General features: G+C 53.0%; 1 protein-coding gene and 1 long non-coding RNA gene across 2 annotated transcripts; one reads left to right on the forward strand and one right to left on the reverse strand.

Annotated features, from left to right (window-relative positions):
* Window positions 1-3,345: 3,345 nt before the first annotated feature.
* On the reverse strand, window positions 3,346-126,938 carry COBL (cordon-bleu WH2 repeat protein). The gene is made up of 16 exons (XM_090287001.1): window positions 126,723-126,938; window positions 79,232-79,435; window positions 73,536-73,746; window positions 71,666-71,894; window positions 69,390-69,439; window positions 66,851-66,964; window positions 66,148-66,216; window positions 57,882-58,064; window positions 43,278-43,401; window positions 40,412-40,582; window positions 18,410-18,719; window positions 9,488-9,585; window positions 6,606-8,437; window positions 5,545-5,664; window positions 4,737-4,985; window positions 3,346-3,479 (listed from the first exon to the last, which is right to left on the reverse strand). Exons 1-16 carry the CDS (start codon window positions 126,812-126,814, stop codon window positions 3,462-3,464), a joined length of 4,074 nt encoding a protein of 1,357 aa, XP_090143127.1. The 5' UTR covers window positions 126,815-126,938; the 3' UTR covers window positions 3,346-3,461.
* A 91-nt stretch (window positions 126,939-127,029) lies between these two features.
* On the forward strand, window positions 127,030-128,190 carry LOC150001195 (uncharacterized). The gene is made up of 2 exons (XR_016513175.1): window positions 127,030-127,289; window positions 127,375-128,190. It is a non-coding gene; the product is annotated as an uncharacterized LOC150001195 (long non-coding RNA).
* Window positions 128,191-286,470: the final 158,280 nt, after the last annotated feature.

The raw sequence follows: 286,470 nt of genomic DNA on the forward strand, positions 1-286,470 counted from the left end.
TTGGCAATCAATTGGTAAGTCATCAATATTGTCCCATTTCTTTATCTTCTTTCCCCTTGGAGTTGGCTCACTGTGGTCCCTTATGTGCCGGGAATAAAGCAGCTTGTTAAATCATAACGATAAATTATGAGACGCCAACTTTTTACTGCTGCGGTCGGACAAGCGCAGCGATTGCAAGGCAAACCGGGAGCGACCTTGGACTTCTGGCGTGGCCACATGCATTATTCAGGAAGGTAACACACGAGACGGTGCTAACTTCTGGGAAGTGGGAGATGGGGTGGCACATTCCATGAGAACATGGGTGGAAAGGAAACTCAGGGCTGCCCTTGACACTGAACTCGCATATTCTCTGGTGGTTGGTCACTGCCACCTTCTGCACAGCACGGTTGTGATGATGTGCTTTGATGAGCTGTGGTTTCCTTTGCTTCTCATTAGGCATTGGAATGGATATTTCGTTTGCCTTTGCAGAACTTTCTCCATCTTTCCCAACTTACCTTCTACCCCGGGAGGCTGGAGGCTTTGGATTGTATCCAGTTCTCTCACCCTTTCACACTGATCACCTTATAATGTCCTTGACATGCTTTTGCCCTGGTTGTAGATGAGGAAACTCTGGGGTGACACCACTGTCCCCTGGGGAGATGTGTGACAAAGCCGGGATCCCCAGGATGCTGTTCATACCACCCTGCTGCATGCCCCTTGCTGGTACCTGTCGTGTGGGCTGAGGCCAGAGCCGTGTCCGAGAGCAGGCGTGGAGGTCCCCAAAGTTGAAACATCCGTTCTGACGTGACAGACCCTGCCTGAAAGGCCGCCCCTCCCATGCAGGTGCCCACAGGAAACCCGCAGCTGCTCTAGGGAGTCCCTGAGGCAGCAGGGTGTCGGGAGGCAGGCTGGAGCGAGAGTCAGGACAGAGCCTGCCCAGGGCCTGGGGACCCACGACGCTGGAGCCAGGAGCAGTCGGACCCCGTCTGACCACGGGCCGTGTCCCACTCCGTGGCAGGCTTGGAGCCACACTCGGGGGCTGTCCGTGCCTGTGCCTAGTTTTTCAAAGGATCAAATCAGCACTTACTTGATAAGGAAAATCTGGTAAATGCCAGGAAACGGAGAAAATACACCTTCCCAGTGGAGGAACACCACCAGGTTTGCTTTAGAGCTGCGGCCGGAGCAGCCGGTGTGGGGCGGAGTTCCGGGCCGGGTGCTTGACTGGCAGTGCCCTGGGGAGCGCGCCCCCGGCCCTGCTGCCTGCTGGCCCCGCGCCCTGAGACGGTGGGAGAGGACCCTTGGCAAGGCGTGCTCTCCAGTGAGAGGCCCGTCATCGGTGTTGCCTGGCGGGCGCCGCTGCTCCATAACCTACTGCGGCGGGCTCTCCGCAGGGGCAGGCACGCGTCTGGGCTCTGCTCGCCCCTGCCCAGGGTTCCCGCCCTTCTTTGAGCAGAGAGGGCTCAGCAGCGGGTGACTCCGGGCCATGACGCCCAGGGTGGCAGAGCCGGAAGCCCCTGCCCTGGAGGGACCCTTGGAGGCCAGGAGCCCCCGGCAGCGCCTTCCCCATCAGATCTCTGCTGTGGCCCCCACTCAGTTCTGAGCAAGCCCTTCTGGCACTTGTCCTGGGGCCAGGACAGGCTCTGATGGGGAGGCTCACCAGGAAGGGGTGTCTGTGCACCCTGGTCTCTGAGTCCCATTTCTCAGCAGCTGGGGGGCGGGGGGCGGGCTGACCACCAGGCTGCCCAGAGAAGCAGGATGATGAGCGTATCCATGGGGCATGGCTGTCCTTGCTGGATGCTGACGTGACATCGGGTTACAAGATAGGGCTGCCACTGTGTCCTGGAGTGAGTTGAGTCCCGCGTCCCCCGACCTCCTGCCCACACTGTGCGTGGGGTGCTTTTCTACATGTTGTATCTGGGGAACAAGGAGCAGGTCTTCCTGTCTATGACAACATTATAAATGCTTCATGCCTCTATCTCCTGAAATGGGAACACCTCCTTCTGGGCTGTATCGTCTGCTGGGATGCAATGAGGGAGCAGCCGGACTTGGGGTTCACCAATGTGAGGATGCACTTGGCTTTCCCCACAGCAGCCACATGTATTTGTAGATGGAATACATGCATTCCTGCTATTTGGGGGACAAGGTATCCGAACACACCGAAGTCATGACATTCACACCACGGCTATAATTTCAGAGTCTTTTATTTGTGGCACGAAAAGACGCATTTCAGAGACAGTGCGGTTCAGGAGCCATTGGCCAGAGGCTCCCGCCGCCCAGGGGCCAGGAGCGACACTCGCCAGCTGCCGGGCTTCTGAAGCGGTCCTGGGATGTGCACCGCGTCTCATGTCACTTGTGTGTCCCTGGGGCGGGTTCACTCCACCAACTGCTCTCCGTTTCTCTTCGTCCCTCAAAGAGCTTCGTTGAGGGAGAGATGGGAAAAGCTGCCATGGCTACACTTCCCCGTCAATGCTGGGGACCGAGGAGACCGCCACATGGTACAAGGGAGATGCTGACTGGCTGGGCCAAGTGTCAAGACTGTTTTTCAATGCGTGAAATGTCAGGCAATGTTGGGTCCACCTCTGCGACATCCAGCATCCCTGCTCCTGGCCCCGTGGGGGATGGGCAAGGCTCTCAGGCTCCGCGCTGAGCCCTCCCGGGGGAGGGCCTGAAGCTTCACAGCCTGCCTGTGGGGACAGCTGTCGGGGGGGGTGGGGGGGTGGCGGGGGGGGGGCAGCGACCGCCCACTCCAGTGCCATGTGGACCTCAGCCCCACTGCCTCTGCAGAGCCCAGAATGGCACCCTCCCCGGACCCCGTCTGCCTGTGCTGTATGAGTGCCCTTTGGGGTGGTCATTGTTGGCTTTCCAGACCTCAGCTGGTCAGATCCCCTTCGCGGGTCTGCCACCCTCACGCGGGGCCCGCTCCAGATTGTCCAGGAATAAGACATAACCGCATCCTGACCCGCAAAGTCCCCTTGGCAAACATCTTCCTGCTCTTCTCACCCCCCAAACGCGGAGCAGCACACAGCACACGCTACACTCAGCCTGTTTCTGTTCATTCCTATCCTTCCCCCTAGAATTCGAATAATTTTAAGGAACTGGACGGTCTCAACCACGGGTACGCGGACAAGTCGGAAGAATCCAGAAGCGTCGGAGGCGCGGCTAGTTTCACGTGGCCCGTCGCCATCAGCGGGCATTGCGCCGGGCTCCAGTCTCTGCAGTCCCAGCGACCTGCCACCAAGACTCATTTATTGGCAATTTCAAATACTCAGAGGCAAAATGACACGTTTCCTTGGCACACACGCCACGCACAGGGCAGCGTCCCCCCCTCCGAACCGTGCGCAGGACCGGAAGTCAACGATGCGGGTTTGGCCTGCAGGCAGGGAGCGCACCCAGTCCCGGTGCCCTCGCCTCGTGGCGTCCTCGGCAGGGACTGTGGGCATCGGGCAGGCGCGCTTCTGCCACGGTCCGGTCTTCCTGGTGATTCACACGAGCAAGGGCACCTGCGGGGAAGAGACAGCCCCCGTTACTCAGGGTCTGGTGGAAGCCAGGAGCGCAGATGGCAGGGTGCTGAAAGGCACCTGCACATCCATCCTGGCGATGTCACTTGTGCAACATGCTGAGGCCTTTTTTTAAAAAAAATTCTCACCCAAGGATGTGGTGTCGTTGATTTTAGAGAGAGAAACATCGATTGGTTGCCCTCTGTAGGTGCCCTGACGGGGGATCAACCCCACAACCCAGGTACGTGCCCTGAACGGGAATCGAACCTGCGACCTTTTGTTGCCCTGGGTGATGCTCCAACCACTGGGCCACCTGGGCAGGGCCAACGCACGGACTCCACCCTCCTCACAGGGCCACGGAGAAAATCAGGAGGAAAGGTACTGAAATGCTCGCCATGCCTTGCGGTGGCATCAGGAGAGAAAGCATGGGACCCTGGGGCCCCCCGACGTGTGTGCAGGCCCTGCCCCCTCCACAAGTGTCAGGGGTCCCCAGCCCTCTGTGCCTGTCCTAGTTTCTCTGAGCCTGAGGGGTCCGCCCCTCCCCTCAGCCTGCCTCTGCCTGGGGTGTTTCTTGATTCGGGACACTCCTTTCTTGCTAGGAAATGACTAGTGCTTCTTCCAGCATGAGCGCCCATAGCACCTTGGGAAAGGCTGCCCTGCTCCCAGAGCTCAGCGGGCCAATCCGATCACTCCCGCCCTGCCCCTCCCCACGCTCTCGGTCACCCAGACTGTGACTTGTCCCAACAGGTCATCTCCCTCCCCGCTGGAGTTCGGGGATCCTGAGGCGGGAACCACGCTACTCACCACGACACCCCAGCGGCCGAGTTACTATTTGTGGTGGGAATGAGTGGCCCCAACTGCATATGTTCCTGTTCCCCTGGACAGGAGAGCTCGCCCTGGGCTCAGGCCAGCCCCACCCCGCCTACATCGCCCCGACCCCGGCCCCGCCTCATCTGCACTGCCCCGCCCCATCCATGCTGGCTCTGCCCCATCCACACTGGCCCCGCCCCACCTGCACTGCCCCTGCCCCATCCATGCTGGCTCCGCCCCATCCACACTGGCCCCGCCCCACCTGCACTGCCCCGCCCCATCCACACTGGCCCCGCCCCACTTGCACTGCCCCCGCCCCATCCACGCTGGCCCCGCCCCATCCACGCTGGCCCCGCCCCACCTGCGCTGGCCCCGCCCCATCCACGCGGACCCCGCCTTGTCCTTTTAACTTGGGAAGCCCCAGCATGGGCCTCACGGTAACCTTCTCACCTTCCTCAGCCTGGCGGCCCCCGTGCCAGAGCGGATGGCGTCCATCAAGGCCTGCCTGGCGTCCACAGGGTTGCTGAGGGGGCTGGAGCTGGACCTGCCCGCTGTCCTGGGTGTGCAGGGAGCTGGGGCAGCTGGAGGGGCTGGGGGTGGCAGGGCGGGCGGGGGCTGGCTGTCCAGATCTTCCAGCGCACGTGCAGAGCTCGCGGCCTCCCGGAAGCTCCGGAGCTCCTCAGAGGCACAGGACGTCACCTGGCAAAGGGACAGTTAAGTGACAACTTCCCAAGGGCTCCTCCTGAGGGCAGTGCATGGCTGGGTACCTTACCCTGGCCCAGGGGAGCCCGCGGGGAGGGCTGTCTGCTCGCTGTCCCCGAGCGGCCCCACTGGCCAGTGATGGGGGCAGGCAGCACAGGGTCGTCCTGTCCCACTGAGACCCCTGGTCTCCTGCTGGCTTGGCACGTGACAGGCCCGAGGCCACACACCCCAGGTCGGGGAGGACCCACCCCCAGTCCTCAGGGCGCAGGAGCCCGTCGTGCCCTTCCCGGGATCCCCGCTACGAGGCCGCGTCTGCTCTCCACCCTGAAGCCTCGCTGGCCTCTCACGTCCCCAGGAGCTTGGAAATGCTCCGTGCCAGGCGTCCAGGTGGGAAGGGGGGAAATGGTGGGCACTCTCCCCCCTGCCCCTCCTCGCCAGTGTGCGTGTGGCAGCTGGGCCACCAGGGAGTGGCTCCCCGTCGGCGCAGAAGGCCCAGCGCTGCGCTGCGTGTGCAGAGCCTGCCCAGACACATGTGGCCGTGGGTCTGCTGCCTTACCTTCCTCAGGCTGCAGGCCCCGCGGTGCCCCCGGATGGCCGCCAGCAGGGCCGAGTGCTCGCTCTCTGACTCCATGTAGGACAGCTTCTTGGGTCCCCCCTCTGCGCTGTGCTCCGGTGTCTAAAACACGAAGTGTCAACACATGTCGCTCAGAAGACAGAGAGGCGCTCCTGAGAAGCAGCCCAGAAGAAAACCAAGACGGAGTGTGGGAGGCCCGTGGGGGAGCTTATAGGCCCTGCCTGTCCGAAGGCCGGGGCTTCCCTGGACACCTGTCTGGTCACGATGCCCGGTGGGCCCTCTGCTAAATGACAGCCATGACGTATCTGCGGAGACCTAGGAGTCTGGCCCCTGGTGCCGGCCCGCTCCTGTCATCTGTCCTGGCTTTCCAGGGCTAACTCGCACGCGTTTTTAAGTCCTGCAGACTTGGGTGGGCATCCTGGGTCCCTGCTCGCTGGCAGTGTGGCTTGCCCCTGGTCACTGGGCCTCCCCATGAGTCCGTGTCCTCATCTAGAACATGGAGGACAGGGCTCACCCGCGTCCCCAGCTCATCAACCTCCACGGCGCACCCGCCACTGGAGGCAACCCTCCCGAGGCATCGCCTCGCCTGGGGTTTTCGAGGGGCTGTTGTCTAGGGTGTAGCAATGAAATGAGACCCTATTTGTGATGCACGAAGGCTGAGATATGGGGGAGGCATGTTCTAAGAACGCCCTCTTGCTGCTGAAGAATGTCTGGCAGGCGGGCCCGGCCCGAGGGCCCATTAACTCCCTCCGCTGCTCGAGGACCAGCTGCAGGAGACGCAGCCCTGCCTCTCACCCCCAGACTGCTCAGGGCAGCCTCTTCCCCAGGCTCGGGGGCCCCCGGGGCTGCGTGGAACAGCCCACACCGCCCGCTTTCTGTTTTCCCTGGTTCTGTTCAGCTCCTCCGAGTGCAGGGAGACCGAACTGGGTCCAACCCAAGCCCGCACGCCCCGCATCGGCAGCGGCCCCTCTCCCCCCAGCACCCCTGAGCTGACAGGTCTGGAAGGAGGGCCCTGCCCTGCGGGCGGGTGCCCGCGTGTTCACCTTTCGCAGCCTGTCCTTGCCTCCTGCTGTGTGGATGGCTTCCATCAGGGCGCTGTGCAAGGACGTGTCCTTGGGTGCTGGCCTCTGGATGACGGGTCTGAACTTCTTCTTTGGCCCAAAGATGCTGGGTGGCGGTGTGCTGTCTGGGTCCTGAATTTCCGTGCACAGCACTCCAGGCTTTTCCGCCTCCTGGACGGTGGTGTGGCTGTTCACGCTGGACGCCCCTGGAGTGTGGGGGGGCTCGCTGTGGTTGGGGGCCCACCTGGAGCCGTTCACCAGGGACCAGCTAGGAGCCTGATCGTCTCCGGAGCCAGGGGGTGGGGGCTCAGTGCTGTCTGGCACTGAGCGGGTCCTGGGGTTACTTGTGCTCTGCTTTCCCCCAAAACCACAGCTCAGTCCCATGGAGTCACGCTCTGTCTGGGCAGCTGTGACGAGTGGGACGTAGATGGCCCTGTGGGTGCCCGCGGGACAGTCTTGCAGACACAGCTTTCCAGGGGGGCTGCTGATGTGCCCCCCGGGCGGGGGTCCTCCTGCTGACTCCTCCCCATTGGTGCTGGGAAGGTGGCCGCAGGGCATCTTTGCCTCCTCCTTACGCCCGCGTGGCTCTGGGCACGGGCTGCGGGTGGTGCCACCTCTGGTAGCGCGAGGCCGGCCGCTGCGCTCCCGCCCCCGGCCCTCCCAGGTCTTCTCGGCCCCGTCGGCGTGGGCTCGAGGGGACCCTATCCGCTTGGCGATGGCCGAGGCCACGTACTGACTGGACGTTCTTCTCTGAGGCTTGAGAAACAGGATATGGGGGGTGTGAGCTGCTGGCACTTTTGTGGGACAAGGGGCTGTGGAAGGTGGCCGGCTGGGCGCCTCCTGCAGGGGTCCGCCATCCCCGTGGTGGGCAGGTGGCTGCCGGGGCGGTGCCGCTGTGGGGTCTGCGGAGCCTCTGCTTTCCTGACGCGGAGACTTGGCTGCTGCCGTGGGGGTGGGGGGCCTCCTGGCCGAGCTCCCCACAGGCCGGCCGGAGCGTCTCTCCAAGGAGCCGGCCCTCTGGGGCTCTCTGATGCTCCCCACGAGCTGGGGTTCTTTCTCAGGAGCAGGTGGGGACGGCACCACAACCCTGCCCCCGTTCACGTGAGGACTCACCAGGTTCCCCAGCTCGTCAATCTTGATGGCGCCCATGGAGAGTGACACCCCTCGGTCGTAGCACCTCCTCTCGGACTTTGGGGGGACAATTTTATACGTCGTGAGGCCGTATTTAAGTCCGAAACTGCCCCCTGGGTGCTGGCCTCGCTGGCACCACGACAGAGGTGCTGAGACGCCCCTCTCGTCATCACGGTCCCTCTCTGTCCCTGGCGGAGAGCTCACAGCCTCGACGGCTCGTGGCCGCCCGCTGACAGCAGAGCTGGGCTCCTGGCCTCTCTCCTTTGCACCCCGGTCCCGCTGGTGGTGCTCGGGGGTCACCCTGGGCTCTGCTTCAGTGGGAGGCACATCTGCACAGCTTTCGGACAAGGCTGGTCTCATGTCCTTCCCGACGTCGGGGGCAGGAGCGGACGCCTCAGGCCTGCCTGCCCACTTCCTTCCACGCTGCTGCTGGGGCTCCGCTGGGGCCAGTGGCAGGGGGGCCGACCTGCTGGCCACGCAGCCCCTGTCGAAGGACCCGGCGTTGTTGTTCCTGTTGGAGAACAGCCCCGGTTCCACGGGATCATCCACTTCCCCTATAAACGTCACTGGGATGGCGTCAGGGTCGCCGTCGGGGCTGATAGCGTCCTGCACGCAGCGGCCAGACACGCTGTTGAGGGAGCTGGTAAGAGAGCTGGTGTCGGTCTCGTAACTCTCCGCCACGTCTGCAAAGAAGCGCACACAGGTCACGGACGGCCGCTCTCCGGCCTGCGCGGGCTCCTGCAGCAGCGGCGCGGTGGCCTGGTTTCCCCACGGTGGTGCCCTCTGCCTACGGTATCTGCTACATTTCAGAGTGTCATTTCGGCTCAGCACCTGCATTTTTGCCTGGGGCCAGCGTCACCACCACCGCTGCTCAACAGAGGGGCAGGGGGCCGGACTCTTGCTGTCTCAGGAGGAGGGATTTAGGTACACTTTGCAGACATCCTTCACTTAAAAAGATCTGTGAACCTGTGCCTTCTGGACACAGTGTCTGCCCCGGGGCAGGAGGGTGACCACCACCTTGCTCCTGTTCACCAGGGCACCACCAAAGCTGCAGACCACGGCCCTGGCCCACAGGGCGCGTGACCAACCCTTGAGCAGCTCAGCGTTCGCCCTGAGGACGCCGCTGTCATGGGGCGGAGCTCAGGACATAGATGACCCGCTCCGCCAGCTGTGCCGCCCAAGGACAGAAAACTGACGAGCGCTGTGCGCCTCAGGGCTCTGTTTTCCCCTCGTTTGTGTTAAGGCGTGGCCGACTTCTGGTTTATTCTCGCCTTGTGCCTTTGCTGTTAAGGTTTCCTCGCTGTTTGCTGCGATTATCTGCACCAGCTGTGGCCTGGCAGTGCCACCCCCGGCCACCTCCCCGGGACGGCAGTCCCAGGGGATGCTCCACTATTAGTGAATCAAATTAACAAAGGAAGCCGTGCTCCTGGGCTGCCCAGTGTCTCCCTAGGTAACTTGGGGAACTCTTTTCTTACTCCATGGGGAGTACTTTTCACTGTGCAAAGTCAGTGTTATTGCGCGCAGGCTCTGGGCACCACTGGGCCACCCCCGGGGGGCTGACTGGAACCCGTGCTCCCTGCGGGCTCGGCCCTCCCATCCGGGCTGTTTTCAGACTGAACTTCTCTTCCTTCCAGAGGCTTCTCCGCATGGGGCTATGGCACAAAGTGTTGTCAGAAAGGTGGCCTCAGAGTCCCTGCTGCACAGGGTGTGTCCCTGAGCAGGGCGCTCCTTACCTTCCGGGTCCTCGTCCAGGTCTGCCCGTGTTTGCTCGAAATGACTGGCAATGAGCAGGTCTCTGTCATCACCAGGGACGGCCACAGCCTTTTCAGCTCTGGGGAAGATCAGAGGGAGCAAGAGCATTCACGTCTGTATCACGCATCCAACTCACAGCTTTCTAGAGATACCCAAGGGAGGTGCGACTCATCTTCAGGTTCATGCTGTTGTACATACACTCCCTGGACCACTGCGGTCCTCGGAGCTGCTGAAACACAGACGGCATGTGGTATGTGTGTGTGGTGTGTGGTGAATGTGTATGCCACATGTGTAGTGCATGTGTGAGGAGTGTGTGCCCGTGTGTGGTGTATGTGTTGTATGTGCATGTGTGGAGTGTGGTGCATGTGTGTGTGAGCTATGAGTGGTGTGTAGTGCATGTATGTGTGGACTGTGTGCACATGCAGAGTGTGGTGCATGTGTGTGTGTGTGTAGAATGTGTGGTGCATGCATGTGTGTGAGGAGTGTGTGCATGTGTGTGTGTGGAGTGTGTGCATGCATGTGTATGTGAGGAGTGTGTGGTCTGTGTGCTGTGAGTGGTGTGTGGTGTGTATATATGTGGAGTATGTATACATGTGTGGAGTGTGTGCATGTGTATATGTGTAGTGCGGTGCATATCTGTGTATGTGAGGTGTGCATATGTGTGGAGTATGTGTGGAGTGTGTGTGCATGGCCCCGAAGGGTGAGCAGCTCCCAGACCGTCCCAGCTCCCACTCACCCGCGGTCCAAAGTCCAAGCCTCCAGTGCCCCGCCCGCCACAGCACGGACGGGCTGACGTGCCAGCAGGGCGCGCTGGTCCGTGTGCTGGCGCCAGGGCAGCCGACCCCCGCCTCGGACGGTAATAAGGAGAGAGGCTGCCTGGAGGCTGAGTTTGCAAAGGCGCACGGTAGCCAGGGGCGGGACCTTCTCACACACTCGCCCCAGGCAGCCAGGCGTCCCCACGCCCATGAGGAGGCCCGCTTGGGCCCCGAGTCCCCGGGGGTGGAGGCTGCAGGCTCTGGCCAGTGGCGTTGCCGGGCTCACAGCCCCCCTGTGTGTGCACCCCAGCAGGGTGGCCCAATGTGCCCCTCCCCACAGTTTTACTCTGGCTGAAGTCTGCACCCTGGACAGGTGACAGCCGGGACAAGGGCTTGGAGGGCCAGAGTGTGCCGCCCCCAAAGCCATGCTTCCTGGGCCCGTTCACAGGAAATATAAAAACCACCCTGAGGATAATGACGCCAATGAAAAATCCTAACAGCAGGGACAGTGGCGACAGCCCCCACTCCTACCCCATCAGGGCCTCCTCCCAGACCCGACAGGCAGAGGCACTACCGGCGTGTGGCCTGGCCTCCTGCGGAGTCACACGTAGACCCTGCGCCAGGCTCCCAACTGAGCTCTTCTGCACAAATTATCTGTCATTCTCCCCAGCAATTTGTCAGGCAGAGCGTGCTGGCAGTACTGCCTCTTTACAGGGAGCAGCCGGTGTCAAGACTCTACAGACCTGCCCAAGGTCACGGGGGCTCTTAAGGCTGGGGAGGGGGACCAGCCAGGTCTGGTGACCAGGGCACAGGTGTGAAGACATCAGCCCGCCTGCTCAGGAGAGCTGGCCTCGCCTCGTGTGTGGCACCGGGACAGTAGCACCCCTGGAACACTGGCTACTAGATCAGTTAGAAGGTGGTCTTTGCGGGGACGCTTGTCTCCAGGCTCCTGCCACATGAAGAACGGAGACGTGTAGATGGCAAGTGTCAGTATCAGGGGAAGCTGGCATCTTCCCGCCGATGGTTGGCACTGAGGACCCGTGTCCGGCACTGTTCATCAGACCCGGAAGGTGACGCCTAAAGACGCTGTGCTCAGTCCTCACGTAGCCAAGTTTGTATTCTGACCAATGAGTCCTTCTTACTCGGTCATCATGTCCTTTTGGGAGCCAGGAGGTGGCTTCCGGATTTTTCTCAGCTAATGTTCTCTGACAAGCCAGGCCAAGGGTCAGTGGGAGATGTGTCTGCTCGTGGGCCGATTAATAAGGACCATGGGGGCATGGACTGCTTGCACCTTGGACTTTAATTATGTCAATGCATTTTACTACAACCACGCTTTTCTCTTTTGTGGAACGGAATGGTCCATACACATCCGATGCAAATATTTAATAACATATGTGGCACAGAAAAATGGAAAGCTCTGTATAAAATAGCATTTGAGCCAGGGAAATTGAGTACTTTTTAAATGCCAGCTCTTAGTTCAGGGTGTCTGAAGCCCAACTGAACAAAATAATATCCATGTTTTTCCTTCAGAGTATTTGCCTTTACTTCAAACGATGCAAAATCACATCGCCTGATGCGAACAGAAGGATATCCACAGAAAGGAAAATGAACTTAAGATAGACATTCTGCTGGTGGTGCTATCAGTTTATAAATATTAAGCTACAGAGTACAAATCATCGTGAGCTGGTGAAGAAGCAGTGACTCGGATGCGCCCACTGTCGCCCCTGGTTTTAACTGGAAAGCAACGTGGACACGTCCCTCACGAAACAGAAACACCGCTGCAACTCTGTAAGAACTTCGGTTCATTCGCCTGTGTTTTGATAATTTACCTTAAGAAGATAACCCCTACAGGAGGAAAAATACAAACACAACAGCATCCTCATATTCATGGGAAGATCTCCAAGTGTGCAAGAGTAGGGAGCGAGCTGAACCTGTGTGTTGATTCCACGGGACATGAAATCAGTCAGTATGGTGATCATGCCGCCTGCGTAGAAATACAGGTCACCGTTCTGTGCAGAAATCCAGACAGACATAGTTGACCCTGAACAAGACGGGTTTAAAGTGCATGGATCCACTTTTATGCTGGTTTTTTAATTAATAAATATATAGTCGGCCTGTCCTGTCCCCAGGTCTTCTATCTGCGCATTCAGCCAAGAAGGACGAGAGGCAGTCGGGGTCCTTGGGTGTCAAGGGCCGGCTGTGTGACCCGTCTACGCCATTTTATTTTAGAAGCTTCAGTGCCTTTGAGTTTGGTATCTGTGGGGGTGGGCATTCTGGAGCAAACCCCCTGCAGATACTGAGGGATGACTGAGTGTTTAGAGTTGAAAGTTCTGCTCAGACTTTTGAGAGCAGGGGGCTGGCACCCCTAACCCTTGGTATGTTGTTCAGGGTCCACGGTACGTTACATATGATGACCGTGATGGCCTGTAACACCTGACTGCGGCCGAGGGGGAGGCGGCAATCTGGTCACCCACCGGCAAGGGTGGCTTTGTTGAAATTAGGAATTACAGTGAATTTTATCCTTTTTTTTTTTAAAGAATTATGTTCACTTTGGTACAAAGCAGCCTGAGTGATAAAACTGTTTTTTAAATTTATATAATCTTTTGAACCTCTAGTGAACAATAATTCTTTTTAACAAAGTGGCAAAATCACCGGGCTGGGAGGGCGGGAGGGTCAGCCAGGGCTGGCATTTCTCGGGGGCTGCTGAGCCTGCCGTCTCCGGGCAGGGACTCCCCTTGGCCAGTGCAGCTGGCTCTTCCTGAGGCCATGCTGGGCCCGCACTCTGGGCCCTGGACTTCGGCGTGAATGGGTCATCTGGCACAGCCAAAGCCAATGGCAAAGTGTCTGTGTCGCTTTGCAAATATAAAATCTCAGAAGGGAGAGATTTAGTGATATTTGTTTCTCCTTCCTCACCCACTGCCAAGGGCTACTGATAGATTATAACTCTCTCTCTCTCTCTCTCTCTCAACCACAGTGAGGCACTCTGTCCCTGGGCCAGGGCGCAGCATGCTCTGGACAAGCAGCAGGGCCCAAGTTCAAGTCCCTGAGGAGTGGGGAGCTGGCCAAAAGCACCAGCGTCTTCTTGGCTAGAGGGGAGCGCTTGGATGCTCTCTCCTGGCATTGCTCCCCAGCCCAACACACACCCTAGTCCTCAGGTATGGCTCTTAGTGACAGTTTGTTTTGGCTTCAGACCAAGAAAACAAAGGACAAACATAGGTCAGACATTCTGATTCCGGGCTGCCCATGTTGAACAAACGTTGCCAGCGGCATTTTCTCACGCGGGGTGTGACTCCGCAGGGAACGGGGATGTGAAAGCCACCGCTGAATCAAACACGAGGGACCAAGGGTGACACTGGGGAGCTTCAAACCAGAGTCCGCCCAGGACGTGGAACTGCCCGGTGGGCCCGCTTCCCGCAGGGCAGGCGGCAGGGGACCGGAGGGGCAGGGGTCTGGGCCGATGGCCTCGGCTCTCACAGACGAGAACTGAGGCCGCTGGGGCAAGTCAGTGCCGGGAAAAACAGGGGCTTTCTGGGTTGGGTTGGTTTCGTTTCATATGAAAAAGAAAAAGAAGAGCCTGAGCTAACAATGACCCATTCTGGCCCGTTTGGTCATTTTTCTGCTGGATGTGGCTACAAGAGTTTCTTCAGGTGATGTATCCAATGGCAAAATCATGGGGGGGGGGGGCGGGCGGGCAACAGAGTTAGAGAGAAAAAGATGTCCCTTTCAGGTGGCAATATGATTTGCAAATGACAACCAAACCAACCCAGAGGATTTAAAAACAATGACTCGGTAACCTAAAGGAGAGAAGCCTGGGAGAAGACACCCCTGAAAACAGTCATGTACCCTTAACCTCCCCCTCCTGTGAAGAAATGTGCCTGTGCGTACGCTGCCCGAGTTCTAGCACCACGTGCCCACGAGAGATGTAACGGGAGCCGCCACCGTAATCTTAGGTCTTCTCACAGTCCCACTAAGGAAGGGAGAAGAAGGAGGTGAGGCTGAGTTTAATTAAACCTTGCTTAACTTTAATTAACATACTTTATGTAACTCAATTTTAACCCAAATTATTTTCATCATTCCTACCTGTAATTACTATTAAACCGTGTCTCGTTTTCTAGGCCAAATTTGGAATATGGGTCACACTTACAGCGCATCCGACTTTGGCCCTGTGACCAGTGCGTGTTGTCAGGTGTGGCCCACGGCTGACAGCTATCGTCCTGATCAGCTGAGCTCTCCTGGGTCTGAAATGTTGTTTTGTAAAGATAGCTACAACGTCTCGGGGTCTTTCAAGGTATTAAAGTTTGTAAGTGTTCCCATGGGTCCAAAGTTCCTGTAGTTACAAAGTGTCAGGGTTCTGGGTGGTATAAAATGTTTCTAACGTATATTTCTATAGTTACAAAGTTTCAGGGCTTTGGAGGGTGTAACATGTTTCTAAAGGTTCCCAAGGTCAGAGCTCCTAGAGGTACGAACGACCAGGGCTTGGACTAACCCCTTTGCCAGCCCCTCCACCAGAGACCTCTGTGTCTCAGTTCCGTAGAAGGACATGACACCACGAGGCTGAAGGGAACAACAGTGTCTCACTTCCCTGGACATCATGTCCACTGCCCACCGACCGGTGGGGCTGAGAAGGAACTTCAGGGGTTTCCAGGCGGAGGGGAGAGGGCAGCAGGCAATTGGGGAGGGAGCCCACCCCCTGGAGAAGCTACGCCTCGTGTCTTCTGTGGCTCTGCACGATTTCAGTGAGACCCCGCTGCTCACAACCAAGCCCGAAGCACACTGGCCCCATTTCCCTCCTGAGCCCCACGTGGCACTCCTACAAGGGAGCCCAGTCCGTGCTGCCCCTGGCAGACAAACTCCCCAATAAAGGGAGGACCTTCCACAGCATCTGTACGGGAGGGGAGCTGGGCTTTCGCCCCTGAATGGAACAGGTTCAAAAGGACACTTTCAGCTGAGCAGGAAGAGCTCTGGAGGAAACAGTACTGTCTTCAACTCGCCAAACGGGCACCCCGGGCCATCCTAGCTGAAGTCTCTACAACTTTGCCACTTGTGGGGTGCAGAGAAAGGAGAAACTCCCAAACACATGGGCACTTCACTGGGCAGACCCTATAGACATGGGTCTTCTCAGGCCACAGAGGGTCTTACGCTGTCCCCAGCAGTACTCAGTGAATTCTGGAGAACCAGGGAAGTGGCAACAGAGTCAGGGTCTCAGGCAGAGTTGAAGCCCATGGATGGTCCTTAGTTGACAGTGGCGTTTCTGCAGGCTGTGGTGACTGAAGCTGCTGGGGACAGCTGTATCACCTTCAGAACCCACTCCCCCTCCGAGAGGCCCAGCCTTGCCCAAGGCCTGACACTCGGCAGAGGATGGGGAAGGGTAGGGCCCTACCAGGCTCAGCGTCATGACTGCAGGAAGGACACGTCTTCCAGAACACGAATGGCCGTGTTAGAATTGGCTGCAGACGCTGGTGTGAGAACCAGGGCAGGGCTGGGGGCTGCCGAAGGGGCCAGCAGCCAGAATGGCTACAGTGATCTGTCCCCTGCAAGTGGCTTACAGGTGTGGTCTCGGGGTCGCACGCCAGGGGCACATGAAGAGAACCACTCAGTGGCAATGCCGTGGGGACTGGCCTCAACCCGCCTAACCTCCCCGGGAGGGCAGGGTGTCAGGAAAGGTGCTCGCCACTCCCACTGCTCTCCATCCCGCGGCGATTCCCTGAACACAGCGTTCCTGTGCAGGGTTCCTGTCCAGAGGGCAAGGGCGGGGCCTCGCCTCCGCGAGCAGGGGCGGGCTCTGCCTGTCAGCGTGGGTCTGGGCTGCCAAGCCCCCTCGCTCGGAACCTGACCACGGACCAGTCTGGAAACCTGGACCTGGCCTGCTTTATCGAGGCTCCCCTGAGCTTTGCAGACTTGCTTTTCGGCCCAGCACTGGCTGTGACTGGACAGCTCCGGCCCAGCCCTGGACAGCTCCAGACCCGTGACTGCAGCATTTGTCATGGCTTTTACTATGTCACTGAGAGGAAGATGCAATGTGCTCCCAACTTTATGTGTGAGGAGATATTTTGCAAGCACAGACCAGGCGGGAGCTCAGAGATGACCACCGGCTGGAGAGCTGGGCTCCCCCAGCAAAGGAAAGCGACCTGCAGAGACACCCACGGTGCTCCCTCTCCTAATGCCGAGAGTCACAGTGACAATGGGACCACATGCGCAGGGGCGGGGGGCCCGCAGGCTCGCTGTACCTCTGACAGGTGGGTGGCATTCTCTGAAGATGCATAAGCACCGCGCGAGGGCCAGACAACTGGGGGTGGTGGTGGGGGCCCGCTGTAGGCAAGTGAGGGTCCAGAGCCCCTCCCTGCCCCCGTGCGACTCAAATTCAGGGCTACCTGAGATGAGGGGAGCACACCGTGCCCTTCTCCCTGTCTGGGTAAGGCAACAGCTTCCAAAGGCGCCACCATTATCCTGGCTGAGGTCACAAACAGCATGAGCTCTCTTACTGGGACAGAAGTCAGCGTTTTACACAACCCCCCCTGCCCCCCGCTCCGGAACGGTTACAAATGTCTGCTTAGTTTCAGACGTGGAGCGTGGCGCGGGCAGTCCCCACGCAAACCCGCAGCAAGGCCCTGAGATTACGGAGAAAGGGGTTTTTCTTCACGTGAAGTGGACTAAGAAGGAAACGCTGTACTGCTGCTCCGCCCCCACGGAGGCAAACGGCGCAGGCCAACCTCGGCCACAGAAGCTTGTGGGGGGCGCGTAAGAGATGGACCCGTTGCTGCCTTCTAAGCTCCTGCATAATGAAATATGAACTTGTCCTTGGAATGGGCCTCGGGCCTGAAGAGCGAGACATTAAAATTATTAGAGAGCAAACAAACAAACAAAAACTGGGGGATTACTCATGATTAGCTGTTAGGTAAAAATGAATCAAAATGAAATATCATTGATGCTACAAGTACATTAACCAGATGAACACTTGGGTTCCCAGGGACAAGTCGGAGCAAAATACTAAAAGGATGAAAGCGCTCGTTCACGCTGGTGAGTGGCTGATGAATTACTTTTTATTATTCTAGTCTATTTCCGCTAATGCTTTTGTAACCTAATGTGGTTGGTTCTTAAAATTGTCTAAAAGGTCAAAACACTTCATGGGCTGCTTTTTTCTAGAAGAATAAAGAAAAAGCAGTTGTGGTAGCAATGGCTGAATGAGCTAGAACCACAGAGAAGAGCACTGGACCAGACAGAGGTGCATCTGGGAACTCGATACATGACCAGAATAAAACCAGGAGTCGGTGGGAGGAAACAGACTCCTTCCTCAGATCACACCCGGAAATAAACCCAGGCAGCCCAGAAGCCCAACGGTGAGACAGCAACACTGAACTTCTACAAGGAATGAAGACAACCTAACAGCACGATAAGAGAAGGGGTCTGCGATATGCAAACATCACATGGATTCGGGAGCGAAAAGGATGGACTTAACAATGCTAAAACCAAACAGCAAGTTTTATCTAACCACCAAGAAGTTAAATTCAAGCCAGAGTCCTAAAGACTCTCTGCGTGTCACCGCCGACACAAGAGACATTAACGATCGTTTTCAAAGCCGCAGCACAATTTTTAAAGAAGGTCCAAGTCCACGAAAAGGCCCCTCACAGGAGAGGAGAACCACGTTGCTTGTAAACACGTGACATGCTGCTGGCTCTCACAAACCAGCTCCTCGTGAACCAAAGCCAAACGCAACGCCACTGGCTGCCGTCCCGCGTGCTGGTCAGCGGAGGCGGCGGGGCCACTGCGGGCCGTGCCCACCAGACAGCCGTTCTGCACAGCAACTTCTCAGCCACCCACAAAAATCCAAAAAGCGAAGAATGGGTTTTTCTGAGAGTCTAATAACTTCTCTTCTGGAAAACTCCCTCTGTGTGCGGACAGAGCACGCGTTCACCTTGCTTCCGATGGGGGAAACCCAAACAGCCTGAGGGGTAAAGGCCCCCGTGGTGGCGCTGCTTACACGAGGGGCCACACAAACGTGCCCTTCCTCCTCGTTACTGACCGACTCCCGCACGCCTGGAAGGAGCGTGCAGACGTGGCTGTAAATAACGGCCCCGGGGCACCACGTCGAACGACCCCTCCCCCGGAGGCCAGGCGGGGACCCCCCTTTCCCAGCCCTCCGTGACTCACCTTGGATGCCAGTGCCCAGGGCCGTTTCTCTCCCACACGGGGCTCTTCGGGGGCCCCAGCTCCAGGGAGCCAGCCAGGTCCTGGTCACTGCAGTCCTCCTGGTCGGCGGCCCACTTCTCTCTGGACTTGGTGCTGTCGTGCTGGGAGTCCAGGGAGATGACGTCTGAGGGGGAGCTCACCACGCCCGAGTCCTCCGTCGTGTCCTCCGAGGCAAAGCAGCTGCCCACGGACACCGTCTCCTCGGCCTCCGAGGGCACCGGGGGGGCCCCGTCGGTGCCGCCGGGACTGCCGGGCCCCAGGGGCAGGCGCACTGCACAGAGCGGGGCAGGGACATGTCAGCCGCACCGCGGCGCCAGCACCGCCCGCCTGCCCGCCCGCCGACTCCCCGGCCCGCTGGGGTTGGGGACGCTGGGAACGAGGGGCTTCGGACACACGCTTCCTCCAGACACGCTCAGCGTGGGGGGCCCACGGGCATATGTGTGGCTGAGAGCAAATATGCCCCCAAAGTCACCGCGTTTTGGATCCTGTACAGGGCGGGGGCAGACACTTAACAATTCAGGCCGATGGCACGGGAAGGCATTGTCTTCCAGACTGACCCTCGGTTTCACTGCTGCGGTTTAAAAATGAGTTCTCTTCTTTAAAAAGTAGGGTTTTAAAGACTCTCAACAAATTCAGAAATAAAGAATAGCGTTTGGGAATTTGTGATGACTACTCCACAGGACGTTTGACCTCTGGCCTAAAATAGTAATGCCACAGTCTTTGCCAACATCCAGCTGGGCCTTCATGTTGCTACGTGAGACCGTGAGTTCTGGTTTAAATAAGAGGTGATCTTGGGAGGGACCCTCCACGTCAAGTTGGCAAGAATCAGGGCAGCAGTATCCTGGGCAGAGGGGACAGGGCCCCCGAGCACCGAGCAATTCACCGCCCCGTAGGGGTGACGTGCCTGAGCTGCAGCTCGTCATCAAAGTCCCCGTCCTTCCCACGGGGGCCTGAGGAGGGGGGTGCCATGGCCCCTCAGCACACAGGTCAGGCAATCTGAACATGTGTTAGGTCGAGTGCGACTACTCTTCCCTTTCTGCCCGGGCTTTCCGGGTTTGGGAAATCTCTGTGTGGAGAAGAAACTTACTGATGCTGACATTGGAAAGACAGGTGCGCATGACCCGGAGCCAGCTCTACACCTGAGCTGTTTGTTTTTAATTTAATGTAGAGACAGATTTTAAACGTGGTGGCCCAGGAAATAGGGTCTGTGCTGCGCTGGGCTTCGGTGGCCTTGACTGAAAAATTATTTCTCCAAAAAAAGGCATAAATGCCTGCAAGGAATGAAGGCCATGGCATGCCTGCTGCACATGCCACACAGTCATGAACCGAGAGTCAAGTGACATCGGTTGGGTGGCATCATCATTGCACTCAACACGGCCATCGTTTTACCTGGACAGCAGACTGGTAACACAGAATTCACACACACACACACACACACACACACACACACACACACGTGCGCGCGCACACACTCACACACATGCACACACACACACACACATGCACGCACACGGCACCAGGGAGGGAGTTCCTGCTGGTGCTTGTGTCTGCGAGGTCCCACACAATGAAATAAAGGGAAGAACAGAAATTCAAAGACAGACAGGCCACAGAAGCTCCCGAGGAAAGACCAGCACACAAAGGGAGGCCTGTTCTGGGAGGCCCGAATGCCCAAGGCGATGTGTCCGGCCCAGTGAGTGCCTGCCAACAATGGCCCCTTTCTTTCCGCTTCCTTCCTGGCTTTTGTTGGAGGGCCCTTAATTAGAGGGCGAGCAGGAGAAGAAACACTGCCCATGAATTAATACAGGCAGACCTTTCCTGACCGCGGGTTGCTGATAAGCTGTCACACCTCCGAGGGTGGCCGGCAGCCCCGGTGGGCCATGCAGCCTGCGTCCCAGCCCGCAGACGTCAGCCCGTGGTCTCCGCTTGGAGCTGGCCGGCCCCGCCCCACCGTCACAGCAGCCCAGATGGCCCAGCAGACCCCTGTCCCCTGCCCTTCCCTCTGCCACTGTCCCTGAACAAGCAGGTCCATTAAAGGAACCCTTTTCCTTCCATGTAGTGTGAGCGAGCATCAGCCCACAGGGACCTGGACTCCGGTCCCCGCAGCGCAGTGGACAGCTGCCGGGGTGGGAGTCTGGACCCTCCGTCCCAGGCCCACCCGGGAGAGGGGGTGGCACCCAGCCCGCAGGACTGCGGCGAGGACGGAACGAGGCTCCAGTCCACAGCAGGGGCCCTGGCTGCCTCTGTTGCTGGGGTCGGTGCCAGCACGGAGGGGACACAGATCTCCAATCCGAGCGTGTCGGCTGTCTGGTGACTCCCAGCTCATGAGGGGGCAGGCAGACACACCAAGACGGACAATGGTGGCCTCCAGTCACGCCACCTCGAGGTGCGTTTGCACAGGGAGCGTGGGGCGGCCGGTCAGAGGCCGGTGTCGGTCGGCCCCGGTCGGCCCGGCTCCCACGTTGGCCCCGCCAGCGGCTCTCACTCAGGTGGGAAGTAGGACTCTCAGCTGGCCCCTCGGGGACACGAGGGACCCGCAGCAGGAGGCTTTTCCGACACACCCTGGCCAAACCTCAGCATCCACGGGGGTGCTGGGGGGACTCCACGCCCACCCACCCACTTTCCGTCCAGTTACAACATCGGGAATGCTGGCCCGGGCCTGCTTTCCGTCCCTGGGACGTGCCGAGGAAAGCGGATGAGCAAATACGGAAGGGACAGTGAAGAGTCACCGTTGGCAGCTGAGCCGACCGCACCCCCCGCCCCCGGCCGGGTGCGTGGAGTCAGGACTCAGAGCGCACGTGCGGAACTGTGTGAAGCGCACCGTGGAGGGCGCGGTTACCAGAGGCCCCTCACACCCAGGGGAGCCCCCATTTCTCATGGGTAACCTTCCCCAGGGCCGGGGGCTGCCATCCTTGAGCCCACTCGACGGGTGCTCAGTGAGGCCCCCCTGCGCGCCCGGGGAGCTGGTGCTGGGTGGGGGCTCCCCTGAGTGGGGTGAGCAGCACAGTCCCGCGGGCACCGAGACGGCACGGGCACCAGACCCCGAGGGAGAGGGACCCGGGTGGTGCCACCAGCCACGGGCAGGGGGACGACGGGAGGACAGGAGGACGGGGGCAGCCCGTTCAAGGCTCAGGGCCGTGCGAGTGACATCTGGACACACTTGGGGGGCAGCTGACACAGGCAGCTGGGTCAGGCGGCAGCAGCGAGACCCCGGGGGGCGCCCAGCATTCCCTGTGAGTTAGCGTTTCTTTCTGCCCGTCAGGGTCCAGCTTGGAATCAGACACCCTTGTCCCCCTGTCAACAGTCCCCCCCCCGCCCACCCCCTCATTATTGTTTCTCCTTCGGGCTGGTCCCTGCTGTTAACCCCACGCGCTATGACATGTTGTGACAATTTCTGAATGAGACAATGGTGCAGGGGCCTGGTGCTGTCCTCCAGACCCTCCTGGGTGCCCCAGTTCCCACCCTCCGCACCGAGGGCTCCCAAGAAGCCACTGCAGCAGGGACCCCCACCCTGGGCCAGCAGGGGACAAGCAAGAGTCCGGATCCCACATTTCAGTCCTCGGCTTCCTCTGAACGGTGAGCGGGCCTTCCCCTTTCAGCAAAAGAAGCAAGGTGGCTCCCCTAAGCTCCGCAGCCCCTTCTCAAGCTACAGTTCCGTCATCCTTCGATATTCCAGATCCAAACACAGGGTGTCGGCACTACTGGACAAAGGCCGCGTGACCTGCCGCGGGTCCGACGTGGGAGGCCACACCGCCCCTTTCCTTCCCACCGCCTGTCGGCCCTCCGCGCGGCCGTCGCTGCTTGTGAGTTAATGAGTGCACCGGCGTCCTGGCTTCTCTTAGGCATGAGCAGCCTTTGCGAACCAGAAAGTCCTCCCTGCACGACTTCTTGCAAATGGGAAACACAGTCTGTCTTCCGCAGAAGCCTGACAGGAACTCATGAGCAAACCTGCTCCCACGGGAGCACCCACCGAGCCGGCGTCAGGCGCCTAACCCTCCCCCGGGCTCCGGCACCGGGTCCGACCCCCCACGGCCCAGATGCATCATATCTGGTAACGAGCGAGGCCTTGCGAGGATGCTCCAGACCACGGGTGCAGAAGGCAAGCTGCATGCGCTCACTTTCAGTTCAGGACGATTTCCACTGAGCTCTGCTTCTGCGAAGGCCCCAAAGCACATCTCAAGCACTCAGTATCGATTTCTCCCAAGGCCTTTGCAATGGATTCACTTTTTTTTCATTTTATTAAATGCAAAGGGCAGGCCTTAGCTCCTATGACGCCGCTTACTTGCCGGCCATTACAAAAGATGATTTCTAAAGAGTCCGTTTAGATCCTTCAGAGAAAATGTGTTGAAGGTGAAGTTCTTCCTCATCCCAGGTGGAAGCGAACAGTTTCCACCCGCCATTCACAGCCAATAAGAAATGCTCCCTGTTCCCCCAACCTGCCCAGATCGAGCTCCCCATATTGGAGGCCCTGGGAGTCAAGGGTGCATTGAGGTAGGTGCAGGTGAAGGGCTCTGATCTGGGGGAGCAAACCGACATAATGTGTGTCCGTAACACTTTCCATAGGGACCCCTGGATAACCTTGAACAACCATGTATCCTGCTACATTTGTATCTGACATCTGGAAAGTCCCATCATGAGTTCAACTGCTGGAGACAGATGTAATTTCTACTGCATTGTAAATATTAATTTTTAAAATGGCTCATGGTTTTTAAAATGTGCGATAGAAGGAATCTAAAAATGATAGTATTTTGATACCCAGACCCTCCATGTAAAAAGGAGTGAGCTCTCCTTTGCCCAGGCAGAGTTGGGGGTGCCAGTGTGTTTGCACCCACACCTGCAAATGTTCTGGAGGGGGGTAGGTGTTGCTTCAGGGAGCGCCTTCAGGCACCCTTCAGTTCCCAGCATCACACCAATTCTGCCCTGAGGGGGCTCCGACCTTGGCTTCCTCCTTTCCCTCATGTCCCTCAAAGTGAAGTTCCAGTCCATGTGACATGAGGCCTCTTTAGTGGGCGGAGGCAGTGTCTTGTCCAAACGGCCCGCAGGCCCGGCCCCTCGTAGTAGTGCAGGGATCCCGGCACTACTCGGCACGCACGTGGGGATAAACAGGACTTCTTTTCCAGAAGGCAGGATAATGAAGACTTTCAAAGAGCTGATGGATCTAAAATAGACCTGGATCCCCTTAAGAACCAAGTATTGTTTGCTTGGGGTCGATCAGCCAGTATTTCTCAAGGGTCTGAACCATAACGCGAATCCTAGAACCCTAATGTGCCAATTAGACAGTCTGGGCCGGGAAACCCCGGCTCTTCACTGTCAAACAGGGCTGTGCTCCGAGTGCTGCTCTTTCGGAGATGTGGACAGGAGACAGTGGCCGCGCCGTCGCCCAGTGCTCTCGGCCTCTGGTTTTGTGCTGAACGCACACCTCCGTCCTGCAGCCCACACAGTGCTCAGTGTCTTGGTCAGGAAAGAGAGCAGAGGCTCTTGTGCAGAGGGAGGTCACTGTGCCATAGGAGGGAACACAGAGCCCGGCGGCGGGTCGGGCTGAGGGGGTGTCCACAGGGCAGGGCGGGGAGAACCCACGTGGACGGGGTGGCCAACGTCCCTCAGCTGCCGCCAGGCTGAGCACGAGCGACGGTGTTTGAGCTCAGTTCATCCACCTTGAAATTGAAGTTTCATTGTGCTTTTGCGCGTCTGCTTTAGCGAATCTCTAAAGGGGGTTCCTCTAGGCTGACGTCATAGCCATGAGGGCCGCCTCAAATCCGAGATGACTGGCTAATGACCGTCAAATAGAGCAGTTCCACACTGGGGTCTAAAAACTATGCAACAGTAGTTGGGTGTTGACACTTCGTGACATTCAAATAGATAGTATTTACCTCACTCCTTATTGAATCTGATGCGCCTTGCAGGGTGGATATCATCATTCCTCTTTTGCAAATTATAGAAGAAGCCCCGGCTGACAAATGAGTCCTGAAGGTATGTGGTGTGGCAACCCACACTGCCAGGCCCCTGAACGGGGCAAGTCCGCTCACAGCCACACAAAGTCACATGCCAGGCATGTGTCTAAGTATGATTTTGTCACCAAGAAATGTTGCGTGGATTATTGAGGACAGCTACGTTGAAACTTTTCTGCCAAAAGATTTCCTTCCATGTTCTACAGAACAGATCTTGGTTCCACTTGTCTAGGGATTTCAATATATTCTAAACTAGTTTTAAGAAAAACTTCAGTCCTTTCTGACACAAATATTTCTGGGGCCTCAGCGCTGAAGGGAATGGGAAGTGTGGGCAGGGGTGGCACTGCTTGTGTTCCCATCAACACAGAAATGCTGTCCCCGGGTCGGCGGGTATATTAAAGGGTGGGACTTGTACTTAATCAGCACCTCTGAAAATCCAGCGCTCCGGGACTTGCCAGGCCGCCTGGAAACTCCATCCCTAATCCACGCGGACTCAGCTCTGGCCTGCAGTGGAGGTGAGTCGCCTGCCATCTGTCTGAGAAAAATAATGTCCCTTAGTGCCAGGGCCCCAGCGACAGGACATGAGGCTCACACATGTCCTGCTTTGTACAGCGCAGGGCTCAGTCACTGCCATAACCAGAAGTTGACCTAAAAGTGACCCGATGAAGGTTGTCTCTGAATCTTATGCAGAACTGACGCTGGGAAGACGGTCTGTCCCAGCCTCCAGCGCCTCCTGTGCATGTATCTGCTTTAACTTGCCCTGAAGTCGTGACACACCTTCCTGTTTTCCCCTTCTGATGAAACAAACGTGTGCTATTTGCCTGAGGGTCCTCCTCACCTTCTGTCCCCTGGCACGCCCGCCCTTTGATCCCCTACCTTCAGACCCCCATCCTTCGGTTGTACCAGAAAGTGGATTGTCACTGTCCTGCAGGAAAACACTTTAGTTGGTATTTTTATGAAAAATACCATCGCATGAGAGGTCAGCAAAGCATGTCCTCAAGAAAGTTACATGTGACATTTTCCTAAGGATGGTACAGTGGAAATAATTACTTACAGAAATAATATAGGAAACTGTATTAGAATAGTTTCAGAAAGACAAATGAAGAAGTAACTTAGAAACACAAAACACATCCCAAATGGGAAGAAAAGAAATGATATTGCAAGAGGAGGGGGCACAGAGCCTGGGGAAGGACAGGTGTGTGTGGGAGGACAGGTGTGAGGGGAAGGACAGGTGTGAGAGGAAGGACAGGTGTGCAGGGAAGGGCAGGTGTGAGGGGAAGGGCAGGTATCAGGGAAAGGACAGGTGTGTGGGGCAGGTACATCTGGAGTCTTCATCTGAGGCAGGAGCTCCCCTTCAGCAGAGCAGGGGGAACATGGATCCAGAGACTTGGGAGAACATGGGCGTGAGGCTACAGTGAGATTCAAAGTCACCTGTGTCAAAAAGACTGTCACAGAGCTGGTGAGAGATGCCTCGAAATGCCACCCGGGGACAGGAAGCCCTTTTCAGTAGGGTGAGAGTGGGAGTCTCAGGGCTGTCCTCACCAATTTCCACACCACATCGCTGCCTCGGCCCACACCGCAGCCCCCAGCTTCGCTGGCCCGTGGGGTCATTTCTGCCTTACTAACTCTTTGTGTCAGTTGCCTGACGTTTGGGACCAACTGACTCGTGAGGCAGCGCAGGTGGTGTGTTCAAACCACTAGCTGGGTCGGGACAAAAGTGTAACACATACTTTTAGTTTTTTTGAAAAGACACTGTACTGGATCTTTGTTCCCCCAAATTTTAGAAGTCACAAAATATAACCTGCTGTCAAAAATGAGTAGCAGAAAGCTCAGTGACTTGCGATGCTTGTATATTGTGCTCTTGTGAGACACACATACACACACACACACACACACACACAGCAGAGCCGCCGCCTCCACGCCGCTCAGACACAGCGCAGCACGACGGTCAGGACCAACACAAGACGAGGACCCCTGAGCACCCTCCTCACGCCCGTCCCAGCCTGGCGTCCGCTGGGGCCACGGTCAGATTCACATCAGAGCCCGTCATTTTAGGAAAGTTGTGTAGAATTGTCCCAAATCCACAGACCACACTGCCGGTACATGCAACGGCTCACGCAGAAACCGCCTGTCTGACTCAGCATCGTGGGCGCCCTGAATAGCTTGGCTTCCTTGGCCAGAAAGCGCTCACCTCAGCAAAGCCCACCGGTTCCCAAAACAACCTCACGGGCCGTGCCAGGGCGGTAGCCTCGGTTCCCAGCATGTGCTCAGGGACTCGGGGGTGTGTCACCCCCTTGAAGAGTCAGCACCCACCTGGTCTTCCCTCCCCAAAGGACGGCCAGCCCCACCCCTCTTCTCTCCCACCTGGGTTTAGGGACAACCCCTACAGCCACACCATCCCAGGGGTTCTATGAAGACTCCTCTGAGTTTTAAATCACGGGGTTCTTTTCCCTCTGGTACAGAAGAAGACCAGGCAAACAGAACTGTGGAGAAGGGAATCTCACATCCCACGATGAGTTTCCTCTTGCTTACCTTGCCTTCTAGTCTTTATTTTTTAGACGTTTTTAGCCCAAATGTAAAATGTCTTAAGTATGTGAAGAGGACGAGACCCCTCGGGCAGTAACGTGTACGGACTGCCTTCACGCTCAGCTGGCTGGGCCCCCGTGTTCTCCTGTGTCTTCTCTATTGGCCAGGGCGCTGGTCCCCCGGGGGCCTTGTGCAAACCCGCCCCTACAGCCTTCCTCAGCTGCAAGGAGAGAAGAATCAGAAGCCGTCACTCGAGGAGCCGGGCCAAGTCTGAGGGGGGTGCCGGGGCCAGGTGAGGGCACCGCCCTGCAGCGGCTGCGAGGGGCCTGCTGTGACGGACCCGTTCTCAGCCTACGGGCAGGTGCCGCTGCTACCGGGCACAGTCTCTCTCCGAAGTGGGACACCTGGGAACAAGCGCCACGACATGGGGTTTCAGGGTCTGCAGCCCGAAGGCTTTGAAGCTGAGAATCTTGCATGTTGTTCTCCTGTCCGCTCTCGCTTGCAGTAGGCACTGTGCTCGCGGCCCAGGGGCAGCCCCAACGCCGCAGACCTGCCCTAAAGAGGAGCCACACCGAGGGGAGACCACGTGTGCATGAGCCTTCCCCGGCCCTGGGTCAGAATCCCACGCACACGCACAAGCCGTCAGAGTCCCCAGGGAGACTGCAGCCAGCTTGTGCTAATTCTTCTCTGGAGGCGGGGCCCCGGGGATAAATGGCTGGAGGAAGGTTATCTGCTCCTTGGTCCTGTTGGGTGACGTATGGGGACAGCTCCGTGCTGCCTCCTTTCACACCTGGCCTTCTTACGACCGGCCGGAAGTAGAAATGTCCGGTCCTTAAGATGAGGGCGCTCCATTTTCACAAATACCTCCAGCTACTCAGCTTGGGGGCACGCGGTTCCAGCGTGTGATGGAGCCGTGGGTCGCTTTGGTCCAAGGGCACCGTGTCGATAGAACACAAGACTTGTGTTCCCATCAGGCTTATTCGGGGGTGATCCTAAAGATGTCTCACACGTTCTTGAGCAAAGGTCGCTTTCTCTCAGGCCCCTGAGCAGGGGCAGGGCTGCGTGTGTGCGTGGGGCTGTCCCCGTCATGGGCGCAGGGCCTGGCTCCGCCCCCAGGCCCAGGGACAGGTGTGCGCCCACTCTGCTCCCCGCCCCCGCAGACTTCTCTTGGTGAGGTTGACTGGATTGCATGTCTGGGTACAGGGCTTCCTCCTCCCAGAGATCAAACTGCAAAGACCATTCATGGTCAAACCTTGCACCCTGACCATCAAGCCTGGGGAAGTGGACTTTCTCCGCACGTCTTCCCTTATGATCTGCCTGACAAAGTGGGGTGCAGCTCAGTCATGCCCCGAGTGAGCACGTTTCAGGGGGACCATGCCACCGTTTGCTCACGGGCCCCCTCCTCTGCCTTTCCCCACATATCTTGGGATGGGGGCGGTTCAGGGACAACATGCTTGTGTCCAGGTAGAACACACCAGTGCACCATCAGAACACACGTCTCCCATGATGCTTCCCCAGAATACTGAACGCAGGGAAGGCCACATTGGTGACCCAGGCAGCTCCGGTGGCCCGAGTCCCCAAGGACACAAAGGTACAGGGACTCCTGGCCTGGCTTCTAGCAGCACCAGGCTCGTGGCCCCACAGCAGGGCTTGTCCCCTTCATCACCTGTCCATGGGCTTTCTGAGGATAGAACGACCCCAGGCATCAGAAAGACCACGTTTGGGGCACTTTGGGGCTGACCTCCCGGGGTGGGGACAGACTGGGCAGCTTCATTCCTGTCCCTGCCAGGCACGGGTTCCTCTGCCCGTCCCACCCCTCCGTGCTGGTGAGTGTTCTGCTGGTGCCTGGCACACACCGGGGATCAGCCCACGTGTGTTTTATTCTGAACTGTTGCCGACACCCTGCGGAGACAGGTGCCTTTGGCAGGCTTGCTCTTTCATCAGCTGAACGACAAAGAGGATTAAACTAGCCCTAATGCATATTTTTAAAAGCCTCATTACTATGCTCCTGGTTGGAAATTGTCCTGGAAAGTGAGCCGAACACTGAGCAAGAGTCTCCCTGATTGGTGCACGTCTCTACCTCCAAGCCCCTCCCCGAGTCTGCGCCCCGACGGGTCACGTGACCGGCAGGCTGCACCAGGGGCTGGAGGGACCCCACCAGCTCACCTCCCCCTGCCCACTGCCCGCGTGCCTGTGGGAGGCAGCGTGGCTGCTCTGCAGGCCTCCGTGATGCCCGGCTTCGGCCACAGTGTCCCCACGGGGCCGGGGCGGCCTGGCAGGCGGGGTGCCTGCCGAGACCTGGGCTGAGGCTGCCTGGGAGGCAAGTGGGTGAAGTGGCCAGCGAGCAGGCACTCCAAGGGTCTCCACTAAACGCAGCCACTGACCAGCAATGGCATCAGTCAGGCCTCTCACTCTGCATGCTGGTGCACATGTACACATGTGTTCCCATGTGTGTAAGGGACGCAGCCGCCCCTCAGAGCCAGGCTAGGAAGATACGCTGCCGTCTGAGTGCCCAGAAAGCCCTGGGTGCTGCAGAGCAGGGGCTATACTGTCAGGAGCGGAGAAAGGACTCATTTTAAGAAACCTCTTCAAAGGCAACATGTGTCGTCACTGACTATCCAAAGAAAAGCAGGAAGCTAGCGGCGGCCCCGGCCCCTCCGTGTGAGTGTGCAGAGCAGAAAATCCAATGCATAAAGCTTATTGGGCAGCAGCAGCTTTACATTTTTCTGAGTTTTGAAAAGCGAGGGCTTCAGCTACTTGATCTCTCCAGTCTGACCAGAGCAGGGAACCCAAGCTGACAGGCCTCCGGGGCCTCGGGACAGCCAGGGACACTTGTGGGAGCTGGAGTGAAGCCACGCAGGGGACAAGGTGCAGAGGAGCCTCTATGCCCGTCTGCACGGAGCCCCTACTGCCTCGGCCCCCACGCTGCTTCTTCCATGAGGGCAGCTGGTGTTGCCACAGCTAAGTGTGCTGAGAAAGCAGAAACCAAGGTTTTCCCATGCAGTCCCCTGTATTTTGAATGTTGGCCGGTTTTGTGTAGTTACAGGCTTTGTTGAGTGCGTGGCCGTTGTTCTAAATACTTAACAGGTACCTGCGTGTGTAAGTCTCAAGACCACCTTTGCTGTCAAACTGACTCCAGCGCAGGGAGGGGACCACGTCTGTGCCCTGCACACACACACACACACACACACACACACACACACACATTGGACTTCAGTGAACATGACTGGATTCCTTCAGCATCCAGGTTTCCCAGGAGACGGACGCTCGTGGTCTAATCAGACGTCGCAATCCCGTTCTCCCCACTGGCATTGGTCTGTCCATCCTCGCTGCAGCCAATGGGTGCGTGGCACTCCCCGCGCCACGGTGATGGCTTTGGAACGCTCAGGTGACTGCGTTCGGGTTAAGAACCTGCGTGACCGGCAGACTTGAGGAACCTACACAAATTCCCTCGTGGATCGATCCTGCTTGAGTGGCAGGCAGAAGCATGCCGATTCCTCAGCAATCCCCTCCTGGGCACACGTGAGAAATGGAAGCTCAGGTCTCGGAGGTAGACCTGTCCTTGCGTTCCCAACAACACCATTCACGGCAGCCAAGAGAGGGAAGCAACCCCCACGCCAATCCACAGAAGGACAGATAAACACAATACGGTTTGCACAAAGCATGCAATAGTATGTGGCCTTAAAAAAGGAACGAAATCCTGCCTCACCCTAAAAAATGAATAAACCTTGAGGATATCATAATTGAAATCATTCACAAAAAGACAAATACTATATGATTCTGTTGCATGATGTCCCTATGGGAGTGAAGTTTGTAGAAACAGAAACTAGAAAGGTGGGTGCCAATGGTGGGCAAGGGGGTTCATGTTCACAGTGACAAAGCTCTGGAGGCAGACCTGAGGCCAGGAGAGGGGAGCCCGGGGCTGGAGTCGGGTCACATGGTGTCCGTTCCCGCCCCATCCACACCCGAATGCACATTTTCATAATGGATGGACCGTGGTCCCCTAATTCTGTGGCAAGTTAGGCACGCCTGACAAGTGCTCCTGGAAGGGCCCAGGGGCCACATTCTCAGTCCTTGTGGGTGGTGGCCGTGTGTCAGGCAAGGCGCTGAGAATAGATCCTGTGAGCACAGGAGGGAGTGCAGGCTGGGCCTGAGCGAGGCCACCCGCCCTGGGCCCCGGCGTCTCAGCCCACGTCGGGTAGGTTTAGAGAGAGGGGGAGAGAGCGGCACAGATGGACGGAGGCAGGGATATGTTAACACACGAGAGTAATCACACACACATGACAGATAACACGTTCCCTCCCAGGGCCCAGCCAGCATCACACCAGCCGGCGCGGACAGTCCCCCTCCGGCCGCACTGTCTCCTCTTTGTAAAGAGCGGGGCTCACCCTCTGAACACGGTCACCGAGCCTGTGCCGTCACCAGCTGGACCTTTGTTTCCACGCTCAGGCGGCCACCAGTGGGATGGCCGGGGGCCCCCTGGTGGAGGAACTGAGCAGGGAAGCCACCAGCACCCAGGAGTCTCCCTTGGCCTCAGCCGCCGGCTACCCGGGCAGAGCCTGGAGGCTGGGGGCAGGCGGGCGGGGCTGCCCTGGTGCCTGGCCGTGCCTCCCCCACACAGGGGACAGAACTTCAAGGCAGACCTTTCTTAACACTGGCAACTTTGCTCCTCCAAGGGGACACGTCTGTGGGCCAGTTACATCTGCGGTCCACGTCCACCTTTCGGCTATCATTTGTGTGACGCAGGAAGACTTTATACTGACACTTGTGACTCACACGAAGCAGACCAGGACATGTCTCCTCTGTCCCCGCAGAGAACGTCCGAGCTGCTGGCCACACGGTCTCATTCAGAGCCTTCACTTTCTCCCCCCAAACCAGCTGCGACTCGTCACCCTGGAAACGGCGTGGCCAGTCTCAATGATCCCAAATCTCTCCTCCCTTTTTCTTTTTCTTTACTGCAGGACAGGGGTAGATATAACTTTCTGACTTTTATGTAGCTTCATCCATAGTTATAAAAGTTTATTATTTCCTTAAGAAGAAGAAAAGAGAGGAGTTATTTAGAGCAATTAAAGGCAGAATAAACAGAAGAAAGTGATAACCTTGCAGCTTCCAGGGAAGAAAGGGTTGGGTAGGACAGTAACCAACTCTGTGACTCTGGGCGGCTCCTGGTGACGGATCCAGCCTGGGAACTCAGATGTGGGTAGTGTTGAGAGTCACACAGGTAAGACTTGGACCTTCCTCCTCACAGAGGCCTTTTACGTTTGCCTGTTATCATTTTACCATGGCAACCAATAGGGAGCAAACTAGTCTGAGTTTTCATCCTGCTCCACATTTGCTGGGTATGAGTGATGAAGTAGTCAACACACACACACTCACACATACTTGCACGCAGGCTCAAACACATGTGTAAGCACACAGCTGTGCACATAAACACACAGGAGCACACATGCATACACACACACAGGTATGTGCACATGTGAACACAATGCACACAGGCGCATGCACACATTCGTGAACACAGCACAAAGGCATGCACACATGCATAAGCACACAGCTAACATGCATGTGTGCATGCACACACATGCGAGGCACACACAGGGACTGCACAGGGTATGCACACAGGTATGCATGCATACTTGTGAACACACAAGGACACTTACACACAAGTGTGCAATACTTGTGCACACGGAGGGCCACAAGGCATGTACACACATGTGAGCACACAGCTCATGTGCACATGTGCTCACAGACATGCAAGACACATACAGGAACATGCGCCATGCACAAAGATGTGTAGGCACATTTGTGAGCACACTGGGACATGCATGCACACAAGCACTGTGTGTACAAGTGCAGGCACACGTAGGAACATGCACACATGTGCACACAGGTATGCGCACACATTTGTGACCACACAGAAACAAACATAGGAAAACACACGCACAAGGGTATGCACACATGCACATGCACACAGGCATGCACACACACACATGCAAACACACATAAGACCACACACACACACACACACACACACACACACACAGTATTCAGAGCAGAGAGGAGGAAGGGCTCTGGGAGCGGGTGAGGTCCTGGACGAGTGATGGGTGCGCCTCCGGGGCCCCTCCAATACTTGCGTGGGGGGCCTGCGCCTCCTCCCCAAACCTTTGGACGGTGCAAACCGCGCCTGTCGTAGAAAACCTCATTTTGCTGTGAAACGTCAGCCTGAGAACGGACATGCCCTGCGTCACATTACACGTGTTAGGGATATCATGAACCAGCGGTGTCGTGTCATGGACCCAGACTAACATGAAAGGGGAGCGTGGGCAGCTGGCCCGCCCCACGAACACAGGGCGCCGTGGGTCCCGCCCCGGTGTTTCCCGGTGGCTTCGTCTGCGGCGCGCGGAGCCTCACTTACAACTAAAGGCCCCAGCGTCCCCACGCGAGGCCGAGAGCGCGGTGGTGGGAAGGGCGAACCCCCGCCCCCAAGGGGGTCGCAGGCCAGGACCACGGCCTGCTGCTCACGCCACTGCTGACGGCGCTCTGTGGCGACCGCCTCAGAACTGAAGCCAACGACAGACAGAACGTAATTCCGAGTTAACGCTCCTTTGGCCTGGGCACCTGCCGGGAGCTTGCATGGGCGCCGGCCACGTTAGGTCAGCTCGGTTTGGGCCTCCCTGTGCAGAAATGTGAACTGTTCAAACCCACGTCCTGTTAGTACATAGCGGTCCCTCTCTCTGTCGCGGCTCACTGATCGCGGCCTCCCTGTATCGCGGGGCTTTTAAAAATATTCTATTTAATTATTTATCGCGGATTTTTTGCTCTATCGCAGGATTTTGCAGCACTGTCTACATATGTTGTTAAAGTGACGTAGGTTTAAGAGTGTAGAACAAATGTAAGGTCCCTACCTCGCGGGGGCGTCTGGAACGTCACACCCGCGGTAGGCGAGGGAATGGTGTACTGCCGGATGGCACATGCAACACCGCGGGGAAAAAGAACCAGGCGGTTCTCGCGTTGGCTTATAATGAACAATCCGCACAGAGGGATGGGTTCTGAGGTTGAGGCAGAAACAAAAACATCTCTGAAAGGCAAGAGCTTTGAGGAACAACGTGTCCCTGGATGAATCTGTGTGATTCACAGAACACTCTGATCTTGGCTAGTACGTGTCATGACCGGTGTGGCTCTGCAAAGCCTGTCATCGAATTGCCCTGAATTTCATGCAGCTGCGTGCCGGGCCGCCCCGGGGACAGACACCCCTGATGCTCTGTCCGGGATCCACATCTCTGGCTAACGTCATGACCTGGGAGGGCAGGGGGCCAGGGTTGGAGCTCTCTCTCCCACTGTGAATCGGTTCGGCTCTGTTGAGCTGGCTCCCACCCCCCACATCTGTGTCCTTGATTTTCACCAGAGTTGGATATGTTTCCTGCTTTACATTTTCTGCCTCCTTAACCAATACTTCTAAAAGCAACTGGACTTCCTCTGCCCGTCTCCTAACTGTTCCCCGTTAGACTTTGTCCTGCCCCCTTGCATCAGCCGAACAGCGGCATCTTCACAACGCTCGTGGCTGTGATCATACACAACCTTCTGCCGTCTGTAAAGTCCGGGCCATAAACCCTGGTGGTTTCCCCAATATTTCGGGGAACATTACCTTTTCTTGTTTACACTCTCCCCACTTAATGATTTGAGGGCAAATGACGGCTACTTACCAGACAAAAGTTCTTTATTTTAATGCAAAGGAAACAAAAGGCACGTTCTAACTTGTCCTCTTTCCTTGCAATTCCTATAACTTTCTGTTCTTTTTCACCAACACACGGTGCGAGATCGATTACTTAGAGCTCTAGCTGTGCATTCCTAAACATTCTACCTTATGTGTCTTTATTATTAATATCAATATCAGCTGATGCTTCCTACCTTAAGTCATGGCTAACATTTTCCGTGTGATCAACCAGACAACAACCACACATGTAAAAAACATGTACTGATTCTTTTTCTTGCTTTGAACAATAATATTAAAAAAAATCTTTTGGAGAAAAACATGACAGGCTTCTCCAGTTCAAGCGCATTTTGGACAATAACCGAAGTTCCCCTGAGCAAGGAAGGGTCTCATCCTGAACCCCGAACCCTAGTGTGATGACCTTCCCCTGCCCTGTCTGTCTCGGGATGGCTGAGGCGATCAATTCTCAGCACCGGGGTGGGTTTTCCCAGGCAGGGGGAGGGGCTGTGTACCCCAGGAAGAGCCGGCCACACCCCTCAGGGAAGTGGGTGTCACACCCTGGGACATCACTGTTCCTTGTGCCACCCTCCAGACTAGCGTTTGTCACATGGGGCTGCCCTGATGTCCTTGGGCAAGGGGAGCCCAGGTGAGTAAAATCCGAGCAGGCAGCCCTGAGGCGGGGCCTAGGCCTGCGGTTTTTGGTGGGAAAACGTGAAGGACTGGATGCGTGGTGGACAGACGAGAGGAGGCACCCCTTCCTCACTCTTCTGTGTGCGCACTCTCTAAATGCTGGGGAACACAGGAATAGGAAACCCTGAAAACACTCACAAAACCTCGGGTCTTGTGTGTCCCTGAACGCAGCTACACACCACGAGCTGTGAGCTCCTACAGACATGTAGTTCCTGCGGTGAGGCACTCGGTTTTACCAGGGGGATAGAATCTTTCTACCCAAGTGACTGCGCTGGTCAGTAGGGAAGGAAGTCTGCAACTGAGTATCAACTGAGAAATATACGAATGAACAGTGGATTTAAATAAAGCCAGGTTCTTAACTGACGCATGTCCACATATCAGTGAAAGTGGAATTTCAGACCGGTCGGTATCACCAACCAAGAATTCACATGTAGAAGTCTTTGCTGCCTGCAAGGACATAGGAACCCTGGTGAGACCAATCGCGGCCGTCGGTGCCTTTATCGGTAAATTCTAAAGGGAGCCGACCGCGCTGTCGAGAAAGCCCTGCGGTGAAGGACAGGCGAGCCGGGCCGGGCCGCGGAGGGCAGGAGGCCAGGGGCGCGGCGCTCCGCGAGGGACGTCGTCAGAAGCGCTTGGCGTGACTGGGGAATGACGCGCAGCAGTAAACTGTGGGGGACAAACGGCAGAGTGTGAACGCACCCCGGGAACACGAGCGCCGCCCCAGCATGCACCTCCCCGGCCCTGGGGATGTCACGGCGCACAGAGAGGGGTGCCAGCCTGACCCTGTCACAACCGTCCCTTGCGTCTCCTCTCCGTCCTGGCCCATGACAGGTGGGGGAAGGGGCTCCTGGCCCAACACGTGCGAGTGTCTCCTGCTCTCGCCGCTCCCTCACATTCAGAGGAAACTATCTGAAGCTGACAGGAAACCTTCCAGTCCTCGTGGGCAGGGGCGGCGGCGGCCGGTCTGCAACCTCTGCCAGTTTCCGTGGATCTCCAGCCGCTGGCACGGGCTGCGGCGCGTGGGGCTGGGAAGAGGCAGGTGGCAGCAGGCCGCTCTGTGGGTCTGTGGCGTGTTTACTGTCACGGACCACGGAGCCACTGACCCCGTCTGTGCGAACAAGCTCAGGAATCCGGACGGAGGCAGAGGCAGGGAGGGGTCAGGAGGCGATGCATTTGTGGTATTTGTCATTCCGGTTTTAGTGTCACCCATTTACCTGTAAGCTCGCGTGATTTACTTTCAATAGGGGTGGTGTCAGCGACTGGCTCGCAACGTTCTCAAAGTTTCAACCATCCGTCTAGGCCTGGTGCGTCCCGGCCCCACTGCGCTGCCGCTCAGGGCTTCCATCTATCTCAGGTGAAGGCCACGGTGACGTGTAAGTAAAGGGCCCAAAACACAGCGAGCAAAAGGAACTGCGCCCACGGTGTCCCTTCCTGACGCTCTCACGGCCCTGCTGCGGTCCCCTTCGCCACGCACCTGAGGGGCTCTCAGTCTTCAGCTCGGACTGGGGGGACGGCACCGTTTCCCGGCGCGATAGCCGCGAGCTGAAGATTTAGTCCCAGGCCTTTGGATGTACTTCTGAGCGGGGACCGGCTCGGCTCCCACAGTGGCCGACTCCCGTCCATTTCATCTGTTTTATGAGCAGGGCTTCTGGTCCCCGACCCTTCCTGCCTGCGGCTGTGGGGCCCTTCCCCAGGGGTGCAGGAGCGGCTCCCTCGCAGGGGACAGAAAGCAGCAAACAGACCCATGACGGGGGCCAGAGTGCGTCCCTGGGCCGGCACCTGACGTCCTCAGCCCAGCAGGGGTGCAGGGGCTGCCCCCATGGCCAGGAGTCTCAGAATGACGTGTCGCAGATTTAGGCTGAGCTGCTTTGTTCCGAAACAGGTGACGTTGTTTGCTTTGGATTTAAACTTTAGAGCATGACATCAGGTGACTTCAAAGAAGGCTGGTCCCCATGTAAGGCCATCAGCCACACCCCCGTCCTGCCGCGCCCACTCCACGCCGCCTGCTCAGGCAAGCTCACCGCTGTTCACGGGGCACCCGGAGCATCGGCCCCTTGGCCAGGATGCTGCCGGGCTCTGCCCACGGCCTTCCCACGTGCTCCGCTCCGCCGCCGAGTCACGCCGCCTGGCACATGACTTAGCAGCGTCATGGTCATTCGTGGTGCCCTGAGCACACTCCAGCTACTATCTTCTGGGTGAAAATGGGTCGTGTGGTTCTCTCCTTACATCTCCTTCTTTTAGAATTTCTTCCAAGTTCTTTAGAATGAGAGGCCTGCTCCCAACTTGAGGACCAACCCGCTGGAAACACCATGGCCGCGCCTGACCTGCACGTGTCAGAACGGGAGACAGTGACCCCCGTTCCCTTTAAAATCACCTGCCCGTCACCCGGGACGCGTACGTCCAGGGAGAGGCTGAGCTGCCCAAAGCTGGCGGAGGGAGATGTGCAGGAGAACGTCAGTGACGGGACAGTGCAATTTGACAATGAAGGCGGATAGAGGACCTGCCACCTGAGCTCTCTGTGCGCCGGGGTTTACATCCCCAGGGCCTTCTCGTGGGGACACGTCACTGAGCAGAGGTTAGTGGCGTACTCACGGCCCGTCCGTAAAACTTGAAAACAAACAACTCAGTGCGGTTAGTGGGGTGGGCGCCACGGTCACTTCATAACAAAGGGTCACCCGGCCTCGCATGCGAGCGGAAAGCAAGCTCGTTAGAAAGTCACGGGAAAAGAGGCGCGCACGCAATCGTACCAGTCCAGGCACATGCACGAAACACCTGCGTCCGTGACGACACGGCTGTGGTTAACAGGAGAGCTTATTCGTGAGGCAAAAAGGACGGCAGGACACAGAGCGGAAAACCACTGACCCCCGGTTACGACAACGATGCTCGAACCCATCCCCCGAGACCCCCTCACGTGACCGCTGGGCCGCAGCTGGGAGCCGTGGCTGAGCTCAGCCGTCCCTCTCCCACACGTGACGCATGCAGCAAGTATTTACCGGCTCAGGCGCCACCGGCTGGCCTGGCCGTGGCTACCAGGAAGAAGCTGGCAACACAGACCAGGCAAGGGGAGCCTCGATTCTGCGCCAGGTGACGGCAGACACAGCTTTCCGCCCGCCCCGGGCGGACATGGGACAGCTACGTTTGTCTATTGTAAGTTCCCTTTGCAAGACATACGATGATGCGTCTTATAGCAGGAAGCACTTGTCCATGGGCCGCAAAGTTTCAGAGGGACCGGTCAGACACACGACTTTGCCAAGCCTGTCCTGCTGTCCTCTGGCTGCTATGCTGTTAGGAAGCCAGATGCTCTCGTCTCTGGGTACGAAGTGGGCGCTCGCCAGTGTCGGGGCATTTCCCGTGGCCCCTCTGGTCTGCAAAGCAGGTAATGCCCAGCACAGCTGGAGGCCAGGTCTGCATTTCTGACTCTCAGAGGCCTGGCCACACTGTCTTGAGTCACCCACTCATGTGTCACCAGAGACACCCAAACCTCTCCCTGCACTACTATGATGCGTCTTATGTTCTCCTGGCTGCAGCCAAGCTGGGGGTGGCAGGCCAGGGGTACGGCCCACCGCTGGCTGTCTACCAGCTGGGCACCCCCAGGTTTCCAAGTAACCGAGCTCCGGTGTTGACCAGAGACATCCATCCACACGCCTGGGGGAAAGCTGACTGGCTCCCGGGCTGTCAGGCTAGGCCTGACTTACCTACAGTGATTCCCTCCTTCCCAGGGACTGGGTGGGTCCACGCAGAGCCCACCACGGTCAGCGAGGCATGACAGATACTACAATCGGGGGCTTCTGGGAAACGTTTCCTTTCCTACGAAACTATCAGAAGAGATGGTCTCTCTTCCTCCTCTGAAAATTCAGCCACCGCCTCTCAACCGCAGCCTGAGGTCAGCCGCCAAGACGGTACAGAGGACAGACCGAGGGAACCTCAACTCTTGATCACAGCGTTGGGCCTCAGAAGAAAGTGACACCCAGGAACGCACTCTGTGGGTGACAAGAGCAGCCCCAGGCAAGGCCCCCAAAAGCTGGTGGCCCTGGTGTGGGGCCGCAGCTCCTGACTCAGACGTGAAACCCCAGGGCTGTCATTCCTGAGCCTGGTACATCGCCGCCTGAATTTTCTGATGTCCTATAAAAACCCATTTGCATTTGGACGCACATCAGACGTCACGATGACCCAGCATAACTAAGGATGGCAAGACGTATTCGGAAAGAAGCATGAAATGCACCGGGATGGCTCTGCCTAAAGAAGGAGATCCAGCAGGAAGCGGGCGGCGGGCAGGCCTGCGTTTCCAAAGACGGTAGCGAACGCTGAGATGGCCCCACGGGGAAAAGAATGAACTTTCTAGCGCCCCGGAGGGCACGAGCCGCTCCTCCCCGGGCAGAGCGCGGGGGGCGGGGGGGGGGGGGCTGACGCCCCGGGAAACGCAGCGCCCCGGGCGTGCCCGCGCTGGGAGGGGGCCATCCCGCGGTGACGCGTGGTCGGGCGGCGCCACCGGAACCCGCGGACACAGTTAACGTATAAAACGTCCCGGCTGGAGGCGGGGAGCCTGCCCAGCGCCGTTCGGCGTCCAGAAGGCAGTGCAGGCGCCGCTGCGAGCCTGAGTTCCCGGGTGGGGACGGACGGAAGCGCGAGGCGCCCTTCACGTGGCCGAGGCCCCCCTAGAACCCAGCGGTCGCCCCTCCCGGTGCCCCGGTCTCCCTTCCCACACTGACAGGGCCAGCGCTGGCTCCTGGGCCCCCTCGGCACCCCCGCCTTTCCAGGGGGCTCGTGCTCGGCTGCTCCCTGCGGACGCCCGCGGGTCAGTTCTACCCCCAGGAACGGCAGCTTCCAGGCTGGCGCCAGCCACGGGCGCCGCTTTGGCCGGAGTCTGCCCACGACCAGAGTGACCGATGAGTCAAGGCGTTTCTGACGGGCACCCGCATGGCACTCGCTGGCGAGCAGGACACATGGCTTGGAGCATCGGAAAGGAGGAGCTGGAGAAGAAGGCACAGACACCGCAGGCAGGAACGGAAAGTCTGGAGACCCAGCCCCGACTCCAGGGAGCAGAGAGGTGAGCGGTCAGCACACACGGACAGGACAACTGGAGGCACCTACGTGTGGGTCTCGGGTCGGAGGCCTCGGGAGCAGCGCCTTCCCCGGGAAAGCCGAGAGGCTCGGCCACGTCTGTGTCGGGGGGCGGGTAGGGCGGGGGCGGGGGGAGCACGAGCTGGGGGGGCCCCCGAGCAGTGCCCCTGGGAGGCTTTTGTGGCACCTGCCGTCCGACACCTAATGGGATCAACGAGGGTTACTTCAGAAGGTTAAGGCCAGAGGTTCCCTGCAGTTGGTCAACACTCCGCTCACCAGACCCAACCACACGTGGCTCCTAATTCGACCACCTCTGGCACCCAGTCCAACCACCCCATGTCCTAAACCCCTCGCCCAGCACCAAACCCAGCCGTGCCTGGCAGGAAACCAACTTCACTCGAAGTTTAACATTTTACATGCATAGTCTACGATCCAGCCTCTGGCTAATTTGGAAATATCACTCAGTTGCAATTTTCTTCTGGCAGGCACAACTATTTTTAAATGCTGAGCTTGAAACTATTCTTAAAAGCTCCCTAACGTCTCCGTCAAGTGCAGAGGCGCGGGTCTTATTCGCGGTAGGGTACTCCAGGTCCCCGGGTGTGTTCAGCGCACTCTGGTTGCCTTTCTCTGTCCCTCCCTGCGAGGAGGGAGAGACCATGCACTCAGCCGACCGCTCTAAGGCCATTTATCCTGCCGTCCTGCTCCACCGCCTGGGGCAGTTGTGTTCAAACCGTCTGGAAGAGGCTTCTGAGCTGGACAGTTTACACACTGGGGGTCTGTTCACAATTTTAACACACAAAAGGCTTCCTTCCATTAACAAAACATTTGAAAGTCAATGACTTAACAAATGATATGAATGACTAGAGTCAGAAGCCATGCTTCCTAGCATGTCTTTTAAAAATGCTTTCTTCAAGGTTTAAAGTTCAGAATCTTCTAGAAACTCATAGATTCAATGCATCATGATCTTGATCAGATTATTAATAAAAATTTTGAAAAGCATCATTTCTTCATCAAGAGCTACGACTGTGTATTCCTGCTCTTGGTTACAGCCCCTTAGACATGGCTTCGCCACCTCCACTCAGCATGTGCCGCCTCGAAGGGCACGTGGCCGGGAGCGCGTGTGTGGGCTGCCTGGCAGGGGCCAGCCCACAGGAGGGACAGGCTGGTGATCAGGGGCTTGTTTCTGTTTGCTATGGAATTTGGGTGGAGACCCAGATCTAGCCAGCTACTATGTCTGAGTGGGAAAAGATGCTCAGCACTCTGTGTGTGTGTGTGTGGAGAGGGGCTGCTTTTATTATTCTGACCTTTGAACTGAAGCCCGGACATCGACTGTGAGTTTTCCTCGTGGCGAGGTTAGTGTGCCTTTCATTCACAGGGACTTGTGGTGGGGACGAAAGTCTGCCTGGCCATGCCCACCGAGACCTCTGCCGCCCCGTGACCTCAGAACGCATTCAAAGTCATTCTGAGCAGGCAGGAGCTTCGGCCGCCTTGGCCCTCACGAGTCGGAGTTCGTGGACCAGAGGCAGGGCTCCTAGGGAGTCACTCCCACCCCCACCTCTTCTGGGTAGTGGTTCCCTCGCGATAGAGTCTGCCCTCCAATTTTCAGGGCTCAAACCCCCACCTCCCTTCCTGTGCCACCCCCGGGCCCAGTGCTCCCTGCGGACGTGAGGCCTCAGCCCTGCGGGCTGGCGATGGGAGGTCCTGCTCTGTGGACATGAGCTGTGGGGCCTGGGGACCGGTGTGACTCAGCCACACCCCCGCTGCCACGTCAAGTGGGTGCTTCTTAGAATTTCTAGGAGGCGCACCAGATCTGAGGGCCATTGTTCCGTCATGAAAAGGTGGGGGGAGGGGAGCTGGGAGGGGAGGATGGGGTCTCATCATGAAAAAGGACGAAATGAGGTTTATTCTAATGAGCCGCTGAGCATGTGTCCTTCAGAGCTGAGCGCATCCCCCTCTGGGTGAGGTGCGGGCTCTTGCTCCTCGGGGCAATCGATTCCCAGGCTGCGAAACGCTCAGCTCCTAACAGGGAGGTACTGACGCGGGGAAAGCGCTGACCGCCCGCCAAGCAGCCCTTACTGCGGCCTCACACGCGGACAAAGAGCGCTTGTCCGCGAGCCCCTTCCCGGTGGGGGCTGCGGCCTTCGGGGCAACAGCAAACGTCGCGGTGGGGCGGGTGACGAGTGGACGAAGCGGCCCCCGAGCGGCCCCCTGACCGCGTCCGTACGGAGCTCTGAGGCCTCTGGGGCCGCAGGGGGTTGCCTCGGGCACCCCGCCCTTCAGGAGCTGCTTCTGCGCCTCGTGAATGGAAGGAGGACCACTGAGTGGCTTTAGAATGAATTTGCCATCCCAGGCTGGCGGAGGCTTCCGTCCCCTCTCTCCGTCGCCCGGCTGCAAGGGGCAGGATGAACGGTCTGACAGATCTCTGTTCAGATACCAGGATGCTCCCCTCTTTCCTCCGGACCCTCCTTTCGTCCCCAGAATACCGGGGCCTTGGCTACGTGTGTGACAGGCATTGTAAGTGGAGATAGTTTCAATCCAGGGGGTCAGAAGTGACCCAACTGCAGTCAGCTAAAATCTGACTTCAAAGCACCGTGCACCCACATCACCGAGAACGTGTCTTCGTCCCTCGGACACCGAGACCACACATCCAGTCACGCTGGCCACTGCCTCCCGCCTCGGCTTCCCCGCTGACCTTCCCTTTCCCCCCGTTTGTCCCCTGCACGCCTGTGAGACTCGCGGGGAACCCCCAGGGCCAGGCCACTTGCTTCCGGACATGCTCTCGTTAGTGTTAACGTTGCCCGTGTTAGTGCCAGGCTAGCGGCGGCCGCCGGGTTAGTCGCCGGGCTGGGGTCGCAGGCAGAGCCGCCGGGCGGCGGACAGCGGGCCACTCACTCACCCATCGCGCTCTTCCTGTTCTCCTCGCGGTCCTCCGTGCGCGAGGGCACCTGGGGGCTGGGTGGCGGGGGTGCTGGTGCCCGCCTCTTCTTCTTCTGGAGGTCCATCTGTGACCCCAGCGACGTCTGTGGAGCACAAAGGACAGCCAAGGTCAGGGGGTCCTGCTGGGGCGAGGGGCACCCGTGGGGCTCCCGCATGGAGATGCCAGCCTGGTGTCCTAGGACGGCCGTGCCATCCGGGGCTGGGGCCCTGGGGGCAGTGCAGGTTTGCTGTGTCACGCAGGAGTGGCCCCAGGGTGACCGGGGATGCTCAAAGACACCCCCAGGATCCAGACAAAGCAGGAAACGTGGCAACGTCTCAGCATGAAGCTGAGAAAGGGGATCTTTAGCTCCCCATTAAATGAAAAGAAAACATTTATCCGGAAGCTGCATCAAGAGCCGCGTGAGGACGCCCATGCAGAGGAGGAACAGAAGCCATACACACCGATGTCGGAGGTCTGAACATCATACAAGCGGAAGGAAGGAGAAAAGCCCTTCATTAACACCCCGCTGAACCTCCAACAGTGGGCCTGCACTTTTCCGGTCTTTAGTTTCGCTTTTAAAAATCGTATTGCTTTTTCTTCCTTCTACTATAATATGCTATAACCTATGCAAAATTTAAAAAAAAACAGTAATTAAACATCATTGGCTAAATGACACCCCAAACGCTCTTACCTAAAACAGACATAAGAAGAAGCCAGACAGGCCCCCAAAGCTCAGAGTCCAGCCGGCCGTTTCTGGTCCGCCGCCCCCACTCCAGCCCCAACCCCTTCAAACTCCTCTTTCTTTGAAAATGCACTCTAGTTAATAAATAATCAGCTCCTCCCTCGATTTGTCCACGCGAGATATCGGCTTCCCAGAACCCGCGAGGGTTTAGTTCTTTCGGACACACACAGAGGCACACACGCACACTTTTCGTCCCAATGCCCCAGTCTTTTAAAAAACCACAGCAGGAGATTTAAGTTCACGATCGAGCTATACATATAGTTATAACATATCATAATTACGTAAAACAAATTTTCTTCAAGAGGAGTTTCCTCTAGCTGAGACGAGCAATGAGTCTGCTGTCTACATTTCCCTCTCTAGGTTATTTTTATTTTTTTTCTGAACTTTGATAACTGATTCGCTTTCTAACTGATGTTCCTAGAAATTCTTTTCCTTCCACTCAGTTTGTTTTAATCACTTGCTTCTTGGATCCGACGCCTTTTTGATAAGTCACCTCTTCATTTGCGTGGCGTACAACCTCCCCAGCTTTCTGAGATGAGATACATGTGAATAGTGATGAGACCTGCAAAACCCAAACACGCTTCTACGCTGTTCCCCTGACCTGTCAGCACAAAAGCCTGCGGGGTCTGGGCTCTAAGTTAGCGTCTCTCAACGCGCCGACCCGTTACCCCTCCGGCTGCGGGCTGGAAACTGCGCTCTGCAGACCTGGGCCACCCGGGGGACCGGCTTGTCCTCTGCAGGTTGGAGGATGCAGTCTCTTCTGGGGCCCGGGTATCTCATGGTGGCGTGTCCTGGGTGGGGTCTGCGCACCTGCCAATCCCTGCAGCCTGTGTGTCCCTAATCCTGCAGAACATTCTGGGGCTGGGCCTTTCAGGGTCTTCCTTCCCTCCCTTTTCTCCCCCTCTCTCTCCCGGGTTCCAATTAGTGCAACAATGAGCGTTCTAAGTCGGTTTTCTAATTTTTCTGGGGTAGTCTTGCCTACTTTAAAAATATTTTTCTTTCTTTCTTGGAAATTTCCTTTATGTCATTCACCAGTTTTTGTGAATTTATAAAGTTCTGTGACTGTATTTTTATTTTGCAAGAGCTCTTTTTTTTTCTTTTTGTTCTGTCGTTTTAAACATCAATAGTATCACGTCTCCTGGATACAATACCTCCTCTCTCTCTCCGAGGCTCTCATTTACATTTTTGAAAGGGCTTTATTTCATTTTCTCCTATTTTATGCCTCGTCTTTTCCTTTAAGTTTCTTTTCTCCCTCTTTGTCGTGGCCTCCTTCATGCTGGGACCTTTCCTCAGTTTCTGGGGCTCCTCGGCCGATTGCTTATCAACGTTCCCATGGACGGGTCTGCGGACAATCCCTGGGGCCCTGCAGGTGCCAGGGCAGGAGCAACTGGGGGCTCACAGGGCCCCCAAGCAGCCAAGGAGGGTCTCTCCCACGCCAGGGAATTACCCAACCTCCTGTCTGAGGCGGCAGCTGGCTTTCCGAGTGGGCGTCTCTCTCGGTCAGCAGGGGGAACGCACTTCTCCCTGTTTTCAGTGCGCTCAGTGCGCCTGGGCTCCTGGGGTCGAGGTATCTGGGTTCATCCATGTCAACAGGAGCAGGGGCCGACCCTGGTGGCACATGGCAGGGTGGCACCTGGAGGTCTCACTGCCGCACACGCGGCCCTTGTGCCGGGGGCAGGGAGCTCGCGCCCCCCACCCCGTGCGCCGTCCGGAGCCCCGGTCTCTTCTCACGGGCCCTCCTCCCTGGCAGTCAGCCCTCAGCTTCTGCACGCTCTCCTTCCCGAGCCTCTGTGAGGAGTGTGCCGGCCTCCGCTCCCTCCTCCATGTCACGGGGGACTCGTCCCTTTCATTCGTTCCCCTGGGGGTTCAAAGGAGAGAGACGGACGAGCCCCTGTGAACGGCGACCTGTCAGTGACAGTCGCCTGGCCCTGCCGTGCTCCAGGAGCCCCGGTTCAGCCAGCCCTGGACTTCGGGGGAGCCGCGGGACGCTCTGGCTTTGGCGATCACAAGCTGGACACACAGAACGTCCTTGTGCTGGTCCCTTTCCCGTGTTCCTTTCTTCCCTTCTTTTCCTTCTTTCCTCCCCTTCCCTTCCTTTCTCTTTCTTTTTCTTTCTTTCTTTCTTTCTTTCTTTCTTTCTTTCTTTCTTTCTTTCTTTCTTTCTTTCCTTCTTTCTTTCTTTCTGTCATTTTTTTCTTTCTTTCTCTCCTTCCTTCCTTTTTTCCTTCCTTCCTTCCTTCCTTCCTTCCTTCCTTCCCTCCTCCCTCCCTCCCTTTCTCTCTCCCTTCCTTCCTTCCTTCCTTCCTGACTTTTCAATAAATCCCTTTCCTGCAACTTCTGCGGCAAGAACAGGTAAGCCCGAGAAACCTGCTTCCCCCGCCGGAAGAACCCGTGCTGTGTGGCTGGCTCCGAGTGAGCTGTGGTGAGGTCCCTGGGGCTCTGGCAGATACGTGGATACCAAGCCCTTCTGGTTCTCCGTCCCTCCATCTGCACTGCGGTGGTCCAGGGCTCTCCCTCGGCCTGGGCCCGTGGTGGAGAGCTGGGCCCTCAGGTGTGACGCTGGCTTTCCCGCCTTGTGGCCGTGGCCCCTCTCTGTGCTCCCACCGGGTGGTGGCCACGCGGAAAGCACACAGCCCTGGCTCTGGTGCCCGGATCCCTCGTTAGCTGTGGTCGCCCTCATCCAGGTCTGTTCTGAACAGAACATGTGAGCCCACTCGCGGCAGCAGCAGCTTCAGATGCCCCCGCTCCCGACACCACAGCCGCAGCACCCTGCTCCTCCCAGCGTGGCCCACACTCAGAACCTAAAACTCTTGGCCCTGGCCGGGTGGCTCAGTGGGTTAGAACGTCATCCTGAAATGCCAAGGCTGAGGGTTCAATCCCCGGTCAGAGCACATGCAGGAGTCAACTAATGAACGTGTCAATAAGTGGACCAACAAATTGATGTTTTTCTTCCTCTCTCTCCCTCCCTCCCCCGCTTCTTCTCTTTCTCTCTTTAAAATCAATTTTTAAAAAGCCCTAAGACTCCTACAAGCAAAAAGAATGTATTAATGTTACAGCCCTTCTGTCAGATGCGGGAGACTTGGGCATCTTAGCTTCCTTCTGGGGACAATGAAGGCCCTCGGGCTCAGGTCCAGGGTGTGCCATGCATCTCTCCCCAGTCTCGTTCCTCCCAAGACGCCAGTTCCCCTCCCTGAGCAGACGTTCCCCGCAGGGCCTCTGCGCTTCAGCACACATGTCTTGGCTTTAGGACTGGGATTCCTGCAGCGGCCCTGGCTGTAATGGATCTGTCAAGCGCAAACCAACCCAGTGGGCCCTCAGATGATGTTTCACGCAACACCACCTCCTCGTTACACGGATGAGACACTGTAGGACGTGGCCTTTGTTCCTGTCAATGAGCCTTGGGTGAAACTGATGCTATACAGCGTTTCCCTGAAAGTCACAGAGCCCACCGGTGACATCGGGGGAGGACTTACTATACTCAGGACATATGAAGGAAACAAAATAGGAACCCGTAAATACCAAAGACTAAATCAGGCTTCATTATTCTATCAGCTAACAGAACTATGCAGCGGAAAGTAAACGGTTAGAGGAGCCACCGCTGCTGTTATTTACAAGGTCACCCTAAGACACTGTACGTGTCCTCCTGTCTAATCGGCCCCAACAGTCGTCTGTCTTCTCACACAAAACAGTCTGCGGAGAAGCGCCGTGGTGACCGGAAGGCGACACTGTCACCGGTTCTAGGGGCTGAAATGAGTGACGTGGCTCCTCAGCGCTCGGTGCCTCGCCAACACAAAAGGCTGCAGGGAAGCCACAGAGAGTGCCATAGCTTCTTTTGTTGCCATTCTGTCTGCCAGAACAGTAGATCTGGGGCCAAAGGGAAACAAAGGAAAGAAAAAGACACGCTCTATGGTTGAATGAGTACTTTACAAATAAATTAGTCCTTTTCAACATTATGTGAAGTAATTTCTCCTCCACACCAGCAATGTGTTATTCCGTCTTCTTAGCACTTAATGTCTTAGTTTTAACGAATTTTCCTACTTGAAGGAGCAAAGAGAGCCCAGAGCGTGACTGACCGTTCTGTGATTTGTCCCAGCTCCCTGAAGAGGGTTCCAGAATCAAGTCTGCACATCGCGAGGTCACAGAGTGTTTGTCCTTCCCTATCGACCTACATGACTTAGTACAACGCCCGCCAGGTTCATCCATGGTGTCACAAATGGTAGAACTTCCTTCTTTCTTATGGCGGTATAGTACACACACACACACACACCACTTTTCTTAACCCTAACCCTATCCACAGACACTTAGGTCTCATGCCCCGGCTACGGGGAATAATCCTGCAGTGACCATGGGCAGCAGAGGTCTTGTCAAGATTCCGACTTCATTTCCTCTAACTCTACACCCAGAGGCGGGACTGCTGAATCACACCCTAGTCCCAATGTTAACTTTTTGAGGAACTCACACAGCGGCTGCGTCAGTTTACATTCCCACCAACAGTGCACGTGGGTTCTGATTTCTCTGAATTCTCGCCTGCATCGTTATCATTTTTTTTGACAGCAGCGACCCTAGCGGGTGGGGGGGGGTGGCCTTGTGGCTTGGTTTGCGTTTCCTGAGTAGTGATGTCCAGCATGTTTTCATGGGCTACCTGGCTCTCTGTGCATTTTCGTCAGAGCAATGTCTGTTCAGGTCTTTTGCCCATACTCAGTCCGGCTGTTTATCTTTTTGTTGAGTTTGGGGAGTTCTTTACATACTCTGGCTATTAGCTCCTTATCAGATATATCATGACAGTGGGTAGTTAGCTGGTTACTAATAATGGAAGACAGCGAAGGGGATTGGACGCTGTGGCGCATAACCAACCAGGGGGCCCGAGTCTGTTTACAAACCCGTCCTGCCGTTCTGTCGGGGGCCTTTCTGTTCTGTCAGGCACATTCCTTGGGTCACACAAGTAGAAGCTTCACAGAAGCTAAACGGTGTGAGTTTGGCTGAAGAAACATCAAGTGTTTCTGAAGGTGAGAGTCACTTAGTCACAACGAGCGCAGATCAGACGAGGCTGGGCTGGGGCTGGGCGCTCAGAGGCTGAGCGTTGCCTTGAAGGGCATCGAAGCCTTTCCTGCTGCGAAGTTAGGGCCCTGACTGCCGCTCTCAGGCCTGCTCTGCTGATGGCTGACTATCACGGCGCTTGGGAAGAATCCCGAGAACACTCAGGTGCAAGACAGCACAGAGAAAAGGCGGACTGGAAGCCAGTGTCTCTCCGCAAGGAGCAGCAGCCCACTGTTGGGGTGACCGACAGGCCGAGTCCGGGGTCCCAGCAGCGACGTGGGCTGGGGTGACGAGCCCCATGCTTGCACTGTGGCTGTTTCCACGGTGGGACGGTGAGACGGCGCCAGCCTTTAACTTCCTCCGTCTCACTGGAATGCCAGCGAGGAGAGGAGCAGCCAGCCTGATTTTCATCCCGATTTTATCAGGGGCCTCCGTAAAATGTCACACACGCGAAGGACGGCTAAAAATACACTGGGCTCTAATCTTCAAACACACTGGCCCCTGCAGCTGGACGTGTCCAGGGGGAGAGAAGCCACACAAAAGGTGGATGGGAAACCAGGAAACTGGCTGCCGTTTCCTTTCTCCAGGAACACAGGGGCCGGGCCACCCCATTATCTGCACCCGAGGAAGCTGCTCTGCCTTTCGCAGCCTCCGCAAGGGGACCCGCGGTTCCCAGGGCTGTTTGTTTTGGCGAAGGAAGCCCACTTCCCGAGCACAATGCAGTCCTCCTCTGCCCCGGGCCCAGGGAGCGGGGATCCGTCCCCAGCCCTCAGCTGACCGCCTCGGCGCCTCCGCTTCCTCTGGCCTTCTAGAAAGGATTGTTCTGTGCCGCAATAAATTTTGTGTTTGCTTTTCCACGTCCTCGGACAGAAATGAAACCTCTCCTTGGCTGTGCGTGACAGAAGGAGTTTGTGCAAATCCATGGCTTAGTTTTTCCCTCGCTGTGTTTATTTACTAACCAGGCAGATCTACTTTCTCTGTGGAATATTTGAAGGTGAAATGACACCTTTATTTTTTTTTAAAACACAGATGCAAAAGCGGTTTGGCTGGGTCCACAATAACTGCACACAGTTCTTCACTTGACTTATCCTTCTGCTGCCAAGATGCTGGAAGTCGTAGGACATACTGTTGGGGAAGATAATCAGATTTTTGGGAATTGGATAGCACCCAAAATACAGGAGGCATCTCAAAAAGTCAGGAGATGTCCACATCTGAGCTGCACTGGCGGATATGTTTCCAGGGTGTGTGGCCACGCCTGCGGTGTCTGCTGGGTGCTTCGGTTCTTTTTCCTTTTCTTTTTTTAAGTCTTCAGCCTGGGAAATGTTTATTGATTTTAGGAAGAGAGGAAAGTGGGGAGAGGCGGGTGGAGAGAAACATCAACGGACTGTCTCCCGTGCACGACCCCAGCATGTGCCCTGACCGGAATCAAACCTGCAACCTTCTGGTGTACAGGACGACGCGCCAGCCGGCAGAGCCGCCCGGCCAGGCTGGGTTTCAGACGCGGCAAGTGCCTGTCGTTGGGACTGGCCGGCCACACGGACCCGGCTGTGCGCTCAGCCGCTGCACACGAAGGACGGAATCACACAGCCTGGCAGGTAACGGCTCTCACCCTGGCCCCGGTCCGCCCGCTTCCTTGACGAAGGTCAGGCGTGGAGGGGGTCTGCTTCCGCCCTGACCTGCCCGGTGTTCCTGCTGCAGACCCCCTCGCCCCGGCCAGCCGCGGGGGCTGCGGAGACGGGCGCCATGTGCTCGCAGCGCCGGGACTGCTCTCCGGCACGGGAGGGCTCAGGAGCCTGCTCTTCCTCCAAGATTTTTACAACTGTTTTCACTCTCAGATTTTTGAGTCTCCAGCAGCCAGTGCGGAGCTCCCGTGCCAATGACAGCACATGGCGGAGGCCTCCCGTTCCAAACACCCTCTGCACTTGAGACCCGCCGCCTTGCAGCCCCCCGGCGGCAGAGGTGGGGCACGCACCCTCAGGAGCTCTGGCCTCCCCGGCCCTGGCTCCAGCACAGGCTGCGGCGGGAGAGCCCGGCCTGCCTGTGTCCCGGCCCACACACTGCCACCTGCTGGCCGCGTGGTTCCCTCTGATGCCTGTCAGCACCGGGCACCGAGCCACCTGCCGGCAAGCTGTCCCGCTGCTGTGGCCGCCCTCCCCTGTGGGCCTCGCCGCTGGCCTCCGGGTGCTGGAGGTAAGAACAGCACCCCTGTGTGAGGACGTGTGAGACCAGCTCACGTGTGATGACGTGGACGAGGTCCTCACAGAGAGCCTAAAGCACAGCGGGAGCTAGACCACGGTCGGGCCACCACCGTTACTTTTCCTGCCCTTGGTCCCTGCTGACTGAGCCTTTGCTGCCCGGAAGGGCTTTCGCCAGTGAGTGGGCTCCTGCGTGTAACCGGACCGGTACAGTTCGATCACCACTGACCAGAATGGACCAGCTTTGCCCTGTCTGCCCCTGTCCTGGAAAGAATTTACAAGGGACCCTTTCACCCCGTCTAGTCTCTGTCCTCTGAGCTGACCAACACCAATGCTGTCCCCAGAATGCGCATTCTGCAGAGCCATAAAAGCAACGTTGCAAGCGGGACCTTCCACGGGTGGATCCCTGCCACTGTATGGGACCTTGTACCCCTCCATCTGCCCCTTCAAGGGCCCGCCCTCTTGTATTTGGGGGACAGAAAGTACCTGTTACAACATAATATTGAAGGATTTTAAAGGACTGAAACATATTCATCTTTGAATGTCTTATGGCCAAGAAAATCATTTGCACATAAACACAAAGTCAGTTTCCCTTCGTCATGAACTGAAATCTGTCCCCTAAATTCACACGTTGGAGTCTCGACCCCCAGGACCTCCGACCGCAATGGCATGTGGAGGTGATTAAGCCAGCGGGACTGGCTTTCCTATAAACGAGGAAGAGACCGCAGGGGAACGGGGACACGCCCACACGTGTGGCCACTTGAGGGCCCGGTGAGAAGGGGGCCGTCTACATGCCAAGAGAAAAGGCCTCAGGAGAAACCAGCCCTGCTCAGGGCTCTGTGCCCAGTTCCAGTGTGTGTGTGGGGGGCGTGGGGACAGGTCACGGGGACAGGAGACGGTGCCGTGGGTGGGCTCGCTGGAGGTCCCGTCCGCAGGGGCCCCTGCCCCCTGCTCCGAGACGAACTCGTTATGTGAGTCACCGCCGGGAGGGCGTGACACTGAACACGCACAGGGGCCATCCGGGCAGCCTGCGTCCTGGGTATTGAAACGGCTCATCACGCCGAAGCAGAGAGACAGGACCCACGGGGCGGGGGGCACTGCACAGCCCCCGGAGGCAGTCAGACTGCCCCCTCTAACCAAGGCGTGCAGTGGGTGCTGGGAAGAAGCTCCACTTTTCTCTGCGGGGAAACTGAGTCAGCATGCCCACAGCGGGGGACTTGGAGCTCTGCTTCAGCGGTGGGGGCGAGGGGAAAGGGCATCGGTTTTGACAGGACGTCGCTTGTTGCTTGCTGCTTGGGACAAGAAAGTGGGGGAGGGGCCCACTGTGGGGAGAGGGTGCTTGAAATGTCTGTCATTCCCATGAAACTTCTGGACTTTCCACAGAAAGGGGCATTCCCAGCTGCCCGGACACAACACACAGAAGAAACCAGAGGGTCTGCCAGCGCTAGACCCCGGGAGGGAGACCTCTTCCTGTCCGGGCCAGGAGGAGGGACCCGCTGGGCTGCGGGGTCGCAGGGGTGACCGGCATCCACTCAGCTCCTCCGGAGCAGGGACGTGCCCTTGAGGTTCCACCCGGCAGCTGCACCGAAATGCCACCCCTGCCCTGGTCTTGACCTTCCCAGGAGGAGTTGGCACACGAAGTGGAAGGAAGTGCGGCCCTCCCTCCGTATCCACAGCAGTGACGCGTGTTGTCCAAGGTGACAGGGAGCAGGACAACGGCAGCCCCGCCTGGGGTCCCGGCGGCTGGTGTGGGGGTGCGGCTTGAAGGATGTGGAGCCCTTGGGGACGCAGGAGCCCCGCCTGGGTGCCGACAGCCTCTTCTTCACCGCGGCTTGTATTTGCCTCTGACAAAGTCACAGGGAACGTGTCCCCTCTCCAGACCCAGCCGTGTCTCATCTGTCCTCCCTCTGCAGGGGAAGAAGGGACTGTCCCAGCTGCCCTGCTTGAGGGCAGCATCCGGCAGTGCCCAGTGGGACAGGGGGTCCGGAGCCAGTGGGCTGTCATCGGCTGCGTGCCCCTCTGGCTGGTGACAGACTCAGTTTCCCCAGCTCAGCTGGAGAATGGGCAGCATCCTCAGCTGTAGGGCTATTTCAGGCCATTTACTTTTGCAAATGTTGACAAAGTGTGATGTCCTGTGTGTGTTCTTTGGAAGACGTGTGGCTCCGGGACGTCAGGAGACCAAACTGACTGAGGACCTAAAAGGGCGTGCAGAGAGCGAGGGACAGACACTGGGCCGCAGAACTGCCCTGATGACAGGCAGGAGGGGGGGCCTCCGGGAGGAGAGCAGCACTTTGCCGGCACGTCCGCCTGCGCCACCGCCGTGTGAGGCCCATGCGCCCACATCACTGCGGATGGGACGCGTGCTCAGGGACGACTCCAGCCTCCGGCCACGCCCGCTGCCCCGTCCCTCCCTGGGCCTTCAGGATTCAGCACGGCTCTCGGCATCTCTGCCTTGCGCCCCATCTTGCTCTTCTTCACCACGGGCAGCGGGAAGCGACAGCCGCGGCCCAGGTTCCGAGGGAGGGCGGCCACACCCCAGGGTCCCTGTCCTGTCCGGGGCAGCACAGAGACGGTGCTATGGCTGCCTCTAGCTCAGGCGTCCAGAGGACCCCTGCCTGTCACGGGCTCACAGGCAGCTTCTCCCTTAGGGACAAGCAGACGCCACAGGGGTCTTCCAGACTTGCCTTCCTTTTGACGGTGGCTCCCTGAGCAAAGGAATTCATCAGCCATTTGCATGTAAATCCTGAAATTGGTGTTTTTCACTTTGAGAGGATCCCCCCATGTCCCTGGGGGCAGGTCACTGAGACTTGGTGGACAAAGTGGGATCTGACTCAAGCTCAGGTGCAGCAAGAATTCCAGCTGTCACTCGGGGCCGAGGACAGGCAGCGGGCCACCTCAGCACAGGGAGAGGCCAGTGCGCAACTCCCAGGCGCAAGACGAAGAGTCCGCGTCCCCTCCCATGAGCCACCCGTGGGTCCCGGCGAGAAGGGGGAGCCATTTATTTATCTCAGTGGAACTTCAGGTCTCAGCTAATTGTATGTAACCATTATTACATAGCACGGACGCCTCCATTTTAGGTGACTTTTCTGCTGAAGAAACTCTCTCGATCTGTGGAAAATATTTATACTGAGCAGACCCTCTCTCCCCTGTGATCGGTCCAAATTCAGAGCAGGGGGGTCACAGTCTATGGAGCAGCGGTTCTCAAAGCGGGGTTCCCCGGGAACCTGCTGCGACGCCAGTTCTCAGGCTCCACCCCCGACCTACTGACCCCAGAATCTCAGCGTGCAGCCAGGGAAGGTGAGGGGTGATTCTGACACCCCTCGGGTTCTAAACATACTGACTTAGCACACGCTGCCCTAATGCCTATCCTCCATCACTCCCAGAGGAGTGTGGCGAACAGCTAAAACCACACTTGGCATCCTGAGAAGGGAGAGGGAGTCCAGCCCCGGAGGCTCCTGCTGCCCCCAGAAAGGTGACGTCACCTGTCCCCTGTTCGATCCGTTTCTCTGCTAGCAGGCTCGCTTGCACGAGGACGGCACTCATGTCTCTCACTGGAAAGGATCTTGGAAAAGTGCTTTTAGAAATAACAAAAACATGCCCTGGCCGGGCGGCCCTGATGGTTGGAGCATCGGCCTGTGCACCAAAAGGCCGCAGGTTCGATCCCCAGTTGGGACACGGACGGGAGGCCACCGATCGAAGTTTCTCTCTCACATGGATGCCTCTTCCTCTTTCTCTTTCCCTTCCTCTCTCTCTTTAGAAAACAATAAACGGATCCTTGGGTGAGGATTAAAAAAACAACCAGCAGCGATGCTCAAACACGAGTATATAATAGGTAACTGTTACTAATAGAAGGATGACATTTCTTAAAAAGTTTCACATGAACTGGAAGACAGCTAAAATTACTCGCCTGTATGACCCGAAGAAGCACATACTGAATTTTTAATACCAGATAATAAGAAACAAGTCTGTCAGTCGAGCTGAGCATTCTCACTTTCTTATTCAGGAGTCATGTCCTTGGAAATAACCCTTCTCTCCTTCAGGACGTCAGTGTTGGTGACAGTCGCACAGAAATCAGGCCTCCAAACAAATGCCCTTTTTTCCAGGGAAGGAAGTTCATGGAGACGGAGCTGACAGTCTTCCCTGACAGTGACGACAATACATTTTGGGTCCCTTTCCCAGAAATCAGTAAATAACACAATAGCTTTCACTTAAAAAGAAAAAAACAAACAAACATATTCATAGCAAATGCTTAAATCAGATCCATATGCCATTCATATGCTTAAGAAAAGGAGATAGTTTCGTGAGCCAATTTTCCCACTCATTCTGTGCCAAACGAAACAGATTTCAGCACGAAGCATTTGATGCCTGAAAGGAAACTCTGTTCCCTCCGCAGGGTCGGGAGCACGATTTATTTTTCATTCAGAATTCCCGCTCCTCTACTCACTGTACTTCTTCCCACTCGAGCAGAGTTTATCTACTCTAAGAGTATTAAAATCCGGAGAAGACGGAAGGAATGTTTCACGTGCTGATAAGCTTTTGTGTCTCCATCCCACGTACACGTGCTTCATGTGTGTGCTTCTGTGCATGTGCGGCATCTCTCCAGGAAGCTGGGACCCAGGGCCTGGGAACAGTCTCAGCTTCCAGGAGGTACTGCGTCCTCAGCTCCACGCTGCAGGTCGGCCCCAAGTCTCAGGACGCCTGTCACGCAGGTCCTGCTGCCGGGCACGCGCTGGTCCACGTACCCAGGAGAGCGCAGCTTCTAAGCCAGCCAGGAGCACCATCCCATCCTGGCCACGCCTACCCGACCAAGGATGAGTTGGAAAGTAAAGGCTGTTCCCAGTTTTCATTGGGTCACATGCCAAGCCATGAAAGGAGGACTTACTGTCAAAGAGTGGCTGTCCCCCCAAAAAGTGAGGGTTTGGTATTTCAATTCAGGTTTCCCTGAGGCCCTGGCAGGCACACGAAGGAGACACAGGTGCTTCCCGTCAACATGTAAGGACAGCCCCTTGCCCTGAAGGTCAACATGAGAAAGGGGGCTCCCCAGACAATGTGATATCATGTGGAGCAACATATGTGCGCACATTTCTGCCTGGCTGTGAACCGGAGTGACGGGGACACCCCTGGGCTCTCAGAGTCCGGGCCCCTCACGCTGTCCTAACTGTGCCACCGTCCCAGGACGCAGTCGGGACGATGCCCTGCACGTTAGTGCTAACCAGGGAGGGACGCCGACCCACGGCGCAGGGCTGTCGGGACCGCACGCACGGCAACAGCGGCGCAGCCCCCACAGCGAGAGCCGTGGGGCGGCTCCCCTTTACTTCCAGATAAAGCGAATCCTCATCGCTGACGGCCTCCTTGCTAAAGCCACAGACTGGCGGGGTTAGCGTGCACACAGGAAGGCCCAAAGAATTCGCCGGGTCATGTGAAGGGCAGTAACTTTCCTGCTGTGTCTCCTCAGGCAAGGGAAACAAAGGAAAAACGAGCCTGAAATTACATCAGACTCAAAAGGTTTTGCACAGCAAAGGAAACCATCAACAAAACAAAGAGACAAGCTACTGGGCAGGAGAACATATTCCCAGATAATACATCTGATAAGGGGTGAATATCCAAAATTTATAAAGAACTCATACAACTCAACACCAAAGAAACAACAATCCAATTAAAAAATGGGCAAAGGCCCTGAACAGACACTTCTGCAAAGAGGACACACAGATGCCAAGAGACACGATGCTCAACAGCACTAATCATCAGAGAAATGCAACTGAAAACCACAATGAGGTATCACTTCACACCGATGATAATGGCCATCATCAATAAATCAACAAGTAAGTGTTGGCGAGGACGTGGAGAAGAGGGAACCCTCGTGCCCTGCTGGTGGGAACGCAGACTGGAGCAGCCGCTCTGGGAAACAGGATGGAGATTCCTCAAAGATTAAAAATGGAGCTGCTTTAAGACTTAGTGATCTCTCTTCTGGGAATGTCCCCAGAGAAACCTGGAACACCGATTTGAAAGAACCCAAGCAGCCCTGTGTTCACTGCAGCATTATTTACAATCGCTAAGAACTGGAAGCAGCCCAAGTGCCCATCAGTGGACGAGCGGATGGAAGAGCCGTGTTGCACAGACACACAATGGGATAAAATTTTAGCCTTCGCAGCAGCAGGGATGCACCTAGATGGAACGACGCTAAGTGAAATGAGCTGGTCAGAGAAAGACAAATACCAGATGGTTTCACTTCCAGGTGGCATCTAAAGAACAAAATAAATGAATGAACAGAAGAGAAACAGACTCGCAGACACAGAGCACGGGCTGATGGCTGCCGGCGGGGAGAGGGGCTGGGGCTGGTGAAAAGTGTGATGGGATTAAGGAGCACAGATTGGTGGTCACAAAACAGCCCCAGGGATGGAAAGCACAGCATAAGGAAGAGTCAGTCATATTGTGGTAAGTCTACGGGGAACACCGTACACCTGGAACCAATATATAATAAAAAACGCATCATAAAACGATCAGATAACCCTTGAAGTTACAGGACAATTAAAAAAAAAAAAATCAAATGCATTGTTAAAAAAAAAGAAAGAAGGGGAGCTCCCTGGTCCCAGGAGCTGCCATCCCTACCTTTTCCGATGCCTTGTCTTGCGCAGGGGGCCCCAACCCAGGCTGGGAGGGCGGAGGAGGCGCCCGGCGCTTCTTCATGTCTGACTTGCTGGACACCCCTGAGATGTTGCTCAGCGAGAGGGATGGGCCCAACGTGACGGAACGGGAGTTCACGGACGGGGAGCTGGGTGTTGTCAAACAGCCCTGGAGGGGAGACACAGACACATCTCATCACTGGGACAGGCCTTCTCTCCACGATGCTCAGCCCCTCCGCTCCCCACCGAACACCAGGCCAAGCCGTCCACCCCGGTTCCTGACGTCACCATCCGCACAGGCGGGCTGGACCAGCCTGGGCAAAACTCGCACGTGCACTTTTCTGGGAAAACCATCGCAGAAGACATTACAAGGCCTGCTGTAAGCTCTGGAATCAACCCGAGTGCCCACCAGCGACGAGGGGTTAAAGAAGCTGTGGTACGTACGCACAAGGGAATACTACTCGGCCGTAAAAAAGGAGGCAACCTTGCCCTTTGCCACAGTATGAAGGACCCTAGAGGGTATTATGCTACGTGAAATAGTCAGAGAAAGACAAGTACATGTTTTCTTAATCATAAACAGAACAGTAGATTTTTATTTCATTTATTTATTTTATCCTCGCTTGAGGATCTGCTGAGAGAGAGGAAGGAGGGGAGGGAGAGAGGGCGGGAGAGAGAGAGAGAGAGAGAGAGAGAGAGAGAGAGAGAGAGAGAGAGAGAGAGAGAGAGGGAGAGAAACATCAATGGGTTGCCTCCCGCACGCACCCCGACCAGGAATCGAACCCACGACCTTTTGGTGCATTGGATGACGCTCCAACCAACTGGACGACCTGCCTGGCCGGGGCCATGGCAGACTTTTGACACCTCTCGGAAGTACACTGACCAGCTAGAACCATGTCACGTTCTTGGCCAAGCTCCAGGTATGAATCGTCCTCCTTAAACCTGCACCACGTCATCAGTGAGCTCTGAGGCGCGGAGACATGGAGGAACCGACTGGGAAGGCGCAGTCCTCACGGCCCTGAAAGTGCTCCACGGCTAACAGGAGCGCCGAGGCTCCTTCCAACTTCCACACGTGGGGACCAAGTGACCGTGGAGTCTAAATAGCAAGCCGGGCAGACTTTCTCTGACCACGGAATGCAGCCCCGCACATAGGCGCACAGGAAGTGTGGGCCACCGGAGACACCAACGGTGTGACATCTCCACCCGGGGGCCCACTAAAGGGCACGTCCACGCCTTCGAGTCCGCTCTCCCTCGGGTCTGCTTAACAGAATCCCAGGCGTTTGTGCAGAAGGAGCATTTCGAGGACCGGCGCGCTCATTTCAGACAAGAAACAAGACCGAGCCCGGCCCCACCTGCGGCCCTTCTCTCGGCCCTGACCCCGTCCTCCCCAGCAGGGCCCCCGAAGGCTGCACGGTGTGCCAGGCCATGCTTCCTTGCGGGGCGCGGGGCAGCCTGTGGTCCTCTGCCTTGTCCGTCAGCTGTACATCCCTGACGGAAACGGCTGAGGATGTCCAGGAAGGAGCCTGACACCCAGAAAATTCATCAAGGGCTCCATAGGCTCCCGTGGAAAAATGGAAAGAAAAAGGTATAAATGCATCTCCCAGCCCTTGAGTTCTGCAGGCAGCAGGCCTGTGACTAAGAGGGCCAGTCTTTGCCAAGGGAACGCTGTACAATACTTTCCTCTGCCTTCCATCCATCCCCATAGCAACCATGAGGACCCCAGGAGGCAGAACTCGGGGGACTTAACAGACAGGGACCAGAGGAGGGCTAGCCCAGGTTGGGAGCTGTGCAGGGCTTTCCCTGGATGTCTGGCTCACTCACCTGCAGCCCCCCACACAAAAGGGTGCAGACACAAGTTATGGAGGTTTGTCAAAGCTTCTGGAACACGAGGGAGAAGCCCCACCATGCCGGCCGGCACCGCTGTGTCTGAAATCCGTAAGCCTACTGTTCACGACACTTCACACCCCTGACGCCGCCCGCTGCTCTGCACGCCACCCTGTCTAGACTGGGGACTGGAACGTCCCAGTCCTCGTGCCCGAGATGCGGGTGTCTGATGGATCTCCCCGCACCTCCGGGAATTCGCCCCGTCCTCGGAGTGCCCTGTGCGGCTTCTGCCGGTCTGTGCCGAACGGCCCTTTAGCAGCGCCTCACAGGTTGTCCGATGTTTCTAGACGCCAGGTTTGGTTCTGCGGTGCCTCTGCCCTGGTGGCATGCCGACGTCTGGGGCTGTCACCTCCTCGAGGGGGGGGGCTGGGCCTTGGTGCTCCTGAACAGCACCTGCCAGGCCCTCAGAGGCAAGACCGACCATGGGAATGTCTCCCCTGGGACACAGGGAAGTCCAGTTCCGTCCAAGGTGTTGCCAGCACATCCCGTGTTTCTGTCACATTGGAGGTGCCCCGGGTGGGCAGCCTCCTTCTCCCGGAGAAGGACCTCGCGAGGGCCACCGCGACGTGACCGGAGGCCCAGAGCACACCCTGACCCAGGCCCCTGGGACCACTGCCCGTCCTTGGTGTCTCTGGAACATAACTGCACATTGACCCAGTGGGGATTTTCAGCTCAAATCTGCTCAGAGCAGCCCGCAAGCATCCCCTGTCCCCCAGCTCACCATGCACCGGCGGCCAATTCCGGGCCCCTCAGCCCTGCCCCTCGACCCCGATGCTCTGCGGGATTTCTCCCCCTTTGGCTCACACTCCCCGGTGGCCCACAGGTACCTAGTCTCCCTCCTGTGCTCCTTCTTTCCCCACGGGCTGCACTTGTGCGCAGAACGCAGAAAACAACCCACGGGATAATTTGGGTGGAAAGTATCATCCAATATCGCATGTCCTTTAAAATGCCGACTCCCATCAACATGAAATAACACGGAAAACCAGAGCGCCATGCACACAGATTGGAGCTGGGACCGCCTGGCCCAGGGCCCATCACCCAGGCCCGGGACCGTCCTGCCGCAAAGGGACAGAGCTCAGGAGGGGCTGCCGGGCGCTGGGAGGGCATCTTGGCTTCGCACGGCCTGGCCTGGGTTCCCTGCTGCCAGGAGGAGCTGCCCCACCAGGCATGGCCCCCGAATCCAAAGCGGCTTCCCACGCACGTGAATGGCGGGCCAGGTGTGCTTGGACAGGTGTCTGCTCTCAGGCTTGCCCTGCCACCTGCCCGTGGCTGGTGGGGTGGCGGGCAGCTGGCCTGGGCGCAGGGCATTTGCATTTCATGCCTGAAGCAACACCTCTCCGGAGCCCCCACGCAGGTGATCTTCAGGGGGACGGACCCCGGGAATCCTCTGAGAAGCCACCCAGGCACCGAAACCCCCACCCCACAAGCAGGCTTCCTTTCTGTTGTGAGGAACTTCCTACTCACCTGCGGCTTGAGACGAACCCCCGCCCCCCACCCAGCCTGTGCTGGGGCTTCACCCCCTCACACAGCCTCCTCTTTGGGGGGCGTCCTGGCTGCCACAGGGGACAAGGGACGCCCCCGGAGGAGCCCACCGCAGTGACACAGCTGCCTCCTCTCGGCCCATCACCAGCAGGAGACAGAAGCTCGCTCCAGTCTCCCAGTGCGGGCGACCTCGCGCCTTAATAATAATATGTGGCTGCTGGTTTCCTCTTAGGGCTGCCCTTTAAAGAGTACGGCTGATAATTAACTACAGAGTTACAAGAGAGGCCGCAAATAAATCTCAAATCACTAGACTGAGTATAAGAACGAGTGATATGTTCGTGCCAAAACAAATGTAAATGTAAACTTTTAAATTTAATCAAAAATTAATGTATTCATATGAATTAGTATTTTATTAGTCAAATGGTCACTTCAGGGATTTCATTAGCACCCCTCCTCTGGGAGTGGCCCAGGGCTGGGCCAGGGGGTATCATTAGTGTCTGGCCGCCGGCACACCCCCAGGCCGCCCCTGTCCTTGACCTCCATGCATGGGGCCAGCAGCTCAAGGAGAGGAGGGGCACTAACAACCCCCCGCTGTCACCCGAACTGTGGAACCTCAGCTCCTATTCTGAAATGCTCCCCTCTGTCTCTTCCAAGGAGACTTTATTCAAAATCTCTGTATCGAAAGTGAGCACTGGCCTGGGCTACACGTGTCCGCATTAACAACGGCTTCGTCCTCCGTGGAGCCTGGCTCTGCTCTCACGAAACGTGTGTCTTCAGTGCAGGACACAGAGTATTATGAAAGCGTGGGATCAGAAATCCCCTCTCATGGGCCTGGCTCATCCCACGGGCCGATGGGCGCCGTCCTCGGGGTCTGCGCACGCGCGGTGTGGGGGTCCAGTCCTGAGAATGTGACTAACGATCGTGACACGGATAACAGCGATGACACAGAAAGTCACGCTTGCCCTGGACGTGGCAAAGGGGGTCGGGGGGGGGGTGTGCGGTGTGGAAACAGCGGAATCAGCTCAGAGGACTGGAAAGAGGGGGAGAAAACCTCACGCCAGAGTCGCCGAACGCACAGTATCTGGAAAACTCAGGACGGCTGGTTCCCTTGCTCATAAGAAGACCGCAGGGAGCGGTCTTGGGGTCACTTGCTGCAGATTTCGGCCCCGTTCCCCACCCACTGAGGGATGCCCAGAAGCTGGTACCCAGGGCGGCTCGTGCCGGACTGCGGCCATCAGTGAGCGTCTGACCCAGCGGAACATCACGGCTGCTTCATGATATCGTAGCCCCGGGCTGCGAGTGGCTTAGGATCTGCTCTAGGTCCCACGGGAATGACGCAGGGAGGAGGGCCCGGGCCACCGTCTGCCTGGCTCCCTGCACCCACCCAGGATGCCCACCACACCCAGAAAGGAATGTTGGGGAGATTCAAATGCAGGTGCAAATCCTGTTCTTCCTCCTGCAAATCCCCGCAGTTCCCAAGGCCTAAGCTGCACAGGGCCCTGCATTTACAGTTCGCTTCTACCTTCTGCTATAACCCCGGGAAACCACACGGACAACGTAAGACAGAATCCGTTACGCCAAAAGAAAACAATACCAAAGTCGATCCACATAGAAAATGCCGCTAAATATGTATCCTTACAGTGGAACCAAAATACCAACATGTATGTATTACATAATACAGATACAGCTCTGAGCCAAGGAGGCAAACCCATTCCTTTACCTTCTCATCGATCTCGGTTTTCCTGCCTTTTCCATCTCCTGGAAATGCCGCCACGGCCGTCACGGCCCAGATTCACCGAGTCTCTCAGCCTGCAGCTCAGGGCCCAACGGCCTGGTGTCGGTCCTGAACCTGATCGCAGAGTCTCTCCGAAAGGAGACACCAGGGTCCCCAGCAGCCACCCCGCCGGAAGCGTCACCGTGTGAGGCTTTATTAAAGAGCATCATCTGGAAGAGTGACTCTTGCGATGTAATTATAGACCCACCATCTGTCATCTGGGGCAGCGACCGTCCTCAGCCACGTGAAGGTGGCCTCGTTCTGAGCACGTGATGAAAAGGAAGCTCTGATCCTTGTCACCCCAGACGGAGGGTCAGTTACTGAGAACCTGTAAGTCATCTGTGGTCTGTTTCTGAATACACATGTTTCCAACCTGGAGTCATTAAAAACTGCCCTGGGCATGTATGCAGACATGTGCACACACACGCACACACGCACACCTGACAATGATCAGGAGAACCCCACGTGGCTGGGACGTCCCCTCTCTGGTGGCGCCCCTGTACCAGGCAGGTCCGGCCACCTTGAGGACCGCTCGCGGCCTGGGTCCCCGCTCAGCCTGCCCCGCCAGACGCCCCTCGTCTTCCCGCCAGGCCGCTGCCCGCCTCGCTCCACGGGCTTCTCTAAGTCTGTCTCTAGGCGTCAGCAGCACATCCTTCTTGGCTCCCGCAGCCTCAGCCCCACCGGGGACCTCCTCAGGCGGGCCCTGCCCCGTGGGCCCTGCACCCAAATCCTCACAAGACCCAGAGGCCCAGGCCCAGGCTTGGGGTCTGAGCGGTGCCCACGGGGGTCTCCCTGTGCCTCCTTCCTGCAGGCGGGGTGTGGCCCTGCTCCTGTGTACCGCGTGTACCCATGGCGGCCCCTGCGCCTGAGCCTTCCATGGCAGAGCCTCTGCAACGGCGGGTCCCTGTGTGACCCGTCATTTCCGGGGAGGCACTGCACGCCCCTCTGCTGCCCGCCTGCCTGCTGCCTCCCTCCCCACCTCCCTTCTCACCGATCACCCCACCTCCCTCCCCTCCTTTTCTATTTTCCCAGCATTAGCTGTTCTTACTCTAGGAATCACGCTTTGACTTTAGAAAATACATCACTCCATATGTGGCTAAAGCACGCAACCCCCCGTGCACTGCTTATGCACGTGGGCCCCTTCGCTGCGTTTTTACAAAGAGAAAACCTTTGGAAGAGTCGTGACCTCACGGGAGGAGGGGGCACGGGCCAGGGCAGGGTTACGAAGGCAGCTTCACCTGCCGTTTCCTGCGTTTCTTAGACATTAACAAAAAGGTACGAAGCAACTCTGGGACGAGGATTCAGAGGCACCTGACAAGGAAATGCCCAGGGAACGCCACCATGCGGGGGGCGGCGGCTCACCCACAACCGTCCGGCTGAGACACAGGGGAAGCGGGTGTAGGAAGGAGGTGGGTGCTCCCCGGCCGGGCCGGGCTGCGGCCGGCGTCTGGGTGGCGTGAGCCTCGCTCTGGCCGAGGGACCTGAGGCTGCCCTTGCGCAGAGAGCCCTTCTGAAGGCCTCGCTCCGGCTGCTGAGCACGCAGGACAGGAGCCGCCGTGACGAGGCCAGACAGGAGGCGGTGGCGCGGCTGCAGCGTCCCCGGGGCCTGCGCCAGTGGGGGCCGAGGAGAGACTCGGGGCGCTCTCAGAAGGAGGGCGGACTGCAGAGGAACGGGGAGAACCCAGCAGGTGAAGGGGCCACCCAGGTGGGGTGTTGGCCACCGTGGTGACAAGCCGACCCCACTGAGCTGGGGAAGGAGCGAGGGCTCTGCTCCCGGTTTCAGAAGCCGCTGAAGGGCCCCTCACGCACCCGACCGTGCGTGGGCAGTGGGGAGCCCAGCCCTGCACGCGGCGTGTCTGCTGGTCGCAGAGGATGCACGGACGTGAGAGAGAAGCCGATGCTCGCGATTTAAGGGGACAGAAGGAGAGCCCGTGCTTGGAAGGGGACGTTTGCCATCTCTCTCCCCTACAGACACTGAGTGCGCGGCCGAGAGGATGACGGTGCGTGTTTCCTCGTCTCACTCTGAGAAGCCGTTGCTGATGCCAACCAGCTCTCCAGGGCCCAGCGACACTGTCCCCCTAAGAATCCAGCGCTTCGGGGGAAAACAACCTCCCTGAGGCTTTACAGACCCAGCCTTCCCCAACGGTTCCCAGAACTGCCTCACAGAGCGTGGGACACGGAGACTTTACGGACCACTTCCAGGGGGCCAGCAGGTACGCATGGCGCCTTCGGATCGTGTCTTAGGCCCTGCTTCCCTTCTATGGTTTGATTTCATTCCCTAATCCCGCTGAAGCCTCTTTCATAAGGAACTCCCCTCCCCCCAGTGAAAACGGGCTTTGGGGACAAGGGGACCATCATGTTATCCATGAAGCCAGAGAACAGAGCAAGGAGTAGCGGGACATGCAGCCCCGGGAGGCGCTGGCCGCCAACAAACCCAGACCCGCGCTGTGCCCCGCTCAGGGCAGGTCGTCAGCCTTTGAATCACGGACCGCGCCGTGCCGCGCCGCGCCGGGCAAACTGTGCGCGGGGCGGTGTAAGCGAGGAGGCGGCGGGCTGTGCAGCCGGGGCTGGCCGGGGAGTCGCCGGGCGCAGGCGCTGCTTTCCCTCCCCACCCGCCATGTGCTGGGTGAGGTTCAATACGGAACACTCGGGAAGGGACAGGCTCCCCTGCTAAACGATCTCATCAAAGCCGGTTTGGAATCAAAATCAGTTCTGCATCACAGACACGCGGCTCGGCCCGCAGGACAGGTTTTTTCTCTTTCTTTCTCAATTTGTGAACGTTTGAAACACCATGAATTTGTCTTTACTCCAGGAAGGTGGGGTTGCCCGGGTTCCCTGCACTTGTGAGGACACTGGCCCCTGGTGGCAGAACTGACTCATCACACCTTCTGGGGCTCCGGTGTCCACCTGGCGACTCTAAAATGCGCCCGTCTCCCAGACGTAGCACGGACAAGGAGAGAGAAGCCGGCGCAGCTCGCGCTTCCCTAGACTCGGAAGGACCAAGCGCCCAGCGTCCCGCACGACGGCGGCAGCCGGCCCCTGCCCTCCGTGGGCGGCCATGCAAAGCCCCGCCCAGCTCTGCCCGCTGGCAGGGGCGCCCGCGGGCCGTACTCACGTTGGAGCCCGGGCCCAGCGCCGGCCTGGAGGCATCCTCGTCGCTGTCCGCTCCCGCCAGCGACTCCACCTGGAACAGGGGCACGGGCCACGTCACCGCCGGGCAACAGGGTACAGACCAGCACGCCTTCCCCGGCATGCGCTCAGGCTAACGGCCGCGCCACCCGCCCCACTCCGTGGTCCTCCGCTCGGGACCCCGGTCGCTGCCCGGAGCCCGCGGCTCTGAGACCCTCGGCCGGACTCGGCGAGGGTCCTTTGTCCTTTGCCCGACAGCCTCTCTGTGGCTCAGAAAACAGGCGGGAGGAGCACAGCTGTGCACCTGAGCCGACGGAGCGCGCTCAGAACACCGACCAGTTGGCCAGGTCCCCAGGGGGAGCCAGTTTCAAACCCAGCTTAGCAGGGCCCTGAGCCCTGACCGGGGGCACGCAGAAGGGACTGGCCAGCTGTGGGGGCCAGCAGCCCCACGCCCCTGCTTCCGTGGGAAAACACGGCTCTGGGGCCCCACCCCACCTCCCAAGGGAGCACCTTAGGGGGCATGACCCAGGAATCCAACGTCCTGTGTGCACGTGACCCATTCCCGTGCGCATGTGACCCATTCCTGTGTGCACGTGACCCATTCCTGTGTGCATGTGACCCATTCCTGTATGCATGTGACCCATTCCCGTGTGCACATGCCCCGTTCCCGTGTGCATGTGACCTATTACCTTGCTGTTGCTCCTTTTATTCACTTTGAAGAATCCGAGGAATTTTTTCTTCTCCTTATCTGTCTCATCGCTGCCAAGGGACGCTTTTCTAAAGGTTTCTGGGGGTGGAAAGTACTAAGTTATTTTCCAGCATACGCGATTAAACACTTCACGTTAAAAATCCCAACAAATAAATCCTCTACGCCTAAACATTGAGATTTTATAAGAGAGTAAAAGCATCAGCTATGTTTTTGAAAGTGTTTGGAGCCCCCTCAAAGGCCCCCGTCCCGTTTATGAAATCGCTACGAGGTCTCAGTCTCTCTGGTGGGCACAGGGGTGTTTTCCCGGGTGCGGTCCCGTTCCCAGATGTCCCCCCTCTGCCCCGGGCCAGCCTGTTCCCTTTCTAATGACGGCCACCAGGGGGCACATTTCTTCTTCTAGTCGTTTTATTTATTTATTTATTTTAATTCTTGAGTCTAAATCCTCAATCTTCTCCTTCTTCATCAGGATTCTATTTTTTATCACTATTTCATTATTTTATTATTGGGGGGCTGTTCATGACTGATTTTATTATTTTTCCATTACAGTTGGCACTCAACACTCTTCCGTGTTGGTGTCTGGTGCACTGCACGGTCATCAGACAGTTGTGGACGCTGCAGAGTGGTTCCCTTGGTGTCCCCAGGCCCCCCGGCCCCACGCGTAGCTGTGACAGTATTTCCGATCCGTTCCCTGTGCTGGAAGCCAGCGGGGTGACCAGCAACATCAGCGGCCCTAGACCTGGGCCTGGACCTGACCCCTGAACCAGAAATTCCGGGGCTGGGCCCCTCACTCAGTGAGTCCCACCCCCAGGGACACCCAGGGGCCAGGGAGCGCTGAGGACCAGGGGAGTGGGGGTGGCGGGCATCGCGGCAGGACCCGCTTGGCCAGCTGCGTCCGCGCTCCAGGCCTCAGCATCCTCCTCCGCAGATGGGGAGAACCCACCCCTGCCGGCGCCCAGGGCCACTGGACAGCTGGCCGCCATCACGCACTGGCTCACGGGAGAGCCCGGGCCACTCCTGGCCTTTGTCATCATTCATCCGCTTTCCTCTCCCGAGCCACACGGATGTGGCGAGAGGAGGGAGACTTGGGGGTCCCTGAAGGACAGACACGTGGCACCCCCACACCCTGCCGACTGCTCGGCGCCAGGCCACCAGTGGGCACGCCTGGGCAGGGATGTGCAGCCTGCCATTGAAACACCGATCAACGTTTCTGTGAGCTGACCAGGACCGCGGTGCTCCGATTAGAGACAGACACGAGGCCTGTGCGTCAGGGACACAGGCGAGGACCCTGAGTCCGGCCACGACGCAAGGCAACCCCAGGTGCGCGTTCGTGAGCTCATTCTGCACGCGGCATCTGGGCCAGTGCAGGCAGCGGCGGCCGACCCGTCCGCGGCCCCCACCACACGTGTCCGCACCAGCAGGTGGGCATCCACGCGGACCCACACGTGCAGGCGGAGTCCACGGCACGGCGCATCGCAGCCCTCGATCGGGCAGAGGGCTGTCGCGGTGAAATGCAGACTCCCTCTGCTGCAGAGCGTAGCTGGGTGCCCGCCCAGCGAGCCTCGGGGTGCGTGTGCGCCGGCCTGTGTCTGGACCAGCACTTGTGGCGCGATACGGTGACTGCATGACACTGGGGTCCCTGGTCTGCGGACGCAGGGGAGCCTGTGACGGGCACAGGAGCCAGGACATCACCCACAGAATGACAGAGGGGCCAGACAATCGCCACAAAGCGGAGCCTCTGGCTGCTCTCGCAGCGGAGCAGGGACAGTGGCCGGTGCCCCCCCCCCCCCAGGACAGCAGCGCTGTCAGACACCACCCCACCCCGGGGCCCGGCCGGCGCCCAGTGTTCCTGCATTAATCTGTTTTTCTAGAAATGCCATCTAGTGTTAAACAGGAAGCTTTGTAAAATGTAAAACCTCATGGAGATTTTAATGAATTCCCCATGTGTGCGTGTGCCAAAAACTTCATTAACATCCCAATATGTCTGTGTGTGTATGCCCGTGTGTATGTGTGTGTGTATATGTGAATACACATGTGTCTGTGTGTATACATATACAATTTATAAGAAACAGGTATCAGAATAAATGCACCATCAGGACCAATCATTTTCATGCTCGTCTATGATAACGAAAATTAAATGTCACAAACCACACTGGCCTACATTCTGCAGCAGGCAGGATGGATCTTGACAACAGGTAAGTACAGGTAAGCACAGGTAAGCACAGGTAAGCACAGGTAAGCAAAAATGGCGCCTCTCCCACACGGACGGCTTCAGCTCTGCCCTGGAATTCCGCACGCAGGCGCGCTTTCCACGACAGCCTCCTTTGTTTCGGACCAGTTAGAATGACACAGCCAATGCTCCCACAAGGGACATTCTTTTCGTAGCCAACCAGAAAGCTGAGAAACCAAACCACAACCCCATTCGAGCCAGCAAGCCTCCCCCGAGGCCCACGGCCACCGTGCACCCGTCGCCTGGCCCCGAGCCATGCAGAGGGCAGCCTGCAGCGGCAGCTCCGGCTCACTGTACCTCCGCAGCTCAGGGAAGGCTCCGACTGAGTTTTGCTCAGAAGAACTGGAAAAGGCAGCAAAGAGAGAGTGAGGGCGCGCCGAGACCCGCAGCGGCCCCCGGCCCCCGCCGCAGCCTGCGTGGGGGCTGCCTGGCGTGTGCGGGGGCGGGGTGGGGGGGCCGAGTGCCAAGCAGCCGCCTTCCTGCCCTGGAGCTCCTCCGCCCGCAGCTGCCGCTGCTAAGCGCCCGGGCAGGGGCAGGGGGCAGCAAAGTCCTCTGCGTCGGCGAGAGGCCCGGCCGGGGATCTGCCCGGCAGCACCTCGCCCGCCTTGGCCGGCAGCACCTCTGCAGCTGCTGGCTGGGTGCGGGGGACGGAGCCCCAGGGGGCCCACGAGAGGACTCCTCGTGCACAGCCTCCAGAACCTTCCTTCTCTGCTTAGACACTTGACTCTCCTCGGGGCGGGTGGGGGCCTGCGTCGGGGCCGGCACGGCACACGGCGTGGTCTGGCGCAGAGGAAAGGGCGTGGGCACCCTGGGCTGGAGCTGCACCCCCGCCTGAGCCAGGGGCTCCTCCTCCTTCTCCCACAGGGAGGGTCCCTCCGAGGTGCCCAGGGCACAGAGAGGGGCACCCCGGGGTGTGGGCACAGCCATTCCCCCACGCGGAGTGACGACAGATCCGAGCAGCCAGGGCGTCCTCCCCGCGGGGGGTCGGAGCGCGGCGCCAGCTTTGGGGAGCGTCCCAGATGGATGCTCAGCCCCCCGCTCTGGACGCCACGGGCTTGCAGGGCCGGGCCCTGAGTGCAGAGGCCGGCTTCACGTGGCCGTTCCAGGTAAGAGGCTCTGCGTCCACCCTTTAAGACACCACCGTGGTTGCCGCAAAACCAAGACACGGGCTTGTGCGAGGCTCCACCTTCCTCGCACTGCAGCGTGGGGCCGCGCTTCTCCTCTGTCAGGCCACGTAAGCGCTCTGTTCCCAAACACGCCCAGAAACCCGATTTACGGGGGGCAGATACAGCCAGACAGCCCCGCTGCCCCAGGCCCGAGGGGCAGACGCGGAGAACTACCCTGTCTGAGTGGAAAGACGCCCTGCTCTCAAATGTCAGAACCCTTTTTATGGAGGAATAAACGGTCTATGCGTCTCACACTCAGTGACCCACGACCTCTGCTTGATGTCAGATGACACCGGGGCTCCCGCACCCCCAGGGAAGGTTGGCGGGGACGCGTCATTCCACCATGATCACGGACTTCACAATAAAATACATAATGAAAAATCGATTTTTTAATTGCAAGAATTTCAAGCAGGCTGTAGGAAAACTAAAACCACTGGAATATATACATGTGAAAAGCTCGACCTGTCCAATGCTTGTAGAATAAATAAAAAGGCTGCAGACAGGAAGGGAGGCTTATTAAACAGGCACTTCGATGAAGCTCATTTGAACATTTTAAGGTCAAACCTTGTTAAACTGCGGGGTGGGATGTGTTCTGACTGCTGTCCAGATAGGCGGCCCTTGGGATCAGTGAGGGAACCCCACTCACGCCGTGTCTCTGTGCCGACGCCGGTCCCCCCAGCGGCCACGCTCCCCAGTGGGTCTATCTGTGACCTCAGGCCACGTAGCACTTTCATGCGAGGACGGACGGTGACCCAGCACCACGCGTTGTCTTGAGGGACCGAGCGGTAACTGGGGTGGTTTTAGGGACCCGCTGGATATACTTCGTCACTGGCGGTGATTAGGAGCCACGTTTGAGACCTGGGAGCCGTCCAAGGCCACTAAGAGGGAACCCACGAGACGAGCGTCCGTGGACAGGTTCTGGGAAGCTCCTTTGGAGGGGAGGCTCCAATTTTCCTCTCCCTTCCGCTCTCCCTGGTCCCACAGAAGCTCACAGGGGAAGCGGACAGGGGCGTGCTCGGGACTGGGGGCCGAGGCAGAATTACCAGCGGCGGCCAAAAGCAAGTTCAGTCTGTCCTCCGCCCACTGCACCCGTTTTGGACAAAACTGGAGTTGCCGGACAATTCAGTTACCCGCCCCCCTGGTGCGCAGGGCGTGGCGCTGAGCGCTAAGGGGTGGCTGACCTTGCTCCCTCTGTGTCCTCACAGGCAGGAACTCACCTTTCTCTCTCTCTTTAAAAATCTTTAAAACTGTATTTATAGATTTGAGAGACAGAGCGGCGAGAGGGAACCATCGCTTTGTTGCCGCCCTTACTGATGCGTCATTGGCTGACGCTCGCTGTGCCCGGCCCGGGGGTCCAACCCGCGACCTCGGCGCATCGGGACGGCGCCCGCGCGGCACCCACCTCTCTTGTTGTCCCAGGCGTAGAGCTCCTTGATGCCCAGCTCGCTCAGGGACTTGGAGAGCTCCAGCTCCTCCCCCGCGATGTTGTCCCTGAGCAGGACCACGTGCTCCGGGCTCACGTCACACTTGGCGCAGATGACGGGGAGCAGGCTGTGCAGGGGCGCCTCGGGGCTGACGCGCACCACGGCCTTCTGGGTCCGCAGGTAGTTCACGACCAGGCGCACGGACTTCTGCAGGGGGACGCCGGACAGAAGAGTGCTGTGAGCGCGCCCGCCCAGGGCTCCAGCTCCGTGCGTACCCCAGGACTGAGCAGGGCGAGGGTCTGAGTTTAGAATCCAGCACCCCCAGGGCCTTTCGAGAATTCTGCTCATACTTGAGCACTAGGCACTTATATATGTTTTGTAAAGCAAAATAGTTTGGAAGTATGATAACTAAGTCAATGGAAGGAAAATCTCTCAGAAACAAGACATCAACGTCTTGTTCAGGAAATCAGAATACCCACTGAAGGACATAAGTACCTACAGAAATACACAGTGTGTGTCTGCAAGTCTGTGTACTATTTATATCTGCACACCACATACATACATTTTAAGCTAGAACAACACTTTAGGTTTTTTTAATGTCAGATATGTAATAATCAGGACGAAAAACAGCCAGTTTGATGAGAGCTGATTCTAAGTGTGTGCCAGGCAGCCCATCAAAAACACCGAGTCTGGCAAAGCCCCACACAGCCCATGTCTGAGTGCCTCCCCTGGAGAGCAGGTGCTGCGAACGGGGCTGTGCGGGGGCATGAGGCTGACCCCAGACGCCGGTCCAGCCTCAGACTGCCGGGACCTGGTGAATTCGAGGAAGGAAGACGGAGCACACGGTCTTGTCCGTGTTTCTGGAACTGGGATCAGGCACGACCCTGGGCTGCCTGCCCTTGGAGTTTGCACCTGGGGCAGGAAGGTAAGAGAAGCCATGGGGTACAACCAAGGCTTCTCTGCCATGAACGTGGATTTTCCTGGAAGAACCAGGGAAGACTCTTCCACACAGAGTGTAGAGGGCATCACTTAAAAGGTATTAAGCGCCCAGACCTAGAAATTCACAGGAGATGCACTGTTGGCTTCACTGCCATTTTTAAGAGCAGGAAAAGGTTGTATATATTCCAAAAATCGAAACAAATGAACTGGCATTACTTATAATTGGACCTAAAGAACCATAGCAAACCTCATTAAAAAGTACAATAAGCCGCTGAAATTAATTTTGATTGATAATCAAAAGCCTAAAATAAATCTATGTATATGATATTCTCCAACTGCAATGAATAAATATTTCTAACATCAATTTTTCAAAAGAAATAATCCTGTCCCTGCCCCCAATCTCTAAGAAAATGATCAAATCTGTATTCGGCCTGCGTCCTGGGGCAGGAAGACCTCCAGAACGTAACGAGCACCTCGAGAACTCGTCCCCCAGGGGAGCCACTGTGGTCCCTTGCATCTAAATAAATCACGAGTTCCGGTATTTGGTGCCCCTCGCGGCGCTGCCCAGGCGCAGGAGCTGCCCGGGGCCGGTGGCTGTCACCTCGCGGAGGGCAGTGCTGTAGAGCTTGTCCAGCTTTGCTGGGAGCCTGAATGGCTTTCTAGCCCTCGACCAGCTTCTCTTCCAAAACGACCGAAGGAACACGGTCCCAACGGTCCCAGCAATGAACGTGATTGAATTCCGAAAACTCCCATCTTCTAAAATAAACTCAGCCTCGTGCCTGACTGTGCCCTGCACGCAGGCAGCCCCTCGCCCCCGGCCGTCTGCACGTGTCCCTGACGCAGCCGGGGCCCCTCCCCCGCGCCCCCCAGCACCTCCAGCTCCAGGACAAGGGTCCCCGCCCCACTGACCTCAGGCATCCTCGGCGGTCCGGGCTTCCCCTTCTCCTCAGCCCCCTTTTCTTTCAGGAACACGGTGTGCGCGTTGAGGGTGCCCACTAAGGTATTTGGCTTGAAACTCAAGGGCTGCTGGGACTCTGAGGACCAGAGCTCCAGGGCGTGGTGCGACGGGCTCAGGCGGTGCTCCAGGCATAGTTCCACCAGCAGGTCCATCATGGCGTGGCTGGGAGGGGGGACGGCGCGCGGTTAGCGGGGCTGCACCCTCCCTCCGGCCCGACACAGGGCGGGGGGCCTCGCGGGGGCAGGAGCCGGCGTCGGCGGGAGGGCAGCCCAGCACCCTCCCTCCGGCCCGGGACAGGACGGGGGGCCCCGCGGGGGCAGGAGCCGGCGTCTGCGGGAGGGCAGCCCAGCACCTGCCGTGCCGACCACCGACCTCACCAGAGCCCGGAGCTGCGAGTCCCGCTCCCTTCCGCGCGGACCCCGCGGCTGTGCGGGCTTGAATCTTGTCGGGTCAGTGACGGCAAGTGCAGTGCAGGACGCCCTCGCGTAAATTAAACCCCCCACGGGCTCTGTGACTTCTGGGTGACCCAACACACAGACACCGATGTCGCCAAAGGCTGACGGATATGAGCAAGAGGTAAGTGCCCACCGCATCTCACGGACGTCATAACAAAACCACGCCAGACAAAGTGCTACGTGAGGCTGCACGGCGGTAAGTTTTCAGTCATTCGTGCGTCTTAGAAAGTGAACATTGTAACTTGAAGATGACAGCTTTCTTTTTCTTTGTTGGCTGAAGAAAGTACGCCTTTAGTAGCACGGTCCCAGGCACACTGTCCGTCCGGTGCGAGCGTTTGCTAAGTAAATCAGTTTACTCCTGCCTTTTCTCTTCCAATGCCTTCTAAGTGCCCAGCAGGTAGAATCGAAATTAATTTGTCAATTGTGTGCTCTCTATTTTTAAATGTAAAAAGTGAGTATAATGTTTCTACTTCTTTCTTTAAAAAAATACTACTTTCCAGATGTGTATCCAGACTTCCAAAAGCTTTGCCTAAGTCAGTGGTTCCGTAACGAAGCAATGTGCTCTCTTTCCTTACGCGGCTCCTTCGGAAACGCTGGTGTAGAGCAGACAGAGTGGCGTGTGCATGCACCCCGCTCCCCGAATGCGGGGGGCTCTCGGGGACCGGAGGACAGTGAGCGAGCCGATTGGGGACCACACGGAAGGGACACGGGCACCAGAGAGGCCCAGTCCGATTTCCACGCAGTGGGGGCTGCCAAGGGCCTCGTCCCTCTGCAGTGGATGCACTTCCATCAGAATCACAAGGTCTGCTGGCACAAGTCACCCCCACAGCCCTCAGGCGGTGAGACCCTGGGCTCCAGGCCCCCGACACCCACGGCAGCGCGGTTCTCAAACTCTAACGCGTACCCGCGATTCCGGGCGCGTCCAAGCACAGACTGCGGGCCCCACCCTGGGTTCCTGACTCCCTCGGCCAGGGCGGGGGTTTGCGTCTCTAAGAAGCTCGCAGGCCACGCTGCCGTCTGGGACCACACAGAGCCACTGCTCCCCATGTCCTCAGGAAATGAGCATTTGTACGCGTGTCTTCAGTGTATCAATGAATGGGTCCCTCTGTCCAACCTCACAAATTCCCTCGGGGCAGCTACTTCTGGACACGAAGTTAACACAAGCACGCAGTTCGTACACATGGTCAGATCCTGAACTGGCGGAGCGTGGCCTAGTTTCCTGTGTGGGACTGAGGCCAGCAGGGGGCCCCACGCCCTGCGTAAGGCAAACCGGTGTGACAGAGTCACGGCAAGCCTGGGGAGCAAGTCCCGTCTGGCGGCGTCCTGTGTCATCAGAGAGGCGGGGTGAGAGCCCTCCCAGAAGCGGCCGCACACGGGTCCCGCACAACGCACACGCGGGCAGCACGTGAGACAGGACGGGGGAGAGGCGGGTGCCACGTCTGTCACCATCCCGCAGAGGGAGACTGCATGACAGCAGGGACGCCTTCGCCGAACTATCAGACGTGGGCCTAGCAGCGAACACGCCTACCTGAGCACAGGCAAACCAGCTGTTTCTCAGCTGGAGGGCGCCCCGTGGGGCCTCGGAGAGTGGCGACCGTCCCGTCCCCACGTTCTGCACATCGCAGAGATTATGGTTTTTTGTTTTTTCTTTTTTAGCTTCTGCCATGTTGAGTCCCATGAAAGTCCCCAGGAAGCGGAGGCATTTCAGGGAGGTCGCCACCTGAAATGGGGACTGAGCCCCTGTGGCCAAGGGCACAGTCCCAGCTGCCGAGACAGGGTGCGCGGCGGGCCTCGCCTCCGGCTGCCCTGGCCAGCGTGGGCCCACGTCCGGACCTTTGTCCCGTGCACTGAAGCCGCCGGACACTAAGGGTGGATGCAAGCCATGACACATGTGTGCAAAGCCACAGAGCACGCCCCGCAGCATGGACTTGAGCGCCCCTTGTCTGCACACACCCCGCCCTGGTGGGGACATGGCCCGGGGGTGGGGCTGGGCGTGGGGGCGGGGCGTGCCAGGAAATCTCTGCACATTTCTCTCCATGTTGCTATGAACCCAAAACTGCTCCAAAAAAAAAAAAAAAAAAAAACAAAAAAACAACCAAAAACCAATGAAGTCTTAAAAAAGGTATTCTTCGAGTGAAAATGCACGCCAGACCAAACCGAACGTGACCATCCGCTGCCCGGCAGAGACCAGCCTTTTCCTCTCTAGAGGACTCCCAGGCATCGATCTGCCCTCTCCTACCTGCCTGAGCGCGGGGCGTGGGGGCGGGGCTCCTCGGCCCCCGGGAGTGGCGCAGGCCACAGCGCCCACGCGGCTGCAAGCCAACCACCGGCCCGTCCACACCAGGCTTCACCCGTGCCTCGGGGGGCAGGGCAGGGGGACAGACAGCCAGGGCGGAGGACCCCTCTCTGGATCCTTCCCTCCATCCCGGGACAGGTGGGCTCTCTCCGGGAGGGGCGAGGGGCCGTGCTCGGAGAGCCCTGTGCCATTCTCCCAGGGCCAGTCCTCTGCGCCCTGGCCCGGCTGTAAACATGTCTCTTAGGAAGGGGCCTCCGCACGTGCAGGCAGACACGGGACTGAACACCGAGGGAGCCCAGTGCAGCCGGGGCTCGCTCTCCTGTCCCCGCCCGGCCCCTGGGCACGTGTGCTGACTCAGACATGACTAACTCACGACATCAAAACCACACGCCCCAACCCGCGGATGCCTGACAGAGTTTACGACGCACTCCTGTGGCCCAGGGTGCTGTCTCTTCAAAGATCTTCTCTCTCCTTGGCCCCAATTAAAGTGATGGGATCCGCAGCCGCCTTCCAGTGGCCGTGGGCTGTGCTGAGAGCCGGCTCCTCATGTGGGCCGCGCACGGTCCCTAAGAATGGCCCGAAACACCGGCTCTTAGCTCTGTGAGAACACACTAGAACTTACACTTATGTTTCTAAATCCAACAGGAGCTTTTAAAAAAATCACCGTGGTGTGCAGAATCTGGCTCCCCCAACTACTGTGTTTTCCTTATGAGCCTCTTCACGTCAGGAACCGGCCCGGGGAGGGGCTGCCCGCAGCCCAGAAATCATCTGCTCACCCTATGAGAAAGCTCTCCCCTGGCGAGGGAGCAAGAACCATGCTGATAAACATGGCAGGTCTATTTTAAGCAAGGGTCTGGGACTGGATGTCAGCCCACACCCGTGTTATTAAAGAGTCTGACATGTCAAACCCCTCCCAACACGGGAAGCTGCTGAGTGCGCTGCAGCAGTGACAGTCGCGACGCAGTCACGGGAGCCCGCGGGCCGCGTCCTCCAGGAAAGCTTGGAGCGCGGTGAGAATGGGCTCCTTGGGAAACAGAAAGGCGTTCCAACGCTCAGTCTCGACGCGGCCGGACGACATGGCGGTAGCTTCTACTTTGTAACGGGGAGGGGAAAAGATAGAATTGGAAGAATGTGTTTGGCCCAGAAACAGTTTCCCAAATCATATTTTTAGTGCTCCGGCAGGTGCCCTGTCTCTCCTCGCGCATTTGTGAACTGGCCCCTGGGTTCCAGCGTGGAGACGGGCCGCCTGGGCCATTTGGTTAAAAAGTACGTAACTAGACGGACAGTGGCAATGGGCTCCTGCGTGGGGACTTGCCTGCTAACGAAGTCACCGCGCTGCAGAAATTAAGTCGGTCCAGTTCTTTGTCTGTTAAATATACCCCAATAAAGTGTTTTTTTTTCTTTCATTGTGTTTTTAGTTATGTTAGCTAGATTCTTTTTTTATCTTTCTTTTAAATACATTTTTTATAAAATGCATGGGGCATTGGTTAATAGGGTCACAGGCTTCAAGTGTGCAGTTCTATGATACAAGGTCTGCATGTCGCACTGTGTATCCACTGCCCAGTAAAGTGTTTTATTAATGTAACTAGAAATTGGCCCAAAATATAAGCATCGTGAGTGAAACATAATATATTCATTGATAAAATGTCGTGCATCTACTGAAGTAGTTTAAACCCATAACACGACTGCACACTTTCAAGCCCAGGGGAAGGGCGGCGAGTGTACTCGGGACAAGGACCGCTGCCAAGCAGAGAACCCCAGAAACCTGCCACCTGAACACGCCCGGCACGTACCCTGGGAGAACCCCCTGCCACTAGAGCCTCGGCCACCTCCACGTGGGTCCAACGACAACCTGATGACGATACGCTTGGATGAATGTCACTTCAGCACCCAAGCCCTTCTTCCCCTGGGACAACGGCGTCCGGAGGGTGCCCCGAGGAGCAGACCCCGGGGCTCACCTCGGACCCTACTTGGAAAGCAGGTGGGGATCCCCTGCGTGTCCTGGGCAGACACCCAGGCCCAGGGCGACGTTCCGCCAGCGGCTGCTTACGTGGCCCATAAAGCAACTTAAATCCTGCGATGGCCCTGCTTGTTCATTTTAAAAATACAACCTGCTTTTTAAGAAAATAAATATGTTATAGCATTGCCTGTGCTCCTCGTCTTCCAAGAAGTACCCCTCCCGCCTGGGAAGTAGGCAAGTGGATTTTCCTCCTCGGAGGTTCTATAACTGATCACTCTTTCAAACTCAGTACAGTCAAAACTGCATGAACGTTTAAATGTTTGTTTCCTGTGACTTTGCTAAAATTCCTTATTATAAAGTTATTAGTAACAACAGAAGCGGTAACACAAAATGATCATGATGTCAAACATAAAATTGGAAATTCCACTGGGAATAAACAGCCTCACTGCTATTACGATGGGAGGGGCTGTGCCTTTGGGGCAGAAGACGTGCGCATGACCTTGACCCAAGGCTCCTGTTCCTGGGCAGATCGGATCTAAGGGAGTAAGTGGGAACCACCGGTCTGGGGACTGATTCCCTTAAATTTAAAATCCGTGCATCCAATTTTATTTCTCAGTCTGAACTTGAATTTAGAGGGGGGTTGCCAGTGTATGAACCCCTCTGGGCCAGCCGGCGAGGGCACGCAGGGCAGTTCACTCAGGAGGCTGCCCCCCCGCTGTGCAGCTTCAGTGCCAAGGCCAGGAGCACAGAGCGCGGCTGACCGCCCGCGTGGAGTGGGACACGGGCCTGCGCCCCCGCCTGAGCCCGCCTCTTCCAGAAGCGCACGGCGCTGTGCCTCTCTGTTCAGGACTGCGGGGGCTCGTGGGGCCAGACAGCAGGTCCTTCCAGGTGAGACAGGTCAGGGGGCCCCAGGGGACCCTGTGGCCGGGCTCTTACCTCCCGTTGACCACGCTCCTCTTCTCCAGCCCGCTGGGCAGCACCACGGTCAGGTCCACCACCCGGTCCTGCAGGCTCTCCTTTGGGGGCAGCACGCTCTGCTGGTGGACGGGCGACGCACTGCGGTGAGGGCTCTGTCCCCTCTGCACAGCTCGGGGGGTGGGCTTCCCAGGGGGTGGCGGGGCGCGAGCCTTCATCTTCCTCCTTGAACGACAATGCAGGGACGGAATGAAGTAACATTTTCAACAGAGGATGGAACGGGCCCCGCGGCAAGCACCCTGGGCCCCGAGGTCCTGTCCTCTCCCTCCCTCCTGGGAGCCGCCACCCGCCCTGGAAATGCCTCCGGAGCTGAATGACCTTTTACAATCAGTCTATGAGCACTTCTTTTTCTTGTTTTAAAGTTCTGAGTAAGAACAGGAGCAGTAGTACAAATCTGGTCAAACAACCTAATTACAATACATTTGAATGAATATCAAACATAAATTAGAAATTCTATTGGTAATAAAACTCAACACTATGATTGGACCTGGCCAGGCAGCTCAGGAGGTTGGAGCATCTCGAGATGCTTGGAAGCCTCCGTTCCCCTTGCGGGAGATTTCTAACACCCGACCGGGAGTCCTCCACGCTGAGGAGCTGTCTGAGACATTCTTGTCCCCTCCAGACACTCGGGGAAGGCACTGCTGCTACTTTGTACAGGTCCTTCCGTCTCTCTATATGCCTGCAGATGTCTACATGTATGTGTGTATGTTATGTGTGCATATACGTTCCCTTATTATATATAAGAACCTATTTTATGCAGGCCATGGTATTTTATAATGACAGCTAGCACTTACCAGAAATCAGGACCTAAGATAATAGTGATCTTAGGAAGTTCCCCCTGTTCAGTCCTCAACACAGTTCGCAGCTGAGAAAACTGAGTGTCAGAGAGACGTGTAGTTGTTCAAAGCCAGAGCCACGTGCCGGGGCAGGGGTGTAAAGCAGAGCACATGCCTGACGCCACCGCCTCTCCCTCCTGCCCACTCTGCTTAGACACCCCAGAGAGGGGGCACCGCCCCAGTTGGCTTATCTTCACCTGCAGAGCAACCCTGCTGGGGGCCCCTGGGCCTCAGGGATCAGACACAGGCCCCCCATGTCTAGAAATGTATCCCCAAGAAAGGACCCCCCACGTGTGCACTGTGAGAGCTTCAAACATGCTCGGAACATCACTGGTGACAGCACATGGCGGAGCCACCAGCCAGGGACAGACCGTCGCAATCCGCGCGGGTCCTTCCCAACAACGTTACCCAGGGCTGGGCAAAGCCACTTTGAAACGATACAGCGTGAGGTGCCCAAATGCTCGATACGGGCTTGTTAGGAAACAAGCTTCAGAATATCATCCGCGGAGGAGAACTCTGTTCTAAAGCAAGGGATGCATTCTAGCCACGGACCGCAGAACAGCCGAGAGAGCACAGCCGAGAGTTAGCAGCGGTGACCTCCGGGTGACGGGTGACACGGCCTTCGTTCTACTATTTCCACGTCTGTGCCTTCCCCATCTTTTGAGAATATCACTTGTATACGTTTTACTGACAACAGGGGAAGGACAGCCAGTGGGATTCGGACGAGGCACCGACACCGCGGTTCGTGTCGCGTGGTGAGCCCCAGCCCTGGGCGTGGCTTTCAGGACACAGCCTCCGCTATCATAAGTGGACACACGTCCATTCTCTGTTTCTCCTGGTATCATGAGCCGTGTAAGGTTCATGCTTTATTCTTCCCATGACATACGTTTTTCTATCTGTAGAAATAAAAATGAAACAGCGCATGTTGCCCGACTCTGAGGGCTGAATGTTAATAACGCACGTGTCTCTCCCAACCACTCGGAGCAGGTTCTAGCCGCACTCCTGTTCTATAGATCAGGGGCCCAGGCGGTCCCCTCCGGGGTTTCGGCGTGCCAGCGCGAACGTGGAACCCAGCCGACGTGGTTCCAGGCACAGAGCCTTCGGCCCCTGTGCTGCTCAGTGTCTGTGAGGAAGAAGCGATGTCCCCGCAGTGGGAGAAGTCGGGACAGAGAGGACAAGGTGATGGGGTCTGGGGTTAACCCGCGGAGGTCCCGGCGACAGCCGGCCCTAAGCGGCCCCCTTGCCTCCTGCGTTACCTCCCAAACGCGCTTCTGAAAAGCTGGGTCTGTTCGATCATTTCTAGGAAACGAGTATTTCCCCCGTGAGGACTGGCGTGATTTCTGGACAGGCACCCAACCGGCTTGAGCTCCCTCAGGACCCGGGGTTGAAACGGCAGCCGCTGCTGATGCTGTGACTCAGCCGGCCCCGGGGCAGCGGTGAGGGGGAGCGGCGAGAGGGGCCGCTCCCCTAGCTTTTCCCCAGTAAGCCAGGGCCCCCGCCCCCCGAGCCCCTGGGAGACAGCCCCATCGCCCTCCCCCCCCATCCGCTGCCCGCACCGGGAAGTCCGCAGCCCAGCCCTGCCTGCCATTCCCAGGCCCGCAGTGAGCCCTCCGCTCCACGGGTGCCCGTGGCGTGCTCCTGAGGCCTGCGCACCTTCCCACACGGACCCTGCACCCACCCGACGGCACCCTGCGGAGCTGCTTCCTGGGGGCCGGCCACCCCACTCCAGAGGGCTCCCCGCTTCCAGCACAGGGCAGTGTGTGTGTGTGCACATGTGTGTCACGTGCCAAAAACAAATGAACCCTTGAACATTTCACACTAATGAAATGAGACTCTGGCTCTTTCAGGAAGAAAACAAAAACAAAAAAACCATGAGAAGTCTGACGAGGCCCTGAACACCTGCACCGTGTTGACACGTGGGGACGCTTTCCGGAAGGTCTGTGCCAGCGCCGCGCACTGGGGCATCCCCGAGACAGAGGACGTGTGGGCAGGTGCCCCGGCAGGCAGCGGCCGGCCAGGAGAGGCTGTCACCGCCTGGAGGGGGCAGGGCGTGAGTCACTGCCCACAGCTCACCCTCCCTCGGCTGCCTCCAGGTTGAAAATTTGGGTGTGCCCTGCAGAAACTAGTTACAAAACAAGACATATCTATAGAAACATTTCTGGCATTTCAAAGGCCACCCATGAGTGCTCCACGTGGTGTGAGCTGGAAACGCCGCGTGTTTACTGTGTAAACCTCTGGGCCGTGCCGGCCCGTCCCCGGGCTGGGCTGAGTGCTGCCCGCCGGGTCTGAGAGCTCATTCAGGGACACCGGGCGGCCGGAGACACGCCCCGAGCCAGAGGCTCCAGACAGGCGGTGGCCCGCTCGCCACACCTGGGGCGCTGCAGGGGACCCTAGCTGCCCAGGTGACAACAGCCCCCAGGGTAGGAGCCCGGGGTAGGCAAGACCTGCAGGCTGGCAAGGGAAACCCACCCCTCTGTCCCTCCCGCATGGCCCAAAGGCCCCTCTGTTGTCCCCGCTTCCCTCAAGCTGCTTCCCACGGCCCCAGCGCAGCGGGCCCTGGAGTCAGGGCAAGGCTGCCGTGGTCTCCTGACCGGCGCCTCCGTGACGCCTGCCTGTGTCCACGCGGGCTCCCCGGCAGGCAGTGGGTGAGCCGCGTGCGCTCTGAGGGCATCTCGGAGAAACCGGGCGACCCCGCTCCGGCTAACCGGGCCTGTTCACGCAGCAGGTGGACGGGAGTCCCTCCTCTCCCAGAGGCCTCTGCAGCGGGGCCTTGGCTTCCTCCTGGACTGGGTGTCAAAGCTGCAAACAAGCTGCCTTGCTCTTCCAGGTCATTGTCAGCCCAGACCCTGGGCGAGGCATGTGCCTCTTCCCGCGGAGGGGCAGCACTGGGCTGGGAGGGCCTCCCTTGCAGGCCCGTCCTGCTCAGCGGTCCCCCAGTGGCCCCCAGCACGGCTCCTCGGTCACCGACCCCTTCCGCAGTGTGCCTGCCCACCAGCCTTGCCACATGCAGAAACCACTCAAGACCTGGACTCAGAGGGGCCTGCCGCCACCCTCTGTTCCAAGGCCACGCCCAGGAACGAGCCTTCAGGGGGGTCTGCCTGACCGAAGAAATGACCCTTTCCTTCGATCCAGCAGGTGGGGTTTCCATTTGCAAGACACGCTCACACTGTTCTGAGGAAGTGAGATGGAAGGTTAGCCCTACTCAGTGCTTGGGGAGGTGACGCCCTACTCAGTGCTTGGGGAGGTGACGCCCTACTTGGTGCTTGGGGAGGTGACGCCCTACTCAGTGCTTGGGGAGGTGACGCCCTACTCGGTGCTTGGGGAGGTGCTGTCCAGATGAGCTCTGGGCACCTGTGAGCAGCCGGGCCTTCCTCTGCCGTGACAGTGACCTTCGGGAACCCTTCCAGGGGCAACAAAATTCCAGGAGAAAGTGCAACAGAGACCTCGGACCCCGAGACCCGATGTGGGGACAGACTGGTTTGGTCGGTGGGGATGAGGAAAAAGGAAGATATAGCAGAGACCCGCAGGGGGAGCGGGGCCTGGGCAACCGTCCTGAACACGGGAGGCCCACGCAGAGGCAGGCGTGTGTCTCCCTTCCACCAGGGCCAGCGACAGGGACACCGCTGCCTTCGTCACTCAGCAGGCAGGCTCCCCCGGCAGCCCCCCGATTGCCACAGGCTCCTTCCCACCCCTCACCCCGTCTCCTCTGCTGGGTCCCACATGCACGCTGCCATTCAGAGAGAACGCCGTGGCCTCACCGAGTCCCTTATGCGAGTCCCCTCTGCACTTCGCTCTGTGCTGGCAAAGAGGTGCAGCAAGTCCACGTGGCTCTGAGGCCCCGAGCTTTGCTGCCTCAGTGACCCACCCTGCACCTGCTACCCACCCTCCGTGGGCACCTAGAATGCGCCGCTTCCCCTGCTGGAAATGCTCTTCCCTGCCCTGTTGACCCCTCCTGTCCCCACGTGCACCCCCCCAAAAGGCTTCCCCCAAGAACAGTGTGCCTGCCACTTTGCACTCACAGATGCTTGACCCGAGGCTCGTGACCAGCCATGATTCTGGCCTCCGACCCCCAAAGAGCAGGGCCGCAACGTCCCTGCCGGTCACTGGAGTGGCGCGCGGCCCTGCTAAAGCCAGAGCAGAGGTCTGCTGGCATTCTGTGACCAGCTCGCCACCCGCTTTTGGGAGCAATTGGGGGAAGGAAGATGTGCAGACACCAGCCCAACCCCAGAGGACAGCGCGGAGCAGCTGATGCGGGGTGCAGGATTGACATCCAGAGAGGCCACAAGTCCCGCCCCCATCCGGTCATCGGGTCCCTGTTTCCAGGTCCTGCCACTGGTTTTTAGCGCTTGGCTTCTGCACACCCCGGAGCCAGCGCGCCCTTCCTGCATGCTCAGGCCCCAGAAACGACGTCATGTGACAGGTGTACGGCCCGTGTTGTAGGGGTCGATGGAGGCTCACACGGCTGGAAAGGCCAAAGCAGCGACCCCCGCCATGGGGCGCCCCTGCCCCGGTGAAGTGGGTGGCACTGAGTTGAGGCAGGGGCGCTCTGCGGTGACGTGGTCAGAATGAACAAGCCATGTTTCCAAGTAGAGTCGGAGCCCCCGCGACCTCCGGTCCCGGCTGAAGCTTCCTCGTAGCTCCCAGGATTCACAGATCAGAGAAGAGGTGGGGACGTGGGCAGACGGGGACTTGCCCAGGGCTGACGTCAGCACCCCGACGCCCTGGGGCCCGGGACTCCTCTGAGGATCTGCTGAGGGCTGCAGGTGACCCCTCCCTCCGGGCAGGATGCACCCAGGACCTGGCAGGCTCCTGATTTCTGCAAACTGCTGGGCATGATCAGGGACCCTGGGGATTCACGGTCACACCTTCCCTCAGAGTCCAGCACCTTCCCACGTCAGGGCCTGGCTCCTCCTAAGACAAGGATTCCTTCTAAGAGATGAGAAACAAGCCGAGATCCCTGATGCTGTCCTACCATCGCTGCCTCGGGAAACCGAACTTAAACCAAGGGCAGCTTCAACACAAGATCCACACACATAAGGGCTGAAGAAAAGGCCCGGGAAACTGCCACGTTCGAAGGCCACATTCAAGCTTGCAGGAGAGCCTTTCTGTGAGCACAGTGCCACACCGTTCCCACAAACCAGGGGAGATGGCTGTCCCCGTGAAAATGCCACAGTGAAGGGCAGCGCACACACACCAGCTCCGGACACAGCTCGACAGCCACAAAGCATCCGCCAGCCCAGGACCCACGCTCTGGCCCAGAACGAGGTAAGCTCAGACCCACGCTGAGCGTTCCCCCAGCAGGCGGCTTTATTTGGGCCACTCACGGTGACTTGTGAGCCACAGTTTCCTCAGGAATGGAACCAAGTGAGATTTCAGGGTTTACCTGGTGGGGTTAACGCGAGGATTTAGTGGGATCGAGCGAGAGACCTCTGGGGTGCAGTTCTGGCTCCCCGCCGGGGCTCAGCGACTGGCAGCCGCTGCAGTTACTTTCACTGTAAGGAGCAGGTCTGCCCTCTGGGATTAATCAGAAAAGAACACAAGCTTCCTGTCTCCGCGAGGTCGGAGGAGAAGCCAGCTCAGCAAGACGCCCAACAAAAGCCCAAATGCGCAGCAGAGGCATTCAGCACCGACGGCAGAATCATACAACAGAATTTCAGTTTTGACCTGGGGTTGGGGTGCTTTTAGAAATTCAGCATAAAAAGATCCACTCTCCTGATAGGATTCTCAAAGACATAATAACAAAAGCGATCCGTAACACTCCCCAAACTCTAGACTCGGGCCCCGCACATGGGAACGCTGGTATCTCTGAGCACATCGGGCTCATGTTCAGAGAGGAGCCCCGGGCGCCGGCTCCCACAGCGATTACCCAGTGCCATGGACGTCAGACCAGCGAGTGTGAGTCTCTTCCCTCCCCGCAGCTCCTCGGTGGTGAAGCCCAGCAGGGCAGCTGCGCATCAGACGGAGCAGGACTCACCCCTCGGGTGGGGCTGCAGGAAAGGCTCCCTCCTTCCCCAACAGAGGCAGGGCTGCCTAGGCTTTGAACATTCGTACCAAACGAAAGGAAACAGATCACAGGAGAACACTTACTGGTCCCCAAACCACCTGGCAATGTGCGCACACATCCCGAGCGGCTGCCCTCACCACGGCGGCTCCCTTGGGCCCCTCTCCGCGGAGAGCGGGGGTCTCCAGGCTGCGCCCCGCGGAGTCCCCAGATGAAGGAAAGTCCCGCTCCCGACGCGTCAGGACCAGGAGTGGGGAGGCCAGGTCGTGCTGTGAGAACAAGCAGAGAGAGGCCTTGGATCCCGGCAGCCTAGTGACTTATTCATAAAGGTGCCACCCGATGCAGGCTGCACTCGCCCGCGGAGACGTCCCGCGGCCTGCGTGTGCCCGGCAAATGGAAGCAAGGGCGCCTGGTTCCCTGGCTCCAAGGCACGGGCTTTCTAAACCACGGAAGGGAGCAAAGGCAGAGAGGGGATCGGCCATCAGAGGGGGATGCGGGGCAGCCAGCCACGCCCCACAGAGCGCGTCCACCAGCATCCGGCTGCGGTGATGCAGGGAGGGGCGTGCCCTTCTTCCTCGAGAGGTCGGGCGTAACCGGGAGCTAACCCACCTTGTGCCACCAAGCCCCTGCCGACAGGACTCCGCCGCCTGGTCCTCTCCCAGGATGGACATAACACCTTTTGTGGGAGAGGTTTTACTCTCCTCCCTGCTCCCTCGTCACCCCCGCCCCCCCCAAACCCTGAGCCATTCCTTGTTTTCTTCCAGTCTCTGGGCAGCAGTGTGGCCTTTGAGGCTCCATGGCCATGTTCAGTTTATGCCAAATCCCACGGTCCCAGGGTTACAGATGACCTACAGACAGACAGGCCCACCAGCTGAACTGCTATCAGCCCCCAGGCCTGGGGGTCCTTTCGAAGGCTTGGGGGGCTTGGGGGAGGGATCCGGGCCCTGCTGTTCGCCCCGTGTGAGCTGCAGCGTCACCTGAGTTAACCGTCTCCGGAGTTCTGGTCAACCTCCTTGCCCCATCGGGGAGGCCCGGCCAGTCTAGCTCAGCCCCGGGGCGGCAAGGAGACCCCCAATACACCACCAGCCTCCTCTGGGCTTCCTCACTGCACCCCCTGCCCCTTGCCAGCCCCTCAGGAGGCCGGGTGAGGCCGCTGCATTCTGGGCCACGGCAAGTCCAGTCAAGGGCTCCTCACGCAGCACCGGCTCTGCCGCCTCTCCGTGGCGGTCGGTCAGTGGTGTCACCGTTTGCCAAGGCTCCTGCCTCCCTGTCACCACCTCCTGTCCCCCCCCCACCTCCTCCTCTTCCTCCCAAGAGTGGACAGAGCAGCAGACAGGCCAGGCAGGAAGGGGCAGGCGGCTTCAGCCGGCCAGGGAGCGGAACTTCACACCTGAGAAGTGACCCCAGCCCGCTGGTCTGCAGAACAGAAACTGTGGGGTGACTGAGATCCAGGGCGAGGAGAGAATGACACAGACGTGGCTGCACGCGGGGGTCCAGCCCACCCCACCTTCACCGCGATGCTCTTGGCCACGAATGGCAGTGTCTCCCACAGGGAAAGCGAAAGAAGAGAGAGCCCGGTGGTAGAAGAAAAGCACAGACCCACCCCATGTAAAACCCAGCATTCCCCCCCACCCCCCGGAAGAGCGTGGTGCGGGTGGGCAGCACTGAGAACTCCCCAGGGCGCCCTGGCTGTGGGGCTGGCAGGACAGGGGCGGGGCCGCAAGAGGCCTTGGCCCCTCCCAGCTCGCCCCTGAGCTGAGGTTGGGTAGTGCGAGCTATTCTTACTCCTCCCTGCCCCCCACCCCAAATAACAGCCAGAGTTTTTATGACTTTGTCCTAAATGTTCATGAAATTTCTCGCGGGGCTGTTTGGCCATGAGGAGGCACATTCCATGAAACTACCAGGGAAGTTCACGGATCCAGGCGTTAAATAATAAACAGTGGCAGAAAGGACCAGGAGTCCCTGACACCACCCGTCACTATGGAAACGGCAACCTGTCATCTGCTAGACGAAAGTGTAAGAGAAAATAAATGCAGACGCTCGGCTCACTCTGGAACACTCCAGAGTGAAAGTCCCCAAATGTTAATTAAAATGGAATCCTTTCTGGTTTCATCGCACTTGGGGGTCTCACAGACATCTAATCACGGTACCAACAGGAAACCTTTGGGTTTCAGGGGGCATCCAAGGAGACACGCTGCTAATCGGTGCTGAGTTCAGCTCTCACGGCCCCCGGGAAGGCCTCCAGCTTTCCTCTCTCGCTGGCGGGCCTGGCAGGGAGCAAGAAATACCAGTAAGCCTCCCTCCACGGGCCGCCAGGGCGCCGGCCGCCGGGGCCGCGATTTGCTTTCACGGGGCCGCACACTGGGGTTTTTCTCCTTCGGTGGGAAAACGGAGCCGGGCTGGATTAAGTTCCTTCCAGCAAAGTGTGAAAAAGAGGAACAAAACCGAGCGGGACTCCTAGGATAAAAATGGCAGAGTGAGAAGTTCGATAAAATGCCACAGACTCTGAAATGCACCCCGCCGCCGGCTGATAAGCCCGGTCTCGTTCCATCCCTTTTGTGAATAACTGAAAAGCGGGGAAATCTGACGAGCCAGCTCTCAGCACAGCCAGTAACTGGATCGGAACGGGGCCCTGAGAACTTCCCAGGAACACGCACCGGCTCGTTTCACTCGGGGCCGGGCCTCGGAGAATCACCGTTCAGAGGGAGGGTCGTCCCCGCGCCCCCCGTGCCTGAGGTGTCCCAGCGAACGCCTGGGTTCTCGCTGCGTCACTGCGATCGGGGACATTCCTGGGGACAAACTCGTGCACGCTTGCTATAAAAACGGCCAACGTACGCATTTACTGCCTCTGTTAATAAACTAAACGTTCACCACCGAAAACACACAGAAATGACTCTTTCTGTAAGCTGACGTGATTCTGCCATCGAAGGCCACCTCAGGAAAAAGCACAGAGGAGAACCCGAGGCCCGGGGTCTGTCGGGGACAGTTTTCTGGGCTGAGAGCGAAGTGCTGGTGCCTTTAATTCTCCTCTGAAAATATGACACTTGATCACCTCCCCCGGGGACGCTGCTGCTCAAAATAGGGCCTGGGCCTCGCAGCCGGTCCCTGGCCGGGGAAACCTGAGCCGGGCGGCGTCGGGGCTCTGCCGGGCCCTGCACACCTGCCACCAGCACCCACAGGTGCAGCCAGGTCTGCGCCCCGGACACCACCGGGGTCACGCGTTCAGAGCCAAGGGCCCGCACTGTGGGACCCAGGAGATGGCACGGCAGGCGACCCAGGGCGCGCCGGGCCCCCCGGGGTCTGACACACTGTCGGTCCTCCCAGCTCTGGGCAGGGGCTGCCAACCGCCTGCTGGGCTCCCTTTTCTAGGGGAAAAGCAGAGAGAGAGGGACGGTGGGGGGCAGCCCCCCCCCCCCCCCCCGTCACTGAACAGGTCCGTTCTCTACCCGCCTCCCAGGCCCAGCCTTGAGTCCCCCCGCCTCACACAGCCTGGCGTAGGAGCCAGACTCTACGGCAGGTCTGAGATTTTGGGGGGCAGTCACCTCCTGTCAACCCAACGTCAATCACTGGGAAGGGAGTCTGACGTCTTGACCTCTCAACGCGATCCCTCCACCTGCCCCCCTGGATTTCTCTCAGGCTGTGACACCGGCCCCTGGGGCGGAGCCTGGCTGGAGGGGCCCACAGTTGAGAAAGGGGCGTCCTTAAGAGAAAGAACACGAGGGAACAACATGTGTGCCAAGGGGGCCGTGGACAACTGCTGGGTCCAAACGGGGCGGCTTCCTGGCCCAGCTGTGGCGGCCTGAGGGTGAGCGGGGCTGCCTTCCCAGCCTGGCCGCCCCCACCCCCGCCCCGCTTTGAGCCCCCACCCCCCCAGCCCAGCCAGAGGCCACTCATGCCCTAAGTGCACAAGAAAAATTTAGCAGAAACTCGGGTCCACGACCCTCAACAGGAGCTACACCCCCAGCAGGCGATGAGGTTTTCAAATACGCCCCCTCTCGTGGGAGCAGGGACGGGCCCGCTCTGTCCGCTTCCCGGAGCAGGAGGCTCGCGCTTCATGGGGGGCCCAACGGCCGAGGTCCCAGGCTTTTCTCGGCCGCACCGGTGCGCACCGCCACGCTAAACAGACGGGGAAGGCAGACAGCCTAACAGTAAGGACCCCGGTTCCCACGTGCGTGTCACTTAAAACATGGTGGAGGATTCAGACGCGGCCAAAGGCTGGGACGGCAGAGGCCGGACGGAGGAGGGAGGGGTCTCGGGAGACCTGCAATGGGGAGAAGACCCATTTCTGCAGCGGGGAGGCCAGCGGGAGGGGCTGGGAGCCGCACGGCAGCAGAGGGCGCCCGCAGGAGGGCAGGAGCGTGAGGGGGGCGGCAGGCTGGGCTGCGCGGCTTCACAGGGCACTCCCCCTCTCCTCCAGGTGAGCACGTTTCTCTCGGGGATTGGTCCCCCCTCATGGCTGGTGACAGACACCCCTTGGTGCCTGGTGTTCATGCACCCCCTCTTGGGTAAGGATAAATTCCAGGCAGTGCCGTCAAAAGAGGGGGGCGGCTGCTGACGTGTGAGCCTCATGGGTCCCGAGTGAGCCCCTTCCCAGCTGTCCCTCTGCAGCTCAGGCTCCCCACCAGTAACTTGGAACAGTGAACAGAATGCAGGGAGCAGGCAGCTGGGGCGTGGGTCCCTCAGGAAACAAGGCGCATCTGCAGAGGCGGGGGCAGCAGCTCACCCCGTCTGCCCACCTCACCTGCCTCTGTCTGTCCCCCAGCCCCAGGGACAGCCGAGCCCCACCGACCCCCGCTCAGCCCACATCACTTCCTGAGGCGGGTGGCCTGTCCCCCTCTTGCAGTCTGCGCCTGCCAGGCCCCTGCTGGGCGGGGAGCCACCTCATTTCCTCCGAGTGCCCAGGTTCAAGCCTGTGCGGTGTCGGCCTAACACCCCGCGGTGGCCTGCAGGTCCCGGCTCCCAGCAGGGCCCAGGGAGCACCCCTCCCCTGCGGCTTTCCTCTGACAGCCCCTGTTCCTTGCCATTTGCTTCTTTCTAATCAAAACCAAAGTGACAACGCTCAGGGCCTGGCGCCTGGCTCTCCGTGAATCCGCGTGAGCTCCTTGGAGCACCCCTTCTCTGGACCCCGGAATCCGCTCCCCAGTCCCCGGAGACTCGCCTGCTGTACTTGGCGCTCTGCAAAGGGACGGGACTCTTTAATGACTCTTAAATGTTAAAATGTAACATTTTCCCAGCTTCATTCGAATCTCTTTAAAAAAACACACAAAGCTCTGAAACCAATAAAGCAGCATACTTCTCTACATCCTCCCGAAGGTCTGTCTGGAGTGCTTTTTCCTCTGTGTCCCACAGAAAGTTACACTGAAGCCTTCCAAAGACCACTTAAAAATGCAACCCGCAACAATGTTCAAAAGTGAATTCAGTTAAGATGAACGGGCTGAGTTTGCTCTTAGGCTTTGCTGATCTCCATACGTGAACTGTACAAACGAGGCCCCTTCCCCACCAGAACACAGGAGGCTGTAGTAACAGCTCACGCATGCCTGCCGTTTTATCACTAGCTTCAGACGTCCTAACGTGGTATCACTAAGAAACCGAGAGTTATGGCTGTATTTCCCCGTGGGCAGTACCCGTGAATACTTCCAGGGCAGTGTTTAAAAAGCCACCTCTATTTAGGAAACATTAACACGTCAGCAGGGACAACAGGAGAGGTATTAGGACACTGGGATTACAGAACATGACAGGCTCTATGAGACACCGGCCGTGTGACTGAGCAGGAGCTACATGGCATTTTGGATCACGACCAGGTCCCTGAGAAGGATTTACGTCCCTGAAGCTTCCAGATTCATCTTCTGTGTGGAAGCCGTGGGGGATGGGCTGGGACCTGGAAATGCAGCCCAGGACGGAATGGCTGATGTCACAGGGGGCTTTGTTGACTTCATGTGCCTCCCAGGACGGGGTCCCCTCAGACCCCACAGGGAACAGAGAAGGAGGCGGCAATTCCACCCAAAGCGGGTCTCACTAGGAGGTCACCACATGTCAGCTGACAGTGCAGGGCAGACTCCCGGCCCTTTTCCAGGCCTTCACCCACAAGGTAGGTGCTCAGACTGCCCCAGAGGACAGCCAGTGTGCACACGGCCAAGCCTGACAGGCTTGGGGGGCCTCCCCTGGCCACCGGGGGGCCCCCAGAGTGGATTAGCCTCACTCTGGTAGGTCTCTGCACCTCCCGGTGCCATACCATGGAGCCTGGAAGCAGGGTGACTAGCCTTCCTAGTGGGCAAGTGGGGGCACGGGGAGGGTGCCCCCCAGGGAGCAGGGAGAGCTGGAACCCCCCAAGCCTGGTTTCCTCTAAGACCCGCTCAGCCAATGTTAGGACATCCACCTGAACAGGAGTGGGCAGGTTTCTCGTTTTCTCTGCAAAAGCCCATGCTCAGGGAGGCCACAGAGTGCCTGGGACAGATACCTGTCACCTGCCCCATGGGGTTCTCGGCCGGCCGCTCTGACAGACACATCCACCCAGTGTGGCTCCCAGGGGCCTGACTTATCCTTGGGAAACACAGTCCCCTTTCCTTGTAATTTTCAGGAGGGTAGGAAATGAGCTCAGCTGGGGAGGATCTGTCAGTTGTGCCCCTGTCATCGGAAGCATCCCTGGGACAGAGAGGACAGGGTGGCACACACCCCGGGTGCTCTTTATAAGCTGGAAGCCTGTGTCTTCCCTGAAGTTCAAGCAAAGGAAGGAAACGTTGTGGTTTGAACACAGCAGGCACACTCTTCTTGCGCCTTCTGTTTGAGGCCTGGGCTCAGGGTGTGTCCAACGGCCCCCGAGCCCCTCCCAGCCCGCTCATGCCCAGCCCGGGCCTGCGTGCGGCAGGTGGGTCCCTCAGCATAGGACGTCTCCCCTTCCTCTGTGAGCGCTCCCCTGCTGGCTCCCCGCCTCACCCCTGAAGTCCGGCTCAGGACGCCCTTCTCCGCAGCTTCCCCTCTCCCCTGGGGCTGCGCCAGCGCTTCACTTGTCAGGAACGTGAGGCATACGCCCACTGTTAAAATGAAACTCTACCCACTTACGATTAAGGAAACGGTGTTAGAAATAAAGGTGATAAACACTCAGCACCCACCAGCGCAGGGTGCCTTGACTGTTATCTGTGCGCTGGAGGGTGTTTACAGCTGCCACGGCTCTGGGACAAAGGCCACGTGAGCCTCAGGGCGGCGCCGTTCCGCCCAGCTCCGCTCTCTGACCTCCCCTCACGTTGCAGCTGGAAACGGGCCTGTTGTTTTCCCCCGGAAATGGGCGGACACTCTAGATCAGACACCTTGTCATCGGCCCGTTGTCTAGATCAGGGACCAGCACACATTCCCCATAAGGAGCCAGAGAGCACCTGCTCTAGGCTTCGTGGGCCATGTGGTCTCCGCTGCGGTGCTTCGACGTTGCCACCGCAGCTGAGGACAATGGGCCGAGGCCTGAAGGAGCAGGTGCCCTGGTACAATGTCACCTACAGAAACTGAACTTGGGGTTTCATAGAATGTCCATGCCTATGACACAGTACCCTCCTTTTGCCTTTTTATAGAAACCCACTTCAGAACGTGAAAACCACTCCGAGACGGCAGGCGGCACCCAAACAAGATCTGGCCTGTGGGTCGCGATCTGCCAGCCCCTGGTCCAAGCTGAAGAAAGGGATGCAGAGACTCTCTGGGGTGCAGAGTGTCTTTGGGGTGTGATGGTCTGCGGCCGAGGACACACTCCCGCAGGGTCCCCACACTGATCCGGCTCCGCAACGGAGTCTGGCGTCCCCACGCCCGCAGGCGCACCTGCTGTCACTTGCTGTCCCTGAAGATGCCCGTCGGCACCCACGCAGAGCTGCACTGCACCCCCACATGGCCATCGGCGGCCCCTGGGCCCAGGGCTCCGCACGCTTTAGCCAGAGCGCCTGCGACCGCTGGCTCCGTGCCGTTCCCGTGGAGAGTGCCGACGGCCTTATTTGAGTCACGCCCTATCTGCCCAGGCTCCCCGTCAGGAAGACGTATCGCAGCACTGCCACCGCTCAGAGAGCTGGCCGCGAGACCCCCGCGGGACACCGCCGCCTGGCCCCAGAGCGGCACGGCCCTTCCCCGGAGAAGAGAGTCTGCAGCTCGCCTGCGTCGGGGCGTGGGCTCCGGACATGGGGGCTGAGTCTGATCTTGCCCTTTCCACCCGAGAGAAGTCCCTGATAAACGTCTGACACGTTCAGGCTGAGTCGCGGAAGGAGCAAACAAAGCTGCGAATGAACGTCCTCCAGGGCCCTGCAAGCCCTCAGCGGCTCCCGTTCGTTAGGGGTGATTACGGGTGATCAACCCAGACGGGACCGTGCGCTTAAAATGCCTCCGTGCGTTCTCAGCATGTCTGTTCCACAGCGAAAGCAAGGAGACGCAGGAAACACTTAAAAATCATCCCATGATTTTGTTGGCAGCCCCACGGTATTTTGCACACGTTCTTCAGGACAATCTCACATCTAAGCATGTTGGGACGTGAAACCCCAGTGCTGGCAAGGACATCTCTCTGTCTGCAGCCGCGTGCCCGTCGGGGGCCCGGGGACCCAGGCCGTGCAGGCTCGGTGAGGAAACGCATGTTCCCGCCACGTCTGAGCTGCCCTGTTTTCCCGCTGGACCTCAGATCCCAGGGCAACAGCGGGTGGAGTCCTCACTGACCTGCATTTTCGGGAACGGGCTCCCGCCGGAGGCCGCAGAGAAGATACGCTCACTTCCTACGTACAGGACGACAGAACCGCACGAAAATGACGAGGATGCCAGGAGAGACGGTTTAGGCGATGGAAGCCTGGACACCTGACCGACTCCGAGGCGTGACCAGGACGGAAGGAAAGAGGTCACACACGCGGGCAGCCACACGGCTGCACGGTTTCAGGAAGATAACGAAGTACCCAAGGGCCCTCGCTGCCCATCCCCCCAGGCTCCCGGCGGGCCCCCCTGAAGCGCCTGGACGTCCTCAGCGCCCGACTCCTGCACACAGGACACGACGGGCTCCCTGGCTGAGTCATCTCCACACTGAATGATGTAAAAACGGTGCCGGAAGGTTCTAGAGCGGCAACGAGCCAGGCGGTCGGTCCACCAGCAGACCCCGCTACACCTCCAGTTTCTTAACCATGGAAAAACTGGGTGATGTCTCGGGACCCTCTACTTGTTTTTACTGAGTGTTATAATCCTGAGGTTCCCGAGAGCCACAGACACACACGGATGCTAACTTGGGACCTGAACACAGAGCTCCTCCAGTGGGTGTGTAAATACCAGCGATTGGATTCCATGTCATGCGTGCACAGAGCTGACACCCCTGCAGCTTGCTCTGAGATGGGGGACCCCCAGACAGGAGGGTCTTCAGGAGGCACCTCCTTCCCCTGAAGCCCAGCTGCACACCTCCACGTACCCCAGCGCAGGGGAACAAAGTCCAGCCCAGGGTAACAGGCGGGGTGCGCCCAGGAGGCGGCCCAAGTTCACCAGGGGCCAGGGAGGGAAGACGAGGACAGAGCGGACCGGGGCCAGGCCAGGCGGACTTTGACAGTTCTGCCGGGGTTGGGGCACACTGCCGGAAAGAGCGGACGGCTCCCTTCCATCCCACTAAGAGCAGGTGGGTGATCACAGCAGAACTGAGGTCAAGACCGAGAAAAGAGCAGGAGCAGGAGGCTCTCCCATGAGGTTAAAACGGGGCTGGCCCTTTGCTGTGCCGGCCCTGAGGGTCAGCAGCAGGCGGGGCGCGGGTGCTGGTGCCTACCGCTCCTGTCTCTCGGCCCCCCCGACGGCTCAGGGGTCTGTGTGCATCACTTTGCTCCTTGGTGCCCTGGGGTCACGGCGAATCCCCCATGTTAATGTCAGCTGGAGTCACGGGACCCACTGAAAATGTAGTTATATGCTTATTATCCAAAGGTAAACATGAGGAAAGTGAACACAGTAAAATAATAATAAGAAAGTCCCACTCTCACTGTCCCCCACTGATGCTGTCAGAACTGATAAAGCCCTCTCCCCACTACCGCAGCAGACACATGGCTTCCACACGGAACATGAACTCTAAACATGAGCTCAGACATCCTGTAACTAGGTGTGGGGGATGCACACAGCATTCCCGTGGAGCCTGGGATTCCCATCCTCCTGTAGGGTAACGAACCGATGGCCCCGGGTCTCAGGAAGCTCACGGTCGCGGCAGGTCACAAGACAGGCGCGCAGGTAACACACGGCGGATGGCGGTGCAGGGTTAAGCGGCGGAAAACACGGGAAGCGCCCCTGGGAAACTGTAACGCGCTCTTCAGATACGCGTAGCTTCAGACTCTCCTTGTCGACATGATCACATTAGGGAAACTGAAGGTAGGTAAGAGGCAAAACCTGCCTGCGGAGCGACGCGCGGCTGTAGTATAAGCAGCACAGTGTCAAAGGCTTAGTTTTCAATATGACCACGGTCTCTGCAAACACAGAGCAAGACATCTGTGAACTACGCTGTGTGCCCTGCACATGTCATGGACTTCTAGGGAAAGGACTGAAAATATCTCGCAGCATTTAGAAAATATCTCATTGCTTTTTATCACCGCATGGACTTAAATCTAAAAAAATAAAATAATAATTAAAACCCCTAGTCTTCATGCAGAAAAAGGAAGTTAATCACCTACTTGAAATAAAGGGCACGAAGTAACGGGATGGCCTTTCCCTGTCCACTTGGGCCAGCCAGATGAAGGCCGCTGCACGTCTCTGCGGGGACAGCCGCCTCAGCAGGGCACCTCCTCTGTGTCCCTGGGGCCTGGGAGCGCGGCAGCCCTGCCCGACACTGGGGTGGCCCGCCCGGGCTCCCACTGTGAATGACACTCCTCCCTGCCAGTGATTCTGTCTGTCCCAACCCCTGCATGGGTTACTCCCTCAAACTCCAGGAGTGACCCTCGTCCCTGACACGTAGCCCTGGCCCGGCCCCAGCGGAGACGGGAGAGAGCAAAGAGCTTGCACAACCTGGCATGGGTGTGGCGCCCTAGCAAGGCCATATAACTTCAAAGTCACCCTGATAAGTGCATTAGGTGCTGATGGGCAAGGCTTGCACATGTTTATGAAGGAGGAGTCAGTTCTTGGGGTTGTTACTCTATGATATCCCGGTGTGAAGACGGCTTCTGTCACTGATGAGCAGATGGCCTTGCCTGGGGACTTCTTCCCAGCTCTGTGCAGAAGACTCAGTTACATCTTCAGTCATCGTGTTCAGGGTCCCTGAGAAACAAGTAACTACACAGGTGAGTTGTTGAAAGAACATTTCAGACGTCCGTCCAATACAGCTGGCAGGCAGAGAGGCGGCACCGGGATAGTCACGGTTTTCACATCTGAAACTTGAACGGAAGGACGCAAAGACCGTCATGCTGTGACCGTGAAGGAGGGTGGAGCAGGGCTGTGACTGAGGTCCCCAGCCAAAGCCACCGAAGGCTCCTCCCCGAGTCACCGTGAGTCACCTGTTTAATCCGCCCCAAGGGCTGCCGGCCGGATGGCACAGGAGGCCCGAGCTGAAATGTGCGCTTGGAAAGCGTGCAGTGCACACGTGACACATTGTCCTCCGTGTCACAGCCAGGGAGCAGACGCTGCTTTGGAGGTTGCTACCTAAGGACACAAACCATCGCCACTGCAGCTTTTCTTGGTTTTAATGCCCCTTGGCTTAGCCGGTCTCTGTAAATGTCTACATGGGAGTTTAAATTTAAAAGAATTTCAAGAATATTTTTAATTGCAATTAAAAAAAACTAAGAAGTCTCATACAGAATAATGTTCAGAGACACAAACATGCTGCCTGGTGACCAGGCTGGATTTTAAGGGGAAAAGGAGTCAATTCATCCCAAAAGCTAAAGAAATACGTCAGATAAGAGTGAGATCAATTTTGTGACCTCTGTCTCCTTGAAAATAAGTAACCTTTCCATTGCAACAGTGGAGAATAAGTAACCTTTCCGAGCTGATTGCAACAATGCCACAGTCGTCTAAGATTTTCCAGACATACTGGAACACCCAGGGCGGAAGAAGGCTCCTTGAACACATTCTTCCCTAAAGTAGGTAGTTTGTATCCAAGTGCGCTTTCAAAGCTATCCAACAAATGTAAAGGGAGGCGCTTTCACACCACCAATGTGTTTATCACGCCTGACAGACCGCCTGTACGGACCCAGACAAAGGGCCGTGGACAGGCTTGGGCATCTCTGACAGGTGCTGAGCGGGGGAGGGGGTATACGTGGCCCGTGGGGTCTCCTGCCACAGAAACGGGGCTCCCACCTGAGACCTGGGGCACGCACCCCCAAAGCAGGTTTCACCCTGTCTCAGAAAATGGAAACCTGGATCAGGAAGGGAATGAGATGAAAATGATGAACAAGAAACTCTGTGGCTGAGCCCTGACCATGAGGGACTCCCCAAAGCATCGCTCACCGTCCTCCCCACAGAACAGGGGTGGGAAAAGCCGACCGTGAAGCAGGAGGTCCCACCCCCGAGGGCGGCGCGCGGGGTCCTGAAATGAGTTTTCTTGACCCTTCAGCAGCAGAGGAACTGAGTGCCCCCCTAAAAGACTCCACAGCAGACTGACACACAGCGCTGCCCACACGAGAAGACGGGGGCATGATGCCCCATCAGAGGACCGGCCCGGGCACTGGCTTTCAGTGGCCTTTAAAAGCAACGGCCAACTCTGGCCCTGCTTGTGATGAGACCATCTTTCCAGAGCCAGTCGATCGGCTGAACCTGTGAAGACGTCACGGCCGTGTCTGTAGAACGTTCTCAATGTATCCACTTATGTCTCTCACACTGGATTCATTTAACCGTATTTTTTTGGGGACAGGAAAACTGCAGAGGAGCATCCTCCTTGGCGTCCCAGGAGAAGGCCCCCCATGTGCGCCTGTCCTACTACCAAGGGCCCAGAGCCAGCGCAAGAGGGTGATGGCCTGCCCGGCGAGCGGGCTCCTCTGCAAGGCTGGGTCTCCCCTCTTCTCAGTCACAGGTCATCTGTGGGGTGACACTTGAGACCGTGTCGACACCCAGGGCTCCGACAGCTTCTGACCCAGTGACCCAAGTATCTGATCATGATTCCTGCCCAGGCCGATGTGGTGACATGGAGGTTTCTAAACTGCATTATTTGTTCTGAATACGTTTAGCTGACGTTTTCCTTTTCTCTCTTTATCTATTTGAGTGACACCATGGACTCACGATACATGGGGGACTCGTGGATTTTTTAAATGGAATTCACTGTAATCTATTACTTCTTTTTCTTGTCAGTTGGAGGCCCTTCAAGCCAACTCCTGGGTCTTTTAGATGTGGCCCCCTAGGTCTTGGAACACTTCCTGGCTTTCTGGCACGAGATGGCCCAGGCTCGCTCAAGTCAATACCTGGAATAAGCTATTTCTCCAAAGATCTAAGTGGGAAATTATAGTTACTGTCACCATAGGACAGGTCCCTTTGCTTTTTTATACTCTGTGTGTGTGTGTGTGTATGTGTGTGTGTGTATGAGAGAGAGAGAGAGAGAGAACCTAGTGCACAATGACGTTAATATATTCCACTCCATTCTCCTAACCCGCAACACCTACAAAGTCTTTTCAGAAGTACACTTCCAACACCACTATCTGCCATTTCTTTTGTTCCTGAACCATGTTCCACTGAAGATACAGAGTCAGGAACCCTGTTCTAAAATGATCAGAATAGAGTCTTCATTCTGGGGAGTGGTGTTTTCAAACCTACCAGTTCAGCTTGTTTGTTTATATGTGTTTTCAACTTGGTATGATTTCCTTTTTTCCACTTTTGTGGCTAGTTTGTTTTCTGAGCAGCTGAAGCATTCTATGCTTCAAAACCAAAACCACCAACTGAGGCACAATCAGGAAGACTCACTCCACTTTTCAGGTTACCAGCCTCACGCCCTCACCTCCAGCCTTCCGGTGGGTATTCATTTGTAAAAGAAAGCCAATGTACGTGAACCCGGGTCCCTTATTTCTTGCACAAAAGGTAGCAGCAAACCATGAATGGTTCCCACGCATCCTTGGTATTTGGTGACAATTTCCCTCTCATTCTTACAGTGATGTAAAGTGATTTCAGCAGACGACGAAAGACTGTAACATTCTTTTTTAACCAAAGGACAGGGTGGGAGGACTGTGACTTCTAATAATTAAACTGTAGCCCCTCATTTGTAGAATTGAGTACAAGTTCTGTTGAATTGGGAACTAAATGCAAACTTGTACATATAAGGGAAAACATGCTTTTAATTTATTTTTTAAAAAAGTGGTGACAAACAAAAAATATCTTCAGCATCTAATCTGGAACGTGAACTCAGCCCAAGCCTCTGATAAAACCCCGGCTATACCCACGGAAACCCTGGGTCCCCTGCACGCCCCTTTCATTGGCCGCCCCCAGCCCCCGCCCGCCGTCTGAGATAACCGCACGCAAAACAGCCCCCCCGCTCCCCATCAGTCCTCCAGATTAGATTCTAGGACTGCCGACTGCCTGGAACTTTCTAGAAAGTGGCCTGTTGGGCTCACCCGAGGCTGCCAGCCTTGACGGAGAGATCTCTGTGACCCTCACACCTTTGGTGAACATCCCAGACACCTCCGAGGCCGTGAGGGGGACCACTCAGCGGAAACCAGCAACCACTGCAGCTCAATGGGTCGCCTCTGGCTGATCTCTCCCAGACCCCAGCGCAGGGTTCTGTGAACGTGGCTGGTGGCACAGGACCTGTCCTTCCATGGCATTTAAGGTCTGTACCAGGTTACACGGCTACCCCCCATCACGGGCTTCCATTGCACATGGCCCTCCGTCCCCTAAATTACAACCTCCTCTGCGGGTTGTCGGGGCTCTGAGCCAAACATGTGTTTCCTAAACCTACTCATAAGAAACTGAGTCATAGCAACCACGGAAGGCTGGGGCCAGCCTGGCCATTTTATTCTATTTCTGGTCCTGCTATTTAGAAGATGCCAGATTCCTTTGCCTAAAAATAAAAGTTTAAGATGCATAATGTAATTGAGAGAGGACTGATCCTGGCTCCCTCCCACGGCTGATGGGAGGACCACGGGAGACTGCTGGGGTGGGCTGTCAACAGCTGGCTGGTTCTCCTGGACTTTTCCTCATCATCGTCTGGGGAAGGAGTCAGACAGCCCTGCCGTGGGGTTTTTGGGGCCTCCTCTTTACCACGCTCTCCGTGGCCAGCCTGCAGGGATAACAGGCAGCCTCCCCCAGGGCAGACCAGGGGTCCTGCATCCCCACACTGTGTTGGCCCACGTTGGGGAAGGGCTCCACTTCTGGGAGGCTGGAGTGCCACGCTCAGACGTGTGGGCAGACAGAGAGGCTCACCCACGCGAGAGGATGGATCAGAAGAAACACGGTCTGAAGTGACTGGCGGTGTGTGATGCTGGGAGCCCCCCTGCCAAGGCCTCCCGCCTGCCGACAGCCCAGAGGGCCCGTGGGCCCGAGGGTGGGAACAGGGGCCTCCCCGAGAAGCAGCCCTGCTGGGAGGCAGGCGCTTGTGCGGCCTGTCTCCTGAAACCACGGCGACCGCCCTGGAATCTGGGCAGGGCCAGCCCCACAGCCACTCAGACAAGCGGCCCTGGTGCGCCCTTGAGCTCCTGCGGAACAAGAGAGCCCCCCGTGCAGATGCGGCAGCGTCAAGGTGACCCCGCGGCCTGGGCCTAGGCTGGCACGTGGCCCTCTCTGCGCCGACGGCCGGTGGCTGCTTAACTCCTGCCCTGACAATGCACAGCTGCACGGGTTTCAGATGCGTGCTCTGGGAAGTCAGGCGGCTCAGCGGGGACCCCACAGTCCCCAGCGCATGGCCGTGGCCGCTGTCCACTGGCACCAGGCACAAGGGTGGGGAGTTCCCAGGCAGCGGGCCATTTAAAGGGGCTCCTGGGTCGTGTTTGTGACTGAGAACCAGTTAACACTCCCCGTCTCTGTGTTCTTGAGTGACCTGAAGGGCGGAAGCCCAAACGGTCTGGCCATGGCCTGCCCGGCCGGAGCCCCACTCCAGCCCCACTTCTTCAGGATCTTTTGAAAGTGAACTCATAGGGCCGCCAGCAAGCCGCTGTGTGGCAGGAGCTCCCGCTGCCAAGGCCTCTCTGCGCGTGGAGTGCCTCCCAGCAGCGTCTGATTCTGGAAAGCCACGGACGGGCAAGGACCGCCACCGCGGCTGTGTGCTTCAGCTGAGACCTTAGCCCCTCCGTGAAGGCAGCCGCGGCAGCCTGGGGACCCACGCTCCCTTTCCACCACCGTGGCCTGGGACACCCACGGGCTCCCCACCCAGCTCACAGACAGCTTCCAGCCTGTTCTCTGCTTGCGGGTGTTTGGGAGGGCGCGGGCCGGCATCACCAGGGAGGGCCTGAGAACTCAGAGATGCTGTGACACTTGATAACAGTCACCAACTGGCCCATGACAGGAGTGCTGATGAAAAGTTTTATCACTTTGCCACGTTGTTAATTCAAAATTGTTTGATTTCTCCAGTCCAAGGCCCTGCTTCCCTACGCGAGGGTTTAGGTTGCCTGGGTATCGCTTTCCACAGACTTGGATCTTAGACACGGGCCACAGCAGCGTGGGGGCCCCCTTCACTGACGGTCCTCACGGGCTCATTCTATCTTACGCAACAGAGACAGGGTTTTCGGTGGGAAGGGGAAACCCAGAACCAAACCCAAACAAGGAAATTAGAGCGGCACTTCAGGAGACGGGACAGAGCTGGCGGGGCTTGAACTAGAACGCAGGCTGCACCGAGGGCCTGAGAGGCCGGGGCCACGTGGGGAGCACTGGGCGCCGGGTGTGCCGGTCACCGTCACCCGCTGTGTCCCGCACCTGCGCCTGGGACCCCTGGCGGCAGTTCTGCTGTCCTGTCCCCTGGCCAGCAAAGGAGCAGGCAGAGGTGATCTCCATGGTCCCCTGGGCACCGGCTTGGACGCTTGTCTGCGGCAGGTGCACCCAGCACGGTGGGTCCCATGTCCCTAGAAGGGCCTCACTGGCCACCTTGGGATCTCAAATTAGTTACACAGCCCAGACGCTTGCACGTTTGCCCACTACTTGGAGGTTTAAGGGTGAAGAGCCCCAGAAGGAAACTGGGAAAACGGCGCCCGTCAGGGCACTGCAGGCTCTGCGTGGGCGGGAAGGGGACCTCCGCCGGTGGGGCCCTTTGGTTGGGAAACCTTCCCTGTGTCCCCTGCTGTGGTGAATGGGGCCGCGCACCTGTGCACCGGAGAGGGCAGGGATCCCAGGCGTGGCCGGGCGTGGGGGGAGGGGATAGGTTTCCGCTCCAGCCAGTGACTGGAAAGGCCAGGATGGAACCGGCCAGACTGGTTGGACTGGGTTGTATTGCCCATGGTGACACCGTCCCCCTGCCACTGAACACCTTTCTGGCAACCAGGAAACACTTCAACAGGACTCCCTGGACAGAAAGCAGTTGGACCGAAGGGACGTTATTCCTGTGTCCAACAAGGCAGGGAGACGGCCAGCGTTCATGGGATGCTGACCACGAATGCACATGTGGACCCGTGTCTCCTCCAGTGCCCGTGACAGCCCGTGCGGGAGGTGCCATCACCCCATTTTCATAACAGAGGAAACAGGGATGGAGACGAGGGGACAATGTTTAAGGAGTGAGGGGAGGACTGGGCAGCAGCTTTGAGGCCCCGTCCTGAGACTCAGCTTCCCGGAGTCTCAGGGCCACGGGCGCACGCAGGATGGAGACCACCCCCGACAGAGCAGTCCCGGAGATGACACCCACGTGTGGGGGCCGCCTGATAAACCACGGTGCAGTCTCAGCAGCCAGCAGCCAGGGCAGGGCACACACTCTGTGTCCGGGGGGCCACTGGATGTAACTGTTAAAACCCTGGCTGGTGGGGCTCCGTGGACTGAGCGTCGGCCTGAGAACCAAAGGGTCGCAGGTTCGATTCCCAGTCAGGGCACGGCCTGGGTTGCGGGCCAGGGCCCCAGCTGGGTGAGCGTAAGAGGTCACCACATACTCATATTTCGCTCCTTCTCTTTCTCCCTCCCTTCTCTCTAAAAATAAATAAAATCTTCAAAAAACAAACAAAATATGATATAAAACCAGTCCTAATGCCTGAAGCATGTGAAGCAAGTGCTCGCAGCTGCCCGTGGAGTGGGAACATCAGAACGCCCGTGTCCGGGTCCTGGCCCAGGTCGGGAGGAATGGAACAGGGTGTGTGGGAGGTCTGCGGCCTGCTCTCCTGGGTGGGTAACCTCACACACCGACCCCCCACACACATAAAATCGCACGGAGCTCCCCCCCAACGAGTGCTATTCCTTAGTCGTGGGAAGCGGCCCGGGCGCCAGGCCCTGTCTCCCCCCAGCCCAGCCCCAGGCCGCACAGACAGCCTCTCTGTGGCTCAGCCTTTGCGTCTAGTTTGAAGTCCTCCTGGGCAGGCGGGGGCAGTGGCCCCGTGCTGAGCCACCAGGGCCGCACCTCTGACGAGAGGTCCAGGTGTGGTCTTTTTACAGAGCGGGCACCTCCGAGACGCTCTCACCCTCCTCCTCTCCTGGGCCCTGGGCAGTCGCCCGCCCCCAGTTCCGGGTTCACGGCGCTCCCTGAGGCCAGCAGTGTGGGTGCGTTCCTGCCCCCACTGCAAAGACACTGCAGAACGGTGACCGGGGGCCCCTCACCGCACACCCAGGGGCGGGGACAGGGCGGCTGCTGTGCCCTCAAAACCAGACTTCTCCCCACCCATCCTTCTGCGCCCCCAAAACCACCTGCTCGCATCACCCGAGACCCCTCCTCACTCCCCACACTGCAAACCCCTAGAGTTCCTGGGGCGTGCGCCCGGAAGGCCAAGAATGCATGGGAAATACACTTTGGTCACCCGAATGAACAACTTTACATATCTTATAAGTCAGCACACCACGCTGTTTATAGTGAAACCGCAGAAATGACACAGGGACCCGAGTCTGGGAAGGACAGCGTAAACACGAACATTTCCCTCCCCAAACCCAGCGCATGGCGGGCACAGTGGGGCACACACCTCTGCTCTGGGGACCCCTTCCTGCCGCGACACCTGTGGCAGCAGCCTTGAACCTGCATGCTACCCGCACCCTCCCTGAGGGCGGGGTGTCCTGGGCTGATGTCCTGGGTACTCTGGGCCTCCTCACAAATTATTCCTGCTTTCCTTTCTTCGATGAGGAAACTTGCCCCATCCCTCCAGGGGGGCAGATGGCCTGTAGCCGGGGACTGTACTCCGGTCAGGAGTCCCAGAGCTGGGCAGGAGAAAGCAGGGGCCACAGCTCGCATCTGTCCATCGGGAGAGGACAGCTGATGGCCAGCCACACGGTCATCCCTGACGCACTGGTGGGGGAACAGCCCCTCTGGAGGACTAACGCCCTTCCCCCACGGGGCCACGACACGCAGTGAGTGTAGAGCTGTCACTCATCACAGGGGTCTCTCCTTGCACCCCGCCCCATAACGATCAGAAAGGGTAAGAGGAGCCCTGAGTTACTAAGCATCCACTCTGTGCAGGGAGGTGCCCCCATGTGAACGATGGGACCCTCACGGCTGTACAAAGCAGGTGCATGCCGGGCCCGTCTCACAGGGGACGGATTAGGAACACCAGGGTCTTGTCCAGGTTCCCAGGAAAACAGCTTGAGTTCACGGCCTAGCCCTGCAGCCGGCCCTGCAGGCCCGGGGCGGGTGGGGTGGGCGGGGGGGGGGGACCTGAGCGACAGGAGATAGCAGGTCCCCAGGGCCTGCAGCTTGTGACCAGCTAATTGCTCGGTGCCACTTCAGGCGGGTCCTAGAAGGCTCTGTCTGCAAGGAACCTGCCGGGCAGAAGGAAGGAGACTTGGTCCTCACAACTGGGTCCTGCACCGCATCTGGCATCAGTGGCCTCAGGAAAGGGAAGCCAGGGTGTCACGTTCTGCTCCTGAGGGACAGGAGGGATGAGCCGCTGCCACCACACCGGGTCCCTTATCTGAGCAGTCCAACCACGTGGCGGGTGCGGACGCGCGACAGTCTGCTGAGGCTGCACCGGCTCCAGGTCGGCCCCTCCCCAGGGCGCCCTGGGCTCTTCCAGGGCCACGCGCGAAAAGCAGCTGAAACAAAGCATCGTGACTGCGGCTCCCTCAGCCTGAGAACCCGGGGTTCTGTGAAAGCCAGCGTCAGGAAAGGCAATGAGTTGTCAGAGCTTCTTTGCAGACACTGTGCGTCCGTTTGCTCAGTTTCGATTAGAAAATGAACACTCACAGTTCTGCCAACACCCCCATCAAAGAACGTTTGGTGGAGAAACAAGGCGCCTCTGTGGCCGCGCGGGGACGGTGGCGGGAGCGGGCCCCACAGAAGCCCTCAGAGAGAGGACAGCTGTGCTCCCCAGGACACGGGGCTCGTCAGAAGTCCCCATTGTGTGGCTTCTCCCCCTTCCGTCTGGACTTAATCAAGGCAGCAAGCGAAGAAAACAGCGAGAGGCCGAAAGGTCTCCCGGGTGTGCATTTCCCCCCGAAGCCTGCGCGCGGACCTTGAAGCAGACGCGGGCTGGCAAACACCTCTGCCGTCTCCGGCGCGCTTTCTGCCAAACACAACCTGCGCGGCAGCAGGCTCCGGGCACCCGCTGGAGCCCAGGCAGCTCACGTGGAGCAAAATAAAAGGCACCCTTTTCAGCAGAGGAGGAAGAGAAAACACTGGCCCGAGAAAGGCTTCTTTATGCAGCCCGCAGCCCGCACCACACAGAGCCCGCCGTGAGCCGCGGAGGCTCCGCGCCAGGGACTTCAAAACGCGATTTCCTCCAAAGACGCACATTCTTGGTTGGAGGCCTGGATTTCCTCAATATGCCCATTCAGGCGCACGCCTGTCGTGTGCCTACTGTGCGCCGGGCACCGTTCCCGGGGCCTCGTGGGGCAGAGCGGGCTGGTGGGGGCTTTGCGTCAGGTGAGGAGAGGAAATGCGGACGCACGTGTTCCCGGGAGAAAGTGACCTGCTGACTGACATACGCTTAGGAACCACTGTCACGTCCTGTCATGAGAGAAAACTGGGGAGGGAACTATTTCTAAAGAAAACAGGGCACGGAAAGGGGCAAAGAATAAATACAGGAACAAAAGTTACCCAGATGGAGATCGGAGAGAGCCCAGGGACTTTCTCCTCCAGACCCTGAAATGTATTGTATTGTTTAACCTACAGCAAGAAAAGAACCCTGCGAACCTCAGATCTGAGGACTCTGCCAGCAGGTATGGTGCCGCGGTCTCACTCACTTCTTGTGAAGTTTAGTTATTTTTATAGAGGGGCTACCGCTGCTCCTTCGCCCAGGAATGTGGACATGCCTCCCTGGCCTCCACCTAAGCGCGCTGCTTGTCTGTGACCCCACCGAGCCCTGCCCGGGGTCCCGTGGGACGACCCATCAGGTCTGTGCCCTGGCTCAGGAGCTTCGGGGCGTGGGAGCCCCCGCAGGAGAGCTTCTGGAAAGTGCAGACTCCCAGACTCCCCAGCAGACTGATTTCTGAACGCGCCAAAGGCACGCGGGGCAGACTTCGGGAAGCCCTGGCGTGAGCCCTCGATGGGGGGGCAGAGGGGCCTCTACCGGTGGGTCCTGCCTGGGCAAGGTCCTCAGCCCACTCCCCTCACACGCACGTGCCTGGAGTTTAATCTGGGGATTAAGGCGCCCAGGAGCAGCTGTCCTGAGATGCAGCATAAACAGCGCCCGTGACTTGCTTCCTCTGGTTCAATGGCTGCCACGGAGGGCGGGGGGCGGGGGTGTGTCCAGCCCAGGAGTAGGCAGACGGCCCCTCCCTGCTGTGCGTCCCTAGGGCCAGCGAGCCGAGGATGCTGCCTCCAGTGGTAACACGGTCAGAGGAAAAGGCCCAAGGTGAGGCTCTCACAACATGGGACGTCACATGACAGTCCCGTGTCAGTGTCCATATAAAAAGTTTGATTGGAACCGGGCCACACCGCTCAGCGACCCGTCCCCTGAGGCAGCTTTCGCCATCCAGGGCACAGAGGCGCGGTCCCCACCCGGCCGCCAGGCGTTCCGTCCGCTGGGGGCCTCCGGAGTCCTCGGGCCTCGCCACCGGGCCGGGCCGCAGTGAAGAGCAGCCCCCCGGCGGCCCGGCCAGCCCAGCTGTCGCCTCGCAGGGGAAAGGAAGGACATGCCCGCCACGGTTTTCGGGGACTGATTGTGACACTGACGACACTTTGTGGCCTCACAGGTCCCCAATTCTGCCTCCTTTGTCTTTTCTCCTGCCCCGCGGGGTTCTGCGGTGTCTCTGTTTTCATAAAGAAGCCCGCAAGACCTCCGCAGGCCCTCTGCAAGGGCAGGGAGCCCGTCTGTCTCCCCAGGAAACCCGCTTTGGTTTCCATGAATAAAAGGGAAGTGGCCGCAGTAAACACGGGGGCGTGTGGTTTGGGGGAACCACCATCCGGCGACCTCACGGGGCCCACACGGGCACTGGTTCTGAAGACAGGCACCGTCTTGTCGTGCCAACGAAGCAGGAGCCTGGGAAATCTGTTTTGATCAGCACTCGAGGATCCGGGCTGGGCGGCCCCCGCCCATGCGGGCACATTCCGAACTCGTGATAAGATGTTCCTTTGCTCATTCCGAGCCGCTGCCAGGCCGAGGCCGGAGTCTCTGGGTGGGGAAGGGCAGCGGTGCCCCCTTGTGCTGCTCTGCTCCTTCTGGGAAAGTGGTCACCGGGGGAGGTACCCAGGGGCGGGGGCTCACGCGGGCGGCCGGGGCGCAGGGCCTGCCTTTGCCCCTCAGGCCCCACTTCCCCCGGTGTCTTCTGCAAAGGGGACTCTGCTGTGGACCAGCCCCTGAGGGGCCTGGGACAAAGTCTGTCCTTCAGCTGCAGAGGAGAGGGGACCATGAGGGACTCACAAGCAAAGGGAGACGGGGTGTGCCGGGGTGTGAGGCGCAGCAGCAGGCACTGAGGAGGGTGTCAGCGGACAGGTGGCATTCAGGCACAAGCAGTCCTTGCCCGGGCCACCCCCTGAGGCCACCCCTCCTCGATGTCCCACGAGAAGGCCGCACTGAACCGCACAGGAAGTGGTCATTTTACTTTCACCCCCCTCAGAACGATGACGAGGACAGTGACCCAGTCGCTGAGATTGTCACCACCCACTTGTGCCTGACATTACTCAGGGACTTCCTGCATCTCCCAAGTTCACCTGTCAATGGGACAGAGCAGATCGGCTTATGTAAGTTGCTGATCTCCGCTCTGCACCTCCAGGAGATGCAGCAGAGACACATTCAGTAAGGCCCGTGGCCGGGGGATGCCCGGAGGACAGTCTTATCTCTGCACTCAGACACAGTGGCCCGCCTGGAGTGCCAGCGCCGCGAATACCGGCCCGAAAATACCCCGGCCGAGTGGTATACAAATTTAGAGGCCCCGCATTCCCAGGAGCCCCACACACCTGCTCCCCGAACGGTAACCCTGATCCGGAGATTAACTGAATGAGAGCAGGCAGATGGAGGCACGATCGGAGCAGAGCCCGGCGCCCTCCCGTTTACGGCCCCTCGTGCCCCTCCTTCCAGCCACGCCGGAGACCAGGCGCTATATTTAGAACAGGGCCGTGATCACGGACACCAGAGCCGGGGAGCCACCCACCAGCCTCCTCCCTGCGCAGCGCTCCCAAAGGCCGCCGCTACGCGTAATAAAGCAAGATGCCTGCTCTAACCTAGACAACGGGGGAAAGTCCTCGACAGGCAGAGGTTTGTTTTCCTGGACGACTCCCCTGTGGGGAGAACCGGTCATGACAGAAAGGGCCCAGCAGCGGCACGGCCTGAGCGCCGGCCTCTCCCCCGCCTCCCTCTGACCAATCCCTGCGCCCACGCACCACGCGGCCCGCAGGACAGCGCGCCCGGGACACTTGTGCCCTGTGGGGACTGGCACAGCTGCTGGGACTCTCAAGTTACCAGCAGGCCCCACCCTGGGCACCAACCAAGCACCAAGAGGCTAATAATCTCAGGGCTTAGCTTATTAAAAACCCAGTGACTTGCTGAGAGGCCACATGACTAATTCATGGGGAAGGAAGGTGTCATACACATTCTAGATGTTACGTTCAATTGTGACAGTTTGGTGCCTTTAAAAGTAGCCACTCAGACCCACATAATTCCAATGAGAAATAAAGCCCAAGCAGCGTGTGGAAGAAACCGATTCACCCAAATCCAAAGACGATGGTAACCAGGAGGAAGAGGCGGAGAAGGCAAGCTTTGGTCTAACTCCCACACCTTGGATCAAAGCTAACTTACAATTAATTGTAGAGGTAAACGGAAAAGTGAACACTGGAGGAAGCCTTCACAGCCTGGCGTTGGAGCAAGAGTTCTTAGACGTGGCACCCAAAGCTTGTCCAATGCATAATGTGCAAAACACCCTGGGCTTCCTCACAATGAAAAACTTCCATTTTTCTAAAAACAGTAAAAGAAGCAAAGACATGAACGACAGCCTGGGAGAAAAATATTTGCAAATCACATCTATGACCAAGGAGTTGTACCCACTTTCGATAAAGAGCCTTAACGATCCGGCGTAAGAAACAGGCTGAGCTGTGTGCGCCTCTGCGCCTCCCCCGGGTGCGGTCCCCCCTGAAGGCTCACAGTCACCCGGCTCCTTCTACTGTCCCTGCCACTAATACTGCACTCCACACATAGTAGGTCTGTCAGTGAGAAGGGTCAACTGATGGCCGTTGGCACCCAGTTGACGCCAACAGGAGTTTCTCCTTTGGGACGCGGTGAGGAAGGATGCTGTACTCAGTGCCGATAGCTCACTTGTGAGACAGTGGGACTGTGGAACAGCGCAATGGGGAGGCGACCCCCAGGCAGGTGGCCCTCTCCCGCTAGACAGCTCTGCTCCAACCAGGACACCGAGCGCACAGGCACCCCGAACTGCTCAGCCTTCCACGGAAGGGCAAGTGCAGGCTCCAGCCCAGAGGGGAGGTGGCAGAGAGAGACCAGTCTCTGCCTCTGATCTTGAACCGGTCGGTCCTCATACAAACGCGGACTCCAAAGCCTCCCAGTTGGACTGGCCCGACCAGCACTGTCGTGACTGGTTGGCACGGAGCTGCTCTGATTGGCCTGCGAAGAGGCTGAGGATAGAGCGGCACAGCTCTGGCCGGATGGGGAAAGCCTCCGCCCCGCTGGCTGACGCAGGAGTCCAGGGACTCCCTTACACGGGCCGCGTCCATGGCCAGAGCGCAGCGCAGGCAGCTCCGTGCCGAGGCTTCCCCGCGAGGGCGGAGTGCACGCGAGGCCCCTGGGTGGCAAGGGCTGCAAGGCTCTGCTTTTAAACGAGAGCCGGTTGGCCACGGCAGCCTCTTCTGGGTTGGTGTCTTCTTCTGGGGGTGGGCCGGAGGGGACATTTCCACCAGTCACAGACTGCACGTGGGCAGCCCTGACCGGAACACACCGGTGCAAGTAACCCGTGACCTCTCAGCGTCAGGAAAACGGGGCCGCCTGAGGACCCGGCACTTGTCCCCCTCTCGTGAGGGGGGCCACGGGAATCCGCGCTGCCCCCGCTGCCCTGCTTGTCTGCAGCACAGAGGCTGGGGCAGCACCCGTGTCTGCACGCCGCTCGCCTTCCCGGCCCGGCGTCGGCTCGCTCGCCCTGCCCTGGCCCCGCTTTCTGGTTCCGGTCGGTCCCGTTCCCCTTCCTGGACACGGGCCCTGCACCGAGGCCTTGGGGACACAGGCGGGACGGAGAAATGCGGCCGTGCAGGACAATGGACGGAGCTGTGGGACCTCGGGCCGGGCGCCCTCTCACGGTGAACCGGACAGGCGGTACTCGTGCGCGGGGACGCTGTCCTCGACCAAACTCAATCAGGCGTCAGCCGCTATCACCAGACGCACCGGAACGGGCCCGTCACCACGCCGCGCCCCGTGCTATGAGTGACCAGCGGACACGGAGGGTCACAAGCACATCTAATCGATCAGACTGCAATCTGACCGCCGAGGTGCAGGAATCTGGTCTCAGAAGCGGCGGGTGGACCAGCCCGCCGGTGGCCAGGGGCCGCCCCAGCCCAGATCGCCTGGAACCGGAGACGGCGGCCGGGAGACAGGCGTCTCCGCAGCGGACCCATCTCTGCACGGCCTTCCTTTAGATCTCGTCCTCGCCCAGCAGTGGGGTTTCCCCAAACAGACGCAGAACAGGCAGGGAGGGTCGAAGGACTGAGTCATTTTTCCAAAACTCAGGCACCCACACAGTGAGGGCGCCCTGCTGTCTCCCCGATTCAGCTCACAGCTACAGCCTCCGCCCCGCTTCCTGAGTTTGGGGAGATGAAAAGAGTAACAGGAAATACTAAGTCTCATTTCCCCCCCCTCCTGCGGACGACCCCAGCAGCAGGGGCGGTCACTGTGGGCTGGGCCCACCCTGACAACACCACCCTGCACTGCCGGTCACGACCTGCCCCGCACCCCTCCTACAAGGCACAGAGAAGCACAAGCTTTGGGGTGGGGGACCAGTGCGCATTGGCACACAGGGCTGCACAGCACCCCCCTGACCCCTGGGCGTGACAGCTGAGGGATGCAGACAAACAGGAGCTAGGCTCCTGCTCCATCACCCAGAGGAAAAAGCACACATTCTCTAGAAAGGTCCTGTTCACAATGCTGAGCAGCAGCGTGGGACTAAGACCATTCAGCAGTGAGAACTGCTGGGACCGCTGGCTACGGGCCCTGTCACTCCAGCGCGGTAGGGGCACCCGGTCACGCGGTGTCCTCAGCACGCAGGCCACAGTCCCTGCTTTGATGGCAGTGAGCCTAAGCTTCCATCGGTCAGGGGCTACTTCAGCCGTCACAGTGTCTAAACCTTGGTTTCGTGTTTTTCTCTATTTGATCAAAGCAGCCCAGGGGTATCCACGGCGTGTGCGTCCGCTGCAGGTCCCGCCCTGGGCTTGCACTTGGCCTCTGCTCCACTTCTGTAGACCTAAAAGCTTCACTGCATCACCTGCTCCACCAAAGTTATTAATTTCTTTCTTTCTTCTTTCTTTATAATGCTGCCCAGTTAATCAGAGAGAGAGACCCGTGAGCGTGGCCGGTACGGGCATTCACTGCCTGTCCTCTCCTATCGGCACGGACAGGGATGTCCACGCAAGGTCAGGGCCCCCCCGGCAAGTGCACAGGGCCTCCTGGTGGCCATCGGTCCCGCTCCTCCCCAGCCGCAGTGCTGGTGGCTTTCTGCACGGCGGCACCGACCCCGCGTCCCAGACCTGCCGCGGGGCCACAGGACGGGCCCCGCCACCCGCCTCCTCAGCGGGCCTGCTAACTTTTCTGAAAAGCACCCAGTGCGGACAGTGTCATGGAGACCTGTCCCCTGCACCTGTCCGCACCTCTTTACTCCCCTTTCCAATTATTGGGGACGGACAAATGCCCGTCGAATAAAGCTCGAGGGGCCTATTTCTGTGAGCTGATCTTGGTGTGATATTTCCAGCCCTGCGCCTGCCGGCTCCGGCGTCTGGAAGGGGCATTATACTTAGGACTGCGTCAGCAGAACCTCCTTCTGAGAAGGCCTTTCATAAAAATAACCCTGATGCTCTCGGCCCCGCCCTGCGAGCAGGACTAACGGCCTTGCTTTGCCGGGCGCTCCTGAGACACCCTGCACGCGGCTCCCCAACAGTGCCGCTCACGATGCTTGTTTGGGGACCTGTCGTGCTTGTCCACGGGGACTCTGCCCGGCCAAGGACCCGGTGCCCACACCCAGGATGCCAGCACGCGGTGCCTTATAATTAACTCATATGTTTCAAAAAAAAATTACAGCTAATTAAATGAACACAACTTGAAAGGGTTCTAGACCAGTAAAAATGGGTCGTTTTATTCTTACACACCCATCGTGTAGAAAAAATGTGATTAAAAAGTTAACATAGAAATAATCGTACCCAGGAGACTTCAACTCAGAGTTTGTCTTAAAAGGCTAGAAGATGATCAAATGAGGACAAATAAAGAACTAAACTCGGCTTTACGTTCTTCCTTTGATTTTTTTTTCTTTACCAAAGCATTCTTCTACAGAGGTTGAATATTTCTTGTCTTTTTCACGTAATTGATTTTCCAGATTTTCAGAGCTGCTGTTTCTGACCGGCCCCCATGTGGCCCCCTCACGGCGGGTGCTGAGGGCAGAGGCCCCTCTGCTGCCCAAGGGGGCCGGATGGCCTTTCCCCGAAGCCGCTGGCTGAAACCACGTGGAGTGCCACACAGTGCCCTCAGAAAGGCCTCGGAGGAGGACGTTCTCGCGGGAGGGAACAACGGTGCTCCACACATGCCGTACTTTCAGGCCCAGCCCAGCGCCCAGGCTGGCCTCCCCGAAGCTGGGATAGCGTCTTTATTCATGAGACTCACGGAAGGCCTTGCTGGGTGAACGGACAATGGAATGGAGGAACGAATGAATCATCTTCAGCCAGGACTGGGCAGCAGGTCCCCCAGGGTGCCTGCAAGCCATGCTGGCTGAGTCCCAGCCCAGCCGAGTCAGGACCCCCAGGGAAAAGCAGAAGCTTGTCTTCCTTCAAAGCCCCCCGGGAGCAGGACGCAAGGAAAGGAAAAGACCCCCATGGTCAAGGATCGGAAGAACGGAGATCATTCAAGTCTCTACACTTCTCGAAGCCATCTACGGGTTTCCCGCAGTCCCTAGCGAAGGCCCAGTAGGACAAACCATCCTAGAACGTGTATGGAACTGAAAAGACCCCTAGGAGCCAAAGCAATCTCAAGAAGCAACAAAGTGGGGAGCACCCCCCAGCCTGACGTCCAAGCCTGTTAATAGCTCTCATCCCCAGCAAACCTTTTTCTCTGAAACTGTGTGGGGTGTGGCTGTGAACCAAACGTAGCCAGGCAACCACTCCGCATGACGGCCGCTACCAAACCATTATGTTGCGTAGCTAGAACGAATACCACGTCATACATCAATTATACTTCAATACAGAGAATAATAAGGCCTGACCTTCTCAAGGTGTTAACCCCCACCCTGTACCCACAAGGGCACAGGGACTGGATTGGAGGGACAGCTAACCCTATAATTTTCTTCCTCCCAAATCTTTAAACGTATCTTAGTTCTTGTACAAGCTCATGACAGAGCATCCAGGTGTCCGTGTTATGCAGGGAGAATCTGGGTGTAAAAATATGAATTGGAGACTTACACACTCACAGCAGCTTCTACAGAAGGAAAACCCGGGTGATTCTGCACACGGCCGTGACGAACAGCCTGCAGGGCAGGACCGGTCCCTGGTGCTTGTGTGGGCAGAGGCAGCGCCCCCGCAGCCGAGGGACCCCAACAGTTACTGTCACGGGGCAGCTGGGTGAGTGCCATGGGCACTGTTGGGGACAACTCTGGGGCCAGAGGCTGGGACTGGAACATACTGAGTCACACGGTCACCATGCAGCAGCCGAGGTGTGTTGATTGTTCAAATGACAGGTGAGTGGCAATCGTTTTGAGGATTGTTACACAAACACCAATGCCCACTTGTATAAAGATGCCTGCCACGTGCAGCCTGGGTGCATGAAAAAGCCCCCCACCCTCAGAAAGGTTGGCAGCCGCGTCACCTCCAGAGGGATTTGGTTGGGAAGTCTCCCTGGGGGCCCCTCAGTGGGGGCTTCTACCTCCCCTTCCCCAGCGTTGGATGCAGCTGCTTTGGGACTGGCAGTCCAGGCCAGATGGCCCTGAGGTGCTTTCAGGATATGGACACAGGTCCCCTCAAGGGGAGGAGCATCCTTCCGGCCCCGAGTGCGGGCTGGACGTGGGGACTGGCTTCCCACACATGCAGGGCAATGGCAGTGACCGTGAGGGCCTCTCAGGCTCTGCCCTTGCGTCCCCTCTTGCACTGCAGGATGCCGATGCCACGTGAGAGGATGCTGAAGCAGGCGTGTGGGAGCGGCGCACGGCAGAGAGCTGCGCCCCACGGACCAGGGCACTGTGACGGAGTGGGGGCAGCAGGAGGCTGGCTGGCTGCTCAGAGAATGACAGAACCTCCTGTCAGTTGACATGGCTCCAAGAGGGCTTCCACGTCGCCCGCTGGCTGCAGGGTGGGGCCTGGGCCCCGAGCAGGTCGATTACCTGCTCCGGGATTCCGGTCTGCACCCCCCGAACAGTGGCAGCAATGGCGCCTGCCGACAGGTGCACTGAGGGGCATAAGTGACGTAGCGTGGAGAGCTATCAGCCCCCAGGCGTGCCCCCAGCCAAGCCACAAGTCCAGAGCCGTCTGGGCCCCATGACCCAGGCCCCTTCTGTGACGGGCCCTTGGGTGTCACTAGAACAGCGAACTGCTACCCAGACCTCTGGATGCCCACTCTGCGTGGCATGCTTAGCTCAGGGCAGAGGGGCCCGGGGACCCCCCTTTGAGTAGCCCTGGCCCGGGACCACCGCGAACGCCGGCTGCACATCTCAGACCGCACCACCAGCCGCGGGCCTCGCCACTGGCTTACTTGATTACTACGGGTGTGGATGCTTGCCTTCAATTTCTGACTCAAAATTATGGCCACTAAAACACGGGGCGCTGTCCCGCCTGGCCAGGGTCCCCTGGCCCTGGGAACTGAGCGTGTCCCCAGCGAGGGAGACGGCAGGGTGCGCTGGCAGGCCTGGGCCTAAGTCCCCTGCCCCCTGCCACTGGGAGCACCGGGTGCAGTGAGCAGTGACCCAGGAGCCGGCCCACACGGGACCCGGCCACTTTCTCCTGCAACCCCACCCTCTCGCGGGACCTCAGAGACACGCCCCCCATGACCTAGACTTAGGCCAGAACATTGTTCAGATTGTTCCCACTGGTATTTGAAGAGGACGCAGCGGGGTTAGGGGCTGTACCAGGCCGTGGGACTGGGCTTCAGATGTCGGTTCACCGGGTCACCTCACTTGACCTTGGGGCCATGGATGAACCCCTGTGGGTCTCACACTCCACCTTTAAAAATGGGAGAAGTGGTAGCACCCACTCCACACGCACGGGACACTGTGTGAGTTTAACAGTGACTCTCACGAGCACTCTGAACGGGGCCTGGTGAGCCCTGGACAAGGCGGGCCGTGCCGTTGCAGGCGTGGGTGCTGGGTGGGAGGCAGGAGCCCCGGCCCCACAGGGAGCCCCTCCTCGCCCCGCCCTGACCAAGCAGTCTGCCCTTCCGAGCGTCCCTGTCCCTCTGCACGTCTCTCCTCTGCTGGGCAGAAGGGTCAGGAGGGCAGAGGCCTGGAAGAGTCTCCTTCTAGTCCCCTGCTATGCGCGCCACATTCAGTGTCGACACTGGAATGAATATGTGAGAGGGTCTCTTCCCAATCCCACGGCAGGGGACCACGTGTTTCCCGAAGCGCCCCAAGTCTGGTGCTGAGAGAATGCAGGGCCTTCACCTGTGCTCACTGTGACCCTGGGGAAGGACCTGTCACGGCTGCTTTAGAGGACGGTGTGATGCGGGGCAGCGAGCTCAGGATCGGAGTGCCGGCCGCCGTCCCACCCCCGGGCCGGCTGGTGACTCGCTTTCTGGCACACGCTCGGTCACTGGCTCGACCCTCCGGATGTAAAGCTGCAGCCATGCCCACAGCAGCACCCAGCGGGTGCGCTCTTAGAGGTCAGCTTCGCTCCCGTCCCGGCCGCCAGAGCCCGGCCTCCCCTGTCAGAGTTCTGACGTGCAAACACAGGCCGGCACGCCCCCAAGCCTCACTGAAAAGTTACAGAACAGCATCCTGTTAGGTCTGTGCTTTTAGAAACTTTTTAGGCCCTTTTTTAAATCTAGAGACACGAGACAGTCAAACATGGACTGAAGAGTCTACAGTCGAAATTCACCAACGAGGTCAATGTAGGCAAATGTTTCCATGTGTACAGCAGGGACCAGGTGGGGGTGGTGAGGGGGTGGCGGGTGGGGTAGCAGGTGGGGGTGGTGAGGGGGTGGGGGGTGGGAGTGACAGGTGGGGGTGGCAGGTGGGGGTGGCAGGTGGGAGTGGCAGGTGGAAGTGACAGGTGGGGGTGGGAGGTGGGGATGGTGAGGGGGTGGCAGGTGGGGGTGGCATCACACCTCAGGCCACGGGAGCAGTGAGAACAGAGACAAACTCAATCTCTCAATTGTAAAGACTTCCCTTTAGTAAAAATCAGGGTCAAGAGGGGGTCTGTCAAAGCCACAAATACTGAACAATGTTTCTATCAGGCTGACGGGCTTGGGGTGGGGCACTGACCAAACTCCCGCATGTGCCCTGTGACAGCGTGGACACACGGACCGCGGGGCGGGCACACGGACCTCAGCGTGGGCGCCTGACTGCAGGGCAGGCCGTCCGCCTGTGCAGCTCAAGGGGGGGTGGGACGGCCTCTGAGCCACCCGAGAGGCCAGCTGCCCTGCCCGATGCCTTTCCTGGTGCCCTCTCTCACTTGGAGCGTGTGCTTTTAGGGACCATGATGTCATTTTGCTGCGAAGGGTCAGCGGAGCGGCTGCTATGACATGTGACTGATTGCTACGATCAGCACTGCGGTCAGACCCCCATTTCCCACTTCCTTTCATGGGGAAGGGGTGCCAGGCAAGGAGGCTGACGCTCCCGGGTTCGGAGCAGGGTCCTCCTGGAAGGACCCTCACTGGCCCTGCCGTCCGGAGGCCCGACGCCATCACAGGTGGTTGCAAGCATGTCCCCTGTCCCTAGGGGGCTGGGGATGAAGACGTGGCTCAGTGTACATGGGGGAGGCGGACATGAAGGCCTGTCTTTCCGGCCACCGTTCTTTACGCCAGCGCCCTCACCCGCCGGTGGCCGGGACAGCTGCAAACCCCGCCTGTTCCTCACGAAAATCCCTGGCCCGTGAACACTGGGACCCTCGCGCAGAGCAAGGGTGGTCTTTACCTCCCTTTGACAGAACAAAAGGTTACAAGTAACACCCGGCATGGGGGGGACCTCTTCTCCCCATCATGTCACCTTTGCATGTACAAAATTAACGAATGCACGTCAATACCAGCGGCCACTTAGCCCTGTAAGAGCAGCACCCCCTCTAAGTAAAATGCTGTGAAGGTCAGTGTGCACCCCCCCCACACACACACAGACACGTGACTGAGTACTACACCTGCCCAGTTTAAAAACAAGCCATCCGTTACTGCCCACGAAGCTCAGTTAAAGTCTAAACCCTGACATAAAACACCGTCTGATTTTAAACTCAGAAAGTGAGAAGTGAACATCAAGGAAACATTTCAAACATGAGCTTCCTCGGAGGCTGCCGTTCAGCTTTCTTGTCTAAAGAGCCATGTTCTCCTCGTACCAACAGATAAAATAAAGAGACAAAGGTCTGTTCTCCCGGCGGCTCACGCAGACCTATAACCATGCGTTCTATGGGACAGGAGAGGAAGCCATGCGGCTGAAGGAACACATCACGAGATGAATAAATTATTCTAAAAACAAGTTAACTAAAGGGAAGAAGTGGGGAATAGTTGGCAAGACATTCCGTTGGCATCGGTCCCGGGAGAGCTGAGAACCTGTGCACATGGGACCTTCATGTCACTAAACAGCTCCCAACTGGACACCCTTGGTGGCTAGTAAGCTGTCCCTGCTGACACGTGAGCGCTTCGCCTCCATGACCCCTTGGTGTCAAACAGAAGCACAAGCAAGGCCGGGCGCAAAGGGCCACGCCAGCTCTGCAGGGCCACGCCTGGGCCCCCTCCTCCCGGCTGGGGGCCGGAGCTGGAGCCGGAGGACACTCATCCTCAGAAGCCCCCTGTCCAAGGAGCCCACCCACCCTCAGCATGACGTAGTCAAATGGTCACCAGAGAGCCTGCCACAGCCCAGCCCCGGTCTGGCTAACGTGACCCGCAGCAGCTCCTGTGTGGGGCACAGCAGAGCTCCCGGCTGCCACTGCATCTCCGGGCACAAGGCACAGGCGCCGAGGCCACACCCAGGCCAAACAAGAGGCTTCCGAGAAGGTCCCTAATCCATCAGCCCGAGCGCAGCTGAGCACTTGCTGGGAAAGAAGAGCCGGTGGGATGCCACGCGCCGCGTGACCTCACGGACGCGCCGTGTGCTCCTCCCCAAGTGGGCCTGGTCCTCGCCCACCATGCCCCGCGCGTGCCTCTCACACAACACACTAGAAATGCATCCACAGGGTGACAGCCGGGCGGGGAGCGTCCCCAGGGCCCCGTACCAGGAAGCAGCCACGCCGATGCCCCGAGCAACTGTGGAGTCAGAGAAACGTGGCTGAGAAACGGTGGCGGTTTAAAACAGCCGAGAGACACCCTGGCCTCCTGCAGGAAGCACGCAGCGGCTTTAGGAAAAGGGACTTTGGAAACCCTGGCCCGGGCTTCTAGCTTGTGTGCCGGACGACCACCAGGGTGGGGAGCAGGCGTCCGGGCCATGTGACAGTCCCGCCCAGAAACTGGAGGGCCGGTGGGGGCGCACGCGCCCAGCGCGGGGCAGGTGGCGGGTCTCCTGTTGGCGGGAAGGTACCACCGTGACAGGGACTGAAATGCTGACATAAGGCAAGTCCTTGCGGAGCACGTTCTTGGTTCCTCCTTTTAGAAAAGTGTGTCACCCCGAATTCATCATTCCAAAAACCTGAAACATCGTGGTAAGGTAAGAAAATACTGACGAGGAGTAAGGAAACAGTTCAATTAAAGTTTTTCAGTGTAAATTAGTCCAGTTTCTGAACTAGGTTTCATCCTCTTCTGAACGTTGTAAAACTTGCCCACTGGCCTCATTCTGGCATATTCTTCAACGGTGGGTCCGTGCGTGAAAGCTGTCAGACACACCTGAGGACGGAGGGTGGGCAGGGTTTCTGGGGGCTCAGGCATGGGGGGCATGCAGACTCCCTTCCCAGGAATGCCTGAGAATCACGCCAGGTGCCATCGCGTCTGTGGGAGTCCGCCGGCCACCCTGCCTGTGCGGGACGGGGTCAGGGGCTGCGCTAACCATCGTTACATAAGGAGTGGCTTAGACACGGAGTGGGAGGGAGAGAGTCTTCAGTTCTGCCCCAAACGACGCTACCTGGTAACCACAGACACCAGAGGGACGTGCGGCGGAGGGGCGGGCGCACAGGTGGGCAGTGGGGAACCCGGGCAGGACGCCGCCCTCCGGGAGGTTCCGGCCACGGCGAGTCTGCCTCTCTGCACCCTCATGGTTGCGGTGTTGATGCTGGTGGACTCGCTCCTCACTAACCGGCTCCGGCCAGCCCTGCTGAGCCTCAGTGGTCAGCCACAGGGACACGGACACACGCCCCTGCTGCACGGCCGCCCCCGGCCACGGCCCTGTTCAATTCTGCTCCCAAACGGCAGCTTTGAGGAATCTGACCTGGGAACCCCCCGCTTTGCCAAGTGTGGGAAGTCAGCTCCAACTTCACTCTCACCGGCACACATATGTGCACACTCACAGGTGTGTTCACTCACACGCACTCACACATGTACACATGCATGCACACACAACATACATACAGCACACGCACTCACTCACGCTCACACACCCACCCCATGGCCAGGGGTGAGACCGGGCCCCCAGGGAGGATGTGGAAGAACCGAGCCGTGTGCCCGGCTGGTGGGGATGCACGTGGCGCAGACCCCGTGGGAAGCAGGACGGAGCTGAGCAGTGAATCGCAGCGCTACACTCAGGAGGGCGGTGGGTCCTGCAGAGTTCCGACCCGGCCCGTGGCTTCCTTCCCTGGGCCCTCGTTCCTTCCGCTAAGCCTGCCCGTCTGGCTTGGATTGGAGAGAGTCAACCGGGATCAATGGCCCAGCAGAAGGCACCCGGGATGAGGGACAGCGACCCCGCCTAGCCCAGGAAGCCACAGCAGGAGGCAGTTACACCTGCTACACAGAGAAAGGACAGCTGGCCGCCTGGGGGAAGAAGTGTCCCCAACACAAGGAAGGGGCCCTCACCTGCTTCTCGGGTGACAAGCTAAGGAGAAAGCGGGGAGATCAGGAACCAGGACCATGAGGGACCTGGCTCATCTTTGGGGACCCGCGTCAGACATATATTCGGGGGGAGGGGACAAGGACCTCAACGATTTAGCTAAAACGGTCGGCGCCTCTTCAGGCGCCCCTGGGCGTGGTGCAGGTGGGGACGGATCCGCAGAAAGGTCTGTGGCCTGGAAGCCTGCCCAGTCAAACTAACCCACTAAATAAACTACATCCTCACGGGGCTTGAAAGCTTTTCCTTTTTCTGTTTCAGTTGAAATGTGTTTTGCTGGGGGAGGTCTTCTAACTGGGCTGGAGCTGTAGAAGACGGCAGGGACCCTGTGAAACCCTAAGGCTGCAGAGTCCCTCCCAAGCCTGGGCTGGCTCCTGGCACCGCACGGCTCAGGGCCAGGAGGGGGAAACGCAGGTGTTGCGGGAGGCCCGCCCTGCGCCCGCGGCCACGTCCAGTCCGGCTTCAACTCCATCAGGTCTTGGAAAGAATCACCACCGTGAGCTTCGTAAAAAGCAAGTGAAACCCTACAAATCATGCACGAGAAGGAAGTGGGTCGGGACCACAGGAAGAGACAGGGGGAAGATGAACACCTAGGGGAACACGAAGGAAAGCAGAGAGAGCACAGTGCTGCCGTCCCCACAGGTGCTGAGAGCCAGCACGTGGCCCTGAGCAGCGGACGCTGGGGGCAGGCGACGGCGAGGAAGCCAAGGTGGGAAGTGGGAGCACATGGGGCTAACATTTAAAATCGATCATAAAGGCATATTATCAACCTAGCTCTATATATCAATAATACGCCATATTAAATATTTCAAGGAGAGAAAAAGTACAAAGATGAAGATATATGAAAGCATTCACATAGAGATAACAGATCTATGCTCTGTTACAGTATAAAGTTACTGAAAATGTGTCACTAAAATTAACCAACACACAAAACGCCCGGATCCCAGAACTAAATGTGGGTGGGAGAGGACGGAGCCGTGTGTAATGAAAACTCTCTCTCATAAACGTTTTCACTTCGTTTGAGTCTAAATCAGAACCAAGTGTCCCTATGTTTCAAATCTGCACCTCCTCAATCCAAACACATTCATCATCAAGTATTTCTGCCCCCTTCTGAAGACTTAAGATCAATTTTAAAATTATGTTTGATGATAAATTTAATAATAAAGCACAAAAGGGCCAAAAGACCTAACGTACTTATTATGGTCTGCAGATACAGTCTGTAATCTTGTTTGCTGAATAATTATGGCAGCGGTCTTGGGCGCACACAGATTTTATGACTTCACTTCCCAGATCCCAAATTAAAGAGGCCACGGGACGCAGCCCTGGGTGGGGAGGGCTGTCCCTCTGCTGCCGCTGGGGCACCGGGAGGGGGGAGGCCAGAGGACAGGGGCGGGGCCGCAGGCTGCAGTCCCAGGGGGCAGGGCGCCCCGCGCCGCACAAATTTAATCAAACTTTAGTCCCATCGTCCTCACACAACCACGACCGCTGAGAAATATTTAAAATGCTCTAAGGGTAGTTGCTGGTGTAACAGGGACATGTCTGACTCCTCCGACTTATTAAGAAAAAGTATAGTCATAATAAAATTCCCAGGCCTACTTTCTACTGTACATCATACAATACCCAACGTCTACATTCTTAGATAAATTGTCAACATAAAGAATAGCTCATTTACATAATGTTATTAACCAGTGTCACCCCAGTAAATGTAACAGGAAAAAAACAGAAAAAAGAGTAGCTCTGAAGGAATATCTTTTAAAAATATAGTTCCAAGGAAATGGGAAGAAATTAATGGAACCAATAATTTTACATGCGATCATTTTAAAGACTGTAAACACATGCTCTACCACGTTAGCCAAAATCCCAGAAAACTCTGAAATAAGAAAGCTGCCTACCTAAATGGTTTATTGTGGTGGACACTTGTTGACAGTCCATTAATATTTGCCGTGAGAACCGGACAGAAAATGTCACTGGGTTTAGCTTCAAGCGTAGTGGGCCTACAACACTCAACAAGTTACCCACTTCGGTTAATTTTTAAAAAATTTTCCTATTCTAATAACTTGATTAAGTCATTAGAGAAATGAATACCAGCTAGGTCTTTATGAAGCTGACATTTTGATGAAATTGATCAGCAAACGTCCACAGAATTTCACATAAGCACAGTGTCTGAATACAGCCACAGCCACGGATCAAACGTGCCCGCCGCGCTGACATTTCACGCCACTGGAGAGGACTCCACTTTAGGGAAACATGTGTTTCCTCCATTCAAGAAAAACAACCTGACCAGTGTCCTGCCGGAGCCCAAACACCTGGCCCCATACTCACATAGGTCCAGTGAGAAACTGAACCTTGTGCCTCACCACCAGCTCCTGGGAGGGTTCTCGCAAGTAAACAGACAAACCAGAAGTAAACGTCATCTTAGACGTACTTAAATGTAGTTTAAAGCTTTGCCAAGAGGCAAGTGAACTTTCCCCCTGTGGTCTAGAACATTCTGTCAATTCTTACACTGCCACTGAGCTCTAAAATTCCTTAAAGTCACATCAAGTCTGTATGTGCTCTCCTTCCTAAAAGCATAGTTTCCCCAGGCAGTTACATTAGTCACGCGTTATTGTTCTAAAAAAATGACAAAGGAAAACAGATCATTGCAATCCACCTAAAAATGCATCCTTGTGTTCCCAGCAAAGATAATGAATAACTACCTATTAATAATTCATTCAGACATTCGATCCGTGGACGTGAATTCGCCTTCACCAGTCTCCCTGTCCCTCAGCAATTCCCAGGAAGGGCCTTGGGAGTGCAGATTTTATAACGTGAAATCTCCTTACCTCATCGTCCCCAACGAGCGATTTCCTACACAAGACGGAGTCAAGGTCACGGCGTCAGGCGGGAAGCTGATCGCGGGCTGCGGCGTGTCTGGGTTGATAAGCATCACGGCGGCACCCAGAGAAACCACGCTCGTTCCCCCGGAGCGCGTGGCAAGCGCAGCCTCGGTCTCAGGCGACGGAGGAGGGATACTCACACCCTGAAGAGCCACCAGCACCTAAGCCACCCATCAGGTACCCAAACCAGAAACCTCACCCCTTATCTCTCCCCGCAGCAAGCAATACACCCACGTGATACACAGGATTCCAACAGCCCGAGACTGGCTCTCCCCCCAGAGTCTACTCGCAAGACCCTATTACTAAACATGAGTTCTTGTCTGGAAAACAGAGGCACACTGATATTTTCCTGATGTCTCTTCCAAAAGGTACTAAATCAAATAAAATTGATGAATTAATTGGGAATAATAGAAGTTAAAAGCCACATGTCTCTGTTTCTCACGCAAAGATGTTCAAACAAGCAGATCAGATGCTCGGGAAGTGTGTGGGGGGACAAGGACCAGAGGCATCAGCAATGACAGTGTCACATTTTATCCTATCCAGAGTGACCGTCCTTTGTCCTTTCCTTCTCTGGGGACGCAGGTGTGAAGGGCCCCAGAGCTCCGGGAAGCAGTGAGGGCCACACCCCGGGTGGAGCCCCAGGCTGGAAGAGCACCCGTCTTGGGGTTCACTGCCCCACTTCTATAATCAGAATTCTCCGAATGATTTTACAAATACTCTCATTCCAGTTTCGCCGGCCTCTTAACAGTTCTCTCCATAGTTACGTACAAGGGACAGTGACCAAATGATTCAGTCTCCCCGGGAAGCAGACAAAGGTAATTCTGCTTCTCACGCCCCCTGTCATGCTGGGGTGCCCCCACTTGTTTTCCTTTGGGGGGAGATTTGTTTGTTCAGAAGGAATTACATAACCACCACTAAGTACATTAAAAAAAAAAGTTCCTGTCAACATTCCTCAGCCTCAGCATTATTTGCTAACCTGGCTCACTTTTTCCTGGCATCGAAGGGAGAGGTTTTTGTTTTGCCTTGTTTTGTTTTCAAGCCAATTTGAAAACCTCTCGGGGACTTGGGTAATGACCGAGGCCGTGGGCACAGGGCAGGGTGAGTCAGTGGGCACAACTGCAGAGAAAGGAGATTAGTTGTCCCCAAAGAGGCCTGGTTCCAGAGCAGTTGCTGGAGGGGAGAGTGGGCCCCCTGGGGAGCAGGTGCCTCCGCCCACTCATTCCATTTGCAGGACTCATAGACATTTGCTCCGGGTCAGGGCTCCTGGGCTCAGGAGCAGCGCGCACCCCCGCGCGGAGGCCATGCGGCCTGCTTGTGGTGCGCGCGGTTCCAACGCCACTCAGTCCCGGGTGAAGGGCAGGGTGCCTCTCCCGTGGGAGGCATGGGCGTCTTCCTGAGAGTCCAAGGTGCGTGTGGCATGCGATCCGCACACACCAGGTGTCGGATGAAAACACGCCGTTAAGATGCGGGCAGCCGCGGGGCCCCAAAGCCCTGACTTTAGGTCCAAGGCCGGGGTCCCCACGCCAGCTCGGTCCCACCCCGCGTTCTGTCCACTGCCCAGAGGACCCAGAAAACAAAGTCGGGGAGCGGGGCGATTGTCTTGAAAACCTCCAGGCAGTGCCCTCTACACGACCCTCCGAGACCGCGGGGCCCCGCGTCTTCCAAGTCTCGGAACCTCCCCTTCTCCCAGCGGGAGCCACGGCCCAGGGAGGGGGAGCTAGACTGGGACGCCGGCACCGGGCAGCCCGGCTGGAGTCGGAGTTCCGGGCCTCCACCGCCTTCCCACGCCCGGGGCAACGCTCGGGGGGTGGCGGAGACTCGGCGGGGGCTCTGCCTGCCCGGTCCCCGGAAAGGGCGCGTGCGCGCGCGCGAGAAGGGCGCGGACCTCCGCCTGACACTGTCACCTGGGCAACGACCCGAGCACACGAAGTACACAACCCCTTTCCCCCCGAGAGCGGGGGCGTCCCGCCTGAGCAAGCGCTGCTGCCCGCGTGCCCGCCCCGCGTCCCCGCAGCCCGGCCGCTTACCCGGTGGGGGGCTTGGCCGCCGAGGCGGACGGCGCGTCCATGGAGCCGGCGGGCCCGGCCGAGTCAGGCGCTCGCTGCGGCGGCGTCCTCATTCACTTTTTCCGCGCTGACCCATCGCCCGCCCACGCGCGCCGGCGGAGGACAGCGGCTGGCCTCCGAGAGGACGGAAGGAAGGGGCTGGAGGCGTCCGGGGCGGGCGGGGGCCGGGCCGCGCGGGGAGGGGCCGGGGAGCCAGGTGCGCTGCACCCCCGCCCGCCTGGCTGCGCCGCGCCCACCGAGCACCGCCCCCACCGCAGCGCCCCGCCCGGCCTGCTCCCGGGACCTCCGCCCCGGGGAGGGAGCGCGCTCCTGCGGGGCCGGGGGTGGCCCGAGGCGCGGCTGCGAGGCGGCGGGGTGGAGCTGCGGGAGGGGAACCACCTGGCAGCGGCGGGGCGGGAGGAGAGCGAGGTGGGCGGACCAGCGGGGAAAGATCGAGGTTGCAGAAGGAGCCGCGAGTGACCAGTGTCGCTGGACATCCAGGACGACCTTGGAACCCAACAGAACATTCACGCGCGCAACAGATACCTGGTGCGAAGGGTCTCCGAGTGGGGCCCTGCCCAGCGGCACCTGGGGACTGGTTAGAAAAGCAGACCTCCCCTCCCCCTGTCCCTAGGGAATCGGAAATAATGGGGCTGGAGCCGGGCCCGGGTGCCACCCGGAGCTCCTACTGGAAGCACACTAACGCCTGCCAAGCTGGGGGGCCCACCGCCGCGGAGGTGGCACAGCCCGGCGAAGGTGCCCGGTGCGGGCCCGGGGCAGAAACACCAGCAGAAGCAGCCCAGGCTGCGGCCCGGAGCCAGTCTACGAGGGCCCCGATCTGCTCCAACTCCACCCTCACACTCCTCCTAACTCACCCCAAGCAACGGCAGAGATCGGGGTGGTGCGAAAGTCTGACCTCCGCAGGACTAGGAAGAACAGGCCAAGAAGACGCAGGTTCCAGTGAGCCTGCAGCCTGATCAGCGCGGAAGGGGGTCCCCGGGTAAGGTGCAGAGGCCTGCCCGAGCCCACCCAGCGGGTCCCCGCGTTCTGGTTAGCACAGCGGGCAGGCCGGTCTAAAGACCCAGCGCCACGTCCTTGCCACAGCGCAAAGGCCTGGTGCGCTCAGGCGGGGCGCCCACCCAGGACCGGATTCCCACCTGTGCGCCTGGCCTTGCCGTGCACCGCCCTGCAGCTCGGCCCGTGAGTCGTTCTCTCAAGGACTGCCACCTGCGGCCCGGGCCTGGGCGCTCCGGCTCCCGCCGACCCCGCGGCCCTCTGCGCTCAGACCCGGCTTCCCGGGGCCTGGGCAGGAAAGGCCACGCTGCCCTTGTCCCGCTCTGCCTTCCTTCCGAGCGCTCATCACTGTGTGTGTGTGTGTGTGTGTGTGTGTGTGTGTGTGTGTGTGTGGCTGTTCATGGACGTTTAAATAAAAGTCTGTATTTATAACGAACAGTTCTATTTACGTTTGTGTACATCTGTGAATAAGGGGCGCGTGCATTGTGTATCGATGGATGAACACTGTGTCCGCAGCTGGCGTGTTCAGGGCACGTTTTGTCCCGGCGCCTCATCTCCTGTACCGCTCGCTCTTCTCCGTTCCCTTCACCTCTGACCCCGCACCCAGGCCGCCGCCCCGTGGGGCGGTGCAGCGGGCGCCCCATAGCAGAGAGTGCAAGGAGTGAATGCGTCTCCACTCCTGCTTCGCCCTCCTCTAGGACTGGGGGTGCCAGGGGTCCTTCGCAGCGTCACGGGAGCCCAGCGCCGACGAGGAGCCTGGGAGAACTCTGGCCTGTAGGTCACAGGTACCCCAGGGGCATTTTAGTGGTGCAAATGCTCCCACCTGGGTGCCTTCAAGCGACCTGGCTGCGCCCCTCCTGCACGGAGCGTGGCGGGGCGTGCGGCCCCGTGGCCTTGTCCCAGCCGGCCTGTGACTCGGAACTACCTGCTGTCCACTCTTGGCCCGAGGAGCAACAGCTGTCACTGCTGCTGAGCGCCAGAGTTGCCCAGGCCGCTTTAGGGACATTTTCCCCCAGCGGTCACCTCGTGCCCCTCCTCGGCTCCTACCTCCCCTCCCAGACCTCCCCTTTCCTCTTGGCAGGACGACCTGGGGCAGCAGCAGCCTGAGCATCCATCCTGCAGACAGCGGGGCACCTGGAACGCCCAGAGTACCTCTACCTGCCTGGGATGGGAAGAAACGGAGGGGAGGCTGCACCTCGGGGACCCCTCTGCCACAGCAGGGCCTCGGAAATGATAATCTGTCAAGACAGGACTGAGACCCTGTCACAGTGCATTCAGGGCGGGACCTGGGAGTCTGGGTGTCTAAAGGGCTCCCGGCCAGGCAGAGCTGCGACTAGGGACCTGCCTTTGAGTAGTGAAGGAAGGTCAGGGTCAGACACATCAGCTTCAGGCCTGACCCTCCTCTCACCGGCAGCATTACTGAGAGCGAGTCACTTAATTCTCTAAACTATAGTTTCCTCCTCTGTGAGGAGTGAAGAATCAGGCACAGAGCCGGGTAACCAAGGCAGGTGACACCACTTTAAGTAAGTTAAAGGAGTACTTTAAAGCAGAGAGCAAAGTGGGTATGTACTGTGGACTGAATGTCCTATGGACCGAATTGTGTCCTTGCCAAAATTCATGGGTTGAAGTCTTTCACCCCCTCATGGGACTGCATTTGGAGATGGGACCTTTTGAAGGTAACTAAGGTTCAGTGAGGTCCTAGGGTGGGGCCCTAATTCTTTAGGATGGGGGTCCTCATAGAAAGAGGAAGAGACACTCTCAAGTCTGCTTCAGACAAGGCCTTAATGATTTTTAATATAGTAAGCTATTTAAACGGGATGTATTTTATGTAAGACCATTAGCTGACAATAGGAACTCAGACGTTTGTGAAGGGCCCTTTATTTCACTGAGACGTCATGCACATACCATAAAAGTCATCACTTTAAGTATGTAACCCAGTGGTTAGAGAATTCTTGGGTTACACAGAGTTGTACAACCGGCACTACTATCCAATTTCAGAACATTCTTATCACCCCCCCCCAAATGAACCCTGTACCCACTAACATTTTCTCCCTCTTCCTGCTCACTGGAGACCCTGTCTTCTCCATTAGGCAAACACAGTCGCCTACATCTGTGCCCAGCACCCAACTCTGCTGTGACCCATTCAACACAGGGGCAGAGAGATTTTCATGTGTCAGCATTTGTGTGCAGGACTCCGCCAAGCCGCGAACGCAGAGAATGTGTAGGTCCAGCTCGCCTGCCACTGCGTCACGAAGCTTCTGTTTAGTCACCAGCTGTCACAGTTTTCCTCCCGGGAGGCCTCAGGAAGAGCTAAGCTCTCCCATGAGCACATCCAGAGGAAGCATTGAGGCCCTTTGCTGAGACGCTCAGCCCTGAACTCATGTGACATTGACCTGCACCCTCAGCCCACGCATGGATTGCGCAATGGGGTTTAGGGTTTCTTGCAGTGTTTTCTGGGAAGATGAGCCTCTTCTGAACACACATCCATGGAGTTTTGACTAAAGAGGATTTTTTGGCCGGGGCCACTGTGTCTTCGGTCTTTATACATGATTTTGCCTTTGAGAACTCGCCGGAGATGCAGAACCTACATGTCTACAAGTGAGACTACAGCCTTCGTACTGGCTTGATTTTATTCAGCTCTGATGCCGTTCCCCAAACCGAAGCTGGAGTGAGCAATGTTTCACATTCTTCCCTACTGCCCTGAAATTAAAATTGTCATCTATGTGGTTCGGGAGCAGTGAGATCCAGCCAATGGAATGTAGTGACATTTCTAAATTGTTGATTTGTGGTTTTGAAAATGGCGGTTTGCTGTGACAACCCATGGCCCCCTACCCAACGTGACAATCTCGTCTTTTCAGAGTCTGTGGGCGACGTTTTCCAAGGAGGGGGGAAACATGGCTCTGTCCTCTTGTGTCCCCAAACATCTAATATTCAGGAGGGCTCTCAGCCAACACCATAGTGTCTACCTTCAGCGTCAAGGCAGCTGAGACGTGAGGGTGGACAGAGGGAGAGGCTGCAGGGGTCCCATCTCATGAGGAGTTCAGGAACCTGGGAGGAGTGCATCCTGAGTGGAGAGGGTAGAGAAGCCCAGGTTTTCTCATCAGAGGGAGTCACACTCCAGCCTGTGACCAGGCCTACACCTCTGCGGATGCTCAAGGCTCTGGCAGATCCAAGAAGCTGCATCTGCGCCACAGCGCTGTGTGGGGCGGAGTGAGGAGGTTCCCATGGCATGGTTATCAAGGGCACCGGCAACTAGACATGGCATCAGCAGCGAGGGGGGCTGAGCTGCAGGAGAGAGCCTGTGGGAGCCTCCAGGTGTGCAAGACACCCTGCCCCTGCAGAGAATACCGTGGGGGAGCCCCGAGCTCCTGAGGACTGGAGGCGGGGACATTTTCCTCGCTACTATAGGTGGGCATTATTATTTCCCCAGCTTTATTAATATGTAATTGACATGCAACACGTGTTAAGTTTAAGGTTTACAATGTAATGACTTGATATATATATTGCAAAAATGATTACCATTGTAAATGAATTAATATGTCCAGGGCCTCACATTGTCACAGTTTCCTTTTGTGCATGGTGGCAACTTTTAAGATGTGTTCTCTCAGCAGTTTTCAAATACGTGAGACAGCACGTTATTAGTCACCATGTGTACATTACACGCCCCCCTCCCAACTTCTACATCTTGTAACTGGGACTTCGGACCCTTTGGCCACCTTCACCTCACGTCCCCCAGCTGCAGCTCCCTCGCGACCGACACCTGCTCCGTTTCTGTGCATTTGTCTTTGTTCTTTACATAACAGAGAGGAGTGAGATCATATGGTATTTGTCTCTCTGATGACGTCACTTAGCCCCATGTCCTCCAGTTCCATCCATGCTGCCGCCGATGGCAGGATTCCTTTCTCCTTTTCCCGTGACGGGGGCTCTCCATTTGTTATCTACTGTCATTGTAAGTTAAGAAAATCGACACATTTAAAATCAGTAGCATGAATGTTGCCATTCATCTTTCTGGTGTGGAATTATGTCAGAATATACCTCACGGGCGGCTCATCACAAGCCCACAGCCCGTGCTCCGTGGCTTGTACTGCACACGGGTTCCCTTCATACGGGAGCAGTGGGGACGCTGTGCAACGCCAGCTCTCCCGGCCTCACTGCTCTTCCTGACACCCACACATTCGCCCGTGGAGGTATGGACAGAAGAGGAGCAGCGGGCGGGCCTGTTCTTCTCCTTCCCTCTGGGTTATCATTTTCTGCGTACACGGCTGTCTGAGACGTGACTGACCTAGCAGGTGCCAATCAGCAGATGCTTCGGGAAGGAGGAAAAGCTCACAGCGGCCGTCACTGATGGAGTGTTGGGCCTTGAGGGTCTGCTCAGCTCCTGGCAGGGGATCAGTGTGTGTGTGTGTGTGTGTGCACGTGTGGGTTTGTGGATGCACCTGTGTGTTGCACATGGCTGCACGTCATTGAATGAAGAGGAGAATGATAGATACAGCCCCCTTCTCCAACCTGTCACTTCCCGGTAGGTTCATGAGTTTGTAAGGAAAGCTCCCCGGGGAGCGTCCCGGGTGGCGGAGCCAGGAGGGCCGCAGGAATGGTGCCCGGGCGTAGAAGCGGCTTCTCTCGGCCGCGCTGGGGGCAGCTGAGGACAAAGCAAAGCATTCGGTCGGCCAAAATGTCCACTTCGTTGTTGGCTTTTTTTTTTATTTTCTGTAAAGTAAAAGACACATTTTTTATTTTCACCAATAACTTTATGATTTAGAGATTTTGAGGATGTTGGCTGTCTCTTACGTGATATAACTCTGGCTGTTCTCTGTTAATATCTCGATTTGATTGCTGTCAATTTCAACTAGTCTACCCGAACGTGGAGCAACATCCAGTGAGAAGCCCCCGGCCGAAGACGTCACGGACCACTCCTGCCATGTTCAGTCGGCCACAGGACCCTCTGCATACACTGCCCAGGTGCGCTCTTCCCTTCCTGGGAATAATAAAGCATAACACGCTGAAAATTTTGTGTATTTTCTTCCATCTTCAATTCTAAAATGGCTACACAAAAAAGTAGGAATTTTGATAAGTTTTTTTAAAAAAAATGCACGCTGATATGACAAATGTCACAGTGCAACCTGACAAAATTGTTTCACATGAAGTTAAAGCCAACTAAGTGCTGCTGGAGCCGTCGTGTGGACAAAACAGACTTTAGGCCCCCCCAGGGTCTGCGAGCACCACCTGCTGTGGTGACTGTAAGGCAGAGTCATGACCAAAACACGGCCAAAAACTGATTACTTTTGTCCTCTCAGATGATACGCTTAGCAAGTATACTGGCTTATTTATTTTAAAAAATATTTTATTTATTGAATATGTATATACACACACACACACATACACACACAGGTATATATATCGTCGGCAGCCGTCCGTCTCGAGAGACGATGATGTAGCTTCTTAAGAGTCTATCTGCACCGCCGAGAATGGCTGTGCAGTCCGTCTCGGGAGTGACACGGTATCTGTCTCCTCCCGTGTTGAATCGACATCTTGCAATGACGCTGAAGCTACAGAGCCTGGGCAGGGTGATATGGAGGGTCTGCTGTTGCCCATGCAGCAGACCCCCCCTCTCTTCGCAGCTGAAGGGTCCAAGGGAAAGACGGAGTCAATACAGCTTGGCTTCAGGTGCGCCGCAGGAGTTGCCGGTGTTGACTACAACGTCAAACCGCCTTAGGGACTCCGGCTCCGGATTTTCTGTCGGGGTTTACTCCCTTAGCCTTTCCCCTGAAGAGGTATGCCGCAAGGCAGCGGAGGTTTTTTGGAGTCAGAGTTTTCCTTCTCTGATGTGCCCTGACTGGAAGATCGAACCAGCAACACTTAGCTCGCAGGCCGACGCTCAATCCACTGAGCCAAACCAGCCAGGGCTGGAGAGAGAGAGAGAGAGAGAGAGAGAGAGAGAGAGAGAGAGAGAGAGAGAGAGACTGATTCGTTGTTCCATTTATTTATGCGTTCATGTGCCATGACCGGGGATCGAACCCACAGCCTTGGCATGGTGAGATGATGCTCTAACCCACTGAACTACCCAGCCAGGGAGGGCCCTGGCATATCTTGCTGTGGTTAGTATGCACAGAAAAGAGAACAAATAGGTGGGAGAATTCTGAACTCCCAAGTAGCGAGTGATGAATTCCAGACACCTCTGTGGATGTGGTCCATTATTGTCTCTTGGGCCTGCAAGTTAAACGGTTGGGGTGTTTTCATGTAGCCAGGCCCCCATTTGGGACGTCTGTCTTCACTTTTCTTTCGATTTTCTGTTGATGTGGCCACTCTAGTTGATGAAAAGAAACACAGGAAGGATGATTTGAGAGCCAAAGAAAAACCCCTGAGGCACTGGAACAGCCCAGTTTAACCTGACAGACCTGCCTGTTACCTAGAGGCCAATGGCCTGATGTGTCCCCTTCCAAGAGCCAGACCAGGAGAGGACCCGCAGGTTCGTGATGGGTAGACCAGCGATTGCTTCAGGATTCCACAGTGCCGCCAGACGTCCTTGACCTCTCTGCTGCCTGTCCCACTGTCCACACTGCTTTGGAATGATTTGAATGGATACGAGTTCCAGCTCAAGTTACCAGCCAGTATCTCTCACCCTTCCTAGTCCTGCCTGGCTCCCGCCACCTCCAAAAAGTCCAGTCTGAGCACTGCATGCAGCCCTCTAGTCCTTCATCAGTGCAAGCTCTGTACCCCCTCCTGTGATCAGTGGGGTTCGGGGTGCCAGTCATGGGCACCTGTTAGCTGGACACGCAGGGTTGGGGGTCTTGGGGCCCCTGAGGTGAGAATGTTGACAGGGAATCCAGTCCCAGGTTTAAGTGCTGGAACTATTCAGGTATTTGGGGTTACAGGACACACAGCCACAGGCAAATGCAGCCCAGATGGGCTGCCAGGTTTCACCCAGGAGAGAAGCTTGCTGAAGATAAAAGTTCCCACTGTGGACTTCCGTGTTCTTCTAAACCGCCAGCAGCAGCAGGAAGTACATTCTTTCCAAGTAGGCAGGAGGGATCCATCAAGATGAAAAATCTCCCGCATCATAAAAAGTCTCAAAAAACAGGAGAATTTTCCAGTCATAGGAAGTACTTTCTCTGAGCCCAGTAGAAATAAATTGAAAATTGCTAACCAATGGGGCAGAGAAAGATACACACTCTGTGATTTCATTTGTAGATGGAATCTGAAAAACAAGCAAACAGTAAACAAAATGAAACAAAACCCAAACTCACAGAGATGCAGAGCAATCTGATAGTGGTCAGAGGGGATGGGGGTGGGGTGCGCAGAAAAGTGGAAGGGGATTAAGATGTAGAAACTTTCAGTAAAAATGTGTCACAGGCGCGCATCTACAGCTTGGGGAATAGAGTCAATTACATTGTGATAACCCTGGACAGTGACAGGTTGTCTGTCCTTTGTAAGGTATGTAAATGGGGAATCACTGCATGGTACACCTGAAACCAACATAATATTGTTTGTCAACTGTAATTAAAAATAAACTTAAGAAAAGGACAGGTACACTTTCCACACTAAAATCAGTCAAGTCACAAACACCTGGTAGCTAACGTGGCCTTACAGATGCCTAACCACTGCAGAGTATACATTCTTTTCATGCACCTGTGGGATATTTAATCAAAATCAATCATGTGCTGAGTCAAAGAGCATTTTCAACAAATGTTAGACACTTTGAACCCGTTCATGACACATTCTCTGAGCACAGTGAATGTGAGCTAGGAGGAATGCAGAGAAAAGATAACTCAAGAGTCCCTAGCTACCCACATGATATGATAAAGGGCCCATCTGAGCTCGTTCATGGGTTTCTGCTTCACCGCACAGAGCTCCAGAAATGCTTGGAATCTCCTGATAGGACTGTGTTTCCCTTTGCATGAGCCACATTGACTACCCCTGAGCTGAGGCTAGTGACGGGGCGGCTGGTGACCCTTAGCCAAGGCCAGGCCCCAGGGGCCGTGTCGGAGTCACCAAGCCTCTGGTTGGAGAGTCAGAGCTCTCTGCCACATCCCCGCCCTCTAGGGCCAGGGATTCAGTTCACCTGCTTGGCCAAAGGTTTAGTTCACCCTAACTGTGTAATGAGACCTGGACTGAAACTTCTGACATGTACTTATGGCCCCACAGGGACAGAGGCTGTAGCTTCGGGACTCTCCCAGTCCTGCCCTAGGTAGTTTCTGTCTGGCAGTAGTGGTAAGCATAGGGGAAAAAAAAAAAAGAAAGAAAAGAAAGAAAGAAAGAAAAAAAAGAAACCAATGACACAGTAAATATCTGGAAAACCCTCAAATATGAAAACCAAATACCACACATCCAAGTAAGCCAAATAAGCAGTCAAAGCAAATATTAGCAAATATTTTGAATTGAATGAGAACGGACACATACTGTATAAGTTCTGTGGGTTGCTGGTTAATCAGACTGGAAGACAATAAGAAGCAGTAAATACCTGTCTTAGAAAATAAGCAAGCTCTCAAACCAATGACCCCAGTTTTCCCCTTTAAAAACTAGAAAAAAGGAAAGCAAATTAAACCCACACTAAGCAGATAAAATAAAGATCAGAGCAGAAATTAATGAACTAGAACACAGACAAAACTTCAGAGAAGAAAAAAATCAATGAAACAGAATGCTGGTTCTTTGAGATCAATAAAACTGGCAAATCTCCAGACAGACTAATCAGGGAACGAAAAAAAAAAAAAAAAAGAGGAAAGAAACAAATTATGATATCTAAAATGAGAATGGTAACATCACTACAGATTCCACAGATATTAAGAGAGGAAAAAAGTTCACATTATAGACTTTATTCTAATAGAATTGACAACTTAGATAGAATGGACCAATTTCGTGAAAGACACAAACTGCCACATCGCACTCAGAAAGAAACCACCTAAAACTCCCAATGGCTAGTCGACATTCAATTTGTAGCTAAAAACCTCCCCACAAAGGAAAGTCCAGACACAGACGGTTTCATTGGTGAATTCCGCCGAACACGGAAGGAAGAAATAACATCAACGGTACAGAAACTCCTCTGGACAACTGAGGACGGAATAGTTCCCAGTTCATTCAATGAGGCCAGCAGGACCCCAATACCAAAAACAGAGAAAGACAGTACAAGAAAATGGTAATAAAAAATACTCCTCATGACCACAGAGATCAGAAGTCTTAGCAAGGTAAATTCAGTCGTCGTCGTCGGCAGCCGTCCGTCTCGAGAGACGATGGTGTAGCTTCTTAAGAGTCTATCTGCACCGCCGAGAATGGCTGTGCAGTCCGACTCGGGAGTGACACGGTATCTGTCTCCTCCCGTGTTGAATCGACATCTTGCGATGACGCTGGAGTGTCCTCTCCAGTGAAGCTGAAGCTACAGAGCCCGGGCAGGGTGATACGGAGGGTCTGCTGTTGCCCATGCAGCAGACCCCCCTCTCTTCGCAGCTGAAGGGTCCAAGGGAAAGACGGAGTCAATACATCTTGGCTTCAGGTGCGCCGCAGGAGTTGCCGGTGTTGACTACAACGTCAAACCGCCTTAGGGACTCCGGCTCCGGATTTTCTGTCGGGGTTTACTCCCTTAGCCTTTCCCCTGAAGAGGTATGCCGCAAGGCAGCGGAGGTTTTTTGGAGTCAGAGTTTTCCTTCTCTGATAAGGTAAATTCAGTAATGTGTAAGAAATACATCATATGATAAAACATAGGGACCAAAGAGATTTATCCTGGGAATAAACGGTTGGTTTAATTTTTAAAAATCAATGTACTTTAACCATGTTAATAAAATAAAAAAAATAAAAATCATATGATCATCTGAAATAATACAAAAAAAAAAAAAAGCATGTGGAAAAATTCAAACATCCATTCTAGATTTTAAAAAGAACACTCAGCAAAACACCAGGAGTATGTGTGAACTTAACCTTACAAAATGCATCTACCAAGTACCTACAGGTAACATGACCCTTAATGGTGAAAGAATGAATCCTTTTCCCCTAAACTTAGGAACAAGGCAAGAATATTGTTCTAATGGCCTGTTTTAAACAGTGTCCCAAAGATTGTAGCCACATCAATAAAGCAGGAAAAAGAAAAAAAGAATCTTATCCTGACTGAAAATGAAAAAAGAACACTCGATATCCCCGTTTGTTGTTGGAACCACATTGCAAATTAAAACCACAAGAAAATGCTATTACATTCCTATTAAAATAACAACAACTAGAGAGACTTAGCAAGCTCAGTATTGAGGAGGTTGTGGAGAAACCAAGCTCCCAACCAGTTCCGTGGGAATGGAAATGATACAGCAACTTGGGAACCAGTCGGGAAGTTCCTCCAAGGTAAACATACGATGATCACACGACCCAGCCCTGTGCCCACGCAAAGACGTAGCCCAATGCTCGAGGCTGCCTCGTTTGCAACGGCCCCAAACAGGAAACAACCCAAGTGCGTGGCACATAAATGGGGAAAATCGAAACTACCGCCCAGCCACACAATGGAATCCTGCCCATCAACAGAAGGCACTTACTGTTTATATGTGGACCAAGGCCGCCCAGACCTGGGACTGTCACAGGCGAGCGCCGAGGGGCCGGGCCTCAGCCTCCAGGCGCATAAATGAGGCACACGCACCAGCGCACTGTGAGTGAGGGCCAGGCCGGGGCTGGGGTGGGCGGTGGGGTGCCATGCCTGTTGGTTTTCCAATTCTGTTTACAGTTTTCACAGGATGTTAAGAAGGAATAAGACCCAAGTTCATGGACCTCGGTGCCCCAGGAGGACAGTGACTCAGTGGTCTGGATGAGGGGAGCTCTCCCCTGGCTGCTGCCTGGCCAGGGCCCTCCTCTTAAAGGGTCTCTGCCAGGCCACCATGGCCTCCTGTCCCCTGCCCTGCTGAAGCTGCCAGCAGTCCCGTGTTCACGGCTTCTGTCTCCGCCGGCACATCAGTAACCTTGGGTGTAGGTGCTTCATTCTAGGATGAATCTGAAGTCTCTTTGGTATTCCGCCCCAGAGGGGAGAAGAAAGTAAGCTGATGTCTGGCGTCCCTAACAACTGGAGGGACTGCAGGCAATGGGAGACCTGGGGGGCTGTGACAGCAGGCGGAGGCAGAGGGGGCCCAGGGGCCACCGGGAAGGGCTGGCCCCAGCCGCGGCCGGGGAGCCCGGAGCAGGCTCCGTGCGTGGGTTTCCCGAGGAAACGAGCCCCGGGCACGCCGACCGTCTGAAAACGCAGCAGAAAAGCCAACCAGTCGGCAGAGAAGTAGAGTCTGGGTGCCAGAGAGGACGACGGAGCTGAAAACCCAGGTCTCCAGAGCCAGAGACGAGATGGGGAGAGCAAACCAAGGTCAAGGCCCTGAGCAGTGATGAGGGAGAGCAGCGCAGACAGGGCTGCTCCACCTGCATCCGAGCATCACGCAGCTGCAGGTGCCCTGTCCATCATTCCTGGGGAGCCTCACACCCCATCATCTCTGCACCCCTAGACTGCAGCTAGTCACCCGCCTTGCTCCCAGGGACCCTGGGTGTCATCCCACCCCACGTTCCCTCCCTCGTCCTGCCCTCTGCCTCCTCTTCTCACCTGGAGGACCTAGTTCAGGGCCTGGGCTGCTGAGAGTGCCCAGAGAGGACACCCTGTGGGGGAGAGTGAGCCCCCCGCCCCCCCAACCCCCGTTGTCATTCAGGACCACGCACCTCAAGGCGGCCCCGGGCCCTGCGGGGACCTTATGTTTCCCTGGGGCAGTTGCTGGCTCACTTTCCATGGGCCCATTTTACATCCTTTTGAATCTCCCCAGACTCCCAAACCCCGTCTCCTTTCCCTTCTCACTTCACGAAGAAACAGGGAATCAGAAAAGCGTGGCCTCATCTCCTGGTCTCAGTGCACCTGCGGGCAGCTTTCTCCCCGTGACCGGGGCAGGGCTCTCCCTGTCCCTCCCCCATCCCAGGGCGGTGTCCCTGCCCGGGGCCACTCCGCAGGCAAGCCCAGCCCGCGCTGGAACCCCGGGCATTTCCACAGCTGCGGGCCACCCCGCCCTCCTCCTCCTGCCGGTCCCCCCTCCTCTGATCACGGCGGCCTCCCCAGGGAGCTTGCTGCCCCGCCCGCCAGCAGCCCAGGCTCAGCGCCCGCCCGGGCCAGGCTGGGGCCCGCACCTGCGCACCCGCGCCCACACTGCCCGCTAACACGTGTGCGTTGACACGATGCCCACGTAAGAGAAGGCCCGACGGACCACAGGGCGGAGCACGTCCCGCACACACGGTGTTTGGGTCATTAAGCAGACGGCTGGCTTTTTCACATTAAGCGAGACCATTCTGACATGTTTCTGAACGGTTTCCGGGGCGCAGGTAGCACGAAGGCGCGTGGGCAGCCCTCCCCGCGGTCTGTGGCGGAGCCACACAGGTGCCGTCCCGCCGGAACCACGGGCCGCGGCCGCCATAAAGCAAAAATAAGGTTCTGGGTGATGTTGTTCAGGCCATACTCTTTCTTAGGACCTGGCTGTCCTCAGCATCACGCTGTGTCCCATTTGCACCTAGCGACATTTTCAAGGAGGAAGATGCCCCTGAGTCAGACACTTGTGAATGAGGACCTGCCAGAGGGAGGGCAAGGTCCAGCAGGGAAAGCGAGCTAGAGAGAGCTGCTGGGGAAAGCCGGCCCTCCAGGGCTGCCCTTGAAAGCGCATCGTAATGACCATGTTACAAATAGCCTGCTCATAAGCCTGGGGCCGTGAGGGTCCCCGTGGTGTGCACAGCTCTCCTCCTCTAGGTGACGATTAATTGCCTCATTTTCTTGGCACACAAGACACCCTGGTTAAAGCTCAGGGGGTGCGCTTCCAGAGGGCACACGGCGCAGCGGCGCGGCAGGTACCGACCTGCACCACGGCTGTGCGTGTGCCTCCCTTACGGAACGCCTCGAACAAGCAGGCCTTTCCCGGGGGACGCCAAGTTTGCGAGGGGGAAAGGCACGGCAGCGCCCCTGGCCGGGGGCGTGCATCCAGAGCGGCTATCGACGCATCAGTGATCCGGAGAGCGACGGAGCAGGTGTTCTTCAGGGGCTGGGCCGGGGCCCAGGGTTGTTTAGCATCTTTTATCCATGACCTGGCGGAAGCAGAGCGGAAAGCGCGCTCCGACCGCGCGCAGCCGACGCACAGCTCCGTGGACAAAGGGGGCCCCAGAAGAGAGGTTCTAATTCAGACTGACCTTGACGCACGGTGCCTCCCACACTTCAGCAACGTGCGTGGCCTTGATCCCGCGGGCAGAGAACAGTGTGGGAGAAGGAGAGCGCTGTAAAGAAAGGGAAAATACAGTCTGTTCTTCAGCAGGGTGCCAACTGACTGGGCACACAGGAGCGCGGCAGAGGCGGGGGCCCAGGAGAGCAGCTGGCGTCCTCGTGCGCAGCCCCCACGCTGTCCTTCACAGCCGTGCACGCGTGAGGCTGGGGAGGCGGCTGCGGGGCCCGGGCCCGTGGGCCAGGCGTGGGCGACCTCACGCACGACATGCTTCCTCTCGAGGCTCGTCGGGGCGGGGCAGACACGGGGCTCCGCCTCCTGTGGGCAGTGCACACCCTCATGCTGGACAACGGCGCGGTTTTGCAATATCACGGAGAATACACAAACAAAGCAAGCAGAGATCAATAAACCCATTTTGTAAGGTCGTGCAATGTGAATGCCAGTATCTATGAAAAGGCCATTTCAAACACAGAGGCTGCCGAGCTAAGGGTAAGGGAAGAACAGAGAGCTCTAGTGTGAAGCGGCGGCATGTAAGACACCCGATGTCTCGCATCCGAAGATAGGAGAGGGGCCAACCTGCCGTCCTCGCTGTGACAGGCTTCATATGATGCTTGTTAGGTTTCCTTTGACATCAAGCAAGGAATCAGAGAAGTAAATACGTGCACACCTATTTATATACACAAGGCGTGGGTAGAGGGTGAGATCCCCTTCTCTTTCTCTCTCTTTTTTTAATGGCGCTGTAATTCACGTATCATAGAAGTCACCTTTTAAAAGTCTTTCGTAGCCTTCAGTTAGAAGCCCTTTTTTAGCTGATGAATGAGGTGGCAGGAAGCATCACATTTTGTGAGCAAACCGGATTGGGCTGGCTTGAAGCGCAGGAAAGCTTTAACCCAGAATCCAGTGCAGTTGTGAGTGGGGCACCCTGCTTCCTACCTGCAATGTTGGCTAATGCGGGTTATCAAGCTTTCCCCGTGAAGACTTCTGGAATCAAGACAGAGTCTGATCTTTCTGGGAGGCATAATGCTGCCTTCTGCCTTGGAAAGTGAAGGGGTTCAGAATAGCCCCCCACCCCCCGCCACCTCCCATGCTGGCAGGTGAATTATTCTGAGCTGAAGTCAAGGGACATCTTGCAGGCTCAAGAGAAGCTTGAATTCTTTCCCTTAAAGAACTTAAATTAGGGACTTTGTTTATTATATAAGAGTTATCACTAGAAATAGCTTTTTATGACCCATAAATAGGGCAGGGAAAACCTTAAATTGCAGGAATGACCTTTGTTCCCCCTGAAGCCCCGGGTGCCTTCTTACCTGATGCTTGGCTCAGGTGTCACATGTACCTCAGTGTAACTGTGTCTCTGACTTCATGTATGTGGGATTCCACACGTCTGTAATTAAGTTTGGTCACTTTCTCTCGTTCCTCTGTGTCAGGTTTATCTGATTATTAGACCAACAGGAAGAACCCTGAAGGGTTAAAGGAAAGTTTCTTCCCTCCCCACCATGGAAGAAAGACCCTTTGTAGCTGTGTGCCCCTTTTTCTCCTGCTCCGTGGAGGGGGCAAGACAGAATGTGGGCGGCAGCTGCGAGAGCATTTCCCAGATGGTGCCAACCTGCCCACAAAGGGCTTTTGTCTTCAGGTGCGCTGCCATCTGACAGGCGTGGATGGTCCAGTGGGCTCAACGCTGTGCAAGCTGGTTCCCCTTCCCTGCAAAGTTCGTGGGGATCAGGGATCCTCACTCTCCCGAGGGAGACAGCCGAGCTGAGGGGGAGGGGATGCAACCCGTTCCTCAGAACCCAGGGCTGCTCACCTGAGCTGCTCAGAGCCCAGTTCTTTTTTCTCTGGTTCCCCTGCAAATGCCATCCCCTGTGGAAGTACAAGAAGCTGTCAGCTCTCGTTAGGCCGGCCATTGAGACTTACATGATTTCTCCTCCCTCTCTGCATTTGCGGCCAGCCGCCCCTCCGCCCCTCTTCCTTTAGCACCCCCACACCCCAGAATTGAAAGAATGCAAGCATCTGCCTGGCAAAACGAGGCCAAATGCCCTCTCCAGGGCGGATTCCACTGAAAAACAGCAAAATAAACACAAAAATAATAAAAATAAAAACAATGTTCTCCTCCTCCCAATAAAAGGGAAGGAAAACTGGGACAGGGAGTCAGGGAGCATTGCTACGGGGTTCATCCTGCTCCCACTTTTGAAAGAAAGCTTCCCGGTTACAGTGTGTCAGTACTGATGAAACGCAGTGACCTTTGGAGTCTGGTGCAGACCTTTCGCCCTCCGTTAAAGGGCTGGTGTTTTTAACACGTGACAGCTATGCTAGTTGGGAATTTTAAAAGAACATTAGATTAGTGCTTTTTGGTTTAACATCTGCACTTTGATACATCTCTCATGGTGAATGTAACTTCTAACCAACGTCTGACCGGCAGCTGCAGAGCGGAAGGCTGTAATATCATTATGTTATTGTGGCCTTAGCAATAAATTTCCACTAGAGAATTTGCACAAGCCATTCGATTTCAAGCTGAAGTATATGTTAGCCTGGGATGAGGTCACTACCCAAGGGTCTTGGCTATCCAAGAAGGCCTTCTGCGTACAGAATGCTTTCACTGAGTTATTTTAATGATACTATAACCATTATGCCGCTCTGGTAACTTGGAAAGGCATGATCCTATTTGTGTAACTTTATATGCACACACATATATGTACATATGTGTGTGTGTATGCATATACACTCATACAGGTGACCCGTGAAAACGTGGGTTCGAACTGTATAGGTCCACTTCTTTTTTTAAAATGGGAGTGAGAATAAATTAAGTTTATTTTATTTTATTTTTTAAATTCAAGTAGAGAAAAAGAAAGAGGCCACACAGGCGCTGCCGTGGAGGAAGCTAACAGCACGCATCCTAGCGGACGCGGGTCAACTCAACAGCGAGCTGCGCCCAGGTCCACGGTGGGTGGGTGTTTTTCAGTAGCTGCCTTAGAGAACATTCTGGAGATTTCCTTCTTGTTGTGAGGCAGCACATCGATGATCCCAGGCTACCAGGATGCAATCGTATCACTCTTTCTTCATTATCAATGTGTGAATCACACCTGTAAATGACATGGATTTCTTTCTTACATTACCTTTTCATTTTTGATGTCTAGTGTTAGTGATGCGTATAATGTCTACAGTAGTTTCTATTATATAAGATGATGTTAATGTAGGTGCTGATAGAAGATTCATTTTGTAAATAGATAATATAAAATTATGGAATCAGTCAATACAGTCTGGTACTGTAAATCTTTTTTGTGTTTCTTATGATTTTTGAAATGACATTTTCTTTTCTCTCGCTTACTTTATTGTAAGAACACCATATATAATACACAGAGCACACAAAATTAACTGTTTATGCTACCAGTAAGGCTTCTGGTCAGTAGTAGACTATTAGTGGTTAAGTTTTGGGGGGTCTTACGATTCCAGATTATTTTCAAATATAGGGTCCTAAGGGAATGCGCATTTTTGCCGATCTTATTACTATAAAATAATGCTTCCTGATGAATTGTAAAATATATTTTTACTGTGGCCATGTATTTGTGACTGGGCACATGTGAACTCTCACTCTGTCTTCCTTTTGCTGCAGGGCAATTGGAGAAGATACCAGGACATAAGATCTTTGACGTCTCTGGTCCAAGATATAGTAATTAAACTCCATTCCTCTTACTCATGTGCAATTTGGGCACATTTCCAACAAAGAGAGGGGTAGATTTGATTGGATGGGGGTAATTATTAATGTTATTCATTCACGTCGATGTTAAGAGAAAAGCATTGCCTGTCGTGCTTCCTGATTTGGCCCTACCTACTGGGCAGCACTTCCTGTCCGGCCTCCTATGACCACAGGTGTGGACGCCAGAGGCCATCCGGCCAGGCGCCTGCGAGTCAGAGATTCACGCTGAGCCTCACGGACTCCCGAGCACACAGCAGTCCAAGTGTCTCTTTCTGGATCCGGTGTTCCCTTGACACACGAGCCTGGCTGTCCAGGGGCAAGGCTGCTCACGTTTCAGGTCTGAGCTGATAGCACCTTCCAAATAAGGAAAAGGACAGCAGGCTGTGCGTGGGGAAGACAGGTGTTGAGTTTCCATCCACGAGGAAGAATGTATGGGATGCCGGGTATCAAGTTTGCCTTGGCATCCTCTCCCTCTGGGAAACTTCAGACACGCAGGGACCTATGCGGTCATGTCTTGTTCCTGAGCGAATCTTTTCCTGAGCTGGGCCAGCCCACCTCCAGGCTACACACGTGAACTGTACACTGAGAGGCATGTATGTCTTTTTGTGCTCAAACCTGGCTTGTGGAACATACTGGTGATGAAGACTTACAGCAGGTGCCATGTGAGGGGTTGGGCTGCGGTCACCTGTAAAGTGTGAGAAGGCAGATAGGACTGGAGGGTGGGGATTGGCAGATAGAATTCTGTTGGACTCACAGTTTATAAGCATCAGAGAGAGAAACTAGGACCCACCACTTAAAACTTCTGAGGCTCCCCCACCCCAGTCTATAACATGGGGACCAATAATAATAAACACCTTCTGTTCTGGTTATAAAGCAGCAAGTTTCATAAACTGTCAGTTGCCAAACTGACGTAAGGAGGTGTTGTATGACAAGGAGTGTATCTCTCCACGGGTGATTTGACTGACTGCTACAGGAATTGTGCAGGGAGAGGATCTGCCACAACTCCTGGGGTCTCTCTGCCAGTCTGAGCTCTCCTGGGCGGTGCGAGTGCCCAAGCTTTGGGCTTGGCTCTCCTTGAACACATTAACCTCAGCTTGGAAGTACCGTCAAGAAATCCTTGTCTCTAAGTCCTGACCTATACGTTAAACCTGTACAGATTTCATAGCTCTGGTGCCCAATACGTGAAGTGAGTTGCCCAAGGTCACATGCCCGTTAGCATCAGACTCAGCTCAGAAGTGTAGGCAGCACACAGGATGTTGCTGCCGATGCCGTGAGGACGCTGCTGAGACTCGTCGTCAGACCCCGATCGTGCAGCATGCGGACGGGCCGGGTGTCTGCAGAAACCATCCCGCAGACCAGACCCGCCCGAATGCGTAAGGATCTGGGGCCTCTTAACCTCTGCGCAGTAAAGGCCTAGAGAAGCAGCAAGCTCGCGCCTCTCAGCGCCTAGAAGGAGGGGGCTGCCGGCAGGCTCAGGGCCCCCAGGAGAAACGGCGGCCTTCGACCTTGTCAGCTCCGTGGACTTGGCCTGCAGATGGATGAACCCCTCGTCTTCCTTTTCTCCTGTGACGGTGTGTTCCCCACGTCCAGCAGGAGCAGAGACGCCTCCTGCTGGCTGTGACCACAACTTGTCCCTGTGCTGAGACATCCCATCACACTTCAAGGAGTTACCTGGTTTCTATATTGCCCTCTTGTGGGTCTGGTTTACGGGGATCCTTCTCTTTAAGCGGACCGGTGTGGGGCTCCCAGGTGCGCAAAAGCCTCCACATGGAGGCTGGCGGTAAGCCCCGAGCTGCGGTGGTGACGCACCAGTGGCCCAACCTCGGGAGGCCCCCCGACGGCCTACCCTCTCCCTCTGAGCCACATGACGGAGGGCCTCACGGTGTTCACAGGACCCGCGGCTGCAAGCGGAGCGACACCATCCCTCACCCAGTTCTGCTGCAGGCTGGCTGATGGCAACAAGTGTTAGGATCCCACGGCTTCTCCTCCACGTTGTGACGAAACAGCCTGGAACGCAACTTGGTCGGAGGGGCAGCCGAACCTGATTCCTGTCTAGTCCCCCCGCACGACCAGGCAGCACCAGCGGCGGCGCTCTCATGGGCCCTGAGCGCTGCCCCGGGTGACCACTGCCCCCGCCGCCACCAGCCCGATGCTCAGGCTCCTCTTCCTCCCTCCTCTTCCTCTGAGGCCCGAGATGAGAGGAGACGCAAGCGCTGGCCGACGCCCGTCCCCTCCCTCCATGACTGTCCCAGATATTCCTGAGCAGGTGCCTGGGGGGACTCGCTGGCTTTTTACAGTTGCAATACCGAAGCCCCAAAAGATAAGAATGAAGAGAGAACGTGGAAGTGGCTTTGAATGAGCGGTTGCAGCACAGTCAGGGGGATGTGAAGTCCAGCTCGGGGAACGCAGTCGGTCAGCAATAGCGTAATGACCGCATGGGCCCCTCGGGGACTAGGCTCCCGCGTGATCACGTAAGTGTCTCACCACGAGGCTGCGCATCTGAAACAAATATAACGTTAAATATGAGCTGAAACTGAAAAAAATTTTAAATTAAAAAAATACAAAAGTGAGTAAAAAAAGAAAGACATCTAGAAGGGGCCGTTGCCTGTGGCAGTGCGGTAGTTAGTTCATGGGCATACCTTTCTCACCCAGTGGGTGACGCTGTGTCTGGGATAAGGGGTTTCTTCTCCAAGCAGCGGCATGCGGAAAAAGTCCCTTTGGGGTTTGCTCCCCCTTTTCTGTGTTAAACGGCCGCCGCCTGCGACAGCCTGAAACGGGCCGCGGGCGGCCTCGGCCGTCGCGGTTTCCACGCTCGGCCTGCTGGGCAGCTCTCGCCCAGCCGAGGTCTGACAAAGCGTCCTTATCCGTCACGACGGGAGTTGCGCTTCCCCATTGTTCCTTTTGGTTGATCACCGGGTTTTGGCTAACGCCCAGGATTCCCACACTGAATCAAAACTTGGTTTACAAGGTTTCCCGAATGTATCAGATTTAGAAAAATTAAAACAAGTTGTTTTTGAGCCACAAATAGGAGCCTCAACCCCACCACAAAGGACACAGTCATTAAAAATAAAGAAATATTTAAAGAGAAGGAGAGCTTCCCAGGTGCCGCGCGGCTGTGGAGCTCGCTCTCAGGTTAAACTCGCGCTGTGATCGCCGAGTCCTACCTCTCTGAGTTGTTCCCTCGGCTCAGCTTCGGTCTGTCAGCTGCCAGCACATTCGCTGAGGGCCTGCTGTGGGCCACAAGCTGTTTGGTCAGAAAGGGGCTCCCCGTGGAGCAGGGACTATCGGAGACCATCCCTGTCTGGGCAGATCACCCTTAAGTCTGCTCTTACCTAGGTCCAGGGCTGGGTCTCAAACAGCCACCTGATTACGTATCTTTTCAGCGTGAGAGTTTCAGGTACCGTTTTCTCTGTCATGCAGGAAGCTCTGCCTGGGTGAGGAGGTGCTTCAGGGGGGCTGCATCCAGGTGGTGGGGTTTATTGCAGTCCCGACATGGAGGGAGCTCATGAGAAGCTGGCAAGGGGGCAAGGCGAGGGCTTGAGGGACGTGCGTGAACCACAGGGGTGAATGAGTGTCAGAGAGACAGACACCTCTCCGGCTGGGGGAGCTGCTCAGGTCCCCGTCTCAGCGCCCGCCCCTGGCAGCCTCTCCCAGCTCGCTGCGGTGCGGGAACACCTTTGCACTCCCTGGCACGTTCCTCGTGGATCCTGTCTCTTCCCCAGGAGCTGGGTTTTATTGAGGCTCCTTGTTTCTGTGCTCAGTGCTGCCTGCCGCACCCCCTTGCAGACGTAAGCTGGTGCTCAGCATCGTCCCTTGGTGGGCTCCGCAGCCCCCCAAGTCCTGCCCACCCTGACATCGGCCCTTCTCACGTTTCCGCCCCGCCCTGTGGACTTGGCCCAGGTGTGCCCTTCCCCTCCGGGTCCGTGGCCTCCTGGAAGTGAGGCAGCAACCCAGCCTCAGGACCCCTTCCCACCAGTGACCTTCCCCAGAGCTCCGGTGGCTAAGGAAATAGGGGGGCACTTCGTGAGGCGAGGCAGTGACGGGACCACAAGGCTGACAGACCCGTGGGCCAGTGAGTTTGGACCTCATCCTGGCGAGGACAGGGTGGCGCTCCAGCCACAGCGCAAGGGAGGGCCATGCTGGGGCCATGTTTTGGGACTGAGGGCGAAGCATGCAGGATGGACAGAGAGGAGGGGGCGTGACAGCAGGACAGAAGGACAAGGGCGGGGCTGGTGTCTGTGGAAGCGACCAGATTACAGACGGGGCTGCAGGGGAAGGCGCCGTGACTGGCCCTCCCAAGGCACGGGGGCACCTGAGAGAGCCCCAGAGCTGGGCTATCTGACGCTGATTTGCACGCACGTGTCTGAGCCATGGCTGCGGAGCAGAAACCTTGACGTACGCACAGAAGCGGAAACACTTTGCATTCACTCCCAGGACCTGATGGGTTGGATCGTGAAATGACATCCCTACCTTTCAAAGTTAAACTTAATTTTAAGAAATTACCTGGTGCACACAGCAAATTTGTTTTTAGTCACTTACACACGGTTCCAGGCAAGATGTCACTGGAAGAAATACATTTGTGTGACTAAAACAAAGTTTTAAGCAATTAGGCTAGACTGTCAGCTCTAGAACAATGGCCAATGTGCTTTCCGGGTCATTCCATTCTCCTGTGAAGTTTCCCCGGCACATCCGCCGTCCGGACCTTATTCTATGTGGAGAGAAAATACGCACGCACGACCCAACGTTCATTCCAAGGGAAGCGCCAGCCTCTGATTCTTCCAGTAGAAACCAGACAAATAAAAACCGTTTGTCTTCTAGACTTGCTGGATGCACCCCGGTATTTGAGGAACACAAAGACACACCCTTAGGTCATAGCTTCATATGTTTTGTACAGTCCTTTTGGTTTCAGTGTCTCTCATGAGGAATGTAAGTAGATCGTGCAGGAATGCAGGCATTGCAGTCTGAGCACCGAGACCCAGGCTGCACAGAATGTGCCTTTCTGTGGTTTTCCTTCTTGTTCGTGGAGATAACATTCCTCCAGGTGAATCACATGGGGATTGTGTCTCTCCTCTCTCCTCACTGCTTCCCTCCCTCACTTGTGTTTAACTTTCTTCTAATGTGTCACAGCTGGTCACTGATTGCCTCAGTGTGGCCTCAGAGCCCAGAGCTGTCTTAGGAAGCACGCCCCTCCCCCACGCCCTTCTAGAAAACTGTAACCAGGTGGGTGAGTTCCAAAGGCCAGTAAGTCAGGCGCCTCTGTGGACGCCTTTCCCTGCCTCTTGTCAAGGACGAAAGGCCTGTGCTTGGCCACGCTCCTCCTGGGACCACCGACAGGCATGTTAACACATGAAGGAAGGACAGGGAACGCTTCACCCGCCATCTGGGCAACTACAATAAGTAAACAGTGAGCCCAACTCAAGGAAAGAGCGACCTTCTTGCTCATTTTGACGGGGTCAGTTTTTAAATGTCCCTACTCTTGGGGACCTGTGACGCCACTCAGCCCCTAAGGGGAAGAGCCTTCATGGGGGCGCACCTGGCTTTTTAGCTGAATAATCCTCCCCGATTGATCAGACCTGCTTTACACCCCCATTTTCAGGCTGCTCACAGGGCAGAGATTGATGTATGTTGCCCCCTAGTGATGAGCGGTCCCAAACACTCAAAGGACCGAGACTTCTGCTGATACCGGGTTGTATTCAAGTCCACGGCTTCACTCTGCAGCCTGCGCCGATGGCCTGAACCAGGAAACCAGCCTGCTGAACCCCGGTGTGTCCCCACGCAGCCAGTGCCCCCCTGCTGCTCCCACACACCGCCGCAGCTCGCCCCAGTGGGGCCGCAGCCTCCTTGCTGGGCTGCCTGTGTCCAGCCCCAGGGCCCGGGAGTCCGTGTCCCACGTTGCTGCAGAGGGATCCTATTACCAGGGAAATCCAGCGGCGGCCCTTCTCCCCTCAAAGACTTTCAAGACCCTTGCGCTCACTCCAGACCAAAGCCGACACCCTTGTCATGGCTTTTCAGCCCTGAGGGTCCGACTTCTGGCCATGACTCCTGTTCCCCCCATCCACTGAGCGCTACAAGTGTTTAACGCCTGGTGGGGAGCTGATTTGTCATGTTCCCCCATTTCTATAGTGTGACCCCTCCCCTCACAGCCAGCTTTAAGCTCACAGTGCGACATGAACCTGCATGCAAAACTCCCAGGACACTTCGTGATTGGCTCCCGCTGGCTGGAGTGACTGACGCCAGGCCGGGCTGCTCTGGGGTCCGCTCAGCCTGCGCCCCCCCTGGCCCTGCTGCTCCCGCGCCCCTCCTCCTGCAGTCAGATGGCTGTCCCCGTCCTGCTGCTGGCCACCTTGTCAGAGAGGACACCTCACGCTAGCATTTATACAATGGCACCTCCTCCCCCTCCCTCGCTTCAGTCTGTGTGGGGTGATCACTGTTGCCTGACAGTGTTTGTGCATTGGCCCGTTGTTATGGGCGGGCCGAGTACCCCCCCCCCCCAAATTTATACGTTAAGACCAGAAAGTGATGGTGTTTGGATATGCAGTCTTTAAAGAGGTCATGGAGTTAAACTAAGGTCCCAAGGGTGGGCCCTAACCCAGTCTAACTGGTGTCCTTATAAGCAGGGGCATTTGGAGACAGACTGGAAAGAACAGTGACCATGTGAGGACAGAGGGAGAACGTGACCACTGACAAGCCACGGAGTAAGGCCCCAGTGACACCTTCAGTTTGGACCTGTGGCCCCCAGAGCTCTGCGGCCTTACATCTCTGTGCTCGCGCCTGCGGTATTTCGTCACAGCTGCCCCAACAAGCGACCACACTCCTGCGTGGCTTTCTCTCCCTGTAACATGGAAGCCTGCTGGGGGCAGGTGCTTAGTGGATTCCATCAGTCCTTTGTCTCCCTGCCTACACCTTGCGGGTGTGCGGTAAACACGGCATTGGTATTTGCTGAACAGCGACTCACCGCAGCACAAAAACAAGAAATTACCTGGAGGAGTTCCATCAACCATTACTTGCTTTAATATAAAGAAGTACAGCCCTGGCTGGTGTGGCTCAGTGGATGGAGCACCAGCCTGTGAACCACGGGGTCGTCGGTTCGATTCCCAGTCAGGGCACAGGCCTGGGTTGGAGGCCAGGTCCCCAGTTGGGGGCGCGTGAGAGGCAACCACACATGGATGTTTCTCTCCTTCTCTTTCTCCCTCCCTTCCCCTCTGTCTAAAAAAAAATAAGTAAAATAAAAAATAAAAGTAAAAAAATGCATTTACACTTCTCATTGGAAGTTTGAAAGCCCCCCGTTGCCTGGGTTTACCCGGGGGCAGCGCAGCCGCCGCGCTGAGCGGGTTAAAGCGCGTGTTTGCCGCACCTGATGCCGCGCCGGCTGCCCGCGTTGGAAATGGGCTCCTTCTCACCCTCGCCGCGTTAATTAGAATTTTCAACCCTCAGGAACCTTCATTTTAGTGACAACCAATGGCAAACAATTGGTATTCTTTAGGCTGGAAAATTTATGAATGCATTTTACAACCTCTAGAAACAGTCACTTTGGCAAATAGATTTCACACTTTTTAGGAAAAAACAGGTGCTTTTCAACGAAGCACAATGCTTTCATTAACAGATTCAAATTTATTGTTTGGTCGGTTCTGCACGAGGGATTTATCCGGCAGTTCCTGCTCCCGCCTGTCACCGCAGCAGGGACAGAGCCAGCCCGCAGGTGGGCGGCCCGCTGCTGGGCCGGAGGGGCCCGCGGGCGCCGGGGACCTGGCCTCGGGGGTCGCCCGCTCCCGGTTCCCCAGCCATTCGGCCGCGCTGTCCCCGACACAGGTGCCCCTCCTCGCTGCCCGCACCTGGGCGGGGAAGACAGGTGGCCCCGCAGCAGGTGGCCCGGGCCGGGCGCGGGCCGCTGCTGCCACCTGCTGGCCGGCCCTGTCACGGCGGCTCCCGCGGACGCCCTGGGTCTGGGGATGGGGATGCTCTGCACCTGGGCGGGGGGCTGCGTCCTGCCTGCAGGTGCCCCCCTCATCCTACCGACGCAGCCCTTCCTAGGAACCGAGATGCAAAAGTGATGAAGCAAGCGCAGGTGTGAGGCTAGAACGCTGCTAGTAATCACTGGAGACCAGATCTCCCATCGGCACGCGACGGGTATTTTACATGCATCAAAAAATCCTAGTGAGACGGACTCATGAGTCTGGGCGTAAGGCAGGGAGGCGAGCAAGAAGCCCCGGAGGAGGTGAGCTGTGGAGTTGGGGTCTGGGTCCATGGGGGTGACCGCGGCACGCTTGAGGCTCTACTGTATGTGGGACAAGCATTGTAAGAAAACGTCAGAACAGAAACAAGTTCGTTTCGGGGGCTGTCCCTTTAAACTTGGTTATAGCATTAGTTTTAGCAGTCACGCCATGAGGTCTTAGGGTCATTTTAAAGTATATGGGGAGACTGGGTTCCCGAATGTTGGAGGAAGTTTACTAAACGTGGACAGTCAGACTCACACCCACACCCGCCTTATATAGGTCCAGATTTCGTGGTTTCCTGCTGCGATGCCTCCTTTGTAAGGTCAGGGGAGGTCTCGCAGGGCAAACACGTCCCACGGCTGGAAGCGACCCTTCCTGACCCTGTGTCGGGACATCTCCACTGGCCTCAGTGGAGGAACAAACCGTTGCCGGCCTGACCCTCTGACTTACGAGTTACAGAATCACACCGATTCCGATGCCGAGCGTTGCAACACCGTGTTCCATGCCTCGGACTGAGGTCTGAAGCACTTCCTACTTCTTCATATGCCCCTCACACTTATCTCATGTGTTTCAATGTTGTGGAGAACAGGGCTGGCCTAGGAGGCCCGCGTTTCTGTCCGGACTCCAGAGTCATTGGCTGAAGGGTGTGGGCATCATGGGACCTCTCTTTCGCCTTTAAAGTTTGGTGCAGTATTGACAACTTGTCATCACCAATGACGCCCAGTTCCCAGCATCATTCTTGGGGGCCCACACTCTCCACATCTTGCTGGGGTTGCTGGCATTGGAGGAGCCTGAACCTGTCACCCCTCTTATGAACCAGGGGCTGGTGTTATCAGACTGGAATGTCCTTCTGCCCCCACACATTGCTGCCCATCTGGCATTCGTCCCCATCCCTCTCATGGAGTCTTTCTAAATACCTCATCCTCCAAGACTTTTCCTGGATCCCTTAGCTCTTGAGGGGTGAAGGGGAGAGTTCTGCCTTCAGCCACTGGGTGTCACTGCTGGACCTCAGAATTCTTGCAAAGATGTCTCCCAAACTGAAAACACCATGATTATGTTTTCAGAAATTGTCCCACTTAGAAATACTCAATCCCTTGTTCAACAAAAATGTCCTTTCCCAAACCACAAGGATTGAAAGTCTGGTTGTCTGCAGATTTGCCAGTGGCTGAGGCTGTCACCTGGGCCTGCGCCTGACACCACCTTGAAAGAGATTCACACTTTCCTTGCTTTTCCTTTTTGGGGGGAATGGGCAAACAGGCTGAGGATTGAAATGATGTCTGACTCTAGGGGTTAAACATGATGGCTTTAAGCAGTGAAGGATAAAGGAAAGCGATTCCAAGTGATATTCACTGATAACCATTAACTAATGAAGTCCTTCAGTTATTTGTTACGTTTTCAGTAAACCTGCTGTGAGCAACACACCCCATTCCAGGTGTGGCAGTGCAGGTGCTGTGTGATATTTGGGGTGAGTGAGCCCAAAGGGAGAAGACGGCACTGAAGAAGAGAGGCACTGGAAATGCAGCCCTCGGAGCGGGTTCACCTTACAAAGCTCAAAATGTGCACGGCCCCGGATTTGATGCCCAGGGCCCCAGTGCGCGTATTTTACTTCTTTGGTGTTAGTGATTTCTCTGAAATAATGCATTAGGCACCAGGGAACGGCTGACGTAGGCAGCATGTGTCCTGAAAGCGTCTCAGCAAACCCGGGCATCGGTGGTCAGGACTGAATGCGGACTCAACCTGAAAAGAGAGGGCCTGGGAAATACATTTTGAAAAATACACTTTCAGGTTAAAACCTTTAATTTTATAATGAGAGATAGAGAGAAAAGTGCAGAGACCAGAGAAAAGGAAACCCACTTGCTTTGTTAGTTTCATTGTGCTATTTTTAGATGAGAACATGAGGGTGGGTTCTTTGTACCAACATCTGATTCTTAGAACCAAAGCAGCAACGATCATGAGAGTCCAGAAGCAGAAGAGCTGGACCTTGATCTGGCGCAGAGTTTGCAAACTGGAGGCCCCAAGAGACGCGGCGTCAGGTGTATCCCGGTCGGCAGAAAAGGAGCGGAGACGGTTGGCAGAATTCACAAATGCGGAGGCTGCACTCCTTCCTGTCTCCTGGAAAGCTGGCAGGTCTGACCACACTGGGTCCGAAGGCACAGCTTCCCGTTATAGTCGGGAGTGGGGCCTGAGCCCCCCCAGGCTTGTCAGAGGTCACGCCGGCTGTCACTGCTGGGCCAGAGCTCAGGCGGGCTCCCGCGACTCCATTAGTGCAGCCCAGGACACCGTCACCCGGCTTCCTGCCAGATGCCGTGTCAATGAGAATAATTGCTTTTTAAATTGGGGACCTAATTCTTTCCAACATATCAGCATCAATTTTTCTCTCTGGCTTTGGAAATTCTCTTCGAGGAAACATGGAGATCTGTGGGAGAACTATGATGGCTAAGGAAATAAACTTGGAATTATCAGATCAGAAATTTTAAAACACTATGTTTAGGATATTAAGGGATTTAATGGAAATATCAGACAACATACAAGAGCAGATGGATAATGTAAGCAGAGAGATGCAAATGTTAAGAAGTAGTCAAAGAGATCAAAACCACTGTAATAGAAAGTAAGAATGTCTTTGATGGACTCAGTGGTAGACTGGACAAATCTGAGGAACTAATCTCTGACCTTGAAGATAGGACAACAAAATCTTGCAACAGTACAAAGCAGAGAGAAAAAAGACTGAAAAACTAGACTAGAATATTCAAAAGCTGTGAGACAATTACAAAACGTATTCACAAGTATAATAAGACTATCAGAAGGAAGAGACAGAAAGGAACAGAAGCAATAATGAGTGAGCATTTCCCCCAAATTAGTTTCAGACAATAAACCATAGATCCAGGAAACTTGGAGAACAGGATAAATGCCCAAAACTGCACTTAGGCACATCAGATCGATGCTTCAGAAAATCAATGATAAAAATCTTGAAAGAAGCCAGAGGAGAAAAACGCTTTGCCTAGAGGGGAGCGAAGATAAGAGTTATATCAGACATGTCCTCAGAAACTATGTAAGCACAGGGAAAGTGGAGCAAAATATTTGAAGTGTTTGGATAAAAAAGAAAAGAAAAGAGAAAACAACCACCTAGAATTCTGTGTCCTGTGAGATTATTTTTCAAAAGTTAAGAACAATTTTATGCTCACAAATTTATAGCTTTGGTGAAAGGAACAAATTCACACAGGAAGAAATGAACAATCTGAAGAGGCTTGTATTTATTAAGAAAATTGTATCAATTAGAAAAACCTTCCCAAACTGAAAACACCAGACAGTTGGGTTCACTAATGGATTCTGCCAAAAATTGGGGAAAAAAAAGAAAAGAGCAGTTCTCTATAATCTCTTTTAATTATATGAGACTGGCATGACCCTGATACGCACACCAGACAAAGACATTGCAAGAAAAGGAAACTACAGACCAACGTCTGTCATGAACAGAGATGCAAAAATCCCCAACAACATCACAGGAAACCAAAGCCAAGGATGTAGAAATAGAACTAAACACAAAGACTGAGTGGAATTATCCCAGGTAGGTAAGACAGTTTCAACATTTGAAAATAAATTAATGTAACTCATCACATTGACAGGCTGAAGAAGAAAACGATCACCTTATCATGTCATAGATGCAGAGAACGCATTTGATAAAACCCAAAACCTAGTCACGATAACAACTCAGCGAACTAAGGGTAAAGGAATAGAACTTCCCCAACGTGATTAAGAACAAAACAAAAATGAGTTGCCACCCCCACGTGACAGAACGGCCAGGATCTGGAGCACAGACGACACCAAATGCTGACAAGGACGTGCAGCGACAGACGCTCTGATTCGTCGCCGGTGCAAACGCGAAACGGTGCGGTCGCTTTATAAGACAGACGGACAGATCGTTACCTACTGTTAGCATCCAATCTAGCAACCATGCTCCTTGGTATTTACCGACAGACCGAAAACTGATGTCCACCCAAAAACCTGCGCGTGGACTTCTATAGTAGCTTTATTCACGACCCTGTCTCCACCACCGGTGATCACACTCTTTCGGGCTTCAAACCCGCAGCTTCTCAAGGCTCTGTCCCCTGCCTCTCCCCCACCGGCAACCTCTCCTGATCATTCTGTGGCAAAGGCCCCGCATCTGCATGTTCAATTCCTCCGCCTGCTGTTAGTCTCAGCTGGTGCTGGCGGCCCGAGGGGTGTCGGCCGGAGCTTCTAGTATATTACTTGACGTCTTCTATTGGTGTTATGAAGGAAGCTTGTTTTTTGTTTTATGAACTCCGACTAAATATGGTAGAACCTGAGAACAAAGGTGCCTTTGTGCAGCGGACCCAGCTCTCCTGTGCGCCCTGCTTTCTGCTCTCGTTTGGTGCAGCTGCGGAAACCATCGGAGAGCTTCAGAGGCTGCGGGACCCACGTTTCTTTTGCGACAACTCACAAGCCCTCCCAATTTAAGGTTCTAAAACCACCCATGCCTTACTATAAAGAAATTGAGAAGCACCGTCTTCTCTCAGACTTACAAGAAGTGGATTTTTTCCCCCACATGTAAAGTCTTGAAATGACTTTTCTGTGTTACTGACTAAAATTCTGTGAAATTTTCCTGCTGTCAAGTAGGCACAGTGGCGAAAGACGGCCATGGCTGGAACATAGATGGAGACCTACTGTGAGTATCGGCTGGGCCAACTGTGCGCTAATGTGGGCACGGATAGGCAGATGCCGTGATCCGGCTCGTCCTTATTTTATGTGAAAATGTGAAATCGTCTCTTAAACAGATGACCAGCTGTTTCAGATTATTCTGTGAATTACAGTAATTTTGGTGATTAGGAAAAAAACGTATCCTGGTTTTTTTTTTCCTTGGCAAAAGCTCTGCGTGTCTGATGCCCTCCGGCTTCAGAGGGAAGCGCTTTTCTCCCATCTGCAGCTAACCCAGAGGGGGACTAATTAAGCCCAATTAATACAGTCATTGCCAAAGTGACTGCTAGCCTCGCTCAGTATGGGGACTGTGGGAAAAAACAGCAATTTTCCCTTTCGGTGTCTCCAGGACATCGTGTCAAGTGTGGCAAGGACTCATTTTTCCGGAGCTAGAGGGTGTGACAATTTGAAAAGCGTGACCTTGTGTGATCCACACCCAGTCCTAGATGTGACATCCATGGGTGTGGGGGTCCCGTCTGTGGAGCCAGGCGGGCGAATGCAAGTGCAACTGCAAAGCGCTTGCTGACCGTCTGAGCTCTCATTCTAGCTCCACATTCATCCTCGATCAACTCCTACCTCAAAGAGCAGGACTCCTCTGGCTACAGGTCTTTGTTCCTCTGTCTACAACTTCCAGTGACCTTGGACAAGCTGCTTAACTGCCTAGAACCACAGTTTGACCATCTACGCCAGAGGAACCATGGCTACATGGACTTTGCACATGAAGCCACGCGTGCACTTTGGAAAATTTGAACCCATGTGCCCCCATGTCTGTGGGAGACCTGACCCCTGGCCAGAGCCAGGATTAGAAGCACCTGTCCTACAGCTGTAGCTCTGTCTTCTTCCTGGTGACAGACTGGGATTACACACAGCCGCCATGGTGAGATGTGGCTGTAATCTGAAGTGAGTGCGTGCCAGGGAAGGCTCCTGGCAGGAGCTTCTCACTGCAGATTTCTCCAGAAGGGAAGGAGCTGAGCCTACGGCTACCTCCCAAGTGAAATGCGGTTGTCACTTTTTAAAAACATATATTGAAATTAATTACATTGTTTTTGAGAGTGTCAGATGGAGTTATGAGGAAATTTTTTAAAAGTTATTTCATAAATTGGTGTCTCCAAACTGTTCTGCTAATGTCTCTGACCCAGAATTAATATAATGAATAATAATTCTTACTATTTGGGGGATACTTGACACGCGTTGTAATTTTCACAGGACTTCTAAAGATACTATTCCCGTTTTGTAGGGGGGTAAACTGAGATGGACATGCATTCAGTAAAATGCCCAAAGTGAGAATTAATCCATCTTTCAGGAATTGTTCAAGGACCCTCTGAACTCAAGGTCACATTCCAGTCCCAGGACCTGTCAGTGCCCCCCCACCCCCCACCCCTTCTCCCCTGGGTCTCAGAACAGCAGGGGATTAATTCACTGACCTTATAACGCCCCGAAGCAGAAAACTGTGCTGCTAGGAATGCACCCCTCAAAGCCGGCCTAGAGGGGCTGACACTGCCCAGTAGCTGATCCAGCTGACCTCCCCCCAACACTGCAGCCCCCAGTCACAGCTCAGCGACTCTCCCATCACGTCAACAACACAGCCCATCCCGAGGAATCAGGCGGTGCTCTAAGGCACTTGTCCTCGGGGACCTTAGCTGCTTATCTTTGTGCAGGTCCTTCCCGTCCGCAATAGACGGCAGCTGCGCATTGGTGTTGAGAGTGTCTGACGGGTCTGGGCCTCTCAGAGGGCTTCCCAGGAAGACTGTTGACTAGACCAAGTACCTGAGGAGCAGTCCAGCTTGGGGAGATGTCTGAAGAGCCTCGTTCGCAGCGTGTCTTCATGACTGTCCAGACAGTTTTCACGATGACATGGGTCCCAAGCACACCATCATGGGCTCGTTAGAAGCCAGTCACAGAGGGAGAATGGGACAAGCGTCCAGTATATCCAGAAGCCAAATGAAAGGAGGAGGAGACCCAAAGGCAAGGACCTACACCAACAAGGGGGGCGGAGGAGTCCCTCTGCCAGCTGCCCAGGCCGGCTGCCCTTGAGCGTGTTTGGGTCCCTCCCTCCAGCGCCCTGCGTTCTGTGTCAGGGGCGTGAGCAGCCTCGTGCGGATTGAAGATGCCGGTCTTGCACGTGGAGTTCAGGAGAGCCTGGCCCGTTCCCAGAGCTAACCCTCTATGGATGTAAAGGGAGCCCGGCTCTAAATAGAAACAAATACACAGACAAACAAACAAACAAAAACACATGACTGCTTAGAACCAAGCTGAAGACCCACTTTGAAAACATTCTTATGCAAGGTCAGGTTGACCTTGAGGGTGGTCTGGTGAGGGACTCTGTAAGGGATGACCAGCTGTCCCCTGGGCCCCTGAGGACAAAAGCACGGCACAAGGAAAGTCCTTTGTTTTGATTCTTAGCTTTCCCATTTCCCACGCTGAGGGGTATTTTTACCCCAATGTGTCCCCTTCCTCTGAGTCAGAAACTGACAATTTAACATACTTTTCATGTGGTGCCAGCAAAATGCAGCTGATCAACTGAGGCTTGGGGACTGTGGTGTCCCCTTGGTCCCTGCATTATTGCTGGGCCTTCCAGCCTTTTGTCTGGAGTGCCCGGGTTCTCTGGACAACGGGCAATTTCCCCGCCTCCCAACTCACCCACTCTCCCACTGAAGTAGCAGATGTACCTGAATAAAACCCAGATCCAATCGGGATCTGGATGTAAGATGCTTCACTACCTCCCATCTGCTTACGGAGTAAGTCCCCTAAAAAGGCATGACGGTCCCTGGGAGGCACGGCCCACACCTCCCTGCCACCTCGCCTTGCTCTGCTCCCCTCCCCCACGCTGTGCTCCCCGAGGTCTCAGAATGTGGCATTTCTGAGGTCACTTGGATGTGCCTTGTGTGAAGTGACCTTCCCTCTCACCTTCACCTGGCAAAACCCATCCTCTTCATGACCCACTTGTTACCATACTCACCTCAGGCTGCTATGACAACACACCGAGACGGGATGGCTTCCCCCCCAGAAGTGCGTTCCTTACCCCGGAGGCTGGGAAGCCCCGCTCCCAGTGCCAGCAGGTTTGGTGGCCCGTGCACAGCGGCCTTCCTGCTGTGTAGGCACCTTGCCTTTCCTCAGTGGGTGGAGTAAGGGACCCAGAAAGAGAGCTCTTCCTCTTCTTGTGCAAGCTCACAAGCTCTAATCTCACCAGGAGGGTGCCCCCTGATGATGTCTTCATGGCTCATTGGCCCCTAATCACCTCCCGGGGACCCCCCCACCAAATACCGTCACACCGAGGGTTAGGGCTTCAGCATATGAATTTGGGGGGACACAGACACGCAACTCCTTGAGGTCATCTTCTCTGCAAGACCGCCTGATGCCGCACTCTGTACCATGGAGTTACGGACGCATGTTCTGTCCCCTCTCTGCACCACGACCTCGTAAGACTCATCTTGGTGCTTAGCCCAGTGCTTGGCGTTCAGTGGGCATTTAATTAAAGTTTTTAAAAGAGGAGGTTGGTTAAAGGGTCATGACTCTTCATGACTGAACTTGGCGGCCCCATCCCGACCTCACCGGAGGGCAGCTGAGCTCTCAGCGGGTGGGTTCCCACACCTTATTCTTCAACAGAAACTGCTGGAGGCGGCAGAACCTGTACAAGGTTCTTCGGACACTCAAGGGTCTTCTCTGGGTCCTCAGATATTTACGGCAGACTCCACGGTCAGAGGAAACCCTTCTCCGAAGATGGCCAGGCGACAGACTGGGCCCCTGCATGTGCCTGCCTGTGTCTCTGTGGGTGAATGTGCATACCTGTGCATCTGTCTGTGCACACATGTATCTGTGTGCACATGTGTCTGCCTGCTTGTCTGTGTGGGTACATGCAGGCTATTGAGAATTCATTTCAATTTCTTTATCAACTTTTGTCAGTGAGTTTTTTCTTGGGTTAACTATTAAATTCAGTTGTAAAAGTTGTCCATTTCACCTGATTTTTGAATTATCGGTATTAGCAGTAGGTTTTTCCCTATATTCTCATAGAAATCGAGTCTTGTGCCAGCGGATTCTTTGCACGTGACCTGTGGTCCAGGTAGAGTGAAGCATGCACTTTGCTGTCTCGGCCTTCTGGCCTCTCTGCATCAGGATTTCTGTTTCTGTTTTGCAGAACAGAGGCAAAGATATGCTGATTGCCTCCACATCCAGCTTCCCCAAATGGTAAAACTGAGAAGAGGGTTCCAGTCCACATTTCCTCTTTCTCACCTGGTCTTCTCCGGCCCCCTTAGAGCGTGGCAGGGGCATGTTACTGGCCTCAGACTTTGGACGGGGATTTTTCCTTCTCTAGTCCTTGTTTTCTCGTTCATGTTTCTCCTTCACGTTGGCTTGAGTCCCAATTACTTTTGCATGTTAAACCTTCCCTGCCAGGTGCCCCATCCTCCGTGCCTCCCTCATCTGGTGGAGAACATCCCGCTGGATGGGCCTGAGGTTGAGAACAGGGAGTGGGCTTCATCCAGGCACTTAGGGAATCTGAAATGCATTCACTCGCTTTGCCCAGAGCCGACGAGCTCACCTCTGATGAAAGGAAGCCTTGTAAACAAGGGACCCATCCCAGGAGCAGCTGCTATTTTATGCATTCAGATGAAGACATTCAATCTCAGCTCTCCTAGGGATCCTTAGGCCTTGATGAGATCCTATTTGCATTAATGGAAGCTATGAAATTCAAATGTTTAGGCCAGTACGTGGGTGTTGGAAGCGTAATGAGATGGATTAAGGAAAGAAACATTTAGTCTGATCAGGGAAATCTCTTAATGAGCTCTCCTAGACAGTGAAATTAGGAGAAAAGAATTAGTCTGGGCTGGACAAATAGAAGTCCCTGAGATGGGGAGCAACGACCTTGAATTTGACTCAAGGTGATGCGATACATTAAGACTTCTGTTTTTACCTTCTTTGCCCTTGGGGTCATTACCACTTACGTTGTTTATCGGTCCTCTGCTCACGCACGTGAGGCCGTGCAGTTGGTTAAAAACAACAGGCATTTCTGTAGTGTCTGCCCTGAGCTGGGCCCTTGTTCATGCCACTTAGTCACCACAACCTTGACTTCTGATGTCAAAGTCAACCCCCACTGTGATGAATCCTTCGTTTCGGCTGCTTGGTTAGCTGTCTGCCCTCCCAACTAGGGTTGAAGTCCCCTGAGACGCACACAGGGCCTCTCTTTCCGCCACTGTGTCCTCGGTGCCTGGCGGAGCGTTGACGGCGGGAGGCAGTCAGGCTCGAAGTGCGGCGAACGGAGGCTGCCCCACTGCTGCCCGCTCCCAGTGTCCTCCCGGGGCCGGTCTCTGTCCTCTGCAGCCTCTGCCACTTACTGTGAAACTGCACAAGGTCTTTATTTTTTGTACCCTCTTGCATTCCAGCATGTTATTTGGCTCAATAATATTTATCACATTTATGGTTGAATACTATGCTTCCATCTCTAGTCTCTGATTTTCCTGGAGGTAGATTTTTAGCTCCTGGAATGCACCTGTCACACTGAAAGCATCACGTCTGGCTGACAGGGATGCTGGGGACAGGCTCCAGGTCTCACCTCCGGTAGGTGCTAGAGCTGGAAGAGACAACATTCCTGCTTCCTTCCCAACTTCTAACCCGGGTTTTGGAATCCGCACTAGGATAAGCTCCATTTTCAGTACATCACTTTCCTTACTGCTTTCTGACTCGTACTAAGGTTTTGCTAAAACATGGTGCGAAGCCTTTGCTATTTATTGGCTTGGCAGATTTTCTGAGTTTATGCTAATTAGCATGTTCTCTTAAAAAGAAACAGTTCACACATGCCTTACAGGTGCTTGAAATTCACCCCGTTGTCCCCCAGCTTCAGCACCACCGGGACAGTCACATCAGTGGGAAGGTGGCAGCAAAGTGGCAGGAGGTGTCCCCCTTCTTACGCCACCTCCAGCTCCGCGTATGAATCTCAGGGGTTGGTGGGGATGGTCGCTCACCATCAGCAGTGAAACACCCCCCGGGAGGTGAGCTGGCCCCCAAGTTATGCAGCACGAGGTCATCAAGGCAGATGCCTGTAGAGTCTCACGTCCCCTAGACATCGGGGACAGATTGGTATCTTTTTAGCCATTCAAATGTGAATTTTGAATCCTGCAAAAATAAAAAGGTCCACTTCGAAGTTTCCTCTCTCCGCCGAGCGCTCATCTCTCTCACGCTTGCGTGACTGTGACGGCCCGGCTGCAGCTCCTCCTGAGGGCCGGGGTGGCTCCGCACAGCCTCGGGGCGCGCATGCGGAAGAGCAGCGTGACCTGAGGAAAGGGATTCAGACTCCAGTCTAACCAACCTCAGGAAACAGGCTTCATATGCACACAGATCACCCACCAGCTCCGACTCGGGGTTTGAAGGTCACCCCTCCGTGGCAGAGAGAGGCATCAGTGTCACAAACAGGTGATGGAGAAGCCTGTCTGTATTCTTGCCCTTTCTCCCTCTTGTGGGTGATGTCACAATGGGCGATGTGTAGCCCCGCCCTGGAGGTGACTTTGAGCTGCGCTGTTTGGACACTGGGTGGGGGTCCCTACCTGAGGGATGCTGCCTGCTCACTGGGCTGCCCACTCCTCACTCAGCAGTGAGGTGGGCGCAGAATCAGTGAGTGTTATGGGACAGACTGTGCCCCCCAGATGCACGTGTCAAAGTCCCGCCCTCAGTCGCTCAGATGGGACTTCGGGGCGATGGGGTCCTTACAGAGGGAGTCAAGCTGAAATGAGGTTGGCAGGGGGCCCGAACTCACCACGACTTAGACGAAAGGGACGTCTCGATGCAGCTGCTGCAGAGGGAGCCGGAGTGGAGACACGGACGGAAGTGGCCACCCACGTTCCCTTTCATGTGGGGCCCACCGCAGCTCATGGGTTCCCATGGAAACACTGTCGCTCTGCAGCTCGGAAGTGCCTCCTCCCTTGGGTACAAGCCCCCCCTGGGGAGGAGTCGCAGGTGCTCTGCCTGCTCTGCCACCACGGGCCTGACTTCCTGCTCAGCTCAGCCATCCCGTCTGCCCCGGGCACCCTGGCTGGCAGGTGTGCCACACAGCCCTCTGCCCTCGGTCCCTCGCAGCCTGGCTCCTGACGACAGCCAGGTCACTTCCTTCTCAGGGCAGCCATGCGTTTCCCGTGCTGGGGGGCCCAGAGGAAGGGCCTGAACTCGGCGGGTGAACCTTGGGCTCACCGGCTGCCTAGTGGACCCCTCGTGACCTAAAACACCTGTCGCCTGGGTTTCTCCACCGAGTGGGAAATACTCCTGTTTAACAAAAGCCCTACTGCTTCCTCCTTCTCACTTTACGTTGGTGGCAGGGCTGGGGCGAGTGTTGGGGACTATCTGTCTGATCACTGGGTGTAGGGCTTGGGGGCTGCCTTTGGAAGCGGGGTCACCTCGCCACTTCCGGAAGTTCGTTCGCTACTCTGAGCGGAGTGTAAGGAGATATGGAACTGGGCGGTGAGTGGTGGCTGCAGGTGGAACGCTTCATTTTTTATGTTTTTAGAGCGTCAGCAGAGCCTGCCATTGGCTGTGTCTGTCCCCGCCTGGCTGTGCCTCAGTGCAATGACGAAGCCGCCCGCCCTGTGTTCTGATTACCGTTTTGGTGACAGGTTGGGTATTTCAAAGACGTGCCTCTGCATTCAATCAAACTTGAGAAGCACGTTACAGCCCGTCCCTGGAGAAGCAAATTAGCAGAGAGTCCTGCCTCTGAGTCCACTGCTCGCTGACGCTTCCTTATGAAAAGGGCAGTTTTTGTCAGCTGCAAAGTCTCGGATGCCACAGGAGACTTGAGTGAATAGCAGGACAGAAGAAACCAGGTATTCCGCGTGAGGCTGTCGTGAGGTGGGAGAGAGACGACTTCTCCGACAGGGCTCGGTGGCCTCCCTCAGCAGGGACGGGATGGGCACCTGCATGTCCTGCTCCAATGGGCTACAGGGCAGCCAAGATGGGACACACGACGTTGGACTAATACTGGAGTTTGACTTGGTTAAAGTGACTTTCAAGAGAGCCAGGGACGTGGGAAGAGTGGCAAAGGAAGACTCAGAAAACCGGCTTTTGCTGAGTGGCTTCAAGCATAATCCAGTCATGAGTTTTCTTCTAAAAGGACATCATTTGTATCTGTTGGGAATAGCAAGAGAGTCACCAATCTGCCCAGCTCCCGGACGCCTGCAGGACACGCACGGAGGATGTCTTCCAGGAAGACAGAGGTGCGCTGGCCGTGTCTCTGAAGATGTCTTGCAGCCCTAAAAATGGATAAAAATTGCACATTTTTAAAAAAGTAAGAAAACAGTTAAAGCTATTTCCAATGAGATAGCTTCCCGTGCTTCATCTGCTGTCCCCTCTGTCTCCCACTGTGACCCGTGGGAGATCTGACCTCTCACGAGGGACAGTGTCAGCCAGAAGTGTGATACTCCTTCCGTGCCTCAATGTAGGCTCTCAGATCCAGTCTATCTCCTGACCACGTGGTCAGAACTCTGTTTGTTCTGCTTTCTCTTAGCTCTCATGGGGTTTCTCGACACCACGTGTCTGGGGGGCCTTGGGGTGACACCATCCTTAGTGTCCCCCTCTCAGCAGTCCTGAGCTGGAAGAGGTCAATGACTGAATGACCAAACCCCCCCATTTCTGGAGGGGGGCAAACTCAGCCATGGTGGATGAGCTGTGCTGAAAACAAACCTCCCAACCCACTGATGTCCTGTTCTCACTGCGCTGGGTCCTTGCCACTGGGAAAACTTGGGGACACTGCTGGAGGCCAATGGGGCGACGTGGACGGGAGAGATCCATCACTCTCTCTCACCTCTGGCTTTTCCTCTGGAGCAGAAACTCATCAGTGGTAAGTTTTGTGGGAGGAGGTGGGGGCAGAGGGGGGCCGGGGTGAGCCCCTCATCTGGGCTTCACGAGACAAAAACTGCCCTAGGATTCGGGAGGCGTCAAATCAAGTGAATGGCGTGACTTAAGCAAATCTGTGACTCTTTGAGCATAGCACCCTCACCTAGAAAGTGAAAATAATGACGTGTAACTTGCAAGGTGGGTGTGCAATGTGTCTTACACAGCAGACCTTCAGTACGTGGCAGTGGTCCCCAGGGCACTGGGTTCAAACACCTGCAAGGTAACTTCTCCTCCACTTGTCCTCTCTGCTCAGGCGCTAGCATCTGTTGAACTTTATCCTGTTCACATTTGAAAAATATATTTCGTTTTCCATTTAATTTTCTAAAATCTCTCATGCAGAAAACGTGATCAAACACGAGGACCCACTTCTCGCCAGAACTCGGGTGTTTAGCCGGCCTCTGCGACTCCCATTCCGCTGCTGTGAAATGTCAAACCCGGCACCGTGCGTCTTTTCTCTTATAAAATTTTAACGCAGAGGGCTGCTCACATGTTGAATATTTTTTAAAGTCAGCATTAGGAACAAAAACACATTTGTACATGGAGCGAAATGGCGCAGAGCTGGACAGCTCCTCAGCACGGGGGAACCAGCCGGCCCAGGAGTCCCCGCTGTGGCGCGGGCTGGGGACACGGGCCCTTCTCAGGAGCAGAGGGGGGGCTGTAGGCGCCACCAGGCTTCTTTCGTCCCCGCTGTGGCGATGGTCACTCAACATTTTAGAGCCAGCTGGCCGAGTGCCCACTGTTACGCGTGAGGCCCTGCGATTGCTGTGCTTACATTTTTTTTTCTTTTTTCTTTTTTTTTAAATGTATTTTATTGATTTTATTGTTACAATATTTCCAATTTTCTCCCCTTTACTCCCCTCCACCCAGCACACCCCTCCCCCAGTAATACCCCCCCAAGTCCATGCCCCTGGTTCGTACATACAAGCTTTCCCGCTTCACCCTTTCATATATTCTTCTTCTTCTTCTCTTTTTTTTAGTAAATATGTGATTAATTAATTATTTTAACAATAAAAAATAACTATCCCTCCCTCTCAGATATTAAGACCCTTTGTAATCTTGTAAAGGACAATGGGCGAAGGTCTCAAGCTCCTCTAGCTGCTTCAAGCTGGACATGGTCGTCGTCCTACCTACCCTTGGGTCCAGAAATCCCTAATAAGAGTGGGGGTGTGGAGGGGAGGGTGGTCTTCCCACATGGGGAAGGATCGTGCAGACTCCAGGTCAGTTGGCTGCCTCCGGTCAACGGCGTGCTTGGTTCAACAGGCTGGTGTCCTTGTTGTGTTCTGGGGGCAACAGATTAGGCAACAGGGTTAAAAGGCATCATTCAATCCATAACCACTAGATGACAAAAGGCAGGGATTAATTTTTCAATGTCCCACATTAGGAAAAAAGGGCTTCTTTGGAGGAAGGTGTGCCAGGCACGTCTCGCCTGTCCAGAACCCTTTCTGCCCGCGCTTACATTTTTGTTCATGCTCCTCCCCAGCCCAGGAGGGACTTACCATTCTTTCCCCATTATGCTTATGAAGAAACTGAGGCTCAGAGGGGAGAAAAAAATACTAAATTTTCTGAGAACCGTTTCTACGATGTTTGAACAGATATACTTTCATTCTTTTCCTTCTTCATTTTTAAGTTTTTATCATGGTAATGAGTTTTCATTGTATTTTTCCGCTACCATTTGGTCCCCTTATTTTGAATGTGACATTGATTCACTGATAGACACGTTGCAAGAGGAGAATAAAGAATGCCTGCCTGGGACCTTGTCTGCAGAGTCACCACTGCGGGTGTTTCGCCATCTTTACAGCTTCCGGCTCCCCATCCCTCTCAGCATGTGGTGATGCAGTGGGCACCCGTGTTCCCTGGAGAGTGGAGGGTGATTGAAAGAAATTACAGTGTAAAAGAAGAAAGCCAGTCGAACGGGGTCTTCATGTGGCTACTCCCCAAGACCGCGGACGAGCAATAGGAAGTCAAACCCTGGAAAACTACCTTCCCTGAATGCCCTGCCCCTTGGCTGAGGTCCAGGCTCTTCTTCAAAGCCCCGAGTGGAAAACCCTTCCTCCTGCTCCTGTGTGGGACATCACCAACCCAGGACCCCGTCCTCTCATCTCCAGGCCATTGGTGGGACCCAGGAGTCACAGGGTGTGTTTTTACCAGATTATTTAGTCTAGAATTTCACTCTCTAACAAAGAGTGTAGTCACTAGCTACATGTAGCTGTTTAAATTTAAACTAATTAAAATTAAACAAAATTTGAATTCCATTTTTCAGTTGATTAATAGTTAAGATGAATACTGACTACTCCATTGGCTGAACACTTATAAAATATTTCCATGATTACAGAAGGTTCTATTGGACAGCTCTGGTCTTTAGCAGGGCTAGGCAAACCCTCGCCAGCAGGCCAGATCTGGGCCACCTCCTATTTTTGTAAATAAAGTTTTATTGGAACACAACCAGGCTCATTCATTTATATATTGCTTTCTTTAATTCTATACCATCAGAGTTGAGTAGCTGCAACAGAAAGCATATGGTCTGAAAACCTGAGTGTACAATTTAGCTCTTTATATAAAACAATTTGCTGACCCTCAGTTGACAATAATACACTAGTTGAGTGTTGGTACTTCAAGACTGGGCATTCACTGAGTCTCTGTGACTTTATAAAGTACATCATATGGCTCCTCAACCTTCCACGTCATCTGCTGGCTGACTGTTGAGTCAAACGCACACACAACCCCCCAGGGACAACGGCAGATACATTTTGAGTGGAACCATTATGCCATCTTCCCAACCAGAAGAGTCACAGAAGAGCTCACCTGCCACATTTGTCCGGTTTCAGACTGTGCGTGGCGTCTGGGGCACAGACCCACAGCCTCATTACACGAGCTTCAGCATCTATGTGAAGAGCCGAAGACCCAGCCGGTGTTTTGACCTTTGTGCTTTCCCTCCGCCCAGTTTCTGCAGGATTCTGAGGTGTTCTCCCGGGTAGAAGGACAGGGGAAACCGTGTTACCTTCAGCCGCCGGCGGTCTCTTGCTTTCAGCTGGCCTGTGGCTGCTTCCCTAATGGTGAGCGTTAGGTCAACGAAAAGCGGGCCTATGGGTGGACTTCACCCAGGTATGAACGAGGGAAACACATTTCTTTGCAGGGTTTTCAGGGTCTTTACTGTGCAGATGCGAAAGTATGACTCTCCAGCCTCTAAGAGACGGGCTATTGATCCAACGCTGAAACCCTCCCTTCCCTGCTCTGTCACCCGCCTTTCTTTGTAACGTGTTTGCTGGACGGGGTCTCCCCAGCAGCATCATTGACACACACAACCTGCTGCCGCGGGGGTCCCAGCATCTCCACGCTGCTGGTTGGATATTAATCTTATTACTATTTTCTCCCCAGTTAATGACAGCTTTTCTTTTTCTTTACATAATAAGTTTTATTTATTTAAAAATATGGTTAGCATGTACTTTTATTTTCCCTGTCTCTCTCTCTCTAAGTATATTTTATTGATCATGTCACAGTAGTCTCAATTTTTTCCCTTTGCTCTGCTCTGCCCATTACCTCCCTTCCTTCCAGCAATTCCACCCTGCTTAGGTCATGTCCATGGGTCGTGCATACAAGTTCTTTGGTTTCACCCTTTCCTACATTATTCTTAACTTCCCCCTGTCTGTTTTGTACCAATTGATTATGCTTCTTAGTCCCTGCACCATTTCCCCATTTCTCCCCCTTCCCCTCCCAGTTGATAACCCTCCAAATGATTCCCATACTTGTGATTCTGTTCCTGTTCTGGTTTGCTTAGTTGGATTTTGTTGTTATTTTTTAGGTTCAGTTGTTGATAGTTGTGAGTTTGTTGTCATTTTAGTGTTCATAGTTTTGATTTTCTTTTTCTTAAGTAAGTCCCTTTGACATTTCATATAATAATAGCTTGGTGATGATGAACTCCTTTAGCTTTACCTTGTCTGGGAAGCACTTCATCTGTCCTTCCATTCCAAATGATAGCTTCGCTGGATAGAGTAATCTTGGGTGTAAGTCCTTGCTTTTCATCACCTTGAATACTTCTTGCCTGCAAAGTTTCTTTTGAGAAATCAGCTGACAGTCTTATAGGCACCCCTTTGTAGGTAACTCTCTGCTTTTCTCTTGTTGCTTTTAAGATTCTCTCTTTATTTTGAAGCTTTGGCATTTTAATTATGATGTGTCTTGGTGAGGTCCTTTTTGGATCTAGCTTGTTTGGGACTCTCTGAGCTTCCTGGACTTGTATGTCTATTTCCTTCACCAAATTTGGACAGTTTTTCTTCATTGTTTTTTTTACATAGCTTTCAATTTCTTGCTCTTCTTCTTCTCCTTCTGGCACCCCTATGGTTTGGATGTTGGCACGTTTAAAGTTGTTCCAGAAGTTCCTAACCCTCTCCTCATTTTTTTTTCAATTATTGTTTCCTCATTCTGTACTGGTTGACTATTTTTTTTTCCTTATATTCCAAATCATTGATCTGAACGCTGGTTTCCTTCCCTTCACCATTGATTTTGTGTGGATTTTCCTTTGATTCATTTAGCATAGCCTTCACTTCTTCCCTTATGCGTTTGCTGTACTGAAGCACATCAGTCAAGTCTGTGAGCATCTTTATCACCAATGTTTTGAACTGTGCATCTGTTAGGTTGGCTATCTCCTCGTCACTTAGTTCTCCCACTGGAACCTTGATCTGTTCCCCCTTTTGGGCCACACTTCTCTGTCTCCTCATCTTGCTAGGCTCCTGTGTTTGTTTGCCTCTGTGTCTTAGGTAGAGCTGTTGCACCTGTTATATTGTAAGGGGTGAAGACTTAGGTATTCATCAGTACAGGCAACCCATTTCACCACGCTGTGGCACTGTGTGTGGGGGAGGGATCTGAGAGGGAACAATGCTGCTTGCTCAGCACTCACCCCTTTTCCAGACACCTCTCCCGCTTTCGTATGAGACTGGCATCTCTCTAGCTGTTCCCCTGGCTGTTGTTCCCAGAGTGGGTGTGTCTGTGGATGTTCTAGGACCGTGGAGGCCCTTTAAACAAGTGGACTCTGCTGAGAAACCAGCGGTTTCTCCCTCTGCCCCAACCCCCACTGGTTTGCGCAGTCAGAAGTAATGAGGCTTGATTTTCCCCGGTGCTGGGACCGAGAGCTGTGCAGTCTGCTGCTGGGAGCACTCCCCAGGTGTCCCTCCTGACTTTTTAAAACATGTGACTGTGTTTTTACCGACCTGCTGCTACTGGCACTGCCGCCACCACCACACTGCATCTTCTCCACCCTAGTTCTGCCCCTCTGACCTGTCTGGATAAGTATTTCTTCTTTATATCTTTGTTTGTTGGACTTTCATGCAGCTCAGTTTTCTGGAACATCTGGTTGTCTCTAGTTTTGAGGTAGTTGTATTCCTTCTTGGTTGTGGAGGGAGATGCAGTGGTCTGTCTAGGTCCCCATCTTGGCGGAAGTCCCAGTTAATAACAACCTGTGGTTCTAGTATTTGCTCTACAGCCTCCCCTAAATGTCACACTGTAGACCCCACCCCTGTAGCTTTTCCTCTTTGCCAAGAAAGAACTTTATATTTGTTTTTAATTTATTTATCAAAACAAACTTTTCCATCACCCTTAGCAACTTCACGTCAGTGTTCACCTTGTAGATTCTGGTCCCTTTTGTTGAGGTCGAAGCTGCCACTGCTGGACTGGTGTCTTGGGACGGAGGCTGTGACCTGGAGCAGAAGTGTGTCCTGGGAGGCCTGTTTTTGACGTTGTGGGAGGAACCCCAGCTGGGAATCCTTACACCTGGGTCTATCAAGTCACTGAGTGCCCCAAGGAACCATGGCTGTGGTTTATGGAGCAGGAAGATAATCACAGCCATCTCTGTGTTTCCTCCCAGCCAACATTCCTTGTGTCTGCACTTTTGGGTAGATGTGGTGGGAGTAGCCCTTTCCTTGGTGGGTGGCCTCTGGGACCATCTGTCTTGCAGTGACCATGGACTCAGCCATCAGTCCATGCCAGCCCTTCTGCAGGTCCTTCATGCTAAGCCTGCTCTTGACCTTCTGGCAGTCACACTGTGTGATATTCACCTGCTGGAAAACACCTTTTCCTTCAGACAGTACTTGGAAAATATCCTGCAAGGAAGAATAGCCATCTTTCCTGGTTTATCTCCTTGTTTTCAGAAGGAAGACTGCTGGAAATTTCAAATTTAATCTTCCCCTCAAATGAATGAGAAGTGAATCTTTTAGGTCTAAGAGAGGCACATGAGGGGTGTGTTGCTAAGATTCTTCAGGGAACACCGTGGCTAGTTCCTCATTTCCGGGGGCTGCACCCCTCCACGCATCCTGCTAACCTTTGTATGGTCTGCAGCCTTGGCTCTGACCCTTGCACATGGCAGGTGTTTTCTAAATGAGAGCATCTTAAATTAAATCCATATATTCCATTACGAAATGCCGTGAATGTCAGCTAACTTGCGGATTAAAGCTCAATTAGGAAATATTTAGGTAGAAGGCAGTGGGTGTTGGAGTAAGAAGGGGAGAGGCGAGGTGACGGGGATGAAGCGCTGGATTAACTTACGTCCAGCTGAGGAGGTGAGAGGTCTTTCTTTAGTTACTTTGGGTTTTCTCCTCTTTTCTCCCACAAGTGCTTCTAACTCATTTTTCAGTGGGTGGGTGTAGCTTGCTGAAAAGTTGTTCTTTTTCCTGATTACTCTGCCTCGTCCTTGACTACTTGCCAGTTAGAACCATTGCCAAGCTTTCCTTCTTTCAGAGTATCTGGTCCCCAAAGGCAGGCTTCCCTGCCCTCAGTCTTAGTCCCTTCAGCATCCCTTGAGACCGCTATGATGCTAAAGCCATGGGCTTAGAAAATGCACCCCACTTGACGGGAGCTCTGCTGAGCTTGCAGCCACACTTCCCTCTGTGGTGTTGTCGGAGGCCACATCTGGTCCACTTCTTATTCATCTCCATCCTGAAGGGGGCCCCTCCAGCGTCCCTGTTCTCACACCCACCGCACAGCAGGCTTCAATCCAACTCGAGCTCAGTGAAGCGCCACTGCTTTTAGTCCGACCGTTCCTTTGGGGATTGGTTCATACATGCCAGACGCTGTGTGTTCCACCCACCAAGCAGAGGACGAGCGCATGGTGTGCCAGACCGGGTCCCGCCCCGCTGGGACAGCTGGCCAGGGCTGCAGCTCCCAGAGTTCTGAGCAAGGGAGAAGGTGGGTGTGGTGGGCGGTGACGTCACTGAGCCACTTCTGTGACTCAGGGGTGACTGTCCCCAGGATGCAGGTGATTGGGTAGGTGCCCATGCAGCCCCAAACACAGACTTGACTCTTTTCTAGCCCCTGGAACCTCAGAGTGTGCTTCTTACGTACAAATACTCATGAGTTTTGGGGAAAGGCTTTATATTTTATTGAGGTCATTTTAATTAAGAGCCAGATGGACTGCCAAGACTTAGTCTAGTGATCTCCTTTTATGTCTCTAAAAAGACAGGCCTTTGAGAAATGCCCAGCCTGTCCGCTTGCTGCATGAGCCCGTGGTGGGGCGGCATGACGGGTACTGGGTGATGAACGTGCTCCTCTGCGACGAACAGAGACGGCCCAAGTAGAGACAGGACATTTGCCAACACCTGGCCGCACTGGGTTATCCGCTTGGTGGGGAGCGTCCAGGAGCTGAGACACAGGCCCTAGGGGAGGCAGTCCCAGGCCGGGCTCCCCCTGCCTGACCTTGCCCCGGGAAGCCTGAGGCAGGCCACTCACAGCCGAAATAGAGGCAAGAAGCTCTCTCTTTCGTAAATTGTGAACATTTTGTTCACTTGCTCGTTACTCGTCACTCACTCATATCTAACGAGAGTCGACCGTGTGCCGAGCGGAGTAGCAGCTGCACGAGGGAGCACAGAGCTGAATCCCTGAATCCAGTGATCCGTCAGGAATGATCTCATGACCAAGTGCCTCCCCACAGCTCCGCCTGCTGGCTTTCCCCTGCTTCTTCTCCTTCTTCCCTTCAGGGATGTCCACGAGGGCTGCCATGTGGCAGCCCCCAGCGATACTAACAGGAGATGGTAAATGAGAAACGTGAGGGGTTCCCCAGGCCGGCTCAGTTCTATATAATCACACAGCTTTAGAATTCAGACAGAATCTTGGAAAAATAAGGACCGAGGAGGGTGAGATGTGTTCTGTGAAATTTCCCAGCCGAGCCCTGGCCCAGCAAGGGTCCCCCAGCCCGGTAGGAGGCAGAGGGGAATGAGAGTGTTCCTTCCTCACAGTTATTCTGCCCCAGTGATTTCCGAGCCACATCAACCACCGAAGGACGTTAGCCGTTCGAGAAACGAGCCCCTGGCATGACGGTGGTCAGAGTGTCTCTGTTTCTCTTGCACATGAAATGCCTTCCTCAAATATGTCATCTGGCTTCATTGCTGGGCTTATGTCCAGTGGCACTTACATCCCTAGCGCTTTGATGGACATTGTTTGCAAATCAGCAGATCTGCAGAAAATGATCGCTCTCCTTGCTGGGGTAGGTGGAAGACTGTCCCTGAGGGCAGAGTTCTGTGCTCACCGTGGCGTGAAGCAGGGCCAGTGTGCACTCCGCATCCAGAGGCGGACTCAGCGGATGGGCAATTTTTGTTCCTAGGGTTAATGTTTCCATAAGCCATTCAAGGGCTTTGACTATATTTCAAATGAGAAAGCCTCCCCCATCTTATTTCAAATTACAGGTGGAAGAGTCCCTTTGGTGATGCATTTCAGAAATGCAGAGAAAAACTAACAGAGGAGGAACAGAGTTTCAAGTCAGGAGATGCTTGGCAACCATGCGATTCCTGGGCCTGGCCATGGGCTGCGCCCCACTCCCGAGTCACTCCCTGTTTCTCTCTCTTTAGGGAGCCAAAACGAAGCAGGTACCCCCTTAGTCTGCCCACCCACCTGCCTTGTTTCACCCTCTGCCTGAAACCCCAAATTTGGTTTTCTTCATTCAACCAGTGCTGCCTACGATGAGCCAGGCCATGATGCTAGTGGGTTTACAATCCGTTCCTTTGTGAAGCTCGCTCTGGCTCTGGTTTCCTTCCCTTTGTGATCATTGCTCTGACTGAGCCTTACCTGTCAGGCAGTTTGTGCAGAACCTGGGGGCCTCCTTCTCGGCACCCTGGGGGGCTGCTGCGGGGCCCCTCTCTCTTGCTCACGGTGGACATGGATCTGTGCAAGAAGGAAGTTTCCTGGCAGGGACCTCAGGGGTGTGCCACCAGCACGTCACCCCGTGCCCCTGTTCCTGGTGGCCTGTCAGCCTGCCATGTGGGTCTCGTCACCCTGGGTGCTGGTGAGGACCCTCATGGTGCAGAGTGTCTTATTTTTATGGACAATTAAAGCCTTTTTCTAGCTCAGGGAAACTTCTTCTATTGTTTCTGCCACTGTTTCAGTCCCTCCCGGGTTCTCTCCTTCAGAACCACCGTTATTCACAGGTCAGTTCTTCTCCTGGCCACTGCTGGAGTGAGCCTGCGAGCTTGCTGGGAATGCGGGGCCCCAGGGCCAGCCCTGAGCTCCCTGCGAGCTTCCTGGGGATGCAGGGCCCCAGGCCCAGCCCTGAGCTGTGGAATCAGATTCTGCATTTTAACAAGATCCGGGGGCTGTCTGCTCACTTGGTGCCAGAAGGAAAGCGGTCCTCCCATGGTCTGCGCTTCCCGTCTCACCGTTTCCTCTGGTTACTGGGATTGCGGGGGTGCGGGGGTTCTTCCCCCGGTTCCAGCCTCTGCCTACGGGTCTGTGAAAAGGCCTGTAACGGCAGCACCGACCTCACGGGCATGTCGTAGAAGCAATAACGGCGATATTTGTAAAGGGCCTGTAACGACGTCTTCCGGGGAGTGCCGGGTAGGCCTTTGTTAGAGCAACAGAAACGCTTTCTGGCCTCAGTGCGCTTGGCCGTGAGGACGCCCGCCGCTCTGAACCTCCAGCGCACGACTTCACGGCCCACGCCGTTGGTCCTGCTCCCGGTCCTTTGTCACGTTTGAAACCCAGAGGGAACGGTGTGCCGTGCCTTCTGCTTCACGCTTTGCCGACTCTGGCTGAACGTTACAGCGCAGGGCACCGCACAGCCCGCTGGGCCAGGCGCAGTCCCCGCGCCCGAGTCCCACGCTGGGCGTGTGACCGATGTCCCCTCTAAGACTGGTCAGGGCTGGGGGTGGGTCACGGCCCACGGGGGTCCTCGTGCTGAAGCCTGCAGTGCTACTCCCTCTGGCGCCTGCTTCCTTTCAGTAACAAGCCACCCTGATCTGGGGTCTCTTCTTTCTTCTCTCGCATCTTTGCTCAGCCCACGGGTGCCTCAGGGACAGGGCGGGCTCACAGCCAGGGAACTGTCTTGCGTGTTTGTTTCCCAGGCTGGAGAAAAGGGCGGGGCTCCCGGGCTGACAGGCAGTGCTTCTGGGCTTGGCTTCTGTCCTCTGATGGCCTGGCGTGGGGCCCTTGGATGTGTGGCAGCCGGAGACAGCGGGCCAGGCAGCGTCTACGTAAGGACATCTCTGTAGCCCTTGGGCTTCAAAGGTGGGGAGATTGTTGGGGTGTGTGGGGGGGGGGTGGCGGGAGGTTCTGCCATCTCTCCAGCTCAGAATATTGTTACAACCCTGCCCAGAAGGGCTCAGGGAGAGGGGAGGGCCCTTCCCGAATGCAGGCCTCACTAATACGTTCAAAGACAGCGCTCTCGGTGCGTGTCAGGTGCCAAGGACGCGGGAGTGAGTGGTGAACGCTCTGCACAGGGACGCCTCCCAGGGACGCTGCTCCGGCGGGGCCTCCGATGCACCAGCTGGTGCTGCTCAGGCCGTCGGCTGGCTCTGTGGCGTCCGGTCACACGGGCGGGATCAGGGGCAGAAGGGCCCCAGTGGCACATGCCAGTCGTCCCCACAGGCGCCGAGGGCCGGCCAGTCCCCTTGGGTGCGAACCAGGCGTTCTGCGTCCCACATTCGGATGCTTCCACATCCGGGGCCTTGCTGACCGCTCCCTCAACGACTTTCTAGAGATACAAGCTTTCCGTGTGCAGACCGACCGATGCAGAGCCCACACCCCTAACGCCTCTCCGGGGCTCCCCCGGGCCACCGATGTCCCCACCACCTGAATGAGTGCAGGGCGAAGGTCCAGCCCCCGGATCAGACCCCACATCCCGCTGGGACGATGCAGCCTCACTGATCCGGAGCCTGTTTCCTTCCGCCTCATAGGAGAGCGCTTGTCCACAGCCCGCTCTGCGTGTCCCCGCTCTGCTGTCCCCGCTCTGCTGTCCCCTCTCTGCCTGTCCCCGCTCTGCCTGTCCCCGCTCTGCCTGTCCCCGCTCTGCCTGTCCCCGCTCTGCTGTCCCCGCTCTGCTGTCCCCTCTCTGCCTGTCCCCGCTCTGCCTGTCCCCGCTCTGCTGTCCCCTCTCTGTCTGTCCCCGCTCTGCCTGTCCCCGCTCTGCCTGTCCCCGCTCTGCTGTCCCCTCTCTGCCTGCCTCCTCCCTGGTCCGGGAGCTTCCCTAGTGGCCCCATGGCGAGGCCTGCCCCCTTCCCTTGAGCTCCGTGAGTAGGAAACAATCTTTCAATGGAGTTCATCTTCTGATCTGTTGACCTCTCCAGCCACGAGTCACCGTGAAACCTGCGTGGGGACAGTACGTGTGCCTGGGCGGGAGCGAGCAGGAGGCTGGACGACCCCCCCCGTGTCGGATTCAGAGACGGTCAAGGCCACCTCTTCTATTGGGGCTGGGCCGTGGGGCCGGGTGCGTTGCCGCCGTGGCCCGGCCGCTTCCCGCCTGACAGTGATGTACGGCCGCCCCGCCAGGCCCTGAGTACCATCCTCTGAATCGGTATTTCTTTCTGCGCCAGATTATCCGTCTTTCTGACAATATTAGGCCCCAGCAACGTAATTTTTTAAATTAAAGAACTTTCTAACGCGGTTCCCCAGAATAGCCCCATCCAGTGCACACGAGGACATTCATCTCCCGCTCCGTCCCCTCGCTGATATTTTAATCTCACGTAATTCACTTAACAAGGGGCCTATTAATTACAGCGGAACCTCCCAGCTGTCTCCCGTGCCGCCGCAAGTTGGATGGTTGGAGGAAAGCTTCCCTCTTCTGAAACCCTCGCCAGTTTTCACAAGTAAGTTGCTTGGCATTATCGCCAAGTTAAGGTGTTTTTGAAAAGGAATTTGCCGTCGAAGCCCTGCGCTTTGAAGACACGTGCCACCCACAGGCTGAGAGCTGCATGAGATGCTCTCCGTGGTTCAGGCCGCAGGTTGGGAAGATTTCTGCAGTAAAGGTACCAGCAGCCAGGCTGGCTGGACTTGGGGTGCAGAAGACGCCCCTGGCTGTGGCTCTGTGCCGGCCTCTCGTTTCTCTCCTCTGCTCAGGTTCTCTTCTCCATCAGCTTTACTGTTGTGGGCACAGCACAAGACAGCCGATCTGGTCTGAGTCCTTCCTGGGTCAAGTTGGCATCGGTGCCCCACACAGGTTCTGGTCACCAGCCAGGCCCCGTGCCCAGGTGAACAGGGCCGCTGATTGGCTTCCTAGAGGAGAGGAGCCATGAACCCTAGGAGGAAACCCAAGAATCACTCCTGGAAGAAGGGACGAGAGACAGATGACAAGCCCCACAGGTGTCCACTGTTCATTCTGAGACACGAGGCCGTGCACAGGGCCAAAGCAAGTTCTGACAGAAAGCCGTCCTCTGAGGCTCCACATGGCAAGAAAGTGTTTGAAGGCATCTTAAGCAACATCTGCGCGTGGCCTCGCTGGCTGAGGTGCGCCCCACTTGGCTCCAAATAGAACACCCCAAGTAGAGGGACAGGAGGGAATGTTTCAGAGAAAGAAAACAAAGCATGTGAAGTGTTAGTGATTGTCGAGAAACAATGACCAGCTTGTTTTTCTTTATGAGTTAACCTTTCTCAAAAAGAGGGGTCAGGAGGGAAAAGTCTCTCCAATGAGAAGTCATTCGAGGCCAACAAAGCCAACCTTAGGGTTAGAGTGAATAGAGAGAAAAACAGATGCTGCAATGGCATCATTAACAAATCAACAAACACGTGCTGGCGAGGACGTGGAGAAAAGGAAACCCCAGTGCCCTGCTGGTGGGAGTGCAGACGGGGGCAGCCCCTGTGGAAGCAGTATGGGATTTCCTCAGAAAACTAAACATGGAGCTGCACTTTGACCCAGTGTTTCCCCCGCTGGGAATATACCCAAAGAACCCTGAAACCCCGATTCAAAAGAACCCATGCACCCCCATGTTCATAGCAGCCCTATTCACAATAGCCACGTGCTGGCAACAGCCTAAGTGCCCGTCTGTAGATGAGTGGGTCAAACAACGGGGGTACATTTACACGATGGAGTTCTATGCAGCGGAGAGAAAGAAGGGACTCCTGCCGTTTGCAGCAGCATGGGTGGAACTGGGGAATATGGCGCTCAGTGAAAAAGCCAGGTGGCAGAAGACAGATACCGTATGATCTCACTTGCAAGAGGAATCTAATGAACAAAATGAACTAATGAGCAGAATAGAGCCAGAGGCACAGAAACATGGAACAACAGGCTGACAGTGAGCAGAGGGGAGGCAGGGACTGACTGACAGAGGGTGAAGGGAGCAATCAAAGCACATACGCGAAGGCCCCGTGGACATGACAACAGGGTGGGGATTGACTGTGGAAGCGGAGGGTGGGCTGGGTGGAGGGAGAAAGGGGGAGAAACTGGGACAGCTTTCACAGCATCAGCAATAAAACGTTAATAGAAGAGAACGAGGTAGGAGAACAGAAGTGAACCCCAGGACGGCAGACGTGAACGGGATCAGCGGAGGGAGCACACGTGTTCTCTGAGCTCACGTTCCCACCCAGTTCACAAACCGGCCGGTGCGCCTTCCAGGGCCTCCGTGTGAGCGAGCCCGAGGCTCTACCTACGAACGGAGGGAGGGGGCACGCACTGCCACACCGACCCTTCCTGTCCAGCGCCGCGGACTCCGGCCGGGGGCCGCCGACGTCAGCTGCTTCCAGAGCGATTTTGCTGAGACCCCTTGGTGTTCTTCCAGAGACAGAGGACAGAGCTTGCTCGGCCCCACCAGGCGGCGAGTCACACAGTCCGCGCCCTCCGGGGACCCGCAGAAGAGTCCCCACAGGGCTGGTGGCACGCGGAGAGCATTTCAGTGCCGGCCGTGTCGGCGCGCTGTCGGGGGTGGTCGCTCTGGAGCAGCGCTGTCCACAGAACTCACGGTGGTGACGGAAATGCTCTCGACCTGCCCATCCCATGTGGCCCCCACATGCGACATGGGGCTGGTGACACTGAGAGGTTGCTTTTTAAGTGCCATCTCATATTAATGACATGTAAACAGGCCGCGTGACGAGTGGCTCTCAAATGGGGCAGTTTTGAGAGTGAGCAGTGGAGACGTTTGCGGCCTGGAAGTGTCGGGAGCTTCTATGTCACGTCAGGAAAGGTTACTCACCTCGGGGGCATTGTCACCACTGCGGAGAAAACACTCTACCACGCATCTATGCAGCAAGGGTCACGTGCGGCGCGGGAGCCAGACACCGAGGGAGGACACAGCCTTCCCTGGACAGCTCTGGGCTTGCTCAGCAGGCCTGCCGCCCGGCCCCGGGCTGCGGAGGGGCACACGCTGGGCTGCCCTTTCACCCCCAGACCTTGGCCATCGGCTGCGCAGGCTCAGCGTTTGCAGCTTGACCAGGGCTCTGGGCCCGGGACGCGCTGAACGCTGTTGCCGCAGACAGACGGGCCCGCCAAAGTGACCGTGCTGTGAAGGAAAAACGCTTCCCGATGCACAGCGACTTCGAACAGTATTTTATCTGAAAAAAAACCGCATCCCCTAAGTCTTCCTTAGAAGGCTGCAGAGCTGACCCTTAAAAATGTCAGGGACTGTGGAGTTCATCTGCTTGGCCCGTCGGCCGCATTTCGTAGGCGCGGGAGCGGGGCTGGGAGGAGCCGGCTTGCCTCCAGCCAGGTCACCTGTCAGTGGGAGAGACGAAACTAGAATTCGAGTCTTCTGGTCTCCAGTTTCTTTTTCCTACAAAACGTGGCTTATCTGTGCTTTGTCTGGAACACACATCACATTTTGGACAACATTTCGATGTTAGAGACTTGCTGTTTTATGAACAGTCTTCTCCTGAGTCTTCATTCTCTTCCAACAGCTCCTGAGCAGATAAAACCCAGGTCTGATGAAAGAATTTAACTTGCAGAATGCACTTGACTGCCTTCAAATAAGCCCTTTAAACACGCTGCACTTGAAGCTCTTCCTTTAGATTCCATTGTGAGGTGATAATGAGGAGCTGAAAACTAATTAGCTCATCAGACAAAACTGTCTAGTCTGCCATCTGCTGAGTATGGAGAGTGATAGTCCCTGGTCACACCAAGGAACGGGGTCAAACATATCCATCCTTTCCTGTTCCTCCCCGTACATACCTGCCTCGGTGCGCGGTGGAGAAGGGGTGATGAGAGGTTCTGGGCTGGTTTGTCCAGCCAGCTGAGCACGTGGTCACATTTCTCTTGTGTCCGTATTAGATCTCCCATGTCCATGTCTGTCACTCATGGAGTCACTGACTTGTTCACATCGATGTGGGTCCCCCTTCTAATGCATGTACCTTGTTACATAACATATATGAGGGGACTGGAAATCATTTGCAAGTCCAAGTATAGCACTTACAGGAACCAAGTTGCCAGGACCCCAGAAGGCACCATTGGCAGAATGTCCCTCACTTAGGTGTTGGAATGAATTCCTGGGCCCTTTCTGCAGGTGACCTCTTCTATCACAAGTTCAAGTGGCTTGGGTCGCTGGAACCAGGCAAACTGCTTCCATTCACTCCAATTTATTATACTTAGAACACAGAATTGGACTCGAGACCCGAGACGGTGTCCCCTCGTTACTGAGGAGCTGGCTCTCCCTCTCGCGCGCCTGGTGCTCGCCTGCAGGTGCTCTGACCCGGGAAGCTGGGGCAGCACATGTCTGACCCGTGTGCCCTTGCCTTTCACCTTCAGAGTTCTCTCAGCTCTTGGAAGTTGACTTTGGATGACAGGCTGTGACGTTTCTGCAAGGGCCCATTTTGTCAAATTATCCTGCCTGTCACTTTCCTATTAAGATTCCGAACTGAAAAGCCAGATGCCTTTTGACAATCACATGCTCATGTCTAAACCAAAACAATGAGGAAAACAAATTCCAAGTTCTCAGTAGGACGCGCAGCAGCTATTAGTCATATTTGCATAAATGCTACATAAATAATGGGATTTGGGGCATTGGGCTGAGATTGTACTTTGTAGGGTGATGGTTCTCTTACAAGTGGGGGTTGCCACGACCTGTCCAAGTTAGATCCTGGAAAACCCAGGGGCTTGTTTGACATGGCGCTTTAGTATCAGTGCTTTCCCCAGAAATAGTTTCTGTTAGCTCTCCTACAACATCAACGTCAATGTGCTACAGAGCATCCCGAAACTCTGCTGTGACTGAAAATAAACCAACACCGCCCGGCACGGCAATCACCCCAGAAACAGACAAACAAGCTAAAGAAGGAACAAAAGCTGACTCCCCAGAGATAATAGTGGGGCCCTATAAATTTGGGCTTCATCTTGGGTTTCTTAATGGGACCCGAATCGCTGAATTTCCAGTAATGTGAGCAGTTTCCAGTCTCCTTATTGTTGGCTAATCATTTCAAGTGAGAGCCTTCGGTGGCTGCCTGGTCCCTCCTTACGATGGTTTGGACGGACTGACCCGCCCACGGAAGGGAATCTGGCGTCTCCATGCACGGAGGCCTGAGCTGGGCACCCTCCCTATAGTCAGTCCATGCTTCACCCTTGTTTCGGTCCGTTTGTATAGCCTGGCCCTTGACCTTTAGGCTTTTCTCACTGTGGAACTTACGATTTCGACCCTTGTTACATAAACTGAATTAGCAGTCTTGGAGTCACCTAGGACCTTGGAGGAAATGCAGAACCTCAGCCCCCCTACCCCCGGCCTGAGATAATAACCGGTCCTTTAACGAGCTCCCTGAGGGGCCAACGTGTGGCTCAGGTATGAACACCTGTTGGGGCCAAGAGGCTGTTTCTCTCTCTTCGGCTCCGGGTCCTGATCTCCTTCAGCCGCATCTCACCACCAGCCCCCACCCCCTACTGGCACCCAGCAGGCTCATCGGCTGGTGGCCTTCACCATCAGATGATGAGCAGAGAATGTCTCCAATAGGGATGTGCCCACGTGTTGGTTCTCATGATCGTGTGTGTGTTTTCCAGCCTCCAAGAGCTTATGAATTCCCTTCTGGGAGCAGAGAGTGTTTCTAATTTATCTCTTTAGGGTGCACGTCCTGGACGGGTCAGATCAGTGACAAGGTGTCCCTGAAGGGGACTGGCTGAGACTCGGGGTTTGCATTCGAGAAGTCACTGGAGCTGGGACTGGGGGCTCCTTGAGAATCACACAGTAAAGTCTAGGGGAGGAGGAGGCACCCGTCAGAACTGGGGTTTCCCAGACACAGATGGACACAGGTCTTTCAGCCCCTTATGGCACTGCTCATGGGCTGGGGTCCCAGCCTCACCGGATCTCCCTCTCCCCGTGTCTGGGAAACAGGAGGTTAGTACTCAGATCATGATATTATTGGGAGACATGAATCAGACCCTGTGTGCCCGGCACGTACCCAGTTGCTTCCGCCCGCTAAGTACTCAGCAGGTAGGAGTTTCCGTCCTTGTTCTACTCAGCGAGGCTGGGAAGTGCAAGTCACGGATGTTCTGTCACGCACGGATTATAGAGCAGTGACCTTTATATTTTATTATTTTCTCGCCATCTTTTCTAAAAGAAGAGGATTGAAGGTGATGTAAAAATAACAGTATTGATTCAGAGGAAAGGGGGAAAAAAACCCTCTCACAGTTCGCCCATAATTGTACGTGCAACATTTACCAGTGAATAGAAACCTGTCTATAAAGTGTCTGGAGTTCAAGGCAAGTGGGGAAATGTCTGAAGAGACGTCTGAAGAAATCACAGTGAGAGGAAAAAAGAAAATGCTACTTCTGATCTGCAGAGCAAAGAGGAAACTCGGAAAGCATTTTCTGATGAGAATCTTCCAGCCACGCATTGAGGCGTCTGGGGGGAATGTTTCTTTCAGGAACAGAAGCCACTTTCCCGTGTCTCATGACAATGACGTTAAGTAGAAACAGAAGCCGCATTCCTGTGTCTCATGACAATGACCTTGAGTAAACGTCAGAGGCATCACAACGCAGTTCAATCTGGTGAAGATCATTTCCCCAACCCTCTCCCTCCTTTGAAAGCGTCTCCTCCTCTAAGCAAACCTCGCGGCACATGTGACCCCGCGTGCGGAGCTGTGTCAGGAGGTGGGGGCTGGCGCGGTGGCAATTCATCCCTGGTTTGCTGACGCGAGCTCTCTGTGGATCGTGGGGGCCGGCGTCACCTGGCTAACCTCTGTGTCAGCGCAGCCCGCAGCCGTGCCTGGCACACAGTAGGGCCACAGGTGAGCAACCAGGTGAGAGGAAGACAGAAGCAGAGCTTCCTGGCTCTGGTGGCACGCTCACTGTCCCCAGGAATGCTGTGTCCCACCCACGCCTGGGACCATCCTCCATAAGCTGGGTTCTAATTGGCTTGGGGTCATGAGCTGTCACAGCTGCTTTTACAAACTCCTCAAGTGGTTCCAAGGTACAGCTGGTTGTGAGAACCAACAGGGCAGATTACAAAAATGTACCATTCGATTCATTTATATGACAGCATCTTTTGAACCAACTTGTCAAAATGAAGACGCAGTCGTCCTTGCAAACTAGCAATTTTGTGCCAGGAGATGGGAGCATTGTTCCATAATCACCCTGCCCTGCGGTGTTGGCCGGACCACCAGCCACGGAGCCATCCCCATGGACACCATTTGCCTGCCCTTCGCAACCGCCAATGAGGAAGACGGTATCACCGCTGACATCGGGTACAGATGGGGACACTGAGGCTGAGTGAAGGCAGGAGTTCGCACCTGACTTCCCATCGCCCTAACATCTGCACTTCTGATTTCTTAGGGCTGTTGCGGTCCAAGGTTCCCTTGAGGATTCTGAAGTCGCGCACACGGGGAGAAGGGAAGCCGCAGCAGGCGCTGGAGTTCGTCACGTGGGAGCCCGGTGCCCATGCTGGGAAGTTCGGCCTTGGAGAGTGGGGCAGCAGGTGTCTGGCTGGCCTTGGTGCTGGGGCTGAGTGGGACTGGCACTGGGAAACCCTCCTGAGGGGGAACGATGAGCTAGAACTCACCTCCAATTGCAGACGTGGGAAAGGAGGGCAGAGCTCAAGACCTTTGGTCCAAGACACACCACGGGCAGAGTGCTGATGCTACTGAGTGCTTTTTATGAGCCGTGCACCATTTAGAGCTTTTATGGGTATTGACTTAATCCTCGTAAAACACCACAAGGGACGGACCATTATCTCCATTTTACTGTTGACAAAAACAAGCAATATTGGTAAGCACCCACCCACATTGTAAGTCACTAAGCACTGGCACGCGTAGCCGGGACAGCTCTTCCCGAGTCCTGCCTACCTGGTGGGCTGGCCCTTACTGGTAGGTGAGTAAGTCAGGATTCAGGACAGTCTGGCAGATGCTAGGTGTGACACCACGTTACATATTAATGTCTGGTGATGTGATGTGTTTGCACAGAGGGGATGTCTTTGGAGACCAGACCTGTCCTCAGGGGCCAGGAGCTGTCATGGGAGTGGTGTGAGCGGGTCTTCTGGCCCTCAGCCCACCCAGCGTCTTCTGAGCCTCTGCAGCTGGAAGTTGATTTCAGAGCCACCAAACGCTTTAAAGACGGAACACTTTATAAACCACCAGAGCAGCAAAGCGACTCCTCTCACGTTATTTCCCTCCTACTCATGACTCCTATTTCCCACTGTCCTGCATGTGCCACCACCGCATGCAGATTGGCAGGACAGTGCCCTTCAAACATCTGAGCTCAGTCCCTCCTCTCCAGGCAGATCTGCCTTTTCACACACACACACACACACACACACACACACATCACACACACACCATGCCACATGCACAGCACACACAAACCACACATGTGTGCACACACCACACAAGCCACACACTACACCCATGTACACACATGCACATCATGTACCACACAGCCATACACACGGCATACTACAAACACTACACACAAACACAGAGCACACGTGTGCACACACCATGCACAGACCATACACTACACCTATGTACACACATAGCACATAGCATACACATACATGCACTTGCACACACCTGCACAATTCTCTTGTTTTTGCTTCTACTGCTGCTTCATCCACACTCAGGAGTGAATCATAGTTCTGTTCCCGCATTCGCCCCAGTTGGTAGAAATGGGTCTGGAGAACGTTTTGTCTCCCAGTCAGTGTCGGGAGGGAGTTGGGGACGGCCGCTCCCCTCCTGCCGGCAGCTGCGGAAGAGGTGCTGGCCTTGCCCACCAGTGGCGGACGGAGCCGGGCCTACCTCCCCCTCCTGTGTGCTGCTGCGTCCCTGGCCTTGGGCTGGGGCAAAAAGAAATCCTGCCTTCTAAGGGTTTGTCGCCTCACAGGGGGGCATTCTTCAAAGCCAGAGATGTGCGTGTAACATTTCCTGACAGTTTTCTGCTCTAAGGTTCTGGGAACCACACTTGTAGCAGACCATCAAAATGAACACTTGAGCAGACCCAGCAGAAAGCATATGCCACGTTAGTGTCCCCCGAGAAATCCCAGATGGAGCGCGGGTGCCGAGGAGGCCAGTCAGCACTGCCCCCACGTGGTGGAGCCCACCCAGCAGGCAGGGGCCCTGCACCGCGACGCTGCCGTGAGCCGTGGCCGGGTGTCCATCCCAGGAACAGACGCAGTCTGGAGCCGGCACCAACCATATCACCTTCTGCCGAAAATGGGAGCTAACACTGAAAGTAAAGGTGACACCTTCTAGTCGCGAATGAGAAACCAGGGAGGTTGATGGTGAATTCGGAAATTGGTGTCAGCTGGGTCTCAGCCCCACATCCTTGAGAGCCAAGATGCGTTGTCCCCAGCCAGGCCACACTGTGCTGCAGCTTCCCGGGCCCTCCCAGGGAGCTGCCCACAGACGGTCTAGTCAGTGCCCCTTCTCGGCTGGGGGCTCCGGCTGCAGGGGCTCCTCTCTCTCGACTCTTGGTGAGGCGGCTGTTCAGTGACTCACTGTCACTCGGTCCGTGGTGGTGGCCACCGTAGCCGGAGAAGCTTCTTGCTTCTCTCATCAGCGACCTGGGCATCCCATGGTTTCATTTGGACAGTTATTTATCTGTGCTTCATCCCCAGTTCGTTCCAGAAGAGACTTCAGCCAGCTTTCACGAGGAAGAGCAGCAAAAAATGAAATGAGCACATGGGCCCACGAGGACCACACGGAAGAGGGAGTGGAAGTCCTACGGATTGGCTGGAGGTGGGGGCAGATGGCCTTGCCCGTTTGCTAAAAGGAGCCACAACACCGGTGACAGCTGCCTGGAAGCCGTGTGACTCTCCACCCTGTCCAAACAGGGGGGCACTCCAGAGCGCGAAGGCGGGTGCAGGGCCTCTGAGCGTCTGTAGGTGCACCGACCGCCCTCCGTGAAGCTGTTCCTGCCGCTCGTCCGTGTCCGTCCTCTCACTACAGACAGACGACCACCGCCGCAGCTCCCCTGCTGACCAGCCCCTCGTTTTCTTTGACAGCCAGTCACCCCCCTGCACACCCCTAATGAGGTGCTGTCTTTGCTGATTTTATGCCATAGAAGTGGAACCACGCTGCAGATTCTATTTTTCTCAGTGTGGCTTTTAGGTTCATACCTGGTGTTGTGCGTTATTTATGGCCATTGATCTGTATTATTTTATTTATGGCACAATTTATTTATTCACTTAAATGCAGTTTAGGTGTTCTCAATATTGTCTTATGCATTTTCGGGCCTGACTCCCACGGTTGGTCTGGTTCCCTCACCATGTGTGTCACGGTCTCTGAGCTCCTGGGATGGGAACGAGCCTGCCTTATTTGTCTTTGAATTCTTCCCAGTGGTTCACACACCGTAGGCACTCAGGAACCACTTGCTGAAACGTCCAAGCAGAGGCAGCAATGCGATTCAGCGGAGAATAATACTGAACTCTGGGACAGGAGCTCTGGGTCACCGGCCAGGCCCCAGGACTTTGTAGTCTGGTTGCGTCAGACAAGTCGCGTCTAAAGGGAAACCTGTGTGTCTCTTTCTGCAAAGTTTTCACCAAGTGCCTTTCTGGTGAGGACTGCGTTCCCTTGATAGCTGAAGAGTCTCATCTCTTAGGGCACCCACAGATCTCCGTCTGCGACACTAATGAAGAGAAGGGGATATTATGTGTCCTCTGGAAGGTGCTGTCCCGACCGAGTGCAGGAGATAAACCTTGTGCCTCCTTCTTTGGCATCAGAGGTACTAACCGTTGCTTCTCCAGGTAAGGCAGCAGCGACAGACCGATGGCTGCGGGGACCTGCTTCTGTTGCATCGGTGTTAGGGGACACTGTACGCCCTGGGCGTGACCCCCAGCTGTGAATTTGCAGCTGAGCACCGAGGAGCCGGCTGGACCACAATACCAGGGTCAATGTTAGAGATGGGGAGCAAGGTGTCACCCGTCAGTGATCCAGAGAGGGGACCCCCAACAAGGTGCTTTTTTCCCCTTTAAATCATTTCTTCCTGTAGCTTTGTCCCCAAGTCAGGACACCGTTGGAGGTATAGCTCCCTTGATGGATACCTGAATAAATCTCTAGACTTTTCCCCTTGAGAAACAGCTGAGCTTGGTGGTCGCACATGTTGTTATCACTCTTGTGGAATCAAGACCAGAACAACCGTCAGAAGCCACCCGTGGGTGCAGGGGCCACGCTGGGAGACCGGCAGGTGTGCGCGGTGTGCGCGACTCCTGACGGCCATGCCACCTCACGACTAAAAGCGCCTGCTCTAAGTGTCTGGGGTCATGCCTGTTGAATCCCCGTTTGCTATTGCGGGTGAATTAGGAGGCATTACGATGATATTTCCTGCCTTTTACATTTGCTGGCTGACCCTGTCGCCATCCACGGCGGAGGCTGGACAGGTGATGTGTGGCTCTCTGCCCGCCCCAGGCCCCTCCAGTCTCAGTCTGCTTCTCTCATGTGAGCTCCTGACTGTCTAAGAAAACGTCTGTCGCTGCCGGTCAGCCAAGTGGCACAGAGCTGCGCGTCGCTGTCAGAGCCTGGTGTGAGCCCAAGGAACCCCGAACAGCAGAGCCGAACTCAGGGAGGCAGAGCCTGCTCTGCTTATAAGCGTCTAGGAGGGCAGAACCATGCGTTCCAGCTCAGCTTCCTCAGGCCAGCTGACGTGAAACCAAGGGTGGCCCACGCATCTCAGTAACGAAGTCCCCGGAGGCCCACGTGGTGTGGCTGGGTGGGCTTCCTGACCTGGAGCTGATGGTCTCGTGAGAGAGGATGAACTGGGGCTTGGACTCCTGGTGGGTGGTCCCGCCGTCTCCGGGTCACGGCTGCACAGCAGATGGAGAGCTGCGGCCTAGCTCAGAACATCCTCACGTGCTGAACAGCACTTCAGCCTGTGATGGCCTCATTCTCATCCTTAAAATGTGCTTCACTTGAGACGGCCATGCCTGTGGGTTCCAATGCAAGCCTGGCATGCCTGCTTAGGAAGTTAAGGCGATGAAATGCAGAAACACCTATTTTTCTTTGTCTCCAAATTGTGCACGAATCTTTTTTTTTTTTTCCTCTGGTGAGGACACATCTCTGGGATTTTCCCAGAATGCAGTGGTTTATGGCCCTTCCTGGAGGGGCATTCAGGCTGTGGCCTGCCTGTGAGCGGCAAGGGTAGGGGAGGCGCCCCCATAGCGATGCTCCTCACGCAGAAAAGCCAAGCTCTGCATTTTCCTGCCAAAGGTTCCAGGTGCACAAATAAAAATAACGACCAGTCTATTATCCTTGGCATATTATACACGAGGATAGGAAAGGAAACCTCTCAGCAGCCGTGAACTGTACCCGAAAGAAAAGAGTCGCAGGTGGGTGAACGTCTCCAAAAAGCATACGACCTTTTTTAATCGCTGCAGAAATGGATCGTAAATGCCAGGCTGGGAAAGGCCTGCTTCTCGGTGAGCCTCTGCTGAACCCAGACACGCACGGAGCAGACACGTGACTCATTTGCAGGCCCAGTACCCTGTCAGTCTTCCAAAGGCTGCGAGGTACAGAGACAGCTTGGGGGAGAAATGTCAAAAGGCCTCACAAATCCTGAATTAAATCCCAGTAATAAAGAAATAAAGAAAAAAAGGAAAAAAGGAAAGGAAGCACCAGCTGTATGAGCACGGGGGTCTGGGGCCAACGGGGGTCAATGTGACGCTGGCTGCTCTTGGGCGACACAGAGCGAGTGCCGGGGGGCTGGACGCAGGGCACGTGGAGACGTGGGGCCATCGCGGGGTGCACTGCTGAGGTCAGAGGCTGGGGTGCGGCCGTCCTGGGGAAGGAAGCCCGGTGGGCGCACGGGAGGCAGGGTGGGCTTTCTCCACTAAAGGGCTCTAATGGGCAAAGCCAGGCAGAGACTGGACCATGTTCATGTTCGTATCTCTTCTCAGAGAGAGCGCTGATTACTCCCCTCCGCTCCCACGTGAGGCCATGCAAGGCTTCGTGAGGTTGAATAACAGGTTCAAGGGCATGTTCCTAACCGGTCTCAGAGCTGCGACTCAAATCCAGCTCTCGTGACGCATGAGGCTGTGTTCTTCCCCTCTGCCGCCCTCGGGCAGCTGGCCAGCCCAGCAGGAGTGCAGTCCGGGAGCCGGGGTCCTGTCTGGTTCCCTGGGGCTCTTTCCGCTTCTGGGCCAGTGACTTCCGGAGCTGCCCTGCCTGACAGGCTGTCACTGGGCCCCAGAGGCTCCTGCACGTGACACGTGGCCTGCACAAACGGGGATGCGTGTGTAAGCACAAAACACACGGCTTGGACGGAGTATGGAAAATAATTACTCATATTTTTCATATTTACTACGTGTTGAAACGGTAGCATTTTGAATGCATTTGGCTACAATATGTTATTACAATTAATGTGAGCCATTCTTATTTTGCTTTTTGAATGTGGAACCTGGAATATTCCATACGGGAGCCCCATTGCGTTTCTACTGGACAGCCCCTGTTCACAATGTGGCCGCCGGAGAGTGACTCAAACACACGCCCAGCCCGCCTGCCCGGATGCCCCCTTGAGATCTCTTTCCAAGACCGCGCTCACTGCGGCGCAGGGGACGTAAGTTCGGTGAGAGGAAGGGAGGCCAGCAGCGGACAGTGTGTGTGGTAAGCACACGGAAGAAGGAGGTGGCGGCTGAGAATTGGTCCTCAGCTCGGGACCCAGGGGATCCCAGGAGCCTGGGTGATGGGTGAGGGGGCGATGGAGCCGTGGAGACTGGCTTCATGCCTGCGTCTCACAGCGACAGACACCAGTCTATGCGAGGTCACAGGCAGGCAGGGTCTCACCTCCAGCCCTCCCTCAGCTTCTGGCGCGCATGGTCCCCGAGACTTGAATGCGGCATTGTGTCGGTTCTGGGGCACCGTGCTGGAAACGGGGGAGGCCTCACGGGGAGAGAGGGCTCCTCGGCAGCATGAAGAAATTGAGTACAGCACATGAAGCCAAATGCTGGGGTCCTGCAGCCAGAACGCTGCCAGCCCCTGTCTAACTGCATTTCCAGGAAACTGGCATTTGCTAGTCTCTGGACGAACAGCATTTGACCAGCAGCTCACAGACCTGTCAAAGGCAGCTCCCAGCTCTCCCTAGGACCCCAAGAAACCTCAGTGCTTCCTATCAAATGAAATAAAAAAAAAGACAACCAAAACAAAACAAAAAAAATGTTTCTGCATGGGCAGGCAGCTTAGACAATGTTTACCAAGCCCTTCAGAATGTCAGCATTGCTAGGCTGCTCCCCACCCTCCTGCCTCAGAGCGGGCGATGAGAGCCCCTCGGGGCTGGGCTTTGGCTCCTGTGTGCTTCTTACTTCAATCTTATTTCTTTATGGCAGGAGCGCGGACGTGTAATGAGTTCCTGACTAGCAGTTCTGGCTAGGGACAGGGAGCCCTGTGTGGGCCCAGAGGAGAGACTCCCATATGTCCAGTTGGAAGGACTTGGTCAGCTGCCTGGGTGAGAAGGGGGAGCAGGACTGAGATGATTATGAGTCCCATACGCTGGTCATCTCCCCAAATCTCACAATAGCCACGTGGGGCAAGTGCTATTATCTCCATCCGACAAAACAGGAGACCAGAGTTCCTGTCCTTACAGCGCATCCCAGGATGACTCATTCGGGTTAAAGTCAGCTCTAGCTGCACCCAAGTTCAGTGCGGGGTGTGTGCTGGGCCCTGAGAACCGGGGGGGGGGGGGGGGGGGGGGGGGGTTGATGGCCCTGTCCAAGGTGCTGACGCAGGTCCAGGGAGGTGACCGGCCCAGGGCCAGGGTGTGCAGCCGAGTCCATGGGGCCGAGGCACTGAGGTGACAGGACAGGTAGGACCAGCTGCAGGCCAGCTGCAGATGTTAACCTCGGCACCCACCAGCCAAACACTCTCTAGGATCGGCACGGACCACAGAGCTCCCGATGAAAAGAGAGGTGATACTTGGGTAGCGATAAACTTGATCTTGGGACCTAAATGCATGATGTGCTCCATGAATTAAGCAGAAAAAGGAATATGGTGACGCTTCATGTCACCCCGGGCCAACCATTAATGAGGATGGTGGAGCTAGGAGGATTTGGGTCATGCCTGTTTCGGAAAGGCACTGTGTGGGCTACTCAGGGCTGGACCCAGGGTCCGGATGTCACCTGCTGTCCCTCCGAACTCAGGGCTTCGGTGTCACAGAACCTCACTGCCTGGTGACTGCATTCCTCAGTCTAATGTTAACACTGACCCTGGCGCTTCTTCTAACCCCAGTCCTAGCCTTAGCCTCACCCCTGACACTGACCCTAACAATGACCTTGATATTACCCCTACCTCTCTAATCCCATTCCTAGCCTTAGCCGTGACGCTGAGCCTGAGCCTCAGCCTGATTTGACCTTGACCCACAGACACTGTGTGAAGTCCGAGGTTGCGCCTCATCTCCACACAAAGATCCACATCAGGAGGGTGCGGTTGGCCTTTCCTCATCTTGGTCTCGTTAGTCGGAGGAACTGAGGCCCAGTCGCATTGAGCCTGTGATTCTGTTTGACTTCAGACCCTTTTGACAGACAGACAGAAGGAAGCGGGCCGCGAGGAGGTGCTGACCAGGCGGTTGTTTGCAAGGTCTGCAGCCCTGGTGTCGGCTCAGAGAGCGGGTCTCACAGGATGGCAGACGTGAGAGCGTGAACCCCCTGAGGAGCGTGCGGTCTCTGACAGGGCTGACTGAGTTTTGGGGGTCAGAGGTCGGCCCCGCAGCTGGCTGTGAAGACTTTCCCCACCCGGTTCTCCCTGCTCTCCTGTCCGGTTCCAGGCTTCGCCCTGAGGATGCTGCTTCTGTGGGGAGTGGGAACGCTCTCAGGGCCCGCCTCCTGTTCCCTCCTCAGCAAGGTCCCCCCCGTAAAGTCACTCAGTCTCATGGTGCCCAAATAGGAAGCGCAGCCCAGCAAGGAATGGGAACAACCAACCACAAAGCCAGCCTCGGAAGTGTACCGTCAGCTTGGGTGCATAACGAAGAACCACAGCCCGGGTGGCTTAAACAGAAGGAAGTCGTGATCTGCAGTGCTAGAGGCCACAGTCCAGGACACGGTGTTGGCAGCTCACGCCCCTGCAGGCTCCTGAGAAGGGCTGTCCCAGGCCTCGCTCCCAGCTCCCGAACATTCCTTGGCTTGTGGCAGCATAATTCCATCTTCCCATGACGTTTCCCCTGTGTGAGTGCCTGTTTCCAAATGTCCCTTTGTTGTAAGAACAATAGTCGTAGTGGATTAGGGGCCCGTGTACCAGTGCGGCCTCATCTCAACAGTTCCACCTGCAACGGCTCTACTTCCAAGTGCAGCCACGTGCTGAGATCTTGGGGTCGGGGGAGGGAACACAGCTCAGTGCACTTACTGTGGGGAGCAGCTGCTGAGCCCGGAAACTGCACCCCCACATGGCCTCGGCCCCACCCCCTTTCCCGACAAACTCTGACATGCTTGGTGGTGACCGCTTGGCTCTGAGGTCTTCGTCCCTGCACTTCCTCAGCCGCATCCTCCTTTCCAGCCTCCCTGCAAGGTGAGTGCACCTGCCTGCGGTCGGAGGCCACCTCAAGACCTCTCTGTCACTGACCGTGGCCACTTGCAGGCAACGGGCCCTGCTGACTGGTCCTCTGGGCCACGCCCACTGTTGAACCCCCCTGCGCTCCAGTCAGGGCTACCGACTGGAGGCGGGGCGCTGCCCTCTGCCGCCTGCACGGGGACCCCAGCCCCAGCGGCAGGCATGCCCAGCTCAGCCCACCCTGGCTGGGACTGGGGCACTCCCATTTCCTGATGGACACCGGGGCCGGAGACTCTCTGGGTACGTCGGTGACCAGAACTAGCTCCTGCCCCCAAACGTGGGCCTGTTTGTTCCTACAGTCACCACCAATAGGGAAGACGTCCTTTCACGCGGTCACCAGGGACGTGACCAAAACACGGAACACAACTCTTCCCAGACTAGAGAACAACACACTCGAATTTGCACCAACATGAGCACGCTCGCCCCAGGAGCCCAGCCTGCGCGTGGGTTTGGTAAAGACCACGGGGGGGGGGGGGGTTCCCTCGGGAGCTGCGGGGGGGGGGGGGGCGGGCGGGCCAGGCTGCCCGCACATGGTGGGCCCGGCGCCTGCCTCTCACGCAGGGGTGGCCTGGTGGCTGCGTGCTGGACTGCGGCACACGGAACTGCAGCCTCCAGAGCCTGCGCAGGCTGCCCCGGATCAGCCGGGTGTCTGTGCGTGGCCACTACCAAGTCCCCCTGTCTCTGGTCAGACAGGGACTCCCACCTCCGTGGTCTGGGCCCCTCGTCTCTGCTTCTCTCCTCCCCGCTCTTCACCCAAGGCTGCGCAGGCCCCGGGGCTCCCCCGCACTGCCTGCTGCTTTCCTGCTCTCCGTCACTCACAGTGTATGTTCCTTCGCTGGGAGCTCCTGAGTCGTCAGAGCACACCAGCCAAGTGCCCCATGGCACCGTGAGCCGGTGTTTGCCCTGGAAGGGCTGCGCTCCCAGCCTCTGAGTGACAGGAGTCAGGCTGGCTGTGCTGCCTGCCACCAGGAGCCCAGCCGAAGCCTCGGTGAACACAATTAGTCCCGAATGAGCGATGATAGCAAAATCGGCTCTAAGCTGCTGGCTGATGGCAGGATGTTTTCATTGTGCTGGAGAAGAGCGAAGAGGAAGAACTGGACGCACGCCACACAGCACGAGTCATAACCAGGTGGGCTTTGGCAGAAACGGCGTGTGGGCACAAACGCCCTTCTGTGTCCTGAAGGCTGCTCCGGCCAGGCAGGGCTCGGGAGGGGCGCCTGTCTTCTGTGCGCTGGTACGCACAGGCGCGAGCTCGTAGGACAGTGGTCTGGGGTCCTCCGGGCCGCTTCCTCCACCAGCCTGTGGCGTTCGGAGACTGTCAGAAAGCTCACGGAGAGAGACAGCATGCCTTCACAAGGGGGCCACCCAGAGCCAGCCCTGTGTCAGGGATTTCTGAATGTCCGCCAGTAGAGGTGACATCTCAGCTCCAAGAGCGTCTCGGACCTGCTCCTCCTTCCTCAGAACAGAGGCGCAGGCTCAGATCAAAATCTGATGGCATGCAGATGATTAAAAGACAAAAAACAAAACTGAACAGCACTTCGGTCTGACCCAAAAGGGAACATTTGCCTTGTTTTCCCTCCGTGAGCGAGGCGGTCATTTTCGGAAGCACCGGGAACCCAGTCTGGTCTTCTGTGAGCCAGGCTGCTGCTCTGTGGACATATGTCCCTGCTCACTTCCCACTCAGGGACCCTAGTCTTCCCTCTACTCAATGGTCCTGGTTCTAGTTCTTGAAATAGTGGAAATCAAGCTGAGATGACTTTTCCTTCTACCTGAGAGATATTCCACCCCCCTCAGTCCTTAGCCATTTGGAAGCCAAATAAAAATGATTCAGATAGAATTTGGATCAAAATCAAGGAAAGAGAAAGACAACTCACAGACACAGACCACAGTGTGGTGATGACCAGAGGGGCGGGGGTGGGGGAGGCAGGAGAGGGTGAAGGGGGGTCAGTGGTGGTGGGAGGAGACCTGACTTGGGGAGTAATATCATATACAGATGATATATTATTGATGCGCACACCTGGAACCTGTATCAGTGTATTAACCAATGTCCAGCGAACTCAGTAAAAATTACAAGGTAAAATAAAACTTTGAGGTATAAAAAATCAACATGAGAGTTGCGGTCTATCATCACTCTTTTGCTCACAACACGTCCCTGCCAAGGCCAGGTGCAACCCTACGGGCTTCTGGGCATTCAGTCCCACTTCTCCCTGGTCCTCTGTGCCCCTGGATCTCAGGTGACAGGGAGACAGCAGCCGAGGCCGTGCCCCCTGCTGCCGCTGCGTGAGTCCCTAATGCACTCGTACGGAACAGACGCTCCGTCTAATGGAGGGTTACTGCGTGCGGGAGCGTGAAACATCAGTCCCGGCCGTGGCCCGTGAAGAGATGGCCGTATTGTCTCCTGAATCTTCCCTCTCCTTTGCTTCTCAGCACGAGCCCTGCAAACGTTTCACACGCAGCACAGCCGAGAGCTTCCCCTCGCTGCTTCATTTCCCCTGAGCTTCTCCCAGCTGGTCTAGATATCCCGAAAGTGCGGCATTTGAAAGGGACCAGAGTGCTAGTCCAAGTGGAGGCTGGCGAGGCCCAGCGTCCTGCTTACCCATCTCTCGCTGGTACGTTGCTGACGATCAGCATCACATTACGGCATCACCAGTTTGTAAGGCATTGAGCGCCTGACCCAAGGGAGGTGAGCCACACACCGAAAATGTCCTCACCAGGAAACTCCAATGCGGGAAGTGGGGGTGGGGGCAGGTAACAGTGGAGCCCGGCACAGGTGCAAGCAAAGGGACGGATGGGAAGACGGGGTGGCGAGCTTCCAAGCAGGTGCCCGGCGCTGTCCTGCCTGCATGCCCTGTGTTTGTGTGCACGTCCAGCCACGGTGTGGGTGTGCTCTGCCAACCATTCTACAAAGGAGGGAGTCAAGTCCAGAGGGGACGGGGCCTCTCCCAAGGCTGCGGCCTGGATTCACACCCTTGTGGGCAGGCCTTTGAAAGGCTGTATGGACATTGAAAGTACTTTGAGTTATTTTTGGTGGCTGGACCGTGTTTTATGGAATGGGGTGCCATCCCCCACATCTCAAGACCAGATAAGATTTCTTAGCGACTCTTGGGTCCCCAAGTTCTGTGTCATTCTGGAGCCATCCTCCCCTTCATGCTTTCAGAAATCTGTCTTGAGAGATGGATATTGCAGCGTGATGAGCCCAGGTTCCTTCCCCACACCAGGGAGGCCTCCGGGAGGGCCTGTGGATTTCATTTTCGGACTGAATTTTCCATCTCTGCCCTGCAACTTGGCTCCTCTGAGAATCAAAGTCTCTCCACTTCAATTCAACTAAAAAGTTGATTACAGGGCCTCGTCCCATTTCTTATGATTTCTTCTGAGCCAAATGACCACCAAGAGAACCATCGTATGGAGCAGAGTTTGCTGAAGGCAGTGGGGAATGGGGGTGCAGCCCCCACCACACAGTTTCATGCTGACCACCAGCGCTCAGGGCCGGTCCGCCGTTCCTGTGGCCAAGGACTTCTCCCAGCTGGGTTTCCACGGAAGCCCTGTCACCAGAGATGGGGCTTGTTCTTCCTTATCTTTCGTTTGAACACACACATGCACACACACATAAAAAGAAAAGAGCGAAGTCCCACTGTTCCATATCAGAGGGGTACACAAGCCGGTTTCTGTCGCTCTTTCAGATCCTCGGTGCTTTATAGTTCTTCTCTAGTGAATATGAATTTCTTTCTTTGCAGGGAAAGGAGAAGAAAAGAAGCATGGGTTTTAGTTTAAAAAGAAATCATGTAAAAGGTTCTCCTTTCAAGGGCCCTGGGCCGGCAACACTCTTGCCTCGCTGTTCACGGCGGCCCTCCTGACCCTGATGTGTCCCCTGCTCTCATCTCCTGTCCTTTAATGTTTGCAGAGAGTCATCTTGTGGGGGGTCTGCTGAAAGAACTCGAGCACGGATTTTTGTACGTGAAAGGCTCACCTAGGCCGAGAACAGAATCACGCCTGTTCAGCTGGAAATTGCTGCGGACTTCGGAGAAGACAAGACTTCCCCACTCCGGCAGATGAAGCGCTTGCCGACCCTAAAGCCCACGGCAACACCGATTAGTGTGGAGAAGTGCCGGCTCTTGCCTCCTTCTCTGACCCGGTGCCTCTGAGGGTCCCCGCCCCTGGGGAGATGCTCGGCAGGACATGACTGCACCAGTCGGTCCACGTTCGGCTTTGCAGCTCTGATGCGGACGTCGCAGGCCCTGCTCACTCCACGTGGAGGCCAGCAGAGCCCTGGGCGGGGGCCCAGAAGCTGAGGGCGGCCTGGGGCAAGCAGCTCAGCCTCCTTTGCAGCAAAGGACCCAGGTCTGCCTCGCCTGTTCCCTGGGAGCTCGTTTCTGGCGAACACCAAACACGTGGTTCTGCCTCTCTTCGACACCTGTGCTTCCCCTTTGTGTACTGAGTGTGGCTTCTTACCCAGAGCTGGGGAGGCCACGTTGGCCGACTGGACAGATATCCAGAAAGGTGGAGGGACTGAGGCTCACCATTATTAGCTCAACTGCCATATAACTGGGGGGTCTAACCACTGAGCGCCTTGTTATTCTCATATGTAAAACAATGTTATAATCATTGGGAAAACTGTGATTACACGTATAATACAGATTAGGCGGCACTCAGCGCCATTCATTCAAGTTTCCCTGAGGCACTTTGCTATCAAATTAAGCTTGCGGTTTTCCCTACTCTGGCCTAACTTGGATGCATCACCCTGCCTTGGGTGAGACTAGACCCACACTCCTGAGTCCCGTCTGTTGGCTTCTGCCACCACCCACAGTGCAGGCCCCAAGAGGGGACCGATATCAGCCCTTGTTATTCTTTCTGCCTTGACGGTGGGGGGCTGAGGACACCAAGGAGATCTTGAAGCACATCATGCTAGGGTCTAAGAATAACAGGGTTTTTCTCCCTCTTTTCTTTACAAGATTAAATTTAATAAGAAATGCCATTGATTCTTTGTGTAAAGTAAAAAATGATTTTAATTATTATAAAATGAAAATATGACCTCCTACATCTTCCAGCCATTGAATTATCTCCTCATAGGCAAAGCCACATAGAAAGAGTTATCCTAGTCAGCAAGTATCATGGCGAGAATATTATTATTTCTTAATGCACTGGTCTGGGCATTAGTTAATTTTGTCAGAAAATCGTTATGAAAAAATATTTCTTTTATAAAATGAGGCTGGTTCTTGTACAACGTGCTTTATTGTCTGTCTCTTCCTAACCATGCTAAGAAGGTCTCTAAATATTTTTGTTTTCAAAGATAAAGTGTCATATGTGAACTATGTATGCTATGATGATCTGCTGTGTGTGTGTGTGTGTGTGTGTGTGTGTGTGTGTATATATATATATATAAATTTTAATATTTTTCTCTGGTAGCAGTGGTGTTTTTAAAATTTGTTCAACCAAAGCAGCCTTAAATGTCAATCTCTGCTAGGAAAATATGCCCAAAATAGAGTAGGGATTGGATTGTGTAGAGGGGTCTCTGGTGATCACGTGACCACATGTATTCTCCCCAAAATACTGTAAAAACGCTCAAGTTCAAGGTTTCTGCACTTGGACACTGAGGAGAGTTCTGCAGTGCCCTTCATCATTGTTTGGTTGCCCACATTCTAGGCGATGACATCCCCTTCCTGGTGCACAGAATGAAAGAACAGAAAAGGTCACTTGCAGTGACTCTGCTTGGTCCCATTTGAGAAAGAATGACAACAGACCATTGGGTATTAGACTAAAAAGGACTCTTGGATGTCTTTTAGGGCTCCTGTCCCCACCCCACGCTAAGTCAGCACATGCTCGCCTCCTGTACAGAAGACGGCCTGAGCACAGGACGCTGGGACGTACACCATTACAGACTTCAACCTCAGCTCCTCTGGACGCTCTGCTGTGACAACCAGGGAGCAGGGAATTTCACTTCAATGTGATGCTAAAGTTAAATTCGGAAACCAGACTCCGCGCCCCGTTTGTGTTGGGTGCAGTGTATGTCCCCACGCATCTGCGGCCGGCCCTCATAAGTCACGGAACGGTAATGCCCAGAGCACCGCGGGCTGGCCTGCCTCGTATGCAGAGACGGAACTGCGCACATAGCGCCCCCGACGTGTACGTGTGGTACGATTCACGGAAAACGTGTTTTCCGTCACTGTGGTCTGTAACTTTTCTTATGCATTTCATATTTCATTTCACGGATTCCAGTGCTTAGTCCCCTGAGAGGTTAAATGCCCACTGAGGCCCCTTCGCTTGTGCTGTAACCGCTTTGGGCTGAGCTCATGGGAGGGCCCCGCGTGAGTGCTCCCAGAGCCCTACACACCAGCATCCCCGCGAGGAAGCCCCCACTCAGCACAGCACAAGGCCTGCAGGGCTGGCCCATTACGGGGCCTTTCACCCTACCGTCACCTGGCAGACTTAGCAGAGGAAAATGCATCCTTCGGGCAGTGTTGCATCTGCGTGTCCTGCTACTGGATTTTAGGGTGAGAGCAACGCAGTGTTGCATCTGCAGGTCCTGCCGCTGGATTTTAGGGTGAGAGCAACGCAGTGTTGCATCTGCAGGTCCTGCAGCTGGATTTTAGGGTGGGAGTGACGACTCTGAACAAGCGCAAGCAACAGCAGGCACAGGACACGCCGAGGACTGAGGTGAGTGGAAGGAGGAACAAGTTGGCTCCGTGACATTGACCCAGGATAGAAGAGGCACTGACGTCAGCAGGAAAGAGAGCTCGTCCGTGAAGAGACTGGGCCCTTGGCGGCAGATGCAGGAATGAGGGGCTGTTCACTGACAGACAATGTTTTCTGAGCAGGAGTAAGAGATTCTGGTGCAGAGAAGAGGGCCCAGGGCCCGGGGTGGAGAGCTCCTCTCATGGGGTGGGCGCCCTGCATAGGGCCCAGGGAACAGGTTTGCACAGATGTGGACACAGACTGCCCGTCCTAACTGATCTTTCCAAAGAAACCTCTGATTTTGGGGGCTATCGTTCCTTTACACAAGCACTCTCTGCAGCTCAGACTGAGCTAAGCCAAAGTTGCTGTCTATGGGGAGAAACCAGTAGTACCTGGCATGACCACAATGCCTCTGCTGATAGGTTTGAGTGCACCCCATGAAGAAAAATGTTCCTGAGAGCCGTGATGGAAGACCATGGGCATCGAAGGATTATGATTCACAGCTTCCTTTGCCATTTTACTTAAGAAGACTCTTCACAACTCCGTAGTTTATCTTTCTGGGCTCAGGAAACAAGTTTCATAAAAAAAAGAGTATCTGCAAAGCATAAATAAAAACAAATCCTACTCCGACATTAAAATTCTCTTTTAGAGAAAGGTTTTTTAAAAAAACGTTGAGTTATACCCGAAGAAGGCGGTGGTGCATCCATGCTCTGCACAGAAAGGTGCCCGGAGCACCACGGACGTAGGGATGGAAGAGAACACACCATTTTCTTCCCACAATGACTCCGAAATTCACCTCTATTTTTGTTTGGATTTAAATCTAATTCCAAGAACCATGGTACAAATCACATTGGCTTCCTAAGGAACAACTGCCCTTTGACTCTTTGGAAGTGAAGACTTCAGAGTCACACTGCTCCTCTGGCCACCAAATGCCGGGTTCCTGCAGGGCCCGCCTGGGCCTGGTCCTCTCGCCTGTTTGCTGGTGAGCCGTCAAGGGGACAGGAGCGGCCTTGACATCAGCGAGAGCCACGGAGTACGCCGGCAGGACACCGAGCGCCAGCTGATGGCGGGTCAGGTAATACCTGGTGCTCAGTCCTTTCTTCTCTCCATCTCAGTGGCGGGACCCATCCTCGGATCATCTGAAGGAGCAGACAGACAGACAGAGCCCTCGGAATGCAGCCAGGCTGGGGAGGAGTGGGGACCGAGGCAGAGGGAGTCTGCGCCCCACTCTCTCTGTGGAAATGATCACTCATCCACTCAAGCAAAGCAAAGATTGCATTTCTAATTAAGAATGTTTTAAGTTCTTTTTCTGAAGGGAAGAGCTTGAGTGAGGTTGGAGGCATCAGGTGCAGGGTGTGTGCTGTGTTCAGGTCACAGAGAGTTAGGTGCCGAGGGGTCATTTCTCAGGAGCTGATGTCACCGTGGGGAATTGTCACTACAGGGATCTGTCACCGTGGGAAACGGGAACCCACCCCATCATTCTTTTGACATTGTTTCTGTAAGTGCTGACTGACTGATATGCCGCTCATGGATGAACAGCACATTTGTATAAGAATCCTAGGAACTCATTTCAAAGGATGCAGACCCCGAACTTCAGGCGTCCCAGCTCCGGGAGGTTTGCTGGCCTTCAACCACGGAACCAGGATGATGTGAAGGCAGGATGACTAAACCAGAATGACACACACCGGACCGTCACTGGCCTTATCAGAATGCACTGTGCTCGTCGGTACATAGAGGACTTTTCCCCTTCCCTCATCTCTTTGTTCTGTTCTCCTCCCCCTCCTTGTAAACACCTCTGCCTCCACTGAGAGGGGGCGATGGGCTTTGAGACCTGAGTACCATCTTCCCAGGAGATGGGCTTTGAGGGATGAGCCCCCCATCCTCCAATTGGCCGGCATCTGCAAATAAACCACTTTCCTTTACACCAGCACCTGCCTCTTGAGTACTGGTTTTCAAAGCAGCAGGCAGCTGCACCTGCATTTGGTCCTAGGACCCCCACAAAGGTCTCCCTCAGTAGGAGGTGGGCTGGGCAGGGGTGCCAGAGAGATGAGGACCTTTAAGGCCTGAGGTCGTGGCACCCAGCTCCGGGTACGGGCACAGTTCTGTCCTCATAAGAACTTTGTGATGTGGATACCGTGGTCACTCCAGTCTGTGCGTGACAACCTCTGCCCTTTCCCTGTAGGTATTCGCTGTACATGCACAAGGTTAGGCAATAAGCTAACTTTGTTTTCTAAAATCCTGGGGTAGGTCTTATTTCCTCCAAGTTGCAATCAGGATCTCAAAATAGCTTCTTTGTCCAAGGGCCAGATGAAAGCAGCCGTTGGCCAGAATTTGAATTTGTCTCACAGCAGCCAGTGTGTGCCACTGTCTCCTGGGAATGCAAACATCTCTTTAAAACGCCACTGGAGTGTTCTCTAGGCAGCATTAGAAGGAAAAAAAATCGGAGCCAAAAGTGACCTAAATCCTGTGACTGATTCTTCGCTCTTCACGTGTCATGGTTAGCGTCTTCTGCTGTTCGCATTCTTGGAAAATAATGACCCAGCTGAAAAAAAAAAACCAAAAACAAACCTAATACAAGTGCCGTCCCCGCTCTGAGAGCTCTGCCGGTGTCTCTGAAATAATGTTTGTTTTGGTTCGTTTTGTTTTGTCTTGTCGTATTTTGTCTCCTGGGGGCTGGGAGGTAGGAAGACGGAGAGAAGACAGGACTGCAGGCTTCCCTCGCTGCCCGGCCACCGGTGGTGGGCGTCACGTGGGTTCCAGTCCGGAAGCCGTGGATTCGTTCTGCGTTCAGGTCCTTATCACCTCAATGAACAGCCTGCTAAATCTGAGCCCGTTCAGTCAGGTGCCCAGGCCTGACTCGGAAAACTTAAGTCGCTTTAATTAGTTTTCATGGAAAAGCATAAATTATGTAAGTGTTGACTCTCTTGGATGTCAATTTTGATTCTTGTTGACAGGAGCGCATTCAGCCACTGGGACGACTGCCTGTGAGTGTCTGGTGAAGCACTGTGGGCGGCTTGTTAAAGGTCCTATAAGAGCTCCCTGGTCTGGTAACCAAGGCCCACCTGAATGCGCGTTTTCCTCATCATCACAAGCTGAACAGTTTTCAGCTGAGTCTGTGTCGGCCTCAAGAGGGGGAAAAGCAACGGCTGGGTGTCTAGTCTCCTTTATTCTTTGACCTTGAAGCACACCTCGCCCCTGTATGAGAACTCACGGTTCCTGTGGACATTGTCAGTGCCGGCTGAGGGCAGCGAGGGTGGAGGTGTCAACCTGTTGTCCCATGTAAGGCACAGCAGCTCTCTGCTGCGAATCTGACCTCTCCCCCTGACCGCTCGGCACCGAACGGGGGTCAGAGTGTTAGAACCCAGCTTTCTAACTCTGATGTGGAGTGGGCTCCTGAAGGTGTGAGCCACGGCATCCTCAGCCGATGACTAGCATCCGAAAGCGTTCTGGCGCGTGGAACCTGCCACGCGCCCGCCATGGCTGCCTCGGTCTTTTCTCTTCAAAAACACGCAATTCCAGAGGCATGTTCAGCACCCAGCAATATCCCAGGAAACACGATTCCTTTCCAGACACCTTGTGCATGCACCCTGGGAGTAAGTATGTTCTCAACTTGCACGAGTAGGTTCAGAAAGCCGCAGCGAGGTGACCAGTGTGCCGCGTCGCTCCGGTAACCTCGTCTGGGCTCCCAGCCATCACCGTCTCTCTCGGAGCTGCAGCTACATCCGTTCTCTGAAGATGGAGCCAGAGGCATTTCACAAAGACAGCAGGGCTTGTGAGGAAGGAAGGGAGATGCACTCCTCTCTTTTCTTGAAGACAACCGATAAGCCATGTTTCCCTTGCCCGCATTTGGCTGTCAGACAGCGGTAGCTCACTAGCTGTCCACAACTGTCACGGGTAACAATTAACCAAAAGAATTAAAGTACATATTAAAGATATGTACTTTCTCCAGTTTTTAAAAATTAGCATTATGCAAAGCTGCTTTCCACTACAACGTGACATCGTATTGTTTAAAATCTTCGCCTCGATTCTATCACCATAGCCCGTATTTCCTTAGAATTATTATCTAGCATTTTTGGAGACTGGAAAATGGCAGCCTCTTCCAGCTGAAAGCTTCTCCCTCTCCCTCTCCTATCTCCCCGCACCCCCCCATATTTTCCACAGGCCCCCTCCCCTGAGCCCCTCCTTATCTCCTGATTATGGTTGCTACTGTGATCTTCAGTCAAAATAAGAGACTTGGCAGAGGACAATGAACATATTTTTATTGTGATTTATGAATTCAGTCCCAGACATCAGGATGCTCCCTTGCACGGTCTCTGTCTCAGAGAGAAGCACTTGCAGACTGCCTGGCTTCCCTCCCATCGCCTTATGTTGCTCAGCTTTTTGTTTGAAGTTGACTGGACTTCTGAAACTTCTGCAGTACATCTCTTCAGTGCTTTCACTGGTAACTAAACATTAGAAGTGTGCACTTCATTGCATAGGCTAAAACCAAGAGGGCTTTTGTCTGGGAAAGAGTTAAATCATAGTGTGGTCAACTCAGGTTTTCCTGTTTTGTGTCTTTTAAAAAATAGCATCTATTAGATCTCCTGATAATATCAAAAGGGCCAGCTAAGCTTGGAAATGGAAATAAACATGGAATTATAAGAATGTTAATCATGGATCCTGTTTTTTAAAATATGTATATATGGATCCACTTATGTACTATACATACATGCATGTTTATATACACACACATATACCATATATATAATATAGTGACTGTTTTGTAGATGTACATTTCATATATATTGCTTATCTCCATGAGTAAGAATAAATGAATTCCTTCATACTGAGACTTTCTGTGTATCAACACACCTCGTCCCTTGGCCTAGCTCTCTGGGCCCTGAGTTAACTCTTTAGCAAATGTGGGGACAGCAAGCCTTGAGTGTGTAGTACAGTCATGCCTCCCCACCTGGGCTGGAGCAGGTAACAGAGGCCTGGACACCAACTTACAGATGGTTTGGAACTTCTCCTATGGGCTCCAGGGGGACAAGGGTAAATTTTGAGGAAGGAAGACACAGGGTTTTCCTCCATATTCTAACAACAGTGTGGACGTCCTGTGAGTTCAATACCAAACGTCCACTGGCTCTGCCCTCTCTATGTGTAAGACCCTGCAGCATCCCAATTGGTCCCCGGTAGCTTACAGGTTGGGGTCATACTGACCAGGGGTCACCTTCTGTGCTTCCTCAATGTGCCAATGTGTGTTGTCCTGAGATGGTATGGCAGGGATGGTTCCCAAAGCATCTGTCCACAGAAGTCTATGTTGTTGAGTATCTCAGAAGCATAGTATTCATTCACTCACTCAGTCATCAACCCATTTACTTACTGATTCATTCAGGAGCCATTTATTGAGCATGATCTTATGCCATGAGCTTTGATAAGGCACCAGGGACATGTGGACACACACTTGGTAGGCGAGGAAAAACACATCAAGACTGAGAAGAAGCTCGCTGGCTGTTACTGACCTCAAAAAACCTATTTGTATCAGAACGTCTTTCAGAATGAAATGAATTACTAATAAGTATTAGAAGAATCTGGATGGAAGTTGTGAGAAAGGACTAGAGAAGCTGGTGGGGCCAGGCCATGAGATCAAGGACTCAGGGGAATGCTGGCCTTGGAAGCAACAGAGACACTCACCCCGAGCACCCGCCGAGCTGATGGAAGTGCAGTGGTGTTAGAGGTAGAGGCTTGGGTGTGTGGAGATGATCGAGCGCTTTCTCGTGAAGGAAAAGGTTGGAATCCTTTGCTCACGGAGCATCCAGGCTCCGGGTACTGGGAAATGACAGTCACCAGCACAGACTCAGCAAGGCAATGACTGTTCAAGAACCTCTTTATTTTAATTCCAAGTGTCAATAGCGATAACGCGACCTGAAGGGAAACAGTGTGCTTTAGGGCCCTGGCAAGTTTCTTTTTATTTTTCTATCAAAATCTAGTTTGTCTTGTAGCTATAGATGAAATAGGAACATTTAGAACTAGAAATGGTTATGCCATTTATTGACACAAACCACCAATGAACCCTCATTGGGAGAGTTTTCTAACTTAATATATTTAGAGGCCAAGGTAGGTTAATGGATGTTTTCCACCAAAATGTGAGGGAACATAATGACATATTTTTTTTAAAAAGAATTTCTCTTCTGACACACCTATAATCGGTCTGGCATCAGCTCAAGCAAACTGAGATCGTAGTGCAGTAAGTATCTCTCAGTAAAAACAGAGAGGGTTTTGTGTGAATAATCGCTGGCCAGTGTTTACTGAGCACCTTTGATCCTTTGATTTGCTCTTCCTCGAGGAGGTGAAAACAATGATGAAGTTTGTCATCAAGAGGGAAGGAGTCCCCACCCTGAGCCTGGAGACTGAGGAATGACCACTTACTATGGCATAAAAGGGTGGCCTCCAGCAGTGGTTCAGTAGAGTGGGAGAAAAGGAAGCCACGTGACCTGGACTTAACGATATTAAAAGCACCAAGACCTGTTTCAGCGTCAGTGTGGAATAACAGCTCTGAGGGTGCCTCCGAGTCTGGCTAGTGCAAGTTTATAGAGGTCACGTTCCTCCCTCCTCTCCCCTCCCCTTCCCTCTACCTCTCTCTTCCTTCCTCCCCTTCCTTCTCTAGGTATCAAGAGCACACAGATTGGAGGAGGCGATCAATACTTTGTCACATGCATTAGTTTGTGTTTGGATAGAAGATGTTCTTGAGGGCTGTTGCTCCCCTGAAGTGGCTGGCCACAGGGCTAGGCCGGTGCGTCTGTCCTTTGGTCTGTGGCAATAGGAAGGAACATGCCCCATGGGGTGAGGTAGATCTTAATTCAAATTCTGACTCTTCAGTTTATCAGCTCTGCGAGGCTGGGCAGCTTCTCATCGTGAAGCAGAGATGGCAGGCAAGTCCTTCCCACACCATAAGAGCTCAGCCATTCTGGGTCTTCCCTGCCTGTGCTCACAGCCACTGGCCCCATCTTGCCACTAAGCACTTCAAATATGGCTGATATCACACATTAAAATAATGATGTTTGAATATATCGGGTTCAAATATATATATGTGTATATATATATTACTGAAACTAATTTTTCTTCATTCCCTTTTTAATGTGGACACTAGAAAATTACAAAAATTAGCTGTATGGCTCTCCCTGTATGTTTGTTAAGTCATGCTACTCTGGTATTCTTCTTATTTGCAAGGGACCGAGGGCCCAGGCGAACTGTGAAGATGAGAACTAATGAGGGAATATGCTGACAGAATGTTCTGGAGGACCCGACGCAGAAAGAAAGTTGCAGAGAAAGAACAGAGTGAGAAGGAGAGGCGCTAGACACTGGAAGTGACGATCGTGAAAATGCTGACAAAGGGTCTCATTGACGTGAGGTGACAGGAAAGCAGGGCTCTACATTTTGGGGGAGCAGGGTGTACGTGTTCCCCTTGCACCAAATTAGAGGGACAGAGGGAGCAATGTGTTTTTAATGTTCAGGGCTCAGAAGTGGGTTTGTAAATAAATACATCAATCAATCAATCAATAAAAGTTGTTATGTCAGCAAACTTGCAATGAGTAGTAAATAAGTCCGAGAGAACTAATGCACAGTCCAGTGAATACAGGCAATGAAATTGTATTACAAACTAGATCATGATTATTTCAACCATTAAAAATAAGTGATATTTGCCAATGACTTCACAGACAGGGGACTGATTTCCAAAATATATAAAGAGCTTATACGACTCAACATCAAGAAAACAAATAACCCAATTAAAAATGGGCAAAGGACCTGAACAAACACTTCTCCAAAGAGGACATACAGAAGGTCCATAGACACATGAAGAAATGCTCAACATCACTAGCCATCAGAGAGATGCTAATAAAAACCACAGTGAGATGCCACCTTACACCTGTCAGAATGGCCATCATCAACAAATCAACAAACAACAAGTGCTGGCGAGGATGCGGAGAAACGGGAACCCCAGTGCACTGCTGGTGGGAACGCAGACTGGGGCAGCCGCTATGGAGAACAGTATGGAATTTCCTCAAAAAACTAAACATGGAACTGCCATTTGAACCAGAAATTCCACTACTAGGATTATACCTGAAGAATATTGAAACACCAATTCAAAAGAACCTATGCACCCCTATGTTCATAGCAGCACTGTTTACAATAGCCAGGTGCTGGGAACAGCCTAAGTGCCCATCTGTAGATGAGGGGATCAAAAAACTGTGGTACATTTACACAATGGAATACTATGCAGCAGAAAGAAAGAAGGAACTCCTGCCATTTGCGACAACATGGATGGAACTAGAGAGAGTTATGCTTAGTGAGATAAGCCAGGCAAAGAAAGACAAATACCATATGATATCACCTAATACAGGAAACTAAAGAGCAACACAAACAAAGGAACTAAATAGGACAAGGAGCAGAATAGCAGTCAATAGGGGGGAGGGGAGAGGGAGAGAAGGGGGATAAGTAAGGGAAGGGTCTAGTCAAGGAACGTGTATGAATGACCCATGGACACGGACAATGGGGAGGGATATGATTGTGGGAGAAGGGGTGGGCTGGGTGGGGGGAGCAATGGGGGAAAAATGAGACACCTGTAATTGAAAAATCAAAAATAAAAAATTAAAAAAAAAAAAGTGATATAGACATCCGGCCAAGATGGAGGCCTAGACAGACACGCTGCACCTCCCTCCACAACTAAGAAGGAACACAACTCCCTCAAAACTAGAGACAACCAGAAGTTCCAGAAAATCGAGCTGCATGGAAGTCCAACAAACAAAGATATAAAGAAGAAATACTCACCCAGACGGGCAGGAGGGGCAGAGCCAGGACAGAGAGGATGCGGTGTGGTGGCAGCAGCGTCAGGCCAGCATCAGACCAGCGTCAGGACAGCAGAACGCACAGTCACACATTATAAAAGTCAGGAGGGACACCTGGGGAGCATTCCCAGCTCCTCACCAGACTGTGAAGCCCACAGTCCCAGCGCCGGGGAAAATCAAGCCTCATTGCTTCTGACTGTGCAGACCAGTGGGGGTTGGGGCAGAGGCAGAAACTGCCAGTCTCTCAGCAGAGTCTGCTTGTTTAAAGGACCCCCATGGTCCTAGAACATCTGCAGACCCACCCACTCTGGGAACAACGGCCAGGGCAGCAGCTAGAGGGGCGCCAGTCCCACATGGAGATGGGAGAGGTGCCTGGAAAAGGGGCGAGTGCTGGGCAGGCGGCCTTGTTCCCTGAGACCCCTCCCCCCCCCACAGAGCTGAAAAGGGTCGCCCTGTACTGACGAATCCCTAGGGCTCTGCCCCCTATTGTGTAAGAGGTGCAACAGCCGTTGCCCAAATCACAGAGGCAAACGCAGAAAGATGAGGAGACAGAGAAGTACGACCCAGAAGCGGGGGCAGATCAAGGTCCCAGCGGAACAACTAAGCAATGAGCAGATAGCACGCCTAACACCTAACGCCTAACGGATGAGGAGGTGGATAACCTAACAGAAGCACAGTTTAAAGCGTTGGTGATTAGGATGCTCACAACACAGACAACAAAGATTAAACAGGGCGGGGAAACAATGAAGGCCATCCTGGCTGAAATGAAGGAAAATCCATATGAAACAAGTGGTGAGGGAAAGGAAACCGGGGTTCAGATCAACAAACTGGAACATAAGGAAGAAACAAACAGCCAACCAGTACGGAAGGAGGAAATGAGAATCAGAAAAAATGGGGAGAGGCTTAGGAACCTCTGGGACAACTATAAACGTGCCGACATCCGAATCATGGGGGTGCCAGAAGGAGAAGAGGAAGAGCAAGAAACTGAAAAATTATGTGAAAAAATAATGAAGAAAAACTTCCATAATTTAGGGAAGAAAATTGACATACGGGTCCAGGGGTCCAGGAAGCACGGAGTCCCAAACAAGCTAGACCCAGGGAGAACCCACCAAGACACATCATAATCAAAATGCCAAAAAGCAGCAAGAGAGAAGAGGAGAAATACTTACAAAGGGGTGCCTGTAAGACTGTCAGCTGATTTCTCAAAAGAAACTTCGCACACAAGAAGGGATTGACAGGAAATATTCAAAGTGATGAAAAGCAAGGCCCTACAACCAGGATTACTCTATCCAGCAAAGCTATCATTTAGAATGAAGGGCGGATAAAGTGCTTCCCAGACAAAGTAAAGCTGAAGGAGTTCGTCATCACCGAGCCATTATTATATGAAATGTCAAAGGGACTTACTTAAGAAAAAGGAGATCAAAACTATGAACATTAAAATGAAAACAATATCACAATTAGCAAAAAACAGAAGCTAAGGAATGAAACAAAGGCAAACTAAGCAGACGACTAGAGTGGGAACTGAATCACAGGTGTGGGGAGCATGTGGGGGGAGGGCAGCTGGGGGGGAGGGAGGGAAATGGGACAGGGACTAAGGAGCAAGGTAGGAGGGTGGGGAATAGACAGAGGATGTTGAGAAGAGCTTTATGCACGACCCATGGGCATGAACTAAGGGGGTGGAACTGCTGGAGGGAGGGGGTTACTGGGTGGCGGGGAGCAAAGGGAAAGAAATTGGGACAACTGTAACAGCATAATCAATAAAACATACAAAAAAAGTGATCATCGTGTCTTGATGAAGGTGCTAAGTGTCAGTACCATGGTAATGAAATTATAATATATAAATGTATCAAATTATATTGCACACCTTAAATTTGCACTGCTCTATGTCAAATATGTTTCAATAAAATTGAGATTCCTGAATTGGCTGGATCTGATTTACCCTGAGGATGGGCACGTTAGCAGAAGGGAAGGCCCACTGGAGAGGAGCAGGGGTGGGGTGGCAACCCACGTCCCACGTTGCTCACACAGATGCCCCCGGCTCCACCCCTGAGCTTTCAGCGGCACGTCCACGTGGAGCGTCTCTCCCTGCCAGCGCCGCAGCCGAGGGGCTTAGCCCAGCAGCGTGTACACTGCCGTGTGGAGCCTGCAGGGGGAAGAGGCTGTGTGCATCTTCCTCTCCAAGCTGCACAGTAAAACATGTTCTAAGAGCTCCAAAGAACTGCAAAAAATCAGATTACAGAAAAATGTAGTGAAAGTATCTAATTATGGTTAAATTTAAAAAGCCCAGCCTGAAGTCCAGAGGCAGAGTGAAATCGGGAAGAGAGAAAAAGATGCACTTTAGATGTAACACAGTTTGGTTAATAAGCTCAGTTGGGATGTGTACGTCCACGGTTTTTATCATTTTGTTGCCTCTTGTTCCCCCCTGTGGCTAGGAGTTGGCATCGCTCCTGCAGGAGGAGACGGAGGCCGGGCCTTACCGAACTCCCACTGCTGCGCACGTGGGACCCGCTTAGACTCTTGCTCAGAAGCCGGTGCGCCTCCCGCCTCCTCGCTGGCGTGCGGCTTGGCCCTGTGACAGAGGTGAATGCACGCCCTCCCCCCCATTGTGCGGCTCCGGTGCAGAAACCTTTACATGCGTATCTCTCTGGGCTTGGGTTTTGGTTTCAAGCCTGTGTCTGTGGCAACACCCTGTAATCTAAAAGCAGCACCTCGCGTAGAATTAAAAGACACACTGAAATGCAGCCCAGAAGTCTCAGAAGTCACCCGAGTGCACAGTGAGACATCAAGTGTCGGGCACCAGGAGAGAAAACGGGGTGCTGGAGGAACAGAGGCGGGCTGGTTGCTTCCAGGAGAATTAAACTGTGTTTGTGCACGAAACCCCGTTGGCTCCAGCTTGTTTGCTCTCTGCAGGTCTGCTGCCTTTTTTGTAGGAATGTCTGGGTTAAGTGTTGTGAACTCTGTCGTGACTTCCCCACCTTCTATCTGCGTAGGAGAAGATGGTAAGTTAGGATTGGAGCTTCAGCTCCTTGTAGATGACCCAGCTGTCCCACCATCCATGTGCGGCATTCATTTTCTGTGACCGCAGATAGAGGCAAACACTGCCGTACCTGGGCTACGCAGGTGTGTGCATTGGAAGCAGAAAACACCAGGTAGAAATCGTTCTGGGGCCACTGGCTGGCTTTGTCATCCTGAGCAGCTTCTTGGCGCCTCTAAACAAGATGTCCTCAGCTACGAAATGGACTTAATCAAGCCTGCATTCCGGGGATATTCTGAGCACAATGCTCAGGGGTTCAGAGATAAGCCACCTGGTGAAGCCTGGCTGCCCTTCCTTAACTCATTGCTTTGTCATCGGTCACATTCTAGACACAGTCAGAGGCCGTTAGGGATTGGTATGCACCATTTGCGAGCTTCATGTGTGAAATCAGACTTTTTAGTGAGGAATACATGTGTTATTTCGAACTCATTCATTCATAATTCTAACCAAGAGAGATACTTGGACTAACAATAACGTGTGTATCAGCTTTGGGGTCGTCGGCAGCCGTCCGTCTCGAGAGACGATGGTGTAGCTTCGTAAGAGTCTATCTGCACCGTCGAGAATGGCTGTGCAGTCCGACTCGGGAGTGACACGGTATCTGTCTCCTCCCGTGTTGAATCGACATCTTGCGATGACGCTGGAGTGTCCTCTCCAGTGAAGCTGAAGCTACAGAGCCTGGGCAGGGTGATATGGAGGGTCTGCTGTTGCCCATGCAGCAGACCCCCCCTCTCTTCGCAGCTGAAGGGTCCAAGGGAAAGACGGAGTCAATACAGCTTGGCTTCAGGTGCGCCGCAGGAGTTGCCGGTGTTGACTACAACGTCAAACCGCCTTAGGGACTCCGGCTCCGGATTTTCTGTCGGGGTTTACTCCCTTAGCCTTTCCCCTGAAGAGGTATGCCGCAAGGCAGCGGAGGTTTTTTGGAGTCAGAGTTTTCCTTCTCTGATGTGCCCTGACTGGAAGATCGAACCAGCGACACTTAGCTCGCAGGCCGACGCTCAATCCACTGAGCCAAACCAGCCAGGGTGTCAGCTTTGGGGTAACCTCGAAAGATAGGCATGAAAGTCAGGTGGACCCCCCTAGGCCCCATTTTAGGACCTGCTACCGAGACTCTGGGTTCCAGAGTCTCCTCAGAACTTTGAACTTTGAATGCAGTGGTGGAATGGGAAAAATGTTTGGAACGAATCCCTTGGTTCATATCATCGAAAGAAACTCAGTCACTACGGGTAACAACAATGTCTGTGTTGAAAGCCTCCGTGCCACTTACAAGGCAGCTGAATTTTTGGCAAGGAACTCGCTATGTTTCAGTTTGTCATTTCAAAATAGGGTAGTAGTTACTGTCTCCTAGAGTCCTTGTGAGCGTTACTGACGATGCATGCAGAGCGTGGAAGACAACGCTTATCACACAGTAGTCTTTCAGTGGAGGTGAGCTTTTATCAGTATTGCTCATGCCGTTATTTTTGTTATTACTAAAATTTTAAGTTCAAGGTCCCTGAATCTACCTTTGTATTTGGAATCCTGGATTTTCTATCCTTCCTCTCAATTCTGTTTGCACTTGACATTCTTCCAAAGATTCTCTTTTCCAATCACATTAGCCAAAATCATTCTTCTCCCACTTGCCTAACCAGTTACAGGGGTTATAATCAAGGAAGCAAATTCCAATGTCCCAAGGCTTGCCTCCTATGCCTGCAAGTCTACCTACCATCCTTGCCTGATGGCTTTCTGTACTAATTTGAGAAACATCTTAAATTCCTTTTATTTAAAGCAATCTAATAAAAATGTTCTTGAAGGCAACTTTCATTTGGTTTTATTTAGTCTTCCATTCTGAGACGCTTAAGCACCAAGTAAAGGAGGGCTGGGGCGGGAAAGCGGAGTCATGAAACATTCTAGGGAAATTCGCTGTGGTGATCACTTTCCAATCTGGAAAATCGATTCGGTAAGCCTCATGGACTTATTGTCTACTTTCTCCTGCTTCTTATCCAAACTCTTATTTAATAAAATAATTCTTCATCCACTAAGCCAGAGCTTACTTTCACTTTCAAATCAGCTATGGGTTTAATAAGAATTATTGAGCTGTTTCTCCACAGAGAGATTTCAAGTCGTACATGGACTCGATTGTGTCGTTGCTTAAACTTATCCCGGATATTTTAGTGTTGCCATTTCCTGGTACAGAAAACGGTTGTCAATCAGGGCCTGGTTTAGAGGTTGGTGATACTTTTGAGAGCACCTGGGATGACAGTGGCTCTCCCTAACCTTTGTTTTTCTTCTTTCATCCTTTTCTCTCCTCCTTAGAACTAATACATTTTGAATTACTTATGTAAGTAAATCAGGAGTTCTTCCTTTTGTGTAGCTGAAAATGTGTTACTTAGCATGTTAAGTCCATTGACATTTTCCCTGGAAATATACATCATAGAGGTTTAGCTCAGGCTCCCCAGTGTGCCTGGATGCCACAGCAGGGACAGCGTCAGCTGAAACGCTGCTCAGGAGGTGTTACACTGTGTAAGTCATTACATTCTTTGGGGCTGCAATGCTGATGGCATATTCCTGACTTTGTAGAACTGAAACACCATAGTCTGACCTTTGCGTTGATTTATGAACAATGTATTTTCATGTTGTATTCAGTGACTTCATTGCATAGCATTTTCTGTGAGATATGACCCAGGCTTATTTGCTCTGTGATATCTTCACTGAATCATCTCCGAGGAATAACATTTTGTTCATTTAACTACTACTGTATTTTAATTTTGAAAATCATGTGATTGTATCTTAATTGCAGAGATAGAGTTTGATAAATGACTAGTGGAGGGAGAAGCAAAAAATGGACATCTATGTTCACATTACTGTAACAGAAACACCATTTAACTGCTTTTTATGCTTTGTGTCTCTATATTTTTAAAAGTATATTTTATTGATTATGTTGTTACAGTTGTCCCAATTATTTTCTCTCTGCTCCCCTCTGTCCAGTACCCCCCTTCCCTCCAGCAATCCACCCCCTTAGTTCATGTCCATGGGTCATGCATATAAGTTCTTTGGCTTCACCCTTTCCTATATTATTCTTAACTTCCCCCTGTCTATTTTGTACCAACCAATTATGCTTCTTAGTCCCTGCACCATTTCCCCATTTCTCCCCCTCTCTCCTCCCAGCTGATAACCCTCCAAGTGATCCTCATGCCTATGATTCTGTTCCTATTCTGGTTTTCTTAGTTGGATTTTGTTTTTATTTTTTAGATTCAGTTGTTGATAGTTGTGAATTTGTTGTCATTTTAGTGTTCATAGTTTTGATCTTATTTTTCTTAAATAAGTCCTTTTAAGTTCATATAATAATGCTTGGTGACAATAAACTCTTTTAGCTTTACCTTGTCTGGGAAGCATTTTATCTGCCGTTCCATTCTAAATGATAGCTTTGCTAGATAGAGTAGTCTTGGTTGTAGGTCCTTGCTTTTCATCACCTTGAATATTTTTTGCCAGTCCCTTCTGCCTGCAAAGTTTCTTTTGAGAGATCAGCTGATAGTCTTATAGGCACCCCTTTGTAGGTAACTCTCTACTTTTCTCTTGCTGCTTTTAAGATTCTTTATCTTTCACCTTTGACATTTTAATCATGATGTGTCTTGGTGTGGTCCTTTTTGGGCCTAGATTTTTTGGTACTCTCTGTTCTTCCTGGATGTGTATGTCTATTTTCTTGGCAAAATTAGGGAAGTTTTCCTCCATTACTTTTTCACATAAGTTTTCATTTTCTTGCTCTTCCTCTTCTCCTTCTGGCATCTCCATGAATCGAATGTTGGCACGTTTAAAGTTGTCCCAGAGGTTCTTAAGCCTCTCCTCATTTTTTTCAATTATTGTTTCCTCATTCTGTACTGGTTGACTGTTTTTTTCTTCCTTATGTTCCAAATCATTGATCTGAACCCTGGTTTCCCTCCCTTCACCATTGGTTTTGTGTGGGTTTTTCGTCATTTCACTTAGCATAGCCTTCACTAGTTTCCTTATGCTTTTGCCATACTCAAGCATATCTGTCAAGCCTGTGAGCATCTTTAGCATCACTGTTTTGAATTCTGCATCTGTTAGGTTGTCTATCTCCTTGTCTGTTAGGCTGGCTATCTCCTCATGTGTTAGGTTGGCTATCTCCTTGTTGCTTAGTTCTCCCACTGGAACCTTGATGTGTTCCCCCTTTTGGGTCATACTTCTCTGTCTCCTCATCTTGACAGGCTCCTGTGTTTGTTTGCCTCTGTGTCTTAAGTAGAGCTGTCACTCCCATTATGTTGTAAGGGGTAGAGCCTTAGGTATTTGTCAGTACAGGGTGACCTATTTCACCACGTTGTGGCACTTTATGTGAGGGAGGGGTTAGAGAGGGAACAATGCTGCTTGCTCAGCACTTACCCCTTTTCTGGCACCTCTCCCAATTTGTATGAGACGGGCTCTTCTCTAGCTGTTGCCCTGCCTGTCATTCCCAGAGTGGTGGGTCTGCAGATGTTCTAGGGTCATGGGGGCCTTTAAACATATGGACTCTGCTGTGAGACTGGCAGTTTCTGCCTCTGCCCCAACCCCCACTGGTTTGCACAGTCAGAAGCAATGAGGCTTGATATTCCCTGGCACTGGGACCGTGAGCTGCATGTTCTGATCTGGAGCTGGGAGTGCTCCCCAGGTGTCCTTCCCCACCTTTAAAATGTGTGACTGCGCTTTTTGCTGGCCTGCCTCTGCCGCCGCTGCTGCCACTAATACATCTGCTGCCACCACCACACTACGTCCTCTCTGCCCCGGCTCCAACCCTCCTACCTGTCTGGATGAGTATTTCTTTTTTATATCTTTGTTTGTTAGCGTCCCATGCAATTTGGGTTTCTGGAACTTCTGGTTGTCTCCAGCTTTGAGGTAGTTGTGTTCCATCTTAGCTGTGGAGGGAGACCCAGTGTGTCTGTCTACAGCTCCATCTTGGCTGGAAGTCCTATTTCTTCATGTAATACTTTAAAATAATGTCACTGGATTTATTGGAGTGACATTGAGTAATAAAATTATGTAGGTTTCAGGTGCACAATTCTGCAATATATCATCTGTTAAGAAGGTAGATCTCATTAAGTGTTCTAGCACAAAAACAAAGCAAAAACAGCAAATAGACCTCTGTCTATTATCTTGATTGTTGAGATGGTATCTGGGTGTTTGCATGTATCCGAAGTCATCAATTTCTACACATTAAATATGTGCAGTTCTTTGTACATTAAGGTGTTAAATATAAAGAGAATACCTCTCCACATCAGAAAAATCTTCCCTTACAATGTTTCATCTTAAGTTTTACTTTTCTATTTAAGTCTTTTATATATGTCATTATGTAGAAACCCATTTTTGTGTTATTCCATTCAATAAGCCAGTTGTCTGAACATTATCTCAAACCACTCATGACTTTTCCATTTAATTATGGTGACATTTTTATCAAGTGATAAATTTTTGTACACAAATCCTTCCACATTTGGCATCTCCAACTGGACCAATTGTCCTGTAGACTCTGCTTACGGGCCAAGTAAATATTTGTATTTTCCAAGGCTTTGTAATATATCTTAACATTTGGCAGTGAAAGCCCTTCCACTTTGTTCTTCATTTGTAAAGTTGAATTAGAGAGTCTCCAGTAACATAATGTTCTATGTAATGGCAGCCCGTTTCCTTGCATATATATTATACGTATAGATAGTAGCATTATATTTGCACATAATTTAACCAAATTTAGGTCACACTGTACATTATTTTTAGCCTATTTCTCTCACTGATCATTTCTCTATTTCACTTGGTATTCTTGTACATGACTGCTAATCATTCTCTTGAATTTCATCATAGTTTATATGTACCATATTTTAAAAACCAATTTCTTATTGGCAGCCATTTAGATTGTTTCCAATTTTTCACTATTATAAATTATGCTGCAAAGAACAGCATTGCACATGCATCTTTTTAAACATCTGTGATTGATTCCTCAGGACAAATTGCTAGAAATAAAACTCCTTCATCAAAATGCGTGCTGTTTTTTTTTGAGGTTTTCTCTTCCTGCCGCCTGTTTGCCCTCCAGGTGGTTCGTACTAAGTGGCTTTGACGGGGAGACTATGGGGGTGCCCATGTCCGGGGTGCCCATGTCCTGGTGCTCCTCAACGCTGCGCAGACATGCAGCGCTTGCAAGAATGTTCACATTTGTAAAAAAAAGAAAACAACGCAACTGCTATTGTCGGGGTTCGACACGTTAAGTCCACTGTTGGTCATCTGAAGTTATTATGTGTGCCCTTCCACCCTTCACCTTTGCTCCGAGACGCCCCTCTTTTCCTTTTCTTTAAAGATCTTTTATTTGTCACGTTTAAGGGACGCTGAGACATCGCCCCTGATGCACATGCAGCCACGTGTCGCTAACGTGCTTTCTAGTTCCGGGTGCAGCTGCGGTCCCCTGGCCCTCACTTCCGGTCGCTCACATTCCGGATGCGCACTTCCGGCCCGTCCCTGTCAGGCCTCCCCCTTCCGGCCCCTCCCTTCCGGTTCCGGCGTCGCGGCAGGGGGACGTTGTTGGGTTGCCCTGTGTCTCCTCGTTTCCCTCCGGGAGGACCGGTCTCTCCTCTTGTCTGTTCCTCCCGCTTCTCGGCGGGCCTGTCTCAGGGCCCTAGCTCCCCGCGCCCTGAGCGTCGTCCCCTGTTTACGCCGTGAGTTCGGGGCTCGTCGGGAGCGGGGTTCCGCCCGCGCCTGCCCGGCCGCTGCCCCGTCGCTGTCGGTTGGCGGGTGTGACTCTAGGGGAGCGGGGGTCGCACCCAGGCCCTGGGGCACGGCCGCGGCCGCGGCGGGGATGCGTGGGGCGCATGCAGCACTAGATCATTATGCAAGATGGTTTTTAATCATTTTTTCCCTCTCAAGTAAATGTTCTGGATGCCTCCACGCGGTTAAACACGCCTGGGCCGTGGTCAGTGATGGGCGGAGACTTCCCTTTTGTGTGCGTGCGTCGTAACTTCTTAGCGTAATCGGTTTCCATCGATGGAGAGTGGTTTCCAGGGAGTCGCTGTTAGAGCTTCGGGGAACTTTGTTTCTGTATCTATACGTGTTCGTTCGATCACTTCTACAGGAAAACCCCCGAAAGTGACTTTACTAGGTCCAAAGCTACACACAGTCACACACGTGTGAGATGGTGTGTATCATATGTGTGTATGATATTGTATATACCTGTGTATTGTATGTGTTATATGTAATTTTGATACCTTTGATGCCTTCCAGAAAGACATGCTCGCTTATGCTTGTTAAAATACTTCTAGGAAAGCGCGACCTGCACTTTTTTGTATAATTTCCCCTTATAAAAGAAATATATTGCCACCAAGCTGCCTTAAACTACATCTGCCCAGCAACTCAACCCAAAGTCACTAGGAAAAGAACTCAAACTCATGAGTCATCACTTCCTCCGTCTGAGATGCCTTCAGCAACATAACAGGATACAGAGAAAGACATTAGATCTGGACTTTTGTTTTCTTGGACAAGTTTTTGGATTCCTAATGAGCTCTGCACTTCTTTAAATGTTTAGGCACAGGACCTGTCTCCACGTTACTCTCCTTGAATTCTGCTCACTTAGCCTGTCCCTGCTCCCCTCCACTGGCACCCTCTCGTTGGCACGCATGCAGAATCTGTACCAACAAAAGACTGAGACGCAGGGCGTCAGAGCGGCAGACAGACCATCAACGGGCACTGGCTTTTTGCACTGAAATCACGCGCTGTTCTCCCTCGTTCATTCAGGGCTTTCTCTGCTACCTTCCAAATCCAAAGAACACTGCTCACCTGTCAGGGGGAAGGGCGTTCTGGACATGGTGACACGTAAAATCACATCTTGTGGAACCAACACTAATTAACAGAATCTTTCAATTTTTAAGGCGCTTGATCAGTGGAAAGGTTTAAAGGTCTGAGAACTGCAGATGAGCAATCCCGTCACAGTTCTGGGAGGTAAATGGTCCAATTAGCGAGCCAACACTTGGCTGCCACGGTTAAGGATGCTGCTGACCTTTGCTGGTACCATCATTTCCCACCCCTCCCTGACTTTGCAAAACACCTTGTCTTGGGGTGCCGTGAGCTGTATGCTGAGCATCTGCTCTATCTGCTTCTCTTTGCAGTCTTGACCTTTTTTAAGTGAAGCAAGTCAGGAGACTTTTGCCTTTTTGTGTGCCCTGGTGGATAAAGGTGAAGGAAGAAGGAGTATGAGAAATTGTGCAAGAGGGGGAAGGCAGGGAAGAATCAGTCTCCTTGAAATGTTACTTAAAATGCCACAGAGCTGGGATCCATAGATGGGTCCTTAAATCAGCTACAATGGAAATGAAAATATTAGATTCTGAATTTTTAAATTGTTTTCTGTGATGTAGCTGTTTAAAGACAATGATTACTCATTAGTTGATGATAATTTAGTATGTTAAATAGATACTTTGTGTCAAAGTAGAAATGGAAAGATTGATCAACTGTTATATAAATGGAAGTGAATAATAGATCTCAGACAGATTTCAACCCCCAAAACTTCTGCTAATTATTGTGTCTGTCTTATCTCCTCCCTGAGAGTCAGGCTGGGGAGAAGCAGGTATCAGGCTTCTTGGTGCTCAGCATGATATCTGGGCTGATCAGTCGATCTGTCTGTCTCTCTTTTCTGAGTGTGCACTCTCTGACACTTGATATCGTCTATTTACTGGTAGGGGGGCACTTTTGCAGGTGGTAAACTAGGTCTTGGGGCATGTCCCTGCTTCTCATACCATTCTGTTTGTTTACATTTTGCACAATCACCTCAGTAACTGATGAAAGTCATGGCTGTTCTTGCATAAACACATGAACATGCAAAATGCACAAAATTTCTGGGGATTCAAAGACCCCCCAAGTTTCACTCATAAACCCCAGCATGAGTCTTCTGGTTGTAGAGTGAGTGAAGTTTCTGAATAAATAACAGATGCTGTATATACCCGTTTCAGCTCACTTTGGCTGATGGGCACATGTCAGCTTCAGGATTCATGAAATGTATTCTTCCGGAACTCTCCACATGGATAAACCTAACAATATCTTTTCTATCCCAGTAAAATCTACTCTGGGGCCTCCGAGGTATACAGTGGGTGTGAATAATGAGTTTATTGAGTCCCTAATTTTCTTCTTCACAATGAAGTTGCTGCAGAAACTCAGGTGCTGACACCTTGTTTCAATTTTTGAAATTCTAAGGCTCTGCTCTCAGGCTAATCTTCATACAATTCTGAGAAGATGCAAACATTTGGCAATTTATTTTTCATTTATTTAAGTCGACAGATAGTTATGAGCAGCTGTTCCATTCCGTTCTGGTACTAAGTATGGGGGACAGAAGGGTACTCAGGAGAGAGATGGTTCTCCTCTTCTGGAAACTTGCCGTCTATAATGACCACTGGGTTGAGAGTTGTAAGATTAGAAAATGACTCTTCTTTATGGGCTTATTGGCCAATGGTCCATTCTAACTTTGAGAACACAGCTCATCAGGAGGAATTCTTTACTTCATCATGACAGGTTGCAAGCATCATTCTAACTAGACATTCTAGCAGACCCCACATGAATCTATGCCTTGCAGTAATAGCACCCTGATGATATGTACTGATTGACTAGAAATAAGCCATTTACTCCACTGGCACTTTTATTTGACCCAACGACTCAGCATAATGGTCAGTTTCTAAGGTTTAATTCTGTATTGTCATCAGAGCTGAGAACATGAAAAAAGAAATAGAACTGGCTTAGACATCAGCAGAACTGGCTTTGAGGCTGGCGCAATGATCTTACCTTATATCAGAGTCAATTTAATGAAAAGATGATCAGAAATGATAATTCAGGAAAATATTGCTAGATGTCACTAGGCATGGCTCTGAGTATTTAACTGAAACCAGGGAACTCCTGGGTTTTCCTCCTGCATGGAGGGTGCTTGGAAGCTAGCACTCTAACCTTCATAGCAAGCAAAATGCTGAACAAACTGAAAGTTAACATCTCCCTTTAGATCCACTACAGAATTGAAGTCACAGAGAAAACTGCTGCTCCAAAACCTGAGGGACAGATTGGAAGATTCAGAAAATTACTACACAGAGGAAGGATGTCCCAGAAGCAGAGCCCCCAGCCAGAGGCAGAATGTGCAGGAGCACTCAACTGCTGAGGGATCAGCGTGGGCTAGGTTGAAAGCTAAAACCCCCAAAGTTGCCCAGTCTTCTGGGCTCTCCACTTCCATGAGTTCACCTGCTTCATGCCAGGTTCTCCCAGTGATGACCAGGAGAAAATGTCCTGGAGCTCAGGCAGGAGGAAGGGAAAAGCAGTCACTTTAAAATTTACCCAGGCTTTCTGTTCTCCTAAACAAGGCCTGCTCACGTGAGAAACTGTTTTACCAGGGCCTAACCTACTGGGATTTGCCAAAACAGAGATCACATAAAGTGTGCTTTCAGATCCCAATGGTAGTAAACTGGAAATCAATCACAATGTATAGGTGGAAAATCCCAAAGTTTTGGGAGATTAAAAAAAAGCACACTTCTAAGTAACACAGAGATCAAAGAAGAAGTCTCAGTAGAAATTAAAAGTATTTGGAACTAAATGAAAACAAAATAATAGCCTATCAAAATTTGTGAGATGTATGTGTAGTGAAAGCAGTGATTAGAGGGACGTTTACTGTGTTGAACACATACGCTGGAAAAGTAAAAAAAAAAAAAAAAAATCTAAAATCAGTAATCTAAGCTTCCACCTTAGGAAACTAGAAAAAAGAAAATCAAATGAAATCCTAAGTAGATAGAAGAAAAAAATATTAGAGCAGAAACCAATGTTAAAAATAGGAACACAGTAGAGAAAATTAATCTAACCAAAGCCACATCTTTGGAAAGATCAACGGATCTGATAAAATTATATGCACAGTAACAATGAGAAAAAAGAGAAAACAAATTATTAAAGAAATTGAATGAAAAATTAATAATCTTGTCAAACAGAAAGAACTAGGCCCAAATATTTTCATTGGTGAAGTCTACCAAATTTTTAAGGGAGGAATGGTCCCCATTCTACACAATCTTTAGAGAAAGTAGCAGCAGAGGGAGCACTTTCTAACTTGTTATGAAGCCAGCATTACGTTAATGCCTAAACAAAAACAAGGCAAAGGCGTTGCAAGAAAGGAAAGCCACAGACCAGCATCTCTCATAAACATGGATGTAAAACCCCCCATCGAAATAATAGTAAACTGAATAAAAAATGTATATAGAGAAATGCACATCATGACTATGTGGGGCTTCATCCAGGAATGCAAGGCTGGTTTAACATTAGGAAAATCAATTATTGTAATTACATCAATAGAGCAAAGAAGGAAAGATCATATCAATAGCTGGAGAAGATTTGACAAAATCAAACGTCCATTCATGAAAAAAAGTTCTCTGCAAGTTAGTGATACAAAGAAGCTTTCTGCACTTCATAAAGAATATTTTAAAAAATGTTCAGCTAACATTTGAGAGACTACATGCTTTCCCCCTAAGATCAGAAATGAGCAGGATGTCTCCTCTGACCAGTCCTATTCAACATCATACTGGAAACTCTAGCCAATGCAATAAGAGAAGGAAAGGAAAGGAAAAGCACACTGATTGGGGAGGAAGAAAGAAAACTGTCTTTGTTAGCATATAACAATATAGAATAAAAATATAAAAAGTTTAAATTTGCAAAACTTTCATTACATAATAAAATGACCAATCACACATAAAAAATGAATGAAATACACAAAACCCAGGATCTACAAATATTTTCAACCAACTTATTTTTAACTCTATTTATGTTTGGACCAACGTTTTCTTCTTTTTTCCCCTAAAAATAGTTGGAAGAACATTGTAGAATATTTTTTTACAAATAATCAAGATGCTACTGAGGAATATGTGTATGTGTGTTTATACATGTAGCTTTAATTTTTTCAATAAAGGGACCCTGTTGTTAGGATAGGTAAAATATTCAGGGAAGATCCTTTCTTCAACCCCCAACATGTAGAAACTAAAAGAGATGCTTGTAATATGTTAAAAATGTAATGGCATCATTTTATTGCACATGACTGAATGTAAAAGAAACTTGAATTTCCTTAAGCGAGCAAGAAAGCCTCTTGTGGAACAGAACATACATCATATAAATAGCATCGTGGAAAAGCAGGGGAGTATAAAGTTTCTACTATCCTCTCACTAGTGCTGTGTTCACGCACATGTGTGTACGTCCACATGTATGTGTGCACATGTGTGGACACACATGTATGTGCATTGTGTATGTGCTGGCTGTATATAACAATTCTAAATCCATGTCAAAGGCACCATAGGCTCATTGTATGGACACAACATCAGACTGGCCTTTCCATGTGCAAGTTGGAAGGGGTGGTTGAATTTTCAAGACAGACTGAACTATTTATCTGAGTTAACTACTTTTTTTCTTTTTTTCATTGTACTTGGCTCAGCCAGTTTATGGCACTATTCTCAGGACTTAGATCTGGTTGCTCCATGTAAAAATGGATTTCTTCCAGAAAATTATAAAACTCTCTTTTGCTTAGAGTATGGTTTTCTACTGGCTGAGATTTATGATAATGCTGTAAAGCTGAAATCAATTTAGAGTTTTCAGCAAATTCTTCTCAAACTGCCAGGAAACCCCAACTTTGACTGCACATGTAGAAATATTGAAATGAAGCTGTTGAGATGCATTGGATTATTGGGGAACCAAAAATAGTAAATAGTTAATTGAGTAGAAAATAGGCTTGGCAAAGTTTTATTAGCTGGAGATAAAAGATGATGGACTGGACTCTGGAATCATGTGTAGGAGAGTTTATATTGTCCAAACTCAAACCAATGGCCTGTGACTGCTGCAGGTCACTTATGAATGTGGCCCGGGGCCTCAGAAGGTATGCTGAACACATGTTCTCTGGTGACCACTGTGGGCATTACATGGACAGACCCTCCTCTTTCTCGTGACCACCACCCACTCTTTGGTGAGTGAAAAATAAACTCACGGTGGCTTAACCTTGGAGCAGTAGGTCAATTTTGTTGCCCTACTGCGGTGTCTGCCAACTGTGAGAGGTCTTACTCTGGGCAACACAAGAGAGATGTCTGTCCTGGGAAGTAGGTGAGTCTGTCACTGCTTCAGGTAAGTTTGGTTTACAAAATCTGCTGGGGTTTCCTTATGGAACTTAAAACAGGAAACTAAAAATAAAAAAACCTAAATGATAAAAAGATAAGAAGAAAGGAAACAGGAAAAGTTTTCAGTAAAACACATCAATAATAACAATGATAACAATAGCCAATAATTATATAGTGATTACAATGTGCCAGGGAAGGTTATTATAAACATTTTAGATACAAAAATTATTTAATCACAAAATCTTGTGAGATTGATATTAATGATATGCTCATTTTACAGATGATAAAGCTGAGTCATAGAGGGTAAATTACTTGCCTGAGATAGCACAACCAGTAAGAGTCAGAAAACAAGTAGTTGGGATTTACATTCTGATGTCCTAATAATTACTCTATGCCATTTCTATAAATTTTCAAATCTGGAGATTAATTTATATTCATATAGTAACACACAAATTAAAATGCACGCACATGTGTGTATACAATGCATATAAATCTTCATGCATGTGCAACACATGTATTCATATGGTCACATGGGATACAGTTCATAAGGGAAAGAGCATGCACTTGGAGTCAGATCTGAGACTCGTTCCTTACTCTGCTTGCCAGCCGGGTGACTTAGACTTATTACTTGAACTCTGTACCTCTGTGTTTTTCTTTTGGAATGCAGGTTCAATAATGTTTTCTTTGCGGGATTAAGAAATAGCCGCTGAAACTAAAAAGGCATTAAAAAGAACTTGACAATTTTTATTATATTATTAAGGACAATTTTCTTTTGTGACTGAGGATTTTTTGTTCTTTGTTTTTCAAAGTCAGGGCCTCTAATCTGCTTTTCTGGCAAAATTGTCCTTTTTTTTTTTTTTTTTTCTTTTCTGCATGACTAGTCATATCTGCAGTTGTCTGTCAGACCTCAGTATGTGCAGTCCATCTTCAGTCTCCTGTAGTTACCTGCTGGCGCTGTATTTATTTATTTATTTTTATGCTCTATTGATTATGCTGTTACGGTTGTCCCAATTTCTTTTCCCTTTGTTCCCCTCCACCCAGTGACCCCCTCCCTCCAGTTGTGCCCCCCCTTAGTCCATGCCCATTGGTTGTGCATATAGTTCTTCTCAACATCTTCCTGTCTACTCCACTCCCTCCTACTGTGTGTCCTAATTCCTGCATCATCTCCCTCCGTTTCTCCCTTCCCCCTCCCTCCTGACCTCCCCCCAATATGTTCCCCATACCTATAATTCTTTTCCCACTTTTGTTGCCTACTTGGTTTTCTTTTGCTTTGGTTCCCTAGCTTCTGCTGTTGGTTGTTGTGATACAGTTTTCATTTCAATGTTCATAGTTTTGATCCTCTTTCTCCTAAACAAGTCCCTTTAACATCTCATATGACAGTGGTTTGGATCTGATGAACTTCTTCAGTTTTACTTTGTCCTGGAAGCACTTTCTCTGCCCTTCTATTCTGAAGGACAGCTTCGCTGGATAGAGTAATCGTGGTTGTAGGTTTTTGCTTTCCATTCCTTTGAATATTTCTAGCCAGTCCCTTCTTGCCTGCAGAGTTTCTTTTGAGAAATCAACTGAGAGTCTTATTCGGACCCCTTTGTACATAATTCTCTTCTTCTCTCTTGATGCTTTTAAGATTTTCTCTTTATCCTTAGTTTTTGGCATTTTGATTATAATGTGTCTTGGTGTGGTTCTTCCTGGGTCCATATTTTTTGGAACTCTCTGTGCTTCCTGGACGTGTAAGTCTATTTCCTTCCCTAAGTTTGGCAAGTTCTGCTTCATAATTTTTTCACAAAATTTTTCAATTTCTAGTTCTGGCAACCCTATGATTCAGATACTTGCCCACTTATAGCTATCCCATAGGTTTCTGAGCCTCTCTTCATTTTCCTCACTTTTTGTTCCCTGCTTCTGCACTGGTTGACTGTTTATTCCTTCCCTGTGCTCCGATTTGTTGATTTGATCCCTGGCTTTCTTTCTCTCACCACTAGTTTCATATGTGTTTTTGTTCATTTCAGCAGGACTAGCCTTCATTCCCTCCCCATCTTGTTTAAGATCTGCTGTTAGGTCTGTAAGCATTTTTATAACCAAAGCTCTGAACCGTGCTTCAGAAAGATTTTCTATGTGCTCCTTCTTTAGATTAGATATTTGCTGTCTGGTCAGCTGCATCACCGGGATCTCTATCATGATCTGTGCCATCCTGACAGTTTTGTGTTTACCTTTACTTCCTGGGCAGGGCTGTCACACCTCCTACTCTATAGGGGGCAGAGGCCCATGCACCTGTCACAACCAGGGGTCCCTTCTCACCATGCTGTGGTGTTTTCTGTGGGGGTGGGGGTCCAAGATGGATTCCTGCCATTTACTCTCCGCTGAGAGATTGGGAGCCTCCTCCTCCATCTCCACCCCCTCTGGGCCTCACAGTCCAAGGCAATGGGAGTTCTGCCTTCCCTGGCATTGGAATCGTGAGCTGACAGGTCTGGTCTGCAGCTGGGGGTGCTTCCCAGGCGCTTCTCATCTCCCCTTAAATATGGGTGTTTGTGCTCACCGCCGTCCTGCTGATGTTGTCGCTGCTGATGCCGCCACCAGCACAGCTTGACCTCTCTGCCCCGGCTTCGCCCCTCCTACCCGTCCGGATGAGCACCACTTCTTTATAACTTCATTCGTTGGACTTCCATGTAGCTTTATTTTCTGGAACTTCTGGTCATTTCTGGTTTTTCTGTAGTTGTATTCTTTCTTAGTTGTGGAGGGAGATGGAGCGTGTCAGTCCAGGCCTGTATCTTGGCCAGAAGTCCAGGGTGCTTTCATCCCTGAGCTGTATTTATGATGAATGAGACCAGCAAGGTGCTCAGTTCATGACCAGGTTCTCTGATGCTGCACAAATTTTCCTTAAATCTTGCGAACATGGGCTTGGTTGTCCCCTGTGCCTGGCTGCTCAAGTGTGGGTGTGGGGCAGTGGGGGGGGGTTTATGTGCCAAGACCAAGGTAACCTCAAGGCAAACCTTCCCAGGAACTTTTGCTTCAGGGCACAGCATTTTGTATGTTAATACTGATTCCACAGTTTGTTGGTCCTTTTATGAGGATTAGACCCGCTTTCTTTCTGGATGTTTTAAGCTGTTACCCTATCATTGGAGAACAAAGCAAAGTGAACTGGAATAAAAACAGGCCTCTTTCTCACGCATTGTTTCTCATCATTGCTTTGTTACTTTCCAATTAGAGAAGGACATTTGAATCCCTGTTAACTGATTTTATCCAAAGTTTTGGCAAATCCACAGTTGGAATAAGGCTGAGGCCTGGAGGGAGATTTGGCCTGTCATGCCCTTGAATTATCCATTTTCTCCTCAGCATTTCAGAGCTAAGCTTCCTAAGCCCAATGGTCTTCATGTTTATACTATTTCTATAGCATAATTCTTACCAAATTCAATATGGGGAAAAACACTGGAAAAGCCTTTCATATTTTCTCTTTGCTGAGTTAATCCTTCCTTCCCTCTATTTCTATAACTTGTTTGTAATCCTGTATTAGATTCTTACTTGTGGTCTGCCTTGTGTGAGCTATCTGTTCATCTGTCCATTTTTCCAATGTCCATTCATATCTGCCTACCCATGTGTATCGATCATCTCTCTGCCTTCTCCCTATTTTTTCCACTGTCGTGTGGCTGTTTTCAGAGTGAGGGCAGGTCTTGTACCCCCCTCTTTTTTCTTTTTCAGACATGATACCAGCACCCTGTTTTATGAAGAGTGAAGCTTTAAATTGCCGTTTTCAGAGTTGTTTGGAATTAAAGTGAGCAAACATCGAATGCTGTCATATAGCCTTTGTTCTGTGGCTTTTTACCTGCCCTTCCCTGCAGTCCGGCGCCCAGTCTCCGCCTCACCCTGCAGAACAAAGGCAGCATCCAGAGCAATCGGAGGGCGAGGATGAAACTGGGACGATGCCAGTTGGATGATGTGAGGGGGAAGGTCATAGTGGCGTTCTGAAATATCCTGGCAAGAATCATGAAAACAGTTATCCCCAAGACACTGAAGGAAAGATGTATTAGTGGAAAAAACAATGCCCAAAAATGTTACATTTTTGTGTTTTTGATGCTAATCATGTTTGTTAAATAATGAAGCTCATTTCTTTGTTTTCTGTGTTCTTGAAAGAAGTGGCCTATTTTACCAGTTGGGGGGTGTAGCGTGCTGCATTGAGGGAGAGTGGGGTCACAGGCAGGAGAGCTGTAACCTGGGAACTGGATTCTGTTTCAGTTCTGGGTCTAAGCTTTGTTCTGAGGGTGATAAGGATCCACTTTCAGATAACAGCGAGGCTGCCCACACCAGGATGCATTCTCCCTGGGCAGGTGGACGTCACCGTGGCCTGACCACGTCTTCCTGTGCACTGTGACCTGAGCACTAAGTAAGGGGGTGAAGTCACCTAAGGATGACCAAGGCCAGTGCTACTGTTGCATGGACACAATGGAATTAGTGAAACCATTTCTGAAGAGAGGATACATCATCTTTTAACAGTCACTAATTTTCCCCATAACTCACCTGGTTTTTAAAAAGTCTTGCATTAGAAACACTTCATTTTCTATTTATTGAATACACAGACTTTAACAAAATTGATTTAGAAAGCATTTTTGAGAACTAATATGTCTAACATTATGCTAGTGACAGGAAGTATAGAAAAGTCTAAAGCATTTTCTTTGTTCTCATGGAATTTATAATCGGGTGAAGGAGGCACTAAAATAAGAAGAAATGAGCTGCAACCCCGTGTGTTAAGAACTTAGAAGGGATGGCAGCATCAGCCCTCCAGGAGCACAGCCACGCTGCTTAGAGTCCAGCTCGTCGGATGCCAGGGGAGAGCCATCAGGTCAGAGACAGGCTTGCGTGTGCGGAGGCGGGGCCGTACTGGCCAAGACGAGTGTGTGCAGAGTCATCCAGGGGTGAAGTCGTGGGTCAGGGTGATGGCGAGAACTTCGCTGTCTCCTTGCATGCTCCGTGCTAGGTAGGTGACAGGACAGGAGCATAGGGGTCTCTTCTTAGACCTTACATGGGGTGGTTTCAATGGAGGGAGTGATGAGGATGGTAGCGCATTTCCGAAACGGCACCCTGGTCACTGTATGAAGGCTAGAAACGAGCAAATGAAGAGGTACTTTCATCCATGAAAGCAAACTAGAGTGGGAGCCAGAATTACAGATCTTGGTCTACAACAAAAATTAAAGAGGTATTTTTCCAAATCTCACTTTCTATTCACAATGGTCCTAGAGGGGCATTTTTTTATTATAGCAGATAGAAATCTTAAGCCACACGCTTAGGTATATAGAAAATGTTACTGTATGTGTTGTGTACTTATCACTAGTATTGCAGATGTGATCCCAGGCAGTCGGGTAAAGTCATGTGCTGGCCCCTTCCCAGACACTGCCACGGCCTTGTAACCACGGTGTGTTTTGTGTCTGGACAGTGGATGTTGGGTTGCCGGGGCCAGGGCTTCATTATCTCTTTTCTCAGCTGAAATCCTCTACGACGTCCTGCTCTCTGTCAGTCCCTGGGAGGTGACTTATGCAGGTCACATCTAATCCTTCGTCTCTTATGCCTGGTCCTCAGCTTTAGAAAGTTCAAAGCCAAATATTTGCCCAGTTTATTTTTTGCTTTACTGTTCATGTTACAAAAACATTTTCTTGAAGCGAAGGATGCCTCTTGGTCTAGCTGTTGACTAGGGAAAGGTCAGAACGTAACAAGCAATACTGCAGAAAAACGTTTCAGTTGACATTCCAGAATTTTACATGGGTACATTTTTGCCCCTACATTTGCACAGGAAGAGACGGAGGTGCCCACATTATCTGCCGGGCAGTCAGAGGGATGGAAAACTGTGAAAGGACAGGTTTGGGAGAGACTTATTTTTAAATTTCACTTAAAAAAATGTGGTTGGAGGGAAATGTATCTGATTTGAGTAAGAAGCGAAGGTGAATACAAAATCAGATTGAAAAAAATATGCAAACAAGGAACCCAACCAAATCAATTACCTTTTAAGAATCAACATTGAGGGGGGAAGAACTCTTTAAATTAATTTTTATGTTGCTGGGGTTACTTTCCCTGACTGGAACAATGCTGTTGGCTATTTTAGGTTGACTTCAGGTAACATTTCATTTGTTGGGGGAAGGCTTGATTTGCATTCATATATTTTTAAAATCATTACTTCTGTGGCATTTTGGTGTAGATAAATAAAAATTATCAATTAGTTGTATATGGTTTATAGACATCTTAAAAGTAAACACATATTTACAGCCCAGGGAAGCGATGCTGGGAGGCTTCTTGCTGTCTTACACATTCGGGGAGATAATTATGGGGGCCATAACGGGGACACCCTAAGTTGAGGATTAGAACTATGGTCATGTCACATGGCCATCGCTCATTAAACGTGCCATTGAGGTAAAGTTAATTAATACCCTCAAGCTTTAGTTTTTAAATTCCTATTGCACAGATAGCCACCTAAGTAGCCTATAAGAAGATGTGGAGTAATCTGCTGAGAGTCTGTCTTCATTCTCCCAGACTACTGTTTCTGTAATTATAGCTATTAAGTTGCATTCATAAAAAATGAGAGACTATAACCTCCATCCATTTGCAAACCTGGTATCAGTGGTTAAAAATAACATCCAAAGGGAATATTTAAGTGAATTCCGGGTGTTCGCTGGTAAATTTATGTAGCTGATGTCACGATGAAGAACCTTTATTTCCCAAACAAGCTAATTTGCATCGCTATGTGTGAAACACACACTACGGAACCCTCTTATATGGCACATTGCAAACATCACAGGAACGGGGTTGGTATCCCATGGCTCTTGCTTGTAAGAGGCGTTGGGTCAAGAAGGAGATATTCAGGAGCCATAGCCGGTGGTAGCTAACCTGGAGGCAAAAGGTAATTCAGTAACACAGATCCTGTCCTTATTTTATATTGTGATTGGCAATTTTATGTGTCCACTTGGCTGGGCCACACAATGTCAGGTATTTGGTCAAAGATTATTCTAGGTCAGAGATTTTTAAACAGTGTGCTGCAAGAATCTTTTCAAACGTATAATACCTGACTATTTCCTCAAGGGTCTTGACCTCTTTCCCCTGAGATCGTCAGATTAAAAGAAATGACCAGAGCCGACACGACAATAGCTGTCCGGTAGGAACAAATCAAAATTATATCTATCTTTTGTCAGATCAGCAAAAATCATAATACATATTTTGATGTGCTGCAGAGTTTTAGTAATACGTTTACGTGTGCCATGAGATGAAAACCGCTGTTCTAGGTGTTTCTGTGAGTGTGTTTTTGGATGAGATTAACACACTGAAATCAGTAGTTGGAGTAAAACAGATTCCCCTCCCTAGTGTGGGTGGGCCTCATCCAATCAGCTGAAGGCCCAGGTAGAACTAAAGAGCACAGAACAGACCTGCTTTCAGAACAGCACATCAGCCTTTTTTCTGCCTTTGGACTCAGATGGCAACGTTGGCTCTTCCTGCATCTCAAGCCTCTGGCCTTTAGACCAGACCTGCCATCGTGTGCCACTGATGAAGGGGTACCGTCTGAAAAAACATCATGCGGCGGTTCTGTCCCTGTGTGCACGCCAGGGTGCTTACGCAAACCCACGTGGCACAGCCTGCTGCGGACGCGTGGGTGCTGCACTTTCATCCACCCGGCAGCGCAGGAGGGCTGCGTCCGGCAGCATCGCACAGGCTCACGGGTAACGCATTGTGCTGTGACGTTGTCACGAGGAGTTAGGGGTTTTCTGGCTCCATTATGATCTTGCAGGGCCATCACTGTATACGCGGCTTGTCCTTGACTGGGATGTGGCTCATGACAGCGGCTTTGCTTGGTCTCCCGCTTGCTGCCTCACCCTGCAGATGTTGGCACATGTCAGTCCCCGTCATCATGTGAGTGACGCCTTAAACTAAATGTCATTCTGTACCTACTGGTCCTGTTTGTTCTGTCTCTCGGGAGAGCCCTGATTCACACATTCGTCACAGAGGTTTGCGTGACTATTGATTTAAAAAAATATTACTTTGACATGTTATGAATCTAGATTACTGAGTTTTAAACAGCGTGCTCAAGGTGAGCTTCTCACCCCCCTCGCCCTAGCCCTGGTCCCACACAGGAGGCGTTGAAGTGCCCGGCCCCATGACATTGGCCCTCAGGGAGTCGGGGGTTCTCCGCGTCTTCTTTCTATCCCGGCCCTTTGACGTTCTCCATGCCACCTTTATAGAGTTCACGCCCCTCCTGCCCATGGCCAATGGTTTCAAGTTTTGCCCACATCACTGCAATAGTTTCCCCGTTGCTTTATTTTCCTCTAGGCACATCATCTGTCAACTCATCTTTCAAAAATTCTATTCTGATTATATCCGTAGTCTGCGTAAAATGCTTCCTTTCCTTCCTGCGTTCAATCTTCTCAGCACTGACAGAACTCAGGCTTCCAGCGCCGGTTCCTGTCTCCGCTCTTCATGCTACGGCCCACGCCACTGTCGCACCGAAGCACTTGCCAGGACCAAACAGTCGGTGCTCCCGAGCTGCACGAGCTCCGGCACCTGCAGGCTGCCCTGCAGGGCGTCGGACGCACGCGCCTATTGTCACCAACCCTCCCTGGTGGTTGTCATCTCACGCTTCACTTCTGCTCTCCCCGGTGTGAGGAAACGCGAGCCTTCCCCCTGTGCTCTCCCAGGACTCATCGTCATCATCGTAAAAATAGCAGTCCTTCTCACCTGGACCTTTTCCCTGGAGGCTTAGAGATCCGTCCCCTCCCCTAAACTGTGGGGAGAGGCTGAGGGTGGCTTGTTCATGGGTGGACCTTTTACATCAACCTGTGTCCATCCTTGGGGGGACTGGTCGGTGACTAAGTGACAGCTCCAAGGGAGGGAGTGAGGAGTGTCATGGTAGCAGCGTGGCTGCAGGAGTTTCTGATCACATGAGAGATCAGGGGGACTTCAAGGCAACCCCTTGGCCATCTCTGAGTGTGGTGCCTGCAGTTTTGCATGACAATGGCTCAGTTGAGACTCTAGAGCTGCGGTTCTCAACCTGTGGGTCGCGACCCCTTTGGGGGTAGAACGACCCTTTCACAGGGGCCGCCTAAGACCATCGGAAAACACATATATAATTACATACTGTTTTTGTGATTAATTAGTGTGCTTTAATTACGTTCAATCTAGCAATGAAAAGACATCCTGCCTATCAGACATTTACATGATGATTCATAACAGTAGCAAAATTACAGTTACGAAGTAGCAACGAAAATAATTTTATGGTTGAGGGTCCCCACCACGTGAGGAACTGTATTAAAGGGCCGCGGCATGAGGAAGGTTGAGACCCACTGCTCTATGCCATGTGTCTTGTAAAGCATTAAAACAAGAAGTAAGAGACTCACACCCTTTGTTTCATATGCAATAAATACATGCCACCCATGGCTGTTCAAATGGAAGGGGACATAATACAACATTGAAAAGAATGAGAAACTTGCAAAGCTTGTAGCCAATTGACATGGAATTCTTCTTAATTGCACATTTATTGCATTAGGTCCCAAGTGAGCCACAGCTTTGGGGCTCTGTTCACAAAAAGACTGGAATTAAAAAAAGAGTGTTATGAGGAGCCTCACAGCCACAGCTATCTGGCCTCCGCGGCTTCTGCCTGCCTCAGCCTTCGGTGCCCCGAGAGACTCCACACAACCCTCACCGACGCCTGGCTTCTGCCCGCCTCTGGTTGCTGTCAAAACTGGATCCCCAGTTATTTCTTGGACTCTGAGCCCCCGGCTCCTCTGTAGCCCCCTGTGGCTTCATTTCACACAAGGAGCCCCCAGGAACACACCGTTCCCTACGACGTTACATTCCAACCAAGGTGAAGGTGGCACCGCTGGTCTGCGTCACTTGCCTTTGGCTCCAAATTTAATGTTATTTGTACATCCTGGACAACTGCCAAATAATGAACTCACAGATTTTGCTAAAAACCCCTCCCCATTTCCAGGCTGCATTCTGTTCCTCAAATGACCCAATTATTCTTAAAGAGACCATCATGGTGTCTTTAATTTTTCCACTAAAATTTTGTGGACCACACCTATCATTCTTTGCAGAAAGTAAAAACTGCTCCAGGTTCCTCACTGGGGGTTGTCATTAGTGTGAGTGGGGGAACACATCGCTTTCCCGGCGTCTTGAGCTCGGAACCCTGTGAGGGTCCCGTCTCTGTGGACAGCGACGTGAACGCTCACTTTTACCGGAAGTACTTTATTATTTCTTAATATACTTTAAACATAACTTCTCGGCGTTGTGCATACCAAAGGGGAAAAATGTAGGTCACCCTACACCTGTCATTTCACCCTTTGAAACAATACTTTTTATTTGTTTTTAACCTACAAGGCAGTCATGAGTAATTACTCCCAAAATTACCAATGAGAATTAGGGACCCACATCAGGGGCACCAGAAGGACAGGAGACAGAACTGTAGTTGACACTGTCACTCCAGTGCAATATTGCTCATAATATACTCTTGGATGATCAACTCTCTGAGGGACAGAAAATCTGAGATAAGAAAAAATAGAATTCTTGACTTTAGATATTTGTTGATTGCAACCACTAAATATTCTTCCACCACAAATGCCTTTTGAGAAAAGCAAATTGTAGGTTAAAGAGTTCCTTTTAAAAATTTCCAGCACAGAATACTTTATTTCCCTAATACTTCTGTCTTGCCAGAGATGTTACTGGGGAGGGGCTGGGCTGTCCCCTAGAGGCATCATGTGGAAAGCTGGAGGCGACTCCTGACTACACAGGGGTGGGTCTGCTGACATTTGGGTACTGCTGACCCAGAGCTCCCCCATGCTCCCAAAGAGGGTGGTTCCTCACCTGCAGGACCCTTAGTGTTCAGACTCTGTGTCAGGCACAATAAAAATGTGCCTCTTCCTCTACTTCCCCATCGCTGTCCTTTAAACATGCGAAGACCCCTGAGCAGTTCCATAATAAGTTAGACCTCCCAAGTCCCATCAGCCACTTCTCTGGACACCCCAGCATGCTGACCCCCTCTCTGGGAAGCTTCGCCTGACACCCCCAACGTGGGGTTGTTCTCTGGATGAACACTGGCTAACTATAGGGGGTGCTGGCCCCTGTAGCACTCCTCCACTGTTTGCTGATGTGGCCTGCTGATTGCTGCATCCGGGTGCAGAGATGGTCCCTCCATGGTCTTCTCTGAAGCACAGAGGCCTGACCTGGCCTTGGGCTATGGATGTGTCCTTCTTCCTTCCTTCCCTGGTACAGGTTTGACTCAAAGAATGTGTGTGACCTACACACTGGTTCACACCTATGCGAACAAGATGTCCACTGCCTTCCTAGCGTGTTCAAACACCCACGTTTCTCTCTGTGAGCATTTGCTGACTGCTGGCGACGGGAGAGTTTCTGCTGAGAAACACCAAGCTCATTCTGAAACCCTGGAATCAAGGGTTTGTGTGGAAGGAAAATGTATCTCATAATAATCCTACTTCTGGGCAGCCTGGACTCCTCAGAGATAGAGCTGAGATTCCGCCAATTCCCACCCTTTTTAATAGAAGAAGATGGTCCCAATAAGAGAAGGTTACAGCCCTTACCTTCTGGACTCAGGCAGAAAGTCACCCAGGTCTGTTTCCTGAGGGGATGAGCCACGAGCTCGCTGCTCTGCTCCCACACATGTGGCACCCAGAGAGGTTAATAGAATATCTTCTTTTCAAAATTGAGGTTGTAACCCTGGACCTCTCACCAGATTTGTTTTCTTATCCCAAACCACTAGGACTTTACAGATTCGCAGTACTAAAAGGAAGCCTTTCCCCAAAAGTGTTAGCTATTATTTTATATCAAGTAGTTACTTCAGGTGAAAAGAGAAGAAACGCGGCAGGAAGGCGTTTGCCGTCTGTGGGAGACAACATAGTCCTTCTGGCTTTCGTATCCATCGGGGCTGAGCATGGCCTCCGTGGCTGTTTCTCCCACACTCAGGTTTCTACTACAGGCCAGGATTTCCAAATGTGTGCGTCCATCTAAGTCTGCTCTGAGCACGAGACTAACGAGTCTACCCCCAGGGCTCTGCCCCATCATCTCATGTGGGAAACACCCCTTCAGGCTTCGGTAAAACCCTCAACTTCACATCTTCTTCATCAGCTCCTTTTCCTGTTTCTCCACCTCAGAAAGGTGATTGGGCCAGATCCCGAGTCTTCCATCTTCTTCTCTGTCCTGACATTTCAACACACAGGCATCTCTTGAGTGTGCAGTCTCTTCTCTCTCTTTCACGCACACACAAAATGTGGTCCTCATTCCGGTCTGTATTGATGCCTCCTTTCAGTGTTTCTGTTCCCCTTCCTTTTAGTCTCTTCCCCATGAGGCTAACAAAAAGGTTTTCCTAAAATGCAGAAAAACACATGATCTTATTGTTTGCTTAAAAACACTCCATATCTCTCCCATTGCTCTTTTTCTTTTACTAATACTTGCTTTTTTCTAAGTATGGCAAAATGCACATAACATAAAACTATCTCAACTCCTCTTAGATGCACGGCTCAGTTGGGTGATGCACGTTCGTGGCATGTGACTCGCTCCACCACCCAGCTCCAGAACTCTTCCAAACCAGACAACCTCTGTCTGCCTCCGTTATGCAGGCGTTGCCCTGTGAGGTGCGTGTTTGCAACACCCGTGCCATTTACACTCTTTCTGAAACATTCCCAGCGCCAGGGCTAAGCTGGCCACAGAACTGGAAAACACGTTTTCTTAATTAAATTATAGAACGTGATGTATTTTTTCATCGTTAGCTGCTTAAATCCTCCATTGCTGAGGATTTCAAAGGCAAGAACAGTGTTTGTTTAATAGAATTCTATCGCCTGTCTCCTTCACACATGCGCGCACACACACACAGCGCAACGGAGACACTACATAGAAGTTTAATGAATCAAACCGGATCCCAGCGCCACTGTCTTCTTCTCTCAAGGGCACCTTCAGCACTGAACATGGTGTCTCCTGGTTTCCTTGTTTCCTGGTCGAAGGGCCAATGGTGTTTCCCTCGGTCACTGGCTTGAAAGCAGCCCAGGTTTCACTCTGACCATCTGGGGTTCTTTTTGATGAGTTCATCTGTTTGTTGCTCAGTGATAAAAAGGACTGTCACATTATAGGACATCTGGGAGTTCAAGATTAGTGGGGCTACAGCCATCTAGTTTTTCCCATTTTAAATGGCTATGAAATGGAACGTTAAGCTTGATGTAGATCACATGGCAACATCACCCCTCGCTCTCTGAAACCTGTGTCAGCCTCCACCGAAAGTCTGGCCTGTGGTGAACTCAGTCAGCTGCGGAAGGACACCGCGCAGGAGGAAACATCGGCGGGACCACGTTGTACATGACATGCTGAGGACACACGGCAGTGGCCCTCAGAGAGCACACAAGCGTGCATGACAACCTCACGTCCTTGCCTGGTGTGACAAGGCCAGCGCCCTCCCCAGCCCTGCTGCTCAGATGAGTTAAGGGGAATGAGGTCGGGGAAGCTGCAGGACTGTGTTTCATGTACTTAATGCTGAGGCACACCCCAGTGGTTTTCCACACTCTGGGGGGATCAGACTCCGAAAGATACACATGATGGTTGTGGGCGCCATGCTCGGGGCTTTCGCTGATTTGATGTCTGTGACGCTGGGACCCAGTGTGCATCTGTGGTTGGTTGACTGGGCTTTTCTCTTCTGTTCTCCACGTTTCCCCCACCAAGGGGGCTTCCCCTGTCTTTGTTTCGTGGGGCAGATGTTCTGGTCTCTGGGAGACAACTGTTCATCCCCTGAGGGACCTCTGGCTCTGCTTTTCATGTGGCATGACAATTCTGAATAGAAAGCCCCGAAGTTAAAGTCGCCCACGTGTGTTACGTTATGACAGTGGGAAACTCTTTTCTCAGTTGTCCTTTGCTGCAGAACCATGTCCAACCAAGCAGCTTAGAACAACGGCACTTTATCACTTATCGGAATTCTGTGAGGTGGCTAAACCCAGCTGAGCAGTTGGCTGCGGGTGCTTACCCTCTGTCATAAACTGGAGGCCCCATGAGTCTGGAGCTTTCCAAAAGGCTTCACTCATACATCTAGAAGTGGGTGCTGCCTGAGTTCCCTCTTCCTCCAGCAGTCCTGACCTACTTGCTTTGAGGATGGAGACTAGGACCCAAGAGAGAAAAAGGGAACACTCCCAAGCCTTTTAAAACCTGGCATTGTGTCAAGTCAGAAGTTCATCCAGACTGGAAGGAAAGGGAAAGCTGCATGTACATACAGGTGACAGGAGTTGGGGGATTGTTGGAGGCCATCTTTTAAGACCATCTGTCACACTCCGGTACAAATCAGAGACTCATCCAGAATACCTTTCCTGCATCCCGTGGGCTCCCAACTGCAGGGGGAGGGTCGGGAGGGAGGGGTGAGGGCCGGGTGTGTGTGCAGACACTGCCTAGATCTCACACATAAGGGGTCTGGGACAGGGACTGAGCCCGCCGCGCCGTGGTGGCACGCCATCCAACGAGCCTCTAGCTGGACGCTCCTCCTACAACAGCTGAAACACCAGTCGCGACCATTCTCTGTGATGGCTTTTGAAAGGGACTCTAGTTTCCCTTTAAAGAAATTTTCCATCCCAAACCAGAGGTTCTACTTTTACAAAGAAGACCTGAAGCAAGCAGAGGGCGGGGATGTGTTCATGTGAAGAGAAAGCCCTTGTCCACACCTGACCTGGCTGCTCCAGCCACCAGAGATGCGGTCCCCATGGGTTGCTCAGCTTCTCTGGGCCTCTTGTCTCACGTAGCAAACCCAGGGGTTTGACTTCCATTCTATAAAACTGTCAAAAGCCAGTCCTGTTGCCGGGTTTCCTCTCCACATCGTCGTCAGTCACCCGGTGCTTTCGTCCAAAGTCTCCGTCCAGATGTGCTCGGCCTTGTGTGGAGAAGCGGGGGGCTGACCGGCTGCGTGTTTCATTCCCCCCACGGATGCCTTAACGCTGTATCGACATGAGTGTGGTCTGCATTCGGGCATCATAAGGAGCTGTCAGTTCCAGTTTCTGAAAAACGAACCAAACCTGTGAGGAATTCAAGTCTAGAGAACGTGGTTTGGCACTGTCCCTCGATGAATAATTCAGCTAATTGGCGCTGTGGTTATTTGCACATTATGAGTGCACACGCTTTGGAAGTATTTCTGTCACTCTGCCATCTTGCCCATTAAATGTGTTCTGAAAACGGAGGGCCACGTGTGAATGTGAGTCCACGTCTGAGGAGTGCGGGGACCGCGATGGCGCGACCGCAGTCTTTGCCTCCCCCACAGACCACGTTCATACGACTGTGGCTGTAGCACAGGCTCTCCCTTTCAGAGCCGTTGAGAACCCGAATTTCTCTTTTCCAATGTCTGTGTTTCAAAAGGAATACATTTTTTGGTTGTATAGCCAGATGGCATCTCTTTGTTTATTCCTTAATTATCTGTTCACACATATTTAAAATGCTTAGAATCAATGAAACACACCTCACTTAGTTATTCACGCTCGTTCAGAAATGCTGTCATTCGGGAGCGAACTAATGTGAATGAAGAAGGGAGGTAGAGAAAGGAGAGACTTATTTAGTTCCATTACTGAGGGCAGGGATTCTATTGCTATTTATTGGCTTCTGGGTCCTTGAATTAGTCATAGATCTGCAGAGAAACAGAACTAATAGGAGCTTATATATTATATAAAATATGTAATGTATAATTTATCGATTTGTAGGACTTGGCTCAGGCAACTTCGGAGGCTGAGATGTCCCACCCCTGGCCGTCTGTATGACGTGGCCGAAGGAAGCTGCCACCCAGGTGGGGGACATGCTTCTGCACCTGTGACTTGGTGCAGGTGTCTGTGCTCCCTCGTGTCCTTCATCTGTGTCTGCCCTTCTCCTTCTGTGCATCCACAAGACCCTCGGGACAAGCACATAGTAGATGTGACTCACGAGGGTGCTGGGCTCAGAAAATGAGGCTTGGCCCCAAATGACAAGATGACCCAGGACAGAATTCCTTCAGTCCCTCTGCTGCTGGCCTTTTCTCACTCTGCGGAGGAGCTAGCTGAGGCGTCGGAGACCTCCAAAGCCTGGACTGCATTTCCATTTAAATGTAAATTGCAGGTGTAAATACAGATCATTTTTACATTGCCCTCCCTCTGGATTATCCACACTGTCGCTCTATTCAATTAGCAAAAGTAATTTAGAGGGGACAGCCATGTGGAGAACGTAATGTTGGGTAATTTTGATTTTGGTTATTTTCCTAAAATGTTAAAGACTTGGGAGACTTTTAATGGGAGTAAAAAAAAAAAAAAAAAGCTCAACCAAAAATTATAATTTTTTTGTTTTTGCAAAATGAAGCCATTAATTCACCTGAATGCTCTATTTATAAATGGAGGCTGAGACCAGAGAAAAATCTGGCAAGGTAACCTTGACTTTGAAATTGGATGCAGTGTGGTGATGCTCTTGCTGTAAAAATCTGATGTTGTATTAATGTCCTCATATATAGTTTCTCAAATTGCGCCTTTCAGTTATAATGGCTGTTCCAATAACATAATAGCCACTCACCTGTAATTATAAGTTTTCAAAGCCTGGAATTATTCCAATTGTTTTTTTCTGCACTTCTCATGTACAACGGCTTTGTGTAGGTGCAGGTTCGAAAAGGCTTATTTCCACTTTATCTGTCTCCCTGCTGTCTGATGTAGGGGTTGAAACTAGCCTCGGGTGCGTGCAGAACCCTGGGGCAGTGCCAAGGGTGTTTATTCAATGAAACTGCAGCCTTGAGGACTTGGGTAACTTGTATCAGCCACCCCCAATATCCACCTACACACACCTAAGCCCCATTTGTCTTTTTTAATGGATTTAACCTAACTCTTGATCACTTCCAAGTATCCTTCTGTACCTCATCGTGAACTACATCCCGGCCGAAGCTGCACTCTGGCCCATGACCCTCCGCGCCGAGGGGGCTGCCCCTGTGCACTGAGCCCATCACGGCGCTCGGTGCTCGCCGCTCCAGCAGGCTCGGGAGCCCCTGTGGTCCCGAAGAGCCGCCTGAAGGAGGATGTAGCATAGTCGCCGCTGATGCCGCAGCCTGGTCCCTCCCAGAATTCCTCTCCTACTCATGTCCCTGCAGCAGGGAGCGGGCAACAGATCCCACCAAACCCCAGAGAGAAAAGTGGGAGGGCGGCTCTGTGCAGGCCCCCGAGTTTCTCCTCAGGGGGCCTCGTGGTGCCGGGGCAGCTTGCTGAGTATCCAGGTCCTGTCGCGGGGCCCGTGTCATGGGCCCTGGGTCAGGGCGGGGGCGGGAAGAAAGGCAGGCAGGACACTTCAGGTCCTTAAAGAGGACGCAGTTGCGTGAGACCCAGAGGGCTAGCTTGTGGCAAGAGCTTGAGACAATGAGTGTTGCTTTCTTATCCTTTCTGGTACTGTGTAACACGCACACACACATGCACTCACATGACACACACATGCATGCGCATGGATGCTAAATATTCCACAGAGCTACGTTCAGATGGAACCAAACTCAGAGTCATTCTGTCCTGATTGTCACCGAGATGCAAGGGCGGAAGTAGTTTCCCAGGTACGCGAGGTGGAGGACAGAAGCGAGGCTTCCTCACGCATGCACATCTGTGTCGTGGAAGGGGATCAGAGAAGCAGTTTAGGGGTGACTTATAGACTGTGATTTTTGCGCTGTGGGGTCAGCAGTAGTGCCTTTCGGGCTTATGATAATGGAGGCAGCTGGGCTCACCCCCGGGGTTTCTGACTTTGTAGGTCTGGGCGGGGTGCAGAATCTGCATGTCTAACGTGTCTGAATGATGGTCTCATGCGGAGGGCCATTGATTTATGCAACCCCTGCCCCTCCTCAGGTGATCTGAGCCTCACGGCTGCAGACAGGAGGGATGCAGAGACTCTTTGGAGGGTTGGCCATGATTCTGAACAGAATAGTCTGGTGCTCAGGTCTCACGAGGAGCATGATGAGGCCCAGCCAGGATGGCCTGGGCCTGAAGATGAAATGATGGAGACGGTACAGTTCTACCAACGAGAGACAAGGAGCAAACACCACCACCTGTTTTCCAGGGAAGCGAAGTGGGCACCCAAGAATGGTGCAGTTTATGGGGACGACGAGGTTCCATGAGCAGGTTGGCTCTCATTAACTCTGTCCTCTCCTGGGCCGGGCACAGCGTGTGCTGGGTGGTAAGAGGACTCCCCGGCAGAGGCTGTGGAGGTTTGGCCAAACGATCTTAGAACTGCGCTCACCGGGAGAATGCTCTCTGTTTCCATCAAAGAGCACCCGCCCAGCCCAGCGGAGCCCTCTCTCCCTGCTGCCGCCTCGTGACAACTGTATAAAATGCTGTAGCGTTCGGGGACACAGCAGGAAGCGTGGAGAGTGAAGGAAAGTGTTTGGCAGAGTATTTTGTGAATTGAACTAAATTTTTGTTGGAAAGGGACTGAGTTTTAAACCAGACACTAGTATTACCAGGAGCTTAAAAATTATGTTCTACTGCTGACTAGGGAGCAGGAACACACAAAGGGAATAAATACAGTTTTATGTTTGTATGCAATTGACTTGACATTGTCAAGGGGCAGAAACACTAAAACGATCTCACCAATTGACCATTGATTCACATTTATCATTCACTCAATACATCTCCAGCTAACAGCTAACCTGGGCGCTAAGCTATAGCAATGGGCGTTGGCAAATCTCAGCAGAAGAGTAATATATTATGTGGTATTGAGTGGCTTAGACAATTTCCAGGAGAGCTTCAGGTTCATGTTTGGAGACCAGGCCAGAACCCAAAGTCTGAAATCATGTTACAAATCAGGAGTCATGACGATGTCACTCCTTGCTCTGCATGGCCCCAAATCTATTGCTTGCTCAGCTGGCACCCCAAGTACTCAGCCCTTCCCAGTAGCTGTTGCTTCTAGAGCCACCTCAACTGCAGCCACTGGGAAAGGGAGTCTGTCACTCCCATGTGGTAGTCTGTGTGATTTCTGTGACTTCGTATGACTGGGTTTCTAGTCCCAGCCAGGGTGGGGACATGAGTGATGACCCAGGGCCACCTGTCTTTGCTTTGTGAAGGGGACTGTCTTGCATTATGAACTTCCAAAGCAGGGGCCACCTCTACCTCCACCTAAGATTTATAAGCTGGGAAGTTCACCCATTCCAGTGGCCCCAGGATGGTGGCCAGACCGTGTAGAGGACAGATGGGTCAATAGGCCAGGCCACTACTGTACCACGAGAGTGGAGGCTGGGGCTGCTGGAGACCAGGGCAAGTCATCAGCTCTGGTCCTCTCTGCGTTCTCTGCTCTCAAAAGTGAGACCATGGGTAAGGTCTTCCTCTCCATTGATGGGTCTGAGTGCAGACCACTGTCAGATCTGAATTCAGGTTTTGCCATGCAGAGGCTGAAATACAGTGGCTTTGTTCAATATAATTTCATTTTGGGGATGCCCCTTGGCTGAGCCTCAGATTCCCAATAGTAAAGTGAGATGACCACGCCCACTGTGCGGTGCAAGGGGCGGTCCCACCAGCATTTGTAGTGAAGAGCCATCATGTTTCATGTTAATGCCAACCACACAGGCACACATCCTGTGCAGGGCAGCGGTGACGAAAAACAGAGGCAGGGCAGCAAGGCCCTGTTGGCTGAACAGAAGTTGTTTTATTTATTTAAAATTATTATAATTAAGTGACGGACATGCTGGAAGGAACTGCGAGGCCCCAACTCTGACCATATTGGCTGGTTACATCATAGCCCAAGGCGACGAGGGACTCGGTGCCATTTCTCTGTCACGTGAATAAGGGAAAGGTGCTCACTGCTTCTCTGTCCCCAGCACCTTCACCTGCCAACCGGTCACCCTTATCCCTCCAGAGGGAACCACACATCCATTTAGGTATTCTCTGTGCCTCCTTCAAGAGCTTCTTGCATAAATATTTAAAATGTAGGAACATTTTCCCAAACTGAAACTAAATCAAACGATTCCCCTCTTGTATTCTTGCTCCCCCCCCAAACAGTGTAGATAGAGTTGTTTCCGTGTCAAAGCCCAGTTCTAACTCATGTGCCCAAACACCTGCAGGGTTTCCTCGTGTGTTTCTAACGTAATTCATTAACTGCCTCTACACGGATGGACGCTGTGCATTTCCAGCCCTGCCCCAAGCCTTGGAAGCTTCCGGTGAGGTGAGCTCCCTCTAAGCAGGTATCAGAGATGGAGGGTTCAATCCTGCCTCCACCTTTCAAATGCTAGGCCTTGCAGCAACTCTGGGAGGGTCCCCGAGTCTCAGTTTCCCCTCTGTGGAGAGAAGACAAAAACTCAACAGGTATGTGAGAGCCTTCAAGACTGATACTGTTCAGTCAGGAACTTTGAAACATAAGACGCACAGTATTATTATATCTTTGCTGATCAAGGTGGCTGTATTCAATAATAATATCATTTTTCTTTCTCAGCTCGTCACTTGGTGGGCAGAGTGTGTTGAGAATAAACTGAACGGCTTCCAAAGGCTGGAAGATGCTTAAAGCTCCCCTCATTGGTGGGCAGGTTGCTACGTGCTCTCTGCAGTGGAGGGTCTCAGCCACCGCCCCCCGCCCCCCGCCTCTCCTGGGGACGGTGCGGCGGTGCAGCCCGGGCCAGCTGCAGTCCGACCAGCCGGCTCTCCTTCCCAGAGTCAACCAATGCCGAGGAGTGACTTCCCAAAGGGCCCCGCTCGTCTGCAGCCTCTGGGCGTCCTGAGTGTTATTCCAGCTTCTCTCCCACAGAGCAAATACCACCCGAGGGGAGACCATATCTTTTCATATCCACACAGAAGAAAAGGACAGTTTAGCATCCTCAGTAAGACAGAAAAAGATTTGAGCGTTTGGGGAGTTTTTATATTTTTTTCCCCCAAGAATTGAAGAAAAATCAAGCCAAAGGGCAGAGATGCTGGGATGGCAAGGAACAGTCTTTCTCAATTTAGTGCAAACTTGACCTGCTAGACCCTCAAGACAGAAACCCACGTCACAGTGACAGACACCCCGGCTAGTTCCTCCTGGTCTCAACAGGTTTCTCAGGAACAGCGGTTTTAGTTTCTCAATCCATGTGACACATTTCAGGTGAAAGATCAGTAATCAGGGTCCCCACATCGAGAGAAAGGAAAACCAATCAAACAGAAGACAATGTGGTCTGTAAGGTGCCACCTACATCCGGGCCATTTTGTGTCACACCTGATGACCAAGGTTTGCATTTTCCTGGAGAAGGAAGACAGCAAATGTTGATGGACATACCATATGGAGCGAGGCTGTGTTTGCATAACATTCCTTTTGTTTTCTCCCGTGAGTCCACAGAGCAGGCATGGTTATGAGCATTTACAAGCAAGCATGTGAGCCTCTGTGTGCTCTGGCCACGCGCCTGACAGTGGAGGGCCAGCAAGTGGGCGGCAGGTATGACAGCAGTGGCCTCTGGGCACGGAGCACATTATCTTCTGCCCCAGGCCACACGAGGGCCACAGACACTGGAGGAAGGGCCACTGCCACCAACCCTGTGTCCCGCCATCTTGATTTACCTTTAGACTGGTACGAAGCTTTGACAAGTGTTCCTTTGTAGGATCCTCACTGGTGTTGCTAGACACTAAACTCAAAGTTTTCTTCGACCGCCTAACGCTGCCCACAGCCACGGCACCGGTCCGGCTCTTGGGAAAAGGCGTGCCTGCCGTGTGCGGCGCTGTGGCTTCTGGCGCACTGTGGGTAGCAAGAGTCCTGCTCTCAGGAAGAATACTTCGTTTGTAAACAGCAATATAGCCGGCTCTTTGATAGCTTAGCATTTTAATAACGAAAACCAAAACTGATGTTTCTGAGCGCCGGGTATGTTCACGCGCAGTCACCAAAGCCCTGGGCCCGGCTTCCATGTTCCGCCTTCACCCTGACCGAGTTCCAGGGAGGCGGAACCTGCGGCCCCGCTGGGCCAGGTCGTTTTTCAACGTCCCTCCGCTAGAACGAAGCGCATCTAAAGTGAGCATTTAGTGTCCTCGGTGTCGCGCCCCCACGGTGGCGTACTCCTCGTCTTTCTCACGCGGTGGAAAGGACTGTCATCCTTCAGCGACTCAGACTCCTTGACTGTTTTTAACAGGTTCATTGAGATAAGCTTCACTTACCATACGCGTCCCCCGCCGCGCACAAGTCAGTGGTTTTAGTGTTGCCGCAGCTGTATCAGCCGCGAACCCCCGTCAGCCTAGGGACGTGTTCATTACCTCAGAAAAGCCCCGATGTTTTTGACATATTTTTGCATGTATCTGAGAAAGCTGCATACAAGACATTTTCTCAAATTTATATATAATACAAGCTTTATTTTTTTACCTTCTAAATGCATGACTTGTGATTGAATAAAAAAATTATAGCGTCTATTAGATGCTGGGCTGGAGCCCCCAATACTTACGTTGTGGGGCGTGGCAGGGTGAGCTTCGGGCCCTCGGTTCTGTCACGGTTCTCACCAGTTAGCGCGGTAGGTTCTCCTCTCTGCACCCGACTTCCCTCCCTCCCCAACTGATGTTCTGGTCCTCGAAGGGAGTCTGATGAGAGCCGAGGGGCAGAATGGCCCCAGCGACGCCACGGCCGTCCGAGCTCCCGCTGATTCAGAGCCGCGAAGCTCCAGGTCCTTACCCGCTTGCTTTCTGGCCCATTGCACGTTGTCACTGTGTGGTAGCAAAGGGCCCCCCGCTCGGCGCAGCGGACTCGTTTCCCCGAGGCCTGGTAAGCAGAGAGGTGCAAAGACGGGGCTGGAACTAGCCCAGGACTGTCTCAACACGACGCCTTGTAAGGAACGGGTTTTTAGGTATTGAGATTGACGAAGAGGCGACAGAGCAGGTTTTCTGTGATGACTTGTTTACCTGTGGCCATCTGTGGGGACATCCTACGTGGGTGCTGGGGAATAGTCACTTCAGTTCTCAGGCTCACACTTGAGGGGGTTGTGGAGGCACTGACGATCATAATGCCCCCAATGCTTTTTTTTTTTTGATCTTAAACATGATGGACATTTACGCAGGCTAAAAGGGTGGGTTGGCATTTACCTTTTATCTTTCTTAGCTCCCTGGGATGAAGGTTCTTATTTGATTGATGTCTGGCTGTGTGGCACGGGGCTGTGGACTCTGATAATGTCACCCTGGTTTCCTCCGACTCTGAGGTCAGGATTCTAATTCACGGGGACCCTCCAGCCTTGACCTCAGGTCCCATTGCCCAGCTCATGTCCATGTGCAGACATGTCACAGTTTAATGAGAACTAGATCAGGCACCTAGCATGCAGTGGCCTAGGACCAGAGGCAGCCAAGGGGATGGGCCTTCCTGATGCGCTTTCCCCAGTCTTGCCAGCATGGCCTCTTGCTTGAAGGGAGGCGGAGGTCAAGGTTAGGAGGTGCAGTGTGCTCTGCGATTCTCATCCCAGCGTTCCGGCTCCACTGGGCCTATCTTCTCAGGCCTTGCTACTGCTCAGCGGGCACTTCTCCCAGGTTCCCTGCCGCTCCCTGGGTTTTCTTTTATTCTGATGACTGTTTATTAGCTAACTTAACTTCGTAAGGTACTTAACTCTCTTAAGTTCATTTCCCTCATCTTGGTATCTCAGTGAATATTTTTTAAATTGATTTTAGAGAAAGAGAAAAGGTGGGCAGTGAGGAGTAAGGGGGGAGAGAGAGAGAGAGGGAGAGAGAGAAAAAGAGAATAATTTTTCTCATCTTGGAAATAAAGAGCTACTGTCAACGTGTAAAGAAATATGTCTATGAAGACATTTCAAAAACAATGGGTATTCAAAATATATTTGCTTTCTAATTTACGTTACTTTTTTTGTTTCCTTTAAAAAAATAAATCCTAGAATCTCACTGTTCTCTAAACTTGATGTTAGACTTTGCAAGCACTTGAAAAAGTGTGTAATGATCACTAATGCAGTTCACTTTGTCTTTATTTTGGGAAGTCATAGGTGTCAGAGGCTGCTGAATTTGTGCTGGACAGGAGGACCCTCCTTTGCTGACAGGCACGTCTGGGCTATGACTGTCATTGGTATCTATATTCCAGCTTTAACAGAAGGAAATGATGGCTCTGGTGGGAAGGAGCTGGGACCTCCTTCTGGGGGAAGCCAGAGCACCCTGCCCGCCTCCGGAAGGAGACTGTGGTCGGGGAGGGGCCTGCCCAGCGGCACCTGCTGAGTGAGCGGGCCGCACTGAGCACCGTCCCAACCGTGCCTCCCGGTGGCTCCGGAGTGGTGCCCCTCCCCAGCCCAAGAGCCCACGGATGGAGGCCACAGGGAGGGGCCGAGAGATAACGCTGGGGGCTCAGAGGCTCTTTGGGGCTGGACACTGCTTTTACATCAGCACCCACTGAGATATGCCACCATGCGTTGCACTGTGGCCTCGGCGATGGCCGTGGGCATGGGGACATGGAAGGCCACCTCCAGGGGCTACCTGCAGAGGGCGGGGAGTCCTATCAATCTGCTCAGCTGTCTGCTTGGCACTCCGAGGAAAATAGGCACTTCCGGTGCTTTCTGTACTAAGTACACATTCTAACCGTGTTTTCTTTTTTTCTCTTAACTGAGTAGGTCTTTGAGAAGAGCTATCTTTGGGAAGCTAAGATGATAGATAAACATTGAACTTCAGCCTGTGATGGAGGTCTGTGAAGCATGCCAGCTAGAACGAGGGACATGAATGGTGGACTTAAGGGAAAGAAGGTAAAAGACACTTATGTCTAAGAAAGAACCTGAACTTTCTTGAGAAACATGTATCCTCCTCAAGAGCTAAGAACCGGAGGCGGTTATGGGTTTTATTCACGTTTTAGAGGAAGGAGACAGGAGGCCTCAGCTGTCCGGCTGCGCTGACTTGCTGTGACTCGGGAAACTGAGCGCAGAGGCTGCCGTGCTGGGCGAGGGCAGCGCTAGAGGCTGGCGAGGGCGTGAGGGTCCAGGCACCCGCCCCCCGTCCCCGAGCCGGGGGCGTGCGTCCCAAGGCTCTCAGTGACTTACACCCTAACTCGGGAGCTGCGTCTGGCTGCGTCTTTCCTCCGGAACTTATCCAAACACTTGGGAAAGCGGTTCGCCCGAAGCTAATATCGGAAGCCCGCCCCAGCCCACCACCCAATTTTGTTTAAGGTAAATAAGTCCAATACTTCTCTATACTGGAATCATTAAGTGAAGATCATGTCTGTTCAGTAATAATTTTCTTTAATTAAAAAAATTTAAAATTCTCATCTCCTCATCGCTCCCCCCTTCGCCAGCCGTCCGCTTGTTCTCCGCGTCTATGGCTCTGTTTCTGTTTGGTTCGGTTTATTTGCTTTTTTGTTTGATTCCACATGTAAGTGAAATCATACAGTATTTATCTTTCTCTGTCTGACTTATTTCACTGAGCGTAAGGTCCTCAAGGTCACGGCGTGTTTGCGGATGGTAAGATTTGATTCTCTTCTTCATTGCTGAATGTCTGCGCCACATGCGTGTGTGTGTTTGTCCCCTCACCTGCTGCGTGTCACCTCGGCTGCTTCCATAGCTTTGCTTTTATTAGTGTTGCTCCAGTGAGCAGAGGGGTTCCTATAGCTCTGCGATGAGAGTTCTGTTTTTTTCTGATGAATGCCCAGAAGTGAAGTTGCCAGCTTGTACGGCGGCTCTATTTTTAACCTTTTGAGGAGCATTCATACGTCTTCCACAGTAGCAGCACCCCTCTGCATTCCCTCCCACAGTTCCCTTTCTCCACATCCTCACCGGCACTTGTCCTTCGTGGATTTATCGTGACGGCCACTCTGACAGGTGTAAGGTGGGCTCTCATCGTGGTTTTAGTTTCCATCTCTGATGATTAGTGACATCGAGCATCTTTTCATGTCTGTTGGCCACCTGTATGTCTTCTTTGGAGAAGTGTATTCAGGTCTTTTGTCTGTTTTTTAATTTGGTTGTTTTGGGGGGTTCATGTGATGAGTTCCTTATATTTTTAGATATTAACCCCTTATTGAATATATTATTTACAAATAACTTTTTTCATTAATCAGGTTGTTTTCTCATTTTGTTGTTGGTTTCCTGTGCTGTGCAAAACTTTTTGGTGTATTCGGTGATATTTTAAGCAGCTATTTGAAAGAATATAGAACAACATTGAAAATGTTTATAATTTTATGCTAAATGAATAAGTTCATTATAGAGTGCAGAATATTCAAAGGAATGCCTCTTATTAAAGCAGAATTATAAATTCACTCAGCAGACTTTAAACCTGTCGTATGTGATACGTCCCTAACGTAGCTAAGACAGTGGCTCCGAAAGTCATATTTATCGCAGAATCATTTTTATTTCCCTTTTGCTGATGGAGACACAAGCTTGGTAAGTTAATGTACTCCCCAGTCTCGGACCAGGTATGATCCTCTGTAAAGAAGCAGATATAGAGATGGTTTAAGACTCTCTGCTATTTTTAATTTATCAGATGACCAACAATTTATTTTTTAAGTACCTTCCCTACGTGGGGAAACACAGCAATGTACATCCACACAAAGTCCTTTGAGAACAGAGGGATCCACCTAAACGTAGAGGTATTACAGGTGAACTTGGATGCCTTTACAGCTGAGAGGACCTTTGAGAGTCCGGTCTGAGATCTTTTGTAAAAGTTCCAGCTAGGCAAACTTCGCAGACGAGGTACGTGATGGGTTTGCATTATTCCTACATTATGTAAATAATCAGGCAAAATTTAATGAGACTGGACTTATTGTACAAGCAAGCCTGGTCTGACTTTGATTGTCTTTGATCAAAAATTGAAGATGACTCTGTGCGCAGCCAAGGCCAAGGGTGATGTGTACATATTTCTAACAGCTCTCTCGCCGTGTTCTTAACGGCGTGTGAATTTTAATGGCTTAAGCCCCACAGATGCAATCCCAGGATGACTGTGAAGTCATCAGAATTCAGTGAACGACTTGTAGTACGCGCTCTGTCCAATCATAAAATGTCAGGCTCAGGCAACAGCACGAGGCGCCGGCTGACAGAAGGAACCCTGTCACTTTTTAATAAAAACACTTGCTTAGCATCACAGACGTGGAAGGCGTCTGATGCCCTTGCGTTGGGGTGCTTCTTGTTTGAGTGAAAATAAGGATTACCTTAGCTCTCATTCTGAGGGCCGCAGTCCTCGCACCTTCGCAAAGTGACGGGGTCCTTAATTCTGTACCCGCGCTCATGGCCACACAGGATAAAGACAGAACCCCCAGTCTATTTTGCATTTGACCAAGTCCAGATCTACAAGATGGGACTGAAGAAAAACGCACACCTTCCAGGGCAGGTCACTTCCCTTCTCCATCCCTTTCTCTGTCCGAGAACTTGCATGTAGATCTGCTGGTTCCTCCTCAAATATGACCAAAAAGAAGGCCTCATTCCAGGTCAGGCCCAGCAACCTTATCCTCAAGGACCAGCCAAGAAGTGCTTCAGGCTTTGGAAATGAATGTACCTAATATAAGATTGTCTGTCTGAAGGAGTGAATGGGGAGGTCTGATCCCTGCTTTCTGGGTGCTTGAAAGGGGGGGGGGGAATACATCAAACGGCGGCACCGAGTGAGCGAACACTTCTGCTTTCCCACTTGCTTCGGAGTAGCTAGCAGTCGTCTGCAATGGTCCATCTTCTAAGTCTGTTTTCTGATATTTCCTCTTCTCTTCCCCTTTCTTTTTACATCCCACGTGCTGTTACATGATGTCGATTTTTGGTTTCATTGTAATTTTATGCCTTTAATTGCCCTAAATTCTGTTTAAAATGGGAGAAGTATAGACATGACAAGACAGAGCGATGCTGAGCCGAGAAGAAAGAGGAAATTTGCCTTCACAAGGCTTATATGATTGTCTTTTTATATTTAAACTATAACATAATCATTTTAGAATACGCATTTGAGTAAGTAATTTCAATGCAAAGAAGAATGAAATAGGAAAAAGAGGAGAGAGTAAAACAGTGAAAATTCACATTTTTCTTGGTTGTGTGGTACTGGAAAAGAGTGGAATGTGTTGCTGGATTGGTTACCTGACTCTTTGTTTCATATTAAAACAGCAGAAGTGGAACCAGAATTATTATCACTGTTCCAATAACTGTAAGGTTTTTATTGGTGAGACCGGCACTATTTTGCCCTTAGTTTCACCTTGTAATATAAATGCATTGGGACATTTCTTCCATTAAATTTCAAATGTGTTTAAACAGCTGGGATTTTAGAAACATATTTACACTAGCATATATTTTAAATGCAAAATTTATAAAAGAGAAAGGTCAAACATTTTTCAAGTCATGGTATTCTTTCCATAGATATTTTATCTGTTTTCTGAAGAAATTATCAGACACAAAACTGATTTTTTTTATCACGAACATCGCCCTTTTCCCCTTCTAGACGCAGGACATCCATGTGCGTGCACTCCTCCCCAGTCCTTCCTGAAGGGGGAGTGGCTCATTGAGCTCCGTGTTTGTGTTTAGATGAGGAAGCAGGATTTTCATTATTCTCCCAGGCGTTGTCAGGTTTCTCTTTTAAATCGGAAGTCCAAATTTTGTGGTGTGTCAAGCTCCTGGTCAAATTCCAGCTGTCTCTCCTTTGTTTATTTCATGTGGGGCGCTGGACCGAAAACAGAGTTCTTCTCCTGCTGTACAAGAAGCCGAGGAATTCATCTTTTGAGAATCTGGAAATGTCCATATTTATTCTCAAGTATAAAAAGGTAATGAACAACTGTCGTTCTTAGATTGTAAAACTCATTAATCCATCGGTCACAGATGACCCCTTTGTCTTCAACACTTTGAACATCAAGTGTTACAAGATGTCTCCTTCCATCTTGGGAGGTGTTGCATGCATTGGAATTTCAGTACGAGGAACTCACGCATTTGTATGAGAAACTGCACTTACAAAAGCACGCAGAGCCCGGGAGGGGGAGGGGCACCTCTCTGCTGCTGGTGGATGTGAGACCCTGTATCTTTCAGCGGTTTGGGAAAGGAGATATGAGGCACCAATTAAATTATAATCCTTCTAACAATGGCTTTCCTACCCCCTAGGTGCAAAAACAAAAAAGAAAAAAAATCTGTATAAACAGCAAAGTATAATAATTCCCATGTCAGATCTATATATATATATATATATATATTAAAATTATAAACATTTATTTTGGCAATAGTTTCAAGCTTGTCATGAGAGGCTTTTTGGTTCAGGATTTAAATTTTTCATAACTAGGGCCAGATAGATCTGGATCTGAATCCCAATTTTTTGACCTTCTACCTGCATGTCATAGAGAGTTAGAATTTTTATACATAGGTTTTCTTATCTTAAACATTAGAAACTATATTGTAAGGTTCTTAATTGATTGACATAATGTTTGTGAATTACTTCTCAGAGGCGATCCACATCAGGCTTGAAGTGTGTATTGGTAATTACTGCAGCGCTGTCTATTCATGCTGGTAATTGCTATTTGGTGAAATTGAGGCAATCGAGTATTGAATTCCTGTCTGGATACTATCGTACAGTGAACTGTTCCTCCATTATTTTGCACATTTTTTCCCACCGAAATGTTTGGAGCAGAGGAGATCAGTGCAGTTACTATGGATTTGGTGTCAGGGCTGGAATAGCACATACGGCAGCTTTCTGTTTCAGCAGAAATGGGCAGTTACCTGGGCCAGCAAAAAGGGAAGAATCAATCCAACTTCAGAATCTTCTATTTTATTGGATAAAATGAAATTAGAATCAGTGCGTTTAATCAAGAAATGAAACCATAATTCATTCCCTGGAAAAGAAATTGCACCTTATTGTTATGCGTATAAAATCAATTAAATAAACGTGGCCTGTTTTTATAATATCAAATATATATTAGGTTTCTTTTGCAGCACAAACTTCCGTCAGCAAGCGATAATAGTTCAACTTCCTTCTTCTGTCATTAGCAAAACACACGCAGCATCTCTGAGCCACGGGAGAGCTGGGAGAGGATCTTCGCTTTTAGGGGGTGCTTTTGGGGTCTCGTTCCCAGCTGATACCGATACGAAACAAAACAGCGCAGACAAATATGCTGCAGTGTTTCATGAGTCGCACCCCAAAGCACAGCTGCTGCACTCGTGCCTGTGCCTGCTAACCCCCCAGAACATTCTGAGATGCCCCCGTCGGAAAACACACTTGAGATCTGAGCACGTTTTACAAGAAAATCCAAGACTTGAAGCAGCTGTGGGACTCAATCTTGAAGATGAGGTCACCGTGACCCTTGGGGGGCACGAGGCAGGGAGAGGTGGGCTCGCCGGTCCTGTGGTACCCCCTCTGCCAAGTGTTGAATGATGTCCTCATTCCACTAAGATGAGAAAGTAAAACCCCAGGTCCCGTGGGTCTAGTTTCAGAGAGCTCATCAATATTGCTGTGCGCGGAATATGAGAAAGTGATTAACAACCCTCTGCGTGTTCATCTTGGGGTCGTTATTTTCTCTCCTCTTGGGGACAGAGCCCGGGCAGCTGCGCCAGGATGTGATGGAGCCGTGGCGCCATATCTGGAGAGTTTGCCTTCCTCATCTGCTCCGTTTCAGTCACACAATAAATGCGCAGGGAAAATCTCACAGGACAAAGGAAGCAAATAACACAGCCATGCAAACCCTAAGACAGGGAGCCAATCTCTACTTCTCAAAACTTCAAGTTATAAAGAGCAGCTGCTTGTGAAGGTTTTATGTACTCACACAACTCACAGTTTGTCTTGGGACACACACACATCTGTCTGTGTGTGTACATCCTGTGTCTCAGTCACACGGAAGAGGTGGATTCAGAGAGCTGACACTATGCGCGTATAGGCGTCACACGCCTTCTTCCGAGTCCTTGGGAGGTGTAAGGGTCCTGAAATGAAGCAACACGTGCTGAGAGGGAGGTGTCAAAGCCTTGGGAGACGTCATGGTGTCTTTTTAACTTTTTTAAATGTGGCTTTATGAATGTAGCCCCGAGATATATGGAATGCTTTCATTGGGGAAAAAAAAAATTTAGAAGAATTTGAAATAAGATTTTTATTTGTAAAAACACTTAAAATAATTTAATCCGATTTCACAGAGCTCTTGGAGACGGTTGACGCCCGCCTCCTTCAATCTCTCTCTTCCTCCCCAGATGCATGCACATTTGTGTTTGTGTGTTATTATCAGCAGCACTGAAAACCCGTTCGCTCAGTTACCCTTATGTTTCTCATTATATTTTATTACCTAAGAAGAAGACCACGGAGAACGGTGGCCCCAGAGAGGAGAGGGGTGAGAGGAGCTGAAGCAGCTGATGAGGGAATTGTCTCCATGGAGTTGCAAGACTTTTCGGTTCACCAGTCCCTTGGAGCCATAGTACGAACTGAAGAGACAGATTTTAGGGCCGAGGACCCTGGTCTATCACCACAGAACAGGGGTAAAGAAATAGGTGAGGCATTCAACAAAGGTGTATTTGCCTCTCTAAAGATTTAGTCAGATTTCTCTATGGACTGTTGAGGAAGACAGACATAGGAAGGGTTTTTAAAAAAGCCTTCCTGCTATATAACCTTCTTTATTTTTTGTTATTTTCATCAACATTTAATTTTGAAAAAACTCAAACATATAAATTTGACAAAGCAGTACAACGATCACCTGCACCCACCTCGGTTCAACTTGCGATGGTTTCTCTGTACACGCGTGTCTGTCACCCCCCCTCTACCGTCTCTGAGCCGAACGTCGCTAAACCAAAGAACCAGGCGAGCCTCGCACATTAGCGCGTGTTTGTTATTATATTTCTGCAACTGCAGTTGCTGTAGAGCAGCCGCCTGAGTGGTGATCCCAAGGCGTTGAATGGGAAGGGCACGGAGTCACCAGGCGCCCCCCACTCGGAAAGTGTCTGTGTGCCCCCCTGGGGCCCCTCCTTTGCTCCTCCACCCCTTGACTTCCTCTCACTGTGGAGTACACTCTAAAGTTTGATGAGATTTGATTTTAAAGTTTTCCAGTAGTAGTTATAGGCAATGCGATGCACATTGTATTGTACATAGTTTAAGAATGGATGAGTCAAATCCTTGATTTTCAAGATGAGTGAAGGAGAACTCAGAAAACATGTTAGTGACTTAGGACACATCCTTCGTGGTGACTTTCTAAAAATAGTGATGCTACAAGGTTAACATCAGCACTTCCTTTTCCAGATAAATGCTTAAGAAACGCAATCTGTGGAGCCACAAGTCCTTACCCAGAGGAGTGGCCGAAGCATCTGCATCTTCCATGGCCAGTTCTGCCTTCCCCCTGTCAGGGACATCCAGAATTAGAAGGTCAAAGACCATCTTAAACCAATGTCAACTTCCTATGTCTATAGCTCTTAGACCAGCGGTTCTCAACCTGTGGGTCGCAACCCCTTTGGGGGTCAAACGACCCTTTCACAGGGGTCTCCTAAGGCCATTGGAAAATTACATATTGTTTTTGTGATTAGTCACTATGCTTTAGTTATGGTTGGGGGTCACCACAACATGAGGGACTGTACTAAAGGGTCGTAGCATTAGGAAGGTTGAGAACCACTGTCTTAGAGGGAGAACAAAGTTCAAAACAATGACCAGATTCAGGTTCCTGCATTCTAGGCAGCTGGACACCTACCAACTCGTGTGGCTGTATCGGTGATTCTTACGTCTCGTATGCACCCCCAGCCTCCGGAGGGCTCGGTAAAGCACAGACGCCGGGCCTGTCCCCAGAGTTTCTGGTTCAGCAGGTATGGGAAAGGGTCCGAGAATTCACAGGTACAAGTTCTTGAGTGAGGTGGATGGCGCCGGCCCGGGGACTACACTGTGAGGACACTGGTCTGAAGACACCACAGTCCTTTGTCAGAATTCTGCAGAGTCATCCTTTAGACCTGTTTCATTGGTTAACACACCTTGGATAAGCCGGAAACACAGGGAGCTTAGAAAATGGAGTTCTAAGACCTGCACTTGAACTTAGGAATTTCCACTCCATATTTAACCATTGGGCAACTTCCTACCTTGGTCCATTTCTCCATCTATTAAATGGAAATGCTTATACTCGATTATCTCACTCTTCAGCTAGATAATGCCCGTAGAAGTTTTCAAACTATAAATAGCTAAATTCTTTAATATGTCACCGAGGGACTGATTTCCAGATCTCAGACCCCTCTGGACACAGAAGCTTGACAAGAGGGAAAAGGTGGGCCTGGTGTGGAGGGGGCACCTGGGCTGGACCCTGCCACACAGAAGAGATCTGATAATTATTTCTTTGGGTTCTAGAAGAAGACACAGAGGCAATTAATTAGTGACAAGTGTAAATTCAGGAGGAAGCAAGAACAGGTTTTACTTACTTCTCGATCTTAGTGGCATAAAGGATCAGTTAAAACTTGGAAAAAGAAACAAATATATCACCACTAATTTAGAATTTGAGATATACATTTTTCAATACCAAAATTATCCCTTGGATTTAAATGAAATACTCTTGAAAAATGCATACATTCTAGTAAGTGATGCATTCAGGGAGTGGTGAGTTCTGAGATGGGGACGCACGGTTGGGGAGAGCAGAAGATGAGCCGTAGAGGTGGGCAGAGCCCTCACATGTCCCTTCATCAGCTCTACAGGGCCCAAGAAGGTACCAAGCCTTTGTGAGCCTTCGTTTTCATGGCTCAAAACATTTCATGATTATTTGTGCTGCTCAATGACCTTTTTGAGAGAGTATGTGGCATTTAATCTTTATGTTCGCATTCTGCGTTCTTAGAAGAATGGGTGAAGCTACCTTTTGTAGGGTGAAGTTCATTACATTAAATATATTAACCTAAGGACTGATTGTATTTATAGATGTTGAAGCAACTGTAGCGTTCAATAAATATTCAGAATTATTTATAATACCCCCTCCAAGCTCAATGTTTATGTTATTACAATTGATGCTATTTCTGTTTTCTCATTAAGGGGTTTTCTGACTTTATCCTGAACAACTCCTCCCAGACTGAGCAGGCCATAAAATACAGTAATATACATTTTCTTTAACTACAATACCGTCTCTGGTCTGAACATGCCTTTGTGCATGTCACTGGAGCGGCGCGCTGGGGCACAGGGCAGTCTCTGGGGGTCTTGGCAAGACTGAGCATCTCAGAACGTGGCCGCTGGTAGGCCTCGATGGCCTAACCCTCCCCTATTAACCCAGACCTGGACATTCGCGCTGGGACGCTGCCGGCTTGCCTGCGCTGCCCCCGTGTCTATGTTTTGTCACATAGGTTAGGTTCTGAAATGCAGTCACGGCTCACGGCAGAGGTAAAAACAATGGAGGGGGGAGTGGGACCAAAAAACCTTACGACAACAATGCGGGACTCTTGAAAGTACAGACGTTGCTCAAGAAAAATCAGAGACACCTAGACAAATACGAACATCAAAATGTCCATAAACCACGGCGAGTTTTAGACAGGGACTCCCCAGTGTCAGTCTCTGTGCTCCTCGGACGGTACACGTCGGGGTTGGATGTCACACGTCGGGGTTGGATGTCACACGTCGGGGTTGGATGTCACACGTCGGGGTTGGATGTCACACGTCGGGGTTGGGTGTCACACGTCGGGGTTGGATGTCACACGTCGGGGTTGGGTGTCACACATCGGGGATGGGTGTCACACATCGGGGTTGGGTGTCACACGTCGGGGTTGGGTGTCACACGTCGGGGTTGGGTGTCACACGTCGGGGTTGGATGTATGAGCATTCCAGGACTCGCAGGAGTCTCAGAACAGCAGCATCGGAGGAGGACAGTGTCCGGCTGAACCGCCAGCGTCGTCCTCTGTTTCAGGGTGCTCTGGAGGGACTCGGCAAACTCTTCCCTCCTGAAGAAGTGACTCAGAGGAGAATCCGTTGGCTGGTGGAGGGGCGCGGCCCTGTGGGCACGGTCCACGGAGCCTGTGATCCGTCTTGCTTTCTATCATTTGAGAAAATGGAAAACAAAAGGAAGCAAGAAACTCATTTGGAGCAAAGGAAGAAAGAATGAGTGATTTAGACTTTTTCTCTGGGACTTTACCGCCCTGTGTGTGGCCCGGTGAGCGAGTTCCTCAGGGAGAGACCGTCTGCAGAAGGAGCCTGGCTGGCCCGGGTCCGGCGTCTCATGCGGGGGCTCATGGGGACAGAAGAGCAGAACTCATTTCCGATGAGGAACCGAGTCCCGTAAAATGAAGAACATGAAAAACAACAGAGTATGGATGATGCAACTTTTTAAAAAGTTTGGGCTAATGGTATTTGGAATTGAAGTCACTTGATATTATAAGGAGACATTTGGTTGTGATTAACTGAGTGTTTACAAGTGGATCCTGTCAGCAGGTCATTGGTGGTGAGCGTGGAGCGCGTGGAGGTTGGGAGCGATAGAGGCGTGGGTGCAGCCGGGTGCAGCGAGCCCACGCCTCACCCACACCTTCAGCAGCCAGGTCCCTGCCCAACTCCCAACCCAGCTTCCCAAGGCAGTGGCTCTGCAGCACATTAAGAGAAAGAATAACATCTCAGTTTGCAGATGTCTGCCTCAAGTTCTACAGAGTGGTGACCAGGGTGTGTGTGTGTGTGTGTGTGTGTGTGTGTGTGTTTCTTCTCCTGAACAGGAAGGAAGCCAGTGATTACCTCGCGTAGGAAGTATCTTGAATTTCTCCTCAGAAGCATCTCTCTTAATGACAGCTGCATGATAATGATCTTGACCTTTCAGACTACTCTTTATTCAGCTAATTTTTCTTTATTTTTCAAACTCCGTAGTTTGGCCAATTATGTCACAGATAGCATTATTGGGTGTACTGTTTCATAATTAGGATAATTTCTCTAAGGGGAGATCTTTAATTAAATCATCCAAGGAACAGTCATTGAGTGCTCACCGTGTTCCTCATTGCTTCTCCCCAGTTAGCTGCATTTAAGCTTGGGGTATGGGGGAGCCGAGGAGCTTTAGGGGGGGTTCCATGCTGACTCCTTCACCCCGTCTCTAGGCAGTGTCAGTCAATGAGCAGCTCCACTTGGAAGGACTAAGGGGAAATGGCTTTATGACAGAGGTTTCCATTAATGTCTATGTTGGGAAAATAATGTCAGCTCTGGAGAGACTTGCTCCACTGAATTATTTCTCAGGAATAAATACCCAGGAGCCGGGTAATGGGTCACAGATTAATAACTTTCTCTTAGCTCTTGAAATGTGTTCCCATTATGTTTTCCAAAAATTGTACCAATTTGCAATATTATTGGGAAAGAATTAGTGTGATTCTATTTCATTTTTGATTAAATTCTAAAATGTACTTAGATTTATGTTAATTTAATCGGTGCAAAATTGAATTTTATTATTCCTTAGATTTATATGCTTTTATTATAAAGTGTTCTTGGACCTTTCCCATATGTTTCGTTATTGTTTCTATTTTCTAACTTGTGATGGTTCCACTCATAATAATTACCCATCTATCTATTGGAGTGTTAACAATTTCTTACAATTTTAGACTGATTACCATTCTTGTGAAAAGATACTTGCTAACTGCAAAAGCAATGAATATGTATAAAGAAAAGGTGTGATGTTGTCATTATCCGGACACCTAGTGTGAGGTGGACTAAGCACGCGGGGAAATCTGCTTCCTCTGTCAGAGTTGTCAGCTGGCGGCCCTGAGGAAGGCGGAAGGACTGAGCCAGCCCGCATGCCAGGTAACTACTGTTAAATCTTTGGTGGTAATTCATGTTATATGTTGGGCTGGCCACAAAGTTCATTTGTTTTTTTCTGTAAGATGACTCTGGTAGCATGTAGCTGCCTTTAACGTCATTCAAAACAATGTTGTTAGATTGTATGGTGACAGCTGTCATAGCAGCGTGCATTAAAAAAAGTATCAAAATTGGTGAATTTCTGTGTGGCCATTTTACTACTAGAGATGGGAGAAAACATGCAACATTTTTGGCATATTATGCTTTATTATTTCAGGAAAGGTAAAAATGCAACCGAAATGCAAAAAAAAGAAAAGAAAAGATCTGTGCAGTGTGTGGAGAAAGTGCTGTGATTGCTCAAATGTGTCCAAAGTGGTTTAGGAAGTGTCGTGCTGGAGATTTCTCACTGGACGATGCCCCGGGGTTGGGTACACAAGTTGGAGTTGATAGCAATCAAATCAAGACATTAATTGAGAACAACCAACATTTTACCATGCAGGACGTAGTCGACATAATCAAAATATACAAATCAATAAAGTTATTGGTAAAAATGAAAAAATGTGTCTTTTGTGGAAAAAACTTAAATGGACTTTTTTGGTCAACCTGATAATTTGCCAATAATTTTCCTTTTTTGCCCTATTTATACAAAGTTTACTTCTTCTATACAAAAGTCACCTTTTTCCACTATAAAATGTATCAATGCCACTCAAAGTGGGCGGGAATGTATGATTGCTTAAATTCTGTGGCATAATCACCTACCTGCTCCATAGGTGTCATACCTGGACATTTGAGAAAGGAGCTGGGACCACAAGGGGCACTGCCACATTCAGGAAGATGTTTTCTGATGTGGGGTGACCCTACCATGTCCTCTTCTCCTTCCATGGTTCCAAGTGTCTTTACAGGTCTGTCCTTTCAGCCAAAACCCTCAAATAAAGACCAGCAGAGTAGCATCCCAGCTGACCCGTGATGTACAGGTAGCATGAGGAGGAATACAAGTTTGCTTCTGTAAGTCCATGACAACCCAAGGATTGTTTATTATCACCATGGAGCTTAAGCTAAGCTGTCTAATCAAGTCACATGCCTTCTGAAAGGCGTGGCATCATCCCTGTTAAATATCTTTTTAAGTTACTAAGCATTTATGTCCTGGCTGGGAAGGGTTTTATTCTGTTTTCCTATTGACAATTGCTCATACAACAGAAGCTGATTTGAACTTATTAGTATTGTAACAATTTTTATGTTCCAATCAAATATCTGTACTGTGGGTGAACGTGCCTGTCATTGCTGGGTGAACACCGTTCTCCATCTGCCCAAGACTCCAAGACGTGAGCCTTCAGTTCAGACCCCCACTTGGGGCAACAACACTATACTGTGCATCTCAGCCTTGATTATCCTAAGTCCATGAATGAATCTATTAAGAAAGGGAATTCTTAATTTTCCCCCAACTATGATTTTCTTTCCATATTCTTTATCCTAAATGACAGCAATACCAGCGCCCAGTCCCCTGAGCTCTTCTGCGGGAGTCTTGCTTTGACTCATCCTTTGCGTTCAGCTTGTGAGTCTCATTTATTCTACCTTCCACAGCCTTGAAAACATGCCACCTTCCAACGTCTGTACCGTGTCTGCTTTGTCTCAGCCCCTTATCGCTGATCACTTAAATAGCTGTGACTGTCTCAGAAATTTCCAACCCTTTCTTTGCATCTCTACTGAAGGTGGTTTCTCTACAGTCCTATTTTGCCTACTTTTAATAATTTCCCATCATTTACAGGGTAAAGTCATATTGCATTCTGTACTAGTTGACAAGAATATTTTAGCTTTATCATTGTATCACTCACCATTTGAAGGTGGTCCGACAGACTTATCTGAATAACAAAAACCAACACCGCAGCATAAGTATGCTCACAAGGGTTCTATCCCCTGGGGAGTCAGTCCTAGCAGCAGGAGCCTGTAATGGCGTGGGCAAGAACTCGGGATTCCCCATGGCTGCCCTGACACTTGATGCCTGTCATGGGCTATCACACAAAGTCCTCAGCTGTAAGAGCGGGCACCTCGGGACTCTCACACCTACCTGCAACTCCCATGGCTCTGTCATGCGTACCTCAAAGGTAGAGCAGGTTCTTGAATAACATCCTTTCATTCAAAGCTGTTTCATTCCAATGTTGATGAGATACCGCGTGGGGACGTAATTCTTGTTTATGGTAAAATTGGTCTCATTATAAGGGGTTTGGCTTCCACTCACAGAACCTATTGACAACAGAAAGTGAGGCCTTACTGTGCTAACCGCGCCTTCTCGTTGTCAATACCCAGCAGGTTCTAGTCGCTGTCCTCTGGGAACGACAAATGGATATCAGCAGACTTTAGGGACTGATCTAAGTGGGGACCTATAAGGCCTTCCTTGATTTAATGAATGTTTCCTTATTCTGCCTTATTTCTAGCCACTCTGCATTTTTATCCGGCAGCATGAATATTGTCTTCCTCTGTGCGGCTCAGCCCGTGCTGTGTTGGAGGTAATCTGCCCCAGGACGTCCTGTGTCTGCACACTGGGGGTGTAACTGGACAGCATGTGGAAGCTCAAAGTAACATTATTTGGTTTTCAATGCAAAGCTGGACTCACTTGCTCCAAGGGCTAGAGTCAAAGTCATGGGCAGGCACATGCACTGAAGACTTAGAGGCGGGGGGCCCACTGAACAGAGCCGCTGTGTCTTCCCGATGCACAGACCTCGGCTGGTACCTGCTGCCGTTCCTCCATGAGGACGTGTATTTGTCTTGTTTGCTGAGTCACTCCTTCAGCTGCTTTTCATTTGTTAGAAAGTTTAACAGTTGAAACTCAGGCACCGAGCAGGTAAAATAAATTCTTCTCCTAGATTTGTAAAGGTCTCATTAGATGGATACTTTCAGATGCTGTTAGAATCCAAGAACCCTGACCTTTCCTATTGAGAACGTAAGTCAATTGTTTCGGAAACATTAATGGATGTTTGATAAATGATTGGCTATTCTCACTTGACAAGTCTACACAATAGAAAAGCGGATAAAGGTTTGTTAATTCACAATGAACTGTAATTCCTCTGACTGTCTCTGAATGTCTTTACACAAAGCTCTTTGGATACCTGTTTCCTGATTATTTTGCAAGTTGTCTGCATCATGAAATCACACTTTTGAAGAGCATTTTTGCAGGTGAGTAGTATTCACCAGGGACCGCATGATTTCTATTAAACTCCTTGGTGACTTAGTGGCCTTTAGACTATCCGTACCTGATCCTGAGTGGGTCTACTTCCAGCCTCGCTCTGATGGGCTCCCCCCGGGTCCAATGAGTGGTTTGGTTAAGTTAATTCTTTACTCAGGAGCCTGCATTTAAGATAGTGACACTTTAATCCGTTGTCAATGAGACCGTGGGTGAGCTGTTGCTTCACCACGGAATTCCTCACCATGGCCCTGTGCCCCCACAAAGTTAGGACCCGGCCAGGCTGCCCGTCGTCTCTCTGTGCTCACTAAGCACTGCCCCACTGGCCTTCTTGGCCTCACAATGCCATCACCTGCTGTTTCCTCTCCCTGACACCTGCTTGCCCGTCTTATTCCGTAACTGCCTCACCCCAAAACGTCCCATAGACACCACAGACAAAAAGAAGTGTCTGGCCCTTGTGCACCTCACGGCCACTTCTGCCTTTCTCCTTCCTGCCCCCGGCCAGCGCTCCCGGGGCCTGTTAGCAGGCCACCTCACCTCCGGAGTCCTGCCCAGGCGTGTCTCTGGCCTGGGACTCCTCGGCCTTTTTACCTCGTCTTACTTTTCTTCTCATTACGTTTGCAGTTGAACGTTGTAGTTATTTATCTTTCGTCAGTTTTCCCCATCACAGGGCAGTGCGCTGGGGGACACCCGCTCTGCCCCTCGGGGTCACTGTTGAATACCAAGGCCAGTGTTGGTGTCTGGCACATGATAGCTCAGTGCACCCTTGCTGAGTCAATCAATCAATCAATCAGTTGACTGACTGATTGATTTCACCAATAGTTTGTGTAGTGGTTGGGATCCAGGGCCTGGAAACAGATTGTGTTGAAGTACCAGGTGTCTTCTTAGCACCTGTACGGCCTTGGATGTACCATTCAGCTCCGGGACCCATCTGTTGAGTGCAGAGAGTGATAATCTTGCTTCGTGGCCAAGTAGTGAATGTTAAAATAATTAGCACGGGGAAAGAGTTGAGAAAATCAGCAGGCTTTTAGGAAATTAAGCTCATCATAAATATGAGCTATTACAATTATTCTCACAGTGCTTTATGGTTCTCAGAATATTTCCCGTTTGTCACACTGTTAAGTCCTCGCTACAAGTCTACGAGGCAGGAAGGCATTGCGAAGACAAACACGCCAAGGACCGGGGCCGAGCGTTGCAGCGTCGGCACGCACTGCGCTCAGGCAGCACGGGGCTGACCCCCCGAGTCTTCTGGTCGCAAATCCAGTCATCTTTCAAGTAAAACAAAACACTTTCTCAATATGGTACTTCTCTCTCTCGTGAATTTTCACATCCCCTTCCCCTCCTGAATCACTGCCATTTTCCTTTTGGCTGCCCTCGGGCTCCTGAATTAGTTAACCTTTCTGGATTTTAACATTCACACTAAATTATTTTCTTATATGCAGTGTCCCTACCGGTTTTAATAAGAACAAAGATAAGGATGGCAATGAGGACACTAGCAGAAGGATTTGGGGAGCGTTGTATCACGTGCCGTTGCTGTTCTCAGTGCTTTGCAAACGCGCGCTCCCTCCAAACAGCCCACCAGGGAAGGACACGTCCAACCCGGAATTCACAGGTGAGCACACGGGCACAGTGAGCCACGCAGGATTCACGGCCGTGCCAACTCCAGGAGCCACCCCACGACAGGTTCCTGCAGAGCCAGCCCGTGCGGGAGAGAGCCAGGCCCACGCGGGAGAGAGCCAGGCCCACGCTAGGTTCCCCGGCCCTCTCTCCCTTCCAAGGAGCGCTCGTCGGTGCTCATTGCTGGGAGGTGCTCGTCTGCGTTGTTGCCATTCTGATACCCCCACCTGCGCTTAGACGTCAGCGGGTGCAAGACGCTAGTGTGATGATCGCCCCAGAAAGTGTGCTTCTGCTTTTATCACGAAAGCAGCTGGGGGAGAGGTTTCTGGCCTGAAGAGTCTGGCTTTCTGTCCAAAGAGGGACGTTTTTCTGGCTCGTGTCCTCAAGCTGCCTTTCCCACAAAAAAAGAAGTCAAAGTAAATCAAAAGGAGAATGTGACTTAAGAATTGACTCACTACAAGAAAGACTTGATTCAGGCATCCCAGGGAGACTCATATGAATCAAGATTAGCAAGTCGGTATCACACCCAGACATTTCAACTTCGCCATCAACTGCGGGACAAAGTCAAGTAACAACAGTTTCCTGAATAAGTGGTAGAAACACACGGAGGCCCGAGCAACCACTACTCTAGAGACCGGCCACCTTCTGTGAAAATGCGAAGCCTGACCTTTTTCCTCCACATTTCAGATGCAGGAACCTTTTGAACTTAGAGGAAGGAAACTTGAAATGTTCAGGAGGCTTCAGCTGAATGAACACCCTTGAACTTCAAGTTCAGATGGATTGATTTGTTCTGCCCTTTACTTTCAAATGCGCTTAGGCTTCTGGCTCCCTTTGAGGCACCCCTGGGAGGGTGCGGGCTTCTTTCTTCTAATGGCCTCGGCCCGCGGCTCCTCTGGTGAATATTCCGGTGCATCTCATCGGCAGGCTCGGGAAATCGATCCTGAAGTGCTTCCCACCCCCGTGCCTGGCAGCGGACTGACCTGCGCTGGAGGACGTGTAGGCTCAGCGCACCTCTGGGGCCTGAGTCCGTATTATGGGGGTGAGATGGTCAGAGCCGGGGGCAGGAGGGATGTTGGGTGCCTATGGCACCCGCATGTAATGGGCAAGGGGGAGTCAGAGCATGTCGCAGGCCAGTTTAAGCGAGGCGGGTATGATTGAGGGCAAAAGCAGCCTCCTGGTAAAATGGCACAGATGTGCTACCTGCGGGGACTCTTGGTAGAGCAGTCATGTATTTCTAGGAGGAAAACCGAGTAATGAGAGGAACTAGTGACGGGATTGGAAGGGTTCGGAATTGAGCCGGCTGATAGGGGTTTATGGAAAATGATCCCTCGGCCCCACCTGGACACACTCCCTGGCTTCCTTGCCGATCTGTGGCCTGTAACAGGGACCCGTCTATGCTGTTCTGCTCTTGTGCCTGCCTGTAGGCAGCTCTGTTTTCTGGCCACGGGGCTGAGCTCCAGACCTGGCAGGAGTGGGAACACCAGGGACGTGCAAGGACGGGGCAGGAGACACTCTGATGGGATGAGTCTTCGCAGCTCAGCGGCTGAGTGAGGTCCGCAGCTTGGGGGAACTTGGGTGCCTTGCGCTTGTCTCCCGGGACACTGTGGGCTGGCTCTTGAATGTAGGGACTCCTTAATCTGATGGAGTGACTCATTTCTACCTGCCCACTGATGCAGGCTTGCCCACAAGAGTTTGTGTGTGGTATGTTGTGTGTGTGTGTTGTGTGTTTGCTGTAATGAATGTTGTGTATGCTATGCGTGTGTGTGGGGTATATCTATACATGCAGGAGGCCTGGAAGGAAATTGATTTAGGCACATAATCAGAGCAAAGCTGAGGTGAATGTCCTCAACAGTATCAATGGCCATTAGGATTGGAAACTCAGATGCTAAGCACCGTGCTAGAATTTTGATACAGATGATGCCTCCAGCAACTTAGATGGTAGCTGTCTCTTTACAGAGCAGGTGAGGAACTAGGAACTCAGAGCAGGGAAGCTGCAAGGTCAAGGTGATAGAAGGGTAGCTGAACCAGGCCATCAGAGAGGTCCGTTTGATAGTAAGGATAGAACCTGTTCGGTTATGGTATGCTGCCCAGACTCAGTGAGTGTGTCCCTGTGAGTGCAGACTTCCAGACCATCTGGGTGTGGGCTGCAATCCCACCTCCCCGCAAGGCTGAGTCCTGAGGCTGTCCCAGCTGAGGGCCAACTTGGCTGTACCCCATCCAAGGGGAAAAAGTATGAGAAAGAAAGAGCTATGACCACTTCCTAAACTATTCTTAATAAAATAGAGATGACAAAAGGTATCACAGTAATAAGGTTATTTATCCCTGTATTTGATGACTACTTAGTCTTTGTTATCTGTCTCACCATGGGAGAGTTACCACAAAATCATTATTATATTTAATTGTCAAATTGATAGGGAAATTAATGCTATTCCTTGATTTTTTTCAAAATGCATTTCAGAGAAGTTAAATATATTTCTTTCGATATTATATGGTAAGACTAGGCTTAAAATTCTTCAGTGGTAGGCATAATAGTGCCAAATAAAAGGGGGGAAAAAAAGAAAATGACTCGGAAAAAAACAGCATCTTTCAAAGCTCTATGTTTCATTCATAGAGTAACAGCTTCAGCGGAAGGAATGGCTGCGATAAATTAAATTTGACCACACTTTCTAGAAACCAGGCACGTGCTAATGACATCGGCACACTAATAATACTAGAAAATGGGGGTGCTTTTGCCTAAGATAAACAGCATCTTGAAGTCCTCGATGGAAATAAATATGCTTTGTGCTCACTGTTTAGAAGACAGATATACCAGCGCTTGGCCATACTGAAAGGGAGCAGATAATTAGAAGTTCTCACTTGAAATGTAATGTTTTCTCCTTTTGTCCTGGCGCTGCCACAGCTGTGCCCATTATTGCCGAGGGTCCCATTTGTCCCCAGTCCTCACAGGAGTCTGCGGGCAGGACCAGCATGCCGGCTTCTCTCGCATTCTGGAAGAGGTGTGGGCGCCTTGCTGTGTCCTAGGAGCACATCCTGATGGGACTCATCGATGCCCGATAACCAGGTGTCTTCCAACAGGTCACAGGTCACAGGTGAGCGCTGTTCCTTGTGGCCGAACTCCCTATCTAGCTCGTCAGTTTGTAGATAAATTCCCAGGAACCAATGCCTGAATGCACCCCCCTTTTCCCCACAAACGAACATGGAGGGGGGGCTGCTGCTGGGCACTGAAATCACGGAGCGCCGATGATCGGAGAAGCTGAAGACGTAAGACCTGCCACATGCAGAAGAAGGTAGACCTGAGGGTATCCACGGGAAAAGGAAAAGCACCTGATTCGTTAGGAAGTTCATGTTTCCCACCGCAGTGGGTGCTTTGATCCCAGAGTGTCTCCCTTTGCGTTTGGAGCCTACTCTCCCAGAGGGCGATTCAGGATTCACAAAGCAGCGACAGGCTTGGGGCCGTCTCGGTAGGTTAATTTATAACATTTCAGCCTCCTGCTTCAACGAGCTCTTAGATAGACACACACACACCAGACGAAGAAAGAAAACTAAGCCATTGAAATTATTTGAATTTTGAAAAGGTTGACATTGTATACGGTCTTTCAGGTATTTGCTGTTATTGAATCATTTTCGATCAATGGGGAAAATCTTAAGGATAGACTTTGTTATTCTCTTTGTCCCAATATACTTTTCTAACTTTCCAAAGGCAACACATAGGTAGACATTGTCCATACGTAACATTATTGGACATACTTCCCCCAGAGCAATTCCATTCTCTGGTGACTCAGATGCTAATAGAAAAAAAGAGAGAATTCTGTGTGGAGGGTGGTCTCGTTTCTCCAGCTCTATGCTGGAAGCTTCCTGGGCATGAAATCCCTCTCTAACACACCCCCATCTCCTAGTGGTGCTTTGCATACTGGAGGTGTTCAGCAATTAGGCATAAGCTAATGGGCACCACCTGCCCCATCAAATGTCCAAACAAATGCTATAGTGATGTGAGTGATCGATGATGCATCAAAGAACTGGTGCAGGATGAGGATAAATAAAAAAGAAATAGTCCCATTTTTAAATCTTTTTTTTTTTTTTGAAACACAGAAATAAGAGTTGACAGTATTCATCATGTCTATCCCATGTCAAGGCTATTTTCTACACCCAGGAGTCGTCGTCGTCGTCGTCGTCGGCAGCCGTCCGTCTCGAGAGACGATGGTGTAGCTTCTTAAGAGTCTATCTGCACCGCCGAGAATGGCTGTGCAGTCCGACTCGGGAGTGACACGGTATCTGTCTCCTCCCGTGTCGAATCGACATCTTGCGATGACGCTGGAGTGTCCTCTCCAGTGAAGCTGAAGCTACAGAGCCTGGGCAGGGTGATATGGAGGGTCTGCTGTTGCCCATGCAGCAGACCCCCCCTCTCTTCGCAGCTGAAGGGTCCAAGGGAAAGACGGAGTCAATACAGCTTGGCTTCAGGTGCGCCGCAGGAGTTGCCGGTGTTGACTACAACGTCAAACCGCCTTAGGGACTCCGGCTCCGGATTTTCTGTCGGGGTTTACTCCCTTAGCCTTTCCCCTGAAGAGGTATGCCGCAAGGCAGCGGAGGTTTTTTGGAGGTTTTTTGGAATCAGAGTTTTCCTTCTCTGATGTGCCCTGACTGGAAGATCGAACCAGCGACACTTAGCTCGCAGGCCGACGCGCAATCCACTGAGCCAAACCAGCCAGGGCAACACCCAGGAGTAACACTCATAAAATGGACATCTCTGTGTCCAGCTGACTCAGATATCTATGCCATGGATCAAGCCACATAGAGGGGCTGACCCAGCATCCTGTTTTCTTACTCAGCATTCATGGGGGAGAGCTGACTCAGATGGACATGCTTATTTATGCCTCATCAAGTCAGCTCTGAGAAGAGGCATAAAGAAAAGAAAAAATGTCTGCGGGTAGATGAGGAAGATGGAAAGTTTTTGGAAGTACAAAATTATCGCCCACTAGGCAGGCAGAAGATCTTGGCCATAATGCTTCGGTGGACAGGGAGATTCTGCCTATAGGGATGGAAGGAATGGGGGCATCAAAAAGACTCCTGCTCTAGTCCACAAAGAGGCGGGGACATCTGAAGGAGACGCCCTACCTTGTAGGAGTCGTTGGAGTCACATGTGGTATGCTTACGGGGCTCATGAGCTTCAGGGAGTGGCAGAAACCCATCTGGCTTTAGCTGATAGGCGAAGAATTCCATGGTCTAGGATCCACGTTCTATTGGGGCAGCGAGACTCGGCACAGAGAGTGGACTGAGAGCTGTATTCACGGAGGCAGGGCAGTGAGGCCCCTGGGACAGAGCCTGAACAGGGCCTACAAAAGGAGAAGCATGTCCGAGCATCAAAGAAGCAAGTTCCAAGGTTTGATTGAGGGAAAGACGTATCTACTAAATATGAAACCCCACTTGGCTGACTTGATCCTATTAATAAAAATAAAACAGTAGCTTCTATTTAGAGCTAGATCAGAAGACTCCCATGAGGACAGCCTGAGAAACAGGATTCGTCTGTATAAAAGTGGCGCTGGTGCCATAGGTTGGGACCAAGGATGGAGGCCAAGATCAACGCCCCTGTAAGAATCAGTTTAAGCCACGTGAGGGAGACCAGCAGAGGTGGGGGAGCGGGGAGAGGGGCGGCCAGACCAAGAGCAGGGGGCCAGGTGCCAGTTGTCCCTGCTCCGGGCAATCGCCCGGCTCAGGGGAAAGGTGGGTCCGTGAAGTGGAGCGGGAGGGGCGAGCCCTTGGAAGAGCCTGGGGATGCAGTCTCTGCCCCAGAACCCAAATTCCACGGAACACATAGATCTCCTAAAGGAGGTCCACTCGTCTGCCTTCCCAGCGCATCAACAGCAGAGCTGATTTTTTTATTTTTAATGCTGATTTCTTCCCTTTGATTAAGAACATCCTCCCAGATTTCCAGGGCAAAACTTCCAGGTTTCCGACTATTTCTAAGTATGACATCGTTTCAAAGACTGCCGTGGCTGTAGTGACGGGTGTCTGCCATGAGCCTGGACATGTTGCCCAGGAGACTGACATTTACTCAGGGATCGAATACAACGCTGGGCGCGGCCACCTGGGTCCTGGAGGTGCCACGCGGAGGGGCACAGGCAACGGCTAGTGTTCTTTGCTTCTGCTGTGGATAACAACACCCATCAAACCTATTTTTGGATCATTTTAAAATCAATAAATACAACCAGGATCCTTTAAAGTATCTACACGGAGGAACCAGGGTGGAGACTTGTGTTCCTCAGTGACAGCAACGCAGCACCTGCATTTTCAGTCCCAAACAGGAGGAAGCAAAACGAGACAGAACTAATGAAGCTCATCCTTGGGACGCACATACGGGTCCTAGTGTGTCTTCTGGGGGACATTAGAGCAGACGTGTAAGCAAAGGCACTGTCTTCCGGAGAAGAGCATGTAGGAGAGAACGTTAGCACGTCTCCCCTGACATATTCAGAGTGCTGGACACGCGTGGAAAGGTGCATGGATTTTGCTCTATTTTGTCTAAACCCAGCTTCAGTTCAGACCAGCCCCAAGGACATTTCTATGCGGTCTGAAAGCTGGTGAAGAACAAACAAGACACTGAGGTGACAAAGGCTCGCAGCCCGGGTTTCCTGGGGGTGGCACAGAACAGTGTCCTTCCAGGCTGCGTCCTTCAGCCCTTGCAGCTGGCCCAGGCTGGCTTGGGCCGGCTTGGGCTGGCTCGGGCTGGCTCAGGCTGGCTCAGGCTGGCTCGGGCCGGCTCGGGCTGGCTCGGGCTGGCTCCGCGCGCTGGGGTCTGCAACAGGAAGGCATTCAGAACACAAAGATCTGCCTTGCTCTATGTCTAGCACTGTTTTCTCATGATAAAGTGGGGTTCAGCAGTGATACAGAAGGAACTTAAAAACTGAACATGGGAGCGTTTATAACAAAAGGAGTAAGAGGGAGGTCCCCCCAAACCCGGAATTGATTTATAAAAGATTGTGTATTGATTCTCACATGTTTAAACTTCGGTCACCTTCCAAGTCCTCTCCATTTGATGCAATATACATATCGAGATGTTTTCTTTTTCCACTGCTCAGAACAGTTTTTGAACTTGTCAATTTTGATGCCTTTCAGTGCTTCTGCTGTTTTTCTGTTTTGCCTCTTCCACTTCGGCAAAACATTTCCCTCTGAGGACTTTTTTATCCAGGGAAACAAAAGTCGCTGGGAGGAGGATCAGGTGAATAGGCAGGTGGGGCATGGGGGTCATGTTGTTTTTGGTCAAAAAGTGATGAACATTCAGAATGATGTGGGCAGGTGTGCTTGTATATCACCCATCATGAAATGGGAAAATGTGTAAGTCTTCAAAAAAAAAAATTCACTGAAGAAGAACGCAGCCTCTCACAACACCACCAGCCGGTACACTGATACAGATGGGCTCCTAGAACACTCACCTAGCGGGGGAAGCCTGTGCTACAAGGCAGGAAGCCCTCCAGAAGATAATTCTGTTCTTTGTTGGTTCCTCCCCAAATGCTGTAGGCATTTGCAGGCAGGAAACAATGTTATAAGTGGCAGATAAGGTTTGGCAGTGGGAACATGAGGAGTGTTGTAGAGGACACTACATTTGAGTGGGTCCACAGCCTAGCACTCTAAGGGACATTGTCCTTCTAGAAAGTCAGGAACCTCCACCCTAAACGTTTGTACCTCCTCCAGTAGTACTTATAGACCACACCCTACACCATGACATAGTGCACACATGTACGTGTATCTACGACATGCTTGCTCTCATCTCTTTCTTCCCTTCCATTCTTTTTCACTTTGAAAATGTTAAGCTTGGCCCCAGTGAGTTGAATTTGAAACCTACTGGTCTGATGCCACCATCCACAGATGGTGACCTGCTCTGGCAAGTTCTTAATGAACCTTGGCTGTGTTGGTGATTGATCTTCTTTTCTCTTTCTGAGGCTATTTTCCTTTGCCTTGATTCAGAATCGTTTTTCTACCTTTATCTGCAAAATAAGGTCCTATTGTCGCTGCCACCTAGCATGCGCTGGTCCCTTTTCATGTGCGGATGGAGCCCTCTTACCGCCGCCTGAGGCCTAGGCAGAGGGAGGGAAATGAGCCACTGACAAGTTCTCACCGCATCTGAACACGTGGGGACTCCAGTATTTGCAGCTGAGATGGTGAAACCAGGTACCCACTGCTCTCCAGAGTGGGTGTAACTTTGTGTTGCCTTTTCCTGTGGTTATATCTACTGCATGGGGCACTGAGTCAGAAATAAAGCAGTCTGAGTACAGGAGGCACCTACTTGCCCGTGTGACTTATATGCAGACCCTGCACCCCCACAGCCGCCACCTGCGACTTCAGACACACACAGGAAGCCACACGGTGCAGGTGCACGCGCTGTTGGAGCCACGGCCGAGGGCCTCCCGTCAGAACCCGCCCTGCGGCACCGCCTGCGGAGCGATGACGAGGCCGACCGCTCACTCCTGTGTCTGAGCACCCACGTGGGAGCTCATCCTGTGTCCTTGAGCTTTGTCCTTCCCCCAATCTAATAGTTCGCCTGCTCGCCTGGCTAAGAGGATGAACGGGGCCTGTTCTCAGTCCCAGGCCGGCAACACCAATAACCCAGAGACCCGTCTCAGCGCTCAGGCCTGGGGAGGTCACCGGGAACCCGCGCCCGCTCTGGGCCTCGAAGGCCTTGCATACCGGGATGTCGGCTCTGCTCAGGCTGCTGTTGGCTCCTGTTCGTGTTTCTGGTGCCGCTGGGGCCCTGCAGGCTGGTGGTCTTCCTGTCATCCTGTCCTCTCCTCTGTCTCCAAGGTGACCTGCTCAGCAGGCACATCCATTTCTGGGTTTCTGACTGCTGGCTTCTCCTGTGAACCATATCTGTCGACCCCTGTACTGCTGGCTTGTCAGAACGTCAGGCTCAGCCTTGGTTTGGGAAAATAACGCTTTCCTAATTCTTGGCTAATTCTGGGTCTGTTTTGGTGCCTTTTTCAAGCTGACTTAGTAACCATAGCCCTCTGTGCTTAAGGAGCAGCTCACGTCTTTCTTCTTCCATTATTGCCTTAAAAATGAGAGCTCACAGTGCATCGTTGTATAAATGGGGTTGATTTCTCTCTTTGATGCATTATCTTCCCCTTCTTCATGGTGGGGATCATCTGTCAGTTTATGCCCGTCCCCCAAGCCCAGTGGATTCCCTTTGCCCTGCAATTCGTCCTTGTCAGCTTGACATTTCACTGCCTCTGAGATCTGCAAGACCCAGGCTATTTCCTAGCACATGCCATTCATATGCCATTTACAGAATTAGTACAACGAGCCTACCAGCTCTGTGTGAGGGACTGAACTGTTCCACGCATATTGATCATATTTTTCCAAAAACTTTTATCAAATATGTAAAAAAGAAAGCATGTTATGCTAGAATAGTGGGTAGTGAGGAGGGGATGGTGGGAACTATAATCACAAAGGTGAAAAATCTATAGTTTTCACCTTCTAAATGAGAAGCCAGGGCTGTGCACAAAACGTGCCCTTAGCTGTAAGGCTGAGACTGTACACCTCACTCCCAGATGGCACGTTTCAGGGGAGGCCACCGCCAGCTCTCACCCAACCCTGCAGGAGTGACAGGAACGGGAATATCAATGACGTCCCCCCTGTACCCGAGACGGTGTGTCTCCAGGAAAGAACCTTACAGGAGAGGCTTCGGAACGTGGGGGCTGCTGCTGCCCCTCAGGGCACAGAGGCGGGGCAGTCAGATGGCGTGTGAGGAGCAGCGATGGAGATGAAGAATCACAGCAGCGGTCCAGCTAGGGCGGTGCTGTCCCACACGGCAGCCTCTGGTCCCCCTTGGTGACCGGACACAGAAAATGTGGCCCGTCTGAACGGAGATGTGCCATCATTATACAATATGTATGGGATAGCAAAGACCCCCCCCCCTACAAATGGGATGAAATATGAGCCACTGATACTTTACCATTTTAGATATACTGGGGTACATAAAATTATAATCAAAATGTATTTCATCTGTTTTCTTTTTACTTTTTTTTTTTAATGTGGCTACTGTAAAATTTAAAATTCCATCTGTGGCTCACATTTGACATCCATTGGACAGAGCTGGGCTAGGACATGAAGTCATTTTAGGGAGAAAGAAGTTAAAATCAGTGCCTCAAGAGCATTGAATGCCTGACTAAGTAATTGACGAAATATTTTCCAAGTGGTGGGAGTTCATTGATTTTTGACTGGAGGAGTAAAATGAAATAGCAAGGGAAGATTAATCCAGTGGCAGGGGTATAGATCAATTTCCCATTTCTAATCCAGGATAAAACATGGCTCCAAACCTTAATGATAATTCACTTTCTAGCTTCCCCGTTGGAACTTGGCCAAAGGGAAGAACATAATTTGTGTCTCTGGCTTATTTACTCGTTTTCAGACAGATCCTTGGAGGCCGAATGCACCATGTTTTCCCTGATAGAAACCTTGTCACCTATCCTTGAGTAACTTAGGTTGGCATCTTTTTGATAAATCTTATCAATGGTGGGGAAGGAAGGTGGAGCTATGGCCTCACCACTCACAGGGCCTGCTCTGCACACAGTAGGCACGCAGGAAACGTGGGAAGAGAGTGCGCCATGGTCACCGCCTCCGGGATAGTGTTACCTCGAACTTTTAATGCTCCCAAACTTATGCCTGGGTTTCTCCAAACGTTGAATTATTCAGTGTGGGTGTTCTTTGAAATGAGAGAGAATATTCCAAGAAAACTCTTTTGTCTAAGTAAATATCCAGCCAATAAATTAAAATGTGATTTGCTAAGCTTAACCTGATTGCTCTGTTTCCAATTTAAGTGAGTTATTGAATCATTTTAATCACTCTTTGCTGTTTATTCCTTTGCTTTCACTAAACACGTTTTATTTCCGCGTGGACCACCGAATCCTGGGCCTGGCTCTGACCCACTCAGCGGGAACAGAGCTTGACTCTCAGCAGACCTTCCCGTTGTCTCCCGATGATGACTAGAACACACTCAACAAGTCCCTGAACAATATCAATGCGATGTTACCACAGTTTTGTTAAAATTGAAGCACTTTCAAGCTTTACAGTTATGGGAAGATCCCATTTTGAAACCCGATACTTGGATCTATTTTGTCTATTTTAAATTTTCCTCATTAATGCTGTGTAGTATTTTTCATATGATATTCCTCCTTCTTATTGAATTATATTTGTATACATTTTATATATTTCAAACTATTTGAAAGGATTTTTGTATATGGAAATGAACAGTGCTGTAATGAAGAACAGTTACTTTAATAGCTATTTTATATCTGACTTCGTTACCGAACTCTCATTATTTCTAAGAACTTTTCTGTTTATTCTTTAAGTGTGCCACGTAATTCTAGAGGCAATCATGATGGTTTGACCTTTTCAATATTAGTGTTTTATTCATGGTGACTTCTAAATAGATAGTTATCCAAAGCAACATTGACCAACAGTGATGGTAAAAATCATTGAGGTATTTTCTAAGATTTGTGGATGATACTCAATTAATTATGACTTGTGTTGTTTTTATATGACTTTCCTCATCATCTTACAGCTCCTTGAATTTATTACTAGTTTAATAACAACAGTTACAAGTAACAGACAGAGTTTTATGGGATGCCTTTTAGAATTATTCAGGACAGTCAAATGCTTTTTCCCCATTTAATTATTAGTATGATGATTCATATGATTAATTTTCTGCTAATATTAAATTGTTCTTAAATCATTGTATCATGTTCACAATACGTTGCTATTTTAATATAATGCTAAAATCAATCTATCCCAATTATAGAGAGGATGCCTGCATACACGTTTGAAGATAATGTGTTCTTTGAATGGCTTTGACTGTGTTTGATGTCAGCCTTTTGTTGGATTTTTTAAAAGAGAAAAGAAAAAAAGTAATTATTATTTTAAATCCCTTTTCATGATTTGGAATGAGAATTTTATGTTCTTTATAAATTAGAGAGAAGTTGTCTTTAACTTCACTATAGACTTAATGCCTTCTTATCACGTTTGAGTACAATTTTTTAAAAATATGCTTCATTGATTATGCTGTTACAGTTGTCCCAATTTCTTTTCCCTTTGTTTTCATCCACCTAGTGGCCCCCCCTCCCTCCAGTTGTCACCCCCCTTAGTCCATGCCCATAGGTTGTGCATATAGTTCTTCTCAACATCTTCCTGTCTACTCCTCTCTCCTATGCATCCTAATTCCTGTACCATCTCCCTTCTTTTCCCCCATTTCCCCCTTTCCCCTCCCTGCTGCCCTGCCCCTATAACCATACCTATAATTCTTTTCCCACCCTCATTGCCTACTCAGTTTGCCTTTGTTTTGGTTCCCTGGCTTCTGTTGTTGGTTGTTGTGATACAGTTTTCATTTTAATGTTCATAGTTTTGATCCTCTTTCTCCTAAACAAGTCCTTTTAACATTTCATATGACAGTGGTTTGGATCTGATGAACTCCTTTAGTTTTACTTTGTCCTGGAAGCACTTTCTCTGCCCTTCTATTCTGAATAACAGCTTCTCTGGATAGAGTAATCATGGTTTTAGGTTTTTGCTTTTCATTACTTTGAATATTTCTTGCCAGTCCCTTCTTACCTGCAGAGTTTCTTTTGAGAAATAAGCTGATAGCCTTATTGGGACCCCTTTGTATGTAATTCTCTTCTTCTCTCTTGATGCTTTTAAGACTCTCTCTTTATCCTTAGTTTTTGACATTTTGATTATAATGTGTTTGGTGTAGTTCTCCCTGGGTCCAGCATTTATTGAACTCTCTGTGCTTCCTGGGCCTGTAAGTCTATTTCCTTCCCCAAGTTAGGGAAGTTCTGCTTCATAATTTTTTCACATAATTTTTAAATTTCTAGTTCTTCTTCACCTTCTGGCAATCCTATGACTCAGATGTTGACCCCGCTTACAGCCGTCCCATAGGTTTCTGAGCCTCTCCTCATTTTCCTCACTTTTCATTTCCTTTTTCTGCACTGGTTGACTGTTTGTTCCTTCCCTATGTTCCGATTTGTTGATTTGATCCCTGGTTTTCTTGCCCTCACCACTAGTTTTGCATGTGTTCTTGTTCATTTCAGCAGGACTAGTGTTCATGCCTTCCCCGTCTTGTTTAAGATCTGCTGTTAGGTCTGTAAGCATTTTTATAACCAAAGCTCTGAACTGAGCCTCAGAAAGATTTTCTCTCTACTGCTTCATTAGATTAGATATTTGCTGTCTGGTCAGCTGCATCACCAGGATCTCTATCATGATCTGTGCCATTTTGACAGTTTTATGTTTACCTTTACTTCCTGGGCGGGGCTGTCACACCTCCTACACTTTAGGGGACAGAGCTCTGTGCACTCGTCACAACTGGGCGACCCTTCTCACCATGTTGTGGCGTTCTGTGGGGGTGAGGGTCCAAGATGGATTCCTGCCATTCACTCTCTGCTGAGAGACCAGGAGCCTCCTCCTCCATAATCACCCCCTCTGGGCCTCACAGTCCAAGGCAATGGGAGTTCTGCCTTCTCTGGCTTTGGAATCACAAGCTGGCAGGTCTGGTCTGCAGCTGGGGGTGCTCCCCAGGCACTTCTTGCCTCCCCTTAAACACGGGTGTCTGTGCTCACCGCTGTCCCACTGCTGTCGCTGCTTCTGCTGCCACCAGCACAGCTTAACCTCCTGCCCCGGCTTCGCCCATCCTACCCGTCCAGATGAGCACCACTTCTTTATAACTTCATCCGGTGGACTTCCACTTATATTCTGGAACTTCTGGTTATTGCTGGTTTTGCAGTAGTTGTGTTCCTTCCTAGTTGTGGAGGGAGATGGAGCGTGTCAGTCTAGGCCTCCATCTTGGCTGGAAGTCTCCTCTTGAGTACAATTTTTTACTAGTTAATTTTACATTATATTGTCAGAGAAACATTTTTAATTTTTAAAAGTCATCAATTTCTTATTTTTCTCTATTTCAGTTTGTTTATTATGGCTGCACATTATTCTATTTTTGTAGTATAAAACTTTTTTGTTTTTGTGGCTTTTGGAGATATAGCTGATATACAGTAAGCTGCATCTATGCAATGTACACAATTTCATGAGTTTAGCCACATGCATGCACCTGTGATATCATTGTCATAAGGAAGGTAATAAACATATCTAACACCTCCAAAAGTTTCCCTGTGTGTATGTGTGTGTGTGTGTGTGTGTGTGCTTTTGAGAGTAAGAGTTCTTGACCTGCGTCTGCCCTCTCAACAGGTGACCAGCACCGCAGTGTCACCTACAGTCACTATGGGGTTTTTCTCTCTGGTGTAACTATAACTTTATTCCCATTGAACGACAACTTCCATTTCCCCATTTTGCCATTGCCTGGCAGCAATCATTTTATCTTCTGTCTCTGTAAGTTTGACAGTTTTACATACCTCATATAAATAGAATCACAGAGTATTTGTCTTTCGGCGACTGACTTCTCTCACACAGCACAAAGCCTCCCAGGTCTGCCGATGCTTCCTTAAATGGGAGGATTTCCTTATGGAGAAAGAAACGATACAAAGGGTAAGAGGGCAGCCTACAATATGGGGGAAAAAAACATTTGCAAATAAAATATCTGATAGAAAGTTAATCTTCAAAATATGTAAGAAGCTTATATAACTAAATAGCAAAAAATAAATTTAATTAGACTGGGTCAGTTTAGATGTGCAAAGCACTTGAATAGACATTTCTCCAAAAAAAGGAGACAAATGAATGCCCAAAATAAAAACTTACTTAATATTGCTAATGATCAGGAGAATGAAAATCAAAAATTATATTACATACACACAATAAAATATTATCCATTACTTTGTTTTGTTGTCTTATTATATGCAATAAATTAGATAAATAGATATACAGATGTATTTTGATCCTCATTGACTTGTTTTGATTAGCATGTTAAGGTCTTTTTTCAGTTCAAGAATATTTTCTTCTAGTTAATATTTTAGTAGTGTATCTGCCCATTTGTGTCATTCATTTTGCAAGAACATTGTGAGGCTGTCATAGCTCAGATTTTATTATTTCTCTTCTAATTATTATTTATACCTTCCCTTTGTCTCCATTCAGTAAAAGATTACCAGATTCAGTTATCTGCATTGTCAATTTTAACCCATATCAATTTTATAGGTATCTTAAATTATGGTGGTAATATTTATTTACTCTTTGCTTATGGTGACTCCTTTTTCTTACGTCTCTTTTTTCTTGACTTAACATCTCATCCACTTATTTTTATCCTCAAGGATACATATTTTATTTATATTCCTTATGAGAACAAGTAGATACTATCAACTATTTCTCATAAGAAATCTGTTCTAAAATTTTATTTTCAGTTTCTTTATGTCATGATGCTTTGATTGCAAACCGGGTCCAATTTACCACAGCTGCCTGTAATATTACTTCACAGCTTCTCTCGTCAAAAGTGGGACTCATTTCTTCACCTGTTGAATCTGGGTGGGGACTGTCACTTGCTTCGGTCAGTGGGAGTGAAAGCAGAAGTGCCCTGGGTGGTTCGCAGTCTATGCCTCAAGGGGCCTTGAGTTCTTCTGCTTTCTCTTTTGGAGGCCTGCCTCTTCCAGAGGAAATGCCCATGACAGCCAGCTAGGGGAGGGGACACATCGGGCAAGTGGCGTCCGTCACCACAAATCACAGCCAGCCAACTTCTAGACACGGGAGCACACCCAGTAAGACCAGAAGCAAAGTATAGCCTTTCTCACCAAACCGCAAGGCTCACTGGATCAAGCCATGATGTTTGAGATAGTTTCTTTTGCTACTCATTGTGGCATCAGTTACCTGGTAATAATGGTATGTTCATCTCCCTCAGTGGATTCACAGTTTTTTCATAGATACCATAATGAAACATTTTTCTGGGGAATAATTTTGACATTTCTTTGTGTCCTGTTTGTTCCATTGTCCCATGAATGGGCTCTCCCTGGACCCCATCTTTATTGATTTGCCTATATTTGAACTCCTGTTCTCACTATTAGACATAGAAGTCAGGTGCACTGTTCTCGATATTTGGGGGAGACACCTATCAATTGTTGGAGGAATTCTGTCTGAATGTTGCCCATCCTTGCAGCCATCTGCATCTGTCGATGGGCCCTGGAGAATGAAGTGGGTTTATATGAAGTAATAACTCTGCTCCCACTGTTGCTCTTTCAAATTTGTGGTTTCACTAGGATTTGCTTTCAATATTCACCAGGCATATAGAGGGGTGTGCTCCCATCTGTACCACCCTCAGAAATACGTTGATGTTTAGTTTCTCTTTCCTAGTTTCAGCCCTTAGGCAAGCTTCCTCCTATTTTTGATTTTCTTTCATTTTGATTGTGTTGTGTTAGGGAGAAGAGAACACTTGGAAAAGTAATATCCAAATCACTCATCTTTTGCAGAACCATCTTATATTTGTAACCAACTTAGACTTGGGCTTCTGGAATCAGTGAGATTGTCTTGTGGTGACGGTCTCCGCTTCTCTGAGCCAAGACGGCACCTGTCCAGAGCTGACCTACGGAACCTGGTCCTGCAGTCTTGGGTCTGTAGCCAGCGGTTTTCGGTGTCAGATGGTACTGCTGTATATTTTTTATTGTTTGCATAGAAAATATATAAAACCTAGCAATAAAATGTTTCATCATTTGATGTACAAAAAAGAAAAGTATTCTAAAGGAAAAGTAGTCTAAGGAAAAAGTATTTGGAGGCACAGAAAGAAACAGAGGTGAAGACAAGCAAAGAGCTGTTCATGGTCCCCACGGCCCGCTGCTGCCAGTGTTCTGAGGTATACATTTTTTTTTATCATAAATTCATTTATTTTATAAATATGAGGCTAAATTGGGTTAAGAAAGAGTCCATATATATGTTGCATATGTAATCTCTACCTACTTAATATCAGATCTCCCTGTGAACTGGCTTCCAAGACCCTCCCTTTCGTCTGACAGCTACGATGCCTGCTCTCCCTGCTTTGGAATTGGCGCCTGAAGGATCCATGATCATATTAATGCAGGGAAACACCATCACTCTCTGTGAAATATCACTCTAAGGCTTAAGATGTTGTGATCACTCATAAAGTAATTACATCCATAAAAAGTCAATACCTCCCTGAAGACTATCTCTGCGCACCGAGATTTATATGTTTCCCACATCACATGAGTAAAGTTAACCGACCTACAGCACATCATAAGTCCAGACCGGCCCAGGGAAGGAATGAGGTTTCAGACACACTCCACAGTTCTAGGAGCCTTTCAGCTAACCATACCTAAGAGATTTATATACAATAAGTGGGACCATCTACATCAGTAGAAGGGTGGGTCATCACTTGCAGGTTGAAGTGAACCTTAGGACTCTGAGGGAAGCGTGCAGGAATATTTCTAACTCCTGGACTGAAAATTTCTGTCTAAGAAGGAGATGCTCAGTCGGCACTTCATGAATTTATTTTATTCTCCCAATCTCACCACCTGCTTATGACAAGAGAGATGTTATCTGTGCAATTGTTTTATTTAATTCTCAAGCCACACTGTTTTTCTTCCTTTTCCGTCTATTATCCTCAAATATTTTGGAGTTGCAGACTTCTTGCAATTTACTTAAATAAATGTTAAGTTAAAATCACTTTAAGCCACCACACTTTAATTTGGAAGTTGGAAAACTTATGTTTAGCATACAACACTTTTAAGAGGATTGAATGGGCTTATCATGCATCTATAGTTGTCAAATTCTGCACATCTGTTTCTCTCTTTTCTTATTTGTGAGGCACCTTCCACAACCATTGGAGATGTCAGCTCCTGGCCAATTTTTTTTTTTTGTTGTTGTTGGCTGTTTGGACCCAAAGTTACCACGGCCCAGCTGACACAATGGTCTCTGAAGAGGCTCATCTGTTGACAAAATACCTTTGATTGTAGGTTCTTTATGAGAACCAGGAGAGGTCAGACTAGGAAGCAATGCCTTATTTTAGTTAACACTAGTGGAGGGTTGACTTGACTCTTCTGAAATTTTTTCAGCTTCTGTCTTTGGGACTTGGAGGAACTTCAAGTTGAGGTTAGCTTCTTACTTAAATGAAAGCTTTGCTTAAAGCTCAGTTGTAGAAAGGGATGAAATTGTGCTTTGGGGCTCCATAGAATTTTATTTAACTGCATGTGTATCGTGTCATGAGGACTTCTCTCCAGGAGCAAAGTACGTTCTTGCTCTTTGATCACAGCTGATCACAAAGGTTTAGATGGTCATTGCTAAAGGCTCCTTCTGAAGTGGATCTAGACTTGGAAAATACATCGTTAAACTGGAGAAGCATATTTACCATCTGAAGAATCTCCAGCCCATTCTGCAAAAGCCTCTGCAAGGCTTCCTAGGTTCTCTTTCCCCCTCAAGTGTGGAGGGCTGGAAGGAAGGAAGTCCACTCTCTTGGTGAGGACGGCAGGTGGCAGGGTGGCTCTCGGCAGCCAGGCTTTAAGACTGCTGCTAGTGCCTTGCTCAGAGGCAGAGCATTCGGCATGGCTGAGTCTTGTTTACTGAATTACAGTTGGTGGCTTAGCAAAGGCTCCCAGGGGTCAGGCACTTAGAACACCCATTTGAGCATTGCATTATTGTGATGATTATTGATCCTTCACTTAATGTTTATATAATATCGGCCAACCTTTTGCCCTTTACACAGCATAAAGCTTGACAATGCCACTTGGTATATTCTCTAAATAAAGACCTATTTTCTAAATAGAAAGGCAACTTGATTTTAACCTAAAGGTCAATCTCATTGTTGAGGCAGAATTATAAATGAGGCCATCTTGAAAGAGAAAATAATCAACTATTAATTATTTAAAGTGTTTAATGATGCATGAAATGTGCTACTTGTCCAAGTGCTCTTCTAGTTAAATATGCACAGATGATAAAAACGCTGGTATCTAAATCAGCAATTAATTTCAAATCAAATAATATTTGAAATTCATCACTGCACACTTCTTTTTTTTTAAAACTCAAAGATTTAGAGGAATAGGTGCCTTACCTTCACATTTTATTTATAGCTGCAAATTTCAATAAAATTCACCTGTTTATTTTAGAAAAGAAACAGCATAT

The sequence above is a fragment of the Furipterus horrens genome, unplaced genomic scaffold, assembly GCF_987537825.1.
Source record: "Furipterus horrens unplaced genomic scaffold, mFurHor1.1.pri manual_scaffold_9, whole genome shotgun sequence".
NCBI lineage: Eukaryota > Metazoa > Chordata > Mammalia > Chiroptera > Furipteridae > Furipterus > Furipterus horrens.

What these genes read in the sequence shown, in the direction of transcription:
- COBL (XM_090287001.1), bottom strand. Translation starts at nt 126,814, where the DNA reads ATGAGGACGCCGCCGCAGCGAGCGCCTGACTCGGCCGGGCCCGCCGGC. An exon ending in CCCTGAGCTGCGGAGGTACA is followed by an intron (nt 66,965 to 69,389) that starts GTGAGCCGGAGC and finishes AAAATAACTTAG; the next exon opens with TACTTTCCACCCCCAGAAAC. An exon ending in AAGACAAGGCATCGGAAAAG is followed by an intron (nt 43,402 to 57,881) that starts GTAGGGATGGCA and finishes TGTGCTCCACAG; the next exon opens with ACGTCGCTGGGGTCACAGAT.